The sequence below is a fragment of the Grus americana genome, chromosome 1 (genome assembly GCF_028858705.1).
Source record: "Grus americana isolate bGruAme1 chromosome 1, bGruAme1.mat, whole genome shotgun sequence".
Classification (NCBI taxonomy): domain Eukaryota; kingdom Metazoa; phylum Chordata; class Aves; order Gruiformes; family Gruidae; genus Grus; species Grus americana.
Genome location: NC_072852.1, coordinates 62,283,250 through 62,571,607, shown reverse-complemented (window position 1 = coordinate 62,571,607; position 288,358 = coordinate 62,283,250). Strand labels below are relative to the sequence as shown.

General features: G+C 41.7%; 8 protein-coding genes and 2 long non-coding RNA genes across 25 annotated transcripts in view; 4 read left to right on the top strand and 6 right to left on the bottom strand.

Annotated features, from left to right (window-relative positions):
- The first annotated feature begins 58,095 nt into the window (after positions 1-58,095).
- STAB2 (stabilin 2) lies at positions 58,096-146,897 on the top strand. Of its 5 annotated transcripts, XM_054828391.1 has the most exons (69): positions 58,102-58,473; positions 62,897-63,030; positions 63,754-63,869; positions 67,899-67,984; positions 68,920-68,989; positions 71,396-71,491; positions 71,797-71,922; positions 73,956-74,152; positions 75,216-75,349; positions 80,250-80,383; positions 82,205-82,287; positions 82,956-83,099; positions 84,361-84,504; positions 85,287-85,349; positions 85,442-85,561; positions 86,088-86,141; positions 87,296-87,376; positions 88,327-88,479; positions 91,290-91,352; positions 92,159-92,242; positions 93,434-93,520; positions 94,025-94,136; positions 95,387-95,567; positions 96,592-96,685; positions 96,899-97,057; positions 97,454-97,549; positions 98,335-98,430; positions 99,431-99,478; positions 102,368-102,504; positions 102,854-102,968; positions 103,927-104,004; positions 104,171-104,263; positions 104,377-104,484; positions 107,757-107,888; positions 108,969-109,094; positions 110,478-110,534; positions 111,736-111,828; positions 112,313-112,508; positions 113,038-113,133; positions 114,133-114,178; positions 115,695-115,771; positions 117,315-117,440; positions 117,962-118,035; positions 119,991-120,062; positions 122,794-122,913; positions 123,371-123,418; positions 124,710-124,793; positions 124,895-125,041; positions 125,431-125,556; positions 125,884-125,943; positions 126,454-126,630; positions 126,713-126,802; positions 127,562-127,708; positions 128,682-128,738; positions 129,179-129,302; positions 130,364-130,513; positions 132,356-132,460; positions 132,853-132,960; positions 133,640-133,833; positions 134,865-135,006; positions 135,357-135,490; positions 136,611-136,776; positions 137,014-137,120; positions 137,788-137,907; positions 138,691-138,849; positions 141,027-141,134; positions 143,397-143,525; positions 144,626-144,745; positions 145,398-146,897. In XM_054828391.1, exons 1-69 carry the CDS (start codon positions 58,402-58,404, stop codon positions 145,446-145,448), a joined length of 7,626 nt encoding a protein of 2,541 aa, XP_054684366.1. In that variant the 5' UTR covers positions 58,102-58,401; the 3' UTR covers positions 145,449-146,897. The 5 variants fall into 5 exon arrangements, 4 of the variants coding, with proteins under 4 accessions (XP_054684366.1, XP_054684384.1, XP_054684375.1 ...); XM_054828409.1 differs by lacking the exon at positions 62,897-63,030; XM_054828400.1 differs by lacking the exon at positions 125,431-125,556.
- Positions 146,884-170,243, bottom strand: NT5DC3 (5'-nucleotidase domain containing 3). The gene is made up of 14 exons (XM_054828432.1): positions 170,021-170,243; positions 166,470-166,654; positions 162,840-162,914; positions 162,269-162,324; positions 158,590-158,680; positions 156,823-156,960; positions 155,266-155,326; positions 154,927-155,029; positions 154,699-154,800; positions 153,628-153,709; positions 153,196-153,282; positions 151,513-151,653; positions 151,106-151,170; positions 146,884-149,996 (listed from the first exon to the last, which is right to left on the bottom strand). The coding sequence occupies exons 1-14, from the start codon at positions 170,211-170,213 to the stop codon at positions 149,735-149,737; spliced, it is 1,641 nt and encodes a 546-aa protein (XP_054684407.1). The 5' UTR covers positions 170,214-170,243; the 3' UTR covers positions 146,884-149,734.
- A 574-nt stretch (positions 170,244-170,817) lies between these two features.
- Positions 170,818-194,468, bottom strand: LOC129212085 (uncharacterized). The gene is made up of 3 exons (XR_008579065.1): positions 194,450-194,468; positions 175,426-175,542; positions 170,818-171,018 (listed from the first exon to the last, which is right to left on the bottom strand). It is a non-coding gene; the product is annotated as an uncharacterized LOC129212085 (long non-coding RNA).
- HSP90B1 (heat shock protein 90 beta family member 1) lies at positions 193,986-204,833 on the top strand. The gene is made up of 18 exons (XM_054840068.1): positions 193,986-194,203; positions 194,749-194,848; positions 195,505-195,646; positions 195,726-195,842; positions 196,218-196,549; positions 197,386-197,497; positions 198,140-198,256; positions 199,351-199,467; positions 200,193-200,330; positions 200,422-200,499; positions 200,591-200,656; positions 200,920-201,189; positions 201,422-201,667; positions 201,944-202,080; positions 202,460-202,538; positions 202,628-202,783; positions 203,344-203,442; positions 204,573-204,833. Exons 1-18 carry the CDS (start codon positions 194,155-194,157, stop codon positions 204,600-204,602), a joined length of 2,385 nt encoding a protein of 794 aa, XP_054696043.1. The 5' UTR covers positions 193,986-194,154; the 3' UTR covers positions 204,603-204,833.
- Positions 201,668-204,606, bottom strand: LOC129212082 (uncharacterized). The gene is made up of 3 exons (XR_008579064.1): positions 204,475-204,606; positions 203,873-203,993; positions 201,668-201,770 (listed from the first exon to the last, which is right to left on the bottom strand). It is a non-coding gene; the product is annotated as an uncharacterized LOC129212082 (long non-coding RNA).
- A 3,080-nt stretch (positions 204,834-207,913) lies between the features above and the next one.
- LOC129212079 (ubiquinol-cytochrome-c reductase complex assembly factor 6) lies at positions 207,914-210,272 on the bottom strand. The gene is made up of 2 exons (XM_054840165.1): positions 210,014-210,272; positions 207,914-208,767 (listed from the first exon to the last, which is right to left on the bottom strand). The coding sequence occupies exons 1-2, from the start codon at positions 210,119-210,121 to the stop codon at positions 208,672-208,674; spliced, it is 204 nt and encodes a 67-aa protein (XP_054696140.1). The 5' UTR covers positions 210,122-210,272; the 3' UTR covers positions 207,914-208,671.
- A 31-nt stretch (positions 210,273-210,303) lies between these two features.
- TDG (thymine DNA glycosylase) lies at positions 210,304-223,412 on the top strand. 6 transcript variants are annotated; one of them, XM_054840119.1, is made up of 10 exons: positions 210,304-210,664; positions 213,180-213,328; positions 215,354-215,583; positions 216,081-216,150; positions 217,517-217,652; positions 217,732-217,814; positions 217,909-218,003; positions 219,562-219,733; positions 220,028-220,156; positions 221,195-223,412. In XM_054840119.1, exons 2-10 carry the CDS (start codon positions 213,235-213,237, stop codon positions 221,329-221,331), a joined length of 1,146 nt encoding a protein of 381 aa, XP_054696094.1. In that variant the 5' UTR covers positions 210,304-210,664; positions 213,180-213,234; the 3' UTR covers positions 221,332-223,412. The 6 variants fall into 6 exon arrangements, with proteins under 6 accessions (XP_054696094.1, XP_054696067.1, XP_054696076.1 ...); XM_054840092.1 differs by having other exon boundaries at positions 210,308-210,664; positions 221,192-223,412; XM_054840101.1 differs by having other exon boundaries at positions 210,625-210,664; positions 213,235-213,328; positions 221,192-223,412.
- A 127-nt stretch (positions 223,413-223,539) lies between these two features.
- GLT8D2 (glycosyltransferase 8 domain containing 2) lies at positions 223,540-240,679 on the bottom strand. Of its 3 annotated transcripts, XM_054840131.1 has the most exons (10): positions 238,929-240,679; positions 237,800-237,844; positions 236,265-236,360; positions 234,907-235,075; positions 233,164-233,281; positions 231,052-231,136; positions 227,573-227,685; positions 226,710-226,876; positions 224,973-225,085; positions 223,540-224,140 (listed from the first exon to the last, which is right to left on the bottom strand). In XM_054840131.1, the coding sequence occupies exons 2-10, from the start codon at positions 237,816-237,818 to the stop codon at positions 223,968-223,970; spliced, it is 1,053 nt and encodes a 350-aa protein (XP_054696106.1). In that variant the 5' UTR covers positions 237,819-237,844; positions 238,929-240,679; the 3' UTR covers positions 223,540-223,967. The 3 variants fall into 3 exon arrangements, with proteins under 3 accessions (XP_054696106.1, XP_054696116.1, XP_054696126.1); XM_054840141.1 differs by lacking the exon at positions 237,800-237,844; XM_054840151.1 differs by lacking the exons at positions 237,800-237,844; positions 238,929-240,679 and adding an exon at positions 237,406-237,483.
- A 366-nt stretch (positions 240,680-241,045) lies between these two features.
- Positions 241,046-259,308, top strand: HCFC2 (host cell factor C2). Of its 2 annotated transcripts, XM_054840052.1 has the most exons (16): positions 241,046-241,351; positions 243,565-243,713; positions 244,114-244,274; positions 245,319-245,527; positions 246,041-246,125; positions 247,203-247,306; positions 247,893-248,081; positions 249,324-249,509; positions 249,923-250,026; positions 250,956-251,118; positions 252,732-252,932; positions 254,154-254,224; positions 255,472-255,609; positions 256,942-257,127; positions 257,610-257,895; positions 258,985-259,308. In XM_054840052.1, the coding sequence occupies exons 1-16, from the start codon at positions 241,186-241,188 to the stop codon at positions 259,008-259,010; spliced, it is 2,424 nt and encodes an 807-aa protein (XP_054696027.1). In that variant the 5' UTR covers positions 241,046-241,185; the 3' UTR covers positions 259,011-259,308. The 2 variants fall into 2 exon arrangements, with proteins under 2 accessions (XP_054696027.1, XP_054696019.1); XM_054840044.1 differs by lacking the exon at positions 258,985-259,308 and having other exon boundaries at positions 257,610-258,975.
- Positions 259,309-269,908: 10,600 nt separating this feature from the next.
- The window catches only part of NFYB (nuclear transcription factor Y subunit beta), an 18,931-nt gene continuing 481 nt past the window's right edge, over positions 269,909-288,358 (bottom strand). For 3 of the 4 annotated variants that reach the window (XM_054801315.1, XM_054801320.1, XM_054801331.1), the window contains exons 2-7: positions 279,745-279,838; positions 279,105-279,235; positions 277,058-277,255; positions 274,955-275,036; positions 271,790-271,869; positions 269,909-271,576 (exon numbers count right to left, since the gene is read on the bottom strand). In XM_054801315.1, coding sequence (XP_054657290.1) covers positions 271,544-271,576; positions 271,790-271,869; positions 274,955-275,036; positions 277,058-277,255; positions 279,105-279,235; positions 279,745-279,838 — 618 coding nt within the window. In that variant the 3' untranslated portion in view covers positions 269,909-271,543. Of the gene's footprint in view, positions 271,577-271,789; positions 271,870-274,954; positions 275,037-277,057; positions 277,256-279,104; positions 279,236-279,744; positions 279,839-287,316; positions 288,338-288,358 lie in introns of those variants that run through there. The other variant, XM_054801324.1, reaches the window with a different exon arrangement.

The following is a 288,358-nucleotide window of genomic DNA, read 5'->3' as shown; positions in this document are numbered from 1 at the left end:
AGTTTTACCTGTGATTCAACGAAGGTCTTTCCCAAAGAACATTTTCTGAAGGTCTCAGGTCCTATCCAACATTCAGTCCAGAACTGTATGTCCATGCCCAAAACTACCCTAAAGCAGATCACTTCCTAGAAAACCTCCACACAGCATCAGTTATCGGAGCAGTGGTTTTTGCCATACAAATGTATTCTTCTGAAGCTGCTTTAGAAGTCCACAGGGGCGGATCATCCTCATGCGGTGAAACGATATACAGCAGCTGGGGATCTGTGGTCTAGATTACGCACGACCTGCTCATTCCCATCAATCTGTAACAGCACATGGATATACAGAAGCTTGTGAAATAGTACTATCTTCTCAAAGTTTAGTTAGTATAAAAATTATCACTGCTTTCAATTTGAGTGCTCACCTATCTTGAACCTTAGTGGCTTGCAAAACTAAGTGGAAAGCATTAGTTTGCACCACACACTCCCACAATGAAAAATGTGCTCTTCATTAGAATTACTATATGTCTCAGTATGTGCCAGCTACAGATATTAATCCTGCATAATGAAATCTCTTATGATTGTAGAATGGTATCTAGGAATGATCTTTGTCCTCTTGACTAGCATAAAATGGTTTTAAGAACATGAGTTGTCCCCCTAAGTAGATGAATCACAAACTGAGGATAAACCAGCAGTTTCAGGTTGTCTTTGTCAAACATCTTTAGCATTCCACCTAAAGAGAAAGCACCTGCAATATGGGAATGGTTGTGGGCTTTTGCAAAGGTTTGACCTCATCATGTTTCAGTTGGCCTTACACACAGGTATGATTTCTTTGTAGATTAGAGAAGTATTGTAATCTACAAGGGAAAAAAAACATACTTGAAAGTAACAAGTAGCTCAGATATTCATTACTAGCCATTAACCTGATTTTCTAATGAATACGACATTAGGCATTCATTAACAATCATTTGTGTTTATGTGGAACAGTGGCTGTATAATGAAGGTTGATAAATGAATAGAAATGAAACGAGGGAATTTTGGACACTTGTAAAGCAATTAACTTGTTTGGCATTAATTACATATTGAAAAGCTAAATCAAGTACATTTGGAAAGCCACTAGGACAGAGACACAGACCAAGGGTAGATATAAAGACTAGATATAAAAGAAAGGCTTTATTTCTTTTAAATAAAGAAATACAGCCAGAAGTATGGTATTAATGACAAACAAAGTCCATTTCTAGCAAAAAGAAATTGGATTGCAGCCTGCATGTTAATAAAGAAAAAAGTTAATGAAAAGTGAAACAATGAAGCCAATAAAATAACCCCTCGCAGTTGACAATGAAGTGCAAACAGGTGGTGTACTAGAGGGTTAATGTTTTTGTTTCTTAAAGAAAGAGCCATACAAGTGCCCCCACACTTGAATGTATGCTAATAAACGAAACCACCTAGCAAATTAGATGCTAGAAATGAGGGAATATGGAAGCTCATTTTACAGTTACCAGGATGCATTCCCTCTAATGAGTTGGTAACCTGATCTTTCCAGGCAGTTTTTACTGCATCATTTCTGCTTGGTGTGGCCCCAGCCCTGAAAACAGATGCTTTCCGTACCCTTTGCCTGCACAGAGATGCATTAACTCCGAGGAAGGTGACACAGCCTCAGCAAGCATCATCCTCACGTCTCTTTTGCAAGATTAAGACATACAGTATCAAAGATTGGGAGCAAAAGGAGGAAAGAGAAGACTGAATAGAATAAGGGGAAAAATTTTTCTTAGCTGGGATTTGCTAAGGCGGGTCTGTCTTAACAAAAGAGGAGCCTCTCGTGGTACATTTTAAGCCTTTTCCCAGTGTCTTCCTGCAACCCATCCCATCGCTCTTGATGAAGCAGTGCCGCTTCACCTCCCACGGCAACACCCAGGACAACCCACAAGTGCAGGGGCTGCTTCTCTGCTCCTGTCTGCCCCGAGAGCTCCCAGGGAGCCCCTGTCCCCCTGAGAAAGGACCTCCAGCTGAGCAGGACCACCGTGCCACTGAGAGAAGGAAAGGGCTTCCCTCTGCCTGCTGCTAGTGCAGTAAATTTTAATTTTGTCTCCAACAAAGACTCATACAGATGCCCACACATCCTCAATTATACCGAGACCTGTCAGTAATGCTTCCTGTTTCAAAGAAATTCAGCAAACATCGAGTACAGAACCCAGCTCCATTTCCAAGAGTCATTAACAGCCTTTCTCTCTAGTCACATGTTCTGACACTGATTCCACATACAAAATGCCAATGTGATCAAACCAAAAAAAGCATACAGAAGATGACTTACATCCAGATATTTCTGCAATTAAAAGAGCTTTACTCACGACAGCACACACTTCACCTGGCAGGTGCTGTCTAAATTCAGTGTTCTGGATTTATATCCTATACCATAAAAACTGCTTATTCTCTCCTGCATTGCAAGCACATTTCCACAACAGAAGAACTAAATAAATCTCATCTTGCTGCAATTAATCTTATTGGGACTCACAGCCAAGCTTTGGTGGACACATGTTCCATGCTGCATGGTTCATATCAAAGACACGGACTACCATAGATACATCACCAACTCTACAGGGAGAATATAATTTTATTTACGATGGACCAAACTACACATAGCCCTCAATACGTTGGAATAGCCTCATTTAAAATGTGTTTTAAACTTGTTTGGTGTGCTTTTCCTCCACTGCTGTGGTGCTCCAGTGCCAGCTGAGAAGCCCCAGTGAATCTTCAGAAAGACCCAGCACCACTATAGGAAACCACAAATCCTTAACTAACATATGCTAACTTTTCTCCTCGGAACAAAAGCAGCATCTCTGTTGTCCCCTCAGCAGAAAACACCAATCAAAGACGACTCTTTTCAGGAACAAATGTTAGCTGGGAATTTCAGTTGTATTTAATTAAGTTCTTCCGAAAGAAACTGCATGCTGTGGCACAGAAAAGGTTATCAGAGGTCAGCTGCCTGCCATGACTTTGTGACCCCAAAAAGGCAAAATAAAAGATAGTGGTATCCCTGCTGGTAAGATTGGCTTCCGCATTTGTTTCCTTCCCTTTCTGCTTTAATTTAATAGCAATCAGCACAATATGGCTGCTTTTCTTCGAACAATAGGATGGGCAGAAGTTAGATTTACAGCACCGCAAGGGGGAAAGCAGGAGAGAGGGGAAGCACACTACAGCTCTTGATCTACAATAGGAACATCACTTTGATACCCATAAATAACTTGCAAACCTACTTAAGATTCATCGCTGTCAAGAGCTGACAGATGTGCGCTTTTTTTAAAATTTAGTATTACCTTATGGAGCCTCTCAAACACACCACTGTTAAGTCAAACAACTGCCTTTAAAAACAGAAGATAATTCAGGCTACAGATCCATGTTGAATATATAATGTATTCTCAATATTTCTCTGAACCGTTATAGAAGAGCTATCATCACAGATGCACAAATCCACATTTAAACCACCAACACAGCAAGCAAAACTACTGAGGAGGATGAGACAACACTGTCAGGATCCTCCTTCGGGTTACTTTGGTCACAGCAAATGTGTGCTACAGTCACTGTGATTATCAAAGTGCACAGAATAGACAGGATTTGACCTGAAGCATCCAAAGGAGAAGTCTGTGTAATTCCAAAGATTTCAGAACATCTACTATTACACCGCCACCCTATGTTTAAAGTACTCCCATCACTATTAATGAGATTGCCTCCCAAATTTAGTTATCCTTTTAGTGACGATAAGGTAAAATGGAGTTGTTCAACCTTCACATTTGGTTTAATCATTTTACAGTGCAAGAACTTTAGACATTAGGAGCCAATGTTTCTGTTATTGTCTGAGAAGATGCAAGGTGAGTGATGGGCTGGTGTTTTTTTAAAACTATTTCCAACCTCTTCAGCTGGTGACCCTCATGACTTTGAGTATTTCTCTGTCCCATTCCTGCCCAGCAAACTGCCTTCTGTTGAATCATAGGAAACTTGTCAGCAGCTTCCTTCAGATCCAGCATGGGATGGCATCCATGGCTTTGCTGATAGATCCCCCGATTACACAAAATCCTGACCCTATCTGAGTCCATGGCAAAACTCTCATTGACTTCAGTGGAGTCAGGACTGCTCCCAGCTCTTTGCTCAAAATCAAGCTCGTTGTCTCTCCTTCTCCAATCCCACCAGTCTGCTTTCTAAAGTGTGAAAGACTCAACTCTGCTCTCAAAGCCAGGGTAGAGGTGGAGAGGCTTGGAGCAGGGGCAGTCTCAGCCCAGAGAAGGAGCCTGAGACCACAGTCATCACAAACACCATCCCAGCCGCTAAACCCTCTTTGTTCTTAGCGGTTGAGCCATTCACCAAAATGAAGAGAGATGGTTCTACCCCCTTTAGGTCACATTCATTTTGGTTTGAGGAGAGGTCAGGTGATGGAAGGATAATTTGCTGTGATACTGCAAAATCTCCCACTGAAATCAGTACAATACATTAGAAATACAATGTATTCATCCTGTGAATATTACCTTCATTTCTAACCTCATTAAATACAGAAAATACCTTTTATATTTTCTCAATGTCTATAGTATTGAATCTCAGGTCATTATCATGCTAAACAGCACAGAGCAGAAAGTTAGATATGTTATGGCAGGGCCTTTTTTTTTCTTCTCAGTAATCCCTTTAGTGGCAAAGTATCGGTGCTTTTGTTTGCAACATGAATTACTCTCTAGAAAATGCAGTTGGTCGTCTAAGAAGGCATATCTCTGTACTACACTGACGTGCAAAATTATTATCAATAACTGTATCAATTCCAGCAGCAAGCCGAGCTTTTGCAGTTCAGAAGCACACATTTTAAAGTGAATCACAATTAGAAAACCTGTTCCAAGATTAAAGTTATCAGAGATAAAAAGACACACTCTACTGTTAGTTTTCTGTAGCAGCAATCAATCCTCCTGTACCCTGTGCTTGAATTTTCTCCTCTGTTGAAACACTGTAGTCATGAGGCTTTAATCAATACGCTGAGCAATTACTTTCTAAAGTAAAACAATCTTAGGTCAACTAAAGATAATGTAAATCATACAGGCAGTTATTCATGTCTAAATGCCAAGCTTCTGGTTTCACTTCCAGACAAATCCAAATGACAAGGAGTACAATATTTGTTTTCCCTAGTAACGCCCTGGGATATCACAGCATATACTTTAACTGAGTACAGTCTCCCGTGTTTGTCCTCAGCTCGTTCCACATAATTCAGTAAAATACACAGACGAGTGCCACATCTGGATTTGTTACCTAGGCAGCAAATAAACTTCATCTGAAACCTCATAGCAAAACGTGCTGTTTGAAATGTGAACTGGTATGGTGAGTCCCTCATTTATCAAACCCACAAGGAGAAAAACAAAATACAAGTGATCAACAGCATCTCAGTTAAAATGAAGTTGCATTGGGGATTTTCAACTTTAATTATTTTAATTTTCTAGCTCTTACTTTCATAAAACAATTGAATATTGAATGGAGCAGTGGCATCTATAACACACTAACGTGACAACAGACTCCTGGCCCTATTCAGAGAACAAGCTAAAACCATCCTCACAAGAGCAATTGTATTACATTGACAGCACAAAATGCAAATGGGAGTACTTGTGGTTCTACCTACTCTATCAGATGTTTTTAATAAAAAATACATTTTGGAAAAAAACAAGGGAACAAGCACAGCTCATCTAAGTCAGAAAAAAATACTTAAGAGAAAGACTGATCAGTCCTCCACAACTCTGTACAGTTCAGTGCAGAGGTAAGGAAAACACTTTTCATGTTTTCATGACACTGGATTTCAGGCTATTTTAAAGAGGTTTACAAAGATCCTTCAGGAGACTTTGAGCCAGTAAGTGAGCAAGATCTTCAAGCTCAGACTCACCTTGTTTAAAGTAGAGTTCTTTAATATAAATTACTTCAAAATATTTTTCTGAAACGAGTCACCAAGCTGCCATACGAGCCACTGGTCAGTTTAAAATTTTTTTGTCTATCTGAAAATAAAACTTCTTTCATCTTCCCTGTAATAGGAAGTAATTTATAGCTTGCATAGCAGATTAGTTGATCTGATTTCTTTGAGAAAGCAAAACAGGTGTCTTTGCTGGCACTTCAAAGGATTCCATAAGTGTATCTTAACCTTCTGTGCCATGGCTCCAGACACAATATTCAAAATCTTCAGGGAGAGGCATGGTACAGTGGGAAAAATAAATAAATGCTTACCTGACTATTATCCACACAGTGCCAATGGCAGTCAAGTGGTTTTTCTCAGGTATTTTCAGCAAGGGTATGAGCTCATCTTGTAAATGATAAACTAAAGGAGGAATGCACACTCTTGAGGCATGATAAAAGCCAATAAATGTGATTACAGGCATAAAGGCTGGTTGTTTAAAGGATAAATAACAATAAGAAGAAATTAACATTTTGTAGAACATAAATTGTCCAGTATATCAAAGTTCAAGATACCATTACTGTTTGTGGTTAATAAAGAGGAACATTTGGAAAACAGACTGTCTACTGGCATTAGTCAGAGGTGCCGGCAGCAAATCATAATTTCTTACCACTCTCAGGCCTTTCCACTATCTTTCCAAGAAGAGTAAAGCACCCAGATCTCATTGCTGAGATTATCTGGGATGAACTTAGTCATCCCTGAAGCAGAATTCTAGAGGGCAAGGGGGAAAGGGGAGGGTTATGTCTTATTAATAAGCAGCTTACATCACCTCAGGTCGTTTTGCCAAGTGGCAAATTCAACTGTATAAGGAAGAGATGCAATTACAGACCCATCAGCTTTGGTTTTGAACCTGCAAAGGATATCTGGTATCTGTACCAAGAGTGGTTCTACTGTTCAACCAACTAAATCCAGGTTAAGCCCATGCCTAAAACCTGGGTATATGTGGGACCCCTGACCATTGCAGCCAGGTTTACTGCGGAAAAGAATACTGATGAGGGCACCGGCTGTATTGATATATTGGTATATCCTCAGAGACCAGGAGGAGACACAGCAGGAGGAGTCTTCCTTCCTTTCACACTTCAGCCACACCTTCCTTTTCCTGTTTTTACCCCAAATTCTTCCCTGAAGACTCAAAGGCAAATCCAGAGCCCTCTGTAAGGGCATGGGTGAGACAGACCAGTACCACAGAGGTCCCCAAATGCCAGTTCCCAATGTGGAAGGAGGAGGCAGAGGAACCGGTGTCTCCCTTTGAAGGTCTGGCAGGTTTGTGATGCTGCCCTCTGCCAGGTAAACGGAGTGTGAGGTACAGGCCAGCATCTCAAACATCCAAATTCCTTGACTCCATTAATCACCAAAACTATGCAAGTCCATAAGCAATGTCACATCTAGCAGCTGCAGTGCAAATATGCAACTTTTTGAATATGAAACCTTGGAACATATATTTTGAAGTCCTGGGATGCAGAAGAAGAAACAATAATGACTGATTTAAATCAGCACACCCTATCGATCTCAGCAGGGCCATGCTTCTTGAGAATCTGGTAGAAAACTTTGGTTCGAATATTACCACAAGTGAATCTTGGGCAGAGAGCAACCCCTGGGCTGTTTCAACAATGCAGTACAATTTGCTAGCTGTGGTCTATACTGTGGGCTTCAAATCCCTCCTCTGTCAAAGAGGGGTTCGAACTGCACTGCCTCAGTTCCCTGCTTGAGAGAGAAAGAGTCTCTTCTCCCTGAGGGAAGAAAAGTGAATTTTGAACACTTTTTACTTACTGTATTCAAGATGTAATCATGTTTAATAATGATACTAAATAATGTGAAGTTAAAGTATTTTCTAGTAAAACAAATCTTATAAATAGCATACACCTACCTTCTTTTCCAGCATGTTCATATTAAAACTAGAGGTTTCTTTTGTCGTATTTGTCAATGCTTTTTAATCAGAAATAACTAAAATTATGGAAGTGCTATTCTTATGATAAATAAAAATTCACAAAGTTTGTTTAGGATGATTTATGCAGAACAAAACAAAATACGAACACCAACTGAGCAAGACGGCATGGAAACTACAAATGCATACTTACAATGACTTGTCTACACTTGCAATGTTAATCACAGGCCATTGCAGGTGGGGCTTTCCGAAATGCTCTGCGTTGGCCCTGTTCCCAGTAGGCCAGCACAAGGTACTCTCTAAGACACAATCAGAGGTTATTAAAGATTACGGAAAGCATTGCCATCACTGGATGATCCTTTCTCCTGACTGTAAGAGAAGCAAGAATTGAACGGATGAGTGCAGTGAGATCAAGCCACATACCTTCGACTTCACTGATGAGTTCCTAATATAAATCCCTGTCTTTCTATGTGGAAGTAAAACAGTTGTTTCCTATGAAAATTGTAAATTGTAGCTGGAAAGACTGGTTGAGATCAGTCCAATCCTTCCCATGGGTTGTTAATGAGAAGAAAGATACTTCTCATTCCTTCTACCACCCCCTCCATCCCTTTTACCATGATGGTTTGGGATCTGTTTAACACAAGTTTTGCTATTGAGGATTCTGGTCTTCTCACCCTAGCCATAAACAACAGCAAAAATCTTGAATTTTCTTTTACTGAAATATTTTTATCTGTTTTTCTCTTTATTGTTGATCAGTCTTTTGAACCACCAGGTCCTCCCTGACAACCTGTAGCCACCTTTCTTGGCTTTCCTCAGAGTTACTGCTGGGGTGGGACACCAGGAGCATGACAAGAAGACTCTATCCCAAAAAAGATAGGCAGGAACTGCACACCCATGTAGAGACTCTGAAACAATGGTTGTGCCTTGCTCTCCCAGGTAGGACTGCAATCTGTCCATGAGAACAAGAAGCCTCACCACAGAAACACGTGTTTCACTGTCCTAGGCTTAGCAAGTCCCAGGTGAAATCTGTGCTAAAAAAAAAGAGAGCCTAAAGCTAAACCAGATTTTAAGCCTAAAGCTAAAATATACCTCATGGTGAGAGCAATAGTCAAGTATAAATCACATGCAGATTCTATCTCTGAAGACAACTGAGCAGGATCCAAACTTGTATTACACAGATTACAACATGGCTATCCTAATTAGTGGCACCCACTCTTCCGGGGTTGTTCTCATCTATTGTTTTTTTTAGGAACTTCTGAATTTCATCCTGATAAGTGATAAAAAAATGACATTTTTTATAACATCACGTTCATTCCCCCTTTTTGTTTTTCATTTCCAAATAGTTTTATATAGCAGCCATTCCTGGGCAGTATTTGTGCAGCTTTTATTCACTGTCTGAAAGTGGAGAGGATGCTTTGGGCTTCTGGTTTTGCTCACAATTTCACATTGGCAAAGTTTGTTCAAATCCCTTTAAAACCTCTAAACCTATCTGCAAGCCAAAAAGGTACAGCTTCAGAAGGCAAAAGAAATAAATCTCTTTGAAATGCTAATGGAGTGGAACATTTTCTGCTATTTCAAGAAATAATCTAGCCTTTTGGAAAATTTGTAAAGGGTTTGCTCTAATGAAGATATTTTAATTTATGACATGTAATTATAGTTCAGTGAAAACAATATTGCGCTGCCACAGCCTTGTTCCTTGTGCTGTGAAAATAGAAACGCCATTATGAGAGAGAAACTGCTGCTTTTAGGAACACACAATGTTTCACCAGCTTTGTCAAAGATGAACAAAGCACTGGGCTCTGTGTAGATATCTGAAAGGTACAGTTTTCTTTTTACAGTGACACTTCAGTTACTTTCCTTTAAGCGTTTTTAAAGGGGAAAAAAGTGTCTAGCATGAATCTGTCAGGAGCTGTGAGGAACTGGAATAAAAATACGTATAGACAGTACAACACTTGGTATTGTACAAGCCGCCACGCGCATGATTGAAAACCTACCTAGGGCACCGGGATAGGTCCGGTAACAGAGAAAAGATGTTATGCCCAAATATTGCTCGTGGAACTAAGTTATGGATCTGGGAACATGAAAACAGGAGGGAAAAAAAAAGGCTTCAAAAGGAAAATAAAACAATGCTGCTAAAATAGGCCTGATTATGTGGGTCACTAAGTACTGTGTATTTCCCCTGTAGCATTTCATAGTCGTTACTGTTGCCAGGGGAAGCTTGATCCTCTCATTATGTATGTTTGTCTTTCACATCAGAGCTCCTCTCTTTCTTTCCATGCCCTGGCACTGTAACAGAAATAAAAATAAGGAATGAACCCCCATTATTACCCAAATACCTACAAAGCAGAGGGAGTGACCCCGGCGGGTCGGCGGGTCAGCCCCCTCATCATTGATGCACTTGCTCCAGCGGACCCCTGCCTTTTGTTGTGGGGTCAAAGCCAAGACCTCTGCTGAGTGTCCTCAGTGAAGAATTAACAAGTGTGACAATTTGCGGTCCCTCCCCCCCCGGCCCCCGGTCCTGCCTGTGTGAATGCTGTAAATAGAGACATCTGGATGGAAGCCTTTCACTGCAGTAATTGAAAATGAACATGGATCAAGTTCTGGCCTGTTGTATTCATAAATCTTCAGGCTTAATTACATTAAAGGGAAATCTAGGGCCCGGCTCTATGGAAACGGCAGATCCTATCGGGCTCTCAGATCGTGAATCTTTAAGATAAGTGTTTTTCCTCTCTTCAGGACAGTCGGATGAGAAATTTTGATTGGGTCTTTCCAGCGTCAGAAATCCAGCAAAGACCTATAATTGTCCTTTGTGTTTTCCTTTTCCTTCATACGTGATGCATTTCTACCAGTGGGGAGCTGGAGGAGTTGGACATGTGAGGCATCAGGCTGCCGTCGTACCGAGCGTTTAGGCAATTGATCTCAGAGGGCCACGCACACCCTTCGCGTGGAAATTTAGGAGAGGGGAAGCTAGCTCAGTGTCATGGTTTTCGCACGAACAGAGTCCTTGGTCCTGCTTCCCAGAGAGAGCTGGGGCATGATAAGCAAATGGGGTCTGCCGTTCTGCTTGCTCATTTCAAAAAGAAAATGGATTTTGAGTTCAGTGGATAGTCTTTTCACGTCTGTCTTTTAAAATCTTAGCTTTTCTTGAAGGAACAAACTGATATTCTGAAAAATCAATAAACAAACAAACCAGTGGCAGAAGGGCAAAAATTTTGGATTTTGAATGAAACAGACTAGTTGTTAAGAGCTGGTTGTTTTGCAAAAGCATCAACACTTTCGGCAGCATTTTCTTTCACTGTAACAAGCTCTCATCACAGTTAGGAACTCCACAGCGAACTTGTACATGACACAGGTTTTCAATGCAGCAGAAGCTTTGATAAAAAGAACACCTCAGATGGAATAAAGATACATGAGAGCCAAGGTATTTTTATGTGAGGGAAGGGTTTTCCTAAACCCTACCCAGAAAAAGTGCTGGTGTAGACAGACCCCTTTAATTAAATTCTGCAGGAACTAATTTGATAGCATGTAAGTTGACTACTGTCTCCACAGCCACCAGACAATGCCAGTGAGCCACAATATGGCAAGTAAAACTGAACCCTCCTGTTCATTGCAAGACCATTGGAAGAATATGGTACAACAAATAAGGAAATCTTGTATCTTGGCCTTTATATGCATTCTGAATGGTGCTGTGTGGTAGCTTTTTATAATTTTATTTGCAAGCATTTTAAAGTTAAAGAAAACCCACCAAAAAAAATATAATACTTTAACCAGCTCAAAAACAGCGTGAAAGGCTCAAGACTTTTTGTAAAAAAAAAAAAAAAACACCCACAAAACCAAATGACTTCCCAATTGCAACTTTGCTTCCATGAAATTTCAGCCTGAATGAACTTCAATACAGTGACTGCAAATTTTCAATTAATAATAGCACCGTGAGTTGCACACAGAAACCAAAATTCAGTCTTCAGGCTCCATGCCTACAGTTTTCTCCTAACCACAGAGGTTTCTCCACCCCACTTCTTGCAGATGAGGGAAGCTCTGCAGCAATAAGTGGCAGCAGCTAGCGAGAAGGACCTCCAAAACAATGGCCTGTCCTACCTCTCAGCTTAGGGGCATATTGCAAGAAATAAAAGCTCCTAAAAAATATGTCCTGAACTGGAAACGAGAGTAACCCACCCTCTTTAACAAGTCTTGATTTTGTTCCAGGACTTTGTACAAACTGCTGTGGCAGAAAACTATCAATAATGTTTGCTCTGTAGGAGAAGATTGGGGTTACTTCAAAGAACCAGTGCTCCAGTAACAAGTGGGTTTGCTGTCAGCGTTTACCATTTTGACAGAAAGGGCTGGGTAACAACTTGAGGATTATTTATATGAAACCCAGAGCTAGTGGCACTGTAAGTTATGGAAAGAGGACAAGCTCACAAAGCAGCGGCCGTGTGTCCGAATGAGAAGAGACACGCTTTCTGTCAGCGGGGCTCCAGGGCTGCGATGGAGATCCAGAACTACAGGCTTGCTCCTGAGGCCGTACACACATTTCCCAACAAGACTGAAGGGTGACAACACTGCCAAATAATTCATGTTGCAGTGAGTTCAGTCCTCCTCTCTGCAAGGCTTTCTTATCTGACAGGTTTACTCACGTACCTTTTGTTATTCTCCAGGCATTCTGCTCCAGGATTCTAAATTTCATCTTTATCTTAATTAAAGGTTTAAACGTTGAACCATTTAGTTGCAGTCCATTTTATAGAGGTCTTTCTGTCATACATTTGAAGGGAACTCCATATCCTCAGCCACATTTCTGCTGCTTTTATCACCATGGAAGATGGACTAATCTGGCAGTAGAATTAGGAAAGGCAACAGAACCCAGTCCTGGGGGGTTTAACCACCCGCATTGTTAATAACATTTGGGAGATGCCAAAGTTGTTTTCAAAAGTGATACATCTTTCCCAATTCTGAAACTTTCAAACCATGCTGGCAATCAGAGCCAATTCCTACTACACAGGCTTATTCCTATTCCCATTCCCCTCCTTCCTCTCTCTCACCAGTACCCAGGCTCGTACCCCTTCCTGTACCCCCTTTCTCACTGAGAGGGTCAGAATCCAGCCCCTGCGCTGCACAACGACTCCTCTGATACGGGCTCAGGCAAGCCTGGACAGTGGTACCGAAATATACTGTGGGATGCCCTGCTCCTGCAAAGGCTTTGAAAGGAAAGTAAACCAGTAATTTTCAATTCCTCTTCTTCCTAGAAAGGAGTATGCAAAAATAGCAAATTAGTGAAAATAAATGAATTAATTAGACTAACATTATGGATTTAGTCCTGCTCATAACTAATCAGTGTCTGTCTGGAGTCTTCCGGAGCTAGTCGGCCTCTATCAGGGTATGTTATCAGCCTTAAATTATTAAACACACAATAGAAAGCAGCCGTTGTGCGTGTGTACTGCAGCATGTTGTACTCTTCCTTGCTGCCTGCATTGATGCTGGCTGTGAGTTCATTAAAGAAGGTAAATTGATGTCTGTTTTGTTTGGGGTTTTTTTATTGCACTATGTACGATATGTATTGTACTATGTACAATATGTTGGGGGTTTTTTGTACTATGTACTTTTTTTTAATTGTACTATATATACTTATACGAACCAGGAGACATCCTTTCTGCACAATTTTATTTAAATTCTGTGGGGACTGGGTGCCTAAATCCCTGTGATATTTTTGACAGTACCAGTTTGTGTGATCTGTTTCTGCAAACACAAAAACAATGCCTCAAAAATGTAAAACAGGGTGCATTCTCCAGAAATAATCAATGGTAATACTTTATAAAGTCCACTAAAAACAATTAACTTTACAACAGGCAGCCTGTAAAGAAAATCCAATTCTAACAGTAAAATCTGATACACCTTTTGTTTACTTCCATTCTTTACCAATCCTACATGTACAGCTGTTGATGAATCCCACCATGTATAATTCAGGTGAAGATCCATCATGAATATGATGGGTACTAATGAAAAGCATCTGTTCAACCATGTTGTACAGATCCAGCCAGCCAAAAGTCGCCCCGGGAAGTGAAGATATGATCTGTCTAAGGAGCAAAATTTCCCTACACTCTCAGACCTCTTGTATATTTGCTCACATCCCAGTTGCCACATAGGTCTCACTTCTCCTTCTACACACATAGGCAACTACTGTGAAAGAGGCAATTATTAGGGCTCTAAGGTCACAGCAGTAACTCTTTTGCTCAAGCTTAAGCCAATGCTTTGCCCAGAGCAGTTTCTGCACAGCTTTTTCATGCGGGAACTGTATCATTTGAGACGCTAAAATATTTGGGATGAAAATGCCACCCTTTGTGCGGCAGGCCAGCACCAGACCCTACTAGCAGAAGTCTTCATAGGGAACATGAAAATATACCCTAATTTCATGGGGAGCCTCTGTAAAGACCTCTGTAAATACTGATGCATAAAGCCATATGGCATACCGGGGCATTTTCCTTTCCCAAGGCAAGATGTCTACCTGAGCTAGTTACTCCAGCAATACCTGAAGGCCAGGAGTCGCTGCCATTCCTGGGATGCCCAAGCCTGCCCCATGGGAAGGAGACATCGGGAAGAAAGTATTGCAAAAGCTGCTGAGAGACAGGCAGAGGGGTTCTCCATTTTGTACAAAGGAAAACAAAAAAGCCTCTGAACACCATAAAACTTAAACGGTTTCCAGTATTTTGCCAGCTGTATGAGTTAGGAAGTGACTACTTGCATCTTCATATTTGACACTTTTTTATTTATGTTTCTTCTCCTTTTGGCTCTACAGACTTCACAGTCTGGCATGCCAGGCGTAAAAGTAAAGATTCTTTATGATGCATTTGTGTTGTGCCTTTACCATCAAACAAGTTGAATATATCTGTTGCAACCCCAGAAACCTTGGAAGACAAAGTTTAGGGCAGTAACATGTTTAATTTCTTCATGACTGCACTGCCTGAATTTTTATATAAATGTAAATTACTTTTTTTATAGACATATATATATAGTCCAAGTGCATTTGAAGTTTCAATAAAACTTACTATGGCCAAAAAACAGAGCCCTCTTCCATCGCATGGAGGCCTCGCAGTGTCTCTGCATATGCTGAAAAGATCCAGTGACAGCTGGCGAGGTCATTGTAAATGAGGGAAAAAGAGAGTCTTGTCTCCATTACCAAACAGCAGTAACTAATCACTGTCACATCATGATGTGGTTCTGGACTGTCCACAGGTTTATTGTGGCCATTAACCTATTCAAATATTCTACTTGAGGAGAAAAAAAAAAGTCTGGGGCCCAGTCTGGATCCTAAGGTCTTCTGTAGTCATTTTAACCGCTACAAAGTTACTGTAAAACATCACCAAATCAGATCACATCTATATAAAACAAATACAGTGAGGCAAATTAGAGCTCGAATATATAGCATATTACTGTCTACAGCCCTCACGCACGATCTTTTACCCTGCAAGCCATGCAAAGTAGCTTTTGGAGCTTGCACTGAAAGTCGAGCCCTCTGGTATTTAGTGCACAGTCAGGGGAACTCACCAGGGAGTGACTGAGGCTTTGCAAGCTCACACACCACTTCACCCCACAGCAACCTGTTCGTGCCACCCCGCTTTCAGGATGACGGTACTTTATGGCCACCTTATCCGCTACAGTGCAAATAACTACACTGGAGCAGAAAAGGGGTAAAACAGAGGGCAGGAAGGAGAGACAGGAATTGCCTTTTTCCTCCCATTTTGGAGTTAATGTTCTTTGTCCTGTATTTACATTATCTTAACAATAGGGGGTTGATTCCCACACTGATTTTCTTATGGGCTGTCAACATTGTTGAGAATTATACATAAGCGATGGATAGTTTCTCTAGCCACCAGAGATTATTTTAAGTGAGTCTCATGAATTCAAAAACGTGTCAACTTAGAGTCATCCGTTCTTTTGGTTGGGTTTGGGGGTTTTTGCCTCAAGGAAATGAACCGCGCGAATGTGAGACAAAACAATATTATATTGGGCATATGCTTACACTGCATGAGGCTGATGCTCTTCACACACTGCATGCAGCCACTACCGTACACAGAATAAAATCATATCTAGTAACCAAATAGACAGCAGGACATTCCATGAGCAAACATTACAGAAACCTTTATACACAGAAAAGTTCCTAACAGTGTGTAATCAACACTCTGTGGTGGTCAGACACAGTGGGAAGTCTGTGCATCTTTGCAGTTCATGGCAAAACTCAGTTTTATCCTCAAGGATAAGGGAGGGAGGTTAAGACACAAGACTGAGTTTCAGAAACTGTGGTTTAAAATTGCCGTGGGCAGGCCACTCTGTGTGACCTTTGGAGATGACATCAGCTTTGCCTGATAACACAGCTGCAGTCTGTGTGGATGGACCCCCAAGCTAGTGCCAACCTTGGAGCTCAGGTACTCCAAGGGGGGCAGGAGGGGAAGACTGGAAATCAACACATGGCAACCTCCTAAGCTGTTTTTTTCAACCTCCCCAGCACTCTGTACTGCCACACCACCACCACTAGCAGTACCTAAACTACCTAATGTACATCCAGGCGATATATGTTCACATGACCTTTACAAGGTCTTTCATCTCTTGGAGAGGCACTGAGACCATCTACCCAGGGAACCTAACGTGGGTGCCTCAGTTTGCCCTCTCAGCATCTCCACAGCTGATGAAGCCGTGCTCCCAGCTCTAGACCTCAGAGCTGTATTATCTGACCTGTCTAAAACTGGCTTTGTGACGCATCTCCCACCGGAAACTAGGGGACAAAAAATACTTCTTTAGGTGCCTGTCTAGTTTATAACCACTTTAGAAGCTCAGTGTCACTGTGTGGTTTTATGGTGTCTAATTCTGTAAAGGTGTGGCCTCAGATGAGCTACCTAGGTGATGCTCTAGCAATTGTTAAAATAATGATCTTTTGTAATAACCAAAGTAGGTATCTCATGAACAAATGCAGTCCCTTGTGCTCTTCTTAAATTGATGTCATGGAACAGTATTCAGCATAGAAGAAATTGTGAGGAAAATATCAATGAAAATCTGAGCAATACCCTTTTTCTTCTAAACTGACCAAGTCAAAGAAATAGATGAAAATAATTTATCAGTGTATGAACCCAAACTCTCAGGCATGATATGCGATGTATTGCGGACACTTAATGCATCTGCCACTCTATAGCTGCATTTTATTTAGCGCTCTGGAAGTACAAATGCTTCCCCACTAGTGGAACCACATAGTTTCCAAAAGCTGTCTTCCATTGAGAGGACAATTGTTTTCTATAGAGATGAGAAACAAATACCCATGACCCACGTCACCTTGCCCCAGCAGGCTTTTGCTGCGGCTTCCTCTGTGCAAATACAACAAAGTCTGGCAGCAGTCAATCCTGCCGGCCCACACTGAGCCACCACAGAGTGCGTAGCTATTTACCCTTCCTATTAATCTGTCAGTGTTCTAGTCAAACACGTAAAACAATATGGTGTGTGCATATCTTGACTGGTCATTGCTAAGTTACTGAGGAGCAACATGAATGAGTGGAAAACCATCCAACAAACTATAACACTAGATTTTTAAGGTATGGAATATTGGAGTTTTCAATTGTCAGCGCGAAGGAAGCAGCCATGGTGTTTGCACCATGGTGACAATAATGCGAAAGTCAGAAACTATAGCCAGTCTGCCTCTTTCAGCGTACAATAAATGGGTCCTGTTTGTTTTGCTCAGATGCAGATTTAATCCCAACTCTTGTATAGGCTCGCTGCTCTGTGCAGTCAGGAAACAATCAGGAAACTTGGGATCCTGTCCCTCAGTTTGCTTCATACAACCAGACTGCTGCCACAGTGCAGAAACCAATGACTGCAGCAGTTACCAGGGATGTGGCAGGGCTATATTTTGAAGCATTTGGAAGTTGAAGTACTGTTTACTTACAAAACCTGTGAGAGAAACCTGGTTGAATCCAAAAGCCGTGTAGTGGATAACCCCGTAGCGCCCACTCCAGCACTCCTTACTCAGATAAATTCAGCTCAGGGGTAGCAATTCTTGCCCAGGAGAGCACCTTTAAGAACAAGTCAGTACATGCCGTCAGGCCGCTGAGCCAAGCACACTGCTTGCCCTTCTCAAAGTAATAATCTTATTTGATGATGCTTCAAGGCTCTGTCAGAGCTGAAAATTCACACTTCCTGCTATCTCTTTAATCCGTTTCCTTGCCATGAACAAAAGGAATAGTGTGCATATGAGAAAGCAGAAATAGAGGCTATAGGTCAAAGGGTATATTCTGAGTGTCAGGAGGACTTACCTCAAACAGAATAGTCTTTCCACAGTCAGCAAACTCCCCAGAGCCAATGAGAACTGCAAAAAAGCATGAATATAGACATTCCAAAACTAAATGACAAAGCACAAATAATAGTATTTAGCCATTTTCAAAAACCTTGACTTGTTCTTTGCTTTATGGTCAAGAAAGTTCTAGTTTGGCACTGCTGGAAGAGAAGACAAATTTTGCTTATGTGCATAAGCATGTATATAAATCTACATGTCTGAAGGTATTTGTGTATATACACCAAATTATGCCAAGCAATTCATAATGAACAAAGGCAAATTAGGGATTCACTGTTGCAACTACTTACATGCATAGCTTTATACTTTTAACTAGTCCCATCAACTTCAGTAATACTATTTATATATGAAAGTATACAGATGGATAATCCTGAAAGGTTCTGGTCTCATGATCTCACACTTGATTGGTATTAACAGAACTACACAACACTGTAAAGAATTCCTGGATCAGGCTGCAAACTAGTGATTTACAAAGTGATAAATTGCAATAATTAATTATGTTGTAATTGTCCTGGCCAATACCCATTTGAATATGAGGTTCATTGTCTGATCAAGTTGACCAAAATAGGCCATAGTATATGTCTCTCCGGACTTCTGAAAGATGAATGGTCCAGGGATGTCCAAAAAAGTGTCTGGAACAGATCCAAAGGCAAAGAAAATATCTTAATCTCAGTCTATGCTCAAGCCACAACTAGCGAAGCATACAGAAAGCAGATCTACCCCACACAATCAAGCTATCAGTCTCAAATACTTACAGGCAAAATATCACCTTTCTAGTAAATCACTACTAGTCATGCTGAAATTATTTAACCTCATTATAACAAAGGACAGGTAAGCACATCAGCATTTCAAGAGGAATCGGAGAACCACAGTTTCACTGGTAACATAATTAAGGTGCTAAAATCCCTGACTGCACGTGGCACTACAATTGCTTTAAACTTGCAAGGAAATGCCATTTATTCACCACTCTGTTCTGGTAAAGCCCACACACGCTGGGAACAGCAACAGCTCCCCTGCCCCATCTGATGCTGCGTGCTAAGGTCTAGGAGTGATGGTATTATCACCAATGCACCCAGTCAAAATCAAGTTTTCACAAAATATCCTAAAGCTTGTCCCAGACAAAAAATTTTGGTTATGTTTTAGCCAAAGACAACAGGTTGCTGTTTAATTCAGGGTAATTAATGCAGTTGTCAATTCTAAGTTAAGCGTATCTAACTCATAACGGGAGAGAAACACATGCATGTACATTTGATTTGAAACTTTTAGATGTCATACATGTACTGTGGTGATTAGACTTGCTGAAAGGGGTAAAAACTCACAGAATGAAAGTAGTTTGTCCCTGTGCAGCAATTTCACAGAAGTTGTAAGTGAGATAAAGTCCACCGAGGTCAACAGAAAGATTCATTGTACTTTGTTTCAAACTCTATAGTTAAGGTCTAAGTAGTAAAAAAACATTTATTCCAGTCATCTTAATACAAGAGATAACTACTAGAAAAGCAAGAATTTTGCACTAGGAACCAATGTTTTGAACTACAGTACTTTGAACCGTAGGTTTAATAGAACAAGCCAGACCCCTACAAGGTTAAATTACAGCAGTAGAGTTTTCATGCTAAATTCTTCTTGTGCAAGTATCTTCAGAGTGCTTAGATAAAACTGAAAAGCTTCAACTCATCTTAAAAAGAAAAAAAGAGTTTCTTTTTTAATAAAACATATTGCAATTGTTTGGGGAACAGAGAAGATGATTTCATTTATTAAGAGCAAAGTAGATCATATTCTTCAATTCCTCCTTTATCATAGTGGCTCCCACCTCATTCCAATTTGCAGGAAAATTGTACAGAGGAGCTGCAGATCTCAGGCTAGCCATCTTAAACTACCAAGCATTAGTTTTCTTTTCTGGATCCCTCAGAAATGCAAGTCTCTTTCAAGTGATCCGAAAGCCTGCTTGCTTTATTTATTTGTGTACCAGCTAAAAAAGTCATGCTTGAGTCCAGGGACTCCCAAACGACTCAAGACATGATAGTTCCATGTACTGAGGAGTGTCATACAAGAGATGGGTGACCGTGCTCTGATTTGGTTAATGCCCTAGCCACAGTATCAGATTATTTGCAAAGTGAAACATGCAGCAGTCTTCTCTGGTTCAAATATACCATATTTCAATGAATCAACAAAGTTGCATGCATAATTATATTGATAATTGCAAAGAGGTAGGAAGAAGTTTGGGGGCAATTGAGGAGTCTTTTTCTTTTTTTTTTTAAAACAAAGCTCTTAGCAACAGAACTACTCAAGACAAGGAAGGGTGGTTTTTTTATAATTTACCAAAGTAAACCAGGTTTTGGTAAATTTAAGACTGCAGAGTAAAAAAAAATAATTAAAAAAAAAAAAACATACAGAGAGAAATGTGAAGTCCTAAAGGAATTGCATCCAAAAGGAAAAGCTGGGAACAGAAAAGAGGAACGGCCCAAGGATCTAGAGAATCATAAGTTATATTAATTTTTTTTCAAATGGCAAGAAAGTCTGCTTCATACAAGATTTTAATTTTATGAAATAATGAACAACTTTGGCTGTTCTGGGGGGGGAGAAGAGGTTTCTCCCTGGGCAGACCTCTCCTGGATGCTAATGAGCACCTTTGTTACAGGTTCTGAAAGAAAACAACTGCCTGTTCTAAAATGAATGGGGGTGTTTACCCCAAGAAGTTTTTGAGACCTGACTCACAATACACTTACTGGAATGAGAAATCCTGGGGTGCAGAGACACCTTGGTGAAGCCGAGGAGCATTTTTACACGTTCTCTTAATCATATTTTGTTACTCTATTCCAACATTAAAGAGGAAGAGAAATGGGTTTTTTACAGTCTTATCAAATTTAACTAGTTTTTAGTACCTAGTCAAGAAAGTCTAGACTGTGATGCTGGGCCCCCTTGGGCTGGGTGCTATGTGTAAGGATGTTCCTTGGACTTCAGCGCAGGCCCTTGCTTCACAGAGTGTGGGGATTTGGTGGCCGTTTCAGAGACACGCTTCAGAAGGAATAATAGAGTCTTAGCTCCTGCCACATCATCGCAGAGCAGTACTAATACCCTGCCGGGTTACTGGGCCGATCTTTCCATTTCTCTTTTCATCTCATTTCTCTGTCTCCCAAGCTCAGTATCCTCTAAATGCTGGTGTTTGTATTCAGTAGTATTTCTGGGGCTTTTCTAAACTCCATAGTCTCAGATGAGTTAAAAAACCCGCAGTGTAACTTGAAAACAATGTCTCGCCCCTCTATTTTTTTATATATATATTTTGTGCGTGTCCTTTACAGCTCCCTCTTTGCAAACCACAGGTGTTTGCGGGCATAATGCTCCTGATGCTGTAGAAAGGAGTTTATTGTGAGGAGCCTTTTCTTTGCCACTTGTCCTAAACCTGTTCGCAAAGTGCTACATGCGTTCTACCGATCACCATAAAAATCAAGGAACAAGAAGTCCTCTGTAAGCCTGCCCAGCAGCGCCACTATGACATTGGTTGCGACAGCTTTGTGACCCTGCATTGTTTTCCATTCATTCACAAGCCTTTTTCTTTGCTTTTCTTTTTTTTTTCCCCGCTTCTCTACTCCCTCAGAAAAAAAAAGGGAGGAGTGAAGCCTTTATAGGCATTTTTGTCTACTGTAAAAAAAAACAAACCCAAACCTCTGTGTGTGCTGGGGTAATAGATCTAAAAAAAAAAAAAACAACCCACAATGTGACAGCTACTTTAGAGAACACTGTGTGGAGTTACAGTAGTCACAGTTTCAAAAACCACCTGCAAACAAATGCAGATACCATAGCAAACTGTCCTTAGGATTTCTTTTTTCTTTTTCCTTACATGCTCCTTTTCTTTTTTTTTTTTTTTGAAGTCCCTCTTGCCATTCTAAGCCTGAAGTTGGTAATGAATTTATGTGACAGCTATGAAGCTAGTATTAAAATTGTGAATAGTGGCTAACAGTGCTCATGCCCTCGGTGTTAGCACCTTCACACAGCAGTGAATACAGGGCTGAGGCTGGTGAGTGGGATGGGAGCAAGGGGGGCAGGCAGGCTGATGCCCGGTTTTCTCTCTTATTTATCTGTACACCAGCGTCTGAGGGGGGCCGGGGAGGGGGGGCACATGATGGAAACAGCAAAACGCAAACACCAGGGCTCCTTCTTGTGCTTCTGCCAGTGCACGCTTAGGGAGAAGGGGCGAGAAACGAGCACAAGGAGTGTTTGGCTGCTCCTCTGTTAGAGAAGGGAGTGCTGTCAGGAGGGGACGTAACAGGGACAGGGAGTGAAACGCATCAGCTTTTGCTTTCACTTAAATCTGCCTGAGCAGACTGAAGGAGCTGTGGCCACAGACAGGTATAGGAGAGGACAGACAGGACAGCAAACGGAGAGGAGGTCCCTGAAGCTCTCCCCCCCAGGACAGGTGGGAGCAAATTTGTCATCCCCTCAGTCTGTTTTCTACAGGCCTGCACGCAAACAGGGTTAAGGGGGCAGGACGACGAGGAAGGGAGGGGTGCACAATGAGGCGGCCAAGGGTGCCGTGCCTCCCTGGGTCGGGCTGGGGGCAGAAGGGGCCTCTCGGTCTCCTCACCCCCATGCTGAATGGGAAAGAGGGCAGGAGGGAGAGGGGTGCGGGGGGAGCAGGGTTAAAGGGCCTTGGAGGTAGAGGGAGGCTGCTGCAGCTGAAGACGGGAAATCTTGGGCACCCTTTGATTTCCCCTGCTTGCAGAGGGCTTTTCAGCAGAGGAGGAAATAGAGCTGGAGCTGGGTGGGCCGGGCGAGCGCTCAGACTCCTCTCTCCTGAGCTGGGATGGGGGCGGGGGAGGGACGCGGGGGGAGAGATGTTATTAGCGGCGAAACCTCAAGACCGAAGTTGAAGCTGAAGAAGAGAAAAGGAGCAATATGATCAATATGGTTTCATTGTTGAGCCCCGCTTACCTCGGCGGGAGACCATCTGCTCCCTGTCAATGCATCACCTGCTTGTCTGGCCTGTTGGCTGGGCAACGCGCGGGCGGGGGGATTAAGGGGGCCGGGGGGCCCGGCCGGGGGCTGTGTGTGTCCCCCCGCCACCACCAGGACAGGGGGAGGCTTGCCCGGGCTAGGTGGGAAGCCAGGCGGGCTCCTTGGGGCTCAGCTATTTCCAGAGGAGGGCATAAAACAAATGCGGTGTTTGTGGCCAGCGGGGCGGTTTCAGGAAGGCCCTTGCTGCCCCTGGAAGTCAGCGTTTTGCTGCACGCGCTGAATTTAGGGATGCATGAATGAGCCTGCCACAATGGACACCCGGGGAAGAAAGGGCAGCAGAGGGGTCCCCGCATAGCCAGGCGTATCGCCGCCGGAGTCACCAAAGGAAAACAAGGCACGGTGCTCTCGCATACGCCCAGAAAGAAAATTCGGTGTGGAAGAAGACATTGAAATAGTGCTAATATTGCTAAGTCATTTAAATGCCACCACAAAATCAGTGCATTTGCATAGGCTGAATGCAAGGGAGAAAAAAAGCAGAAACCCTCAGATGTTGTATAGCAATGAATGCAAATAAGGTGCTGAGTCTGTGCATGTGATCCAAAATTATTTGATTTTTTGATAATTTTGAATACATTGGATATTAAATACCATCCACTTAGTAAGCAGATAAATTACAGCTCCCTGGATCCCAGATTGGGCAGTACCAAAGCGCTTAACCAATCCTTCAGAAACTGCCAGAGGAGACAAAATGTTGCCGATGTGGAGTGCCCTTGGTTTTGGCACGTGCACAAGGACAGGGATACTGCCTGCTCCTCCCTGCAGCCAGGTGCACCCCTGCACCAACTGCATGAGCACACCGTTCTGTGTAATACACAGTTTCACTGATTTGGAAGGGGAGGTTATATATCCATACATAGAAGTTTATGTACATATATATGTGCATGTTTGCACATACACACTCCAACACACATCATCCTCTCAAGAAACCTTGCGTCTGTCTTATCCCACACCACCGTTACTGAAGCAGGGCCTCCTGTTGTTCTCTGTGTGTAACAGCTGTAGTACAGCCAACCCAAATGCTCACAGCAATCGTGTTTGGGCATTTGGTTACAAACATCACCTGTGAAGCAGATTCTTCCAAAAGCAGGCTGAGGTTCTTCACCCTTTGGAGTCAATGAGGGTCCATATGGAGTTACACTTCTAAGTCAACACCACCAGGATCTTGGGACAACATCACACTCTCCTGCCTAATAATCAAGTGAACAAAACCCCTTGGCAAATCTTGCTGGTCTGCCGAGTTTCTCATTAGCAAATTTTCTGCAAATAGAAGTTCCAGGCAAGTACAAGGGGTGTATAAACAGGAGTGCACAAGAAGCCAAGCTAAACTTTCACCCTCGCAGAGTTTTCCTCTTTCCACATCACTCATCAGGGAGCAGATTCCTCAGATGAAAAGCTATCAGCAACGTTCATTACAAACAACTGTATTTGGATATTGTTATGCATTGCAAAGCTACAACTGAGCAGAGACAAGCAACTATTTCCAGTTCTAAAAATACCTCCTGTTACATGGAGTCCAGTGGCACAAGCACAGAGAGGCTGAGTTCACAGACGGCATGACCTTCAGCAAATCTCATGTTACCACTGTTCCAGTATCACCGTAAGTCAAACAGGGTAGCACTCAGCTGATCCTTCTAAGGTGAAATAAGGGCTAGTAACCTAATGTTTTTAAAGCTCTAAAGCTATGAGATGTTTTCATTAAATAATCTGTGTGAAAATGGCAACTTACTGTACCTGCAAATGGAGCTTCTGAAAGAGCCACAGAAATTTGTTCCAAGCAGTTAAATCAAAATATCCAGCGCATACAACCCATCAAGATGAAGAAAGGTGCTTTCTTATTAGTTTGTAATCACTGTTGAAGGACTTTTTCACATGATGCCACACTCGCATCTCAGAAATGTTAATGGAGTTTTCTGTTGACATTCTGAACACAAGTAGTACATGCTTTTAGGTGTCACAGGTAACAGACCTCACTACTTGCATGAATCAATACGAAGAAACCAGACAAAGATTGGTGTTTTGTTGCTCAGAATATTATTATTCTTTTACCTACCATATAGGTCAGAGCAATCCACACAGAAGGAATATGGAATATTTGAATTCTGGATTTAACTTGCATTTTAAAGAGTGTATTTCTAAGCCAACAAAAGGTTACTGCATCAATTATAAAGTAAATGTGGAAGAAATAGCAAGAATCACTTCTAGGAAAACTAAAATCAATAGGTGGATAACTAATACTGAGAAACAAAGGTAAAGCACACATCTCATGACAATGTGTAAAGTACAACTTCTGCAATCTCGTTTACCAACTTGTTGAGGAAGTGGTTTGTATCTCCAGTGCTAGCTTGTTTTTCTGTTTTTTCCAGAAAAAATATTTCAATGCATTCGTTGCTTACAATTCAACATGCAAAGCATCAGGACAAGAAAGCTAAAGGAACATCCTGGTTTATACAAAGGGCTTCTCTTATTTCTTTGCTGCCTTATGCACAGATTCACGAAGGCATTTAGAAGACTCCATCCACTAGGACATGATATCCTGAATGCCTTTTCCAGTCTGAGCCTTGGAAGCCTAAACATCAAGACCTACCCTGCACCAGGGGAGCAAAGTGAACATTTCTGTGCACTTGAGAAAATAAGCCATTCGGGTCGATGAATGTCACTACAGGATACGTTGTTAGCTTGAGTTCCTCACACTTTTCTTTTCACACAGGCTGTCTTGATAGAGTGCATTTGAATTTATACAAGGCATCTAACTTAGCAAACCATAGCACCTTGAGGAAAACCAGCATTGTATGGAATAAACATGACATGCATTAGATAACATAAACACTGATTCATGGGCTCATTTCTCAAATCAGAGTTGTTAGTGATGAGGTGCTTTGTCAAAGCAATGAAAGAGAGACTTCCCGAGGGAACTGTGCAATTTGGAAATGTTTGGACCAATCATGAAAGGATTGTGTGCAGGAGACAGGGTTGGGAATTTTCTTACACCAACCTTCCACTCAGAGGCTGCATACAAGTGCTGAGCTTTCTTGCATGGATAAAACCTGAACAATGTATTTTGACAAACACGAGCACTCTATCCATTTGAGAATTTCCATATGATCCTGCTTTTCTTTACGCATTCAGCCACCTCTTGTCCGGGCTGTTATTTCCATTTGGAAACAAAGGGGAACACTACCAGCATCTAGGCAGCTCACCCTTCCAAGTCCCTTAGAAATCTACTAGCAAAATTGTGTTATTATTCCTCTTTAATTAAGCCCATCTAAGGAAAATAACATTAGCCTGACTGACCATGTTTCAATATTTATGTGAATTAACTATGAAGTGGAAAACTACAGAAAAACTAACAGAGCCGGGGGAATGAATATAGAAGAATGTTCTTAGAAATCATGTTCGAGGCTGGGGAATGTGGAGGACTGCAGAATGGCTCTGCAGACTCCAGTCTCCTGCGTGCAGCATGGAGAGACTGAACCTCAAAAGGGCAGGTAGGAGAGAGCACCTAAATCAAGCTCTGCTAGAGGGTCATACAGAATAAGAGCATTTCTTTCCACATTACCTACAGCAGCAACCTAAGGACACTTATCTCCAGTACTAAAAGTCAGAATTTAAGTATACCCAAAATATTTTAAAAAGTCCATGACAATATTGTTCAACAGACATTATGGCTCCCAGGCAGCTGTATACAGCAGAAAATACATTGAGTAAGACCTATAACTGATGCTGGCAAGTGACTGGTGTTGAAAAAAAAAACTTTTAATGCATTAGGATTAATGCATTAGTCAAGGAACTCTGATACTAAGTTCAAATATATTTGATACAATATACCATGATCTTTAAGCCTACCTGCTTAGTGTGTATTATCTTGTACTCAGAAGTGGTCTTTTCCTCTCAGCCAGTACTAACCATGTTTCTGGCAGTAACAGTAACTTCTAGGCTCTCTGGGCCAAACTGGAAATACAGGCAGTTTTCTGCAAGTCATGCAAGGCTCTCACCGTGTCAAAACACATCTGAAATACTGGTACCACTTTTACCCTACAAATGACCCATGCAAATGTAATTGAAGTTTTGTCTGCATTTTGAAGCAAGAATTAGACTTGCCCCATGATGTAGCAGCTAGAAAATAACAACAGTGATATTTAAAATAAAAGTCTAGCAACACAGTGAGATGTCAAAAGGGCATTCAGACTTGTGGTTTCAAAACAGCAAACCTGCTTCCTTGTGCAGCTGAGATGTTAATGACAACCAGCAGGTATTGCAATAATGGGAACACAGAGACTTGCGTTTAGCCAAGAGGTTAATTCTGGAGAAGAGGAAAAATCAGGGGTTTTTTGAATGCAAAGCTACAGCTCTTTCCCTTATAAAGCACGCTATTTCTCCTAAGCTTTGAACACAACAGTAAGTCTGGATCCAGCCGGAGTGTCCAGGCATGCCCCAGGAACCCCCAGCATCCTGCCTGATAAGGGATGGGTGCTCCCAAAGAGCCAAGGCTGTATGTGCAGGCTGAAATGGTACCTCCTTTATGGCACTGCACCCAGAGTCTGCGGAGTGCTACTTTCCTTAAAAATACTTAAAATTTAGCATGGATGTTAGCTCCAAAATCCAGAGATTGTTTTGATTAAACAATTCAAAGTGAAAGAATCCCTTTAAATTTTCTTGTTGCAACACTGAACAATTTTAATAAATGCAAAATTTTTGCACAGGACAACTTTGATTTTGTAGAACCTGACCATTTGCTTGGGAAACCATCTTGACAGAAAGTTTCCCATTGGTCTCGTAATCGATTTGCTAATTCACTGCTTCAACCATAAGTCATCACAGAATTCCCAAATCAAAGCTGGAAGGGACCTTTTGAGATCACCTGGTCCAAACTCCTGCTTGAGTAGGGTCCACGGAAGCAGGTTGCCCAGGATTGTGTCCAGATAGGTTTTGGGTATTTCCACAGACAGAGACTCCATAGCCTTTCTGGGCAGCCTCCACAACAACAACAAGTGTTTTCTTGTGTTCAGACAGATTTTCATGTGTTTCAGTTTGTACCTCTTGTCACCAGGATCAGCAGGACATCCTGCTGATGGCACCAGCTATCAAGCGGGAATTATCCTATATTTCCTTCTGGAAATGTACAGACTTGCTCACATTTATCAGGAGTTTTACTGTTTATACTAAATTAGTACTCAGGTCTCAATTTAACACCAAGTATCCTTGGGTACTATTATCAGGCAGTCTCTGAAAAGGAGGACAATTTCTGGTCCAAACAAGTTTGTATTACCTAAGCCAGTATGTCTTAAAAAAAGAACAAATTCTGAAAGGATAAACAGAAACAGATGCAGGTAACATCAGCAAGATTTCTTAGTTGCAAAGGCCAGCTGTATGCAGGCTGTCATGCGTATGAATTATTTTAATGATCATTTGCTCTCAACTACATTTCAACAAAGAAAAAGTGTGGGGCAGACCTGGAAAAAGAAGCAGCAGAAGTGTAGCTGGGGACAGACAGACCATTTGTCACAACCAGCATCACTGAATAAAATGAAGGGGACATAAGGTATTTTTTAAAAGGAGCCTACATAAAACAAATAGGGATGCTGCAGAGAACAAAGTGAAGATAAGAAGCAAAATCAGTATCTTGAAATATGAGGGAAGTTGCAGAAATGACTCCAAGATGATGGTGATACTCTCCATGTGATGCAAAAGAGAGACCTAGGTGGGTACACTGGATGGGGCATGCACCTGGGAATCTACAGAAGTTAAATTAATCTGCAGGTGAGGGCCTGGGTGAAAGTTTCCACAGCGTGGACTGGAAAGAGCAGCCTACCTTCATGAGGCATAACAGAGCAGCACCAGATGAATTTAGATATAGCACCAAGGTGAAGGATGAATGAAAGACAAGTTAAAGCCTGAAGAAAGGCTCCAGTCATGGTAAGAATCTTCCTCATAAGAAGGCATGCTTAGCTCTGCGTCTCGGCAGAAGCAATCTGGCTGTGATAAAGCCATGTGTAGGGTAGAAAGTTTCCCTTGAATTTTGGTTTCCTTTTCACTAGAGGAAAAGAAAACCTCTCTTATTTTGGTCATAGCAGTTACATGGGTTTGCAGGAAGCTCTTCCAGTTCAGATTCACCGACCTACAAATATCACTGGTTTTTATACTATCTTCCTTTTTTTCTGACCCACATCATCCAAAAGCCATATTCTGTGCATGCAATGCAAGGTGGCAAGTTTTACTGAGGTCTCTAGAGATAATCAGGGAGTAACACTACATCCTTCATACCTCTATTAATTGGAGCCTGGATGAGCAGAGACTTAAAAAAATCCATTTTAAAATACATTTGAATAAAAAAAACCCCTTCTTTATACTATGCTGTGATGACTTGTCTCCAGACAGGAGAAACTTTCTCCTATCCATCCTCAATGCTTTCCAATCTTCTGCTACCCAAAACGTTATTTAGAGTTCCCAAGAAAAAACACCGAACAACGCTTTTCAGGGATGTATTTGGCAGGTTTATATTTTCACTTCTTTTCCAACTGATATCCATGATGTTTAGGTTACACCCTTGTTTGTTCTACTGGTGAATTGACCCAGCACTGTTCACTGTGTTCACATGTAGGTGAAAATCGAGCCATATTCTAAAGCCAAAATATGCCAGTACTGTACTGTCAGCAGTTCTGAAACTACAGGTCACAATAACAAATTAGATATTTTCTTTAATCCCAGGGATCACAGGTATAGTCCTGTGAAACTCATGCTGTACGGAATAGGTTATCCTTATGCTCAAAACTGTTTCTATCCCCTCCACTATTATTTCTTGGAAGTTTATTGTTCGTAAGTTCTGTACAAATATCTATAAAATCAGTAGTAAATCCATGAAACACAACAGAATTTCATTTTACCCAAGAACCACAACACACAAACATTGTGTTACATCCTCGTTCGCACTCAGAGGATCCATCTGTAAGTAATAAAGTACATAATACCAAAGGCCTTCTTTTACAGTTTAATTTCTAATAAATTAAGCACTGGAAAGATAACAGCCTGTACATTTAGAAGTCCATTTAGAAGCTAAGCTACGTTCCCTGCGATAGATCTGTGCTGTCACCCTCGTACTGACTCTACTCTGTAGCCCAGGATTCACTCTAATTAATTTTAGGGAAAACCAAAAATTATTAATTTTATGTATGCAGTGGTTCAAATTGTACTAGGATATGGAGAGGGGAGCCCAGAATTTACTCTCCTTTTTGCAAAATTACCTACAGCTAGCAAGCAGAAAGCAGAGCTCCCTGACGTCCCCAAATAACACAGATCAAATACCTCGGGTGCAGCCTCTGCTCAGACTGGAGCCACAAGCGTGCAAAGATGGAATGACATGAAACTCTTTCAAATATGAAAATCTGTCAGCACAGGTAAATAAAAATATTTGGACCAAGTTTAGTGATGAGGAAAAATGACTTTGAAAGACATTGAGCCGGATAATGAGGTGGTAATGAATGCAGAGCTGTACTTGGTATTCCACTCCAGCACACTGGGGGCGAGTGCGGGCGGGATGCGGAGCTGGGTCTCCGCTGTTTCTGCCATGCATCACTGAGGCCATACGCAGTGTGGCCTCAAGTTGATTATCGCTGCTTTCCAAGAGGTTGTCAAAACATGTAAACTGCCAGCAGGAGACACACTTTTAATAAAACTGCCTAGTCTCCAGTGATACTTCTCAGTTATGAAAACAGCATCCTTTCATATAACATGTGCATGTGAGCAAGAGAGCATGTAAAACGCTGCAGCAGCGTTCCCAGAGAACAGCATTTTCATTACAAGTAGGCAAATTGGATGTTTATGTAGACTAATGTTCTCCATGCTGTCTGTTACATGACAATGAGATGATTTATTATGGACTGACAAATACACTGTATTTGCAATGTGAATAACCTGAAGTTTCATACTGTCAGTCCTTCAATTTTTTCAAATCATGTGTCTTAACTCATCATTTTGGGGTGAGAACAGACAAGCCCGATTCAGTCTTGCTTATTTGTGTGCGTGTGTGCACGCACGTGTGTGTGAGAATGGATGAGGAGTGCAACAGTAAAGTTTTAGATGCATCAAAACACCCTTAGCACTCAGCATGTCCCAGATTCTGTGGATTCATCGAGAGTGTCTCCTGTCTTTCTCTAAGAGAAGAGAGGTGGAGATGGAGCCCAGCTGGTCCACAATGCCTGCAAAAGTAATCTGTGGAGATGTGGGGGTAGAGTTGATACAAGCGTGTCTTGTATGTCCTATGTCCCATTTCAAAACCAACCAAGCATTTAACAAATGCAAATTTCAGTAATTTCTCTGAGATTTAGGACTCTACATTTCTAAGCTGCTTTAAAAATCTTACTCACTGGGGGGCAGGGGGGGTAGAGGGGAACAAGAACTAAAGAGAAGCTATGGATGCAATGGACATGAGAAGAGGATGAGGGCTGCTTGCTTCTAAGCAAACATCAAGTACCACCTGCCCTCCATTTGCAGAGAAGGAAAATAAATGCAGGTGAGCACGTAGGTGAAATCACATTTAGAGGTCTACATTTTGACACAAGTTCTGAAGGGCTGGATGGGCATGGATGTGGAAGAAGCCAGGAGCTCTTTTCTGAAGCCCCTTGAATCACAGCGCTTCAGTTCAAGAGCTCGGCAGGGGGAGGGAGGGTTGTAGTAACGTAGTGCATTACGCTCGTTTCATCATGGTAGACAAGCAAAACCAGGATAGTAAGCACAGACTGATCTTTACCAACGAACAGGTTTTTTTCCCTTTATGATACATTTTGTTAAAAGTGTCTTCTAGACAGCTTACATAGGTGTTATCTTGTTACTGCAGTCTATTAGCATGGCTTTTTTTAATGTTCTCCTGCCTCCCACAGTCAGAGACTCAATAACAGCACCAATGCTTCATTAACTAACCTTCATTTTTTGTTAATTCTCTAATAAATGTTCTTATTTGAAAACAGGCTTTCCATTGCATTGATCAATGCTAGTGGGAACAAATAACAGTAGCCTTTTCAAGAAGGACAAAGTAAAATGGAAAACATGACTCCACACAGCACATCTTTCACAAATACACGTCAATTAATATATTTGCATTTGCAGGATTTGTCTTTTGGCCCAGTTTATCTAGGGTTTAATCTCAGACAGAGTCTTTGCCTCTTCCATTAAGTGTTTTTTCCTACCACTTTACTCTTCTTTTATATATCATTATTCTTTGAAGTTCCTTCTACCTATCCTTTGTCTGCTCATGGTATGGGGTTTTTTTCTTCTCTGCATTGTTACAAATGCCATAGAACTAGCAAAAGCCCATTTAATTTTTCTTTGTTATAGGAGAGATTTAAAATCATGTAGAAAAATAATCTGACAGCCAGAGAACCCTTTATTTAAAGGGGAAAGCTTCCTCTAAAGTAGCACTACCAAAAAAGAAGACAAAAAAAAAAAAAGGAATGGTCATAATTTTACAAATCTCCTCTTTTGTTCTTGGTACCAGAAGTAACTTTCTCAATTTCTGTTACTAAAGAGGACAAAGACTACCTTCTCTTTGCATCTCAGAATCAAAGATCAAAACAAAGTTGGCAATAGATACACCTACGCTAGTATTTGTCTCATAAACAGTTGCTTTGTATTTAAATTCATCATTTTCTAAGCATTGTAGGCTTCTTTTGCTTTTTTTTCTGCCCACAACAATGCCTTGAGCAACTTTCTGTCAGGGTACCCCATGATTTATAACCTGTCACGAACAGACTGAGGTAAGTACTGTGCTTGATTCCTCTGCTGATTGAAATGTTTGTAAACATGGCAGAGAAAAAAAAAATCACATTATGTTGTTAGGAGTAGTGAGAGAGCAGGAAAGTTGAACGCAGAAACACGCAGGAGCCAGGCAAGCACCCATAGCAATGGTTTCCTCTCTTTGCTCAGCCAGTTGACAGCAGGAAAAAAAAGACTCAAGTTATTTTTCAGTGCTTTCCTTCATGGAGAAATATGAATGTTAATCAGGAGGCTGATAGACAAATCAACAGACAATGTCTATCAGAGCCCTAATTAGCATACATAACCCAGTAATTCTCTCTTCATAAGAGACGCTGCTTACCACATTGTTGTGGGAATCATGCAGCAAGGGGACTCGATAGGTATTTTCAATCTTCTTTCCATCAGAAGGAGCTCTGATTTAACCTCTTCCTTTTCTAATGGCTTTAGTTTTATTAGCCAGAGTCCTGCCTCTGGCGACACGCTAGTTTTGCATCAAGTTCCTCCCGCTCAGCAGTGAGCAGTGTGGCACCCGCTGGCACGTTATCCACGGGAGTGGTGGCAGTGGGCATCTGCACTGCCCTCACCTCCCCTGGCTGCAGGGTTCTGCTTCTCACAGGCTGACCACATCTGCCCCAAGTTTTGTACCTTTCCACTCATGTTGGACCTTGTCCTGCTTTTCACTTCCTTTGACAACTGTGCAGGTTTTATCCTCTTTGGGCTCTGACGTCAACATCTCTTTTTCTGTCTCAGCCTTTCTTTTTTTCTTGATGTCCTGACTGCAAGTCCAACACAACCGTGTTTCAGGGAAGTGCTGCCCCTTTAACATAGACTTCATTCTGGAAAGGATAATTTCTGTGGGTTGGCAAAGTTTAGCTGTGCTGTTTGGGATTATTTGTGAACTGCTCAATGATGTGGGGCATTCAACTCCAGGCTGCAGTCAGGACGTGACCCTCAGAAAATCAGTTGCCTCCCATGAAGATGAGAGATTTAACCTCAGCTCACTGAAAAATGCTTCATCTTTCATTTTGGTTTCTGTTACAGATTTAGTGCGACACCCCTCAGCGCAGTGTCACAGCTAGTCCCCTCTGCCAGATTGAACTGAAACTACTAAAACACACCAGAATACGGAGCTAACTTCTGCCTACAGAAATAAGGAGACCTCTGCAGTCCTCATTTACAGGCACACACTGCTTGCAAGCACAAAATGGTGCACCGTTTAAGGTTTCCCATATTTATGGAGAATTTCACCACTGACAGAGCATTTAATTTCTATTTTCTTAATCATCTTTATTCTTGGCACACTGTGGTGGTTGGGGCAGTCACTGTGCCTGCAGGAGCTCTGTTTTAGTCATTCTGCCTTCTAACATTCAGGCACACAATCTTTGTAACACCTACTTTTCTTTCCAAGAAATTGCATTCTCAAAGGACTCCGAAATACCGGAACATCCGTACGTTGTCCTCTCTTACCATAGCAGGCACTCTGAGCTAGAGCCCATACTTTCCTACATAGAAGTTTTAACCAGAGAGGGGATCATCTCTTGGAAACTTCATTATCAACATCAAATTCAAGCTCAGTGACTGACAGTGAGGTTATCTCAACCCTGCAGACAATGGTTGCAGGTCACCACAGAGTTTGCTTCTAACTTGCTGCTTCGGGCACTAAAACCACCTGGGCTTCAGCAGCACGAAACACAATGTAAGCTCTGAAGTTCACACAGAAGCTGGATAAATTATCATTTCTTCTGTCACACTGAGACTACACTGCTACAGCTAGGTGCTTGCTGTAGCTACATGGCAGTAGTAACTGCTGCGGTTAGCTGAGAGGTAGCTCAGCTGTGCGTCCGGAGGAGCATTCATATCATTTCATCACATTAAACACATACATCCACACTAAACATCACATAAGCAAGTCTCCTAGTCCACCTATTTCTTAAATGTCTACTTCTAGTCCTTTAGGGGGAAACAAACAAAAAAAAAATCTTAAAAGGGCTTTTAAAAAGCTTTTTTAAATGCCCTGTTCACTTTTCAGTAGCACTCTCTTGCAAACCAGAATCATTCTTCAACTAAAAGATATATGATAACATATATACTGCAGGAGATTGCTGAAGGTGATTCAGTTTCAGTGTTCCTTGACTCTTACACATCTTTTTCACAATGTTAACGTTCTCAGCATAATTTGATGTGGCATTTTGAAACAGCTTAGACAAAATTAGGAACAGAAGTATAAATCCCAGAGGCAGAGGCGCAATTATCTGAGGAGCCATATCTTTGAGACAGTATCATGTACAATTTCTCTAATAAAACTTTATGGGAAAAATGCTGAATGTGAGATAGCACAAAGCAGAAAACTTCCTTTCATCACTGTCTCACATCAGTCTGAGAGCAGGGCTTCTCAGAGCTTTGCAACATCACGAGTTGGAGGTCACAAAGTCTCACCTCAAGCCAACATATAGAATCATAGAATCATTTAGGTTGGAAAAGACCTTTGATAGCATAGTGTCCAGCCACAAACCTAACACTGCCAAGTCCACCACTAAACCATGTCCCTAAGTGCCACATCTATACATCTCTTAAGTACCTCCAGAGGTGGTGACTCAACCACTTCCCTGGGCAGCCTGTTCCAAAGAGATAAGCCTCTCAGTGAAGAAATCTTTCCTAATAACCAATCTAAACCTTCCCTTGCACAACTTGAGGCCATTTCCTTTTGTCCTATCACTCTTACTTGGGAAAGTTCCTCTTCCCCATTTCCCTCCCTTGCTCTCTCCAGTCTTTCCACCTTCCTCAGCTGGTCTCCTGTCCTGTCTCTTCTCACCTCTCTGTGTCCCTAGGGCTGAGGACAGGATTCAGACTGGCCTGATCCTGCATAACAGCACCTTTCAAAGAGACCTAGCAGAAATGCCACCCAGCAGGAGATGGGGAGGCAGCAAGAACGTGAAGGAGGCAACTTCTGGTCTAGAAGCTCTCAGCCCCATTTTGCTCCCACTAAAGTTAGTCAGAGTTAAACCAGATGACATCAGTGGCCACCACATCAGGCTTCACCATGTTCAATTAGCAGAAATAACTCCCTAATATGGAAAGATATTTATCTACCCCCATTTGGCTTTTAAATAGGACTCTTCTCTGTCAACTTCATGCCTGTCTTCATGTTCCAACACATTATTGACATGCTACCAGGCTACCTTGGGCTCTTCATGTTAGCCAGTGCCACATACACCTACGTGTTCTCAGTTCCCTGTTGCTGGTACACCTAGTTTCATCAGCTCAGGTTATGAATACAAATGTGATGCATATTGTTCATATTGCTTTCTAATTTTAAGCCATATCAGACTTTACATTAAGGGCCATATTCTGCACTCAGCAGATTCTACCCAATCCTGGTGTCCATGGGTGGTACACAAGTGAGGACAGAAGTGAGGACACAACTTTTCCCTAACTATATTAAAACTCAAAAAAATCAGCCAAGCTAAGACAGCCTCATTTCACATTCAGCTTGCAAGCAATAAATAATTCTCTTTTCAAAAAGTTGCTCTTCAGAAGAATAAGCACAGTCAGGTGGGCTTTAGTAGCAGCACAATGTTCTGGTAAGTTAGATACACATGAAAAGGCATATAGCACTTTTTAAATCATTTTTCAGTTAATTGGGTCCAACTTATCAAAAGTATAATCACAGCGTTTGCAGCCAATAAGATTTGTAGTTCACTTATAGAATTCATCTTTTCATGTATGTTAATTACTGAAATACTGAGACTAGAAATATGTCTAAAAATGCTTTGCTAATGATCTAGAACTATGTTATTTTTTCTTTAATGGTTCAATCTCTGATTCTAAATTCTGCATTAAATGGGCATGCAGATGGTTCTATACATCTTTTTTTTAAAAAAAAAAAAAAACAAACCTGAAGATATTTGAAATAACTTAGTTCTAGTCAACTTCTCTGCATAAGAGTATGGAAAACTAACATGTTTCTTCTAAACAATGGACTACCACACTTATATCTAATCCCGCTCTTGTCTGCACTAACATAAATCAGGACAATAACTAAAGCCAATAGGATGACATGGGGTCAAACCAGTTTGAAATCTGAATGAAGACCACACACTTTTTGTCCTTTAGAAACACTCATACCATTTTGCTGTTGCTTCTCCTAACTAGGCTTCACTTTCTGGTTTTCACAACCGAACATTAGACTTTTAAAAGCTTTCTGATGCCATTTCCTTTAATGATATACAGGATTATTAAAATAGTAGTTTTCAAATTGAAAATTGCCATTATAAAAATTCCTGATATGGTTCATTTTTCACTGCATGGTGAGCCTAGAGAGCTTTCTTAGGTTGACCAAGGCATCAGGGGAACAGTTCCTTCAGTCTCTGACAGCAAAAACAAGATCGTCATTGACTCAACAGAAGGGACACCATCCAAAAGCTCACAGAATTCAGTACACCAATGGTGATTTGGACCTGGAGTGGGTGAAAAAGGAAAAGAGTGATTCCAGCAATAGTGCATCATCCAGAAAGGCAACAGACTCACAAGGCAGGGAAAGCAGCTCTCCATTCTGCACTCACCGATGTCTAAGAATCACTGGATAATACTGTATTTTGAGGTCACAAGGCAACGCATTAAGTACTACATAATTAAATGTATTTCCTGTGTTTTAACATATGTTTTGCTGCAGTGGTATTTTCTTCCTCTTTTTTTTTTTTTTCCTGTTTTCTTTTCCCTTTGATGTTTAAATTCAGGTGGAAAACGTGAATGGGAAGCATTCAGTCATTGTGCAATGTGTTTCCCCAGTTCATTTGAACTGCCATGGAGAAATTCATTTAGATTTTTTTCCTTGTTATATTTTCTGAGTTTTTTTCTAATTATCTTTATGCTTTGTTTCAAATTTTCTTCCCTTTTGTTTTAAACATTGGAGCTCATATCTTACTCTGTTTGTGGCACACCGATTCCTTCTGCAGCCTTGGATGGGAGTTTATCATGCCATTCAACTGCTCATAGTTCATTTTAAACAGTAGCTTTGTCCTCTTCAGTTTGAGATAAAAATCCTTAAAATCAAAGGCTACTAGTTAGAAGAGCCTACATTTGAAGTGCCTTGAAGTCTTTGGTTTTCCTTTCATTTCTGCGGGCCTCGGATCAGCTTGTACAGTCCTCTTTGTTCATTTATAACCACAAAGAGGAGATTCTCTTTCATTTATCAGAACTATAGCCACTCCGATAAAAAAGAAAATTTTTTTATAAGCGATGTTATGGAGTTACAGTTATTTAATGATCTCATAAGCTAAAGGCTCATTACGTGTCTCTCTTAGCCCCCTGCTAACGATCTGAGCAGGACTAGCCTACACACAGCCTAGACGGGGCTGGTCTAACTAAGCTGAACCCGTGCCTGTGGAAGACCCAGCATGAAAACGCTCTCGTTGGAGCGTGTCGTCAGAGTGAAGCCAAGCACGAGCCCGAGGTGGCTTGCCAAAGCTGGTGGGGTAAATCGGGAGCCGGGCTTGGCCCCACGCGCCTGTGCTGGAATCTGAGCTGTCACTGCCACATGGAGCCAGGATTGACTTATTGGGAGTTTGACGAGAGGCACTTGGTATTCTGCGAGGAAGGCGGCCTTTGCGTGTGCGTTGGGAATGAAGGAGTTATGGCGTTTCTATGGGTCCTGCGAGCCTTTTATTTCATTCAGCTATCCGCTGCTGCACAGCGTGAACTGACTGAGCCCCAGAAGAGGTTAACGAGCACAACAGCCATCATTTGTGAGGAGTGGGAAAGAGCCATGTGCTGCACCAGCTTCTTTTCAAGGCTCCTGATTTTTTTTTGTCTTCACACTGGCACAAGGGCAAGCACCCAGCATAGCTTGTCTTGAGGAGCTTGGCAGCACTCTCCTCTCCTGGCAAACCTGACGAAGCCAAATAAAGTAATCTGTGCATTGTCTTTTCCTTCGCATGGGTGACTTTAAGTTGGGAAAAAAAAGGACTGGGGGGGATATAAGACTTTTGGATTTGGGGCCCTGTTACCATTCATACCATAAGCATCTTGTTTTGGACAAACTAACCAAAATTGTCTATTGAAATCCCATCTATTAAGTAGAAATTATTTTTTGAGACAGCTCCCTCTCCCCCCACCATCCTCCCCCCTTTTCTGAAGCCATCATTGCATAGATTTATTCTATTCAGCCCTCACATTAGCAGATGTGAATGAGGGAATCTGACTGAGCCTGTCATGGCAAAGAAAGCCGTGAAAGAAGAGAGAGAAGAAACATTGCACAACTATGATGGCAGCCACAATGGAAATATGCTGGCGTGAAAACAATTAATGCAATCGGTGCTCTAAGTTCACGGCTTACTCTGAAACCAAGCAGCCCCTGGAAGCACGAAGCTCGTCGCAACATAGGGACAAACCCCGCGCCACCGAGGAAAGCGCAAGTAAAAAGGCTTTGCTGTGCATACAAAGCTGCTCCGGGAAGGGGCTTTAGCAGCTGACTTCTTTGCTGCCACATGCCAGAGCCCCGCTCGGGGACCAGAAGGCGGCCGGGGTAACGTACCACAAGGCTTCGCCTCGCTGATGTGCATGAACCCCTGCAATGGCACCACTGGGTGTGAGAGCTGGTCTCAGCAGCCTTCCTCTCCTCTGCCCGTCCAAGGATCCAAAATCTTTCCCTTCCCAATGGAACAAGAAGCCAAAATCCTGAAAAGGTTTGCACATCAACAGCCATAGGGAGAGAAGGAAGGGGAAGGTCAGCTGAAATGTTATCTTTTGATAATCTCAAGTGCCCCAGACCAGAAAAATAAAAATTTTCGTCTAGCAAATGTTGAAATATGCAGTTTCAAGAATTTGTCCTTTCCTGAAAACAGGCTTTGTTGTGACGAAATACCATCTCAAAGAAAAGAAGAAAGAACATTTTCTGGAGGCATCTAACTACCTCCATTCCCAATACAGCCATCTACAACTGACTTTAGATGTCCCTCATAGCGCTTACGAGTCACACAGGACTAGCAGTACAGTACAACATTTGCACAACAGGAGTGCCGGTTTCCCGCAGCTCACGCCAGTAAGGACCCATGGTAGCAGAAGCAATAATTGGACCAAAAAAGTGAAGCATTACAGAGCATACAACTCCTTACTAGCCTACATGGCAGCAGGTCTAAAACAGGATTAAAATTCATAAGCTAATTTGGATAATTTTGCCTTCCAGGATTAATATAAACAAGACAAAGGAAGACGAGAGAAGTGGAAGTTTTCCCCTCTGAGGTGTTACAATGTAGGAAGAGATACGGAGAGGCCTTCTGCTGATGTCAGTGATCAGACGCGTGACCATCTAAATCACTCACCATCTCCTGGGCCGGGAGGGCAGAGATCAGGCATGCTGGGGAAGGAGTTGCTAAGGCTCCCTCGGAGCACTACCAAAGATTTCGGCCCACCCATCTCCTCCATTTCCAGGAGCACCCTGAGAGGGCAATGAATTTTACCCTTTGAGGCAACCTGATTTAGTGTCTTCTCCACAGCCCCAAATTTAGGGGCCTTCTTCGACCTGCTGCACAGTTACGGCAGCACTTTGACACAATTGTCACTAGATCTCCCATCTGGTATGGACACATGTATAATTGCTCAAGAGGGCATCCAACCAACGTAGCTAGTCCCTGTTCCCTTTGCTCATGTCAGGATTTACTTTTAAAAGAATTCAGCAATCTGAATTACAGGCTGAATAGATTAAAAATATTTTTTCTAAAAATTTTCTTTCTTTGTTATTTACACAGGAACTCTTTTTCTTTTCTAAAATCATATTTGCATATATTATGCGACAGGTTTCTAGCTGTCTCCTCGCATTGTACCATCTCATTTGCATCTTGTTTCCTTTTAATGCAGCAATAAAAGAATGGTATACATATTGTGGTTCTATTTATAACTTATCTCCTTGTATAAATAGAAAATGATCCCTCAAAATGTAAAGGAGATTCATCGGGGTCTTTTTCCTTTCTTTCTTTTTAAAATCACCTCTTTCCTTTGTAGTTATAAATAAGGCTTCTTTTCTTCCCTTTTGTGAAGTCTAGGGTAGCTATCAGTCACTGCTGTAGGTCACAAACTTGTTACACACTACGGTGATAAATCACTGTCAGGAGGCAGCTACTGTATAGTTAAACAGGGCTCTGTCCCACATTAATGCAGCAATGCATACGAGTGAACCTGCAGTATCCCGCTTCACCTGAAAATCCTCAAACGCACAGTTATTTTCCAGAAGAGTCCCCGGCAAGTCTTTTCTCCCTTCCATTTGCTGGGGGAGATGCTCGTTTCCACTGAGCTCGGCCGGAGCCCGGGTGCTCCAAGGGCAGCCGCGGTCAGAGCACTGAGTTAGGAGATCTTGGGGGGCTTTGCTGCTTTGCCATTCCAGGTCTGGCCCATGAAACAATCGATGAACCAGAGGGAAAGGGAGGGAGGAAGCGAGAGATGGTAGGTGACAGAAAATCTGGCGCTAAAGAAAAAGGGCTGAACAATAGTTTTACTGTTACAGAAAATAAATGAGCTTAGAGTCAGTGCAAACATACAGCACTATCAACAAGCTCAGCTTGTATGGAGAAGGCTTGCTGAATGCTAAAAATAAACCAGGTATCAAATGTCATATATCGACTTTCAAATTAAAGTCTGAGCCTCGGACTTGGTACAGTATGGAATTAGTTCACATCTCAAATTTTAATTTCAAAATGACAAAACTGTATATACATCACCCAGTTACCTTATGGCTCCGTTTCATATGCAATCCCTTAGGCAGTACTTAAGCTATCCAAAGGAGCATATTTTCTCTGCTCCTTTTTGTTCAAAATAGAGTAGACAACATAAACAAGATGTTATAAGCCCACTATGCTAATTAGATTATTATTAGAATGCGTAACTTCTAACTATTTGACAAAAAAAAAAAAAAGCAGAGAAAATGAGGAGAGCGGCAGCAAGCGGCAGTGTTTGCCAGCTCCCTATTATGACAGGGTGTAAATAGAGGTTAGGCTCATGCCTCCGTCTGCGAGGGGGTCACATCAAACCGCTTTCACCCCACAGGCAAGGTGAAAACAAGACCACACAGACAAAGAGGAATTGAGCTTCAGCTGGCATGACTGGAACCAATGCCAGTCAAAGAGTTCATTGAACAGTTCAATCATTTATCTTGACAGGATATGATTCTTTTCAGGCTCCTTCTAGCACTCAGGCACAGCCAGCTCCTTAAATAGTGACACAGTATTTAATAGCTCTAATGATCCAAATGAATATTTAGTCTAGAAAATTAACTTTTGATAACAGTGGCTGATATACCCTCTTATGGCATACTGTGTTTATCAAATGTTACGGTAATTTATCGCTGGGAAAAACAGAATGATAGCTTTTATGGACAGACTCCAGTACTTCTTTTTAAATGAAAGTTTAGAGAGGGATTTACAGTGGTTCGTACCACACAGGTTGCCAGAGTACGAATCTGACGTCCTTAATGCCAAAACACATACCTCTGTCACTCGAGAGGAAGCAGTAGTGCTGCTGGACCTCCCATTCAGCAGGGTGTAAATCGTGTTTTATGTGTCCATCCTGCTTAGGCTGACTTCCAAACCTATAACGATCAGAGAATTTTCACGTTCTCATGAATTACATTATTGATGTTTTATAATATCTCCACACAGGAAAAACAGGATTTTAATAAAGATTTAGCCAAGGCTGAAATTAGGTAGTAGCAGGTCCCAGTATTCTTGTAGCTTTGGTCCGGCTGAGGAACTTCTAGGTTTCAAAAGAGTCTTGCTGCAAGAGGGGTCATATAAGGATAAAAGCATGTAAATATGCAATAGGATTTCTTCCCAGATCCATCCTGTGCTGCATCACAGCACTGTGCAGCTTTCTGTACTTTACCATTGATTTTAAGGGGAATGGATCCAACACTAATTATTTTTGTGGTCCCACCTAAGACATCTCTAGGCCAACTGGACACAAAGCCAACAGCCTATTCTCCCTTTTTAACCAACTTTGGATAAATCTCTCCTTTTCTTACAACTAACTGGCTCTTTTTCTAGCTGCTCTTAAATGGAAATACCTCCTTAAGTCACAAATCACAGGGTTTTTTCCCTTGTTCTGAAAACATTTCAATTACATTCAGGGGTGATTTTGCTACTCTCTGCTGCTACGAAACCACCTTTTGGGCTGCAACAAATACAGTATTCAACCTACCTGATAAATTCAGCTTCAGCACCATTAACATCTCTCTGATAACAACCCATAATCGGATTATTTCAGTGAAACGTGCCATCGTATCCAGTCATAATTCAAACACGCACCTAAGCCCAGATCTGCGAAAGGGCTAAAGTGTCAAAGCGCAACCCGGACAGAAGTTAAGGACCAGTCCTCACAACATACCCTAAACCCTCCAGCACAGCGCTAAGTCCCACTCATAACTACTAGTACAACTACAGCACCTGCTTTTAAAAGGTACCTAAAATCTTCATTCAGTGCTTGGAGAATCCAGCTTACCCCGACAGGTTGTTATCTGGACTAATTGCTCTAACTGTAAACAATCTGCATTATTTTTCTCTTCTGAAATTGTCTAGCTATGCTTTCCTCCTACATTACTGCCTTTATGATAGAGGTACTAGCTAGCATTTTTGCCATTAGTTACTTCTTGGTTTTGTGTAATTAAACAGACTTAGCCTCATTAATCTCTTACAGAAAACCAGATTTTCCAAGAGCTTCATTTTAATACTAACACATTGACATTAGTCCATTGCGGCAATTAATTTATAACATCAATAAGAGTTAAACTATGTTGTTGTCTATGTGTTCATGTCAGAATTCATAATGATCAATGTTGATAATACAAACAGGCAAAATATTTAAACTAGTACTTTTGGACCAATGGCATCAATATGAAAGTGTTCATGAAAAATCTTAATCATGCTTCATATTCCTAAAAGAAAAAAATATTTCATTAAAAATGTTCTGTTTCCCATAAATGTTACTTGGGGTTTAGAGAAAGAAGTGCATTCCACCAAACAATTACAGAGGTACCCTTCTAGGAACACACTTTTTCAGCATGGCAGCATGTCCTGTCCCTGGGCTGGTGACACATTTTGCAGCAAAGAGACAATGGAAAAACAGCCCAAGATATCAATTCCCCCATTTCCTAAATGACTGCGCTAACAACTGGGCTGTTCAAGAGAAGACAAGAGTCAAGTGGTACCAGCAACGCCCCTGGCACATGCAAATGTAAATATATATGGCATCCGTGAACCACGTACATCCTGAATTTGGCGCAGACCACACTGCCCACACTACTTTGCACTACAGGTGGGGAAGAGCTGTTGTACTCTTTGGTGGCAGGCACGGACTACGATATCATTACCACCACAAGTTATTAACACAACACGTAGACTAATACAGGCCTGGCAAGCATTTACGAAGGACAGAGAGAGATCCATTCACCTCTCCACCAGGTTACTCAAGCCAGTTAACTGCAACAGGCTTATAAAACGATGCTTCACCCCTTTTCAGGCTTTGCTCCGCTCCTGCCAGGCTGGCAGTGGTTCTGGACACCCGCAGACCGAGAGAGCGAGGGGCTCCCCAGGCTTTGGGACAAAAAGTGGGTGCACACGGGAACGGAGGTGCCCAGGAGCGCGTGGTGCTTCTGGGCCTCTCACCATTTTCTACCGCACAGAGAGAGTGGGGGGAAGAGGCACCCAAGTGGTTTGTGATCCCAGGCATCCATGTCTTCTTCAGCGGCACTCAGTTGAGTTTTTAACTGATATGGTCATACATCTAAACACTTCCTAAGCATTAACTCAGTAAAGAGAACAAAACCTGAACCCATTCTGAAGTCAGCAATAACCAGAATGAGAGACATTTCTGAGCACTTCTGTAAAGGACTCCGTATGACCAAGAGTCTAAGAGATAAAAGATCTCGGCGCATCTATCGCATGGAAGGCAATTACAGAAAAGCAATCTGTAGCACTTGCTGACAAATAATAATTTAGGAAATAGAGAATAAAATACACCCTTCCTGGTATCATAAACTATAGTTTCACCAAGGGATTTTCATGGTGTTATTAAGTTTGAGAGACAAGCTCAAGTGGTTTAAATAATAGAAAGAAGAAAATACAACTTCCACAATGTTATGTCTCAAAGCACACTTCCTTGTATGTAATATATAGGGCAGCTTCACTCCAAATACATTTGAGATTTTCTATTTCTTTTTCTGCAGATGATGTTTGTAGCTCTGTGCAGGCATCTAATTTCCAAGCAATCTAAGACATTACACTGGGGACAGCATGAAGTTATAGCAACAAGCCAGTCAAAAAACCAAATTATTCGAAGACTGCTCAAAATAATACTGTAATTCTATCTATTGTGCAACCTTGTTTTCAAAGAATAGACCGATATGCCGCTCACTGGACAGAGTTTTCATAAAAACCAACATAATATAGTTTAGATATTCTTACCTAACTTTAAGCAAAAATAATAAATATCTCACTTTACAATACTGCTACTGTATTATTTTTAGGTCTGCGTGAGTCCCAAATGACCAAACACTTCTAATTTTTCTGCCTCAGAGGGTAAAAATAAGTGGGACTATAAGTCTGGACCAACACCTTGCTTTTGGATAAAGAAATGATAGGTGAAATATGAAGCTTTTATGGCGAGATGATGACACATCTAAGCACCTTGGCCAAGAAACTGAGATAACAGATTTTCTTATGTAGCATTTGCAAGAATAGGAATAGATGATTAAAGATTTGTGAATTCTTTCAGACAGACAGTCTGCTCTTCCAAGGAGTGTAGATCCCCAACTCCCATTTATATGACCCAGTCATTTAGGCTCCAGAGTGTAATAATCCTTTACAAAAGCCTCTGAAAGAAACCACGTGGTCACGAAATAATAAAGTTTCTCCAGTGGATTATTGACTGACACATAGAAAATAAAGGAAAGGAATAGGTTCTCAATTTTTCACATTAGAGAGAAAATATTGGCAAGGAAGTGAGATGCATGCCTATGCTGAAAGCACAGGTGAAAATGGAGTCAATAATGAGGCAACAAAGCATATTATGTTACAAAACTATTTGGGGAGGTCAATTGTAAGGCCAGTTGAGTGAAGAGCTGCAACAGGATTTCACAGCAAGTCAGAGGGAACAAACAGCAAATGAAATGCTGTGTTAATCCACACAACATGGGAAAAATAACCATGACCCAGGGATGGTCTTTAAATCAGTATTTGCACTCTGTAAAAGATCTGGGAGCCTTGTGGGTCCCTCTCTGAAACATCAGCTCAATGTTCAAGAACAGGCAGAAAAGCATATACAATGCTAAGGGTTTTAAGGATAATTGAGACCAAAACAGAAAAAATACTCTTATATAGCCATATAAATCCATGAATTCTGTAGGCAGCTTGGCTCATCCCATTTCCAAAGCAACGAAGGTAAACTAGAAAAGGTTTTAGTTCAGAGAAGGGCAAAAACTCAGGTCAGAGGTCCAGAAAGACTCTCACAGGAGGCGAAACTGGATCAACTATACTCCTCGTACACGGAAAAGAAATAATGGGGGGCAGAGAGTGGAGGGATACAGTTCCACAAAGTCACAAAGAGATTATCAGCTATTTCTCACACCCCAGCAAGTAGGGACATGCAACCACAGTATCTGACGAGGTCTGGAATAACAGAGACTTTTTTTTTCCACACAGTGTGCAACTACATTGCGGAAGTCACTGCTACAAGATGCTATAGAGGAAAATGTAAGAATATAAAACACCTAAACATAGCTGGTTATAGGCGGGATCCTGAAGAAGAACTTTTAAAACATTATTCTACATTTGGCCTGTTTCTTATACTCTTTTGCTAGACATCCGGTACTGGGCACTGTCGGGAAGAGGACACCAGACTGAATGGGGCCTTTGATTTTACATGGTGTCATTGCTATGCTCTTGCATTTTCATATATATTAAGGGTTAAATTCAGAATAATGCCTTCACTCAGGAGTTTTGCCAAGAACACAAATTTGGGCATTTTGCCTCTTAAGCACTGTGACAGGAATTAGTTAAATCCAACTTCGTAACAGAGACCGTGCTTAAAACCTTCCCTGCTGTCCTCAGTGCTGCTGGCCTTGGGCGCAAGCCTGTCATCAGCACAGGCTCTTTTCCCCTTAGTCTTTGGTCTTGAGGTGTAACACTAGCTGAAGAAGTCACCCTCGCTCTTCTACCATTTCTCCTCCTGTTACTTATCAGCAAATCCGGAAACTTTGCTCAATAATAGCATTTAAGTTTTAACATGATAGATCCTTCAAAGGAAAAAGGCCGCATTGCATTGATCCTAAATTAACAACAGTAAAGTGCAACCTCTAGCTGCTCTACTATTCTATTTTTTGCAGAAATTGTATTTAAAACAGCTCAAATGCTGAGACCATATAAAGGCAAATCACATACAGGGAACATGAAAATTTAAGGTTGATAATATACATCACTTTGTGGTAAGAATTTCCAGAAAGAGTCAGCTTTTACAACCAGACTCAGATGCTATTTACTCACCTAAATAATTATTAGGAGGTTTTCAAAGGAGCTCAGCACTCAGTGTGCTGAAATCTTTTGAAAACCTGGTCATAATAGTCACAATGGGAACTGAGCTCTTTTGAAAAACTAGTCACAGCTGAGAGTGCCAAGCCAGCGAGAGCTGGATCTCACACAGAAAACTTGCATCGTAACATCTCTTGAAATACTCAGCGGTGGTTGATGGGAACAGATGAGTATCTACTCTACCCTCTGATTGCAGCCTGCATCAGATGAACAACCGGTTGTGATTTTTCCATTACATTGATTTCTCAACAGGAAACCTGGGTTCCAAAAAACCTTTTCTGAGAGAAGATATTGATTTTGAGGCATTGGTGTGATTTTCCCTCAGAACATCACTTCCTTGGTCTGCAGGTCCCAGGACCTCAAGGCAGCCTGTGCTTCCCAACTTGTGGATTCACAGAAGCCAAACTAGTGAGCAAGAATGAAATCTATGTCTTTAAAATCATAATTCTGTAGAATTTTGCCCAATGGGAACTTGGAAGAGAGACATCTGTCATCATCTTAAGCCCAGCCCTCAGCAGTCCCATAAACTCTGTAGCTCTTCATGCTTTCAGGTTTCTAGTTCCTTGGAGTCCTTGTGCCCACGTGGTGTGTTTTAGTTGCCTTGGACTGTTTCAGATGCCTTATGGTATCCTACATGGCTGCCAGGTACTGCTCCAGAAAGGCACAGCACTCACTAGTCCTGAACATCCAAAGGCATCTAAAGAGGTGCTAGATGCCTGTGTTTAGGCACCTGAATTGCTCCAAGCCCTTCTGCTCCTTGGCAGAGTTCGAGAAAAGCTACTGCATCTCTGAGGAGTCCAGTGTGCCAAGCAGAAGCTTTACCAAGCAGGCAAGGTAGATAAAGGTGAATATTTTCATTTTTTTCTGCAGTAAAATTTCTTCAACTCGACCTGTGGATACTTACATTCTGACTTGGAACAAAGCAAAGTTATTAAAAATATTTTCTGCAGGAAAGCAAAATTTGCTTCTTAGAGATTCTAGCTAAATGCTGCATAGGAAGTCTGCGAAACAGAGTTTTCTGCCAGGTTCCTCTCAACCACAAACTTCTAAGAGATATGAAGACTTACCTACCTACAATTAGACCATTATAAAATAAGAAGTTTAGCAGAAATAGCAGAAAGGACTAAAAGTTTTTTAACCTCCAATTTACAAAGAAATTACTTGCTTTTGTCTTTTTAAAGGTAATTCCTTCAAACATTCTCTTATTGTAGAATTACAATAAAATCTAAGAATTTCCCATTTACCTTGTCTACACACTTCATAATACCTCTATTCATTTTACCTCTTTTTAGTCTTCTGTCTGCTCCACAGGGGCATTTGTCACTTCTGTGTTTTTAATCATTGCCATTTTCATTCTCCAGATCCTTCCGAATCCTTCTGTATCCTTCATGGGATGGGATGATCAGAACTGGACACCACAGCCAGAAGGCAGCTGAAGAGAATTTCTGTAATTAAAATATTCAGGCCATATCTTTAATTATCTATTTGGTCTTCTCCTAGGAAGCAGAGGTCTTTCCCCCCAGGAGGTCAAACCAGAAGCTAATGTTTAGTGCACCTTAACATATTAATGCTTTTGAACAAAGTGAGGTTCATGAGGTTATTTCTCCAACTGATATCTGAAGTTTCTATGTAATTTCACATCTGCAGGTCAAAATTTAAATATAAACATAAAAGCTGAAGTTCGGATTGCATTGTCCTACAGTGCTATTCCTTATCCCTAAATAACTGTTCACAGCCAGTCAGCATTTGTCATGTATGTACACTCACGTGGTACAAGTCATTGGGGCTGCAGGGACTTTCGGATTCTGACCAGTCTAACATCATTGATGATGCACAAGAAGAGGATGCTAAAGAGGATATGAATGTGGAAGAGTCTGTCTTTACACTGCTAGAATGTTGCTGATGCTAAATGATATTAAAATACATTCTGCAACCACAGAGACAGATATATAGTGCTGGAATTAAAAAATGGCTGTAAACTAAAGGAGGGTAGATTTAGGTGAGATATTAGGAAGAAAGTGTTCACTATGAGGGCGGTGAGGCACTGGAACAGGTTGCCCAGAGAAGCTGTGGATGCCCCCTCCCTGGAAGTGTTCAAGGCCAGGTTGGATGGGGCTTTGGGCAACCTGGTCTAGTGGAGGGTGTCCCTGCCCATGGCAGGGGGGTTGGAACTAGATGATCTTTAAGGTCCCTTCCAACCCAAACCATTCTATGATTCTATGCAGTCTTGGAAGACTATCTGGCAGGGCCATGAAAAGATACATCTGCAAAGACAAGTGATGTTACTGGGGCCAAAGAGTTAACATCATTCCTGCTTAGAGTTTCACACCATCAGATCTTGTTTCTATTGCTTATAACCTTGGTAGATTTGAAATTACTACATTAAAGCTCTATTTACAGGTGGGTTTGGTCTTTTTTTTTTAGTGTAAGTTAGCTGACTCCAAAACTTAAAAAAAAAAAAAAATCATTGTTTAAAATTTGAAAACAAGTCGAGCACTCAAAAACTAATTTATCATTTCTAATTTATGACCCCTATATAACCTAGTTTTTCCTCTCTTCAGGTGAATACTTCATGTTACTGCCTCTCACTGCTCAATTGAATAATCCTCTTGAGGAGGGCATTTAATTCTGGACTCTTCATACTTCTAAATACTTGACTTCACCATCAAAACTTTCAAAACTGTAGGGTTTGGTGTTTTTTTTCATATTGGACAAATCCAGAACTTATCTACATTTGTAGATGAGGACTTTGCACAGTTCTTCACAAATGCCTTCTGTACAAAGCTTTGCTACACATATGTGAGTCCTTGAAGAGGTTTTTCTGCATATGCATGCTCAGCTTAATCTCATTGCTAGTTACACTGACTTTACATTTTTATGCTTATTTAGATTTTCCAGTGTGTTTAACACAAAGTATAGTCTTTTTACCATACCTTTTGTATAATTGGAAAGAGTCCTTGTATGTTTATTTCATCACAGTAAGAAAACAGTAAACTTTCTAACCAAGTTCAGTTGTCAACGTGCGAGGTACAAAGGAGATACTTTTAGATGGAACTTTAGTAGATGCTCCTGTGTGTTTTAAATCACTCAAATTTTTTTATTCATAGTGTATAGACAAGTCAGTGAGAGTCAGGGGAAAGGGCATAGTTCCCTGGGTGATCAGTTTTTGTGATGCAGTGTAAGTTTGTGCAGGTATCTGCATGTATCCTCTCCCCTCTAACTCATGTCCTATGTACTCTCTGCAACTAGATGAATACTTCCAAACTTCTCCGTCATATAAAAAACATTTTAATATCGCCATAATTGCATTTTTATATATTTATTTTGTATATTTTAATTAGATTTCATTTTTTCTATTTTATATATATATTTAATTTTATATATTTATTTATATCCACATGCTCTCAGACTATTTTTTAGGAAATCAGTACACCTCATTCGTATAAACGTGTTCACATTTTCACACCCCGGCGCCTCGCCTCTGGGTTGCAGTGGGGTTACCCACGCAGGGAGCTGCCTCCCGGCACGGCTCTCGCAGAGGGTCGTGGGGACCGAGGAGCCCCTTCCATCTGCTGTTGCCTGTGGGGTTGGGGGGGGGGGGGGTGTTGAAGCCGTGGCTTGGGTTCTGCTGCCCTCCGGCGGTCCCGCTGGGGAGGGTCCGGGGCTCGGAGGCGGAGGGGGGAGCGGGGGGGGGGGCGTCCCGGGAGGGAGCGTACGCTCCCTCCCGGGACGCCCCCCCCTCCGCTCCCCCCCCCCCCCGCAAAACCACCCCAGGATAAACTGGACCACGGAGATGCCAGGTAGAAAGCCCACCCTTGTCTCTTCCCTCCCCAGCAGGTTGCAGCAGGAAAGATTTAAAAAAAAAAAAAAAAAAAAAAAAGCATGCACTGAACTGGGGGAGGGAGGGAGGGAGGATGCAGGTGGCGAAATCGCATTTTATTCTTGTACTGGGGCCATCCTAGCCTGGGGTGCCACTTTTGGAGGCGCTGACACACACCCATGGTGGAAGGCAGACAAACTATAGAAAGGCAGAGAGGAAAGAAGATGTAGCTACGGCAGAGGGGAGAGCGGCTTGTCCGCATCTTTAAGCTATATAGCCAAAAAAAGCAGCCTGAAGCTTCCTTATCCCGAGTCCAACTCTATTTCTTAGGGCAGCGGTTTGCAACCTTTGCTGGTCTACAGCCAGCTAACACACGCCGGGCAGCACCACGCTTGGCTCTTCCCAGCAATATCAGATGTCCCCGCAGGCAACTTGTTGCCCTTGGGTCGTGGCTTAGGGATTGCCGTGTTGCATTCCCACAGTTACCCATCTAGCACAGCACATAACAGATCCCGGCAGCCTGATGTAAACCACAGCAAGTTCGTGTATCATAAGGAGGAAGACATTGGAAGATAACATTGTGTTATTCCATTTGTGGAAATTACACCAGCTTGTCTTCTGTATGATTTTCTTTCTCAAACAAATTTTGAGGTGGCTTTTCCTAGACAAGAAAATTGGCTGAAATCAATTCACTATAGCCGTAAACGCACACATTTGGATAATGTTATAAAGGCTGCATTTAAAAGGAAGGGGGAAAAAAAAAAACAAGTGAGCAAAGGTTGATTGCTCCACATCATTATCTGCAATTCAATTTTATTACTAGTAAATTGTTAACTATATTAAGCTAACTTTGTTTAAGTCTGACTAGTCAAAACAAAAGCATTACTACGAAAGCAGACAAGCTCTACACAGGCCAAAATTACAGTGAACTCTCTGCATTGTCTAGAGCAAGGAAGGAAGTCAGCAGGTAATAACGCCTCAGCAATAACGCAGCCTCTGCTGCTTCCCCCGACTCCACAAGCTCCCTCACCTTACAGTGCCTGGGGTTTCCAAACATCCCCAGTCCTACCATGGCCAACCGCTAAGATCTGAAATGTGCGTGCCGCTCTCTGTCCTGTTCTCTACCACGGGGATGGAGACTAACGTACATTCAAAGCAGCAGCAAACCATGCTCCACACCCCTCTGTCCGTGCCAAATCCCAGAATCTCAGGGTTTTCCTGGTATTTCAGCCTTACACACTGCAACCTTAGCAGAACTGCAGGAGTACAAGACACACATACAAAAAACCCCAGCCTCCTTCCTGCCTAGATGTTTATAAACTGCAAAATACATTTGCTTAAGAATTGCCATCAAGATCCATTTCAGCCACCTTCTCATCTTGTGTAAGCCCATTATTGGTTCCTCGTTTCCACTATCCTTTGATCACATCTTAAAGCTGAAGCTTCTTACATGCTGACATTACACAAACAGCCAGATGTTAATTCAAACTACAAGGTTTTTCTGGTGTACTTATCCAGCAGCTGATAACTGTGATTCATTTTATTCCAAATCTATGCAAGGAATATGTGTTATATTTATACTCCATTAAATATGAGATTTAATGATTCTGAAGACTGCTATATCACCAGGAAGATCCACAGTGCTCAAAAAAGTCAAGATTTTGTACCAGGACCGTACCTTCTGAGTTTATCATGCCATTAGCTGGCAGCAACGTGGGACCAGAGTCAATGCATGGTCTATCAAGAACTACAATGCAGGAGATTCAGAGCAGAGACAGGGACACAAAAATGACTTTAATATTCTTCTGCATCACCCACACTTCCAGATCCGGGTTACTAAGTCCTTCCCTTCACCCCCACGGCATTGCCACCCAGGAGCTCTGTAGCTTCATCCCCCTGTACATCTTGGTCTAAATGTTTCACAGTGGAACGTGGGGAATACTTCCCACAAATTGGGGATTTATTTATAATAAGTCCTATATCCTGCTGGACCTAGAGGGCATGGGGCCTTACCTACGGCTTGAGCATGACACTCATTTTTTTACGCAACGTGCTTTTACAGCATGAGAGGGTAGCAGAGGTACCTGTGAGCAGTCCCTGATTTTGTGGTCATTCCCCTTAAAGCATGGTGCTGATTATAAGCTCAGCCTTACAGCTCCTCCACCTAACACCCCTTTAAAATTTGTAGTAAATAACATTGTCCAAGTTAGCACCGCGTACACTACTCTCCTCATGTCTTCCTAGAAAAGCCCTCTCCGCCACGGCCTCAGCTAGAATGCCTTTTGTTTACAATTTCACCAGCTGAAAGACTCTTTTGAGAACAAAAAAAAAAAAAAAAAAAAAAGAAGAGGGGAAAGAAAGAAAGCTGAAGAGGCCACTATGAGGATCTAATCTATGGCTAAGACCACCCCTTGACTGGCAGTCTGCATTGCCATCAGCTGTATGCATCATGAACGCATTCGGGTTTAGATCAGCTGTCTGTGCCTTCTCCCTCATTAACATTGATAAAAGCGATGGCCTCTGCCGGGCGCACGGCATTCCTCAGCATACCAGCTGCAGCTCTATCTTAATGCATCCTATGGGCTTGGAGAATTAATTAGTTCTGATAGTCACCATGTTTCAAAATGATGGCTGTCATAACCCCGCAGATAAAATTACACACCCCTAGAATTTTCCACATTGCCCATTCAGACTCTCCATAGGCCACCGTTGGCTTCCTCAGATGTATGGCACTGGAAAGATTTAACTTGCCAAACCTTTTTTTTTAATCTCTTTGTTACATTCCAATTAAGTCTGTGTTAATCAAAGGCAGTATTTCCCAAATATTCCCCCCCTCCCTTTCACCGAGCCTCCTCCTAGGCAACTTGATGGTTTGTGCCCCCCTTCCTCCCACCTACAATTAGCATTCAGACGTTTCTCTTGGCAGAGCCAAAGCCTCCCTCCCCCTAGGAAGCTTTCTTCTTCTGAGCACATTTTATCTTTTCCTACCCCTCTGCAAGGTGCTTTAGCCAGTTTCCAAACAAAGAGCAAAGTGACTTTCCTCAGACATGTGGAGCCTCAAACCGTATTCAAACACCCCTGGGACAGTTTTCCTGCTGTGACCGGCTCTAAAAGAGAAGCCACATACAGTAAAAAAACAGTAATTCATTTATTTTCTGCTGCTTACTTTCAAATTACTAAGGAAGAATATTAAATTTAACCCTAGACTACCCTCACCCTTGGTACTCTCTAAGACCTCACTAACAAGGCTGCTCCCTTGGGAGAGGAGCTGAGCTGCAAGTAGGGTGGTACGTACCAGAAAAGCAGTACCAGCTTTTATTATGCAGAGCTCATGAGTATTCAGGCTGCAACGAGTGCTCTGCTTCCAAATGCTCATATTTCTGTTTTATTTCTTCCTCTAAAATGGTATCTTTGTCATATGATTGCTTGTGAAATGGCTGAGCTTTGTATGAGTCTTTGAGAGCTCATCTCTGAGAGCGCTTCATGTTTGGAAGGTTTGGGGAAATGATATACAATGCAAGTCATATAGTCAATAATCGATTAAAAATTTTTAAAAATGCAAGAAATTATGTTGTTACCAACACCATGTAGAGGGCAGCGAGTGCTGCAACTATCATGTCTATATCTCCACTGGTTTTTACTCACTTTTAAACTGACATCATGTGCCAGATGCCTTGCTTTGAGAAAGAACAACTAGGTTATTGTTACACTGAAATAAATTGCAGCACAAAACAGTGTTTTCAAAAACACCTACATAAATGAACCATTGCATTTTCTCTGGTTGGTTGACATTTTCAGCACGGAAATAGAAGGAGCAACTTGGAAAGAGGCAGTAGGTGGATGAAGAAAGTAAAAAGGCAACCAGCTCACATCTGCTTAAAGTAGGAGCACCCAGTCCAGCAGTGCCATAGCAGAGCAGAGGAAGGCTGTGACAGTCTGTGACACGCATGAGTCTATGCCGCAGCACATGGTATTTGCAGTATTATAGCACACACAACGATGCTTACTAATCTTTTTCACTGGGCTGCTTGCAACCTGAAAGTTTTCAGAGGTACAAGGGTGACTAGCAGCTGCGACACGGAGCATCCGAGTGGCTGGGATATCCCCAGGAAGGCTTGGCTGGGGTCTTCCGTGTCAAATTGATCCCAGCTTTCAGGTGCATCTGTGCCCACAGTCACTGTCACTCCCACATTCCTTGCTCTCACTTCCCTCACCTGTATCCACATTATTTTAAAAAAAATCCAAGGGGATGAACTCCACAAACACATTTGTATTTTGATATTTGTCATCTAAGGCTTCCAAAATTTTCACCTTCTTCAAGGAACCAAAGAGATCCAAGATCTCTCCACCACTCCAGCTGGACACAGAAAGAGGTGCAGCACAAAGCTAAAATAAAATATCTTGTTAAATCCAGGAAAAAGTAAGAGTAGGAAATGCAAGAAAATGAAGGCCTGAGCTGTAAGAGCAGCAAGATAACAAGAACGTGATACCTTGCCACCACGACCCCGGAGGAGGACAGCCCCTGAAATACACGGGCTGGATGTCAAGGGCAGGAGATGGAGGAGGGCCAAGACAAAAGTCGGCACCGACACGGCGACACGCAGGGTAACGGGCTGACGGGTGAAATCCCCGCTGGGGATCCCCGAGACACGCGGACCCCTCAGCACTCTGTGGCCCGGGCACCAGCAGGAGAAGAGGAGGAAAGACACAGGTCCCAACCTGCAGAGACCACCAGCGACATGTTTCTCAAAGCAAAGGGTGACACGCAGCAGACAGGGCTTCCTGCCCACGCTGACAGCATGCCAGCACGGACAGCAGCGCTGGAACCGGCTGCTGCCCGGTACCTCGGGCACTGGCCAGGGCCCCAGGGCAGCCATCGGCAGCAGTGCCACTCTGCACAGGCTGGTTTGAGCATCAGGTGCCACCTCCCCACCTCCCGAGTCCCCGGGGAGCCCGTCCCGAGTGCCAGGTGATATATTAGCCTGTGTTTCTGCCCAGAGCAGGGCAGGAGCTGGCCAGGCAGAGCTATAGTTAGAGTCTGGCACGGTCTGTATTTAACCCCCGTGAACGAGGAAAGTCCCTGTCACCAACACGACGAAAGGGTGGCTGGTCCCTCCAGAGCAGGGAAAGCGGTCATCATGGGGGTTAGCAGGGAGAGCGCGCTCCGACACGAAGAAAGAGGAAGGAAAGAGAAAAAGGGTTTACTTCACACAAATGCCTATACGGGAGGTAGGAGCAGATAACAAGAGAGCTGATGTGTGTTGCTTTTTATCTCGATCTACAGGACAGGAAAGGGATGTGCTTGATTTACAGCTCCTTTCATCGCTGTGCTGTCTGAAGTGGCAACAGGGAAGAAACCCAGCTGACCTCAAGCTGCTTGCAGAAGCTGTCAGCTCCTGCCATCACACACGCAGGGACCAGGAAAATGTGTTTTGCCCAGGTAGTGCAGACCCTGTCCAGAGAGCCACCCTGCCCATGCTCCAACAAGGTACGGCTGCAGAAGATGGAGGATAAGTTTTACTCCCAAACACACCACGCAGGATGGGACGCAGCCATGGGCTATCTTCACATGGGGGAGAAGATCCTCCAGGATTCCACTCTTTTGGAGAAAAACCTGACTATTCCTTCCACCAGGCCAGATTGTACCTTGTATGCAAAACCAAAGTAACATGAGAGGCCTTGACCTCAGAAAACAGAAAGAGCACTTCTCAGGGCCATACGTACCGTCAGCACATACATCACAACCCCTGGCTGCTATCTTGTTTGTATAAACAAGAAATTAGTTTCTTTCCTCATCGCACAGCAGAAAGGAACAGGATCTGATGGACGCACAGGAAACATCTTGCCCTGCCACCTCCTACCAGCAATTTTGCAGTATTCAGAGCATATAACAACAGTAGATTAATTTATGCATTATATGTGTACCACTAGTGAGTTCTTTAGGAAAAAAATACAGAGTTCAAGATAATAGGTTACAACTGCATGAAACGTTACTTTTGTGGTCTAAAGGTGAATGCAGCATCTATCCATGACTACAAACTGGACTTTGGGAGAAAGCACTACCTTTACAGCCACTGCAGACTCTTCTAAAACTTAACCTAGCTTCAAAGCACAACTTTGTATTAAGGCACCCTTATGGAGTGCCTTCAAATGACTGAAAAATGATAATGTCAGTGGCACAATGCAAAGGTAACAAACTAGAGGCAGCCAAATTATTACACATTTAAGACATGAGAGAGGCTGCCCTCACAAGACTGACCAGAGCAGCAGCAAAGAGCCACACTAGAAAAGAGCTGAAGACTGACCAGAGCAGCAGCAAAGAGCCACACTAGAAAAGAGCTGAACAACTCTGAGAAGAAAGAGAAATGTTAGTCTTGCTTTTGGCAAATCAAAATGTCTGTCTACTCATCCCTCATAATCATATGCAAGTAACACAGCTGAGTTAACTTTCCTCTGCTTAGCTCCAGGAAATCAGTCAAAATGATTTAAGAAAAATAGCAAAAAAAAAAAAAATCCCCTTTTTTATCCGCCTAACCAAAGCTGGAAGATGTTCTTTTGGCCTCCTGAGATAAAGTCAGTAGCCTTTCTCCCAGAACCACATTCAAGGGAACCACCCTTACGTTGTTAGGGCTGATAATCCAACTTCCAGAGATGCTTTGCTCTGCCTTAGAGCAGTTGAACAAATGTACCGATAACAAGCGCAGCCATTGCTCCCATCCCCTGTCCGTGCCCACCTAAAAGAAGGAAACATCTTCTGTCCTAACAGTTCAGTGTCCTTGGTTTTGTACTGTCAACAGCTTCAGAGAGAGGGATAAATGGACAGAGCCCCAACAGGATATCCTGTCATTCAGTTAGGAAGGGTTTATTCAGCTTTGCAGTGAAAACTTTCGGCAAATACCCTGCGTTTTGGAATTTTTCCTGCCTGCAGGCAAGCGTCGCATGCCATATCCTTCACTCATTTTCCTTCAGGAAGACAAGAGTCCTGTTCAACTATTTGCCTAAGAATGCAGAAGAAACAGCACCTCTAACAAACGATCACTTTACGTCAGAATTTTAGTTCTCCTGTCTGGAGGGCTCTGAAGCAAAAAAGATAAAATTCTTCACAATGGAAGTTCTATTCTTTTTGGCTTTTTTGGCTGCAGTGAAACTGTGTTTGACATCACAAGTCCCAGATGAGGTAAGAAGCAGCTTTTTATTTAAGTAATGAATTATTATATGTCTGTATTACACTATAGAGGTAGGGATTATTTCACTGTTATAGAGAGAATAGTCACCAGATACTGTATCTTATAGAAGAAAAGCCCACTTTAACAGTCACTGATGCATATGACACCGAATTATAAAATAAGAGCTTTGTAATTCAGTCCTCTGAAATAACAGAATTGCATCTGTTTACTACGCATGAGAATTTGGCTCAAAGGAGTACACCAAAAAAAGTCTCTAAAAAATGGCAAAAGGCCGTAGCTGACACATTCATCAAAAGCAACAAAACTGCTAGAATTTCTGATAAGTCAGAAGATGACAGCAGAAATTTTTCCACAGTGAAAATTATCCACTCTGCTAACCACAAGGAGGAAAAGCTGTTTCAGATAGGTGGAGGAAAAGTTCTAAGGAATTGAGCTATCGGAAGTAATTGTATGAAGTTATAAATGTAAGTAAAAGATTTGTAGACTTTTGGGGAAGTGGTGCATTTGTCACATACAAATCCTATGGATCTGTGGAATTTCAGAAAATCTGCTTTAACCACCCTTGTAGAGAGGCAGAAAGCGTTGGGTTACTAATCTGAACCAGGAGCTCAACAGCAAGACATTTGCTCATCTCAACTGTCTCACAACATAAGGCTATAAATTACTGCATTCTGGAGGAAAAAAAAAACCCCACTTGTAGAACAGAAAACAAAAGATCAGGGAGAAATTGTGGGGAGGGAAAGGGGAAGCCACTCAGGTTATTTTTTTGTTGTTTGTTTGTTTGTGTTTTCTAAATGGAAAAATACTTTGAAAAGTACAAACAAGTACTGGGAAATGTGTTAAACTTATTCTGTCTCTAAAAAAAAGAGCGACAAGCAAATCACCTTTCTTCCATTTTCCCTAATAACAAAAAGGGAAAATGAGGAAATGGGAGAAAGTGGAAATAACTCCACCATTCCAAAATAAATAATGTTTAATAGCTGGCGGTAGGGAAAGGGTATAACTTATTTTTATCTAGATTTTACCTTTTCAAAATCTCTTTGAATTTTCTTGTTCCAAAGATGAAATTTTGTGGGGTGCCTTTCTGATGACAATTTCTGCAATGGGATAATTTCAGTCACTCCTCTCAACAGCTTTTTCACTTCTGAACCTGAATATCCTACCAGCCCAGCAGTTTACCCAGCCTCGGACCCTTAATGGCTTACTCCGAGCACCGGCAAGGAGCAGGGCTTCAGTAGCATACATGCTTAAAGACTCAGAAAAATCAGCCAGCGCTCTGAGTTTATGATTCTTCAACATTAACAGTACTGATTTGACTCAGTGGAAATGCTCAGGGGAGTTAAGATGCCCAGACTGTGCATTTCTGCTTTGTTGGTTCTTGCTCTGGTGCGCGAGTCATTTCTCATTAAGAATGGGCCATTAAGGTGGCTGCACTGGTGCTGAGCACCAGGGTTTTGAAAGGCTTTGAAGCATTCAAAATCCCCTTATGTTGGTGCCTCGTGAGGTGGTTCTGGACGGGAAGCAAGGTGCAGAGATCCTTTGGTTTGAGTTTGTGGGAGCCACCTTAGACCCGAAGCCTGAAGAGCCGGGTCAGCCCAGGTGCCCCAGGAACGCCGGGCTCTGCCGAGAGGGCAGGGACGCTGCTTGGTCCTCCCAGCACAGCATTGCTTGCTGCTGCTTTGCCAAGTGTCTGATCAAGCTGTATCCACATTATACCCACATCCGGAAAAAGGTCTCATTTTTATTTCAAAGATGCCTGAAATGCATCAATGCAACAGTAAGAGGTTTCACTAACCAAATACTTGAATGTTACTCAAATCAGATTTCAACAGTACATTTATAAAGACTAAAATTTGGCAACTAAATAGATGTTGAAATGCACTTATGCCTGGCTGATGACTATCAGTTCCCTCAGAACTCATACAACTTAATCTCCTTATCAGTGTCTGTGATAGATCCTGACAATCTTCACTACTGAAATGTTCTGCTATCACAAACAGTGAAGGAAGAATAACCAACAAGGGGAGAAACCTCTGGAGTGAGGGCTTCATCCAGGACTACCACGGTGTGGCACATGTAGAAATCCTGCCCAAGGTGCCAGTGTACCCACCCAGGCCAACTGTGAGCTGCTGCAACAAGGCTGCAGCATCCCACACGTGCCCAGAAGGTCCAGTAGTACCTGGACAGCACAGGGTTGCACATGCACAGATGTTGTTTAGGAATCCCTGGACAGAAATACTGGAGGATGTCTATCAAGCAAGACATGAGAGCACTGCAATGGGCTCCATCCTTGGAAGTGGTGGCTTGGATTAGACCCTGGATAGCAAATAACCTGAAGCTCCCTGCTGTGACGTTGCTGCACAGAGGGTTAATGGTCAATTTGCTGAGGTGGGGGACAAGGAAGACCTTGTGGGGGGGTGCACAAGTCCCATTCATGTGCACAGGAACTGCCCAGACAGGCCTGCTCTGACGCTCCCCATCCAGGAGGGCTATTGCCAAACTGGGCAGGCTCCAGGGAAGAGCTGGGAAATGACTCAGGAACGGGGAAACCAGAGTCATGGCAGGGAATTCAAGAAATGCTACTTATTTAGGTGCACAAAGAAAGTTTACTTTGATCTCAGACTGTAAGTATTCATAGGAAGGGAGTAGTAAGCTTGGTAGCAGAACAGCTTCCTACCTGTCATGCAAACTACAGAAAAGCAATGGCTGGAGACTGAGGCAAAGCCATCGCAGACAAATTATGACAGAAGCAACATACCAGAGCTTGGTTTTCCACAACTGATCATTTCCAAATCAAATTAATGCTTTCTAAAAGATCTTCTTGTTCAAACTAAATTTCATGCAAGAACCTCCATTATCCTGTATTATGCTCCTCTGGTATAATTGTCCTTCTGGCTTTATAATCTGGAAACTACTTAACAGATCCACAGAAAACTACTAACAGATTTAAATATTTTCAAATGGATGATGCTGCTAGAACCGACGCCTACATACACACAGACGTGAATGCACACACATGCAGTGGGCAGGTACAGTTTTTCAAGATAAACATTAAGCACTTCCTCACGTTGGGCTGGCAATGATTCAGACATTGCCTTAATTGACTACTCGGCTGCTTAATTGAAATCCCATTCAGAGAGTTCACTTCAATTCTACTGTGTCAGACAGGAAAGCTGTCATGGTCAATATTGCTTAAGTGAGTTAAGACCACTTAAATGGGTCCATACTTAGAGCACAGTGGATAAATGGTTATCTCGGAATAGAAAATGGAGCACTTTGCAGTACATCCTTTCCAAGAATGGTGATTTCATTTATTACTTTTTGTTTGTTTTAAAGATCGTATTTTGCATTATATCATTTCTCACCATTTTTGAACTATAAACTTACTTCTACAAATACTTACCAGGAAGAAGGAAGATAAAGCCAACATTAGATGGAGTTCAGCAAAGACTTTTTGCTTTAAAATAGGTCAACTGTTTTAGTAGTAGGAAACAGACACTATTTTTGGTATATAGACATTTTCAAATCTACAGTTCTACAATCACAAAATAAAATGCAAGCACTGCGACAACACCCTAAGCCTTTTGTCCCTTTTGCCATCTTCTCAAGTAATTTGTCAGATTTGCATTCTTGAAACTGGGACCTCCCACAGCAAGGGGCGCAAGCCCTTGGCACTCGAGCTGGAGGACTATGGCCAGGTTTCCCAAGCTGGGCTGGTTCATTCTGTGGCTTTCTGTAGGTAAAAAAAGAGGAGACTGCACTTCTCAATGTGCTCTGGTGGGCTCAGGCCATTAATTTCTACCAGATTTCGTTGCAAAGCTAGGCATCATTCTTTTACACCAATCTGAAAATACCAGCCATAGTCCTTTAGTTCAGTACAGTGGTGCTGATAATATGAAACCCAGCCTTTTGATATGAGCAAAGGCTTGTGCTGTGCTCTGTATGCACAGAGCCACGAGCAACTTCTTCCACACCTTATGTTTCGTTTTGCGTTGAATGGAGAAGGCACTTGCCGGCACTTATCTTTCTCCATCCTGCTTTGGGTTTGCAAGGCAACTTCAGAACTAATGCTCCGTAGGCCGATGCTGCGTCGGTAACCTGGCTTTCAAGTCTGCTGAACTTAGTGTTTGTTGATAAAGCATTCCTTAGGAGAAACATGACACTTACAAGTGTTCATCCTGCAGTGGTTGGACCTATCTTGTGCGGACAAGATTACTGCAAAGCCCTAATATGTGGTCTATTATCTAGTTTATCTCCAGAGCAGGGAGCTCCTGCTGAACAGGATAGAGCTTGTTGTGGCTGAGAGTGAGAACAGAGTTAAATTCGCCGTTTTTCAGCAATGCCACTGGGGGCAGCGTTAAACCAACTCAAAGAACTTTCTCCTTCTGTTTAATTAATCTTCTCCTGTTACAGATGAAGAAGCACTGTCAACAAAAGCTGCTCATTCAAATGAAAACTGAATGCGTACCTTGCTCTTTAAACCTCGAAACCCAGTGCCCTGCTGGTTACACCAAAATTACCAATGGGACTGGGATACCAAACTGCAGGTATCTCTTCTGTCAGAGCTTTTCTCATAATTATAATATTATTTATAATTATATTAATATTAAATATATTATTATAATAGTAATTCATATGACAAATTATATTGGCTTCACTAAGTCCTGAACTCAAGCTTCACTCAGAGTACTTCAAGCCTAAAGTTAATCAGCAAATGGTATAAGAGGAAAATAAACATTGCTATCAATGGCCTATCAGATTTTCTTTTGAGTGATATCATAAAATCGCTTCCTTGTTTATTCTGCATACTTGATATGAATTATATATAAATATCATATCATAATTATATATTACCATATAAATGATATTTATATATCATTCATATATATTATCATATAAGTAACAGATTTTTCAAACTGCAGATTGGGGAGGGGTGGGGGGTGAAGGGCAGGAAGAAATATCTCAAAACAAATTTGAAATCTTGCCTTTCATATTAAAAAAAACTATTTCAAATCAAAACTTAGACAAAACTACTGTGTTTAGGTTGCAGAAATGAAAAAAAAAAATTACTATGCAAAAGAAACAGCTTCAAGGATCTTTTTAGATCTCGATGTGCAATGTATGTTTTAATTAAAAAAATAAGCAGATCAATACAACTAAGCTTAAAGTGCTCTTCTGACACTGAAAGGAGAAGAGGAGGTTAAGAATTTCATTTTTCCCCACAGGAGGCTTTTAAGTACTTTAAAGCAGCTCCAACTTCTTTTCCTCAGGTATTATCTAGAAGTTAAAACACACACACTTTCTTTCCTGGGATGTCGGCATCATTGTATGAAGGAATTTGAACAACCTGAGTGCTGCCAGGGACACTGGGGCCCAGACTGCATGGGTAAGCTCTTTTTCTTGGGTTTGGGGGGGTGGGGGGGTGTGTGTGTGTGATAGAATTTGAGTAGAAGTAAAGCAGTGATTTTTCTTCTTTTCAGAAATTATTGCCATGAGAAGATTGCTCCTCAGAACTTATTATAGGAATAGAAATAAACAGCAGTTTTCAGCCAAACCTTAGAGGATTTGGAGAAAAACCCATATTCAAAGCTTCATTTAAAAAGAAAAATTCATAGGGAAAAAAAAAAAACCAAAAAACAAAAACAAAACAAAAAACCAAAAACTCAGGGAACCCCCTTGCTTTTGAGATTTTCAAAACAAATCATTTCAGTCAATGCCTGTAAAATGACTTTTCATTTGGGAGGATCCCCACAACAGATTTTAAAAATTAGAGTTTTCAAACCACAAGTTTAAATGTTTCATTTTAGGTCAAAAATACCCTCATCTGAGTCTGAATTATTTCCAAATCTCTTTAATTCTTTACTTTTTGATGCAAGGAGTGTCTTTTCTTTCAGCTCGAATAGAAACAGCTTTTCCCTCCAAGTTTTTTTGAACCTCCAGTGAATGCTAAAGGCCATTCCTGAAGCAGGGGTAATCAGGACCGCCTCTCCTCCCACTGCCCCTTCCCCAGGAAAAGCCTTTCAGCATCTCCACAAGCACATCAAACCCCACTGAGGTGGGTATCAAGACCCGCAGAGGAAGTTTCCCTGCCCAGACAAAGCATTTCCTCCTTCAGTTAACAGTTTAGATAATGGGGTAAAGGTCTCGTTCAACATACATGAAATCCTTTTGTCCACAAAATAGATAAAAAATTTATTTTAAGCATGGCCCAAGCTATGATTTAAATACCAGTCATTTGTCTACTAAAGTAAAATAGCCTAACCCCAACTTACGGCTACTTCTATAGAAACGATAGGCGGATAGCTGAGTACATAGCGTGTAGTCCTGTCTTCTTCTGAAGACAACCACTTGTGTGGTGATTCACCATTTTTCCACCAAATGCAGCCAAAGTGCCCGGTAGGAGGAAGGCAACGCTACGTGTGATTGTCACCCCATAGTTCAGGGTGCTCTGGGAGGCCCCGTGAGGGACGTGGGTCTTTCTAGAGAGGGGCAGAGCTCGCTGCCCCTGAGCCGCAGCCCTGCCTGCACCATCGCGGGCAGGAGGCCGCAGAGGCGAGGAAGCCCTCTCTTCCTTCGGACAAACTTCCTGGCCCCAAAAAGCAAAGAATCAAGGTCTCAGCATTGTTTCAGCTGTCATTTGGAGGAAGAAAATAGCTCTTTGCATTATCGCAATCTCTCTAAGAGCATAAGGCACGCCTTGAAATGTTTGGAGGAAAGCTGGTCCTTCCTGAGGCCAGAGAAAAATCCCTGACAAGGGGTTTACTTCACATTTAGCACCTGATGGCAATGACAAAATTAGGTCTTAAGTAGCACTCTGACTTCCTTAAACGATAGCACACGCTGAAACACACAGTGTGAATGAAAGATGTTTTGTCCCCTTCCCTCCCTGCAAAGCACTCCGAGCCAACAAGCCGCACGCCCATCCCTCTGTAAAAAGATGTCAAGGAAAAAGGGGGCAGAAAAAGGTCCAGGGGAAAAGAGCACAGCCTTTTAACACTGCCAGTATCATCCGACCACAGATGCCAAAGCTGGTGGAGCTCAGATGCCCCACACGTGTAACTGACGGGCTTCAGTGGGAGGCTCCTCCCTACCCCAGCTCTGGCCAAATATTTGCACGGCTCCAAAGAAAAGCCTGGGAGCAAACTGAAAGGTGCGCGGTATGGGCAACTGAGTAGAAAGAACTGTAAGAATAAAGAAAAAAAAAATCCAAGATGATAGATAATAAACCTAATTCTATCAAATTCCACATCCAAAATACATCTTTACAAGTTCTACCAACTGCTTCAGCCTGCAGGGAGCCAGGTGAAGTAATCCAAGAGGCTGCATTTGAGAACACTTAGGAAGTGCTGAATGAAACTCTAAGAGACAAAAAAGCTGATAGATTTAAGCTCTTTTAGTCTAGGTATAACGATTTGGCCTCTGGTCTCTGACAGCTGTAGGAGATAAGCAGAAACATCTCTTTCTCATTGCTTTTCAAAAAACATCCTCAACAAAAGCAAAGGTCCGGCTTCTCCCCAGCACCGGGGTGGGTGGTGGCAGGTGACGGTGCCAGCACCGCTCCAGCGTCCCAGCGCTGCCTCCTGCGGCCCCGCTGGCCGGGGGGAAGCCCTTTACCTGCCTGACCAAACTCGTACAACAACATGGTAATTTGCTAAACTTCTGATAAAGCTGTCCCTTGGTGGTGGTATCAAAACAAGAGACAAGTGGTAGTGAAGACAAGAGGAAGTGTAATGAGTATTAACTGCAAAAAAACCTGTTATGTCAGCAATTTTGAAGTATCCTTTCCTAGTATTTATATCATAAAATGAGTTTTCTCATGATTTCTCTATATTCAATAAAAGCATCAGTGCAGGTAAAACCATTTCCATTCTGAGCAAATATTAAACAGTTGGCATCTATGTCAGATAAGATTTAGCTATCACATGGTAGCCAGAAAACAAGATTCACTAAAAGCCACTTTAAAGATTAAAGTATATGTATTTATTACTTTACCTCATTTCTGGTTGTTTCATCTCATTTCTTAATAAATGCACGTATGAGATAAACTGCACTAAAGTCTTATCTTTATGTTTACTGTTCTTTCATGAGAAGCTTACTCAGATCCAACAGCCCTCACACAGTCATTATTAAGGAATAAATTAGGAAATATTAACAGATTGGTATAAAGCCAAAGCCTTCACTAAAATTAGTTGTATACATATACACATCCACTTATTTGCTCATCACTCTGTCCAAATCAAATTAATTTTCATGAAAACTTCCACATCACTTAAACACTCTAAATCAGGATTAAGTTACTCAGTGGGAGCATAAATCCAGTGCTGCCCATCCCCACCCACACAGAACAGACTGAGACTCTTTGTAAGCAATAAATCTACCAGTAAGGTACAGCAGAGAACCTGTGAGGGCAGTGGGAGTTTGATACATTTAGATACCACCTGCATCAGGATTATGGTACCTAATGGGAAGCCCAGTTACAGGAAAGAAGGGCTTATGGAAGTGAGTTAATAAATCATTTCCACAGAGAGGCTGCACGACTATAAAAAATAAGGATATCCCTACAGGGGGAAAAACCTGACCAAACAATGTGACTAAAAATTACTGTAATGTGCATTTCTTATAGGCAACCTTTCCGTAAAAATTTGAATACTGAAAAAATTCAGCCAAAAATTAGACTATTTTGATTTGGGAAGGCAGCCATTGTTTCTTATCCTCTCCTGCTGGCTGGGCTTTTGGTCAGTGTACCACTGCCTGTAATCGCAGCTCTAGCGCCAGAGGATCTGAAGAGCACAGCACATCTTTGGCACACAAGTTTTTCTAGTGACCGCAGCACATTGGACAGAAGTAGGTTATGAGATACCCAAATTTCAATTTCCAAGATGATTTGAATTAAATATCACAGTCTTATGGGAGGTAGCAGGGAAAAGGAAAAAAATTCCACGTAAAGCAAATGCAATTTGTGGGGAAAAGAAAAAGGCTTATGCATCTCTGACTTAGCATCAAGTATAATACTGACAGCAAATTTTCAATCAATCAGAATTGAATTAACATACAGAAGAAGTGGTCAGGCAAACTCCACTTTTATCAAAAGAGCTAACAGTTTCGAGTGTCTGCAGATAGAGGTGGATCAGCAGGAACAAAATCAATATGGTACTTCAGAATAAGAAAACTATTTTTTGTGCAATCCTCTGACTATGGTCACCAGCTTATATTCCCAGGCTAGAGAGGTCGATGTTCTCTGCTGAAGCTGAGATTCTAGTGAAGACATTCGGACAGCTGCAAAATAGCAGCAGTCACTGGAGGTCCCTGTCTGGCCCAAAAACCCTGCAGCCTCCAAGGTTGTCACCCCTAATGTGCAAGGGGAGCATAAGGGTCAGAGCGAGCTGACTGATGGCTTAAACGTTGTCATTTCTAGCCTGTCCGGGAGGAGCTGCATCACCATGCAACAGGAGAGGACGCTGCTCCCAGGGTATAAATGGGGACGGAACGTGCACTTGTCAGGTACATCCTTTCATTTAAATGAAAAAAATATAAAAATAGCATGTAAGCTCTGCTAAGAAATAATGCATATTGCATTCTATACATACGTTAAAGGAAAGTATTTCAGAAACTGTAGAGATGATCTCCCTGGAGTTCATTTTTTGCATGGTTTGCGCTAATCTTCACAGTATTATTTCTGCTTCGGGACTTGAGCGGGACATGGTTTAGTGGTGGACTTGGCAGTGTTAGATTTACGGTTGGGCTTGATGATCTTAAGGGCCTTTTCCAACCTAAATGATTCTATGTTCAGATGAAATTATTAAAGAGCTCTTCCATCTTGCTTGCCTGAAAGAGGTGGCTTGAGTTCCTCTGGTTTTTGAAGCTTGCTATTACTTACAACTTTTTTCCCTAATTAGAAAGGACTTATACTTGGGATTATACTCTCAGTACAATGTTCCTTTACTGAGAGTGCAATGTGCAGTGCTTTATAAGTTCAGCCAAAAAGATTTATTTAAAAAACAACTCAAATGAATCTTTTCTATCTCCCCCTCTACTGGTTAATCTTTCCATTACATCAAAAGCACATCTTCTGGGGACATGCAAAAAAAGAGACAAAGTGAGAAATAGTCAGAAAATACAACATAATAATTGTAAAAATTATTTGGACTTTAGGCTTGATTACTGTTCTTTATTGTTAACTTGATATTCAGAACATCTGGTTTGATTTGAAGTGTAAGAGCTAAAAATTTAAAATAAAGAAAAGGCAAAGAGAAAAAAATCATTCAAAAGACAATGTTTTCTAGATTGCAGTAGTCATCTCTGATTTGCTGATTGAACATTTCATGTTATTTTCTTTTGGCAGCTAAGGATGCTATTTTCAGGCTGCTAAGCATATATCTACCTATATAGAGAGTGATGAGAGATTTAAGTTTTGATTTCCATTCTGTAATTCACAGAAAGGATTTGCTGGGACAGCCTGTGAAAAATGTGCTGAAGATAATTTATTTGGTCCTCGCTGCACATCAGGTAAGTTTGGCTTTTCTTTATTGAAGCAGGGAAAACGAGGTGATTGAAAACTGCATTCAGACACTAAGAAATCACAGTGAAATGGGTAGGAGGTCTAAGGGTTTCCCATCAAGAGAAGCTGCCTGCTTCAAGGGAACACAACAGGCAAGGAAAAAAGGCAGCTACTCAATTCCTCATTCACAGTGGGGCTGGACCGAACTCAGGACCATACAGACAACACTTAGTGTAGCGCTACAAAAATATCTTAATCTTATCTTTAATATCTTTGTTATAGCCAACAGTCAAATTATGGATTAGAATAATCTGTGTGTTCCTGCAGGTATGCCTCCCTGTTAACTAGTTATGTTATCCACTTTTCACCCTAAATTAAGGATTTGCATTTATTTGATCTAAATACAGGAGGTTGTTATGGTACTTAAAATATCAAATGCATAATTTATAGTGGGTTACAGTATTTTGAAATTTTTTTTTAATACATCTACAAACCGATGCCTCTGTCCTAAGGCATGAAATACTCATGTGGTATTGAAATCAGTTTATCTGACTCAAAAAAAGGCCATTATGAATCAGGCCAAAAGTCCTTCTAGGCTAGTACCCCATATTGGAGGCCAATAGTTGATATCTAGGGAAAGAGTACAAGCAGCCAGAGATTGCAATGGAATTGTAGTGTTCAAAGGCTCCTGCTGGATCCATCCTCCATAAGTTATCTACCTTGCCTCAGAGTCCAATTCTGCTTTTGCTCTCCACAATATTGTGTGCCAAGGAGCTCCATAATTTAGTTAAAAGCGTGAAAAAGGATTAATTTGGTTTAGTTTTTTGGCTGGTAGATGGTTCCATTGGTTGACCACACTTCTATTAGGAGAAGCGCAATACTGAGGGAGGGATCAGAGCTATGTGCACTATTTAAAATGTATATGTATCACAAGTGTATATATTTGTATAATTTTCCAGTTTTGTCTGTTTCTTAATGATTTCTAGTATTTTATTTTCCTTCCTGACCCCTGCTGAGCATTAAACAGACACATCAGAAAACTGCCTGAAAAAAAAAAATGAAAAGAATTAAGAAACTTATCTTTCTTAAGTGGTAATAGTTGTTTATCTCTAAGTAAAACTCTTTTTGTTCCCTCAAGACCTACATCAAGTTACTTCTAAAGAGAGTCACGAATGGCCTCACTTTAAACGATCTGTGTTGGGCTTTCTACTCTACTCGTACACCACTGCTGACTCAAAGGCCCTTTTTCCACCAGCTGTCCACTGGATGCCAGTGTTGATACACAGAAATGTAACTGAGCCAACATTGTCATGAAAATAGGTTACCTGAATGAATTCAATATCATAAATGTAATTATTTTCCAAGAAGCTACTGGAGGATTCAGCTGCATATTAATTTAAGCAATATTTTACACTTTGGCTTTCACATATTTGAGCTCCTCTAAGCTTTCTAAGCACCTATAAATACCGTGCATTTGTGACTAACTGCTTTTCAGGAACATCTTAGACATTCCTGGTTTTTATATTAGGACTGCTAACATAGGTAGAATATTACTAATTAATTAGCGTAGGTGATTTGCATGAACACAGGATATGTTTGTAAAGGAAAGAGGACACACTACACTGCAGCTTAAAAATGAAGTAACCAATACAACTCTGTACATCTTAGAGGCTTTTCCAAGTGTAACTGTACAGGGCCTTTTTAAAAAGCATCACTACCATAATTGAAACCGTTATAACTATAAACCTTTTTAAGTATACATAAGGCTTCAAAAACCATTTATAAAGGTGTCTCATTTTTGCCTGGACTCCGAATACGGAGTCTTGTGCGCATAGTCTCACAATGTTCATAACCAGAAATGACAGAATATAGGAGCAGGACCAGCAAAAAGCCTGAGACCTACACAGTGATTAATTATCCTCTTAATTAAATAAATTCTATTTAGAGGTGGGGAAAAGTCACAAAACATCTCTTCTGGAGGTGTTTGAGAGGTAAATAGAATTGAAGCAAAAATGAGCAATTTTTTTAACAGTTATAAAAATGGCCTATGTTACATGTTGCATTCAATTTTGGCTCAAGACTGTATGTCAATTTTTACAAGTTTTATGGTATTAGCAACTGGTCATTTTGGTGTTTATAGCATGTGTCGTGAAGACTTTCAGGCCCTCAGGCTAGTATCAGCCTGCAAAAATCAATATGTTATTTACTGATGCATGCAACCTTGAGTATTGATTTTCTCATTAATGGAAGCCTATAAATTTGGGAAGTCAGGTCAATGCTTGGTTTTGGAAAAAATCACACTTTGTAATATTTAACAGTTGTTGGCCAGGACACTATTTGCTACTGGTAACCACTAATGATGTCTTTCCAAATATCACTATTATTCAGTAACACCAATCCATGTCTCCTTATAGTTTGCGACTGCATGCACGGAGTATGCAACAGTGGAATTACAGGGGATGGAAGATGCACTTGCTTGTCTGGATATAAGGGGCTCAGATGTGATCAGCGTAAGTAGATTGCTTTCTATATAAGATATATTCAACAGCTCTGATACAGTTAGAATTGGCAAAGATGAACATAAAATTAGTCTCAGGTTAGTTTCTCTAGAGCAACCAAACATACACCGAACCTCAAACCCTGTGTGTGAGCTCCCATAACCATCATCAGCACTTCAATCACCAGAATAACGACAACAGAAATGGGATCGATGCTCCCTCAATCAGACGTACTTTGAGCTGGTATCCTGCAGGACGCAAGATCTCCTGGCACAGTGTACAGACACAGCTTAACCCTGTCACCCTCTGTCCATCAGCAATAGCTGAATGCGAGGCCTTGCGGTGCCCAACAAACTCCAGATGCACTGCCTCGGGTGACGATGGAAGACAACTGCAATGCACGTGTCTGCCCAACTACCACGGGGATGGTACACGATGTGAACGTGAGTAATTTTCATACCTACAAACATGAGTAATTGTCATGTCCACTGAGTTCTTTGGATAAAACTTTATTAGTATTATAGTTCAGATATTGAGTGCACTTTTGAAGAAAATCTCACCGTTGTCCTGACTTAATTGTTCTTGGGTTCATGCCCCAAAGCACTCTCAGGTGCACAAACTAGATTCCTTCTGGATGAAACTAAACCCTAAAATGTGCTCCGGAAGCACATCAGTCCAACTGTTAGCAAGCTTCAGTCCATGCAGCCAGACTAAAGTTAGTAAATCCACTTGAAATGTGTAGTGTGGAAACTGGGTCATCAGTGCTTACAAATCCACTCCTATCACATCACTGTATGTGCTGAAGTTCAGCCTCATAGTTTGCTTCCATAATAATCGGTAACAGCAACTAAGGGCTTACATTTATTGAACAGCCATCGTGTGGTGGCTCAGCTTCATCACTAAGCATAAACTCTACAGACAAGCTCATTTTAGCTTTCCTATGTTTTTTTATGAAACAAAGCCGATAGCATCTCAGCTAGACGTAAAAGTCTACCTTAAAGTTGTCTTTATAGACTCCTCAACTTGCCATTGAACGCTCAAATTAACTGTATTACAAGAGTCTCTACTTAAATTATATCTTACAGCACCAGTTCTTCCTTCTAGACCAATTGCAATGAAGAAAATGGTTGTATCTGATGCTGAAGCAATATTTAGTAAATGCTGACTTGGATCAGGCCAGAAATACAACACTTCTTATCCTCTGCAGGAATACCTACATTATATAAATTCAACCCTCTTGGTCCTAACGATGGTGTAGTCCTCTCTAAGTAGACTTGAACAGCATCCAAGAGCAAGACATCAGAAAGTCACTCCTCAGGGAAAGTGAGGTTCTTCTAGTAGGCAACATAGACAAGCGAGAGACAAAGAAATTGCAGAAACAAGAAGAGAAGGAAGATGCTAGAATCCCTACCTCTCTTGGGTTTTGCATTGATGCAGCCTGCATGGATGTTGCTCCTCTGTCCCAGTGCCTTTAGATACTGGGGTCACCAGTGGCTTAAGCCAGTGTCTTTTACATTTGACTGGCTGGGAAACAGAGAATGAGCAGCTCCAGTGCAGCTAAGCACATAAGTGAGGATAACAGTGGCTGCCCCAGACTCAGCTTGGAGGTGGCATTGCTTATGGTCAATTTGAGCATGTGAATGTGTGTATGCGTGTGATTTCACACGGGAACAGAAGAGAAGGCTTGAAAGAGTGGAGCTGAGCATTTCCAACTCTCTCAGTCCCTGCCGATGGGGAAGAAAGGGGGGAGGAGAGGGGAAGACATCAAGCAGCACCACCTTTTAGGTGAGTCCAGGGGCTGCCACCTTCTAGCTACAATGTGTGCTTGACCATATCCTAAACTGGACACAAAGGTGTGAGAAGATGCTCTCCAAGAACTGCTGGGACCATGAGCAAGGACAAACAATGCCATTGCCTTGAAAAAAAGGGCTCATAGAAATAACTAGTGAGCTTCCAGTCCAGTCCTGAAACTACAGCAGTGTGGAAGACATGACTAAAATACTTGCTGGCCAGTTTTCCATATAGCTGAACAGGTGACATTATGTTGTTTAATTACCGGAAAGAAAACAGTGAAGCCCTATTGTATTGAGAAATATTTTCCAACTGATCTAACACGTGCTTAAAGCTTGTATGGACCTCATATCACCTACTTGACCTTCTCTGGTTAAAGTCCACCAGAGAACAGGAAAATAGTTGTGATATTTTAATGAGCACATTACATGTTTTAATCTGTTTATAACTCAATTTGCCAAGTTAAGAGATCATTTCTGCTCAAAAGCAAACAGTTGGTTGCTACGTTAGTATAAACACATTCCTCTCTTCTGTCTTCATGCCACCACAATACTTTGGACTTGGCTGTTATGAGAAGTTTAGTCTACTCGGGCTTTGTTTGGCATGGAGATGCTCTGGCAAATCTTTGTCTTCAATTTGAGAACTGCAGGCAATAATTCATTTACTTCACTTCTTTTTTCACAAGCTATCAACCCATGCTCCAAAAAGGTCTGCGATCCTAATGCCGACTGCATTTACCTCGGACCAAATCAGCACAAATGTACCTGTCGAGAAGGTTACAGAGGGGACGGTCAGGTTTGCTTACCCGTAGACCCTTGCCAAGCAACATATGGGAATTGCCCTGCACAGTCCACCATTTGCATATACGACGGTCCAGGAAAGGTTAGAGTTGAATGGGTGCCTCAGACGTTTCCTATGGCAACTGCCTAAGAAGAAATAATGCTTTCTCTCCAAAAAGAAGTCATGGGGGTACGGGAGCAGGCCTCAGGGAGACCAAGCTCTATTCCTAGCTTTGGTATAAGCCCTGCTGTTGACCAGGAGTGAGTCCCTTTACCACCTTCACAATGTATGTATATCATGTTTCCCCCTCTGAAAATGGGAATGGCAATAGTGTTCTTTCTTCTAGGATATTTTGGCTCAGATTTGCCTCCCCAAAACGTAGGCACTGAAATGAAGCTTCTCCCAGTTCAATTTTGTCTCTCTAACCACAGGGGGCTTGTAGGACCAGTAGGCTTCTTACACAAGTACCACAGATACATGCCTAAAGTTAGTGCATTTAGGAAAGAAGTAACCTGGGTCTTTGAGGACAACTGATGAAAGGCAGCGTATAACGGCTGCATATTACTCATGCTGTTAGGAACTGACTGAGATTTCCGTGTGTAAAACTCCCACCACCAAGAAAGTGTGACTTCAGAAAACCATGCCTGTTTTGCCTGGACACCCTGACGAGCCAAAAAGGGATTCAGTCACCCAGGGTTGTCCTGCAGTTCATGGTCATACAAGTCGGTCTTCTCAGGGGTGTCTCAGTGAGCTGCAGGAGGCTGGCACACACAGGCTGGTGCGTACAACGGCAGTGCTGATGCACCTCACTTGTTAATAGCATGCTTTGGCATTCATTTTGGGAGGCAGAGGGCTGTGGGAATGGAGGTAAAAAATTTAATCTACCCATGCTGATATTAAATGTTCTCTGGTCACATAAGTGAATCTAAAGGGCTTTATCTGAAGGAAATTTGTCTGAGAGTCAGTAGTTTTCTGGAGCGGATAAAAACTAGAAGGGAGTTGTATAAATATGGATAAGCTTTATACTTGCATCTGAACTCAGCAGGTGATTAACTAAGGCTCTGGAAGCTCACTGTCTTTAAACCCTAGTTCCAGAAAGTATGCTGAAATCCACAATTTGTGCATGTCTAATTTTTCTCTTCTCTCTCGCATCCTTCTGATTTAGTCCCACTGTGAATGCAAGGAGCATTATACAAACTTTGTACCTGGGAAAGGATGCAGCATGACGGACATCTGTGAAACAAACAACACCTGCCATAAAAAAGCTAAATGCTCAATGGCTGCGCCAGGACAGATTACGTGAGTATTTTTGCTCATTAAAGCTTTCACCCAGTTTCTCCCTCCTCCCCCTAGTAAACAGGCTGCTAAAACAGATGTAGTGGATGAACACCTCCTGAAGTTATCATTAACGGTTTCTTTACCAAAGACAAATTACAAGATTTAATGGGGTTAGGGTCAACCAATTAGCATTGTGTTTGATTTCATCAGTCCAATTGCTAATACCTATTAAGTTTTATTTTTATAGCACTCAGAAGTCATTTCTACACTAGTAAATGAAGAGGACCGAGACCTCTTTTCTGTTCCTCAGGGCAAGCAGCATGGTCTGGCTCACAGCTAAAGTCTCTTCTTCTTCTTCTTCTTCCAAAACAGAGTAACTGTCTCTTGGCAGCGGTCCCTGGCACACACTCTCCCTTCAACTGTGCCTGGGCACTGCCTGGGAAAATCCTACTTGGTGCAGGCCAGAAACATGCCAGGCAGCATACTAAAAATTAATCAGCATTAATTATCATGGGACAGCGCTGGAGCCCTGGCTCTTTTTAGTATACTGATACAGATACAACTAGGGAATCTGACCCCCATGCTGTGAAAGCAACGCCAACCTCGACAGATTCCTCAAAGCCTTGAGTCAAGCACGTGGGAAACTGCAAAACCTGTGGCAGAGTTTGTATTCCTGTACAGAAATTTGCTACACAGATGTCAGGAGGAAAGTCAGTTTTAACACTAAACAAAACTATCTTAAACCAAAGAATTTGGATTAGATGTTTCTACAGCCCAGTGATGGCTAGTACTGGGTTTAAAGAGGTGTCCCTGAAATGTTAGTTTTCAGGAGGTGAGTGAATGTGAAATACAAGACAGGCCATTAGTGGTAAATTGGGACAAATTATTTATCATATAGATCTATAGGTAGAAAGCGTTCACTCTGGAGAATATTCTTATTGCCAGTTCTTGCTTTATCTTGCAGCTTTCTCTTATAGTGTAATATCAACATCACTTTTGTGTAAGCTATTGTGCATTTCAAACAAGTTTATCTAGAATATCCTCTAGTTCATTTCTAGAGCTTACTATACTACTCAAACTGCACCTAATATATACTTACACTACACTTAGTTTACTATGCTACTATACTGCACAACATGAGTTGAAAATTTAAATTAAAATTCCACATCACCTAAATCAGGACTTTTCTTTCCTAATTTGTTGCTGTTTCACTGTTGCAACCCAATTTTCAACAGTTGAGGAAGTTTTGAGAATTTTAGAATGGGAAAATTAAAAATTTATGGCTGGGGGGGAGGGGAAAAAAGCAACCCAAATGCTTTGCACATCATTCATTCGATGACCTTTAATGGCAAAAACAAATACAGGAGAAAGTAGTGGGACTCAAATCAAACTAAATCTATCTATCTGGCAAAAAAAATGAAACTATACTGAACAGTTTCCAACTAAGGAAAGTCCATTTATGAAAGAGGAACTTTGCAAAGAAAAACATGGATTGTTGATGTGAGCACAGTAAATTGTTTCTGATAAGTGACAGACACTTACTGTATTTTGGCTGCATCCCAGATTTTAAATGTATTTGGGAGGGCTTGTTTTGGTGGATTTTTTCTTCTAAAACACAAAGCTCTAACAGAGGCCACAAACCTGTGTTACTTCCCTTCTTTTGTTTTTGGTTTTGTTTTTATTAAAGATGCAGTTGTGCTGTTAGCTTCCTCCGTATAGAGTCGCTTCTTTCTCCATAAACAAATGATTTGTACAAGAATAAATCTCTTATACAGACAAAGATGTAGAAAAGACAAACATTTAGCTTGTGACCATAACGCAGCAACCTCCTGAAAAATCAAGATTGTCTCTGCTCTATGTTTCCATATAGATCTTTCCTGAATGATTGCTAACACTTTCTGTGGCATTGCTTCAGCACAGTAATTATGTTCAGCACCGCCCAGAAGCTACGAAGCTTCCACTGGTGCAGAATTACACTGCTTATTAAACCATGACCCCTCTGGTTTCCAAGAAGAGCTGGTTTTCCCTCAACTAAATTATTTTCTTTTTTAATTTCTTATTTTTACTCTGTCTTCAATGTTAGAAATCAGTAGCTTCATAAACCAAAACTCTATTATATGAGTTTCAGGTAAAACGGAGACAGAAAGCCAAGCTTCCCACTTCCAGAGAGATACAATTCTCTTCCCCCCTCCTGAGTATGCCGAAGGAGTGACAGTTGCTGTCTTTTTCAGTCCTGCCTCTACTTTCCCTGCAGCACATCATGAAAACATCAAACAACTAAGTTTAAATAGTCCAGCAGGGTTTGTGGTAAAGCTGTTCCTCTTTAGGAGCACCCAGCCCTTGCAGTACGCAGTGCATTCAAAGCCAAACCAATACAGCCATATGCAGCGTGACTTGCAAACCGGAGCCTCCAGACAAAGCTAAGACAAAACTGATCCAGTCAGTCACCCAGTTGGTCCTTCCCAATCCCAGCCACACAGAGTAAATTACTCCATCGGAAAGGGCGAGGGAACAGACACGTTGAAGGGTTCAATCCCATGCAAGAGGTGCTAACCTGTAATTGCTGCGTGCCTTCCTTTAGCAGCCAAATCCAAACTGTGTTACTGGACGCCCACTCAGTTATGAGCAATATTGTCCTCAGAAAAGAAATGTCAAACTACATAGGTATTTCTGCAGTTCACTGTGCCCCTGGAAATGGTAGTCAAAAAAATCACTATGTTTAACCACCTGCTTCTTTATAACCATTTACTGAAAAAAAGAGAGGTTTATTTTGAAACCTTGATCTGATCTGTGCAATATTTCAAGGGTAGTTTCTTTTTTCTACTAAACTATTCCTCAGCTCCTTTGCAGCCTGTTGTTCTCTGCTCAGAAGTGAAGGGGACTATGTACATCAACACAGCAATATCTACCCCATCTGAACAAAGGGGTCAGCCCCCGAGAAGGAGCTGCTCCTCTCTCCCAGCCCTAAACATCCAGGCTCCACAGTCATACCCTCTACCCAAGAGATCCTCTTAAAAACAAGAGGGCTCACCATCAGAGTTGCATCCAAAAAATTTAACATTCTTTTAGACATCTATTTTTACCAAGGACAAGGAGGAGTCAAAGCTTGAGCCTCTTGGCCAAAATTCCAGCACCCTTTTGAGTCTATATGCAGCCCCCCAGACTACAGGGACTTTCAAATAAGATTTCTGTCATCAGGGAAACAGCTATGGTAGAGACCCTATGTGGGAAGCAGGAGATGATTTGGCATCAGGTTGATAGTACTCGTGGGGTGTGAATGATAGATGTGTGTTTGTAACAACCAGCACATGCAAATGATTAGGTCATTAGTTATATAAAGAACATCTTTTGCTTGCATGCAGTAATGTTCCTTCTCTAATGATGCCTTTGGAAAAAATATCCAGAGAGATGATTCACTATGGATAGGGCTTATACAGAGACTTAAATAGGAAAGGCACTACTAAAGCCAATGTTTGGTAACGCATACCATATAGTTGTTTAGCCTCCTAAATATAGTTAGGGTTTCTTTCTGTACATGCTACATGTTGACAAGCGCCTGCTTTAATTTTAGCACTGAAGATGAGTAAATGACTGAGCTGACACCACAAGCCAGTCTCCCAGGAGCAGCCAAGCAGGGGCTGATTTTCTAAAGAGTGCAACAGAAACAGCTGAGATTAGCAAAACCGGCAGGCATGGATGGCCCCTCACATTGAGGCAGGCTTAGAGAGTCCAGATTTTTTAGGAAGTATTAACCACCTCTCCGGGTGAACAGTAAGGGTGACACAAGATCAAGGCACATGCAAATCCTAGTTGCTCTTCGAAACTCACAACCATTTGTACCTGTCAGTGCCTAATAGCAAGCACCCGTCAATCATGTTGACAACCAACAATTTCTTCTGCACCTCTCTTGCAACACTGAGGTCTTTCACCGCCATAAAATTCAGTTTTCATGAGGCATGTTCCCTCCCTTATAGGACAGAAAATGTCAGACTGACACTTGGGGTTGTTCTTCCATAAATTTCCTTTAGATTTCGCATTGGCTGCAACACACTACTTCATATGCAGCCCGTCCCAAGGCATTGCCTGTCACCACGACCTGAGCTTGCTTTGGACATATGTAGGACAACTGTACATCACTGACACCTCTCATAGGCTGGAGTCCCTGGGGGACAGTCAGTATTACAATTGAGATGCTATTTCCAGTGCAGAGAGAGCAGAAACATAAAGTATACATTTGAAAAAGCATGAGATTTTGTGCTTCAGCAGCTTCAGAAAAAAAGGTAATGTTAAAATGTCAGTATCATTGCCCAAAATGGTTGTGTTACTTAAAGGGCAGAGGAACAAACAACCGCTTTGCTTTGTTGAAAGGACTGACACCCGTCTGCCTTTTTCGACCAGTCCCATGCAGCTATCACAAGGACTGATGAGCTGCCAAAACCCTCTTCATACACAACTACCATTCATCCTGCCGAGTCCCATGTAGTCAGTGGAGGCTTCACACAACCACCTCCCCGCCATGAGGGTGGCACCCCACGCTTTTATGCCGTAGCCTCTCCTTGCCCACAGGCAGGCAGGCTCAGTGGCTTTCTGGGCTCCAGCAACCGCAACATTTGGGGACCAGCGGCTGCACCACAGCTAGGGGCATCACGTAGCCGCTATTCAAAGAGGTCCCACAAGACAGACACCGCTGCCCCTGGCCCGGCTGACAGAAGAACATCACGTCAGGCAAGCAGCCACCAGGCTGCCCTACACACTGACATACTTCACAGCATATAGAAGCTGTAGATTAAACTAAGATGCATTGGTGCTTCCTGAAAATGTATTCAGAGATGCAATAGGTAACACCTAGCGCAGGTTTAGCTAGAGCCTCGCTGACACCACAGGGCATCAGCGCACAACTAAAATGACAATCCCTTCACAGGTGTACATGCCAGGGGGGCTCCGTGGGGAACGGGTTTGTGTGCTACGGAAACATCATGGACCGCCTCCGAGACCTGAATGCTGAAGTGGGAGGACAGTGGCAAGGCAAGCTGACATCTGCCTTATCACTCATGGGTAAGTGACCACACGCAAGCAGGGTCAGCTCCTGCTGGGTGGGTTGATCTTGTCCTGCCTTCCCCCAACACCCGCAGCTGCAGGAAGGTGCCATTAACGGTACGACACAGAGTGCACACTACTCACCACAGACTCCCCCTGACCACCTAAAGCTGCCTTTGCTCAGCATGCCGTGCAATCTGCAAGAATTTCCAAGCAGAGGTGCTAAACACATTACCACAACCCCTCACCTATCAGCTAGTATCACCAATGGGTTTTATCCCATAGTGGGATAAGTGGGATCATCCCCCCTCCTCTCCCTCCCTGCCCTCATTGATTTAGATAATTGAGATTTGATCTAGAAAGACACACAGAAGTCCATCAAAACCACCAGGATTCCCAGCTGGGCCCCTCTTCCCCAGTCCCCAGCCACCAGCGGTGGCATTGCTTTCACCAGGAAAGAGGAGACAGGCAAGGGGAAGAGACTGATCCCATCCATGGTCTCCATCATCCTCAGGACCCCCCACCACAGCACCTCGGCCACAGCTGGGGGATCTCCAGGTTTCCAAATTGACTGCAGAGGTGAGGTGGAAGCCTTGTCAGGGCTCACAGCTTCCACAGTTATTGCAACCACCTCATGAAGAGAACAGTATAACTGTCTTCATCATCTTCTGTTGCAATGCCACAAATGCAAGCTATGAACAAACACTGCTAGAATCAAGCTGGATCTTCAAGTTAAATTTGTAAACATGAAAAATTTCCTCCTATGTAATACGATTTGCTCAGTCCTTTTCACTGAGCCCAGCAATGAAAATAAAGATCCTGAATTCCTGACTAGAACAGAGTAAGAATCCCCCGTAACTGGCCAAGGACAAAGCCTGGCAGTGACCTTCACGTTCAGCACTGAAGACTGAAATCCACTGCCTCAGCGCTGAGAGCTCAGTTGCAGTTTCTCTGTGCGTTTCTCTTTATGTGTCTGAAAAGTGCCCAACATGCTAGGCACCACCATTTGCTACCAACAATCCAGATTTTATGTTCTTAGGTTAAGTTTTGAACATAAATGTGCCTTTTGATTTACTATCCAGAAGCTACAAGGACACATTAACAGCACAAGTTATCTTACAATATATTCACTCCATATTAATGTCTTTCTAAAGCTAAGAATATACATCAGAATAGTTCACATTGTTTTGTAAGACAGCATATTAATTTTGAGATATAGGTATGTTGTACCAGAAAATACAACTGTAAAGATGGGGGGGGGGTTAGGTCTGATTTTAACCCTCTGGAAAAAGAACTGAATATTAGGAATATTTAATGCTTTCAGCTGCAGGAACAGTGGTCTCATACTGCTATCTTGGGGACAGAAATACCATCTGGGTAGCAAATGAACTTTAATTAACTTTCAGTGCATCAGCTTTTATTACCAGTTATGTGTTTGCTGATACTTGCACTACCAGCAGGTTATCAGCAGCATATCACTCACTCCACGAAGATCTAAAGCAGGAGGCCATCTTCCTGTAAAGACACAACTCCAAAGAAACGTTGTCTTCATGTCCATCACCCTGGTCTGCATGCCACAAAATCTGGGCTGCCAGAAGCGTTCTGAATGTTGTGCCTCATCCTGTGTCAGATATGCAGCAACACCCGGATTTTGCATCCTATCTGCCTCTCATCTTTCAATGACTTGGATTTTGGAATCTTAAATTAATATTTCATAATCACAGATAATATTCTTTCTTATTCGGCCCTTGCATACCTGGCACAGATTACAAAGTCCCTTCCTCCAATGAGCTTTTCAATACACATATAAACATTTTTTTCCCTCTCTCTCCTTATCAGAAAATGCCTATGAATGGCCGCTGAGTACTCTGGGACCATTTACGGTGCTTGTACCGACAAACAAGGGGCTCAAAGGTACAAAAGTAAGTAAACAGCAGAGATATTTTTAAATTGTGTGTGTGTATGTTAGCTCCTTCAGAAATCTCATCTGTGTTAAGAGTGCTCTGATGCAACAGATTCAGAAGAGCTTTTTGCTCCAGTACACTTCCGAATACATTTAAGTTTAGGGGCCAGAGATTGTCTTTTCCCTACTTGAAAGAAAAACAAAACAATTTGGCGGGTGAGGGTAGAATGCAGTCATGCTTCAAGTAAGTTTTTGACTGCCTTACATGGCTATGCTCAAGGTTTCTTCACTTGGTTGACACTGGGTCTGAATTAAGATCTGAATTTTCAGCAGGGAGGCCTACAGGTCACCTTTTATGTATGGATGATAAAAAAAAGTATTTTTAGTTTAAAACAAACAAAACAAAACAAGTGACCTGATATGCAAGTGGTCAGCATCCAGTACCTTCCCCCGAAGTCAGAAGAACTCTGGAAGCACTTACTGCACATGCAGGGACATAAGGGTATAATCCGACCTGAACTGAAACCAAGAGAGGTTTCCACTTGGTTCAGACCCTATTCACCTCACTTCAGAAGAAAATGTATCATTTCAGGATGTAACAGCTGGAGGTGAAAAAACATTCACCATGAGATTATGTTTAGATGAAGCCTGTATTGTAATAAGTCTCTGTTTTCTCTTCTTCTAAAGGATCTTCTGAATAATAAGCTGAAAGCACAGTATTTTGTGAAACTCCACGTAATTGCCGGTCAACTGAATACCAGTACCTTGAATAATACTAACATAATCTATACTTTGACTGGCAAGTCAGGAGAGGTATCAAAGGGAGAAAAGGTAAGCCCACCTCAGTAAGAATACTACTCTCTGTTCACTTAACAAGGACTATGAAAGGTTTTTCCACAGCAAGAAATCAGGTTGCAGATAGCTGCTGGATTATGAAATACCACAGCTGTAGCCATGCATTACAAGGAGTTCAAGTGAAACTTGAAACCTCACTGGCATTAAAGTTCCAACTAAAATCAGTGAAAACAAAAATTACCTTCAGGGACGCATCACCACTGAGTGATGTAGCGATCTAACACAGACCGCTCTAAATACGTCTGCTAAAATTAAAGTAATCTTAAATCGGCAGGCACGACAACAGAGCTGCGGCGGGGGGCATTAAGAAAGCCTGAGTGAAGTAAGAGGGGGCGTGGGGATGGAAAAGCCCAGAGCTTACGCTGGAAACCCGTGTGTGCTGCTCACACAGAGCGAGCACCACCTGCACTGCAGACCCCACTTCCCAGTAAGCATCAGCATCCTTTGAATGACACAGCAAATAGAAGACTTCGGCCTAAATAAAAGGCACATGGCAACTCATCATGAAAAACATGGAGTACAGTTCATCACTATCCCAGTTTATTTGATGTCAGAAAGCATCAGGGCAGTCTGATGCCACAGTTTAAGAAAATTTGTTCTCTACAGCTGATATACTAGATTTTATAATCTAGAATTATTGCTCTTGGTCCATTAAATGTTTGTTAGTGACTTGAGCCTATGTGAAGGCTGAAATTAAATACTTCTTGTGTTTTTTAGTAGGTCAGTGGCATCTGAGACCTATTTTATTTCTTTAATAAGTATGCACTCCATTTATTAACAGGAAAATATCATTGCTGTCTGAGGCCTGTTAGTTTCCTGCAGGCTTCAGTACACTGCAGAATCAGCAACATTTTGTTGTTTTAAATATACATATAATATAAGGAAATGGGTTGTAGTCCCGTAAGATTACAGGAGTTGACCCTTTCAGTACAATCACATTTTAAATCATTTCCTGGCAGACTTCTATTACTAGCAGTCACAGAGCCCTTTTAGGGACACTGCCCACAGGGTCTGTCCCCGCTTCTCTTCTGAACAAAATAACATGGTCCTGATCCAAAGTCAAAGGAATTTTTTCCATTTCCTTGATAAGCATTGGAAGCGACCTCCTGCCTCCCCAGATTTAAACAGCCCAGGTGCTGGCAATGGAAGGGGGTGTCAGACTTTATTCAACACTCATACTCTCTTTGTTGTCATTCCGTGATAAATTGCTCACTATCCATTGCCTGGCTTCTTTCAGGATAATCAATTGAGAATTAGAATCCAAGGAGGAAGGAGGAAAGGAAAACTTTTGCAGGGAAATATTATTGCTTCCAATGGGATTTTGCACATTATTGACAAAGCCATGGACAACGTGGAGCCAACATTTGAAAGCAGCAAAGAGGTGAGCTGTAAGCTACATACATGCAATGTCAGACTTTGTTTTAAAATAGTTTCACATTAATTGAATGCAAAGGAGGATGACTGACAGCAGCTAGACAAACTCTACTGAGCCATTGTGCATCAACTCAGAGAAGCCACGTTCAAAGCGAAAGGTAATAACGCAGTTTCCACAGCAAACAGATATTTACTCTTCTGCCAAGCTGGTCGATGGAGGATTTGGTTGTACTCACTGCGTTTGAGTGGTTCCTTGGGAAACTGGCAGTCACCATCAGTGCATCTCACCGAATTCCAGAACAACACAGTACAAAAGGAGGGACATCTAGACAGATAGCAGGCAAAACTTGTATTCAAAGCAGTAATCCCTCCCTCCAAACAGCTAATATTATAAAAACTGCTAATTTTGGATGCTTTGGGTTTTTTGGTGCCCTGCTTAGCATACTTCTTATATGGTGTTTTTGCAAATATTTTATTTCTCTACCCTTTCTCATTGGGAATGAAAAGATAACAATGCCTTCCCCATACACACACTGTTTTTATGTTCTATGACTACACCATATTTCAGGACAATGATAAACTCTAACTATAAGCCAGTATAGCACCAGGACAAGAGTGCTACCATCTCAACCATTTCCAGACACCACCAGCCACCAAACAATAAGGAAACCCAAGTGTATTCAGCTCTAATAGCTGAGACTCATACAGTAATTCAAAAAGTGTCTTATAAGAATTGGTATTTATTACATGTTCCCAACTAAAAGAAATCTGACTTTCATCTTATTTCAGGAAACCATAATGTCAGTACTTCAAGATAATGGAAGATACAGTCAATTTACATCTTTGATAGAGGTAAGGATCCAGAAAAACAATTCCATAAAGCTATTTTCAGATGTTCTTCAATATTTGTATGTAATTTCACTTGTATTTTTAAACCAAAACAGAAAACTGGCCTGGGATTGGATTTACAGCAGGACAACAGACCTTATACCATATTTGTTCCAAGTAATGAGGCTCTGAGTAATATGAAAGCTGAGGCTCTGGATTACCTACTTTCTGCAGAGGTATAGTCTTTCTATAATGCAAATCTTTCTTAGAAAGTAGATATATATGTAGGTGTATAGTAGATGCATACATACATCATTTTCCTGCATTCATCTAAACTAAGCTCCTGCGATCGCATTCATCTAAACTAAGCTCCTGCGATCGAGGCTTAAGCCTTCTCTAACAATTAAAGATCAAGGTAACACCTAGAGAGGAATGGGATTTGGGATCTCTCATCCTATGAAGCGACACCAATCCCCCACACCAGGTCCTCGCTCCTCTGCTGTCGCCCTGCCAGCACAGCCCAGACAGCCACATGGCAAAGCCCCAAACCCTCTCCTGGGAGGTCTCACCCTTGGCAGGGACAGATGGGGGAGCAGACGCCACAGGGCAGGTTGCGTGCCACGAGCTGAGCACCATCACTGACCTAGAGGTTTCTGGTGCACCAGCCGGTGACGCCATTTTCATCCCTATGTCCTCTCACAGGCCAGGTTGGGTTTGTGTGACACATTTTGGGCTAAAACAGCCTCTTTTGTGCTTTGGCAGGGTTCATGGAAGCTGCTGGAGCTGGTCCGATACCACATTGTCTCCAACGCTGAGGTGAGCATGGCTGCTTTATAACTTGGGGGTGAAAGAGTGTTTTCAAGCCCTTCGCCACTCTGAAGGCAGAGGTTTTCCAAGAACAACCTCCACTCATTGCTGCCTTTACTAAGGGTAATCACATAAAGGTCACTAACAGAGAACACAAACCTTTCACCTCAGTCTCACTAGTCAAAGTAAAACCCTGGTAGGAAGCACGGGGCAGTCCTTGAACTATGGTAAATTAAAACTCTGTTGTGTCACACTAATGTGTTACATGCAAGTAACTATTTCCACTTCAAAATATAGCTTTTGGTGATGGGGACTTAGTCCAAGTGGGGAAAAAAAAATTTTAAAAAATAAAACATATATATATACATATATAGACATCCTGAACCTGAGACCCACTACCTTAGCCTGCTGTGGAGCAAGAACCGCTGTCAGAGGGTACTGTCAGCTTGGCAGGGCTGCAGGAAGGACTAGCAGGAAAAGTACCTGTTGCTATCGAATTCAAGCGCTCTCTGAGCCACTTCTGCTAAGATTAGTCTTCTGTTTATCAGAGAGGTAGTTTTGTCATCCTCTCAGTAAGGGCCCTGTTTTTCCCTCATTTTTCTACTGGAAACAAAGAGCAGAACCCAGCAACGACACCAGCAACTAAGGCTAGAGGAGACAAGTTCATCCCCGCCCCAGCCCCTGCTGCAGGGAAGGAAAGAAGGATGTGCCCATATCCTTAGCGAAAGGCCCCGCTCGCAGCATCCAAGGTGGAGGTCACTCCCGGCACAGAACGGGATCGCAGAGAGCAAAGGCATGAGATCCACGTGTCCCTTCACGGGATATCAGCACTGCCGCTTCCACAGTGGTCTAAGGATGCAAATAGGGCTATTTTTAGGGAGAGGTGATAACTTTACTTAGACTGATTGCTATAATTAGGAGAAAAATTAATATCCTTTTGAGCAACAAGCTCTTCAGACACAGCAACCAGCAAGCTCAATCCACATTTAATCACTCTAACTTCGCTACACATGCAGGTCAGTCACATACAAGGCTGCCCACGCAGCTAGAAAAAGGCTGATAGGCTCATTCGCTCACCCTAAAGAGAAAGGTGGTCTTTCTTGTGAAATTTGAGAAGAGTATATGATATTACAATTCTTTTAATCAATTTATATTCATTTCAGCTAGAGGTTGCCAGCCTCGTCTCAATAGAGCACATCAGAAGCATGGCGAAGCAGTTCATTTACTTTAACAGGACCCGCACTGTAAGTCAAAGGCAGCTTTCACCTGCAAACAGCTCGTTCTGAGCTCGGGAACTGTTTGCATGCAGGGGGAAATAAAAAAAAAAGGAGAGGGGAGATTAGCAGAGGAATTTCTTGCTCTAATGAGGCAGAAATTTTCAACTTGCCATTCCCACCTGCTGTTAGAAATTATTATTATAAAGGATGCAGAGCAAATGACTGGTATATAAGGACAGCCTGCAGTTTCTTTTTTCTTATGATTAGCCCCAGTCCAGGAATGATCCTCATTTATGTTCTGCCTAGTTTTAAAAAAATCAAATCTACTTAAAAATATTTTAAATCATTCTGTTACATATTTTGGTTATTTTAAACATTTCTCAATGCACACATAGATTTTTTTTTATTCTCGTTAATATTATAGTCTCTAATCCTGATGAACCTAGTGAACACATTATTAAAGATGCTAATTTGTCAGTACTTTTGCAAAACCAAACTTATCTGCTAACTCCCTTCTGTTCTTTGCATAATTTAGCCAAATATGAACATTCTGGAGAAGAGATGCAGCTATGAAAATTCTTGTAAAGGCAGAGCAGTTGCTTTTCTCCTGTGAATTTGGACAGATCCCAGATCCTCTCTCACTTTTTCCTCCACTTTGTCAGAGAGAGGACCAAAGCATGCTTATGTCCACTGAAATCAGTGCCTGACGTCACCAGTAGTCTTCTCATTTTGGCCAGTCTTTTAGTCACCAGTTCCACAGGCTAACAGTGCAGATTAAGAGGAAAAGTTTAGATGCTGCTGTTGTAGACCAATATTCAAGAAAATGCGCAACATATGCATGCTTCTTGCATAAAACAAGCATAATAAAAATAGACAGCCAATTAAAAAAAAAGTATGACTAGAAATCTTGAAATAAAATTATCAGAAATTGAGAAGCTATGAAAAATTATCATTAATAATAATTTATTGTTTCATAGGGACAAGTCTTGGTGAGTGGAGAAGAAATAGAAGAAACAGATATTGTTGCAAAAAATGGTCGCATTTATACTCTTGCAGGAGTCCTTATCCCACCCACAATTGTTCCAATTCTACCACATCGGTGTGATGAGACAAGAAGTCAAGTTGCAATGGTAAGAGAATCATGACAAATCAAATCACTGCTCCATATAATGCACTCCAGCTTCCTCTTTACTGCCTTCTCTGATATGGTAGATAAAAAGAGGGGTATTTTTGGATATTAATATATCAATGACATACAGCCACCTGGCTAGCAGTACTGCACAAATACAAATAACCTGTCAATAGAGAATTCATATGAGCACATCCTATATCACTTTAATTCATCTAGTTCTTGCAGTAGCCCTTTTAAATATGTTGGTCAAACTTTTTCCTCCAGTTCCTGATTCCCACTTGAGCATACGAGTACATGATAAGTAGTGTCAAGTTCCCAGGGAAACTGTTTTGGATCAGTATTTTCATTTCTACTAAATACGCAGCGAAAGGAGCCAGCAAGTTAAAATATTAATGTAATAATTCATTTTATACTAATATATTAGAAATATGTTCTTTTCAGAAGCCACAATTTCCGTTAGTCCCACTTTCTTCCAGTTTTATTCAAATAAGGAATTACAAAACTGTTTCATATTTCAAAGGGTGGATTTCAGCATACCTTGTTCAGTTTGGTAACACAGTACAGGCCTTTACACTTGGTAACATTCAGATGCTATTTCTGGTAAGAACGAGTATCTGACTGAGCTTTCAGTTTGCAGTAAGCATGGCTCCAATGAGCTGTTACTGGACCGTGTTCAAGCACGTATCTGGGCCAGTAACAGTTCCAGTACAGTAATGCAAAACATTTACTATCTTAACTTACAACAGTCCAGAACCACAGCCTTGAAAGAGGTTCCCAGCAGAGCTGGGCAGCATCAAAATTTAATGAAGAAAACACAAGAGCTGGCACTAAAGAACTATTACCTCTGGCAGTAACTACAAAGTGCCGTATGTGCAATATAATCATAAACCAGGCAGAGCACTGAGCCACAAACTCAATACGAAAAGCAATCAACACCTTAGAAATTCAAATTACACTCCAATTCCTTACCAGGAACCTACCTACAAACTATGTCTGACATCTATCAATCCTAAAGCAACACTATGAAAAATTATTTCAAGACAAAACAAATGGCATCTGTCACAAAAATTATTCCCCAAACTGAAGTCAGGAACTTTTGTCAGCTTTGAAAGCTTCATGCATAATTTGAAATATAGTTTAATATCCAAGGCCTTAAGCAGAGCACTGATACCAAGGAGAATATCAGAGGGAGCAGTGGCTTTGCTGCTCTTACCTGCCATTGTGCATCTTGATCACTCTAAGAAAACAAGAGCAATGCCACCTTGTAAATATTACTTGTGATACCAGTGAAAAGTGATAAACCTTGTAGGAACTGCGAGTTGTACACACCTACAAGAACTGTACATCCCTAAAGATGAAACTGTACCTGAATGCTGGTAGTAACCACAGGACTCAACGTCTTGCTCCACCTCCTCCCAGAGGCCATCACTCCCACAGCAGAATCGGTGGAAAGGAACATACATCTACACTTTGGTGCAAAACCAGTATCTTTATCTACTGCTGAAAACGGGCTGATTGGACCTCGCATGGCAGTGCTGACACGTTTCCCTGTCCCCTCTCTGCGGCATGGCAGAGGGGAGAGACAGGACTCTCATCCTCAGGAAAAGGAGGGAGCAGGTACCTGTCAATGGCTGACACCATCCCAGGTGGAGAAAGGGAGCAAAGAGGTGACACTGAGTGCACTGAGCAGCAGGGAGAGCAGCACCAACAGTGGGAAACACTTTCCACAGCAATCAGCCACATTTTTAAGTTCTAAAGGAGCAAAGAGATACTTGCAGGGACTTCCAGAAACACAAAGAAAGCTAAGAGCCTAAGTCAACTTCAGCCATGACTACACAGCTTTTCAAAGAGCTTTTATAACACCCAAATGTATTTTACAAAATACGTCTGACCCACCCAGGCCTTTAAAACATAGTGGCATTGGTACCAGCACTATTTGATGCCCAAATGCTTTTGTAAGTCTGGTCCTTTATTCTTTTAAGTGCTGTACAACACGAGGGACTACTAAACCATTCTTTCCCAGCAGCTCCAGTGATAAATCTGTGGGGAAAAAATGCCATAACTCAGGTTCATGGTCATTTGTCCAATGACTATGAAACACAGTGAAGTAACACATTGGATGCCAGCTCTAGGATTTATTCTAACTTGGTTGAAACACAAGACATCAGCAGTCATGAGCAACACGGCTTTGACAAACTCCATATCCACGCACTGAAAGGCTCAACCTCTCTGAAGTTATTGCATGTTGAACTTGTCAGAGGACTCACCTTTAAAACTGCCGCTGGAGTTTGTAACTCCTCGGTGTTGTAATTGCCAGTCTCTGTCTGGCATGGTGATAAATTAGCTAGTGGGGAAAGGCAACCAAAAAGTGAAGAAATAAAAATAGCTATATATCACTGGATAATAGTGGAGTTCAGGATGTACAACATGGAAGCAAAGAATATTTTTACCTTCACTGCCTATACACAAAACAAACGTCTATTCACACGGTCTATACTCAAGACACAACTAATTTGTGGTCTTCCTTGGAAGAAATAAAGAATTCTTACAGAAGCGTGCAGACTGGACTAGACCCTCAGACAATGTTAGTTAATAGATTATACTGAGTTGAGCAAAGGATGCCGGTACATTTGTGCCCATGTTTATCTTCTGTTTAGGAAGCTTACAGTTCTTAAAAAGAAGGGAGTGTAACAGTTAAGTCATAGAACAGACGTACTTAAAATTTACAAGGTATATCATCCATAAGTATGTATCTCAGTAGTTGATATAATGCCTTTTCACATTACTATCCTTATTGTTTCCATATAGGGTGTCTGTACAAGTTGTTTATCGCATGCATTGGCTTCCTGTCCACAGGATTCAAAGCCCATCGTAAGTGACATTTCCTGACAGATTCCCCAGTTGTACAAAATGCATAGAGGGTCCCTGTACGTTCATTACTGCTCTCCCAATATAGTCATCAAAAGAACCAGATATGAATACAGGAGACTGCATAAAAATACTAATATAGATGGTAGTTTAGTCCCTTTTTTGGCAACAATTGAAGCGTCAGGTCATTTTGGCTTTTTTTTTTTTTTTTTTGCTGCTGCAAGATCCCTCGTAGACTTTATAGAAGCTCTCTTTTCTCAGGTAAAGTAAGATCTATTTCCGACAGGCTTTGGCAGAAGAGAGAGATGAGGAATGAGAATTGCTACGATTATGCTTTGAGAGTTAGTAACCGAAAAATAGAGGATGGACAAATTTAAAATAGACCTCACATCTGTTAAAAATTTCATTTTCATTAAGCATCCTCCCAGAAGCAACTGTCTGCAGAAGCAGCTTCAGAAAGGATTGAAAAATCTTCCATCTGCTTTGCTTCTAAGAGATGCAAATCTGGTTGCGTGTTTCTCCACATACAAAACTCAAGTCTAGCTACCACAGGAATTTTATTCCCCATGTTATAAAAATTCACTGGTAGTTGGTCCTATACACCATACTCGGTAATAACCTATATGCCATTATTCCATAATAATGAAAAGATCATATTATTAAAAAAAAATGTAATAAATTTTTAAAATGCAACACTATAGCAAGGTGCTTCCTGTTCTCCAGTTACATTATGTTGCAATATTAAGACTGTATCACAGAACACTATGCTGCTTAGAAATACTAATGCTTCCATTTTGTGCATGTTCCAGCCTTTCTCAAAACGGAGATGCATTATTGAAGGCCCAAGCTTTCAACAAACCGGCTGTGCTAGAGCCTGCAATATAACAATAAAGGTATAGAGTTACAGTTTCTTAAAGTGAAACGTATATAAAAGTTTTCCAAAATATTGTCTTCTGCATTGTGAACTTTCCTTTCGGAGTGGAGAGACGTTTGGAGATGTCCATGTAGTTTCTGTACCCTTCTACAGGGGGAGCTACTGTAAATCTTAGAGCAAAATACAAGGCAAATTCCAGTGAGTTTTTTTAGCTGCCATACGTTATTGACAACAGCTCTCATACTCTGTAACGCAGGAGTTCTCACATAGGGCTCCAAGCACGAATGTTGTCGTTGACCCATACAGCTTCACCCATGAAGAGGACAGCTTGGTCCCCCCTGGTCCCAGCCCCTCCTGTCCCAGGACTTCACACAATATTGGGTAACAACAAACGGGAAACACTCCCGAGAAACACACTCCACCTGCTCTACTTGACAAGCCTAGTCCTCACAGAAGTCATTACCCCCTGAGAAGTACTTAGACCTTTCTGGCTCCTGGGTCTCCAAATAGGCTTCTGCACTTCATGACCACCATCAAGTAACAAGCAGAAAAGTCTACAAATCCATAAGCTTTGAAAGCCTTTTGCTAATTCCTGTTTTGCTTGACTCACGCATGTAAATGAGGTTTTTTTCTAATACGCTTTCTGTGCTCTTGGTAAATAAATGGATCAAGCAGCCAATTCATGATTAAAACAAAAGACACAGCCGAGAAAAACATTTAGGGCTGTGTAGTGGCTAAATCCCATAGTGGTGCAGAGGGGAAGGAGGAAGATCAAAGCAGCATGTCTAGCTTCCACAACGTCTCCCTGGCGTAAAACATATCTTCCAGTTCCCGATCTCAGATGCAAAGGAGACTGCCTGCCTCTGAATTGCACTGCACTCCCACAGCCAAGCGCGAGAGCGCACACAGCACGAGCAGACACACACACACAGGCACGTTCGTCACTGGTGACAGGACAGGGATTTCTGATGCTGATGAGTCTGGTAAGAACAAGGGAAGGATGTGGTGGTCTGCGCACCCCCTCCTTGGGCTGCCAACACCCCTCCTGGTTTGCAAGGCTATTGCAGAGGTGATTCTGGTCCAACAGTTTTAAGAGCCAGCTACCCCTACGGGCCTTTTCCAGAGGGCCAAAACACGGTGGAGAGTTGTCTTTTGTGTACTGCCTCTGCACTAAGGCACAGGAAAAGAGGATATTTGCTTTATTTCACAGGAACCAAAGTGTTGCAAAGGCTTCTTTGGCCCTGACTGCAGTCCATGTCCAGGAGGTTTCTCCAAACCCTGCTCAGGAAACGGGCAGGTAAGCAGAGCACCCGGCACTCACATGGGGGGAAGGACAGGCTGTGTCCCAAAAGTCCCTGACGCACTTCTGCACAACAGGAATGTCAGGCAAGAGCTGCACACTCCATTTATGTCCAGTGATGGCTGTGAATTTCAGGTTCAGTTACATGGAGGAGGGAAAATCAATCAGTCTCCTTTCAGATGTCCAAATCGCAGGTTTCTGTGGTTCCAACACATGGCGCACAGGCAAGGCTGGGTGACCCTCTCTGATGCTTTTACTTTGCACAGGACAGGGTAATGACTCTGGTAATTTTAAAATTGCAAAAGAAGGTAGAATTCACAGCAGTGAAGTACAAGCGCAAGGAAAGCTTTTGCTCTGAAACAGCTTCTTCATCAAAGCTGAGCTTCTTCCTGGCAGTCTATCACAGTCATAATATGGACAGGCATATGGCCTCTTCTCTGGAGGAAGAATAAAGATTTATTTCAATTTATACAAAGAAATCACCTCTCTTCCATATCCCAGTGCATGGATGGCCTGGATGGAAATGGGACCTGCATTTGTGCCAAGGCATTTCAAGGCTCACGCTGTCAGTTCTGCTCGGACCCTGGCAAATACGGACCTGAGTGTGACAAAGGTAAGTGCAGCCGTACTTCATCAGCCCAAGAGCAGGGTCTATTTGTTTTGAGCCCTGGTAACATTAAGGTAGGAGTTAACTGCTCACTAAACTGTCTCTACAGAGGATGGGCAAGATCTCTCTGGGGTATTTTCATTTCATCCTTCAAAGGGGACACATCATAAGCCCAGAGTCAGTGAAAATCTTCTCACTGATTTCATTGGGCTTTCTGCAGGGGCCGTAGCTTGCTTTAATTTATTGGTCTTTTCATTTCTGTCTCCCTCACATAAGTAATTGAAAATCTTTGCTATTCCATTCCCATCTGGTATTGCCTACAACAGAACAGATTCTGCCTGTAATGACAAACATAAGTAATACAAGAACAACTAGATCTATAAACAGATTGTGTCTAGGGCCACTTCATAACCATCTTTACTGAATAATTTCTGATCTATTGAATAGCTTGTAGTTCTAGCAGTCATCTTCTAGATACTGACAGATTTAATCCTGCTTTGTCAAACCATACTACGTTTGAGACCCTACGGAATATACAACATCAAATACAGATACATTCCCCATCTACAAAATAATTTTTAGCCTTTTTTGCTATGAAACAGCCTGTCATTCACAAAGCACAGCTCACTCGAAGGTTCAGAGGTACACAGACAAAAACCAAAAGACGAATTCCATAAGAAAGGCTGGGATTGCCTAAGCTCCAATCCTGCCAAAGCAGCATGTACTGGCTTAACTAGTCACCACTGGCACTTCTTGGAGTTGCAGAAGGCTTACCTACTATGTTCTTTGGGCACACTGCTGTGCCTCCCAGCAGCACTAACCAGCCCAGCCCCAGCAAAGCGCCGGTAGGTCTGTGCTGCTGTTCTGTGTACTAGCCCAGCACTGTGCAAATTGTAGGACTGTGGACTCGGTATTAAAAGGCTTCCCCTATCACTGAAAGTACGCCAGAAGTTGTGCAATGAAGTAACTTTAGCCGTAATAGCCTGGGACATAGTATTTTGTTCCTACTTCTGTTAAGTACTTTGACTTTCATTGATAGATAAGTGCACTGTAAAGACAAAATAGATTTTAAATAGTTTCCCATAAAACACATGGATATGATAAATAAGGAATAAGTTCACCAACAAAGTGAGACTTTAAAAATACAAAAGTTTAGATTCTAGAGAAAAAGGATGACCTGATTCATAAGAAATGCTATGTAAGGATAGATGCTTTTTACCACTACAGAATTGTACATTGTAATTTATCTCTGGTAGAGTGCCTCTGCATTTATGGGAAGTGTGATAACCAAATAGACAGCGATGGGATCTGTCTTCCCGGATCATGCAGAAGTGGATACACGGGGAAACTCTGTGATAAGCAGATTGTTCTTTGCGAGCCCTCCCTACGGCTCTGCCATGCACATGCAGACTGTCAGCTTAGTGATGGTGCAGTGAGGTAAGTCAGTAATTTGCATCTAATTAATATTAACTATGATGCAGCTCTTTCCTATTTGCTTGATCAAAACAGCACCTTGTAGCAGTACACGAACATCAGCCACTGAAATCCTGCTCTGCAGCAAATAAGCATAAACAAGCACCGCATCGACCTTGAGTTGCAAGATAGTAATTAAGAGTTCTTAATGTCCTATCCTGTACCTTATATTTAACACTGATAAGATAGATGTTAGATGCATGCCGATCTGACCCTTGGTCAGAAGGCTGCCTTCCTACCAACATCTACAAAGACTCTCAGGAACCTATTATTTCTAACCATCCCTTACTGAATTAGGAATTTGAGCCTTGTTGAAAAACAGTGAAACTCTCAAGCAGTCTGGGGATAGATAGCTCACTCTGGTCAGCTCAGGTAGGATTTGCATGCCACAACACCACAGACTTCAGCACAGACTCTCCAGTCCTGGTCACAAAACTCTGTTACTGCTACAGCTGCCTTGCACTTGCCTCACGCTCACTTTCGCACACAGCAAGTTTGCCTCTTGCTGCAGTGTATTCATTATGAGTCACCACAGAAAGCAGAATGTGGGATGCTGTGTAACTTAAGTGCTTAAGAAATTCCTTCCAATGTAGGTTAATCTTGGGGGGACTCAGGGAAATAGGGGGGCTTGTTGTCTTGCATGCATTTCAGGGAGAGATCTATCTTTTGTGTCCCTGAAAGAGCAACCCCAGCTGATAACTAATTTAGAGCTATTAGCTCACCTTTGCAATGATCACATCACTGCAGAATTAATTTTACTCCCCATCTCATACACAGAGAACGGATCCCTGATTGAACTTAATCAACCCAGTGAATATTTTTGGGGAAAAAAAAATAATAATATAAGCACGTAAGCTATTTGCATCATGAATCCAAGGTTACCAATTTTAAGCTGCCTATAAATAGCGCGTTACAGTGGAAAACAATCACTTCACTTTGCAGCTGTCCTATCATATTTAATGCCTGCCTCCTCCTCTTGTCTCTATAGCTGTGTTTGCAAACCCGGCTACGAGGGAGATGGCATGAGCTGCAGCAAAGTTGATCCTTGTGCTGCTTTAAACCCGGGTGGCTGCAGTAGCAATGTAAGTATGTGCTTTTCCCACAGAGCCTGACACCACAGAAAAGTAGGCAGTAAGAAGGGCTTGGCCAGAGACTTTTGCAGAAGAAAGAGCCACAATTTTCACTGCAGTTTCAAGCTCTTTCCCTCAATAGCGGCATCGCTGTTGCTTAGATGAGCCTTACACCTAAAGCCAAATGCTAACTGTCCTGAACGGATGCCTCTGCATCCCTCCCAGGCCGAGTGCATTCAGACGGGCCCAGGAGAGCACACGTGCGTTTGCCAGGCAGGATGGACAGGCGATGGAAGGGACTGCTCAGCCATCAACAACTGCCTGCTGCCCGCCGTGGCCGGGTGCCATGAAAATGCCACCTGCATATATGTTGGGCCGGGTCAGGTACGTCCTCTCATTTTCATTGCCACCTTCAGCGCTAGTCCTTACAATTCTGTTCTGCTGGTGCTTCCTACTCTGTTTTCGTCCCCAAATTCTCCTCTTCCTCCCAGCCACATGGCTATTTCCACACGGCGCTCTCTACCCCAAGCAGTCTCCTTCAGTTCCTATCCCAGTGCTCCCTCCCTCCCTCCTACGTGGTGGTGTTCTGGTAGCAAATAGTTTTTAGTAAGTATGGTAGTAGATGTCAGGTATAAAGGTCTTCTGGAGATATTAATCAGCGTTACTCCACTGAAGTCAATGGAGCTACACAGAAACACAGAGAAACTAATTCACCACATCTAGAATATGCACACTATTTTAATCATTTTAAAGAATTGCTGTGTTTTATTGAAACAACAGAATGACTGCAACTGTAAGGATGGATTTCGGGGGAATGGAATTGAATGCACACCCATAAACTCATGCCTGGAACAAAATGGAAAATGCCATCATCTGGTGAGTAATTAATCATTCCCTGAACAAAGCGTTCAGATACATATCAGAACTCGCCTCCTGCACACACCATAGAGTTTCCTTGCCATTTCAAGCCTGCAATTTCTATTTGAGTTGGAAGAAAACTTTCCAAGCAGTGCTACAAGCACCAAAAATACTGTGTGAACCACGTCAGCATGGTACGTGCGCTGAGGCCAGACAGGAAGGGCTGCTGCCAATACTACCTGTACAGAAGGACTATCTCAAGCCTAGAGTAGATAAATGCTGTTTCTCTACCAGCAATTACAATTTGAATGCAATAGTCTGTTGAGATGTTTACTCACATCACACATCTCTACACTGGCACCTATCACCTTTATCAGTAGCTGCACATGTTGAGCAGACATGCAGGCTCTGCTGTGCTCTGGAGCGCCTGCAAGAGCCACATCAGCCTCAGGCAGGACACAGGGACAGAGCTAAAGCAAAGAGCATTGGGGAGCAGAGGACGGGTCTGCTAAAGTCAGGTGAAGGAACAGGGCCCAGTTTATGTAGGGAGGAAGTAAGAAAGGGTGGAGCAAAGGTTTAGATTCCTACACATAGTGCATGGTGGGCAGGTGAGGGAGCTAGTGCCCTCAGCTGGTGGAGTTTGTCCTACAGGAGGGTGAGAACATCCATGGAAGAGGGTATGAAGATCCTTTGTTCAGGTTATGTCTGTATATGAATATGTATCAGGAAGACGTTTTACAGGCCATCCTTGCTCTTCAGTGGTCTCCTGAGTATTTGACAAGTTTTCTCTTTCTGGTTCAAAGGCAACTTGTCAGTTTGAATCTTCACATGGCTGGGAGTGCGTGTGCCCAAAGGGCTACGAAGGAGACGGGAGAATATGCTATGGAAATGCTGCAGATGTAAGTAAGATGGTCATCTTCTCGGAGCACGGGACCTACCGCACAGTTCTCACACTGGATCTTAATCAGAGAGACAGCAAAGCCATTATAAACAGAAACATATGATGCCCGCCACTGCTATCTGCAGACAGCGTTCCTGCTGGAACTGTTCCTCTTGCCTGATATGAAAATGATTTGTTGTGTTTAAAAACATAGCTTGGAAAGGGGCCTAAGGGATCTGAGTATATTTCTTTAAGATAAATTGAAAAATGCCATCCCCAGAGGCCTAACATGCAGAAGTGCTAAGCACTCACCTCTCAGCTGGGAGTGGCAAGCACCCAGCTCTTCTGAAGCTCTGCCTTGAAGTGTCTCTCAGTGGAAATGGTCAATTTATCATGTTAAAACAAACCATGCTGACTGGCAGGCAAATAAAACCAAAACAAGTAAATTGGTGAAATAAATACACATTTAACAGCATAGGAAAAATGAAAGTGTCAGCTGTCGCAGCCACTGGCAATAATCTCACATGGCTTTTAGCACTATCTGCCATCCCTGCTCATACCATCATCTATCTTTGTTTGAAGTACTGTGGCAGAATAAACATTCTCCACTTGCAGGATGATATGTAAGATGCTGTACAAATACCAAGCAAAACAACATACCTTTTTTCAATTAATTTTGCATTGAAGAAAAGATGTAGGTTTACATTCCCAGAAAGTTAACACTTAGCCTGAGGTCAGTACACATTACTTACCAAGGTCAGGTACACCTAATATACCTAAGCAATAGATGGCCTGATTTTCAAAAGAGTTGGTAACTCATCATTCCCATTACCAAAAAGCATCACTATTAGAAAAACACAAACATCCGCCCTTTTCACACACACTGAAAATCTCCTCCTCCTCCACGTCACATCAGCCAGGCCAGACGCAGCAGGTTACACCACAGGCTATAGCAAAAGTACTTTAGTACAGCTAATTATAGCTTACATACTCATTGCTCTCTTTCTGTTTCTAATCAGGAGTTATCTACTCTATCAGAAGCAGCTGCATTTAACCAATGGGTTAATGTAAGTACACTTCATGGCTGATTTTTTTTTTTTTTAGTATGTTCAAGTTTGCAGAAAAACATGAGCATTTTAGCTTTTAGAAATGGGAACCTCACAGCAATATTCCCATCACAGTAGGGGCCCAAACTCTGGAGAGGCATTGGGGTGCCTCTCCCACCAGTCATGGCAGAGCTGATCATCTGGTTCCCTATTTCTGCCTGAAAACCAATTTCTGATCCCAAATTCAGGTAGGTAAGGAAGCTCCACAAGCAGAAGAGCAAGTTACAAGCCTGCTCTCTGAGTCAGGGGGCTACGTAAGACATGACTCACTCTGTACATAAATACACTGTAGTCCAGATGACCAGCAGCAGGGTACAAGCAGAGCCCGACTATGCCCCCAGTGGCTCCTTCCGGCTTCCCTCATGCAACAAAACTACAAGTGGAGAGGGAAGGCAATCCCAGAATGGCAGGGGTTAGAAGAGACCTCTGGAGATCATCTAGTCCAACCCCCCTGCTAAGGCAGGATCACCCAGAGCAGGTTGCACAGGATCGCGTCCAGGCGGGTTTTGAATATCTCCAGAGAAGGAGACTCCACAACCTCTCTGGGCAGCCTCTTCCAGTGCTCGGTCACCTTCACAGTGACGAAGTTTTTCCTCATGTTCAGATGGAATTTCCTGTGTTCCAGCTTGTGCCCATTGCCCCTTGTCCTGTCACTGGGCACCACTGAAAAGAGTCTGGCCCCATCCTCTTGACATTTGCCCTTTAGATATTTATAAGCATTGGTGAGACCCCCCTCTCTGCCTTCTCTTCTCCAGGCTAAACAGACCCAGCTCTCTCAGCCTTTCCTCATACGAGAGATGCTCCAGTCCCCTAATCCTCCTCGTAGCCCTCCGCTGGACTCTCTCCAGTAGTTCCCAAAATGCCTTACCCTCCCCATTTTCACTGAGCCCTGTGCCAGGAAAATGCAGCCGTATGGCTGGTCAGTGTGCTGCTGCCACAGCAGGCAAGGAGGGAATAACTCAGTCTGTGCGGGCTTGACTGAGGTGCAGGAAATGAAGGAACAGATCTGCTTGTTGGCTGCAGTTTAGGGAAGAAACACCAATTTAGATGTAAAAAAAAAAAAAAAAAAAAAAAAAAAAGTTCTAGATTGATTGATTGTCACTGTCTACTTTTTATTTTCATGCGCTATCATCTATTACTAGGGCAGCAGTAACATTAGAGGTCCTACCCAACTGTGGTTGGCACTGTACGAGTAAAGATCAAAACCAGCTTCTCCCACAGAGAGCTTAAAACCTAAATATAAGTGTATCGCAAATACATGAAAAACAGAAGGGAACAGGGATATGTTAATGAATAGCATCAGAAGCAGAAGTCACAGCATATTACCTGCTTTCATGCTTTTCAAAGTTAGATGACTCCAAGATCATTAGAGCTCGCAATTGCAACAGGGACCTCAGGGAGCTGCTTAAGAGAGGTGCCAGCGTGGCTAATTTAAATCAGTGTTCTGCCTGGCCCTGGGCTCAGGCTGCAGCACTGGACACTGTAAAGAGAAGCTAATGAAGTGAAAGAAATGAGCAGAATAGGAGAGGCTGTGCACCTGGTAATGTGCTCTTCAGGTAATGAAGCAGGGGGGAAAATTCAGGGAGCAGATTATGTATAATCTATTGAAACAGGGCTGTGGAAATTTCTGCTACACTTCAGAGAAATGGTATCCCTTAAATAATGGTAGCAACAAATATGAGCAAAACAGGGAGGTATATCCATCTGTGGGGTTTTTAACTTCATACTTCAGCAGGAATGTGATGTTTACCAATTTTTATAACCAAATATTATTCTTGCTGGCCAAGAAGGATAAGAAAGGGAAGTCTGTTGCTATTTCTATATTTAAATATTTGGAAGGTGACAGTGATGATGGCTAGAAAGAAAGATGATCTTAACAGAGACAGAATTCCCAGCTATTTAAGGGAGTCGATTCTCTTCTTGACTTAAAACCCAGTATGGGTATCGAAGGACTATCCAAAACAAGCCAGCTTCCAGGCAGCATACCAGCTGCAAAAAGGTAGAACCCAAGCTCATATTGCTTCCTCAAGTTCTGCAGTATCAAAAAATGACAAGTTATAGAGCCTGTGAAAAGCTTGAAGAACCCACTTTCAGCAAGACCACATTCAAGCCTTGAGTTGTCCTTTTCTACCCCACAAAAAAAAATCCACATAACTAGAAAAATCCTCTCCAGTGGAGGCTCTCTCCATCCTTAAGGCAGATACAAATATATGGAAGATTAATCAGTCCATGCATACTACAGAGCCCACATCTCCCATCTAAAATTAGAGCTGTCAGCAACAAGCCCCACCGCAGTGCTAGTGGGCACAGATATCCCTTGGACATCTTAAAAAATCCCAGCCATGTTAAATAATCTTATTCCAAATAGGAACATTGTGTCATGTGGGTTTCTTATTTCATGGTTCACAACCCTTCTATCTATTAAATAGCATGGAGTGTTCTGCTCTGTAAGAGCAGGTTACTTGAAGTTATCAGTAACTAGTAGTATTTATCACCATGATTTATTTATTTAACAATTCAAGTGCATAAAATAGAATCCATGAGACAGACTAATTGTTGTGGGAAGCAAATTCTGTGTTTCATAATAACAAACAATTCTGACCTAAACATTGCTTCTGCCCTTTAAATGCTGGCAATCTATTCTGTAAAAGAAAAAAAAAATAGACACTAATTTACCATTTTTGTACAGCTCTAAGTGCTTTTGTTCAAGTCGTTGCTCAGTGTAATAGTTTTTCCTCTCCAAGCCAGTCACAAAGCACGTCACATACTGCACCTTGCTAAAAAGTCACCGGCTGCTATTTATAGATCATCCTCAGGATGAATTATTTTACACTCTTTACTTTCATGCAGGAGGCTGAGATAAACTCAGTGTTGTCCACCACCTCAAACCTAACTGTCCTCGTGCCTTCTCTTCAAGCAATTGAAAACATGAATGAAGATGAGAAAGCCTTTTGGATGTCAAAAAGTAACATCCCAACCCTACTGAAGTAGGTTAATGGTTTGGGGTTTTGGGTTTTTTTTTTTTACTGAATTGCTTTCCATTCCAAACAAGACTTTGGTTTGAAGCCTCTAAAGCAAGATAACTCTTACATTTTTAGGGGAGGGACATAGAATTTTCTTTCTAGTTACAATGGTATAAATCTCCGTAGCAACTCCACTGAAAATAAAGCCGTTATTTGTATTATGTCAGAAATGTTTAAAGGCCAAGCTAAGATCAGAACCTAGCTGTACTAGGTATTGTATAAACAATTCCTGCTTTAAAAAAAAACAGTTTTAGACATATTCATCTAAAAAAAAAAATATGCAAAACCATCAAATCCTGTTAAATTTCTTTAGGTATCATATATTGACAGGAACTTACAGCTTCGCTGATTTCCAGAATTTCTCGTCCTCTGACATGCTGCCAACATCTCTACAGAGCAACTTCCTACACCTGTCTAAAGAAAATGGGGTGAGATGACCTGCAAACCACTGTGGTATCATACACCAAACCCTGACCGTCACTGCCACCAACTTTCTTGTATTACAAAACCACACAGGCATTATGTACCTGTATGTTAAAAAAGACCACGCCATAAAATTAAAGGAATAGAGCAATTATATTGGCCTCTCTAGGAGAAACAATAACTTGATTTTCTCCACCACTTTACCCAGCTGAAATTTGTCCACAATATTATTTATTCCTAATGTCCCAGTAGCTGCTGCAAATGCTGGACAGCCTCAGAGCCAAGCGGAAGCATAGTCCCTGCCTGGAGCAGCCTGTGTGAACTAATTTAAGACAAAGATCATCAAGGAAACCAGATAACTTACTTTAGGGAACTGGGAAGGTAGGAGGAAGCAGTGATACTGTGCACATGTCTGCATGTGCAACTTGATAGTCCCAAACCACCCAAAGGTATTTTTAATGGTAAATAACTACAACTGACAGACCTTCCCCCTCAGCCTTTTTATTTAGTACTTTGTGTTCTGAGGAGGATTTTCTGGGAATTCCTATGGCACATTTAAGCGCTTCATCCCCATTAAGGGAGGAAGAAGTTCCCTTTGCCTCTCTCGCCTGAGGGAAAATCATGAATAGGGTCCTTCAAAGCTGCACAGATACGGGAGGGCATGAATTGGCACAGGACCTCATCCTGCCGTGGGATGAGGGTGAGTGCACCTACCCCAGGGAACCACCCCAGTGCAAACGACCCCATGGCTTTGCCGGTCTGTGCATGGTGAGCAGCACTGAGTCCCAAAGTCACCTTTCCTGTGCACAGTTCCCTGGGGGCAGGTACACACTGGCGTGAGCGGAGCCGTGGTGGAGGCCCAGGCAAGTGTTTGGGAAGGTGTGGAAATCCACAGCATGAACCGCCAGGAAAACACTGCCACCGCGATGCAAAAGCAAACCATTTCTCCTTTCCCTCTTTCAGAACCTCACCCTCGAGGGAGCTCACATCGTGGCTGGCGACATCACATCCACAAACGGGATCATACATGTTATTGATAAGGTATATGGCCACATAGGGAGGATTTGTTCCTCTGCACCACGAGCAGCGGAAAATAATTAACAACTCTTGGGGAAAAAAGTATTTGCGCAGAACAGCATTTTCTCCTTGCAGCTGCTACCACAGCATGTGCACGTGCACTGACATGGGATATCTGCTCCCTTTTCAGGTTCTGACACCCCTCCGCAGCACCATCATGCCGAGGCTGCTGGTCCGTCTAGAGCAAATGCCTGATTACTCCATTTTCAGGGGCTACATTATTGTAAGCTTTCACATCCTTTTAAGAATAGAAGCAATTCTCTGCTTCGTTTGCATTTGGACTGGTATCGGACTATCAGTGGTCATTCTGATTTGTTTTTATGTGTTTCACAACAGCAATACAGCCTGGCAAAAGAAATAGAAGCTGCAAACACATACACAATCTTTGCCCCAAGCAACGACGCCATAGAAAATTACCTAAGGGATAAAAAGTCAGCTACTCTGGTATGTATTACTCACAAGACTTGTCTTAACAGCTCAGTATCTCACCTCGGTTTCAAGTGGATAGATTGAGGGGACACAGAAATAGGAAGAGGGATTTGTCTTCCAAAAATCCAGTAAGTTTGGTTTTGTTTTTAACACCAGAAGGGGTGAGGAGGGATGGATTCACCCATACTTTCCTGCCTTGCTAGAAGAGCCTAGCTATTTGTTCTGGGTTTTGTCCTTCTCTAGAGTAAAACTATGCTGATAATATCCAAGACATTTCATCAGTAGACTTTCCCCCCCCCCAAAGATGATCAGTACAGAAATGACCAGGAATAACACTGAAGTGAGTTTCCTAGATGAACATGTCCAGTCCCCGTGATCACTGGCAACCCCATCATTAATAATGACACAAAATAGTCTGACTCTTCCTTAAAACTATCCAGATGCTTGCTGTGTCACTCCTGCAGGAACGCTATTGCCCAACCACTTTCTACAGACCGTTTCTAATCCCAGTTTACAAGCACCGTTGGCCAGTCCCAGGGCTCAGAATAATTTCTGAAGTTTTCCTGGCTAGAAAAATTTCCCCAGGCAAATCCCGTTGCTGCTGCCCACTCCCAGGAGCCGCACACCAGGATCATGCCTGACCTGGCCACCAGCTCCTCCCACCAGCACGGACGTGTCCATCCCGCCTCCTCTGCCAACCTCAGCCCTCATGCCCAGAGCTAGTTTAAATTATTTTGACAGCACACCTTTGGCCAGTTTATATCCCTTTAATCTTATGCCAGGAAAACGCAGGCAACTCAGGAGGACTACAAGGATGTCATGAGGTTACGCAGGGAGAAAATCAGAAGGGCCAAAGCCCAACTAGAACTTAATCTGGCTACAGCAGTTAAAGGCAATAAAAAACGTTTCTATAAATCCATTAACAACAAAAGGAGGGCTAAGGAGAATCTCCATCCTTTATTGGATGCAGGGGGAAACACAGTGACAAAGGATGAGGAAGAGGCTGAGGTACTTAATGACTTCTTTGCCTCAGACTTTAGCAGTAAGACCAGTTGTTCTCTGGGTACCCAGCCTCCTGAGCTGGAAGACAGGGATGGGGAGCAGGATGAAACCCCCATAAACCAAGGTTAGCGATCTGCTACACCACTTAGACACACACAAGTCTATGGGGCCAGATGAGATCCACCCAAGGGTACTGAGGGAGCTGGCAGAAGGGTTCACCCAGCCACTTTCCATCATTTATCAGCAATCCTGGATAACCAGGGAGGTCCCAGCGGACTGGAGGTTAGCCAACGTGACACCTACCTATGAGAAGGGCCAGAAAGAGGATCTGGGGAACCCCAGGCCTGTCAGTCTGACCTTGGTGACAGGGAAGGTTATGGAGCAGATCATCTTTAGTGCCATCAGATATTCACAAGGCCAAACAGCTTTCTCAATCCTGTCAGTCTACTCCCAAGATAAGCTATCTGTTTCCTGTGTCATCCCAGCACCTTCCTTTCAATTTGCTCCAGTTTGAAACATCTTTATTGAACATGCATATCAAGAGCCACACTTTGCAAAGGAAGCTTCACCCATGACTTGCTCAATGACATTAATACTTCCCTGCCTCTTCCATAAATATTTACCCTGCCACACTCTGTCCCTACTTTCATGGTCTCCATTTGCAGCCAGGAAGCTGAGGAGCACAGGGTTCAAATGACTTGTCGCAAAACATTTACCACTAACTGGCAGACTCACAGCAAGAGTCCCACTTGCTGCCTCACCAGAAGAATTCACACATGATCAAGCTACATATGCTCAAATGACTTTTGAACACTATTTTAGTTAGTTTCATGACACGACAACATCATTTCCGCATGACTGTAAGAAGCATTTATAACAAACTTTGAGACACACACAGGTAGCTTTACGACATCAATCCCGTTGGATTTGGGTTACACACACACACAGAAATCCTTTTCATTTCCACTACTTACCAATATGTTTCCTCTGTCTTTCTTCCGTCCTCCCAACCTTGCCTGGTGTGGCAATCTACCAAAGAAAATCAGAAAACAACAACAAGGTTAAGCCTGCCTAAGCCTTATCCTCTTCAAAACACCTTGGGAGAGCTCTGCTGCAGAGGGAAGAGACCCCATTTCTTGGCCTCACTGGAAGCAAGGTTTTGTTCTCACTCTACTGGTGATTAAAGACAGAAATGGAGATGCGTGAGAGTTAATTTTCCCTCCAAAGCATCCAAGTCAGGAGGATTAAATAGGGTTGGACATTGATGGAGGCCTATGCCTTAACAGATTAGCTCTATCTTAATTTCCAATTTCTTGCCTGCAAATATTTCTTTGTTAAATCTGTGGAAAATAAAACAGAATGAGGCTCAGCCTTTGACCACTACTTCACCCTGTGGACAAAGCCAGGCAACATCACAGATCTTGCAGCCTGGGGTTGTTTCTTGCTTTCAAACACTTTTGAAGGAGCTGAAGAGCGAGGAGCAGTATGAATGTTCAGAACAGGAGGCCAGCTGGCAATGGGATTTCCCACAAACACCCTTTATTGCAAAGACATACAGCTGCAGCAGCACTGTATCTGTTGGCTAGGCAGCTCCTAAACCCTCCAAATGCCCCAGCTTCTCTCACATCTGCTTCCTCCTCCAAGTCAAGGAGAGCTCTGGGAGCCCCCTGCTTCGGAACAAGCTGCAAAAACCTTGGGAAGCCCTCACAAAATTTTGATGTACAGAGAATAATTTCACAACATCAATGAAAAATTAATACTCTAGCAATAACATATAGAAAACTTTACAATTAACAGGTGTGGTTCTATCACTTTATTAACTGAAGATAAAAAAACCCACCAACCTATAAATTGCTGTAAATGTTCATCTCCAGGTTATTCAGGGATTCCCAAAGGAAGAAGGAATAGGCATGGGGAAGATTATAAAAGCATTCATGAATACACAACTTTTTATGTCAAATGAACTCATGAAGTTCAGAGTCCTAAAAATAACTTTTCCCTGAGTCTGTCAGCCAGCCCTATACACAGAAAGAGACACTATCAGGCACAAGCAAACCTTGGTCCGACCAGTTCAATAGCCTTCTGTCCCCCATGATGAATAAAAGTTTCATTATGACAGGAATGTAGACTTTCCACAATAAGAAATATGAAATAACCTGACAGCTGGAGAAGCTTCTCCTTAAATTCAGGCAATCTATGTTTGGCTTATACCCTGTGGGAAAAGTTATCCCAAAGAACTTTCCATGCTTTGTTATGTAACTCTGAATTTAATCGTGTATTTGCAGGATGAAGGCCAAATCCGTTATCACGTTGTGCTGGATGAGAAGCTACTGAAGAACAACCTGCACAACGGCATGCACAGGGAGACCATGCTGGGGTTCTCCTACCAGGTTGGGTTCTTCCTCCACAACGGCCAGGTACTGCTGTCCGCACTTGCTCAGAGAAACAGGTTTCATGGTTTTTATGTATCCAGCTTCAACTTTAAACTAACATGCAGTCAAAAGGAGCTGTGCACCCACCATTAGCTTCTGGGACTTAATAGCACAAAAGATGTCACTCAAATGCAATGTCTCTCTCAGACCTGCTTAATTCAAAGTCACCCTTGAAGGGATCTTTGATTGAATTTGATTTCAGTTATACTGTTCCCATTTAGCATTGCATTTTAGAAGCTACTGTGGTGGACGTGCATCTCTAGCAGCTACAAGCCTGCATCACAAAAGTCATTACTCTGACTTCCAAGAGCTATTAGAGACCTGCCTTCAATTATAAAACATTAATTCTATTTTCTGTGGATTTACTCCACTTTCAGTCCTAAGAGCTCAAAGCACTTGGCAACAAATATGAATTGCCTTTCAACACCACTCATGGGAAAATCAGGCAGATCAAGATTAAGTGACACACCCAACTCTGTGGCACAGCTGGGAAGGGAACTTGGTTCCCCTTCTCTGCCCCAGAGCTCCCTCTGGGCATGGGCAAAGGGGGACAGAAAGCTTCTCACCAAAACAGTTTCAGTCCTGCTGTTTGCTCTGCCCACAGCAGAGCCTTGGAAGAAACATCTGCTTGTGGGGCTCTTGCTGGGGAGGGCACAATGGGAACGTAGGGTAGCTGTGAGATGATGAAAGTCCTTCCTGAAGGAGCAGTTTCTAGGAGGTCTTCCCTGAAGCCCATCAACCCCATAGACAGCAAACCCAGTTCTTGACTTGCTTTAGGCTCCTTCTTCAAAACCTTTGCATCCCACAGTGAAACAAGCTGCTCTGCCAAATCCTATTGCTAAGAAACTTCAACAGGCTGCATGCCATCTAATGACCTCCAGTCCAGTGAAGCTCTTAAACACAGCAAAACTGGGATGTCAACAAGTGCTTGAAGTTAATGACATTCTTTGGTTCTCCTGAAGTGAGGCTTGTACATTGCTCCTTCTTTCACCCACTACTGCTGCAGTTACCATAAAGGTCCTAAACAGCTCTGCTGCTTTCTAACTGATTGCATTTCTTTTGCAGCTATTCATAAATGATGCACCTATAAGCTATACAAATGTTGCAACAGACAAAGGAATTATTCATGGTTTGGGAAAAGTCCTGGAAATCCAGAAGAATAGATGTGATATCAATGATACCGTGATCACCGTAAGTGGTTCTGTTCATATAGATGTTTAAAAGGCCCATCAGAGAGATGTATAGCCAAACACGGCTAAAATGTTCAGGATACGTGACACTGTATTTCCCAGTAAGGAATGCAAGCATTTTCCACAAAGGATATTCCTACCAGAGTTTTAGCTTAAGACTGCTTTGATCCTGCAGCGTACTGACAGCCTAGATAAAATATAATTAGAGTAGCACAAGAATAAGCAATTCCTGAGCTTTAATTTTCAGAAAATAATAGCATTGCACTACTCTAATACATCTTCTCAGCCAGGCCACTTGTTTACAAAGTAAACAAGTGGGGGGGGGAAAACACCATGGAAAATAAAAATATTTTTTAATAAGAAGTAATTTTTCATTCCAGGTGTAGATTACCGCTGTACATACACATGAATTCCTCCAGCCCTCTGAGTAAAGCATTCTCCCTCTTTTGTTCCTTTTACATATGAACTACAAATGGGTTTACATTCCTTTAAAGGATAGGATGTGGTTTTCTCAAAGTGACAGAGAAAGGTTCCCTTTGTCTTTTCTCCTGACTGAGTCAAATAGGACAGCAAACCAGCAGGTACCTCCCTTTTTTATGGGGCATGACACAAACTAGCCAAGGGAGACAAAGCGAGACTTGTGCAAATTTAACAGGCATGAACTTTTGAAGCTTAATTCTTTTCCTTGGGATACGGTCCCCTATCTGAGTGTATTTCACTCAAGGCTTTCCCCCCGCTTTGCTCTATCGGATACTGACCAGGCTTCGCACGTAGTCCTCTGTTTTCCCATGGAAAACTCTTTTCCCTGCTATGTTCAAATGCAGCAACATACTTGAACATTAATTTAAGCCTTACCAAAACTAAGCACATATTTAGCTAAGCAGGAATAATATTAAGCATTGTATATTAGGTACAACATGTACCTAAGCATTTTGCAGAAACTGTCCTTAGATGTGCAAATGAGTCACACACATGTATATAGCATAGGACACATATGCTGTATGAGTTTTCCCATTTCTAAGCTGCCATTGCCCTTGTGCCACAGGCAAACTACATCCAAGCTCAGCATTTGCCTCTTCCTGTGCTTTCAGCGGGGAGGTCTTTGGGAGGCATTGCTTTAGAAGAGCAAAGCGAAATATCCACGAGAGCTTGCTTTCTCCTTCCCCTTGGGAGAAGGGTTCCCATGGGGTGTCCCTACGGACCCCCTGGGAGGGACATTCTTCCTTGCTGAGCAGTCCAGCTACCTTCACCAAAGGGATTATCCTGACTACACACCCTGCAGGCTAGGTTTAGAAATATAGCTGGAAACAATGCATTTTCTGTTAAACAACCTGTCTGCAGCTCTATACAGTCTGTTAACTACCTCCCATTTGTGTTGCTTAAGGAAAAGTGCAGAATTTGTTCACAGCCATCAAGTTGTCCCCCAGGAACAATAGAAATAGTAAGTATTTTATCATTAATGCTAATTATTTTTTAATCAAAACTGAGCATAAATGCATTCAATCCTGTTTTTAATTTTTGTTGAAACTGAGGCAATTATATTATCGTAGTTACTTCAGCCTGCTACATACATTGCTAACAGTCAATAAACTCAATCCACCCTGAGAGCAAGGTAGCAAATTCAAGGGCAGCTTAGACAGTTTTATCTTGAAAGCCCAGTTTCTAGTATGCATTGGGACAACTGAAGACTCCTCAAACTGCAAAGGTTACTTCTACCATGCAAAACTGAGGGAGTTGAACATGGTCTGGAGTATGCTTGCTACAGGAGGAATTACAGAAGCAGCTTTTAGCCCTTCAAATCAGAGATCTACAGAAGGACAAACTCAACCTGTCCCCAGCAACATGCTGTGAGTTATTGTCACAAGGAAACTATAGAGACTTTGGGTGCCCACATCCAATGCACGAGAACTGCAGATATTTAGCAGGTCCCTGTCAACCACGATAAGACTTAGAGTTTCTTGGCATCTAAATTTCCCTGGGAAAGCCCTTCTGTTAGGATTATATAAGCATATTTTCCTTTACTACTTTTTAATTAATTATGCCAGTAATAGGATTCCAAAGCAGATCAGGTCCCATCCATCCCACTAAAGTAATTGGCTGGCAAAGTCAAACTGAACTGCTCATGGGCAAAACTCAAAAACATTACCATTTCCTTTACAATGAACAGCTAGATGGATGCTTATCTCAATCTCCTAAGTGTACAAGACCTGCAAGTCATCTTCAGCAAGCAATCTTTCCCAGCTGTGTCCAGACCTGGAAGATAATGTTTCAACAGCTGTTTTCACAGAACTTTGGCACTCTCTTTTCCAAGAAGAATTAGGAAGAACAGGAAATGTGTCAGAAAAAAAAAAAGAAATGTTTGACAAACTTAAAAAAAAAAACCTGTTTGATTCTGAGCAAAGGTAGTATTAGACACATCTTTAAAATGCTACAGGGCACAGAGTTAAATCGATCATATGTTCACTAGGAAAAAAAATCATTTAGCTAATGCATTTTTATTTCTAAATTTCCTTCATTTTCATTGTGCACATGTCAGTCAATGCACAGCATGTGTAAAGTTAATGTCCCATTTTTTAAAAACATTTGAAAGCAGCTGATCAATATTACTCAGAAGTGCAGCTGTTTCTTCAATTCTTGTTCAGGCAGGAGATAAATACTGCGTCCTCTCAGAAAACAACATGACAACGTACACCATCCAGATCGGGTGCCAGCCAAAGTGCGCCAAAACTGTCATCGTGAGTAAAAGCCAGGAACCTTCATCCCTGAACTTCACCCTCCTTGTAATCCATGCTAAACACAGTGTGTCAAGGCGGTCCCTGACAAAATATTTACTGGCCTTTATTCTGGATGCAGCAGAGACTGGAAAGTTAAAGGCTGCTGATAGCTGCAGCATAGGAAGGGCTGGGAGCCGATGTGGCACAGAGGGAGCACAGGTTTGGAAGGGTAACCCCATGCTTGTCCCTAGCAATCCCATCCACCTTTCCCTGGGGTGGTGGAGGGCACCTGGGTCCCACCAAGGACTTGGGGTGGCAGCCTGAGCCCCGACACAGTAAGGAGCATGGCCAGAGACCAGCAGAGCTGAAGCACTGCTAAAAATCCAGATCTCTAGTTCACCTCCACCCAGCAGCAGTCCCAAGAGACAATACCCAGCAGCCACGTGCTTGCTGCCATGCTTGCTACCCTGATCCCGACCCTCAGCACGGCATTTCTTGGTTCCAGACCAGGGAGTGCTGCGCAGGTTTCTTCGGGCAGCAGTGCCAGCCCTGCCCAGGGAAAGCAGGGAACGCCTGCTTCGGAAACGGCATCTGCCTAGATGGCATCAACGGCACAGGCACCTGCGAGTGCGGAGAGGGGTTTGTCGGTACAGCCTGCGAAAGCTGCATCGAAGGCAAATACGGCCACAACTGCGATCAAGGTACTGAGCATCCCTGAACCACACAGGCACCTTCGCTAGTCTCGTCAGATGTCAAAACATTCCCCTTAGATATTCTAACCATGTCCGTTCTAGATCCTGGAAAGATACATCGCTTCCAGGGTAACAGGCCAGCCTTAAAAACATCATTAACCCCTTTTCTTTCCCCATTATGGTATTTTCTCTACGCCCTTGTTTGGAGACAGTGCCTCCTACTCTGACACACTACAGGCTTAGAACAGCACCCGGTGAAAATAATCCTCTTCAGCACTGCTTTTTCACCAATGCTTTCCCATTAAAATACCATTTCAGTCCCTTTATTTGGGAACAGAGGAAAGATAAGCATATGTTGAATTTAGATTTATCTGTAGGGAGAAGCCAATAAGCACAAGCCAAAGCATTTCTCAAAATAGCCTAGAGAAGGTGCTGTCAGCAGAAGACATTTGGGGCATCTTCCTGCCCTTCCTTCCCCTCACTGCACACACTGCTACCCTGCCCAGGGACAGTGGTTTTCTCCCATCTCTCCCCACAGCGTGCGCTTGTGTCCACGGGAAATGCAGCAGCGGGATCGACGGGGACGGCTCCTGTGAATGTGACGTCGGCTGGAGAGGAGTGACGTGTGAGACCGGTGAGTGCCCCCTCCTTTTTCTTCTGGGGAGAGAAGTGAGCATTTCAGGAAATGCCAGAAATAGAGCCGTGATCAGATCCCAGCACAGAAGGTCCAAGTGCACTACCAGATACCCAGCAGCTTCCCACATGCAGTGAAATACAGGTGACACTCACGTGCTATGGCAATTAATTACCATATTAAAAGAGCCAGCTGAGATACTGCTCATGAGACACAAATGCCTTAACTAATTCTCTAACTGTATCACCCTGTATCCGTCCCAAAATAATATCCCATTTGTTAAGGCTACATATTTTGCAGAGTTACATACTACATTTTGATCCTCTGATCAAAAGCCTCTCCAGTGTTCCATAAGTTGATTTACCTATACAACACTGGATATTAAATTATCTTCTTGCTAATACAATAAAAATTAATTAGCAAATAAATAATTTTGTGTTGGTTTAATACAGCCCCTATATCAAATAAAATTAAATTTTATTTAGACATAATTAAAATGTATTAAATAACTATTTAGAACTCCATGTACAATAGTATAAAATAAAAAATGTATAAGCACATTAATAATAACATTCAAGATCTGTTTCAAATTTGTTTCGGGAAAAAATAGTAATGAAATTAACTTTATAGTTAAAAAGTTGCTACAGTTGCTTTATCCGAGCAAATTTAGGTTCCTTTGGAAAACCTACGCTTATATAATTAAACTAATAATGTGCAAAACTCACCAGAGTAAATACAGATAAATGACAAGATGACAACAGGTGGAATGTTTTCCTGGCAATATGTTGACATGCCCCTTCCCCACAACTGAATTTAAGTGTTACCCACTGATCTATGCAGATGGAGTCTCTATACAGACTGAGAGCGCAGTTGTCTAGCCCAGAACTTGTAACAGACACCAGCTCTGCATGGTGGGAGCAAAAGACTGGGAAACTAGAAGGATGTTGACCCAAAAGGTTCTGATCCCTGTTTCTTTTTTTTTTTTTTTAATTCTTGCAGAAATCAAGGATGATGCATGTAATGCCTCATGCCATACCAGTGCTAAGTATGTATGAAATCCACTTCTTTTTCTTCCTCCAGTGAAAGGGGGGCAAGCGGAACAGGAGATCTTTTGCAAGCAGAAAGCATAGCCCATCTTGCTCTTTACAAAAACTTCCCAGAAGCATAGATAACCCTCATGTTTTCTGCCACAGAGATAAGAGATTATGTTAATGTAACATATTCAGTTATTAGGCCAAAAAGTTCAAAATGTGCATGTTAAAAGGGGAAACAAATGAGATTTTGTGGGGAGGAGGAAAAAAAAAAACCAACACCCATGAGACATCCTACCATGCAACACACAAAGAAATGGAGCCTGCAGCACTAAAGGAGGGCAGGGCAAGGTTGATGACAAAGGTGGGTTTCTCAGGTGGGTTCTATCTGTCCCTCCTATTTGCCCCGTCCGCCACCACACGTATAACTGAGAAATGCCATCAGCACTAAGGACTTCACCAAAGAGCTGCATTTGACAAGAAACAGCTCTGTCCTTCACATCAAAACATAAAAACCCCACTCCTGGTGGTCCAGCACCAGTGTTGGGACACTAACTAGTTTTCAAAGGAGCAAGTCACTCGCATTGAGCCATTTACTGAAGTGCACCCACCCCCCATCGTTGACCAGACAGCGAGATTTACATTACCCAAGACATGTAGAAAACAAGGAAAGGTGGCTGGAAAGACTCCTCATTTTCAGCCACAGCTGAAATTCTCAGCTTTCAGGAGCAGAGAAACCAGAGGGGCAAGCCCCCTCTTTCCCAGATGTAGATCATTCTCTCCCCCTTGTGTTTGTGAACTGCAGTTCACAGCAGTGACATCTCACTAGGCTTTTTTGTCAAAACTCCACTCTTAGATTTGCTCAGGGGATCCCACGTGCACTGACACCAAGACTGTGTTTCTGACAGGAGAAGCAGGCTGTTCTTCTCCTGAGCCTTATCCACCCACTGTACCTGTACCTACCACCCATAGGTATGAGGACAGGTGCCAGCATGGCAGGAGTGGGGGGGAAGGACAAGATTGTGCTGGCTGTGTTGTGATGTTGTCCCTGGGTGACACCAGGGAGCAATCCCTATATTATACAGAGCTCGTGGGGCAGTAAACCCACGCTTGCATACAGAAGGACAAACTGTCCCAAAAAAACAGGCTTGAACCCAGGGGACTCAGACTCTTGGCTCTCATCCCGGCAGATCAATTCTGCTGCATCCCTCAATAAATTGTGGGCACACAAACAAGAATTTATGCACAGTTTTTGGGTGAGTAGACATGCAACTTCTGGAGTTCTGCATGAGAAAATAGGACGCTCGATGACCAAAGCATGCATTTTTAATACTTAAAATAATACATCCAGAATGCATTTGGAAAGCTTGGTCCAGCTAGGTTCATTTTTATGGTTGCAACTACATCGTACAGTATGGTTAAATGCTTTGTTATTTCTACACGACATTGCCTTCAGAACAATGCACAAAACCAAGGGCTCCTGACTACTTTTTTTTCCTAAATGTCACCTCCCTTCTTTTACTTCTTTAGCTGCCTTCTCCTATCAAATGGCACTGCCTATTGCAAGTGTGCAGCTGGGTTCGAGGGGAATGGGACGTTCTGCACAGGCAAGTGGACTTTGTTTCTTCTCTTTTGGGAAAAAAAAAAAAAACAAACGCTTGAAATACTTTGTGGTCACAGTGGAGCTGGCGAGAGATGAGTACTTCCCTATGCACCACTTAAAAAAAACCACAACCAAAAACAAAAACACAGGAATTGCTGCCAGTTTGCTCAAAATGAGTAAGAGCTCAACAGGTGCAGATTCAGAGCAAACAAAGGGCTCAAAATGTCCAAGTCACAAGGCACTGTGCTAAGGGAGACCAGAAAAAAGGGAACATGCCGTGCACAACCCAGACCCCATTGTTTGCAAAGTAATGAAACCTGGATTATGACTTTTACTCCTTTTCCCAACAAAGCCCAGCGAAGAGAGGCCAATTCAGGGTACAATAGCACTTCCAGCTATTGGAAGCTGTACAGCCCTACCATTTTCTCAGCTGTCTGAACTCGCACCAATTTCTGGGGTGGTAAAATCAACTTCTTTAGAACAGAGATATCTGAGAGACCCTCAGAAAGGGGTAATAGCACCTTATCCTAGGTGTCCCTCCCAGCATCTGGGATATCCAAACTTACAAAATGGACTGCTTCCGGCTACAGTGATTGTAATTAATTTTACAGTTGTTTTACTTAATTTTTAACTGATTAAAATGCTAATTCTCTTGGGAACAGAAGTATATTTGTCTACTTACAATGGCTGGCAGGGTCCTAATCCAAGATTTTAGCACTCATACTCTGACTATAATTTACTCTTCTGGCACAAATCAACCAAATCCATTTTAATCTGCTGGTAGGAAATTCCCCATGTGCAGGAAGAGCTGGATGACAGGTCACCCATAGCAGTTCTGCACTACCCCTTATTTCTCCTATACCAGATTCCCAGGCAAAACCAGTTAAAGGACAAGTCATCTCCCCAGTCTGGCTGTTAGAGCTGCTGAAACAGCAATATGGGCTCATTTGAGGCAAAAACAAAGCAACATTTGGGCTGATTTTATTCATGCTGAAGATCAGAAAAGGCTCCCTCCCTCCCTGCTCTCGGGGTAACCCAAGCAAACCCTTTGCCAGCCTCTGCCCATCCAGGGTTGGAGAAACAGCAGGAATATCCATCCGAATAACAACCAGGACTTTTTGTCACAGGAGGGCTGGATAGTATCAGAGTCCAGACCTCACACAAGAGAAGGCCATTTGATCTGTGTGCAGAAAAAGGCAAGCTAAGGGAAAGCTTCAAATGGCTATTTAATCTAGAGAAGAACGTGAGGGTCCCTTTTTTGGTGCTTGGCTGGAATGGGCAGAATCAGAAGATGGGAAGTTACTGAAAGTCAGTCCAGGATGAATTATTATCTTCCAGACTAGAACCATCTTCTCAGCTTTCCCTCATGTAATCAATAAGATATATTCAATACCTGGCACTAATGAAGTCTACAGCCTCTTAAATCAGAAAGGTTCTGTGTTCAGAAAATGTTAGCAAATCGCTTTAAAAGATAGAGACAGCTTAACCTGAAAAGCAAAAAGCCATTTAAGCACATTGTTTTAATCTGGGTTGTTGTCACTGTTCAGCTATTGATGCTTGCAAGACCAGCAACGGTGGCTGTTCTGCCAAGGCAGAGTGCAGAAGAACAACGCCTGGCAATAGAGCATGCGTCTGCAACGCTGGGTACACTGGAGATGGAATAGTCTGCATCGGTAAGCGTTCACAATGTCTCAAGGAGGAAAATTATAGGAGGGAGTTTTCCTGTAGATGGAAGATCCTTCTTCCAGTATGACCCAGAAGTGCAGTTTCCTGATACCACAGACCCTGATGCCAAAGGCATCTCTGGGTGCCACATGGTTGATACTACTTGGCAGACCAGGCAACTACAGTAGCGTGGTGTGACACCAAAGCTTATTTAAAGAGATCTCAACAAGTAAAACCCCATCTTCAGCAGCTTGATACACTCACACGCCTCTGACCATTGCAAACTAAGACTTTTAGACATTGTTGTACCATACCTCCCCAGGAATGGTTTTAGAAATGCTGACGGCAGGGTTTTAGCCTTCACCAAGACAACTGCAAGACCTAGACTGAGGTATTAAGTAGCTAAGGGAATGAGTTTCATTGAGTCACAGTTGTTAGAAATCTGCATTCCTAGTATGCTTTACTTGGAATTCTCCCTTCTTGGGTTTTCAGAAGTCACTCTTTATTATACTGTTTCTGTTTTATAAAGAAATCAACCCTTGTCTGGAGAACAATGGTGGGTGCGATAGAAATGCAGAATGCACGCAGACTGGACCCAATCAAGTGAGTACTTTGTCTATGCAGAAAAGTAAGACTGGGCATTGTGTTTTTACAAATGGGTAAAGAAAGATTTCCCCATCTCAACTTTGTTATGAAATCCACCTTTCCATTTAGAAACAAAAATTCTGAAAAGCATATGCTTCCCTCAAAAAAGTATTTGAGGGGGAGTGTGGACAAACATGAAAAAATTAATTTCAGTAAAAGAAATTCAAAGCTGCAGAGGAAAGCAGTGTTTTGCTGTTTCAAGTGGTTGTTTTTCTCCTTTGGGAGGTTTTGATGTGAAAACCTGTCAGTTTAAAAGTATTGCCAGATAATGTTACTTTTATTGTTATGGAAAAAAAACTGTTTCAGACTAGCCCTTTTCCCAGCCTAGCTCAAACATATTCACAAGGAAATAAAACAGCCTGAATCATAGTTCTCGTATAGGGGTAACAGCATACCAGCATCCGCTCACCCCTCTGCTGTTCTGCGTCTCCCATGCAGAAGTACCACATACTGTCCCAAAAGAAAGAGGTATAAAAGGACTGGTGGGAGGAAATAAGCAGCAAATTGACCCAAGCAATTAAGTGACACAGATTAGCATTTTTATTTTTCTAACAGTTTCAGAATAAGCTGAACTCCCTGTTTTCAGCAGTTATCATCCCCCCTTATAGTTTCATATTGGCAGGACTGTAATCCTCCTGCAAACACTGCACAACAGCATTTCTTCAGGAAACAGTGACCAGTAGTCAGAGGCCACCTCCTGCCTTCCAGCCGTCCAGGGACAGGAGGGGCAATAACCCCATCAGCACTTTTTGCCAGTACTGATCAATTAACTCTTTGCCTTGACTCTCATTTGCAAGTCATAGAATCATAGAAAGGTTTGGGTTGGAAGGGACCTTAAAGATCGTCTAGCTCCAACTCCCCTGTTGTGGGCAGGGACACCCTCCACTAGACCAGGTTGCCCAAAGCCTCATCGAACCTGGCCTTAAACACTTCCAAGTCAGTACGTTTCTGGTGGGAGCACAGACCCACTTAACTCCTTCCCCATCCCTCTAGACAAGACAGGTAATGGCTATTTTCTTCCATACACCCACACTGGGGATAGAAGTAGTAGCTACAACATGATTATTTATGCTTCCTTACCCATGCGAATATAGTAACATCAGAGCAGTAATAACCTCCACTACAAAATCCCATTGCAGCAGAGGCAGACTTAAAGGACAGAAATGAGTCTGCTTTCTGTAGGGCTTTCAGTCGTACAGATACATAAACCACTGCTATTACACTGCCTACCAGTTTTATTTCTGAAAATTCAAGGAGATTTCTGCAGCAATCTCCTACATATTAAATGTGAATTCTAAATTGAGAGCCATTAAGCAGTGAATTGGAGAGGAAGATAACTCATTTGTTTGCATCCATGTTAATTTTTCATCTTTGTGATAACTGCAAGCGCAAAACACAGTAACCGTGACGTGTCAAATGCACAATCGCTGCGTGGGAAGCTGTCAGTAACATCAGGACACAATTCCAAGTGTGTTTTGAAGATATGTTTCATCGCTTAAAAAAAAAAAAAAAACAAACCACAAAAAACAACCACCCACCAAAAAACAGGAAGGGAAGAGAGAAGAGTGCCAACCTATGCAAATAAAACAAGGGAAACAAATTAGGGGTTTAGCCTGTTTTGCCAGCAAGATGACTGTGTGCAGGTGTCAGAGGAATCATTTCAAATGACCAGGACAGCAGAGGAGAGACAAGAGATGGATAGGCAGAAAAAGGGCAGATAGAGCCTCTTGGAAATTGTTATTCCCCAATCTTAGCCTATGGTAAGACTCACACTGGCTAGAAACTGCTGTGGGAGAGATGATGTACACCATATCACCATGAAATAATCTGGAAAAAAGTAAATTAAATATAAGTGTGCTGAAAAGAGTCAAACATCTTTCCATGTATGCATGTTTTCTGTTTTTGCTTTGTAGGCAGTATGTAATTGCTTGAAGGGATACTCTGGAGACGGTAAAAGATGCGCATATATCAGTCTGTGTTCACAAGTAAGTATCCATTTAAGGAGAGTATTACGGTCTTGTTATAATCATTAAATTTTGGGGGTTGTATGCATTCAAAACTAAGTCAGATGGGTAGATCTGGGACCTCATATGCCCAGAATCCACTTGCATTAGCTTAGCTAATTTTTAGGTGTGCTTCATCCAGTACACACTTTAGTGCCACCACTGTTTTAGAAACTACACATGCAGTAAGGGCTTTGCCTGCACCACAGCCTGGACATAATACAAGTGAGGACCCAGTCTTAAAAAAAAAAAAAAAAAAAAAAAAAAACCAAAAAACCACCACCACCACTTCAGATCTAAAAAACACAGAGCCTAATCTGTAGTAGTAAAACGCAAGTCATGTCTTCTCAGCAGATTTTTTTTGTCATTGCTAGAATTTATATAGAAATCCACCATATAAATTTGTGTTTGGGACCCTGAGGGCTTGCCAACGTTTCAGTTACTATGGGAGGAAAAAAAAAAAAAAAATGCAGCTTCTAGACAAGACGATTAAAGAGCTTGGTTGAAATTATAAAAGAAGTGCAATCTATTGCATATTACCTGTAATGTAACTAAATAAATAAATAGAAATTAAAGTTTAGGTTGTTGACGCTCAGGGACCAGTTCTAGCAGCCAAGTGATTGGGAACCAAAGAGAATAGCCCACAGTACATCAAAACCCCTATTTATTTTTAATATTCTCCTCTCATTAAGTCCTATGGTGTGATTTGGGACCACATCTGTGCACTCTGAACACGAGACACAATCAAGTGTCAAAATACAAATCCCCTTCTCAGTCTAAAATTTTTGCAGCCAAATCAGAGTATCAAGGCCTCACATTGCTGGGTCATTACCAGCGAAATCCATGTTGGGGCAATCCAGGTGCAGGGTCCTGGGCACGGCTGGGCTCCCTGGAGCAGATGTTTCCAGCAGAGGTCCCAGCCTGCAGGCTCACCTAGGGCAGAGCTCCCATGGAGCAGTCAAAGCACAGAGCCCCTCATCTCCTGTGGCCACGCATAGGCTGCATCCCAAATGCATCCCTGTGGATGCATCATACGGGATAGCAACGCTGCAAGCTGTAGCAAAGGCGGATTACTGAATACAGAAACAGCAGACAGGGTGGGAGGATGGAAACCTCTCTTGATGGGGAGGTTAAGAGAAATGAAAAGGAAAAAATAAAAAAAAGCAGTCTCCACAGAAACCGTTTCCTTCCCACAACACGCAGCACAGGGCTTCCCATGGCATTCCTCATTCTGTCCCTCGCTTATCACCGCAGGCTGAGAATTAGCCACATTCGTTTCGCACGAGCTAGCTCACACGCTGCAAGCCATGCATTTGCGAGCAACGTGATGCCCTGCACCAGCCACGTTGCTCTGCTTCTTGGCAAGCTGCAGCACGGACATATCCACTCTCCTGTGCACGTTAATCCTTTGTGCTCTGAGCACAGTGACAATAATTCTCACCCCCTCAGCTTGGCCTGTCAGCAGATTTTCTCTAACCTTGGAACGCTGCAGAGATGAAAGAGCAAGGGCAAAACCAGAAGCTGGAGGAAGGGGAACTCAAAGTTACTATCTACTGTTTCCTATGATTTTGTACGCTTTTGCTTTTTCCTATGCCCTGTTCCAGCAACTTTGCTTCCAATCAGCCAATTATTCCAGGCTAATTTTATATATCTATATATACACACACATATATACATATGTAATGAGGTGTCACTGTCAGACCAGAGGCTAATCTGGCTTCACTATGGCTAAACCTCTGTGCAGCAAAGCTTCAAGAAAAGCTATGACAAACTCAAGATTGCCAACAGTCCATGTAAAGGTAGCCAAATAAATAGCAAGTGCATCCAAACCCACTACTTATAGCCAGGACTCACTATGGCCTGTCAGGTCAGGCCCCACTGGTAGCTCCCAAAGGAGCTTCTGCTCCCACTTGTGGCCCATGGGAAAGGATCCCTGAGATGACCAGCAACAGAAAGGACACCATGAAATGAGCGCAAGGAAAGAAAACAAGATGGCCTCTCAGTTTTTCCTGATTTGCTCTTGTCCAGGATAGAAACTTATTTGCAAACTAAGGTGCTAACTGGGGAGCACCTACTTGTGACTGAGCAGAGCTCTGAACCCTAAAACACTGTTTCTGGATGAGGAACATCTCCCCTTAGCACAGAGGCCTTCCTGCTGCTCCACGCCTAAGGTTGCGCTGCTGGTGGACCCAGGGGCAGACAGGAGATGCTTTAGAGGAGAGCACATGTGGCAGGTCCCCGTTCCAGCTGGCCCAGGCCATCAGATAGAGAACAACAGACAGTCCTGTGCTAATGTTCTTCCAGAAATCCAGGCTCCTGGCACCACGAAAGTGATTTACAGCTGTAATTAGTTCCCTTCAGTGTAAGTCAATGCTGCTTTGGCAGAACAGCTAAGACTCATCCCTAAAGGTCCAGAGCAAAACTTGCATGGAAATCTTTTGGATCCTTATAGCACCATGAAATGTACATAAGGAGGGAATCAGAGCTACATCCTCTGCATAGAGAGTTATTTCTTATGAACCTTAAATGCTCTTTATTGTTTGCAAGACGGTATATACCATCATAAGTTCCAGTAAGATCAGGTTTCAAAAAGCTGTTGGGATTAAGTCTTTCTAAGCCATATACGTGGAAAAAAAAAAAAAGCGGTGAACTAGAATTCTTTTGTACACCTGGCAATGAAGGAATTAAATATTTTAAAATTTGATCTTACAAGAATAACGGTGGCTGCAGTGAATTTGCCATCTGTAATGACACCGAACTGACAGAAAGGACCTGCACCTGCAAACCTAACTACATTGGGGATGGATTTAAGTGTCGAGGCAATATCTTCCAGGTAAAGCACTGCACGTGTTTGCTGTCCCTTATTTTTCTTCAGATAGTTATTTACTACAATGGTTGTCTCTTGAAACATTCCTTTTTTTTTCTTGGACAAATTGTTAAATCTACCTGACAAATTGAAATAATCCAAATCCAAGAAACCAGGAATAGGAACAGGATGCTGCAAGATAACCTTACCTGCCAAAAAACAAAACAACACCCCCCCCTCCCCCCCCCCAAAACAACCAACCAACCAACCTGATGGACAATCATTATGACTGCAGTACTAGCGAGTTAATACTGGTAATTTTAGGTTTCAAAGAAGCCTATTCTTTGACAGAGCAAGGTAAGATGGGCAGCTTTTATTCCAAACCAGAAGTTCCCTTTCTTGTCCGAGTGCTGCATTTGTTTGCACTCCATGGATGTTGCCTCACATTTGCAGCACTGTTACAAAGTCTTGTTCTTGATTGCAGGAACTTCTCAGGGACTCCAACACATCTAGGTTTTATTTCCACTTAGAGGTAAGAAAATGTTGAACGGGGTTTTTTTTGGGGGGGTACAGGTAGTAATTCTCTGTTTACCCTGAGCCTCAGGGCAGCACAAATCCGTATGCTGGCCTGCTAGTTCAAAGACTCATATTCTAGCTTTGATTCTGCTACCATGATAGACAGATGGCTTTCTCTCACTTCAGCAGAGCTCTTTTCTTATTTTAGTTTGTCAGTGGTCATTGCAAAGTGCCTGCAATACCACAGGTCCATTTGTACCTCTAACGGTATGTATTGGGTCTGGCTGAGATGGAGTTCCTTTTGCTCACAGCAGCCCTCATAGCGCTGTGCTTTGCATTGGTAGCTAGCAAGGTGTCGATAACACACCAGCATTTTGGCTACTGCAGAGCAGTGCTGTCATACATCAACGCTGTCTCGCCAACATTTCCCCTCCCTCACCAATAGGCTGGGGGTGGGCAAGACCTTGGGAGGGGACATAGTCAGGAGAGCTGACCTAAACTGACCAAAGGGATATTCCATACCACATGATGTCTGCTCAGCAATAAAAGCTAAGGGAAAGGAGGAGGAGGAAGGGGGGCATTCATTATTTATGGCACATGTCTTCTGGAGCAACCACTACACATACTGAAGTCCTGCTTCCCAGGAAGTGGCAGGACATCGCCTGCTGATGGGAAGTAGAGAATAAGTCTTTTGTTTTTCCGTTGCTTCCACATGTGGCCTTTTGCTTTAATAAACTGCCTTTATCTCGACCCAGAAGGGTTTTCTTCCATCTTATTTTTCTCCCTTCCCTGTCCTCCTGAGGAGGGGAGCGACAGAGTGGCTTGGTAGGCACCTGGCATCCAGATGAGGTCAACCCAACACACAGTAATTAATCTAATCCTAGGTGCAAGCACCCATGTATCAGCTAAATGCATGTACAAACATATGCATATATCCACACTTGACTATCTCAAGATGAAAACATTTATTCACCTTCCCTTGTCCAAGAGGGAATAGCCCTCTCCACACTCCCTACATTTCATGTTGGTTGAGAGCTTTCCCTCTTGTTGTCATGGCCATTATTGCAGAAGAAAGAGAGACTTGGCTATAAGCCACAAGAGCAGAGAGAAAAAAATCTTCCATTTGACACCCATGGGCAGAGGTGACAGACAGGGCTGTGAAGGAAAGGCCACACTGTACAAGAGTTTCATCCCTGCATTGCAGAGAAGGGAACCCAACGTGCAGCAGCAGCAGGGCTGTCCCCATCACTGTGTGACATTACGTGCATTAAGGACTCATTACTGCTTTGTCCTCTTAAATCTGGCAGGCCTTGTCTATCAGAGATGTTGCAGGCCCCGGCCCTTTCACTCTGTTTGTACCTCGCACAGACGTACTGAACAGCGACCCACGAGTAAGTAAGAAGGCCAGACACTTTCAATGACCTGGCCGTGAGTTTTCAGATTCGGATGCCTCGCTCAACTGCTTCTCAACTCCCTCCACTTTCTGCTGCAGGTCAAGTACTGGATTGCCAAAGGAGTGATGCCTCAGGTCCTCCGGTACCATATGGTGGGCTGTGCCAGTCTGTTGTACAACGACCTGACAGCAATCACCAACGTCACCTCTCTCCAGGGGGACCCGATACACATCGGCTACTCTCAGGTAACACAGCATGAAGAGGCAGGGGACAGAGTAACAAAACAGTCTGCTTTCATTCAGCTTTCTTTAAAAAACCTGAAGGGTTCCTTTTCCTTCTCTGAGGCACAAAAATAAATAAACAGCATTAAAAGAAGACTGCCCATTCAGCACTTAGCTGCTATGCGAAGGGTGGTGTTGTACAGCCCTTGCTTTGACACAAGTTATTTTATCCTCAGACTCTGGCTTTATGAGCACAACAAGAGTTTCAAAAAGCAAAGGGCAATTTATTAAAAGTGAAGCTACTGTTTGCTGCAGATAAAGGATGGTCTGGGCTTACCGATTCAAAGAATTTTGTCACTGGCCTCACCCTCTCACAAGCTTCCACAGAAAAAGTGTTTTTGTTGCCTTTCCAGAACTCACTGGTTTTGAACAATCAAGCTGAAATTATACTCAGTGATGCTGTTGGCAGAAATGGCGTGATCCATGTCATAAACCAAATTCTGGTCCCATCACATATGCAGGATATCCCCCTTAAGAAGGTATTTGCATCTCATTGTCATTCTCAGTCCAGGGGCTTTTCCACAGTTACTGTTAGATATATAAATAATCCAAGTCACAAAAAACCCAGCAATACTCTACAAACATAGTTTGACCCTGCTGAATAAGTTAACTGTAATTCCTGAATTATTTTAAAATATAACATTTATACTAAGAACAGTATAAGAGGACTTCTGCACAGGGCTTTTACGTGCCCTTGATTTCATAACAAAGGGTGACTTACAGGGTAAAGCAAGATACTATATGCTTTTTAAATAGCCATATAGTTTATTTATTAGATAAGTTATTGAATATGCCTTTCTTCGTAGGAAAGCCTTAAAATGGTTGCAGCCAAACACGGATACATCCTGTTCAGCAGTTTACTAGAGGTAAGGACACAGAGACAGCAGCCATAGGGCAATGATTTTAAACACTTTTTAAAGAAAAGAGCACAGACATGGCACATGGCATCACTGGCAGGGTGGTATTCAGTGTAGCCAAAGGGCTCACAACACAACCCTGGTGACCTCCACAGAGGTGGAGGGATGTTGAAAAGACCCACAACCAGATTTCCACCCCACACACTCAGCTCTGTCCTACCATATGTCAAATCACACAGCCAAGGTTTGACACAAGTATGACTTTTTGAGCCCAAAGTTGGGCTGTCAGCTCTGGTTTTCAGTGGGCAGCCCTGGGTGATGAAGCACTTCTGAGAATTTGGGCACGTAACTCAACTTGGGCAGCTCAGCTCAGGTATCTGTTTTTTAAAGTCATGGTGTTTGCAGGCTGGTGACCAGGGAGCCCACTGCATCCCAGTTACACCAGACATTCACCCCATAGGGTCAGTGTCATTTTAGATGGAGCATTAATCCTCTGCCCCAATTTTTGGTATGTTGCAGAAAAACAACCTGCTTGGGCTGATCAACGATCCTATTCACAAACCCGTCACGCTCTTCTGGCCCACAGACACTGCTATCCGTGGGCTGCCACAGGAGCAGCGGGACTTCCTCTTCAAGAAGTCCAACACAGACAAATTGGTGCAGTACCTCAAATTCCACATCGTCCGTGATGCTGCGGTAAGCCCTTGCCTTTTAGGAGCATTGCCAAGGCCAAGATGCGCAAGCCCATACATGTGCATCTCCCCTCTTTCCTTCCCAGGTGTTGGCCTACCAGCTACCCCACTCCACCTCACTGAAGACCCTGCAGGGCTCCAACCTCAGCGTTAGCTGTGGGGATAACGGGAAGATTGTAAGTGTTCACCCTGCCGGCACATTTACCCCTTGCCCCGCTGCAGGATCCGCTCACGCGAATCTCGTTATACCTGTGCACAGCCCCCAGAAAGGGTCAATGGCACCAAAAGTCAATTGATCTTTGCCAGCCCAACAGCCACAAAACCAGGGCAGCCACTCCAACAGATTCAGCAGACTAGATGGTTTGTCAGACTCCTTAGAGCTCTCATTTTCTGTGTTGTAAAATACTACTTGTTCAAAACAGCTCTCAGTTACCTCAAAACTGAAATACCAGCACATTTTAACTTCTCCTACAATGAAATACACAATGGAAAACTATCAAGATGAACCTGGCTTTGGGAGAAACCCTATGAATGCAGCATGTGTATGCAAACTCTGGTTTGTAAGCACTTACAAGCTAAGATTGCAGGCACGCACGCACCTGTTAAGCTACGACGTTTTTCTTTGCAAATGTACCAGATCATACCCACATAATACCCTGGCAAGCATCTGCCTCTGAAAATGTGACTAAGCCTAAACATGCATAAGGTAAACCTGTGGACATCGAGCTGGCATACTCCCTCCCCTTCAGAAAAGGAAAAAGTCTTCCCCATCTGTGATGTTGTAGCATTCAGCTATAGGAACACAGGTCCCCAGATTGGTTTAGAGCAGAGGGAGGGTTATCCCCACCTCCAGTTGAGGCCCTGGATTCAGCCTGGGCCCAAGGAAGACTGGCTCATGACTCGTCACACCCCTCTCTCCCCATCCCATCTCTCAGGGCGCGCTTTTCCTGAACGACAGACAGTGCAAGATAGTGCAGCGGCAGCTGGAGTTCGACGGGGGCATCGCCTATGGTATCGACTGCCTGCTGACAGACCCCAGCCTGGGGGGACGCTGCGACAGCTTCTTCACCATGGATTTCATGGTCAGTCCCCTTTTTTTGGCCCCTACCCTGGCAAAGACACAGCCCAAGGGCCAAACCCTGTCCTCAGAGGGACCAGGGCAACACTCGCAGCAGGTTTAGTACTACTGAGAGTACGTCCCACTGCTTCAGGGCGACTTCATGTGCCACGCTGGTTAGAGCTAAGGTTGAGAAGCACAACTGTTGCTGTCCCAACTGCACAGGGTATTAAGGACACCAGACAGAGAACCGCCCAGTCTGTTGGCCAAGCTCTCAGTCTCACATTCCTTGCTTTCACAGAAATAGCCTTTAGCTCGCCTGAACAGGGACTGTTAGCGTGGAGGAAATTTCCGCTGAACTTTGATGTGTCCCACAAACAGGAAGTTTCGAAACCCATTTTGAAATGGTTTCAAGACCAAATTTACTTCAGTTTAATTAAAATGTATGAAAAATACCTAGAAGCAAAAAAAAAAATTCATGTAGTCAGTCTTAACCTCTTGAAATTTATATTTCAGTTATAAAACCAACACTTTTCTTTATCTCATCTGCCCAAATTACCTTTTGTTTCATTATTTTGTTAAATGAAATGGATATTATTTGCTCAGATCTGGTCAGTGCTTCCTGAAAAGTAACTATTTACCTCTATTCCAAATTAGACATCCAGATCTGATGCAGCCCATGTCAATATCTGTTCGAAGAATATCCACCATCTCCTCCCTGCTTGTTTAAATCCAGGGCAAAGTTTCTTCTTCCAAAGCTTACATTCTGGCATCTAAATTAATTTATTGCATTTCATGGCACTAAATCAATGCAACTATTTTGTTGTTATTCTCCTCTTCTTTTTCCAGAGTTCTTATGTTTGAAATGGATTATAATAAGCCTACGCTCTGCTCATATTTGCTGCTCTCATAAAACAGACTTTTTGTCCATGTCAAATAACCTTTTGTTGCCATTATTTTAATATACCTTTTTTTTTTCCCCCTCTTTTGCACAACAGGGGCATTGTGTTAGCTGTTTCAGTATTTCTAAATGCCCTCCAGGAACAAAACCAAAGGTAAGACGCTAAAATCTTGCCTTTAAGCAGTCTAAACTGCTCTTCTCTGTACTTCACACAAGCGAACTAGAATAAGTTGCTTTGGAAAAAAAAAATAAAAAGAGAACCCTCAACAGTGAGACTGGACTGTTAAGCAATGCCATGAAGCCTCTGGGACAGAGCTGTCCCTGGGCAAACACCCAGACACTGGTGGTGAGGGGGCTTGTCGGTCTCGCACAGCATCCACTGTAGCCAGTGCTTCAGGTGACTTCAGAGCAGGTCCTCCATCCTCATTAATGGTGCTTAGCAAGTCGGGAATCAAATAGAAGGTGGGGGCCTCACACATCACATTTTGATTCAACGTACATCAGAAACTGTGCTTTAAAGAGGAAAAAGCCTCCACATAGCACTCATCTTCCTGTGTTTTTCCCCTCCTCTACGCCGGCACATGCAACACCCAGGAAGGGATCCACTGGTGCACGTACAGGTCCTATGGGCTGTGGAGGGATGGCTGCCGTAGGAACTGCTCCATGGTCATCCACACAGCCAAGTGCTGCAAGGGCTACTTTGGGCCAGACTGCCAAGGTAGGACCCCCCTCCCCACGGCCGATCCGTGGCCTCCCCGAGCATGGCTGTGTAGCACCCAGCAGGCTGAACTGCGGGAGCTGGCATAGGGGCATGAGGGGACACAAGCCACAAGATGGAGGAATTCTGTTGCAAGAGCTGACGTACACAGAAAGTATTAGTGCTTTTCCACTCCAGATAATCTCTTTTTTCACATTTACAGCAAGTTTTAAACTCCATGCTAGTAGCAAGCTAAGGGAATGCTATAGAGAGTGAAGACTGCCCTGCTATAACCAAGCCTGGCAACTCAGTCACCAGCTGAAAGGGCTTGTAACGCAAAACCAGACATCAGGTTCATGGCAGTGATACCAGGACACACCAGAGACACAGCGTATGATTCCTCAGCCACATGCAAGTGCACACACTAGCGTGTAAGCTCAGAAACTGTAGCTTTAACTAGATGCAAGACAGTTTGGGAGGCCTTATCTCCAGCTGTTTGTTAGCAGACACTAACCGTGTGCTTCTTCACCTGCCAGCCCCGCAGGGGAACAGTATGAGGCTTCATGAGGGCACACAGGGTCAGGATCCAGGTTAGGATCTCTGCTGACAGACAGATCCAGGCACACATAGCCCTGCCAGCTCACTCTGTCCAAATTTTGGATTCACACATGAGGCTCTCAAACAATTTTGGCCATCCCAGCTCAAGCTGCCCTTTGGGCTCACCCCAGCAGCACGCAGAGGTACACAGGCAAGGCTGGATTTGGGCAGGGGGTGGGCAGCGCCCTTCGCTGATGAGTCTGAATGAGCAAGTAGCCAGGTTAACAGCACCCAGACCCAAGGCTGAAAGGGTCCACAACACCTTTCTGATCTGACAGCATTTGTAAAAGTCTATCAAGGAATTCTGAGCAGGAGGCTTGCAGTCCCAAGTGTCACAGCTGCTTTTACACACCCTAACAGAGATGCATTTACAGGCATTTCCCTGTTCAAGGATTTTTACAAACAATAAATAAAGAACAGTGACGATGAATAAACATGTACTTGAGCTAAACATCCACTTTTTTTTTTTTTTCCAAACTTTCCAGCTTGCCCAGGGGGCTCAGAGACCCCATGCAATAACCACGGCTCCTGCGATGATGGGTACACTGGGACGGGAGAGTGTCGCTGTGACAGCGGCTTCAACGGGACTTCATGTGAGCTGTGCTTGCCAGGGAGATACGGCTCCAGCTGCAGGCGTACGTTTAAGTTCCCTTTCCATACTGTTGCCCATGTCACACCTAAACTGTTTGGTCCGCGATGGGTTAAGTAAACAAACAAAAAAAATGCTTCCTCCTTTCAACACCAACATTTTTGCCAAGTGCCTTCTCACATGGAGGGATGGCACAAGGTCTCAGAAGAGAGGAGAAGGCAGGGGGCCAGAGGCTTACTTAGCTTTCTCTGCAAGGCCCCTCCTATTCTTATATGGTACATAAGTAACAGGGAATGGAGACAGAACCTCCATCAACAAGTGTTTTCAAGTACAGCACAGCCTCCCCCATCCCCATAAAGGGCAAGACAATGTTTTAGCAATGTGGTTCCTCAAGGATTGCAGAACGCCAAGGTCACACACACTACTTTTGCAGAAGAGAAGAAAAAGGACACCAAAATGAAGGCAGTTTGTGAAGAGGGACAGCAGCCAAGAAACTGTTCACATAATCCATTTCGCTGTGGTTTTAAATGTAAACTAGGTGGAACTAGGATTGATATCACCCTTTAAACTTAAGTGTTTTCCCAACATAAAGCCTTCAGATGAGAAGCTACAACATTAACCCTTCCATCCTAACCATGTGCACCTGTAGTGCTCATGATGCACATATGGTGGGGTTTATGGGCTAGGTATTCTTGGGGTAGAGGCAAGGCACCAGGCTTGGATACCAATGCTCAAGAGTATGCTTACCTGCAATTTATCAATTCTATAGCACAACACAGCATAAACTGTGAGCTAGCAGTCTGACCCAGATTGTGGTCTAACAGAAAAAATGTTTTATAGCCCCTTCTCTTTAATGCATATTTACATCAGCCAAAAAATAAGATAACTAGAGGGTAAAACTCCTTTTCAGCAGGACCAGGTCTTCACAGAAACAGCTTCCCTAGTCCCACATCATTTTCCTCTTTGAGCAACAGTATGTCAGGAAGAGGGATAAGGCAAGAAAGAATGCTACTTCATCACATTATAAAACAGAAAACCACCAATAATTCCTTAAGAAGGATTCAGTATGTAAGTTATCATAGGGACTGATATCAAAGACTGGGAAAAGCATCACCTATAGATTAAATCAGTCCCTCATGCTTCAGTTTGCAGGGCACAAGGGGTAACACTCCATGTATAAAAGGAGCAAAAGGAATTCAGAAGCTTTTAGTCATAAAAATATCTAAAACCTAAATAAATAAGTTACAACTAATTTGCCCATGTCTTACAGCAAAGGTCACTAACCTCATACTTGGTTTCCTTAGTCAGTCAGACCTTCTCCCAAGCAGTAAACAAACAAACACTTTTTCTCCCTCTGCACACCTTCTCTCTGGCTAAAAGGCTTCCCCACAAGCAGCAGCTGCTGCACGTTAGGACAGGATCAGGCTGGATCTTCAGCTCAGCCATTAACTCCTTCCTGCCATAGCTCTTTGTGAAGTTTGCTACTCTACCACAATGCAGATCAATACTCATTTTAATTTCCAGAGGCACAGTGAGTGAATGTCAGTTATAAAATCATAGGATAATTCAGGTTGGAAGGCACCTCGGGAGGTCTCTAGTCCAACACCCTGCTCAACACAGGGTCAGCTCTGAGCTCAAACCAGGTTGTTCAGGATCTATCCTGTCAGGGCTTGCAAACCTCCAAGGATGGAAACTGCCCAACCACTTTGGACAGTGTGGCCCACTGCTTGACTGGCCTCATGGTGAAAAACCATGAGGTTAAATTTATTTAAGTAATTGATAAATATTTGTATATAAACTGACAGTCTAGGTGACGTTTCCCTAGGGAAAGATTTTCCCCTTTCCCAAAGGCAGCTCTGTATGTGATCCCTCTGCGTTTCTTTTGCAGCCTGCGAATGCAAGACCAACGGGCAGTGTGACGAAGGATATTCGGGAACAGGACGGTGTTTCTGTGAAACAGGATGGACTGGCCGGCTGTGTGAAACCAAGCTAGGTCTCTGCCTCCTCTCACCAGGCTCTGTCGCGTGGAGCCACGGGTTGATAGCACTTGCAATTCAACAGAGGGTTTGTGTAGAGAAGAGAGAGGAAGGGTTAATAACATCAGAAGCCTTCACTGGAGGGGAAGGGACTCTGCTCTGGACTCTGAACACGTCCCTTCACCTCCCTGTCTCCTCCTTTGTGAAATGGGAATATAAGTGCTTACCTCCCTGTGGAGGGGCTTTGGGCTACATGAGGGAAGGTATTACCTGAGAGCTAAGCAGTCAAAAAAAATGTCTTACAGGTTTTTCCAAGCAAGACTGGTGTGAGGACTTTTCTTTCTGCATGAAACAAGGGCATTGCAATATAAATAGCATTTTCATCCCAGCTCTTCTGCCTTCCCCACAGCTCTGCAGCCAATGTGCTCCCCAAGCTGCTCCACCAACGCCGTCTGCATGGAGAACAACACGTGTCAGTGCAAGCCATTTTACAACGGGGATGGGCTCACATGCACAGGTGAGCTCCCTCTTGCACAGCCTGCTACGAGAAATCAGGTCGTCCCCTCTCACACATGCACTTGCATGCAGTAATCGCCCGGTATGAAATGTTGGCTATCAAACCTAACAACTTCCACAGTGCAGCGAGTGTAACAAATTTAGGATATATACAGATCAGGTTTTGCCTGAAGCAAGTGGCTGGCTTCACCAGGTTTTACCGAGGAGGAGTATGAGCAAGAAGTGTGCTTCCGTCAGGTTTTGGAGACAGCAGGGTTTTCAGCAGTGTTTCACTTACAGGATTTTCTTGGATGACGTTAGGCACTAAGGCAGTTCCCCAGTGACATCACTGCAGAAACAGTTGTTCTTTCTGAGCTAGGTGTCTCACATCCTCCAAAGTCACCCTGGCCAGAGCAGAGTCCCCAAAAGAGCAGCTCTCTTGGGCCACCAAAAGGCAAAGCAGAATCTCTGGGGGTGGTTCCATGTCTCTTAAATCCTGACAAGGGCTTCAGAGCCCAGAAGGACAGACAGCTTTTGCACAAGTTCAGGAATGCCTCAGGAAACTCAAACAGGTTTTTTTCCCCCAAACAAGTGTTCTAGTACTCTTAGTGTGTCTTAAAAATCTGGAAGTGGTTTGTCTTTGTGAAGATCATCCTCTAAAAGCAGACTTTACTCACCTGTTTTCTTTTTCCCCCGTGCAGCTGCAGACCTTTGCAAACAAAACAACGGCGGGTGCCACAAGGCAGCTGAATGCACACAGCTTGGGGTGAAGGTCTTCTGCAGCTGCCAGAAAGGGTACAAGGGAGATGGCTTTACATGCCTTCCAATAAATCCTTGTGCCGACGGATTCAACGGAGGCTGCCATGAGCATGCCATTTGCATTGTCATAGGACCTGTAAGTTGAATGATTTCAGTCACCAGCAGGGAAGCCTGAGGCATTTCTTCCTGGTGCCAGCAGAAGTCTTTTCTGTGGCTGGATCATACTCCATACCTTTCCAAGTCCCTGTTTTCCAAAACAACCTTTACGTAGCTCCAGCCAACTTTCCACATCAGTTCAGTATCCTTTCAGCTGAGGGGTGAGAAACAGTTTGGCATCTTTGCTCTAGGGAAAGGGGTACTACAGCAGATGGGATATTTTGCATGTGTAATTTTTCTGTCCCCTTCTTAGCTCTCCCTGACTGGATATCCCTATTTGCAGTAGGAGTTTGTTGGATTGAAACTGAATATATTTTGGTGGCTAGACCTGGGGACAGTTGGGAGAATAGCGTCACTTGTTGGTTGGCTGGACTCAGCTTAAAAAGCTCTGCAGCCACGTGATACAAATTCCTTGGCCCGCACGGTCAAAGTTGTTGAGGAAAACTTGTGCCGGTGACTGGATCCAGCATTTGTCCTGGTGCTTTTGGGATCATCTGTCCATTCCATTTTGGTGGCTTGCCTGATGTGTCTTCCAGGAGCTATCTAGAAAAGCCTTGTCGCTAATCGGTTCCAGCTGCCAACCATCACAATCCCTGGATGTCACCAACTCCTGCTTAGTTTATGTTCCTCGCTTTATTACTATCAGTGCAGAAAATTCCTTTCATGCTCCCATGCCCAGTCATTTAAATATCATTCTGATTGGTTTGCCATCTATTTTTGTTAATTATGTGTCATATAATTCTCCAATGCATGCTTCGTGGATGGAGTTATGCTTTGCTATTAATTCAGCAAAGCACTCAACCGCATGTGTAAATGTTTTGCTTAGAAGAATAAATGTCAGAATCAGAGTTTGTGCTCTGTTGAATCACAGTTGTTAGTAGCAACTTCCCTGTTTGTCCATTCCTGGCTATATCAAGTGAAATTTTTCCAACAGTTCAGAATGTTGCTTGAAATACCACTTTTATGTCAGTTAACTACTTGGCTCAGCCTTTTTTTTCTCTCTCTGACCAGGACAAACGCCAGTGCAAATGTAAAAATAACTATATTGGTGATGGGCTGAACTGCTCGGTGATGCAGCTCCCTCTCGACCGCTGCTTGCAAGACAACGGGCAGTGCCACCCCGACGCTGACTGTGCCGATCTCCACTTCCAAGGTGAGGATGACACACCGTGCACGCCACGGGACAGGGACATCCTCATCCCTGTGCCACTGCAGTGAAGCCAGTGGCCAGGTTCCTTGTGTTTATAAGTCCACCCAGTTCTCTACCTATATCCCCTTGAAACAATGAGATTTAAGCATGATTAGAACATGTGCTTAAATCCTCTGCAATACTGGATTTATGAAGCAACAAATGAGGGTATTCCAGGTAGGAATATTACCTGTAAGGGATCAATTTGTCTTCACTACAACTCACAAAATTCACAGGTATTTGTATGGCACAGTTGACTGCATCCAGACATGGAAACCCCCTCAGGAAGAGCTGGTTCTTCTCTCTCTTTGCAGATACCACGGTTGGGGTTTTCCATTTACGGTCCCCACAAGGGCAGTACAAAATGACTTACGAGAAGGCAAAGGAGGCCTGTGCCAATGAGTCAGCCACCATCGCTACGTATAACCAGCTGCTGTACGCACAGAAGGTGAGGTAGCCTCGCTGCGGGAGGAGATCCCCGGAGCAGACCTACCCACAGCGTAAATGGGGAGGGAAGAGCAAGGGGGCTGCTCTGTGCTAATAAGCTACATTGTCCCTCCTTTCCTTCCCCTGTGCCCCGGGGAGCAGTTTTCAGACTGTTTATTGGTTTCATGCTTGCTCATACAGCACTGAAAGCAGTTGCCAACTTCTCGTTTCCAGTGATCCTGGGGTGACATGGTAAAGTCACTTAGAGAGTATTTTCATGGGAGTTTTAAATATTAACACTTCTTAAAGAAATGCACACTTCAGAATTATGCTTAGATTATTTTTTTTAACGTAAGGTTCCAGGAATCTTTTTCCCAAAGGCTGTTAACTTCACAGAGCTATTTCCATATTCTTTTCCTTGACTGTGTTACAGACAAGGAATGGCTGACATCAGTGGGATAAGCATCACATCTTGGGTTTGTGAAACTTGTTTTAGAAGAGTGGGTCAGACTGAATGTGCCTTTCTGGCTCCTTCCCATCTGCGGAAGGAAGAAAGATGCTCACTGTTTAGAGACACCTTTAGCAAAATGCGAGGCTGGACCGTGGCCAGCATGTAAACCTCCTTCTGCTGCCCAAGGAGATGCAGATTGCAGCTGGAGCTGCGTGTCGTCTGAGCCCTGTAGTCTAAATATTTCCCTCAAAGCAGCAAAGTGGGCAACGGGGCTGGCTCCAGTGCTCCTGGGGTTTATTTTCTATGTTGAGCTGGTTTGTCAGCCCTTCTGATGCCGACAGAAGGTGGGCTGGCACACAGTGGGATCACGCATCCCCTTCGGCTTTCACACCCACCTCTGACCCTGCCTGGCTTTGGGCTTGGGGAAGGTTTTCCCAGGAAAGGCTCCTGCATGGGGAGCCACTGACTTTTGGGAGTGCCCCCTCTTTGCGTCCCCTTGGCCCAAAGCTCAGCACAGGGCAGGCTGCAGGACGGACAGACAGAGCCTGCTCAGACCCTCAGAAAGAGGGCTGGTGGGGTGGGTGCTGCCTGAGGGCCCCAGGGAGGATCGTCCATTCCCTCCACAGCACCCCAGCCCCACCACCCAGCTCTTCCCCCTGTGCTTTTTCCCTTATGGCTGTGCCGGCTGCAGGCGAGGTACCACCTGTGCGCTGCCGGCTGGCTAGATGGCGAAAGAGTGGGCTACCCCACTGCCTTCTCCTCCCCAAACTGCGGCTCCGGGTACGTCGGCATCGTGGACTATGGGAGAAGAGTCAACCTGAGTGAAACCTGGGACGTCTTCTGCTACAGGGAGAAAGGTAAGAGGGTCCTTTGCTGCATCCCTTTGCGCAAAGCAGAGCAGCAGCCTGGATTTAGGTTCCCTTGCTCAGTCACAGACTGCTAAATAACACTGCAAGAGACTCCGCCTCTTTTTAATTAAAAAAAAAAAAAACCCAATCTGTTGCCTCCAAGTTGTTTTTTCAGGCACAGGACAGCCTAAAGCCTTCTAGCAAAGGGCGTCTGCCCACGCGGCTGTCTGCATTTGTACCTTACAGAGGTGAACTGCACCTGCAAGCCAGGCTACGTGGGGGACGGCTTCTCCTGCAGCGGGAACTTGCTGCAAGTGCTGATGTCCTTCCCAACGCTGACCAACTTCTTGTCGGTACGGCCCACAGCTGGCGCGCTGCTCGGTCGGGCGAGCGGAGCGAAGCAGGCTCTGCCACCGGGTTGTATCTCAGTGTTTGCTTTACTAGCACGGCAAATACAGGTAACAACAACGCACCAGCAAAGGAAATCTAAAGTCTAAATCTAAATTGACGTCTGAATCTGCACCGTCAAAATCAGAACTTTTTTCTACTGTTTTTTTAATTACTTGCTCCAAAGAGGTTTCAGGTTTCTGAAACTGTTTTTGAAATAAAATGCTGCTGCAGCTTTAGCTTAAAGAAGATTCTGTGCACAACTGCTCCTGGCTTTTTAAGCGTCAAAAGGAGCACAGTGCTGTGTAACTTTATTGAATTGCTGCTGAGGAGAGGCAAAACATTAAAAGGCTCCCTTTCTTGCCACCACTCGGAAAGGCATTCTATGTGTAAGTAGCCTCACAGACAACAAGGGCCCAACTCCTGCAAGTCAGTGTAAGATGTGCTCATCACATCAGCAGCTAAAACTGGGGTTTGAATACAAACGTTCTTTTGTAACGTCACTCCAGAGCTGCTTCATGGCTAATAAAAGAAAGCTTCTTTGTCGTTATTTATCCGGTCTCATCTTTTCAGCTCCCAACACAGGAGCGCACAATTGCTCTTTAGTAAAGCTGGATTTTGTTTTCTGCCTAGGACATCATGGCTTACTCCAACAGCTCCAGGAAGGGGAGAGAGTTCCTGCGGTACCTCACGGACCTGTCAGTGCACGCCACTCTCTTTGCTCCAAACGATAGCGGGTTAAGGGAAAATGAGGTCAGGGTGGTTTTCTTTTATTCCTTCCTCATTTTAATAACACTTTTTAAACAGCCATTATGGGTTTCTGTATCCCGGTGAAATTTAAGTTTAAAAAAAAAATCATAGTACAACATGACTTCCGTGTAACCCCACGTAGTTTAAACTGTGCTTCTGAAAGAGGCGAGTTCATCGTTTCCATTGCTTTTCCATAGTTACGAGTGTAAGGTTATCAAGTGCTCAAGTCGCTACAGAGACTTTTCCGTCAGGGATTTTAGTTACCCAGTTATAAAGGAGTCTGCCTGAGATGAAGCCTTCTCTGGCTTATTAACATCGAGCACAGTTATTTGAAGAAAGCAGTGCACAGCTTTGGTATTTCCCACAAATACATTAAAGGCATCTAGGTAAGCTGTTTCTAGCTTCATTTCTGTGCTTATCCCTTTTTTCCTTCTTTCAATCAAACATTGTCTCAAACAATTCACATGGGTTTACACCCTGGCTTACATCTTCAAGCTGTTTGGAATCTCTCTAAAGCTCATCACTTCAGGTCATCATACGAAAGAGTAAAAGCCTTTGTCCCACCAGAATCAAGGTGGTGCCTGCTGCAGGCAGCTATCAGAGGCCAGCGGGGACAGAAGATCCCACTGTTCGCATCCAGATTTCCCAATAGCCTTTATCCCATATTGCACTTGCTACAGCATTAATAGCAAAGAGGGAAAAAGGTCACGGGCACTTAGCCTCCTGCTAAATCCAGATGATTAATGAGATCATTTAATGGTCCTTGTATTTTGCTCTCATTTGCAGACACTTTCCGGGCGAGACATTGAGTATCATTTATCTAACGCCAGCATAATGTTTTATGAGGACTTGACCAACGGAACCACTCTTCTAACTCGTCTAGGGGAAAAACTACTTGTTACAAACACCAGGGGCCAGGAACATCAAGCCTCCCCCACCGAACAGGTACCTTTTTAATAGATCTCCCATCTTCGTGCTTTTCCCCCCTTAGGCTATACCCCGTAACTGGGTGACACACCGATTAGGAGAGCAATTGGGTAAGGTTGTGGGGGACAGCAATGAGAGGCTGACTTCAGAAGGCTCTTTCCTGCCCAGAGACTGCAGGATGGGAGCTGGCAAACTGCAAGTTTATAAGTTTGCAAATGCCCAAGCTCTGACCCGCAGAACTCAAAGGAAGCTGTTCAGGTGGCCTGCAGGAATGGCAGGATGGGGATACAGACTTGATTCAACTCCTCTCAGCCTGCAGGACTGTGGGAGATGGATAGGCAGGAGAGATGAGAGATAAGAAACGTGTTGGCATTTGTAAAGTTCCTTGGTAACCTTCTGGGAGAGGCCAGCACAGCCTTGCTCAGAGCTAAAGCAGACAAAGCAGTAGTTTGCATTTTTTTATTACTATTTCAGTGGGTTTTAAATGCAAAAATTGCTATCCTTTTTGCAAATGGAAAGTATCCTTTGACATTTTAGGGGAACACATCCTTTGAAAGCATACCCAACTTCTGATTTTTTATTAAGAAAATACTCACTGCCTAAGCATTTCAAATGACATCTGTGACAGCAACCCCTTGAGACCGAGGCTGGGACTCTGCTGTGAGTGATGCAGTGTAGCTGAATAGGAAAATAAGCAACTCTACGTCTGTGGGCTTGCTGTTCAAATGTGCTCTAGAGAATGGTGCTGGATCCAGGGAAAGTTGAGCGTCCAACATGCCAAGCACAGGGGGAGATTTTCACAGACACCAATAAGAAGGAAATAGGTGCTGCAGGAAAAGGTGCACAAATGACTCATCTGTTGCCTTTGCTCCCTTTCTTCTTCCCCTTCCAGGAGAAATTCTTTTGGCATGAGAATTACGATGTATATTTTTAAAATCACCCTATACTGTGAATCCAGTAATCACATTAATAAAGTATACCCTCATGAGAGATCAGGTACACCAGCACAAGGCTTACCTGTATCACTCATTAGCATGCCAGAAGCTCTTTTGGATCACTTTGATCTGATATTTGAGTTAGAAGAGATTTTCCTTAAAAAAATCCTCCTTTCTTCAAAAGCTGCCAAGGGGAGATTCTGAGCTCATTAACACAAATCTCTCTCCTGCCCTTCAAAGCTGGTTGGAAATGTGTAGTTCCTCTTCCTCCCTGGAGGACCTGAGGAAGCCCCTGGTTCCCCCAGCTGCAGTAATGCTTGGCGGGGGGGGGGCAGGGTGGGAAGGAGAGGTGGCAGCCACTTTCCACCCATGGTCCAAGCACCCACCTGTCCCCACACACGAGGTTGGAGCCCACCAGCTTTCCCCAGGACCTTGCCAGGGCAGCACAGGGGTGAGGGAGAGGGAGGAGGACATGGTGTGACTCCCACTCCGCTCTGCGGTGCCACCATGGCAGAGCCCCTTCCTCCCTGGGCACAGAAAGTTGCCCTGTGCTCCAGCATCAGCGTACCACCTCCTGCCAGGGGCAAGAGCAGGCAGCAGCTCCCAGTTCTGCTCACCGAGGAGAAACCATTTTGCTACGATGCAATTTAAAGCAGAGTTTGCAATAGCACAGACACCCATGAACCCATCCTTCCAAAATGCTGGAGAGACTCAGGATCGGCTCGAAGCAGTCAAGGACTGGGGAAGTGTTGGGGTAGCAATGGCTGATCCCATCCCTCTCCCTTATCACATCCCGATAAGCTGACAAATGGGACCACCTTCCAGCTCGCCAACGCTAGGCCACCAAATAATCTGTGGGCAGCAGCTCCCGGCCAGTGCTGACCCAGCTCTTTGGAGCCAGCAAACTCAGTGCAAGTGTCATCCTCAGCACAGAAAGCAGCTGTAACAGAGGCAGGCTGCAGCTGTAACAGCGCTCCTAAGCACAGCGTGGCAATTGCACAAACATCACAAAACCCTTGATTTTAAAAAAAAAAAAAATATTACAAAGAAATGCCTGAAGACAATATGCAGGTAATGATGATGGCTACTTCATGCACAGGAGAGTCACGACCAACCTGGGACCACCCCAGGCTGATGTCCAGTGCAAGCCCCCAACTTGATTTTTCTTGTAAGTGAGGTAGGGAAATAGGCTCAAGGTTTATTTCAGTCCTAAATGGAGGAGGGTCAAAGCTCGGCTCTCATTGCTCTTTTTCCTGACAGAGCGAGATCAGATATGTGGACCAAAGTGCTATTGTTGAGTGGGATATAATCGCTTCCAATGGGATAATCCACGTCATTTCAGAGCCTTTAAAGGCTCCACCAACACCTGTAAGTACATAGTAATTTTATTTTATTTTTTGAGTGGTGGGAAGTTGCTGTGGTTTATATCATCCCAAAGTCATTGCTGACATTCATACATTCCCAGTTTCCCTCCCATATACATGCAGTTTCAGTTTAAAAGGTTACTTTGAAAGAAAATTAGAGGTTGAGAACAAGGTGCCAGTGCAGCTTGTTCAAAATGTTTCTGCCTGAACTAGTTCTTCCCGTGTTTATTGTAATGGAGGTTTTATAAAGATCCATTTCAGTTCTTCCAAAAAGATCTTTCAAGCTTCTAAGGAAAACCTTTTGCTCTTGGCTTTGAGTTCATTCCTATCCGAAACAACAAGGTGTTTTGAAAATAGGTATGTTTTTTGCCTGCATGAATTCCTGGAGCCATCCCAGTTATCCAATTATCTCTCCCATTAGAAAGACCAAAGCAAATTGGGCATGGCAGAACAGCACAGTTTAGGGGTGCCGTCCTTTCCGTGGAGGCAAGTCAAATTAGCAGCTGCACTGCTTCGAGCTGGAACGAAAATTCCAGCTGCTGGTCCCAGCAGCAGGAAGGCAGGAGCATTGTTCTCTTCATTCCTCACCAGCAAAGTTCACTGCTGTGTATAAAAGGGAGGAAAAGCATTTTGTCCACCTGCAGCACAACTGGGACGTGTCACAGAAGCGATCCCTGCTGCCCCTGGGAAAGGCGCACAGCGAGCACCTTTTGCCAGTACAAAATGTTTTCCTTAACGAAGTGTTCAGATGTGCAGTGTTAGCATTCCCCAGGTCTGTTCTGGGTACTCTGTGACAGCCCAACACAGGCTCAAGCTGATCTTGCAAGAAGACTCACCACTTCTTTAATCTGAAGAACTTCCCTCCTGTTGGGGTAACTCTTTCTGATCCTTCTCTCTGTGCGCTGGAGGAGCCTCACTTACCTTCACAGCCAACCCATCCCAGCTCTGATTTCAGAAGCGGCTAACCAGCTGCTTCCTTGGTCCACAAGGTTAATCCTATCAATATGCTATTTCTCACCTTCATTTTGTTCTGAGCAACCCTTTCTCCTTTACAAACCAGCCTTCTTGTTCCTAGAAGCTCAGTAATATGCCTGCACAATCTCGGTTCACAAAAATCCCTTGCAGCCTACAATCCTCAGAAGTAGGAAATGACACACTTGGGTAAAAGCATAAATTACTGCCTGAAAATGATTCAAAATAATAGGCAATTTCTGTCAGTCTACAGCAGCATGATATTACAGTCTTTATAATACCTTTCACATGCTAGAGGGCAACTCAATGTTTTCTAATATTTAGCTGTCCAGCTGCACCATGTAAATTACTTCATTTTCTAAAAAATACATGAACAGAGCATATCTATTAAGACAACAATGTGATTATTTTTGCCAGGGTAAGTTTAATAATTAGTTGTCTAGGCAGGAGACCACGGAGCTAGGGCGTCACATAGGAAAGCAAGAATAAGAGCATATGAATCTCCTACCCATTTCCAGACCCCTCCTCACCTCCTGGACTGCCAGCAAAGAGCACAGTGCTTTGGGGAGATTGCAGCCTGAGTGGCTGCATGCCCTGGGATCCCTCAAATTTATCATCACCCCAAAACTGCCACTCACCTCCATGATACCAGTCTATCAGGCCACAGAGCTGCAGAAGGCAAACCAAAGTCAGAGTCTGGAGGCATTTCTCCCCTTTAGATTAAATCTAGATCATATGTGAATTCCTGTCAGTCCTTCACCCTCTGCAGAAGCTGGCAGTCCCTCCAACCAGCGAGAGGATGGATGGGCCTGGTTTCGGATGCAGTTTGGTTTGAGCCCGGGTCAGCAGGGCTCAGAGGCTGGTATGGCTGCCAGTAGCTGGCAATAACCAACGCCTCCCCAGCGCACAGAGCCCTCCGGGGTTAATAGCACACGTTTCTAAGCCTGCTTAAGGGAATTTGGTATCCACTTCTCCTCAGGCCAGTGAGGTTTCAGCCTCATCGTAGCCTCTGTCGCTGCTTTGAAAAACCGGACCAGAAAAGCTCACTTAGGCATGCTCTGTAACTTCAAAAACATAAACAAGATGAAGCTGTACTACAGCCAGTGTACAGTACCCTGAAAAAAAATTAATTTGTAATTACTATTAAAAGGCTATACTAAATTGTCTCTAGGTATCATGTACCTGGAAACTGGAGCACAAAAGCACTTCAGGACTAGGACACTGCACGCGCGCGGGTGCTGGAAGGGGACCAATGCCCACCCTGTAGCTCGCTCACCCTCTCTCTTGCTTCCAGGCTCCTCTCCATGCCAGTACTGGAACAGGAATATTCTTTGGCATCTGCTTGGTTACTGGAATTGTGGCTTTTATCGGATATTCTTACCTCAGGTTCAGAAAGAGAAACACAGGCTTCCAGCACTTCAAGGTAGGTGGCAGATGGGAACACAAAGCAGGGGGGCAACACTTCCCCAAACCCACCGCACCTCCCAAACTCACAGCATCCAGTTTCTCCTTGCATTTTATTAAGCTAGAAACATTCCCAATCACTTCCCACTTGAACCATTCAGAGTAAGGCACAGAGAAAGCAGGGAAGACTCACGCTTGTCTTGGGCACGAGCTGACATTTACCTACTGCTCCCCCAGACCTCTCCCTCCACGGTGCCCGGTGGTCTCCTGCTCTCACAGACGCTTCCAACACCAAGGACTGGCCAAAAGCTAATTTAGGTACACAGCACCAGTGCACAAGCCTTTGCCTCACCAGAAAGCTCACCCTTAGGGAAGCAGGTGATGACAGCCATTGAAAGGGCACCTGTTCTCTTCCCCCTCCTCCATGGCACTGCTAATGATTTTGCTGCTCTGGAGGTTGAAACATTTGATAGGAAAAAGGCCAGATTAAAAAGGGAAGCAAATTGAAACAATTGTCAGGATTGAAAAGTGCGAATTTTTATACTGACATACTCTCATGCTTGCTTTCTCTTAAGTAACTTTGCTAGCCTTGCATAGTATCACGACAATGCGAAACCAGCCAGCAACAGCCAAGCTACTCAGAGAGGAGGGATGGCAAAAAAAAAAGTTACAAAAGATACAAGAATCAATCCAAAAGAAAGTCTACCTGGCAGTAACCAGAAATCTCTTCCTATTCTAGCACCTGCATGTAATGTGATGTGAATCGCCTTCTAGAAACAAAAAACAGGTCCCATGAGTCAGGGGGAACACTTGTATTTTCATATAGTTGCAATGAGAACACTCAGGACCAACCGGGTACCTTTTATCCCAGGCACAGTGTCAGGGCAACACTTTGCTGAGGCTTAAAAATAACAAGGGAGAGATAAAAAAGAGATACCAGTGTTAAATGACTTGAGATTATACAACAACCCAGAACACAGTTCATGCCTGGATACACTGATTTAGATAATAAAGCCAGTTCAGTCACAACACTGCAGTTGGTGGGGAAGCTGAAGTGCCCCACTTAATGCACTGCAGGAGGAGGATGGATTTTAAACAGCTTTGGGTGATTTTGTGTAGTCAAAAGATGACACTGATGTAACATCACTGGACAAGCCACAGCCTTCAAGTATCACCAACCCCTCATACGAAAGTTCTTCTGCACTGACTCCCCCAGAACCTACATACGATCTTTTCTCAGTAAGTGTTCATTTTTTTTATTTTGATTTGAGATTGACACACAACTAAAACCATGGTTCCTTTATGAAAGGGAAGTGTCTAGTTAGGAAAAAAAAAAAAGCAAAATTAATTTGGGAAAACACCATTCAAGTTCCCAGCTTTCCTGTCTCACCGCTGCTAGAAACTGCGTGGCCTCACAAGGCTGTGGTCTACAGCTGTATCTCAAGTAAGGACTAGTGAGGCTGCAGCCTACCTTCAAAGAGAGATTAATTAAATTGGACTTCAAATGCTGCTGGATGCCAGTGACGTGTCTATACAAACATAAAAAGCCTTGCAATTTTGTCTTCGCTTCTCTTTGCTGGAAACTCAGCTGAATGCCATGCCAGCACCCTGCAAAGAAATGCAACGGGAAGGGGACTGGGAAACACGGGAAGGACAGATTGACTAAAGCCAGAATATCTGAATAGCCTCAATGGTCCAATTTAGTAAGACCTTCATGTACCTGCAGAGTCTGAAATCAAAATAAACCTTTTTGTATCCAGTAAAAAGACTTGTTTGGTGCAAAAATGTCAAGTGCAAACTCTGCCATCTGTATGGACAAATTTGCCAAAAGGTGAATTTCCTTTCTTAATGCAATGTTCAAGTCTGATTTTCTTTTTCTTCTATTTTCTAGGATTCGGATGACCAGCAGCTTATGATGAGTGGTCCTCATGATCAGAATTAAAGACTGAATTTGGCATTAGTCAATTCTAAAACACATTTCTATTTACACTTACTGTGAAAAACAGCACCTACACATTTCAGGGAATAAAATCTCGTTACAAATTAAAACCCAGAAGAGTACAGCTTTGTTTAAGATGCAGTCTGTAGAGCTGACAGTTTCCAACCTCAGAAGCGGTGGCTGTATCTGAGCAATATCAACTAAGAGTGCCAAAGACAAACCTGAGTCTCAGCTAACCTACCCCAAAGCAAACAGGAATCTCAGTGAAAAGTATAAGACTTCCACTAGCCTGCTATTTAACCACTTTCATTTTTCTTCACCGACTTTAAAATGGCCTCAAACACACTGCTAGCTTGGCTAATATCCTAAATCCGCTAGTACTCCAGCTCTCTGCTTTCATTCTGGCTCAGTTACAACTACAACTTGCAAGTATGAAACAGAACACGGGTTAAATTTGTATTTTTAACCTCAAAGGATTTTTTGCTAATATGCTTTCTTCTGAGAATTTCAGCAGCAGGAAACGCAAACGTCCTGTCTACCCTGCTTGCCCACCCTAGCTGTTCTGTCTTTCCTTCAACTTGACCACGTTTTGTTTACATCTCGCCTCACTGTACAAAGGGAAATAGTAATTGTAGCACCTTTAGCAAGAAGTATAGATTATATGAGGATATTAAGATAGTAATCAATTTTTACTTGAGCAATTTTTGTGAAAAGTGGACAATGAAGATTATGTACTTGCAGCTCATGTCCACATTCAGATTTTTGGGTCTGTGAGGAACAGAAGCTACCTGCTTGTTCACATGCTATTTTTACCAAGCACGTTAACACTGCCTTTCAACCAATGCACAGCAATAACAGCTCTGATTTTCACCATACTATTAGTACAGTAAAGTTTGATTCGCTTTCATTTCTTTCCCTCAAAACCTCAATAGCATAGCAAATTGTGAGAACATTACAGAAACCACAAAACAGCCAGAAAAGGAAGATTTTCTTGCTGGCAGCAGTAATGTTTCCCTGTGATATGCTTCCAGGTGTCTACCACGTGTGGGGCGCAGGAGGGAAGGGGTCCCTGCAGAAAAGCATTAGTGACCTCCGAGAGCAACCCTAGGATGCCTCCTATCAAAACAAGATACACAGGCAAACCCAGGGTTGTAGGGTTGTTGACACAACCGTCAAGCACAACCAAGGGAATCTAATGTGTAAATGTGCCTGGGTGAATGAGAGACTGAAATAACTTCCCTAACTCCTCTTATCCTCCCCCCGCCTCCATGCCTGCCTCTTTTTACCTATAAGGTATTACAAAATTTAGAACGCACACACACAACCACACACACATATTTAGGGGACTTTTCACGACGGAGTTTTGCAATTAATACAACTCATGTTCTTTCCTTCTCCCCAGTCACTCAAAGTATTAAGGCTCATAGGGACCAGAAGATAAAGTCCAAGCATTTATTTTTGTAATAATCATTAAATATTTTTACCACAAAAAAAGTTCCACAGTTCATTAAACTCTTCTTTTACTGGCAGACTATTCTCTTCCATGTTTTTGATAGAATAGAATGAAAATTTCTTCTTGCTTTGGTGTTCAAATGAACTATATTCCCAAAATGAAATAAAGAGACACTGCCCTTTAAACATGCTCAAAAATCTCTTTGAAGTCAGTAACATAACAAGGTTAAAATAAGTAATGCAGACAGCGCCAAGGTGAAATCATTACAAAAATGCAAGACATTTTTAAAAGTTAAAGAGCATTCTAGAATTGAAAAATAAATAATACATTTTAAAATTCTCATTTAAATTCATATTATATATAGTTGGGTTGTTTTAAAGGAACATAACCCTCCCATAATTATTTTATTTTCATGCAGTGTTGTTTATTTCAAGAAGTCATGCAATATAAACAAGATTTTACTTCAGCTGGCTGTTGTAACATAGCTTTGTACAGAAGTTTGATTTATAAGGTAAGAGAAAGGAAGGGGGAGAGGAGAAAAATAATCTTGAAACAAAAGTATGTATTATGTGGATAATGTCATCCAACCCAGTCAAACTGTTCCTGCTTAACACAGGAAAATTAGGCAAACTGACCCGTAGCCAGCTTTAAAAGAATAAACATCACAGAACTCTAACCAGCAAAACAGTATCAAATTCAATAACACAGAACTGAATAACACAATATTATTATTTGCTGGTAGTAAAATGGAGAACGTACAGTGGTTTGGGGTTTGTTTTGTTTTTTTTAAACAGTGCATTGAAATCTCTGGAGCATGAGAGGTGCTACGCACATGTAACACCAAGTTCGGCTCTAGCTGAGCATTAGGGTGAAGAACTGAAGGCAAATTGGGGATATTTCCATCCCCATATTTCATTATCAAGTTACACTAAATATTTCTCCCACCAAGTCTCCTGATAAAGCCAAACTAACTTCCTGCAAAACTTTATCTTTTTCTTCCAGCAAAACAGTCAGATGAACTTACTCATTTCAAGTATATTCATCTGTTTAAATACACACACACACTTCGTGTTGCACATCAAGCTTGAAACAGGAGCACAAGAAAACCATGAACATGAAATCTATAACCACCTCTGAGAACTTCAGACTGATTTCAAGCATACAGGAAAACTGCTTATGAAATTCTGCAGGCTAGATTAGAATACATTCCTTAGTTTGCAAACATGCTTTTAAAAAGACGAAAGATACTGCATATGAAATTCAATACAGGGACTTGCACATAATACAGACAGGTTAAAAAAAAAAAAGAAAACTTTTGGTCACCAAAAGTTTACCCGACAATCATGGTAGGAAGCAAGTGATATCCCAAAATGAAATTAAGAATATCAAATACTATGTATTTTGTCAATTATATGTTTTTAAAAATAGAGCCTTTAATAACTAAAATTTGAAAAACATTAATCATATTATGCCTTCTAAAATGGCTGGGGTGGGAAGCACCAGTTAAAAAAAAAATGTTTCCTTTGGATGCAGAGAAAAGAAAGCATCCTTATTTAAAAACAACTATATAGCAGTTCTATAAAGTGCCTGTTTGAGGAAACACATCAACAGATGTTTTCCTTGTGCAAAATAGACATTTTTCAGCTCAAATCTTTGGAACATATGCACTACCCAGAGTTTGTGTTCATGCATTACCTGCAATTTCAGTAACTGAATAAAAATTCATGTTTGCACCAGCAAAATTATTTTGCTTGATGCAAACTGTCCACCACCCCCCAATTCAGCTTTGAGGGCTTGAGCAAAAAAAAAAAAAAAAAAAGAGTCATCAGAAAACTCTGGGGTTTGTTTTCTCATTTCTTAATTTTTCTTTCAACTCATTTGCCCATTGTGCGTGTTTACTTTTGACTGTAAGAGTCCATTACTGAAGGCGATATGAAATACATTCTCCTCCATGGAACAGCAAAACCACATTGCATACCACTGTAAGACACTTAAAATTTTAAAAAGCAGCATTTAGGATCGATCCAAAGCCTGACAGAGATCTATCTCCACTTTGAAATGCAAAATGCAAGATCTCTTGAAATGGCTTTATTATCAGAGAGCGGATACTTAAAGTGTTTTGAAACTTAAGAAGAAAGGTGCCTAAAAGTTAATGAAAGGAGGCTGAAGCAGCGCAAGTTACAGCCACGTTCAGTTTTCGGCTCAGGTCCACCTACAGCCAAGCTCAGACATTATAGGAACAGAAACTGCACAGAGAGGGGGAAAAGCCCATCAGCCTGAGCCCGCCGGTACCGTCATCCCTGCAGCGCAGCAGAGCCACAACAACACTACAGCAGGTAAGGCTCTAGCTATGGCAGCCGGGAAAGTTAAAACGCGTACACTGTCCCTCTCAGTCTCACGGTAAACTGGCTACCGCGTATTGCTGAATTACTAATACTGGATTTAAGCTTTTCGGTGCTAAGATCCGTTACAGGGTCCAGCTGGAGTTCTGATCAGGGCCAGAACAGAGAGTATAGGTATTTCTTTGTAAACTGCAAGGCTGCAGATTGAAATTTCCAATGAACAAACAAAAACAACCACCCCAGAACGCCACCAGTCCTTCCCCTCAAATTTGTCCTCCCTCCCAGCCCACTACTGTTTTGGCAGTCCATCATCTCTTCCATGTGTAAGAGGAATTTTCACATCTCTGAGCAGGAGAGGAGAAAATAGGTACAATGCTTATGAGAACAAGTATGAATTACATCTAAATCAAGATAACAGATTTAAGTGACTTAAATACATGTACATTCAAAAAAATATATATATTTTCCCATTTTAGCGAGAAGCCACCAAGACTTTATTTGATTTGAACTGTCTCTTGTAGGAAAGGTATTCTGAATGTACCAGTGCACAGCTGGTCTGACCAGCCAGGAAGTTCATGCTGCAAAGGAGTCCTTCTTGGATAAAATGTGTAGTCAGGCTCATAGTTCAAGAGACAACTCAATGATGCCATGTAGATATCCGCAAATCTAGAGAGACGTCTTAGGAAATAAGTTGGATTCTCATCAGTTCTGAATAAGCTTCCAAACTGTGCATTGAAAAAATTCCTGTTCATCTCCCTGTCCCCCAAAAAAAGAAAACAAAGAGAATGAAGTGAACATACCTGCACACATCTCTCTACCAGCTAGCATCCAGAACCTGAAGCAAGCAGTTCCTATAATCTGTTCTATGCATTATTCTCTTGCCATTGCACTCCAAACCACTTAAATGCACCACGTAAATTTTTGCACCTCTTGCACATATGTAGCCCAGACCTAGCAATTACAGAAGAGCTTCACACTTCTCCCACTAAAACCAGTGATAAGTTGCTTCTGACTTCAGAAACATGACATCTCAAGCTTTCCTTTCTAGAGACTGTGAAAGAAGACTTTTGCCTTCAACTAAATCCTAATGACACCCACTTGTCCCAAAGATAAAAGACTTTTTACCACAAAGATCTGGCTCAATGTACACAAAAAAACTTAAAAACATCTTGGAATTAACTTCCGTTATTAGTCACTGCCAAGTACCATTCCCATTTCATTTACTTCCACATTTCTGGGGAAGGCTGCTGGTGGCACAGCTGCTGGCCTTGCCGACTGTGCACTTCACACCCCCTGCATTTAGGGATTGCTCCTTCACGATAGTAGACTTTTAGGATTTTTAGCGCTATTACCTATCTTTGTGATGAGTCCACTGCTAAATCCAGTGTAGCGCAGAGCCCAGTTTCTGCATATTCTAAAATATATTGTATGTAATCTGAAGAAATCATCTAAAAAACCTGAAGTGACCAAACTCTTGATACAGAAACACATTTTTAAATCATACAGAAGTAAGTCTGTGTAATGAATAGCTACGGTGACAGCTGAACGTAAAGTGACAGGAGAACTGAGATGAGAAGGAGAAGTATTTGATCTGGTGTTACTCTTTCATGCAGAAAGTCAACATCTGTTCCAAAGAAGGGGAACAGGGGAACCCCCAAAGTAGGGGTTCATATGCACAAAGGGTCAGAGGGGAGAAGACCTGCGCAAGAGACAGGTAGAACATTGCTTTACACAAATAATTTCAGGAGGTCTGTAACTACTGAAGAATATAAATCAAGGATGGAGACATATTCTGAAGAAACCTGTGGACAGGACACCTGGCTACCATGAAGCATATTGCAAATTCTTCATCTCCCATGTCTTACCTCATTTCCTTTCTTTCCTTCTTCCACTCCTCTAAAATCATTTGTGAATCAGGATCACGGTGAACCTGGAATGTAAAGAACGGATGACAGGTAACTAAGGGTGCCCTCATAAACGAGCCTTTCCATTCATAAACCCTTATCAGCTAACAGGACAAAAGCACGCTTCAGAAATCAGCATGCAGAAGTTATCCACATGCATTTTAAACAAGCAAAAGCAGAAATCAATCCAGGCTGACCAGTGGAGGAAGGGGACAGAATTTTGAGAAAAGTCTTATTAACTAGCCACATATATAAAACTGCATTTATTTATCTACAGTCAAACTGGTGAACTTTACTCATGTCCAGCATTTAGAAACTTGGCTGAATCCCTTCTGCTATATAGAGCCTGTTACACGCACAGAACAAACCTGCATGTGTTCCAGTAATCCTGTCAAGGTTTGCAGCCAGGTCATGGTTTGAATGTACTTCTCTGTGTTCATGATTTTAATCTCTGATCGTAACTCTGGAATAATTGCACCAGTGCGCCAGCCATGCTTCAGGGTCAAATCCTATTTACCAAGAAGAATTACAAAATAAAATGTATTAGTCTTAAAAAGAGCTGCTTAAGAGAACTGAAGAATTTGACCATTGTTTATCCCAAAGGGGCATTAATTTAATTGCTTCCTGTGTATAAGCAGAAATATTAAACAGTGGGACCTAACTGTGCCAATAGGCAATAGTTTAGTTTCCAAGTAAGCTCCAAATCCCAGTTTTAAAGAGAGAGACAGACATAAAGAACACACAAGCACTAATTCATTATGTTTAAAACAAACAGTAGGAAATTCCTCTTGTAGATGAGACCTCTGCTGCTGTCAGAAGTATCTGGAAGAAACAGTGTATTGGGTTTGCGGTATTTACCCACACACTCAGCTGACAGAAGGGTCCTATGCAGTCCCCAGCTATTCAAGCTCCTCCTGACAACTACAAGATGAGGCGGCTGCCACCTGTGCCCTCTCCTCCATTGTGCCAGAGAAGAACAGAGCTGCCGCCTCCTTCCTTTGGCCCTCAGCCTTCTGAAGCATCCATGCTTACCTCTCTTTTTAAAAGCAGACTGGGGCAAAAATGTTAACATCTGCTGCTGCTGAAACATGTTACCGCAGCTTGGTTGTGGAAAGTCATATCCAGGCATTCATTTGCAATCAATTACAAAAGAGTTAGGCAGTGGTCATTTAGTCTGAAGTAACAGTTTACATTCGTTTGTAAAGTAGTAAGAAAATGCCTGGAGAGTGGGGCTACAAACCATAGCAAGATCTCAAGAAGAAAGTAAGTTTACCATTAGTGACAGAAAGATTGCCTCCTGCCATTCAAAACAGAAGTTCATTCAGCTCTTATCACACTTGGTAGTGTCATCCGAATCAGTCACAATCCTGTGCATTTGGATATCTCTGCTTACTCAAGGCTCCGGGGAGACCTTCCAGCAGCCTTCCAGTACCTAAAGGGGCCTACAGGAAAGCTGGAGAGGGACTGTCTACAAGGGCATGGAGTGATAGGACAAGGGGTAATGGCCTTAAACTGAGGGAGGGTGGATTTCAATTAGATATTAGAAGAAATTCTTCACTATGAGGTAGTGAGACACTGGAACAGGTTGCCCAGAGTAGTAGTGGATGCCCCATCGCTGGAAGTGTTCAAGGCCAGGTTGGATGGGGCTTTGGGCAACGTGGTCTAGTGGAGGGTGTCCCTGCCCACGGCAGGGGGGTTGGAACTAGATGATCTTTAAGGTCCCTTCCAACCCAAACCATTCTATGATTTTATGTTACCTCTGACACAATCAGTACCTGGATCAGGAATACAACACGCTCATTCCTAAGCACTGCTTGTAAACAAGTTAAATTCTACCAGTCAGGTGGAAAACATGGTCTGCCTTTTATGGCACCAATTTTCATCACTTTTTCTTTTTGCAAGAAAAGCAGTGTGGCTTAACTACCAACTCAAGTTTTCTTGTATTTAGAAATCTTAAATGAAAGTGTTATATTGAATAACTGGGGACAAAGAGAGGAAAACTAGCAAAAAGCCTCATCTTTTATCCTATTTTGTGAAAGTAAACTACTTACTGCCAAGTCACTGTAAATGTGATCACCAAAGTAGAGAACCTTAGAGCCCCTCCAGCCAGTAAGCTTCAGAAATTCGTACAAGTTACCCTGCAGAAACAATGACACATACATTGTAGTGGAACGCAACTTGCACCTTCACAGGCATGAAAAAGCAATTTAGTACACCCCTGAAAATATTTTCTTATTAAGAATCTTGTCCTCAGTTTATATATTACAAAACCCAGATTTTACAGGCGGTTTCAATACTATCACTTCAAGAGACAAGTAAACTGCAGACATAGAGTACCAACAATGAATTTGTACCACTTCAGTCATTAAAATAATTCTTTTAAACATATCTACTTTTTAGAAGCCTTTATGATATCTAACAAAGTTTGGGATTCTAGGAAATAGGTATTAAATTTGAACTGAAAGAGTTTATCGAAAGCATACCTGTTTGTAAATCTGACCTTTCTGCAGCTTGTGAATTTTGTCCCAAAGCAACACTCCCCTTTCATTCACTTTCCGAAACGGTCTAGAATAGAATTATATACAATTGTTACATTACTGTAGAAATTCTGTCACTTTTTAGGAGGAGAATAGCATTTTACTATTAAAAATATTCATTTTTCAAAAAGGAAAACATGCTCTCTAGCATCTGAACTTTTTGTAATAGACAGAAAAAGCAAGGCTCCAAAACTTCACTTTACCCAGTGAAATGCCATGTATCTCTCCAGTATACCTATGATATTTATAATGGAGTTTGAGAACAACTGTTGAGAACTAAGACAGGGATCCCAGACGGAGGGGAAGAAACTGAATTGTCTGCCATTAAGGAGAGAAATACAAAAGAAGTGACGATGTGTAAAAATCCTGCCCAATACCTCATTTTGTACAACTGAACAAGAAGGGGGCAAAGGTCTGGGGGCAAGATGTAAGGAAAAGTTCTTTTTAAAATTAAATGAAAAAAAAGTAAAGGGAAAAAATCCCACCTCCCTCTATCACACTTTCAAATCCTAAGTACACATAAAGGAATAGGTCTTTTTCAAGTGTAAGAGTAGTGCATACGCATTACAAATATGTTTACTTAATTGAACAACTAGTCCAAATACTCCAGCCTGTCAGCCAGTCTGCCCTTTAAGTATCACGCATGACTAAAAAAAACCAGACACAATGAAAGACATTTCCAGATAAGGAGCCGATTCTGAAAGGCACCAAAATTTCTCAAGTTTATTAGGAAAGGAACGCACTTCAACTTACAAGCTACGATGTTAAAAACAGCTTCTGTGATCCTAACTCAGTCCAGTAGACCTGTAATAGCTACTGGAACTTTCTCAGGCAAGAAATGGTGAACATTTGGACTTCAGAATTGAGTGTCAATGCATTATGTAATGACCTTAAACAGGATCTCACCAAATATAATTTTATTTTACATTGCATCCAAATTAAAACATTTCAAAACATGCTCTATAGCCTAATATGGAATAAGCTCCTTGAATCGTTCTTTACTGACTGGATACTCACCTTCGCTTATCATTGAAAAAGTTTGGCTTATCGGCCTGTACAATGACCACATCAAAGAGATCCCTCCAGTCCTTGCCAACTATGAACTTCATGCCTTTGTCCCTAAAAAGGACAGAGGGATGTTAACAGTAGTGGTTATCTGTGCAATATAATGAATTATATTCGAGAACCTCATCCTCCCCATCCTTTAAAAATGTGTAGTTGAACAGGAAACAACTGTTCACTTACACGAAGCTGCTGGGACTGTTTGTGATGAGAAACATCTTCTTGCCATGATCAGCCAGCTTTGCTAACACCGCACGAGTTTGTTCGGCATAGCAGATGTATTTCTCTGTGAGGATTGAGGAAAACATAGTATTAATTGAAAATGTTTTTCACAAGAATTTTCTCTGCATTCAACCAAGGGTTCAGAACATGAAGGTATATTCAGCAAAAGCACCTTAGACAAGTGGAAGTAACTCTTTCAAGCTTTAAAATTTAGAATTTGTAATCTTAAATAAGGAAGCCAGAAAGATCACTACACTATCAGTGAAAAAAGCTCTGACAGATGATCTCATTAGTACTTACCAATATCTGCTTCAATTGCTCTGTACATTATTCCTTTGATGTGGACATCCCTGATTGAATCCTGTCAGGAAAGCAACAGAGCACTAAAGAACTGAAAAATCTTTTCAACTATAAAACCCATGCTCACTGCACAGCAGTAGTAATCTGTTTTTAAAACAATTCCTTTCTCTGAATTACACTTTCAACTTTACAGAAATGCCTTGTCATGTGCATTATGTATATGTCACCACTAGACAAAGAGTAAGCCTGTCCTCTAAGAAACTAACTTCATACTTTTGGGAAGTACACAACTGTATAGCAAAGGGGCTTTCTCATGTAACGACTGTGAAAAGAGTGAAGTGGGGTGAAAGCCCTCTGCAGAAGCAGAGTCATCACAGATTTCTAATGAACTTTGCAGCAGAACACATTCCTTTCCTCTTGCAAAAACAAAATCCAAAATCTTTAAGTCGGTTACATTTTAGATTATGATCACTCCTAAATGCCCTTGTTATTTAAAAAAGAAATTTATAAATAAATGAAAGAAGCTAAATGCTTAAGCAAAGTACCCATAAGGAGCTCTGAAGGCATTTGGCAGCTCTCCTGAGCCAGCTCTGCACCAGACCGCTTTGTTTAGGACAGTGGTACTGCCATTTTGGTACTTACACGGGGTATGTCCTGAAAATCCTCCAAAAACGCCACTACAGGGCTTCCAAAACGTTGGTAATGCTGACCAGTACAGAAGTTTCTACAAACATTTCAGCAAAACCCACAAGAACTAGCCTTCTGACTCTATGCAACCATAGGCAGAAGGGAAAAATTAGTCTGGAGGTCAAATGTTTCTTAAAAATCTATCTGTTCTACTTGGGAAAGTGACAGATTCAACATTCAGGTGCATCACATATGCTGAACAACTACACGAGTTTAATACATGTCAACAAGGGGCCAGGAAAAGGTTTTGGATTTAAAACTTGTGCAGACAAAATACCATCAACTTGGACATGACCTCTTCTGTTCTTAAATAACCATGACATAATTTCATCTCCTCTGCAGGATACATCCTGAGGAATCAGGAGGGTCAAATTAATCATTATTACTAGATTTTTCTGGAGGAGGAAGAGAGGAAAACAGGTGAAATAGATATGCCAAAAGTAAGAGGCAGCAAATGATCTATAGTAGCAAAGATACAGAGAGAGTACAATGGAAAGCTCCAAACTGGAGTTCCCTATAGGCTCTTAGGATTCCTGCTAGTGAGAAAAGTATACCTTTAATAACAATCAAAAGAAGCTTTATCAACGTACAAGAGCTCCTTCACTTTCCCCATTCACACCTCAAACCTACAGAAAGAGAAACAGCCCTAGAACATTAGATTTAAAACAAATTTTCAAATTATTCTGTTTCTTTTCCAAGGTCTACCTTCATTTTACTTATGTTTTTATGGTTGTATAGCAATAATTGCTCTATACAAAACCTAAAGTTGAGGTATTTCACTGGAGTTGAGACAACAGATTGAAGCTTCCTGAAGCACTCGCAGGGAAGACACAGAAACGTAAAGGTTTACCTAATCTTCAAAGCTAGTACCTTGACATCTTTGTACAGATGAACAGGCTCATAGTCTATGTTGTTTTTCAGAAAATACTCATTCACACAAGAAAGGAGTGTCATTTCTGGCAAGGAAAATATATCCATGAATTGCTTCATTGTATTTCCTTGTGAGCTCTGCGGGGGTGGGGAAAAAAAGAATTAAAAAAACAAGTCAGGCATTTCTCAGACTAGAAGACTTTCACTCATTCAGTATAAACATGTCAGCTTAGTTGCAGATACTCAGCTTTTGCCGTCACTGTTCACATTGCTTTAGATTCTTTTTGAACTAACAGACTTCCAATAAAGTAACTCCAACGGAAAGGTTGGCTTTATTTTAAGAATTTATCATGACTCATTACTCTTAGCAGTATTTTAATTCATAAACACATAAAAGACAGAGATCAGCTAAAAGTCAAGAGAAGACCTTAGAGGCCTTCACTGGAAGCCTGCACTTCTGTAAATAAGAGTGATGTGGGGATGAAGGTTTTATTACTTTTTTGCAATAGGTGGAATACTGATTAGGACTGCAAAACAATTTACCTCCTTGAAAAGGGAGAATAGAAAGTTGTACAAATCTACAATAACTAATGCAGGAACAGAAGAAAATATTTCTAGTCTGCAAAAGCCGTAACTATAGTTAAGTTTCACAGAAGAAGAGAATCTCATTATACAAGAGCATATACTTCTCAAGAAGAAAAGAGGTAAAGCAAGCAGCACACTGTTCAAGATCACAGAAACACAGAATGGTTGAGGTTGCAAGGGACCTCTGGACGTCATCTCATCCAACTCTCCTGCTCAAGCAGGGCCACCTAGAGCCGGTTGCCCAGAACCTTGTCCGGATGGCTTCTCAATATTTCCAAAGATGGAGACTCCACAACTTCACTGGGCAACCAACCCATGCCAGTGTTCGGTCAGCCTCACAGTAAAGGAAGCGTTTCCTGATATTCCTGTGTTTCTGTTTGTGCCCATGGCCTCTTGTCCTGTCACCATCCTTTCCAAGATCAAAGAAAGCACCGATGTGCAGATACCGAGGGATCCCACAGGGAATGCCAGGGCAATATTCAGAACTGCTGCAGAGACTAGATTTGGGAAGTCTAAGTTCAGCTCCTTAAAATAAGAACGAGTGTGAAAACAACAAAATGCACCACAGCACAAAGAAGGGCCTTTCACATCAACATGGAATTAACATCCATAAGTAAAAGGGGTAAAATAAACTTGTTTTTTACTAAAAAGACAGCACCACTTTTCATTTGGGAAAGAGGAAGGAACCTACCAGCAAGATCAAGCTTCCCCACAAAGTCAAATCCTAAACTTAAAAGCTTTATCTTTTATCATTCATCTTTTGTCAAATCCTCTTACTGTCACTATGTCAGCTTGTACGCAAGAGATGCCTCCATACATTTACTTGCTGCTACATCAGCTAAGCCATTAGACCACCAGGAAGAAGTATATAACTGGGGTAAGGCATCAGATATGCTTCACTTCCCATCCTTTATCTGATTTGCTGTGCAACACTGAGCAAGTCACTTGATTTTGCTGTGTTCTCTGTGTGTATGACTGGGCAAGGGAACAGCGAAAGAAGAAACTAAAGCAAGTGGCAGAAAGAAAAGGTGTTTGTCACTTTAGAGGGCAAACTTCACATCTAGCACTATAGGTCAATCATGCATTGAGAAAATATAATTGCTAGTAAGAACAAAATACTAACACCATTACCCCCACCAAAAAAAAAATAAAATCACTTTAAAGAGCAGTTTGTGGGTTTACCTTTCCATAAAAGTCACTCATTTGTTCTAAAGGGACATGGGAACCATCATACATTGCAATGACTTCTTCATCTGGGACAACACTGAGGCCTCTGGAAAACAACATTAGCTTTAGTTCAAAAGTCAGACTAAAATTTTCAAGTAATTACCAAATGAAAGTCTGACAGATTAACGCTTGGATCTGGAGCTTATTAAAATACTAATAATGTCATAGGAACACTTGAGTCTGTAAGTTAAAACAGCATCTTTCTTTACAGAACAAGTAACATTTTAACAGGCTGACGCACACAGAACACATTCCAATTTTAAGTCCTTTTTACTTTCTTACGGGAAAAAAGCTAATTAGTCTCCACTGAAGCTATGCCTCAAGGGTTTGTAAGTAGTTAGAGCTTCCAGTTTCTTAACACAAAGTAATTCCTCGCTCTGCCTTTGTTTCATACAGCACTGATGATGCGATAGTGTTTAAACCAAATTATTCTGTACTATGACCTTGAAGATTCAAGGGAAAGAAAAACATACACAAACAACCTTTAACTAAATAAGAATTTCTTTTAAACTGTATCAACAGTTCAGTTTCCTAACATTTAAGATTACTTGAAGGATTTTTGACAAGCAATTAAAATATAAAAGTATAACAACAAACGGGGAAGAAGGATACATTATCTCTCCCCAGAGTTTCTTTATCAACTATTAAGAGATTAAAGGCTTTGTTTTGAATGTATCAAGCATCTTGCACTAAAGCATCTGCAACACTACAGGCAGGTAAACATACTCACCAGAGGACACAGAAGTGTTGAGGTTTTGCTCCAGATTAAAGAGCACAAATGAAAACCAGATCATCTGGTCCCTTTTTTCCAAGCCTACTTATGGTTTTTTGCAACCTTGTAAGAAAAACAGTTATTTCATGCCTCCCTTTCTTGGTCTTACCCAGAAGTCTTGTGAGGCATTAAAAAATAAATTAAATTAGTAAGCCTACTACTTTCAGTGTTCAGCATCCACACCAGCTTTGCAGTGGAAGGGCACGATACGTGAACTTCGTCAGGGCTGCGATGGTAGCAGAGTCCCACGTTACCTAGCTCCTTTACTGCACTTCTCAATGATACATCGACTTGTACGCAGCTCTGTGCTACTGCAGGTAGGACTCCAGCATTCGAGTTAGCGTTGCGCACAAACAGGGCAGATAATACTTTAGTTTTTTAACATACAGAGTTCAGCGTCACCCATCCACAGCAGTAAATACAAAGAAATGCAACCAAAATGTTAAACACATACTAATACGATCAGAATTGAGAAGGACTGACTCATCTTCTAGTCTGCATTTGAATACTGCTAAAGAAAACGTGCGTGGATCAGGAGCTACTTAAGCGCAAATCAAGAACGGACAATAGACATACGTGAAATCCACAGAGGAGCGATGACTGTGTTGGCAAAGCTGTAGATTAGTTTTACCAGAATACTCATAGTCTTGACAGTTCACAATGCAGCTGTATAACTACAAAGTATATTTTACTCCACTGACAGCATGGACAGACTGCACTAAAAACACCACAGTTCACCCACAGCAGTGCTCCCACTGCCGCTCTTGGAGACGTGCATTGTTAGAGGGATACCAGAATTGCTTACACCTCTCAGTGCAAATGAGGTTGTACGCTTGGGCAAGTCCTGCTACTTTCAGTGGTATGATTGACCTACACACATACAGAACACGTGAAAGGTTAAAACTAAGAACTAGAGATATGCAGCAACTGACAGCAAAGCTCAGTGTTAGTACAGAAGAGAAAGGAAATCTTATTTTAAACCAAATTAAGAGAAAGTATTGAGTGAAATGGTAGCTTTCACTCTCTCCCTCACACCCACGAGTACCAAGATGCGTGGCCTAGCTGTCTGTCCAGAATTACTTTGGGTGACATGCAGAACAAGGGACGCCAGCTCTTCAACAAATCTCAACACCTCTCTAGAGTTTTCTTGACCAGTCATGATGTGCTAGCTTTGGATGTGCCTTTTGTACTAGGAGTTGACAGCAACTGTGATCTTCTGCCTCTTCATTTTGTCACAGTCTTGAGTCATAAGGTAACATCGCTGATGGACTCACCATCCATATGTCTTCTCATCTAGGTGACTATATGGTTCTAGTCATACCATTGTTCTTCCTGACATCATCTCTCAAAGCCTTCAACCTCTTTTTTGCCCCTCCCACCCATATGGGTGGCTGGAGAAACAGCATGCAGATGTGCTGATTTCTTGATGACCAACTGATCCAGGTACCACCAACACACGCCATCCTTTTGTCCCTTCTATCGACATCTCTTCTGGTGCTCTCACACATACATGTTTCCATTCATACCAATCTTAGTATTTCTACTAAATAACTACAGATAAATGTATTTTTTTTATCACTTCACCTAGTCTTTAATCTAGCAAACTAGCATTTTTCACAGTGAAAAATGTGGAAGTGTGACAGCCTTTTTAAATGAACCTTACAATCAGCAACCTTCATATCAAGTTCTCTGGTTCCCTCCTAGCCCTGCATAAAAAATTCCTTCAAAAACCACAGGAACAGGTTTTGTCAGTTGAAATACACAATAATAAGTCTACATCAGCGGGTATGAAACACGCAAATAAAATCATATAAAGTTTCACTCAGACTCCGATGATACATACAGAACACATTGTTTTCGCAGCTTTAGATCGCTACTATGTTGACAGTATGAGGCTAATGCTGGACCATGTCATCTTGTTTCCTCTTTCACTTTCCTTCCCTTCTTCTCCCAAAGGGTATCTCAGACCAACTCATAGAAGAACAGATCCATGACTACAGCTGACTACTACCTATCTGCCCAACTGGCAAACAAGAAGTAATGAGCACATTATCATCATTTCATACTACCATATACAGTCCCCCATAGCAAATCATCTCAAGGTTGTATTATCTTTTGGCCCCAAAAGAAAACTGTTTGTCCAATGACATTAAGAAAGGTGCTCAGGCCTTGTTTAATTGAAAATCTGGTACCAAGTGTGGTGTTCATGTCAGCTTCATGACAGCAAACTGAGCCGTAGTAAAAACCCTCCTGTCAAAGATCACATACAGTATGTCTATATCATGTAACGAAGAACAGCACAGAGATTGCCAATTTTACATAGATTCAGTAAGCTCAGGAAACGTCAGGCTGTGGGGACACAAAGCAATTGTGCTTCATTCTGCAAATATGTTGTTGATGTGTCCAAACTTAAAAGCTCTGTGCAAACACAGCAAGACCTCTCAAGTATCCCTACAACCACACCAAAAATCATGCTAACAGGCACTCTGCGATAATTATTTACATAGAAAGCAACAGCGGAGAAGTCATCGGCGTATTTTTAGATGTCTTTCAGCACAATGTAACAGCCGGAAACAAAGTGAGTCAGCACTATGTGACCAACCAGCTTGCCAACTTCCCCGGCTCCGAACTGGGGAATCAGCTGTACTGTATCAGTCAGTAAACGTGTGCACGTCTGTGTGTACACACAGAGGTGCAAAGAAACCCCCTTCCAGAAAGCCTGCAATGTTCATTCACGTGTCTGCTTTTCAGGGCTCTGTTCCTGATACAAACATGAGAGATACACTAATAAATGCAACTAAAAGATTAAAAAAACCCCAAGAGTAGACATTTTTATTATAGATAGAAAATAATTTTACCCACCTGTAAACTGTTCCCAGCTGAATATAATGAAAAGCATCGATCTTCATTAATAATGCCTTGCAAGGGGAAAAAAGAAAAATCAGTTTTTATCACATCAACTATTTGTCATGAAATTATAAAAATCAAAACAATTTGGTCTATGTCCCTTCTGTCTCAAGAACACTTTAGCACCTTCACCTCCCTTCATAGCTTCCAAAATACTTTTATCAATGGCTTTTACCTAGGCCTTGCCAAATCACAAAGAAAAACATTGTCCAGTGACCTGAGCTAAGCCATGAAGAAATAACTTTTCTTACTAGCAGATGCCTGCTTACATTTATTCTGTTGTACTCTGTAAGCTGTCTTTCCCACCTCCACCAACCATGACAGCAGAATACCCAAAACATTTCATACTTAAGAGCTATTAAAAAAAAAAATCAAAAAAATCAAGCTTGCTATGAAAGAGAAAAGTATGAAACAACATCCTTACACATCGACAGAGTGAAAAGCTGGAAGACTTAAAAGTCCTGTTTATTTTCTTTGGCTAAGTTCTCAGCACAATACAACTCATCACAAAGTTATTTATACATACCCGGTGCACATCATAATGAAGTCCTCGGATTGCAAAATTGGGATCATAATCATATTTTCTTATTTCTGCAGGATACTAAGAAAAGAGAGCAATGATTTGATTTTACCTCCATAACAAAAACAAATTAAAAAGTTGTTTCTGCAGAATTTTAAAAGCCTAAGTTTTCTATGCTTCTCATTTTCACTAGTCGTTAAGAGGCTTTTTGATAGGTTGGTGAGATTTGCGGGACCATATGTACAGTGTAAGACAAGTCAAACATTTTTCCCAAGGTCAATGTTTTAAATGTAAATCAAGCACAGTACCTAAAGTTGGACATCCAGGTGCTCTGAGGTCATCACCTTTGAACATTAGCCTGTTGTTAAAAAAGTTAATATATGCACCTTTGAAAACAAACTAAATTTTATTAACTTCCTAAAATTTAATAGCTGAGTTGCCTTGCACTGTGAAGTCTCCCCATGAAACAAACTACACAAACACAGTTTTCAACTCAACCTTCTAGCTAGAAACCCAAGAACATGGCCTCATTTAGAGATACCCAAACTTTACTGCTCATTTCTAGTGAAAGAAAAAGCAATACATCATCATCAATATTAACAGGAGCATAAACTAGCATTTTCAAGAAATAAAAGAAGCACAACTATCTGTTTTGACTCCCTCAGTGCAGATCGTACTCCTGATCTTAGATTGTCACATTTGAAATGTAGACCCCAGCGGTGTTTAAAGATACAGTGCACTTCAAATAAACATAGATGGGGAGGAAGGAAGAAGAGAATTCACAATGGCTAATGTTACCTGGAGAAGCCAGGCTCCCCTAACAGGGACCTTCCTCAAGATACCGTGTGTCACAAAGATCATATCCTGAAAGCAAGTTGGGCATTAAAGGGTGAGTCAGGAAAACACCACAGTGACCCAACTACATTTACCCTGGACAGCATTTGGAACACCTCATTGTCTAGAGATGCACATGAATTGAACGTCTGTGCCATGTACTCTTTCCTCAGGTTCTTTACAGATAGCACAGGTAGCTCGCACTACCTGTTAGAGAGTTTTCTAAACATTTTTCAGTCAATTGTAATTTTGTTCTGCATCAAGCATAGGCTAGCCATGAAAAGAAATATACATTAGATGCATGCCTTGGGCTAAGGAGTTTGTTCCTGTGTTCTTAATAGGTAAAATTCTTCAGTCATTTCTGACAAGGCTTGAGAAAACTATCATTTCTTTGACTAACCAACTGAAAGATGATCCTTCATTTCCCTCCCACAGGCTACAGCAGTCTTAGAACTTGAAAAATGCATCTCAGGCACAGTCTCCACCTCTCTACAACAGTCTCCTTACATATATGGCTCATTTACAAGCTTTCAGGGAAAAAGGGAGATTATAGCACTTCAACAGAGGCTCTAGCTACTTTTACAAAAAAATAAATAAATCACAATTTCTCCACAAAGTCTTTATCTATGCTGAAGAGGATTTGCTCTGCAACTGCTGTAGACTGTGCTTACACTGAGCACAGGCATCTACAGTTAAAGAAAATAGTCCCTTCTCCCAACTGAATTATCATCCCTACTACCGCTTCCAGAAAACGTGGGGGAGGCTACTGATCCGAATGAAGAACAGCATCAGAAGCCTGCAGACAGGTTGGGAAGATGTGTAGATTTGGCCAAGGAACATGAAGCAGAAAAGGAAAAAAGGGAAAACAGAGGAGGATATAGAATGTGATCAATTAAAAACTAAGATGTACTGCACATGCCCCAAAGCAGCCACATCAAGCATGAACCAGGAAACTTTTTTTTTTTTTTCAAATTTCTGCTTACTTGAGTCTCCTACTTTAATTTATTCTACTAGAATGCTGTCTTTTTGCATGCATGCTGGTATGTATGAGAAAAAGATTGAGCCTACCTTGGCACACAAATCAAAGCTTCCTTACAAGCCAAATAAAAAAAAAAACCATATATAAAAATTGCACTGTTTGCTTACCCCACTCTTGGTGGGGATACATATATCTGAACTGAAACAGCTGTCCAGATCAGGTGGCACAAGGCCCATATGTTAGGAAAGAAATAAACCCAAGACCAAGAGTTTGCATTCAACACCTGCTGCCACCTTTGAGATTAGCATTAAATTGATGTTTATTCTCTTGGACACACTTCAAAATTCCTTGCTTCCTACACAGCATTTTGCAATTTCTGATGAATTACCTTACACTGCCATGACCAAAATTGGCCATCTTTTAGGTTGACTGTGACAGTCATAATAGGCAATACTATCTAGAAGTTTTTTCTAACGTTAAAGACAAGAAAAACATTAATAGAATAAGCAGCTACAGAGGTAGCATTAATAAAAATTGTTGTCCCTCAATAAATTCCAACAGGACATAACATATTTCAATAAGTTGTCTCAAAAAGTAATTACAGGTTCATTTACTAGAACTCAAGAGATTTTACTCGGGGCAAACCAGAAAGTTTACTACCTGAATTCATTCAAAGAGTAAAGACAGAGCACCATTTGAATTTTTGTCTACAAGAATTAATCATCTTGACTCCTACAGTGCATTGGTTTTTGCAAGAATCACATAGCTTTAAAAAAGTGTATTTACACATGCTACAGTAACATTGCTACCAAGACATGTCAAAATCTTAGGGGGATCAAGTTGTGTATGCTTGTAGCACCCATGAAGTTTCGTTCCTTCTTCCAGGGATATTTATAGATGTTTATATATAGCTCCTAACCTTTAGATTCAAATACAAAAGTAGAATAACACCACTCATTCAGATTTAGGTTGTATAAAATACACAAGCAGTTTTATTAATTAAGCTACCCACTGGAATTTTTTGTGGTGTTTTTTGGTTTTTCTCCTGTAAGTCCTACAGTTCTATAAACTTTCTCTCTTTCAGTCTGTGTTTTCTTCAATCTTTTTCCCTTCAATACCTTCAGTTTACCAAGTCACCCATCTCCCCCCCTGCTTCCTGACACACAGCACCTTCTCCCATCCCCAAACTACACAGCAACCAGCTCCAAGCTGCTTAGATGTCCGCTGGTCACCGTTGCAAACACGCTGCTTGGCGGGGCAACAGGACAGCGCTCCCTCTGAAGGGACCGCTGAGCTGAACACTTACTTGGGGCTTGCTCTCCTGATTACAGCGTCACTGCACAGGCTGCCCCTCCAGCTAACTCAGCTGAAACGCCGGGTGCATACAGAGCACCTCGCAAGCACACAGTGCAGTCAAAGACCTCATAAGAAGTCAGGCTAAAAATATTCCATATGGAAATTAATCACTGCGCTCACAGCAATGCATGCAGCAGAGTAACGGTAACTTTTAAGCTTCTTATCTGTTAGGGTCACTCCAATAATTGACAATCAGAAAAAAACCTCCCCAAAACTACCTCACCACCACCAAAAATAAAAAAATAAACCAAATAAAACTCTATTCCTTAACAGCTGACAGACTGAGCTCTGCTCAAAATTGCAGCTGAGAATAAACCAGGACTTCTGTGCTTCATATGTAGCTGTTGTACAAAATGTGTTATAAAGGGAGCCAATCTAGGATCGAGGCATGAAAAGATGAGTTACGCCCTTCTCAGTTAGAAATTATTTATTCATAAGTTTATTGTTATTGCATTAATTTTACTTACCCGATGCTCATTAATAAGAAGATCTCGAGCTGCATTGAAGATCAGCGTGTGCAAATGTTTAGAATAAAAGACCAACGTGTAGTCGTAATCAAAACCATAAATCTCAATGTCTGACAGGCTCATTTCATTGTTTGAAAAAATAGCATCCGGATTCAGCATGTTACTCATAATTGAGGGAACCAATTCTGGGAACAGGGGAGAGGGGAAGAAAAACAAAACAAAACAAAGAGTTATACCAGCCTTGTAGTTTTATTTAAATGAATACATAGAAATCCATTAGCTATTTCTAAATATAGATAAACAACGACAGAAATAATCAAACTAATTCTCACTAACCAGCTAATTCTTAACAATATGATGCTATTGAAAATGCTGTCTCTAACTTGTCCTGGTGACCCACAGTTTTTATTTGAAGCACACTTTGCATTTCAGCATCTTGCTTATCAGAGAATCCCAGACTCAATATATATAATTTTTTGCTAACTCCATTAACACACTTATTACTGCTTTTGAAAATGAACTTTGGAGTTGGAGGAGGATATTATTATTATTCTAGGAGTCTTGTCTTCTCCCATTATTTGGTCCAGCTTCTGCCCTAGAAACAGAAATGACATTGTTCTAATTTGACATTGCTTTAATTTCTTTTGTTTCACCGCTTCAAGGTTACCACATTACTCAATTTCAACTCAAATAAGTAAACTTTAAGTGATTGCCATACTTTCCAAACAACAGTTACATACACATTGCTACACTCATTAACCTTCTAGCAAATCAGGAAATCAAAAATATTCTACTTATTCTCTACACACATGTACCTAGTGTGTGTAATTCACTTCCATTTTTAAGGGTATACTTCTCTTGATATTTGTTTGAAAAGTGTACTGAGAAGGTAAGGCCACTTACATAGAGCCGTAACATATTAAGTAACTTTAGGACCAACACCAACATCAGTATTAAGCATGCTTGTATTTCTTGTTTAAAAAACTTGGGAAAGCAACATTAGGAGGCTAAATGCTATCCTCCTGGAAGCATAAAACATGAGCATGTTTTCCTTCCTTTCCTTCCCATATACTCTCTTTATAATCCAGCCTTCCCTACTAGTTGAAAAAAGGGGAGCTTTCATCTTAAACCCATGCTCGGAAGGGTGAGTTTAAAGGGAATATGCTTTGTTTGGTTACTTTCTACATATAAGCCTAGAAGGAATTGGTCAAGCTTATCTCAACCCCTTCAGCTCTGAGGGCAGATAACACTACGTACTCCACCACAGGAGAAAACCATCTCAACAAGGCAGATAGGTGTGGGGACTCCAGATCTGCTAGAAAGATAGTGCTGTGTTTTGAAAACTCCAGTCAACTCATAGAAAGGGAAATAACATTTCTTTTGTAAAAGCAATGCCTTAGACTGCTGCACAATAGAAAGTTAAACAGATGCCCGACAACAGACTGTAACCTAAAACCATTCAGCTTTATCAGACACAGATACTCAAGTCTTTTAATTTTAGAGAGAGAAAGAACAGCAATTTCACTGAGTTTAATGCCAAGTTTCAAATAAAGTCCAGCATGTCTTTCACCACAAAAGATCCCAGGAATTCCCCATGCTTAAGCTGACATGACAAACTATATGTTTCGTTTCAGGGGATTTAACAAAGTAAGCCTCAACTGAAACATTAGCTCCTACTATCTCCAGTCACTGTTTATAGGGATACACAAGATAAATGTTATGCTCAGTTGAGGTAAAAAAATAATGAAATGCAATTTGACACACTGCTATTGAGGCAAGTACTCTTATTCTGTAAAAAGAGCCATGAATCATTTAATTAACTTGAAGTCATAACCATAGTTGTGAGTGAACTTCCAAAATCACATTACAACGTTCATTTCTGTATCATAAAGTATTTTTTCAGATGTCAATTGTGCACCCTGGTGAGTCAACATTTGTTTTAAAAATAAAGATATTTATATACCTATATATAGATATAAAGATATTTCAGATTAAAAAAAGCTTGACTAGCATCTGCTTGAAAGCAGGCAATAGAAACACTTTGTTGCTATTAGACATTCTGGCTGGCAGACAGCATCCCAAGTGCTATAAACCTTGGGTCAAAAATCAGGACAGCTTTGTCATCTTAATGCTGTAACTAAGCAAAACGTCACATACTTGAAGCCCTTGGGTGACTTAGGCTGTAATAAAATATTCTGAATTATTCTAGAAGCACTTGCCTCGTCTTTCGCGAACCCACACCCACTGACTGACTGATTTTTCTCTCAACATTACCCTACTCTCTAACCACAGCTCTTAAGTATTATTTGGGTGTGGTTTAGAATGAGAAAACACTGATTCCAAAAACAGGAAAAGAAAAAAAGATTAAAACTAAAAGGCACTTACTCTCTTCTTCCTATCCCTTATCCCACCCTCCAAAGTCCATAGCGTTCTTCTGACATCTCTAACACGGCTTCTTATTTCACTTGTGAAATGCTGCCACTATTTTATGTTTGCAAATGCTATGTTTACACCCAGCACAGCGTAAGCTCCAGTTCACACTCAAGATTCTTAAGTGTAGGATAAGACTATATTCACTTTTTTTTTTTTCTTTAAAAGGGCAAAACATGCAAGACTAAAGCACTACCAATTGCCACTATGCGACAAGTTTTCCCACCTGATGTTGTGGAACTCACACTGTTTCTTCTTTATCAGCTCTCTAAAAGATCACATATTCAAGCACCTTGGTAATATTCTTCCCATCAGAGAAGCAAGCAAGCTTCAAGCAAGTATTTGGCCCTTAACATTTTGCCTAGCTGGGCTGAAGAACAGGGCTTCCCAGTGCCATGCACGTATCGTTAGCATTTCACCCTGGCTTCAACGCTTCTCAGTATTTTTATGGAACCATAGGCAAAACAAACAAGTCATCTAAAACTTCACAGCATTTTAACTTTTTGGAAGAGCAGCCTATTGCAGAAAGCTCCTCAAACAGCCGACCAACGCCAGCCACTTTGCCCAGCCCGAGCTACGCCGTAGAAAAGGCTTCTTGCCCAAGGCACTTCCAACAGCTACAGCCCCGGTGGGTCAGACGGGCGGAGGTCTGAAGGGATCACCCCTCTTCAGAGCAGGGGAAGGAGAAGGGGCAGCCGCCCCCACCAGTGCCTATCCACTGGGCGTCCGGCCCTCGGGACCCACCGAGGTGATGGTCTTACCCGCGCTCCCAGCTTGACCCTGGGAGAGCGCTGGAGACCACCAGAAAGGAGGGCACTCGGACACCAGAGCCGCGATGACTCCGGGAGCGGACGGCGGCTTGGCCGGGCGCTGCGGGACGGACCCACGAGGAGAAACTTGCTCATGTGCCCCCTCACACCCACGGGCGCCTCGGCCCCTGAACCCTTCACGCCATCGGAACGGCTCCCGCGGGGTTCGCCGTTCCTCCTCTCCCAGCCGCCAACACGTCTTTACTTGCTTTCAGACCGGCGGCACTCCGACCTGCAACAGGAGGAGGACCGGCACGGCGGGGGAGCCGTGCTACTGCCGCCCGCGGGCCCCGCGCCCCGGCCGCCGCTCACCCTTGGTGACTCTCTTGGCCTCCTTGTAGCGCGACCACAGGTAGCTCTTCATGTCGGGCGGCGGCTGCCGCCGCTGCTGCTGCGGGGCCACGGTGCAGTAGGGAGCGGCCCCCGCGGCGGGCAGGGCCCGGCACCGCCGCCCGCCCGCCCGCACCCGCCCCGCCGCCAGCAGGGACCGCGCCGCCGCTGCCATCCTCCGCGCCGCCGCTCAGCCCGGCCGTACCGCTCCGCCGCCGGCTGAAGTCACTTCCTCGGGCCCCGCCCCGGGGCAGCGCCGAGGCGGGAGGCGGGGCCCGGCCCGGCGGCGGCAGGTATCGCTGTCCCGCCGCCCGCCTGCGGGCTGAGCGCCGGGACCGCCCCGCCACGGCCGGTGCCGGCCGCCCGTACGCCCCGCCGGTCTCGCCTCGCCCCCAGCGCGCTGGGTTTTGGGGGGCACAGGAGGTGCTGGTTGTTTTGCTTCACCGGGAAGCGGTTTTCTAAAGAGCCGAGCCCAGCTGGCATCCCCCGAGGGGAGCTAACCCAGGTGCGGTTGGGCCCTGGCCCTCCGGTCTGCCATCCCTAGGAGGGAGAGCAACTTCCCACCCGTCTGGAACCCCCAGCAGAGCAGCATTTCATCAGGAACTGCTGAAGGTTTATCCTTGGGTTCAAGGTCAAGTGGAGCTGCATGGGAACATACCCCCACTTCACACTTCCACTGCTCCTGGGGTCTCCAGCTCTGTTAGGAGCTGCCTGGGATTCTATCACAACAAACACATCAACAGCAAATATTTATTTTTCCAGCTAGTGTGCAGTTGAGAAGTGCTATATACACCTGCTTACATCAGTGAACAAAATAAGCTCAAAACATAAGCTGGATATAAAATGCATAATACAAACAATACCATGAAATCCACAGAAGTCCCAATGCTGTTTTGAGGCCCCCAGCTCCTCAGGAAACACTTGCCACTGATAAACGTAGACCCTGGCAGTCTGAGAACTTGAACCATATCTATTAATACCTGTAAAAAAAGAAAAATAATTAGATGATGCCTGGATGAATAAGAACAAAGACTAGACTAATTCCACAGCAGAAAGGTTACAGCTCCACGTGCAGAACTCCCGATATGCTCAGAAACTTTCTTTACAACAAAAGGAACATATTCCTTTTCCAATACAGTAAATATCAATCATGACTTGTTCTGATACCAAGGAGATCCATATAACCTACTGACATGTCCAGAAGTACTCAGCCATTCCTCCCCATACATCTCTAAAGAAATCCTATACAAATCTGAAGGATTTCAGACTGAACATCACTCTGAGCATTCTCTTTTTTTACAGAGTGCTGCTCACCTTATTTTTACAGGCAAACCCACAACAAACTGAAAGAAAAACAATCAACCTTGGATTTCAAAGTGTCCTTCAGTGGGTAGCTGACTGCTCTATCCTTCCAACTGAGGCTGAATTCTTGACTGACATTACAATTGTGATTGTAATCACCAAAGTCGGATACACTATGGACTTCCAGACTTGGTTACTTGTGGAGACCAGATACAATTTTCATCAAAGTTCCTACGTTATCATTTACATTATATTGTCATTTTGTTATTGCAGTATGTGATTCTGGTATACATTACTATGAATCTGTCATGATAAATTCTGGCAACAAGGGGAGAACAAGATGGTCAATGTTTAGAAAATAGATGAGGTGAGAGGAAAGACAACTTCATAGAGAATTTCTAATCTGGTACCTGCTTTCTCTGATCTTTCTAGTCAGAGACAATTTACATAGAACTCTCTTGCTGCAACACCCTGAGGCAGAGAAAATGAAGACTCCCATTTACCTTTCAGCATCAGACTTCCCATGTACAACTAGAAAAAAAAAATTAAGTCATCTATGAAATTAGGAGACTGAAAGTCATTCTGAATTCATGGTATAGTTCTAGGGTATTGTAGGTTTTCTTGTCACCCCAACACCTAATTAATCAATCAATCACTTTCAACAAAGCAAAAATGCATTAGAACGGGACAGCTTTTTCACTCTGGACTATGAGCTAATTAATCCCACATGCATTTCAATTGAAATTAATAGTAAAAGGTACATTGTTGTTCTCCTGAACACAGCCTAGACGGGTCTCCAAGTCCCAAGAGTGTAAATATTGTAAACAATAACCACATTGGTAGGTGAGGCATTCTTGAGGAAGAGTTACAAGAACTGCTCTGAATCGTACAAAAAGGAGTGGTAATGAGAAGCCATTTCCAGCAGTCAGCGGAGGCGCTGCTGTTCTGGCATAAGCAGTAAGAGAATACTGCAGAGCCAGGGATTTATGTTCCCTTCCCGTGACACCAGCATTAACATTAGAAAACATCTCTAATAGAAGTCTGGAAAAAGACAATACAGTGCTCTATAGCACTGTCACTCACCCCTTGAAACCTGAAGGCTGTGAACATTCACATTCATTTATTTTTTATACTATCAAACTAGAATATTACTTCTTTTTTTTCTGCAAGTATGTGCAAGACAGGGCCATTCATATGAAAGCCATTATTGTGGGTAGAAATCCCCATTTTTGCTGCAGACAGCCAGTGGTTAGCTGCTCAGATACACTAACCTATAGAGAGAGATGTGTGCTTGAGTGTCTAGTCCCAATCCTGCCAAAGATCATTCTCCCCACATTTCAGACAACGTGCTTTGGTAATGCTAGCACATGCTTGACATATGCAATACAAATAAAAAGAGAAGTTGTTTCCTTCATGTAATTCTCTTACCTAGAGCAACTTCTGTATGAAGACCTGTGTGAATAACCCACTGGCCTAACAATCAAAGTAATCCCTGAGTGTTAGCAGCGAGACTAAAGACAGAACTAAAACATGAGGTAGTAGTGTTTAAAAATAAGTTGTTAAACAACTCAACTTCAGACAACTCTGTCCTTTCCCTTGCCTGCTGGTCTCTGAGTAATGACTCAAATACTGGAAAATATGTGGTAATGTAAACTGGCATGAAGGAGCATGCATGGAAATTAATTTTTCTTTATCTGGGACCCACAGAAGATAGATGAAGATACGTTCCTTCTTCCAAAAGTTATGTCAGTTTTTATTTAAACAAAATGGGATATGTAGAAGTAGAGGAAGTCAAACAACATTATTTTTCTAAAATTGCACACAATATGAAATATAATCCTACAGGCTAATGTAACTTTAATTGTCCCTTCTTAATCAGATCAGTCTAAATGATCCTAGCTGCAGGATGACAGAAAAAGATGTACCCAATCCTTTACACAACGCACAAAAGAACCCAGACTTTCCCTCTTGTTACTGTCAGAACTGATCACACCTATGACGCTTACTTGGTACAAGTTAAAACTGAAAGGTGTTTAGGTATGGCTGGCAATTTAAAAAAAAGAAAGAAAGCTCACACCCAACATAAAGAGCTTCACAAAAGAATTATCCTTCAAGGAAGAATCTCAGAGGGCTGTCTTACTGCATGGATAGAGCAAGAGATAGCATGGACCTAAACCCCAAAAGGCATGCGGTTGTGTTAAGTACTTACCACATACCCCATTTATATCTGCCATCCTACTACTATTCAGGGCCTGTGGAATTAACTAGGGTCTGAGTGTGGATAATATACACCATTTCTTTCAAGATAAACAGAATGCTTATGAACCAAGTGTTTTACTTTTGGCTGAATTTTGTGACCAGGAATAATTGAGGCAGAGGCTACGTACTATCCTCAGTTCACAAACACCAGCCCTACTAATACTGGTGAAGGTTCAGGACACAGATGCCATGTGATCTCCATATGTGCATACATAAAACACCTTTGAGAACCTGTTAAGTGTTTCACATATACTATGTATGACAAATTAGATCTATAATTACACCACTATCTAATTTCTTTGCTTTTCATAGTTTTGTTCACACAGGGAAAACATGCCAATCTCCCTGCATCCTGCTCAGCCCCGTCAGCTCCTCCTCATGTCGGTGACTGCTGAGAGCACTCAACACCTCAGAAACCACTTAACTAATAAAGACAATCCTGTACTTAAGTGACTGTGGGATGGATTTCTCATCAGCTAGTACAGCCTTCAATTAAAGCCTAAGACTGGGCTAACAGATACTACAATTCACTAAAGTCCCACCGAATGAAATTAAAACGCAACGCAAGGCAAGCCGGCAATGTCTTACTGCAGCTTCTGCGGTACAGTGTTCCAAACGGAACAGCCTGGTAAGCAATAAAACCATCTGACAGATTGTATCAGACAGTTGTTCATTAGAGGTGAATGACCTTGGACTGACAGAGAATGGGCAAAACCAACACAGGAACAGTCTCTTGTGAAATAATCAGAAGTCTTTCTTACTGCCTTAAAAGATTCTGAGGAATGTTATTTTTTTCATCTGTAATATATTGCCTAATTACATAAATATTCCTAAATGCGTTCATAAAAATTATTTTGCTTTAAAGACCACAGAACCATCAGATGCTGGTAACAGTTTTCAATCATTATTGACCTGAGTCCTCTTTGAAACTGTACCCTGTTATGGTCCCTTTAGCCACCCACCAACAAATGTTTCCATATGGAAAATTCTTGCATACATTAAATTCTTAAGTGTTTTTCATTTTGGTATTTAACAATAAGCAGAACTATGTTTATGTGCGACTATTTGGGAAAAGCATCTTTAACTAGTTGGAGAAAAATCTTTTTTCCGAGCTACTTATTTGCTTCCTTCACTTCTGGTCCAGTAATACTAACACCATTTGAAATGAATTTGCCACATCCAATGTGGAAAAGCAAGAATATAAGCTCACACTACCCATGTATCTTATGTAGTTAAAACAAGAGTGGAAGAAGAGAGCACTTGAAATCAGAAACATTAGTCTCTGTACTGTTCCTCACAAACTCCAATATAAACCAGAGCTGAATACTTTAAATGTTACATTGCCATAGCAGAGCTGGGTAGAGAAGATTCTGGCTATTTAGTTCTGCCAGGTGAGCATTTGTCAGCCTTCCCTGCTCCCAAAAGAAGATGTTTAACCCAAAAAAGTTATGAGATTTCCTGGTAACCTAAGTGGCACAATTTTACCATACAAGCACCTTGCCACGTGAATTCTGGTATATTATTCTAGCCATTACATCAGACATCCTAAGAACTTGCCAAAACTCTGAACATATTTTAACAGAATTTGAAATGGCACAGGAAATTTTTGCTTATGGCACAGCCTTAAAAAAAAAAAGAAGACAGATCTAGTAACATCAAGAAAACCTAAATAGGTTTTGTGACTGCTTTTGCCTGACTTCCTAGCTTTGTAGCCTAATCTTGTATTGAGAAGAAGATTAAATGGCAATTAAAAAAATGAAACTTTTTTGGTTTTTTTTTTCATAAAATACATTTTGAACTATATATCCATTCAGGGGCAAACTTACCAGAGGTGTCAGAAGGCCATCATTCTTCTCTGCTAATGCTATCCGGTGTAGTACATGCTACCTGTTATGTGACAGGTGAGCACTTATCCAGCATCTGGTCCAAAGGAAAGTCTGATTCTGCAAGGTAAAAAATAAGCAATCTTGAATTATTTTATACCCGATCTCAAAACAATGATGCTGGCAAAGCAGACACAGCCAAGTGTGTCTCCACCTAAATTCACAGTGGACAGGAAATGCAAAGAAAGACCGTACAGAGGCAGCCACACTGTCTGGAGGGAAGATGGGTCACATCCTAGATGTCTCTGCCTGGCACTGTGCTCAACCACTCCCACTAGTTCTTGCACAAGTGAGTTTAACTCTCATTAAAAAATATCCAGAACTAAGACAAGTCTACTGGGCTCTGTTCTATCTCATGAAACAACATCTAATTCAATTTTGCATTGTAAACATGTCATAATGTTCAGACGTGTAGATAGACCCTTAATTTGGCCAGGGCCATCCCAAAATGCAGGTATCACTCCTCAGAGTCAGGACATGATTTCATCGTGCCTTATACTAGGACAGAGGATTTTCCATCCCCACATTCAGTATGTGTCTGACAATTCATTCTCAACATGGCAGAAGGGAAAAAAAAACCTATCAAATTCAGCACTTGCACCAGGTCATAACTTAATGCGGGCATGTTTCCCCCTACACGTTTCCAGCAGGAGCTGCTGGAGGGACATCTTTCCAGCTCTGTCACATAATAACCCCAGGGAGCAAGCTCTGGTCAAATGACATTCCACAAGAAGGGCCCACCTGTATCTAGCAAAAAAAAAAAAAAATTAGTTACCCTGGTCCCTAGTGAGAACTAGCTGAAAACTAATCCAGCTGCAGCAGCCCAGAGTTCCCGTGGGCTAATTTATTGTGCTCCTAGCTAATAATTCAAAATATCTGCCTCTGAGCAGAGCAAATTAGCCTATACAGAACCTGGTGCTGGCACACCAAACTGCTTCTGGTCCTGGAAAGGTAGCTCAGGTCTCTCTATATTATACCAATCTGAATTAGAATAGCTCAAAGAACAAAGAATATTTCCGGTCTGCAGAAACAAGCAGGCATGGGCCAGAGTGTCCTCCAAGTTACACCAGTTGACACTGCCTTTTCACTCTCAAAAAGTGACTGCCAAGGAGTTCCAAGCACAGGAGCTAGGAAATTCATTTCCCAAGGCATGCCTCACCTTAGGGCTGCAGAAAGAGATGTCATAGCGTTTGCTGTCTTGGCTCTTGTTGTGGTTTAACCCGTCAGGCAGCTAAAACAACCACACAGCCATGCACTCACTCCCCCCTCAGTCAAATGGGGGAGACAAGGCGGGGGGGGGGAGAAAAGAAAAAAAAAGGTAAAACTCATGGGTTGAGATAAAGACAGTTTAATAGGACAGAAGAGGAACAGAATAATAATGATGATAAAAGAATACACAAACAAGTGATGCACGGCACAATTGCTCACCACCTGCCAACCAACCGATGCCCAACTAGTTCCTGAGCCGCAGCCCAAACCCCCAGCCAGCCTCCCCCAAGTTATATACTGAGCATGACATCATATGGTATGGAATATCCCTTTGGCCAGTTTGGGTCAGCTGTCCTGGCTGTGTCCCCTCCCCACTTCTTGTGCACCCCTAGCCTCCTCGTTAGTACGAGAAGCTGAAAAGTCCTTGACTTGATGTAAACATTGCTTAGCAAGAACCAAAATACTAGTGTGTTATCAACCTTATTCTCATCCTAAATCCAAACCACAGCACTATACTCGCTACTAAGAAAATTAACTCTATTCCAGCCAAAACCAGGACAGCTCTCCATCACTAGAAACCCTCCCTGTACATGACTGACTCAATTACCAGCATAACATGTCACATCATGTCATGAGACTAAGCAGGACTGGGGTTTTTTTTCCCTCCACTATACCTGACCAGAGCTCAGTAAACACTCATCCTATGATCTAATTTTCAATGAGTTTATGAGCAGGCAAGAAACAAGATGCTGTAAGCTATGAGCTGGCAGGATTCCCCCTGTACCCGGAGAAAAGGGTTTTTTTCACTCACCCAGCTACACAGAGAGAACACTGACAATAAATTTAAAGAACTTGGGTAAAATGGTGAACTGCTGTTAATTTTTAGAGCAACTAATGAAACTTGAATAAGGTTTCAAATTCTTCATGTATCATAAAACATTATTTCCTTTATAGACAAATTTAGGTGAGGTGATGATTTAATTATATGTCACTTATTGCTCAGCACTTTATATATAGCCCTGACTTTTTACTATTCTTGAGATGACTTGAAAACTCTGCCAGCTGTCCTTGACCTCCAACTAAAAGATTAATCTTGCCACGCAAAGTGTAACTTGCATAGAAGCGAAAGAAGAAATATCCTACACACTCCCTCCCCACCCAAAAAAATCTCAAGCCAAAAACCCTAGTAATAAAAAACCAAAACCCCATACCACAAGAACTGAATTACTAAAACCATTTTTCTTCCTGAACGCAAGCAAGCAAAATGAAATTTTGGCTCTAAAAATAAGGATTATTTTTGATGGACAGTTTGTTTGCCTGAATACACTTAACTGATCAAAGAAAGTTACATTGAAATATGACACAAATACAAGCTTTGTACCAATGTCAGCCCATAACCCACTGGGCTGGCTGTGCCTTCGCCCTGTGACACCCTCAGGGGGGTTTAGCTAAGTCCCTGTTGAGCACGTGCAAACTGCAGTTGTGCAGAGACTTGCAACTTAGCTGTAAACTCATTTTCAGAGCACATAGGACACAACCTCCCATTTCCAGTCCCCGTTCTAAACCAGAATAGTTTAATAATTTCTATTTTTTCCTACACAATCTCTACTTGAAATTACAAAATAAAGACTAAAAGCCTGCTGTAACCACCTTCAAGTCCACATGCTGAAACTTTGCCAAAATCAAAACCAATTGAAAACAGTCTTATTATGATTGCGTGACATTTCCTGTTACTAGAAGCAGGGCCTATAACTCAAAAAAGCCTTTAAAAAGAGGTGGGTTCAGATTCTTTTAAACATCATCAACATCTCAAAGCCAAGAGGCAACATAAGGGTGTACAGTATTGCTTCAAACTGAATATATCATGCACATGCTGTAAAAATGCAACTTCTCTTCATAGACTTTTCCTTGAAAACAGATACTTTATTCAGAGAAAATAAATAGTAAAGTTTACTCTCTAATGGCAGATCTATCGGATTTGTGTCCAACCATGCAGTCCTATTACTTTGTCTGGTCTTGTGCATTTCCAAATTTTTGATTCATTTCAGAAAAGACTGCTCGTGTTTCTATATAATAATAAATACTCCTGATCTGTATCCATCTCTGGGTTAATGCAGACTCCTCCGCAGTAAAAGTAATGAGTTCAGCAATAGCACGCTCCTAGGTGTATGACTGTTTTGAAGATATACGTACTAGGAGAGAAATAGATATGGTATGTACATATATCAAACATATAGAAATATTTTCTTCTTGCTTCTGGAGGCTTTGGAAAACTATGATATAGATCAATAACTTTTTTTTTTCCCCTCCAGTTTCTAGCAGCCTCCTCCAGCATCCATTGCTCTTGCTTTGGAAAATCCCTAAGTTATCATCCAGTTACACAACCGTTTGCCTGAGAAGCACGACTACTCTCTCACTGTAATGCTAACTAGTCAGGAAGGAAAGTATGTTTTAATGTTATCAGCATAAAAAAAGATGCAAAAAATAAAAAATAAAGAGGAAAATTTCTGCAAGGAAAACTAATGATGTCTTATTAGAATAAATGGGCTTTAAAGGAAGCATAAATTGTACTTTACACATTACAACTTACACTCTGTTAGAGAAATGTACAGGTGATCTCAGGCCTCATTTACTTGGAAAAATTGCACTGGTTTAACTTCATTCAGTTTTCAGATGCTGTAATTAAAGCTGTATAAAATTATTATGTTGGTTTCAGAATGTTTTATTGCAATTCACCCTATATCAAGGGGATACCTTTTCTAACCTAAAGCAAAACACAAACCTATATCAAATTAAGTGTCCACGCTCCTTAGTTACGCTTGCGCAACCTTTTCACAGCCTTAGAGCAAAAGCAAATGAGAATGCACTCATCATAGTGCTGACTCTTCTCTGATCCTTGTAACACACACCTCATTTAATTACAATAACTAGATTTTGTTCTATCCAAATCAAATTAACTGTTCGTAATATCTTCTGCACAGAAAAGTTTTGCCTTAACTTTATTCTAATTTGACTGTGTCTGAAACAAACAACCTTCCACACAGTTAGGAAAAAGAGGCATTTAAAAAACAACAACAACAAGCTCACTGCTTCATGCTTGATAGAGTGGGATGGTTGCATTGTTTTTACAGTTCCTTTAAGTTTGATCTAGTACCATGACAATAAGCTACTGGGGTTTTAAAACATGATTTTGGGGCAAAAGTACAAGACCAAGTCATTAACAAATAAAAACTGTGTCAACACGTATTACTTTAAAAATATGGCCTAAGATAGAACTCTCCATTTTAATTAAAGTCCTGTGCATTTTGGCACAAAATCTGGTGTTGTTACAAATGAAAGATATGCCTGTACCAATTTTAGGAAAAAACAAAAAAAAAAAAAGACAAGAAAAAAACACAAAACCAAAACTTCTTCCTCAATACTCAGAAGGTTTTATTACAATTATGACCCCACCATTAAAATATGCAAGTCTTGGGATACAACTAAAATAATATCTGCAGAGCTGCAAATGTAAGTATGATGCACGCTCACTGAAGACAAGAGAAGTCAAGAACAGCCATGTCTGTTCCCCATCCTGTGAAGATCTTCAAAGAATTGAATCAGAGAGATCTGATCCTCCATATCTTAGCTACACAAGACTAGCTCCTAAGAGGTAGCCGATCAATTAATCATATTTTTTCTGAAATGTAGCACATAAATCTTTCATTTAGCCTATATCTTCCAGAGAACAATCAGGTATATGTGAATATTTTAATTTCTCTTCCTCCTAAAAATCAGAATCACCTCCCTTCAGCACGCTACTTACTTTTCTTTCTGGAGATTACAGCTGTCTCCCGTAGTCTGTCAAGGATTCCCTCCTCACAACATTCTACAGCACTGAGACCTGGCAAAAACAGAATGCTAGTATTCACTGGTTGAAAGACCTTTTTTTTCCCCTCTTTTTGGCCTAGGTTTGAGAATATGTGCATAGAATTAAACTTTTTAGTTCATTTCTAGTATAATTTTCTGTTGATAAACAGATACTTTTGATAGTTACCGCCTATAAGCATATATGAGCACAACTATTAAGTGAAGTGAAGGTGAAGACAGATGCATCCTATTCCTAATGCTCCTTACATGTGATTATTATCTGTCACCCATCTCCCCCTGCACGGCTCTCCTTTTATGGGGCAAGCCTGTGCATCTTCTCCACAAAATCCATTATGTTACATTGCACAGCAATTATACTGCACTTGTAACTAACTTTAGCATAATTACACTGTGTCTGGAACCTGCGAAGATTTATGGATGCACTTGACTTGACAGTCTCCTTGAAGCTTTAACTACTCCTTGCGCAGAGTTACTCACTTCGGTAAGTTTTCACAGGCACAAGTTCAAGGAAAACTGGATGCAGGAATCTCTGTCATGCCAGGGAATAATGCCAAAATAGTGATATGCAAGTAGTGAATGACGTTCAAAGAAGTCAGTGCAAGTATGTATATGTTAAAAAGTATGACTCCTTCCTCATAACTTTGTCCATACTGTTACTAAGCAACAAGACTTTGCAGACACTTTATTGCTGCAATTACAATGATCTCAGATAAAACTGCTACAGCTTCAATCTGCAATCTAAGTAATTCCTGAACCCTATAATCAGTTTTATTGGAAGAAAGGCTTGGACTATTTCATTTCACAAAGAGTAAACAGACAGTTAATTTATGGTGTTTTTCATATTCTCTGCATTTTCTAAGACAAAATTAAATGTTTGCATTTGTCCTGTTTTCTGATATATTAAGCAGCAGATGCCCAGCCAAGAAATCTCAATATCCTAAAGAAGTGAACCATATTTCGTAGAACTTATTGCACAATTGCTGGGTTATTGACAACAGTCTCACAGAAGCACAGTAGAAATGCCATCAGTGATGACAATCACTGGCAGGTCATTCTGTAGTTAGGGAGGATGTGGACTTGGCAAACAGTGTGATGTCCAAAACATGGCAAAGTGAGTTGTATACTGTAATCAGCATAAAGCAAGAGCACCAGAAAGCTAATCAGTCTGTTTATTCTGGGAATGTCTTACTGATAAGGATTGTACACAGAAGAAACATGACATTACAACCATCCAGCGTGTCACCGTGCCATCTGGCAAGCTCATGGTGTATAACTTGCATGAACTGAAGACTACAAATATTTTTTGACAGGCCTGCCAGGAAACACTCTTTAAAATCAATGATAATTCGCCCTGCCTGAAAGACCTTACTTTCTAGTCTACCCTTAGTTTCTAGTGTGTATAATTCAAAAATTTCTCATGGAAAACCATTTTTGGCAAATAACTGAAAGTATCTTCAAGTCTCCTCTAGATTGACCTTACATAAATTAGAAGAAATATAAAACTTCTTCTGCATTTCAGAGTTCAGGAAAATTCAGTATCAACATAACACTTAGAGAATAGCACATTAAACTATGACAGATCTCTGTCATTGCAGTGTAACAAAATTATGAAATAAGACCTTAGAGGCTTGATCATGCACATCTGAAATCAACAGGAGTTTTGCCTCTATTTCAGTGGGAATGAGCCACATAACTACTACAGGCAATGTTTCCAGAACTGTTAAGTGCTTAGCAGCTCTCGCTTAATAACAACAATAATAAGGAATTGCTGGGTACAGACTGAATTTGAAGTCTGGCTTAAGATTTGCGTCTCATGTCCTATGGAGCACTGATATCTTTTGAAAATCTGGATGCCTATTGATAGATCTAAACGTAGATAAGGGGTCCCTTTGAAATTCTCCTCCAAGATGTACACTAAAATCTATTGCAGCCTGTTAACATATCATTCTTAAAACACAAGTTACTCAGAAAAATCTAAAGCCAGACAGACACATTCACTCTTAAAATTCCACTGCCAATCCTTTTAAAGAGTTAATTAGTTTCATAAGATTGATATTTTAAGCACATCATCCACTGCATTCTGGTGCTTCTTTAAAACAATGGTATATTTAGCGTTGCTATTAATAAAAACTCACAGCAAGAAGCATTCGCTACTTTAAAAGTATCTAGGTCTTGTAGCTGGAAAGCTTCTGAATCTGGTACAAAAGTACTACAATAGATTTCAGCACATGTCTCTTGACAGTTCCTGTCTTTTGGGAGAATGCAGAAGATTCACTCCCTCTCTCTTTCCCCTGTAGCTTTAATGAGCCTAACTCAGGCATGACAGTATTCTACCTTACACAGAAAAATAGACTTTGGATATGACAAGATGCTATCATAAATTTTATTACTGTCTGCTTTCATTACTTAATCATTCCTACAGGTGTTTTTACAACCTGTTATCTGTTGGATACGAGCAGAATGAATAGCGGAAAAAATCATTATATAAAATTCTCAAAACTACTTCTTTATATTCAACCCTCCAAATCTACATCATAGCTCTGGATAAATAACATAGAGGTATAATGGCTTTATTGTAGCATCCATCAGTATCAGATTGCTGACAATTACCTATGACTCAAAGAAGAACTGCAGTTTTTCCATCTATCACAGTAGTACTCGTACACTCTAAAAATCATTTTGCTTTCAGAAGTACTGAGAGTTACAACCGCATGTTGACTTGCTACCTTTCCGATAGAACTGAATAAAAGATAGCTTACAAAATCAACTCCCTCATAAACCTTTTTTACAACTTCTATTCAACACTGCTGCTCAGTCTGAGCAGCATTGTATCCTATAGCCAGGTTTGCACAACCAACTCATCTCCTAGCTAGGATACTCTCATCCTACCAACACCATTTATCTGAGGAGATGCACCCTTTCTTCTATTAAATATCCCATTCTACTTCACACAGAATATTTAAGAGAGAGAGAATCCTGAGAAGAACTCATATGCTGGCAAGGAAACAATTTTCAACAGCCTTGCCACCAAATGAAACCTATACTTTTCACAAAGGCTGAAAAAAGCTCCTAATATATAAGGATAGCGAGGCGGCCACCAGTGAAACACTCATACACCAAGAGATGGAACAGAGAGTCAAATTAGTACTTACAGTGACTGAGAAATGCCAGGCTAAAAGCAGATTAGAAATTTAGCTGGGCATGTAATCCTGAGCATTCAAACTATAGATATTCTCACTCACCCCTGCTAAAGCTGTTCCACTTTGCATGAAATAATTCAATCATTTGGCCCAGAAATAAAAAGGAGGGTCTAACATCATAAAAAGACCTGAAAAGGAGTTTTGTGACTAGTGTGCTCCAGAATCAAGAAACCAAGACCAGTGTAGAAGAGTAACACACCCTAGAGAAAAAGAGCTTTGTCTCGACCAATGATTCATTTCTTTTTCATTATATCATCCTGTAGTTCACTCACCAAGCTGCTTGTGTTATCTGGCAGTTTTACAGCGATGAAAGTACAAAGGGTCACTAGAGTTTCCTGAATTCACACCATAGTAGCAGCAAGAGAGAAATTTCAAACTTCTCTGCAATAGCTACAACATCTATAAGCCAAGGTGTCTCACTCCCCTGCAATTCAAAGCAGGAAATACCATTTCAGAGTCAAAACCCTAGGCACACAAAGAGGCTCTAACTACCTTAAGCAGGCTGTACCCTTTCTTCTCTACAAAAATCTTTGTTAGCGTCATCATCCATCTACCCCGCCCCCCCCAGCTGCCAGTGTTGAAGCTATGATACAGCACAGCTGTGTAACCTGGACCAGGGTCCTGTGAGAAGTCTCATCTGTGCCTTCACCCACACATCCCGCACCCTTTGGCTCCTGAGCTGCGTTTAAGCCCAGGCCTGTGCCTTGGTACACCTGGCTTGGCCAAGGTGACTTCCTGGCTAGACTCAGATCCACCTGGTCAATATGGACTATCATCATTCAAAGCCTAGTAAGGAAAAAATTGTGGTCTCATACTTAAAGTACATTTCACAGTCCCAATATAAGGATCTTCTTTTTTTAAAAATATATTTGGATGTCCAATCGGTACACAGGTTTTAGCTTGATATAAACCTGGATTTCACAAAATTAATTACAAAAGAAAATATTTTGCCTTACCCTGAGAAAGCTCAAAGTTTTTTTTTTCTGATTAATATTATCTTACTATCAATTTTCCAGGTACTTTAGGTTCAACCTAACACAAAAGTAACAAAAAACAGAGATAACAAATTATACTTCCAGCTATTCACTGAGATCCTGGCACTCATTTCTGTACAGTCAACAGGTCTAGAGTTCACAGGCTATTGCAGTTTACTTATGACGTCTCTGAATGGAGGAATAAGGACTGTTTCTCTTGACACAAATGTTGCTGAAAGGTTGTCTATTAACCTTCTCTGGCAGTACTGCAAAAAGCCTCCTCCTGGGACACGAGAAGGGACAAGTCATGACGCATTTGCAAGGGGGTGGCAATCTGTATAACCACAAAAGAAAATTTCCCTGTTAAAAAGTTAGAGAAATATTTTAAATACATGCATACACACATATGTACATGCAAAGAATAGCTGAAATATTTGAGAAATAGCTCTTTCCAATCTTAACGTCTCTTTATGGGGATGAACATACAAAGGCAATGAAAAAAAAAGAATTCGATGATAAAATATTTCTTAAAAGTAGCAGGAACAACAAACGTAACCCAGCCGTCTGCATGCCCGGAGCCGGCAGGGGATCTCTGGAAAGGCCCAGCTCCCGACACGCCGCCAGGGCGAGCTCTCGCCCAGCAAATCCAGCCCCAGCCCTGCAGCTCCGCCACTTCGGGTTCTTCCCTCCTCCGTGCTTTCAGGCAGGGGAGGGGAAAAAGCAAGCTTATTTAAAGCTTAATGCCTTCTCTTTGAAGCTTTTTGTATCTTCCTGCCTCGGTTCATGAGTGCCGGTGCGCAGAAATGGCGTTTCCCAAGGGTATGTTCAGATCCAGCCAGTGAACTCTGTGGACACAAGCTCTACTCCAAAAACTTTTAGCATCCACTTGAGCGGTAAGAAAGCTGGCTAAGCTTGCAGGAACAAGCTGGAAGCCATACTGACACATCTGGGTGACGCTATGCAAATACTCTACGCTGCTGCAGCTGCTCCGGAGTCCAGCTTAGCGCTGGTGACCTGCACCAGCTGAAGGTGTGACACCTCCTTATCAGCAGGGCTTCTGCTGCCAGGGGCCCCCAGTTGCCATCCTCGAGGGGGAAGCAGAAGTGATACTCTTTACACCATGGGTTTGCTAGGCCCATTTCACTGCAGGTGTCAACAAGCTCCTCTTCAGTTAAGAGAGACGTGCCCTCTTCCACAAATAGAGTATTTGACCATTTTAATTTTCACTCCTTCTCCATACTAACACTTCAGCCCAGCACAGCACAGGAGCATGTGCTTAACTTCAGAGGTGTGAATGGTTTCCTTGATTTTTAATTGAAACACGTACTTTGCCAGAGTTGGGCCCCTAAAACTAATCATGCACCACAAGGCAGAAGCTGCTGTGAAACCAAAGGGAGCTCATAGCAGATACCACCGCCTGTGCACTCGCTGTGACCAGCCATTTCAAGCTAAGACTTTCTTCAGCCATGGGGAATAGTAATTACAGATCAGAGAAAGGCTTAACTATTTTGAGTGATGCTCCCTGTGATATGTTTTTTATTCTTAGCCACAGAAATATGTTGCTGCAGGTGTAGATTTCAAGTGATACTGAAACTTACAGAGGTTTTAGTATTTGAAGAGTCAGGGAGGTTTTCATAATTATCAAAGCATTGTTATTTTATCTGTACAAAAGTTCCTCTAGTTACAAGTCTTCATCTTAACAGATTTTGCCCTTTATGCTAGGGTCCTTAAAACCATTCCCTTCTGTCAGTTCCTCTGTTATGACAATAAAGAGCATGAAACTCCAAGGGACGCCTTGCAGATTTCAAAAAATACTTGATGAGGGGAAACCCCACAGATTACTGACTTTTCACTAACAGTGCCAGCTGCAGTGCGATCATCAGTCTCGGGAAGAATGGGATAAAGCCAACTAAAGGCCAACTTATACCTGAAGAACAAACACTTTCTTCCAATCTTAGAGCAGAAATAAAAATTAAAAATACTGGAAATATGACACTGATGTTTAAGTCAGTATTTAACATTTTTAAAAAGGTTATTACAAATATGGCAAAAGATACAGATGAAGGAGGTTTCCTAATGGGATTTTGATGGTGTTCTGAACAACAGTCCCAATGTTGAAAGAAACATTTATACCAAAAGTGTTTGCTGAAGGAACAACTTAGACCCCAGTCCTTTATATGTTTAAACACCAGCTCTGACCATGTGCGTAGCATGCCTAACATCAGTGAACTTTTCATCAGACTCCTAGGACTTGCAAGTCTATGTTTCCTGCAAGTGTAGTGTCTGAAAAGTTAAGCATTTCAGACCGAATTCCTACAAGATGCTTTGGACCTCCTGGAAATTCCTGAACCTTACATTCACAGGAAATTGCAACTCACATCTAGTTCCCTCTTCAGACATATGGGTCCAAAATTGCTGTCTCCAAAATGCTTCTGCAGCAGTTACCTAGCCTTGAAACCACCTAAGGTCTGTCAGCACCTCAGTTTTCATTCTGAAGTTCCCCAAGCACTGCAAGTCTCTTTTTCTGGTACTGCCAAATGCTTATTGTGTCAAGTGACGATCTTAGCTCATTCCTGACCTTCACAGAACAAACTTGTCTCCATCTTTCATACCAGAGTGATTTTGGTCCAGAAAGGAAGCCCAGAGAATACTTGGTAGTTCAGGTTTCAAAAAAGGTGGAGACTGTTGCCTTCCTTCAAAAACCATCTGGTATTCATAGCATTTACCCTATTTCTATCCAGTGATTAAAGGATTAATCCAAGGTCAGAGAAACTTCCGTTCAATTCATTCTCTGCTTTAGGGTATTCACCTTCATATCTCTCACCACCCTGAACGGTGATATAAAAATCATGGGGACAAGAAAAGGTTGAAAACATACAGGTAACTTGCAACATGTTTCATTGCAGTTGTTCCACTTTTTGTGATGAATGATCGATTTGACTGAACCTCATGGTGCCCAAGGCTCCTTGTGGATCTGGTTCTGACTGTGTTCTACACTCACTATGTTCAGAACCCTAGGCATTCAAATTATTCAAGCTGATGAAGTTTATATAAAATATATGCAGTTACTAAGAATGGCCACCTCAGATCAGCCCAGTATCTTGTCTCTGAGGGTGGCCACCTGTGGATGCCCTGTCAAGAACAGAAGGACAAGAGGAGAACAAATCAATAAAAGCCCAGACCATATGTTTTGTTATTTTTTCTCCCTATTCTTTCTCAGGAAACTAGAAATAAAATAGGTAAAGTGACAGCACGGATATTACTGTAACAATTAAAAAACAACATTCTAATTTAGTGTCATGCTTAAGACTGATCTCTGCAAGATAAGCAAGTTTTGCAGGTTGCAGAATACTTTGTCATGCTCAGTGGTTACCAAAGTATGGTGTGTGTATATATATGATGTATATACAGTAAGATGTCACATTACAGACACTGTATCATAATTGTTAGCTGGTGAGCACAGGTGAAGTCCCACTACCATGATCTCCAGATAGTAACAGGATAAACTTGCCTGTTGCTCCAATCTTTAATCGAAAAATCAATACAATAAGGAATCCATCTCAGCAGGAAGCACCTGTTTCTGCACAAGTGGATACCTTCATAGTCCCTCTTATCTTGTAGTCAGTCCTGTTGTACCTCGTAAAATCTTTCCTTTTGCTCCACAACTGACTGTGCCATCTTCAAAGGTATCTGTCATATCTATTGCCTATTTTAGTTGAGATCAAAAGGTCCAGGAGTGATTTAGAGGAGGGTGAACTGGAAAGTAGGCTCATGCCTAACCGGATCCAGGACTCCTATGCCCTGCTGCAGCCCAGCAAGCAGCTCTTTAGACAGCAGCCCACCGTCATCGTTCGTTGCCAGAGTTCAAGGAAGATGTTGCTTCTCTCAAAACTGTCCCTGTTGCCTATGATGGGGTCACAGACACATACAGCAATAGCTTCACAGGGTAAGGAAGGTGCTCACTACAGCTCATGGTCTGTGGGCCCACAACCAGCTATGTTTCATACCACCCTCTGATGCATATTACTCTCTGGAAAAGAGGGGTTACACATTTGCTAACATCATCACATGAAAAAAAATGATACATCAGACCCTGGCCGTCTAGCATCACCCATACTACTGATACACTGTGGGAAGAGTCAGATTCACAGCCCCATAGTAAGATTAGTTCTATGGATCCTCAGCAACTTTCTGGTGAGATTCACTGATATTCAGCTGCACAAACTGGCAAATTTCAGAAACCCAGGAAAACAGATGCAAAAGCAGGAGGTGAAGCTACTGTTGCTAATAGAAATCTACTAAACAGCTGTTATCAGGGAAGCTGATGGGCCTACATTTATTGCAAAAAAAAGGTGAAGGAGTTGTCTTCTATCTGAACATCAGACACAAACACTCCAGGCTTCCTGTTTTCTTTCACACAGGTATAATTCAAAGTACCTCAAGTCTTAAATTCCACTTTGGCTACCTTTCTCATATAGCACTCTGCTGAGTCCTGGAAACACTGAATGTACCTCTACCTAGCAAGTTACATTAATTATAACCGGGGGGAAAAAGTCATTAAAAAATCCCATATCATAGTTTCTTTGCAAACAATAGAAGATTTGAAGAGGCAGGTCTAAAGATGTTTGTACATGAAGCTGTAAAATATTTGGCTGCATAGCCTTTCACAGTACAGGAATGAAAAGTTAACCTTTTTGTTAGGATTCTCAACTCTTAAAACTAGAGTACAGCTGGAATCCCTCTTTGGTGGAGATTAATAGTTCTGAGACTAAGTAGGTAGGTAGTGGATACAGGATGTATTTTTCCTAACCAGAAAAAGGTTGAAGTCAAAACATGGTATTTTGGTCAATAAAGTTGATAAAAAGAGAACAGGTAAGAATAATTCATAGCATGGGCATTTAGTAAAGCTGTGACTTCTTACAAACAATAGTATTTTAACCTTGCTCATATGTAGTTACTATTAAAGTTTTTAATATTTGGATAATCAGCTCAAAAAGCTAGCTAATAGCAGCATTTTTTCATTTCATATTCATACTCAGTCCCAAATATCATAGAGGGTCTTAAGTGGATATGTCTTCAGTTTGTACTGAAGGTACAATATTTAGTCCCTGAAGCAGACATTGCAGAGGAAGGGACTATTAACTCTCAATGTATTGTTTCATAAAGATTCAGATGAAGTTCAAATTACAGAGAAAGCAGATAAGTAGTTCTTCGTATTTCCAATGCATTACCATGTAAGAAAGACGGGATTCAATTTGGTAGGACAAACTTCAGACTGCATTAATTATTCTCAAATAAAATCACTTAGACATCTTTATCAAAACCAGCATGACAGTAAATTGCTAGCCAGCAATGACACAAATTACAGCATTTTTATTATCCATGAACAAAACTGGAACTTGCATTAGTTACAGATTTCAATTTAGCTGTGTATTAAAAGAGGCAATATTCTGACAATGCAAACTCATTGTTTAGTTTTATGGCTTCCATACATTTGCACCTATGTACAATGTCTTTCTCCTATGTAATATCTATCCCAGGCTCAGCCCACCACCATCAAAACCAGGATATAACCTTCTCCTAGCCATAAACTCCCACTCTTTACCATGCTCCAGTCTGGTGCATCCTGGACCTGATATAAGCTGATTTAACTGCAGAGTATTTTGCTGGGCTAGAGTTAAATCAGCTCAGGAAAGAGTCTGACATATGCCAAAGCTAGTGCAGTGAAAGAAGGACTGTCTCCCTATTACGGATGGAGCCCAGGCAGATTAGCTGGCTAATTTAGCTGGTTAAGTCAAATACCCACAGTTGGGTTGTATGAACTCCTCTCATTTTATCTCTACAGCTATTTCTGGCAAGGTAATACTTCTTGCTAGTTACAACTTACAGTTGGAATCATGTTGCACGCTTTTGTGAGCTGACTCCCCCACAGACACGTGGATGAGCTGATAAAAGTTGCATTCAAAGGACTGGAGAGGGGCTTGCTCTACCGTTTGCATGGAAGACGACACTACCTCTATTCTGTTTCTCTTATCAGCACATGCCCCTGAATTTTTGGTTAACAGAGCAAATACAGCACTTAAATACACTATTCCAATCATTATGCACACAATCATCAAAGTATATCTAATTACTTTACAGAACCCTTTAATGTAGCTAAATTGCTGAATAACTATTACCACTTAACGGTTACACCTTTCCTTTGGTATGAAATCCTGAAAGGTGCTACTCAGACTTCTTTTGAATGGCAGTAGTAGTCAGCGCTATTAGTGTCAGTGCAACTAAGATCTTAAAAACTCCCTGAGGTTTTTTTAAGCAGAAATTAAGCTGAAATTAATAAATTTTCAGCAGAAATTCTACTCAGATCTGCTTAAAACACTGACAGCAGTATTTAACAATATGTTCCTAGTTTTAAAATAGATAAAGTATTTTTAGAAGCTTAATATTCAAAGAAGGTATTTTCTTCAATTGGCAACCTCCCTGTAAAAAGACCAAACTTTCTTTGTGAGAGCACAAGTACTCAGCTGCCTCATTCTTGCCTATCAGTTTTGTCCTGGGTAATCCAATTGGGCTTTCATGAAAGCAAACAGTATAATCTACATAAAGCAAGCAATGCTGTTAACCACATTACACTTCTTACTAGTCTGACCTCTAAATTCAAAGCACAAAACACAGGTTTATCAGGTTTCATATCTCCCTCAAAAGCAACATTCTACTTTGTATAATCATAAGAGCAAAGTAACCAATAAAATTTGGATTCCACCAAACTTAATCTAAAATCTCTGTTGGTTTAACATAGTCAATAACAGTATTGGTTTGCATTCCTACTATTTCAGTTAGCAAAGTTCAAACAGATTGTCACAAAGCATTGCATTTTCCCACTGCCAGCAAAATGACTGCTAAATCAGAACTGCCATAAAAACCTGTAAATGCAAGAATTCTGCAAGACAGAGATAAATTTACTCTGTGAATCCCCATGTCCCTCAAATGCCTATTCACAGTCATAGAGCAACACTCTGGGAATCATACAGACATAATTAGGAAATCAAATCCAGAAACTGCTTGTAGGTGAGTTTTAGAAAAAGACAAACTTTCTCTGCTTAAACTCCTGAAAAACTAAATTGTATTTTCAATTAAGTAAGACTACTCTTTGGAAAATAATTCTCTGAGTTCACACAGGTCTCCACAAAAAAACTGACAGTTTTTTACTTACAACCCTGACACTGACCTCTCATACTTATTTTTCACAGTCATTCTCACATAGGTTTTGGGAGAGTATCTTTCCTTCTTATTTCTCTTAAAATTTGTGATCAGTGAACCAGCAACTTCTGAAGAACAGCTATTGAAACTGCAAATCATACAGAAAAGCTTTATGATTATTTTTAAATAGGTCACAATCACATCTTGGCTTTATTAAGAACCCAAAGATAACCATTATTTACTGTAATACAGAGGCTCCTTTCCAATTCTATAAACTTTCATTATCAGTAGGAGAAAAAGGTACAACACTGAGTTTTGAGGCCAAAAGAATTTATCTGGCCCACTGTATAACTAAATATGCTAAGCTTATTTTGGCAAGACTTTTAACTACTGATAGACTAACTTCAGTGTTTGTGAAGTCATAAAACAGTGAGGGTTTTTTAAATTTTTTGTATTGAACATCTCAGACCAATAGCTTTCAAACACATTCCTCTCCAAGTACAGAGTTCATTAAATCATTGCTTGATTGGTATCTTTTTTTTTAACCCCAATCTAATGTTGAACATGCATAAGACAAAACAGGTGACCAGCACATGAAAGGGCAGACTTCTTCAGGAAAGTGAGGAGGAGCCATAAGATAATTCAAGTAGTTTATTAACATAAAAAGTAAGCATGTTATATTTAAATCACCTGTCAGCTTTCATGACTTAAAAACCTGAAGTTGTTAACAGTGGCAGTGCACTGCAGAATTTGCACACAGCATGTTTCATTTTACAAACTGCAATCCCTGACAGGGACACTGCAAAAGGATGGGAACATCCCATCCCCTGAGCATCAGGCCTACCTTTTACTCTTCCAGAAATCCTAGTTCCTTTCCACTCTGACCTTCCCCAAGAGGGGCACCAGAGGAGCAGCTTGCACGCACACACCCCAAGTCCCCTCACACCAGCACACATGGAGGCAGCTGAGGCAACTGCTGGAGCCCCCACTCTGCAGCAGGGAGGAAGGACCAATAATGGATAAAAAACAGCCCCAAGGGTAGGCTAAGGAGCACTAACAAGCTCACTGGAGAACGTTCACCCTGATAAGCAGTAGAAGGCAGGAAAACATGGAGACCTGCTAAACACCCAGCTCGCTTTACCCTCCACCAACACAGTCCCCACAGGCGAGACCACAGGGCGGCTCTGCTGCAGCCAGACGGTCTCTCTCACAGCCATAAGAGGCACTAGACATGCTAAAGGTAAGCAGGAAGCCAAGGCCTGGGCAACAAGACCAACGGAGGGGCCAGCTCGGCCCCTAAATACCTGCCCGAGGGGGAAGCCCCTGCAGTGGCGCCCCCCCCTTCGCCCCGCGCAGCTCCCGCGCCGCACAGGCAGGGGGCGCCGTGCGTCCCGGGGTGCGGACTACAGCTCCCGGCATGCAACACGGCATCAAGGCGCATGCGCTCACCGCCGGCCTCGCACCCCTGCTTGCCATAGGGTGCTGGAGGCGGGGGGAGCCCCATCCGGCGAGACTGACAGGAGGGACCCGTCAGCGCCGCCCCTCCGCTGCTGGCGGCTGCGGCGGCCCAAGAGTGGCGCTGCTCCCGCCGCTCGGCCGCACTGTTTACGGTCGCTCTACCCGTAACTTTTCGCTTCTCTTTTGTACCCGGGGATGCGGCAGGCCGCCACCACCGGAAGCGCTCGTTGGCATAGCAACCGTCTCGCCAGTAAACATCCCGAATGCCCCCGGAAGCGATCGGAGCTTGCCTCCCATGTGGGGATTGTCCTTATCGGTCATGGACGCGGCCGCATCGGCTGCGGCCCACGTGGCCTCAGCGTTAAACGTTAATGGCTTATTCATTAAAAAAATAACGAGAGGCCATGCCCGTTAAACGCCTCCGCGGAAACGATTGGCCAAGCGTCCCTCCAGCCGGCCAATCGGCACCGGCCACGCTCCGTCCGCAGGAAACCGCACATGGAAAGCCACGATTGGCGGCGATAGCTGCAGGCCCCTCCCTTCCAGGCTTCCCATTGGCCTTATATTTGGCGTGGTACGCTCCAATTGGTCAGTCGCGGAGCGGCTCCCCCCACCCTCCAGCGCCCTGGGTTGATAAGGCGAAGGGGGAGGGCCGCGGCCGCTCCAGTGGGCTCAGCGGTGGGGGCTGCGGCCGGTGGCGGGGGGCTCGGGAGCGCGGGCGCCTAGGGCCGTTCTCTTTTGCAACCGCAGCCCACGTCGCCATGAAGTCGGTGTGGGCGCTCGCTTTGGCCTGCACGCTGCTCCTGGCCGGTGAGTGCCCGTGGGCTTCTAGAAGGTTCGGGGGGGGGGGCGTGGCGTGTTGTCGGTGTCTCGGCCGAAAGCTTCTCCTCTGTCCTTACCCCCCTTTTTGCTAGGGTAGGGGGGGCGGTGGCCGGAGAGAAACGAGGTGGGCTCTTTGGTGCCTGGGGGACGGGAGGTCCCCTCAGTCTCTCCTGTCCCTACTTTTCTCCATGCGGGCGGACCGAGGGGAGGGGGAAGCGGTGCCCGGCCTCCTACCTTGCTCCCCCTGGGCTGCTGCCGGCGCTGCCCTCTAGGGAGCGGGGTGGCGGGGGGAGGGGAACGGTATGTCTAGCGCAGCTCATGCGCCCGCACGAGCGGGGGCGGCGGGGGGGGGGTGTCCGTCCCCTTCCCCCTCCCCCATCTTTAGTGTCTCCGGTTGGGCTGAACTTTAGTCGGGGAGGGAGGGATGTGGAGGGACAGAACTGAGCCTAAAACCGTGCGGAAGGGTAAGCGGAGAAGTTCGGTAGTGTATAGTGGGGATCAAGCTCAGATCGTGGGGTTCCTTGTTTTCCCAGTATCGGTTAGAGCTGATGAGGTGGATGTGGATGGGACCGTGGAAGATGACTTGGGTAAAAGCAGAGAAGGGTCTCGAACAGATGATGAAGTTGTTCAGAGGTTAGTATCTGGGGTTCTGGGTAAGTTACTTCTGAAATGTTAAGGCTTTCTCTTTCTTTTGAATAGTCAGAGCATCAGTAATGGCTAAAGCCTCAGAAATGGGGGAGAGGGTGTGGAATGCTGTTCAAAAGAGATCTAGTTAGCTGGGAGAAATAAAATATTTCTGGAAAAGACTGTTTCCTTCTGAATAGAAGTGAGCCTGAGAACTTGGATTCAGAAGCATTCAATTTGGTTTTGTCTAATATTAATAGTTGTACAAAACCCAATAATTTAATAAGGGTTTATTCTTGCATGTGGTAAATGGTGTGAATTTATTGCTTACTATGCCTGTGAACTGCCTCACCTTCTGTGAGGTATACCATGTACTGAGGATTATAGTGGTTTTAACATACCTGTATTCTTTCATGAATTTCCTTTTAGGAAAAAAGTCTTACTTGCAAGCATGGATTTTTCACTCAAGTTTTAGGTTAAGGTTATGCAGTTGAGGATAACTACTCTTGCACATATTTCATTTGACCATCTAACTTTGGGGCTATGTCAGTGATGAACGATCTCACTGTTGTTCTAGCTAGACTAATATTGCTGTTGCTAGACAATAAAATTAGTGATACTGTATGTGGACAAGACTACTTGACAGATTTTTGTTATCCTAACAGAGAGGAAGAAGCTATCCAGCTAGATGGCCTAAATGCGTCCCAGATCAAAGAAATAAGAGAAAAATCTGAGAAGTTTGCCTTTCAAGCAGAAGTGAACAGAATGATGAAACTGATTATCAATTCTTTATATAAAAATAAAGAGGTTAGTGCCTTTATCAGTAGAACATGTTAGAACTGTTTGTGTGTGTCCTGGAATTCCTGACTACTTGTTTCTATTTCAGATTTTCCTGAGGGAACTTATTTCAAATGCTTCAGATGCTTTAGATAAGATACGGTTAATATCCTTAACTGATGAAAGTGCTCTTGCTGGTAATGAGGAACTCACGGTCAAAATCAAGGTAAGAAGCGTTAGGTATCATCATTTCTTACTGAGGAGTGCTGGGAGGAATGTAAAAAAAAGTGCATCATTAAATCTCAATTTTGGGCTTAACACTGATGCAGATACAAAACAAATCAGGACCCTTGCAATTGACTTTATCAAAGACTACTGTTCTTTTAATGATGAAAATAAATTTCTCATTCTATAAAGAGTAACTGAAGTATTGAAATACTTTGGAGGTAGGTTTTCCTCATTTCTGTAGTTATTGCAAATTAAACTTACTGTAGCCAGGCACGTTTGAATTGGAATAGCTGCTACTCTACTTGCCACTTTACTGTGGCAGTGTGTTACACATTAAGATTCAAAGGGCATATTTCTCTCTTCTTTTTTTCAGTGTGATAAAGAGAAGAACATGCTTCATGTTACAGATACGGGTATTGGCATGACAAAAGAGGAGTTAGTTAAAAACCTGGGTACCATTGCAAAGTCTGGTACAAGTGAATTCTTAAACAAGATGACTGAAATGCAGGATGATAGCCAGTCAACATCTGAGTTAATTGGCCAGTTTGGTGTTGGCTTTTATTCTGCTTTCTTGGTAGCAGACAGAGTTATTGTCACATCAAAACACAACAATGATACTCAACATATTTGGGAGTCAGATTCAAATGAGTTCTCTGTGATTGATGACCCAAGAGGAAACACTTTAGGACGTGGCACAACCATAACGTAAGTATTAAGTTTCTTTGGGTTCAAAAGAAAAAAGTCCTGTGGGTACACCTTGCTCATTGGAATATGTCGATGACCAGCATTGTGACTCCTACATTGTTTGATTCTTGTAATACAGCTTTTTTCAGTTCAGTACAAACAAGTGAACTATTAACTGCATCCAAAATGAGTGTGGAATGATAATGTAGGTTGCTTTATGTTCCAGTAGATAAACTAAGAAAACCATGAGCATCTTGACAACTTAACTGTTGGCAAGTAACTCCAGACAGTTGAACTGCCTGCACACTCATTCAGTTCCTCAACACAATTGTGGCCCATCAAAACCTATACAGGGGCTGTAGAGCTTCCTCTTGAAAACTGGCTGCTGTTTATATACCAGGGAGACTGTTTTGATGCAAATCTCAAACTGGAGGTAGTTTGAGAATTTTGTTGTCATTGTTTTCATGAGCAGATAAATTTATTTGATCTGAGTTTAGAGAACTTCTTCCTGAAGAAGGCACTTTATGAAAAAGTTCATCTCGGTGCTCTAGTTTTACATAAAGCGAGGGAGAGTGCATCAAGGTCTTCATAAGTACCACTATCATTAGAGGTTGTCATTTAGACTTCTGGATATTGTGTTCTGCCCCAATTGTTGAAAACAATTGCGTGTTTCTTATCGGAGTGGTTTAGTAGGGATTGTATTTTTTTTTTTCAGAGATACTTAGAGCTGAACTAGTAGAAGCTCACTTGTGTAAATTTGAATCACTATAGTTGAAACAGTAGGAAAATGCATCTCTTCTGTAAACATTTTAAAATACTTGTTGAGCACTTTGATTGAAGTTTTTTATTTTCTTTAGCCTTGTCCTGAAGGAGGAAGCTTCTGATTATCTTGAGCTGGATACTGTTAAGAATCTAGTAAAGAAATACTCACAGTTCATAAACTTCCCCATATATGTGTGGAGCAGCAAGGTAAGTATGTTTAACTGAGTATTCCACAGTATGAGCTATCTGGCCAGATCTTTCAGAAAGGATGAGGGCGTACTATAGAACTTCTACTTGTCTAATTTGTAAACTACTTCCATTCCTGATTCTTCTCACAAGAATTTTACTAGTTACTTGCTTTTCAAAAGTTAGTGTGTTGCTAAAATCACAGTCTTTCAAGGAACTTAGTTTTATTCTGATTCAACTTAACTGAAGGACCAAGATTGTTGTAATTACCGAGAACAATTTTTCTTCTGCAGTAAGCTGTCAAGCAGGGTCATGGTTAGGTGTCCTGAAAATAAAGCTGTGTCTTAACTTTTAGGCATATTCTTCTGGTGTTTTCTTGTTGTAGCCCTAACTTAAAATCACCCAAGTCTGATTAGCATTATGTGTATAGTTATGGAGAAACTTAAATTTGAGTACAGTGACCTCCCAGTGTATTGAGAGAAAGCATGTATTCATGAAAAATTCAACTAAAAAACCATAGCTGCCTATAGAGAAATGCTTGTGATAAGCAAATAACACAAGTTAAAATTGTGCTCTGAGAGATTAAGCTATTCGAGAAAATACTGGAAGATACCGGGTAGGAAGCAAAGTAGTCAAAGTCCCTACTTTCAATTGTCTCTTTAGACAGAGACCGTTGAAGAACCCATTGAAGAGGAGGAAGCAAAGGAAAAAGAAGAAACAGATGATGATGAAGCTGCAGTTGAAGAAGAGGAGGAAGAAAAGAAACCAAAAACTAAGAAGGTAAGCTTTGTCAGACTTGGGGTTTTGCAGCTGTTGTGGTTCAACCCCAGCCAGCAGCTAAGCACCATGCAGCTGCTTGCTCACTCCTCCCCCAGTGGGATGGTGGAGAGAAATCAGAAGGGTAAAAGTGAGAATGAAGACAGTTTAATAGAGAAAGCAAAAGCTTTGCATGTAAGCAAAGCAAACCAAGGAATTCATTCACCCCTTCCCATGGGCAGGCAGGTGTTCTGCCATCCCCAGGAAAGCAGGGCTCCATCATATGTAATGGTGACTTGGGAAGACAAATACCATCACTCTGAATGTCCTTCCCTTCCTTCTTCCCCCAGCTTTGTGCTGTGCATGATGTCATATGGTATGGAATATCCCTTTGGCTAGTTGAGGTCAGCTGTTCGGCTGTGTCCCCTCCCAACTCGTTGTGCACCCCCAGCAACTTACTGGTGGAGTGGTGTGAGGAGCAGAAAAGGCCTTGACTTTGTAAGCACTGCTCGGTAGTAACAAACACATCTCTGTCAACACTGTTCTCAGCACAAATCCAAACCAGCCCTGTACTAGCCACTATGAAGAAAATTAACTCTATCCCAACCAAAACCAGCACAGTAACTCAGATAGTTCAGCTGTTTTCCACAGGTACACTTCAGTTTGTGTGCTTTCAAACAACAGTCCTGTTATGTGCAGCTAGACATCTTGCCAGGAAAGCAGATTGTAAACAAAATGACTTGGTTGAAATCAGGCAGTGGTCCCAGAACTAATTATAAATGAGTGAACTGCTTGAAATGGTAGTGGGCTCAGTAATCTGACACGGAGTAGTTTAAATTGAGTATACACTGCTGGAAGGTGCTTTTCAGAATGGCAGGACAGAAATACTGATACTTGGTGAATGTGTTAATGTACATAGGACGCACCATAGCGTAGACTTAAGTTTAGTTCCCATGTGATACACTAATTTGTATACTTGAATGAGAATATCCAGGCTATTGCATAATTTTGTAAATTAGAGCATGTATTTTTAACATCGCTTCACTGGAGTGTCTTTAATTGACTTAACCTGAAGTAAAGAATGAGTCTGTATTATACCATGGCATTTACATACCTAGGTTGAAAAGACTGTCTGGGATTGGGAGCTCATGAATGACATAAAACCAATCTGGCAGAGACCATCTAAAGAAGTTGAAGAAGATGAATACAAGGCTTTTTACAAAACCTTTTCCAAGGTAAGCTCTGAATCTCTTGATTATTCCAAAGCAAGAGATTGGCTATAGTATCTCCTGCTATGTAAACAAAACTGAGTGCTTATAGGATGAGCTATTTGTGAAGAAATAACTGGAGTCAGTATATAGACTGAATTGCAGAGAGCCTAGGAGGTATAGCATCTCATTCAGGAGTTAATCTTTTTTCCAGAGAGAAGGTACTGCCACCAAGTGTTGAATGGCGTAAGTTTGAGAAATGATATATTTCAGCTCATATGGAGCTTACTGATGGGTTTAAATGTTGACAGGGAAATTTTAATTAGTCTGAAAGTGGTGGTGCCTGTGTGGTAAATGGTGGAAGAAAGAGGAAGATGGGTTTCTAGAAACAACATTGTCTTTATGTGTAAATACAGCGTGATCTGTTACTTGGGAGGTTCTTACTGTGCTGTCATGATACTGTGTTGGTTACTCTGCTTTTGGTAACTTTATGGTGGCTGGCTTGTAAAAACAGAAAAAATAAAAAAAACCAAACCCCACCAAAACAAACCGCTAGGTCTCAAGGAATGTTACTTCAGTGTGAGTAACTTGGCTGAATCTGGAACTTTTATCTCCATGATAGATTCTAACAAAGCATGGTTAGTTTGATTTTAAAATAGTTGCACTTACTTGGCAAACTCATGTTGTTACTGGAAATGTATTAAGTCACTGATATTTTTCCCCTGTCAATTAAAAGAATTCTCTCTTCACAGGAACACGATGATCCAATGGCTTACATCCACTTCACTGCTGAAGGGGAAGTAACTTTCAAATCTATCTTGTTTGTTCCTAATTCTGCTCCACGTGGCCTGTTTGATGAATATGGATCCAAAAAAAGTGATTTCATTAAGGTAGGACAAACAAGTGTGTGGTCATGGTTTCATGTCCAGAAAAAACACCCCCGCAAACATAACCTGGCTGCTGTTTTCTCTCTTAATTCAGCTGTATGTTCGAAGAGTGTTCATCACTGATGACTTCCATGACATGATGCCCAAATATCTTAACTTTGTTAAGGGTGTTGTAAGTATTATAAGTCTTGAATTAGATTTTTGGGGTTTTTTTGATCTTCAAATGCTGTTAACTATACTTACGAAGTTACTTCCTCAATTAGGTGGATTCTGATGATCTTCCTTTGAATGTATCTCGTGAAACACTTCAGCAACATAAATTGTTAAAGGTAAGCTAATTGATCTTAAATTCCTTCATTGTAAATACATAACAGTACCAAGATTTAGAAGAATAGTAGCTTGATTCATATTACTTTATATAAGGAGTACAAAATTAAAGTCCAGGAAACCCAAGCATTACTCTTTTCAGACTACCTCCGTTCCCTTTAAATCATGGACACTTAAGTGTCTTGAATCCATTCTTTGCAGTGAGGTTGAATTGAGGATTCTTCCAAGTGCTTATTGTTATAACTTGGTATTGCTGCTTTTTTAGGTGATCAGAAAGAAACTTGTTCGCAAAACTCTTGATATGATCAAGAAAATTGCAGAAGAAAAATACAACGACACATTCTGGAAAGAGTTTGGTACTAATGTAAAGCTTGGAGTTATTGAGGATCACTCCAATCGTACACGACTGGCTAAACTTCTTCGCTTCCAGTCTTCTCATCATGAAAGCAACCTCACAAGCCTTGACCAGTATGTGGAACGAATGAAAGAGAAGCAAGACAAAATTTATTTCATGGCAGGTTCCAGCAGAAAGGAGGTATGTGAGCATGGAAGAAAGAGGCAAGGGGGAAAAAATATTATGATTCCTAGTTAAAGCAATACCATAAACATTGTGAACTGTGTATTTGTTGTAAATGTGGAGACTGCATGCTTATGTTACCACTGCAGTTCAGTTTTCCTTGTACCATCACTTGTCAAACAGTTGTACAGGTTTCAGTAGCTGCTAGTACCAATCCAATTAAACTGGTATCTCATCTTTATCATCTTAGGCTGAGTCCTCACCATTTGTTGAACGTCTTCTGAAAAAGGGCTATGAAGTGATCTACCTGACTGAACCTGTAGATGAATACTGTATTCAGGCTTTGCCAGAGTTTGATGGGAAGAGGTTTCAGAATGTAGCAAAAGAAGGAGTTAAGTTTGAGGAAAGTGAAAAGTCTAAGGAGAGTCGGGAAGCCTTGGAAAAGGAATTTGAACCACTCTTAAACTGGATGAAAGACAAAGCTCTAAAAGACAAGGTAAAATGTTATGCTATATGTAATGCTTATGTGAAACACTGTTGTATTTAACACATCTTGCAGGTTATTCGAGTGTAGACTTGACAGTAGCTTCTCTGTCTCTCTATGGATAAATAAACATGTTGGTTAATACCTTCATTTCAGGAAGATAATGAGTTAGAATGTTATCTTTAGAGCCTTCAGAAAATACTGAAGTGACAGGAAATTTTCAGAGTTATTTATTCCTTGTATAAGCTATTAGCTCTGAACTAACATTTAGGCTTTTTTTTTTGACAGATTGAAAAAGCTGTGCTATCTCAACGTTTAACCCAGTCTCCATGTGCTCTTGTGGCTAGTCAGTATGGATGGTCTGGTAACATGGAAAGAATCATGAAGGCTCAAGCTTACCAAACTGGGAAGGATATATCTACAAAGTAAGCTTTCAATTATCTAGCAGAAGATGTGAAATGTAATTGATGGTCTCTCTTCCACCTGGTTCAGATGATCCTTCATATTTTTAGGTCACTTATAACCAAGTTGCAGTCTCCATTGTAGCATTACGTTTTATTTCAAAGCCTAGTACATAAAACTGCCTGGTCAGCAAGACTCACCAATGGCACTTGCTATCTGTCATTTGGTGACAAAAGATGATGAACTGTCCTAGTAACATGAATACTCCTTAGAGTTAAGCTAGTATTAAAGGGGGGGGGGGAGGAATACACTTGTTATGCTGGCTGTAATCAGTATTCATGGGTTTAAAGATGTAGCTGGGCCCTGTATTTCAAAGCTTAGTTATATAACTTCTCTTTTCAGTTACTATGCTAGCCAAAAGAAGACATTTGAAATTAACCCCAGGCATCCACTGATCAAGGACATGCTGAGGCGAGTCAAGGTAAACAAATAGCAGTAGTGAAATATTGACTGTTTGGTTGCATACAACCTAGTTAACAGTTCTGTTTCTTTAATGCTCTTCCACATTAGGAAAATGAAGATGACAAAACAGTTTCAGATCTTGCAGTGGTATTGTTTGAAACTGCAACTTTGAGATCAGGATATATGTTACCAGACACTAAGGAATATGGAGACAGAATTGAAAGGATGCTTCGTTTAAGTTTAAACATTGACCTGGATGCAAAGGTTAGTTTGCCTTCAGCTGGGGGCTGATAATTGACTTACTGCTGCTACATCTTGCAAAGCAGATACTTGATAGACTTACACTTCACTTTATGCATCCAGCTTCCTTACACCTAGGTGGGCCACCGGGAGCCCAGTTCAGGTAGCTGGATGGGAAACTGATGAGTCTGTACTTGATGCTCATGTCTTCCCTTCCGCTCCTCTTTCCAGTTCCTTGAGATTCTGCTCTTTCTTTGTGCTTCTCAGTATTGTCCTGTCCTTAACTAAGTGGTGGTTCTGTGGGAGTAAATTAGGGGCCAAGGCAAATGTGCCCAACTCATGAATGGAGAAATTCCTAAGTGGGTATAGGTAATATGGGTTCTCATAGTGCTGTGCAGGAACTTACGCTGGGTATCTTGCCAGAGGAGGCATGATAGTGTGTCAATGCTAAACAGAACTTGCTTTCTCCTTCAGGTAGTTTGGGGCAAATGTTAGGAACAGATAGTGAATACTTCTGTAGCCTCTATTTAGCTAGTCTACAACTACTAAACATCCTAAGCAAATTGATTGTGACCTTCCTGCAGGTGGAGGAGGAACCTGAAGAGCCTGAAGATGCAGCTGAGGAGGCAGAGCAAGATGAAGAGGAGGTGGATGCTGATGCTGAAGACAGTGAAACACAGAAGGTAAGGTCTCAAGTTTGACTCTTCTTACCAGTATTTATGTGCAGTTTTGTCTGTCATGCTTCTTGGCAACAAACTTACTCACTTTGCCTTTCTAACACTAGTTTTTAGTGTGAGGTTTTCCGAGCTTTTCTTGGAGGGGGAAAAACTGCAGCACAAATAATACTTCATTCCTTACCAAACCATATTATAAGAAGAAAACACTACATATGTTCAAGGCTGGAGCTAAATTAAGCTTAAGAGATTGTAACAGTGCCTTATGGCAAGAAAACAGCAGCAAATCCTTTACAGTGAACTTAATGTTATCTGTTGGATTTCCACAGCTTGTGGGCTTATAACATCAACAAATTGGCAAGAGTATAGTTTCAAATGCTTACAACAATACAGACTCGCAACAGCACTAGAGACAACAACACGACCTTTAAGCAGTTACCTGTTGTGTGAAGTCATGAATATGCTGAACATTCCAACACCACAGTTTCTTGATAACATTAGCTTTTGAAGTCATGAGGTCCCAACTGGACCGGCTTTCTTGGGTTGCTTTTGGAAGAATCCTGCAAGATGACATCTGACTAGCACAAATACAGAGATATACTTGTCTACTGTTTAAATGTCAGATTACTTAAGAACAATTTTGAGGAATAATGCTTATTGTACTATAGCTACTTAATTTTGATGCCATTACTATTGTGTTTACACAGCAGTATAATCTGCAATGACAGTAATATAAAGGACCAAAGTTATGTTGTATTTGTTGGATTAGCACACTTGCAGATTAAGGTTTCTGACTACTAAACTGGAAAGCAGATGTGCTTTGTAGCTCTGCAATCAAGTAGAATTGGGCTGCTAACAGCACTAATACTTTCTAAGCTATCTTTCAGCCACAGTACTAAAGATTACATGGTATACTAGATCTACTGCTAGCAGTTAAGCAGATGGAAAAAACACCTTTTTTTACTCTTATTAGCAAAGGCTTAACATGCCATCATTTGAACAGAAGTTTGACTTTACAACTTTTTAAGGAAGTATTATTACCTAATGCTTTGGAAAGCATCAGCAGTACTTGGGTTCAGTTCTTGCAGCCTTTTCCACTTTCAAGCAGCAACATTCTGATTCTCTCTTTGTCTCCACAGGAATCCACAGATGTGAAAGATGAACTGTAAGCTGCACTCAACTACTGTCCTGCATTGGGGGGTTAGGAGGGAATGTGAATTAGATTGTTTTGGTTTTTTCCACTGTAAAATGTTGAGGGATGGTATGGGGTTTAAGGGTAAAGGAGGATTTTTTTTAAGTTCACTTTTCTAAAAACATTCCTCATGAATGTAAATTTGTATTATTTAACTGACTTGGTGTAAAATCTTGTCATGTACAAAATAAAATGTTCCCAAACACCACTAACTCTAAATTTTACATAGTAAGCTCATCTTGCGGATTCACACAAAGAAACAAAGGGATCATCTCGAGTGTTCAGATCCTTTGTACAACAGGCACTTTGCAGCCCTTGTGCCTTTTCATACCAGTGTGGCCACACTTAACTGTGTAGCATATGTCTATGGTTGAGTTCTGTCTAAACAAACCTGCTCTGCTGTTTAGCCAAAATACACCTCATACTAGAGAGCTGCACTGAACTTGCTTGTTGACATAAGTATTCAAGAAGTTATGTATCTCCTGACATCTTAAGAAAGATGAGATAGGGCATTTAAAAAGAGCATTGGAACTGAAGTCCTGCCAGCTTGTGCTGGACTATGTGACTTGACTCCAGTGTCCAGAGTAGGCATTAAATGTGTGACCACCACCACCACCCAGATGTGGCTTGCTGCCTGTGAGCTTATCCTTGTCCTCCCTGGCATTTGGTAACCCTGCCTTTGACTTGTGTAGCTACAGCAGTCCTGCTTTATACAGGGTTTGTTTTTTTTAAAGGTGCAGTCTCTTGTCTCTTAGAGTTACTCCTTAATGTTGCTGTTAATAACTTTTTCATTCCTGTTCTATGTTTCTTTACCATAGTAAAGCACTGTAGAGACTTAATCTAATGAGCTAAATCTGCTGACAACAAATTATAATGTAGACAGGTTGAACTGGAGGCCCTGCTTTCTCTTCTGTTCATTTTATTAGCTTTGTGGTGTTTGGATGAAGCACTACACTTCCTTGCTAGTGCCTCTACTTTGAAACATCTCCTTGAGGTTGGTAGAGAGTGTTTACACTGAAGGGTTTTGGGGGTTTTTTGCCTTCCTCTATGGAAGAAGTACATAGGAGTAGTACTTATATACAGTGAATCTACTTAAGAACCACTCTTCTGTTAACAGAACTTTTTATGAGGTTTGAGGGTTTTGCAATTTTGCAAAATAAACTTCCTAATTAGATGAGGGCACTAAACACTGACATGAAGAACTTGCTTTCTGTTTACTTTTCTAGGCTTCTATATTGCCTGAATACTATTTCCATGCAATAAATCCAAGTGCCATGTACCAGTGTGGTTACTGAGTTAGGGTTTATACAGAGATGCTGGCTGTATTGTAGTAGGCTGTTTGGGGCTTGAAGAAATAGGACCTTTGGGGTTTTTGAGGGAGTTTGGGGTGGTGGTTTATGGTTTTTTCTCACTGTAGTATCAGATGCACTGTAAGAGCTTTTTGTTGTTATAACATGCTGAGTGGTCTAACCCTAGAGTGTAGTTCAGCAGCTAGCACTATCAGCTTTAAGAGCAGTCCTTTGTTAGTAAGTTATTGAATAGGGCAGGTGCACCATTTCTTCTCATGGCAGTGCAACTTTTGTATTCTGTAGCAATCAACTACTGCTGAGGTTTTAATACTTCCTAAATTACCACTTCCAGCAATACACTTCTGAGCATATTGTCAATACACACCCCATTCTATCTCTATTTGACCAGCCTGAGTAGCAAATGTGGCTCAACCATGCAGTAGCCTAAGAGAGCTTGTGTAGCTAACTAACCAAAGAGGAGTATTGGAAGCTTAGGGTTGCTTGCTACAGTATTCTCAATCTGTTAAGTTTACAAGTAATCAAGCCAACTTTTGCTCTATTGCACAGCTGAAGTGCTCAATGCCTTCATTGGTTTTAGGATGACATCTAGTTCAATTTCAAAAACAATAAAGAGCACACTTGAGAGTCATGCTTTGTGGTGCTTTATCTTCCTCAGCTGAGGATATCAAGTGCAATGTAGCTGTGGTCCACCTGCTTTCTCTACACTGGAGTGACAAGTGTTTGCTATTAACAAGCACAAAATGCAGGTGTAGGCTTTTTTTTTTTGTCAGCTCTGTGAAGTAAAATAGCATCAATGCTGGAAACAGTGTCTCCCAGTCATACTGAGGCTGTTTCTTTCAGTGTTGGAGTCCTGCTGATTCTGGGGGTATTACCTCTGCTTTTAAAACCCAGTGTATTGTCAGCTTTGCCATTCCTAAATGGTCACTAATGAGAACAGTTCCCTCAGTGGTAGAAAAGGCTGAGGTAAAACAGATGCTCCGTGTTGCTCAGTTTCCATCCTGCAGCAGGATATATTTAGAAATCAAAGCCAAATTAGTAGGAACTTCCCTCTGCAGCCTTTAGAAAATAGGGCAAAATGCATCCATCTGTTGTGTCAGAAGTCAACAACATAAGGACAGAGGTGATACTCTGACAAAGTGTGAGTAACAGGGAAGGATTGGCAGGTCCTGGCTCTTCAAAGGGATAACTATAAAACTACTGTTCCTGCTCTGGTTAGAGGAGGAACAAATACTGCTGAACTGCCCCATCTTGTCTCTTCAATAAACTTTGTCTTTTGCTGAGGTGGAAGGTTGTCCATCTCCACTTTCTTTAGGTACAGTGAAGGGAAAAGTAGTTTCACTGAACTGGACTTAAAATGTTTTCATCAATTGATTTCATTTGGGCTTAACATCTGAGATGTAGTTGAGGCCTTTTTATCAAAGACTGCTCTCATCGATAAACGTGTCTGAGATTCAGAGCACGTAAGTAATACTAAGTACAGGCTGCAGCCTCAACATCCACATGGGCACATAAGAGCAGGGGAGGATCTCAACTCACCTCAGCTGCTTTTCTAGAGCAGCCAGAAGTTGCAAAACTCTGCAAGAGCAGAGGCACATACACATGCAGAGGAACTATAAACTTCTCTTTCTAGGAAAACTAATTCCAACTTATGTAAACACATAAGTGGATCCCTCTGCTATTATAAGAGCTCCAAGTACTTTGCCAGTAGGAATTAGGAAGCTTTTTTGTTTCCTTAATGGGTAATCTGTCAGATTGTGGTTTTCTTTCCCACGTTAAACCTGAGTATGAAGCCTTTGCCTTGCCTGAGTATCTTACTCAAGGGAAAGCAATCCCCAACCTTCATAAGCTCTACTTCACACCATTCAAAGCCAGGTTGTTGTGCCATCTGTGCAGGATGTTGACTTTGTATATCTTCCCATGTTCCTGGTATGGGAGTTTTGTGGCAATCCTATCTCAGGACTGAAAGGTAAATCTGCACTTGTTATCTCAGAGTTTTGTATATTTACAGCTATCAAAGTCAGCCATAAACAGAAGATGTCTAAATGGAGTATAAACGTACATAATTTCAGTGTGATTGGTACATACTTGCCCCACTTTAACTAATACAACCAAGTTGTAAGATCCTCCCCAGCAGACCAAAGCAGATTTCCTGTCAGTAATAGACAGAAAGCCAATGTAACTGCTGGTACAGCAGTTAGCCAGCATTAGAAGTCATCCAGTGCAAGAAGTGCTGCAATAAGGAATCTTCCTTACTTGGACATGTCACTTACTGTACCAGGTTCTGGGTTACATTCAGTAATGCAAGTTAAAGTCTAAAAAGGGTAGAAATGCCAACAGGTAAGTGGGGTTCTACTATAGATGAACAAGTAAGCTTATTAAGGCTAAAGAGTGGCCAGAAAAGCTTGACTTTTCAATATGCTAAACTTCCTATACTTGTTAATCAGCCTGAAAGTTTCAAATTCCATCAGACTCACCAATGTGAGTTTACATCTTTCATCCTGAAGGATGCTTACACTGCAGTCAAGATGAGGAAATCATAAGCATTTTGGCACAGAACCAATTGGACTTTTAAGAACAGTATTCATCATACATTTATTTTAAATGCTGCCTATAACTCTGCTTAAAGGAAATTAAGGTATTAAGGGAGTACAGTTTTTCACGTGTGGATTTCTGCAGCTGAGACATTTGAACAAATATTTTATCAGTTCTAGCTTTCACAATGTAAGTAAATTCTGGTCACTGTTGTGAAGTCTGAACTTCGCTTGATCTTGCTTTTAGACCCAACAGTTCTGTTTTCAGTTCTCCAGGCTTAGGAGGTATTTCAGGTATACTCTGTTAAAAGCAGAGAAAGACGTCAGTGTTGTGGCACAAGCAAAACTCAACTCACAAAACAATAAATTTGCATACTCTGTAAGAGACAGCATTATAGCTACATTGAGATTCTACTGCCCTCTTTTTTGAGCAGAGAATAACTCTTACATGCAAAATATCTTAAAAAGTAACCTATTACCTTCTTATAATTTTACTTTTATTTCAAAGTAGCAAAATATGATTTGAAAAAAAAGAGGAAAAGGAAGAATGGGCAGTTTGTTTAAAGGAACAAAGCTGCTTTCTGCCATTTAAGAAAGTAAGTATGGTTGAGATGTCTAGTATTGCTTTAAAGTGCCAGTTGAAGTTTCCATGCATTCTTTCTCTTTGTGATAGAAGAAAAGGTTTCACTGCTTCTACCTTTCTGGTTTAGAAATTAACTGCTGAAACTGGAGATGAAATTTAAAAAAGGAAAAGATACCAGATAACATGGCATTTTAAAAACCATACCTCCTCATAAGTCATGGTGGTTTAAAGAAATGTAGATCATTAAATCATTCTGAATAAATATGCTTATTTGCCTGTAATGAAGGCTACAGTAGAGACTATGAAAATACATAAATTCTTATGCATCTAGCAATGATTTATGCCTCATTGCTTAAATGTTGACATGATAGCTCAAGCACGGTAATTTTTTTAACTTATTTCTGATTTGAATATAGCACCGTGTTTTTAAAAACCAGAAGTATACAAGAGCAGGAGGACGAGATAAGGCTTACAAGTCAGAAGGCCTCCAAGAGACCAAATCAACTATTAATATCCCTGGCAGATGGTCTCATTTGGAGCTCAGTTATCTGCAACTGTAATTTTGATAGTCTTGACGCTCAGTCTGCCATTGTTTCTAATATAAACTTCTGGTCATCTTCGTTTCCATTATTTGGGGGGGGGGGAGGGATAGTCTATTTAATATAGCGCCTTCTTGCCAGTTTTGCAAGCTCTTTTCAAAAATCAACTTCCCACAGTTGAAACCCCTTTTGAATTAGTTTGCACAGCGTTCTTATTGTCGGTGCCAGGTCACCAGTTTGAAGGCAGCGCCCAAGAGACGACCCGGCTACCCGGTCGCTGCTTCTGCACATGCTTCAGCGTCACTTTTTGCAGCCAGGCCAGCGGCCTTTCTCACAGAAAACCTCTACAGGAGGCCCTTCCATCCAGCGGACACGCTACCAGCCCCCGTAACGCAAGCATCGACCGGAACCCTCCGAGCACTTACAAGGTCAGGCCTGTAGTACCTGTGCACGACCTCGGCGCCGGCGAACATGGCCAGCATGCTGGCCGCCAGCGTCTTCAGGTAGGTGGGCCAAGGCACGCCGGCGGGCATGGCTGAGGGCAGGGCCTGCGAATGCGGCGCCTCCCCGCTGCCTCACGGAGGGGCTCGCTCAAGGAAGCCCGGAGGCGGCAGAACCGGGTACGGGCCGCGGGCCCACCTCCACCCGCCCCGTGGCGATGGTTGGACGCGCCCCCCCCCGCCCCCTCAGATATACGTCACGCACCGGAGGTACGTCATCCAGGGTGGCCGCAGCATGGCGGCAGGGTGCCGGGGGGGAGATCGAGGCCCGCCCCTCGCGGAGGCGTATCCTGCCGCGGATGACGCGGAATAAGTCGTGACGTAGGCACCGAAACCCTGAGACTGCGAGGGGGGGGGGGGCTAAGCGCGTGGCGGGACGCGGCCCTGCGACCCTCCGGGCGCAGCTGAGCCGCCCGCCTCCCCCCGGGCGGCTGCTGCCGGCACGGGGCCGCCTAGAGCCGCCTCCCCGCCGGCACCGGCACCGCCCCCTCCAGCCCCTCCCTCGCCGGGCCGGCCGGCCGGCTGCGCTCTCCCATTGGCCGTCGCTGCTCACGTGACCGCGCGGCTGCCCGGCAGGTCGGTTGGGGCGCTGAGGCGCGGGGGGGAGGGGGCGGCGGGGGGCGGCCGGCGCGGCGGTGACAATAGCCCCATCGGCGCCGGGAGCCTCCGCGCCCGGGCATGGAGGCCGAGGAGTTGGGCAGGTACCGGCAGGGGCCCGGAGCCCCGCTCAGGCCTCGTGTTGGGGATCGCCGTTGTCCTTTTCCTCCTTCCCCCGATGCTGGGACCGGGGGGAGCCGGGGCCGTGCTGTGGCGGCCCCCCCTTCCTCCCCTTCCCTGGGCCCGTCCTGGGCACACAAAGGGGCGGGGGGGAGGCGCTCCCGGGTGGGGTGTGGGAGGGGTCCGGCGAGATGGGCCCAGGGCCGTGGGGCGGCCCTGTGGGCCTGTGAGGCGCTGGGGGTGGGGAGCGTGGGGCGCGTTGCCGTGTTCGTGTATCCCGGGTGGGTGCCGGGAGAGGTGCCCGGAGCGGGAGCTCTGCGTGGGAGGGTGCGTGGGGTTAGTGGTCGTGTGACGAGGATCCACGGGTGCTGATGTGGGTAAAAGGAGATTGGCGTGCGGTGGGGACCTGTGGGAAGGAGATGCGTGTGTTTATCAGGGGTGGGAGAGGGGAGGAAAGTTGTTGCGTGCTGCTGACGGAGGGGAGCTCGGTCTGCGGGTGAGCTGGGGGCGGTGGGGTGCTGAGGCTGCGTAGGGCAGGTGAGGCAGCCCTCTGGAGCACTGGGGGGGTGGAGGGGGCGGGCAGCCCGGCTGAGAGGGGCGTCTGGGGTCGTGGGGGCGGCAGTGGGTGCGCATGCATACGGTGGGGAGCTGCGTGTGTAGGGATGGATTTGTAAATGATTTAATATTTGCTTTTGTACCAGTGAACATATCTTTTTCTCTTCTCTCTTCTTTAATTTTTAGCATGAACTGCAGGGGGGGATAAATCACTACCTTTTCCTCATGGAACTGAAAAGATTTATTTAAATGTTCCATAATACATCAATAACAAAATACTGTGTTTCTGAACCCATGCAAGATAAATGATCTAAAAAAAGGCATATGAGGGTTAGAAACAGGGGTAAAAGCTCTCTTTCATCTCATTATCATGTGATTAGTGGACTTTTCCATGATACGGTGCAAATGTTCCTCTGTTTAAAGGGAATTTTATTCCCTTTATAAGAAGGAGACTTTATATATGCATAATATAAGAAGACATGTATTACAAGAAGACTTCTTGGTTATAGACTGTTCTTGGGTTAGATGCTTTCACATCTTTCTTACTTAATCTGTTCTGCTCTGTATAATTAAGCATTTACTACATTATGAACTAGATTCTACATGTCCCTGATCCGAGGATCAGTTTTTGTTCTGTTCAGTAACTGCACAAGTATTTTATGTAAAATGGAACTCTTACAGCAGAGAGGGTTGAGGTATTTACTGTACTTTGAAAATCCTCCATGACTTTGTCAGGCAACTTCCCCAGGAATCTGACAGACCTGTGTTCAAATTTATTCTGCTTGATTCAGGGCAGGTAGTTGGTTCAAAGTCTAGTGGCCTGATCACAAGACTGTAGGCTATTCTTGCATAAATCTGATTTACAGTTGGGTTTTTAAATACTCATTGTGTAATAGAGAATGATTCCTTCTTTTGAGGTATTTCTATATATCTAAAAGTTATTTGGTGTTTTTATGAATAGCCCTGAGATTATTTACTGAAAATTTACTGTTCAGGAAATCCTTTCTATGTATTTGTATGGCAGTAGAATCTATGGATAAGAAGGTGACTGCGTAGGTAGAAGGGAATGATGGTATGAAGCAGAAGCTTGTGGTGGGGTGTGAGGACTGAATGCGACTAATAAATCTGTGGAGCAAAAAAGCTGTATATGGGAAAACGTCTTTGTGGATGGAAGGAGACTGAATCTCTGTGTTTGAGTGCTTCGTATAGAATAAGTGCAATATTTGTGTTAGGGTCTCATGAGGAATAATTGGACAAGATCTGGCACTTTTGTTAAAGCTGTTTAATAATCTGCATAGCAACTAATGCTATGTGTATTCGTTATGTTTTGTAATCCAGAATGATTCATCCATTCTGTATCATATCAGGCAAAGTAACTGATGTAATGTTAAGAAAATCTAGAAGTTGAGAAACTCAAAGTCCAAAGGGTTTTAACTCAGTCGTGTTGTAAATTGTTAGTACATTTGATAGACAGTTTGCCTTAGTAATATGTGCTACAGAGTTTTTTTTTCCAGAGAAACAAGGGAAAAGCTCTACGCTTTACTTGCAAATGTTGTGATTCTTAGTAGATTCTTAGATTATAGTAATCATAAGATAACTGTACTGTTAATGTTGGGTTTAACATCCCCTGATATGAGCTAAGCACTCGGACTGCTTAGTGGGTTTGGATAATTTACTGCCTTGTTAATAGAGTCGTTGGAGAATGTAAGTGCAGTACGTACCAGCCTTGATAAAGATTGATGTTTACAATCTTATTTGGTACATCACTAAATTTCTAAATTGTCGATGAATTATGTCTCTCTTTTTCCCCCTTTCTAAGATACTACGCGTATCTTCAGCAAGCTCAAGCTTTTTACACGTTTCCATTCCATCAGATGATGACTGCAGCGCCTAACATGGAAGTCATGAGTGAGCAGCCGACTCTAGAGGGCATTCCAGAGCCAAACATTGCTCAGGAGCCTCCAAAAGGTAGTTTGACCAGGCTGTGCTAAGTGAGCTAAAATGTTAGTAATGGATTGGGGGGGGGGAGAAATTACTGATCTCAAACTGCTTCTTCAGACCTATTGGATTTCTTGATGCTCTCTGAGGAACTATTGATTAATTGTATTCTTTAAGTAATGTTTGTTACCAGACAGTTAAAAAGATAAGAAGTAAACCCAGGTGATAGTATTCACATTGTTCAGTCTCACAACATTACCTTGTTCTAGGAAAAGCAGGGTTTTGTTTCAATAGATAAACATAAATTTTAGCTGATTTCATGGTTTTTAATATGTTGGAGAAGCTTTCTTTTTTCAGTCTGAGTTCAATTTTTTTTTTTTAATTTCTGCAAGAGAAATACAGTGTAATACTGTTTATTTGAAATATTTTTGTTTAAATGGTGTTTTAATGTGTTGCACTGTAAGCAAATAGTGAATTGCTTATATACACTAAGGTTTGTTTGGTTTTAGTGAGGCTTATTTAAACAAATACAAACAATGCTGTGTTGCATGTGTCTTGCATATGCCACAAGTTTCGCAGTTTATGCACTTGTACATTGCCTTTATTTTCCCCCACTAGTATTTTGTACACTTAGGTTTTATACTAACCATGCCAAGAAAAGATCTCTTGTTCTGTTACTCTTATGCTTGCTCTTTACTACATAAAAAGCAGTGATGTCTGCCATGCTTAAATTCTGATTCTATAGCAAATATTCACATACTGAGTTTTGTTTCGCTTTTCATATATAGATACAGGTCAGAGCTCTCTGTACCAAGGTAATCTATCAGCCAGTTCATGCAATCACATCCTTTTATAAGCTTCAGTTTTTCTTTTTTTAGCTGTAATGCTTGGCCAAATGAAATCATAGGAAGAAAACCTCAATTTTTAAAATTGTTGCAACTGCTTTATTCGTTCACAGTATTATTCACTACAGCTAGGAAGCATCTTAAGTGCTATATAGTTAGGCTTCTTTTGCAGCTTTATTATTGTGTAAGATGTCAACATGACCACACTGTTTGACTACACTTTCAAGTATTTTTAGACAATTGTAATCTTCTGTTATGAAGCTGTTCCCTAATGTTTTTGCAAGAATTGAAAGCTGAGTAAGGCCTTCAAAAGCAAGGCTTGAAGATTTACCAAATGTGTGTGAAATCTGCAGGAGCATTTATGAACTGCAAACATTTGGAGTCCAGCTACCTGCTGTGACAGAAAAAGTAAAATTTTCAGTATTACCCTCTGAAGGGCTGCCATGGCATGGTTCATCTTTCATGACAGTGTCTCATTGTTACGTACCTGATCAGCGTGAGAGTTAGGAGAACATTATCCTCCTTCATTTGAAACATCCAACTCAGAGCAGTCAGAGTATATCTGTGGCATTTTGCCGTCACATGAAAAACCTCCTAGTTCTTCAAGGAGTAGGAAAGAAAAGCTGCTAACGTGCCTCACCAAGTCTGCGCCCTTCTAGTCTCTCCTTCACTGTAAGCTTGAGTACTGCTACTTATATCTTTCCTAAGCAGTTGCTCCAGTGATGTGGTGGGAATTTCACATGACTTTTGTCCTTCTTCTAAGAAAGCTGAGTGCAAACAAAACCAGCCCAAACTTTCATATTTAGAAGCTGAAGTGTGGATAGTAGACTAGGACTTGCTGTCCCATTCCTGGGAACCTAAGCTTTGATGTTCTGGCATAACCTCCAAAAGAAATTAAACTGTTTCCGAGGGATTGTTACATACGGCAACTAAGCAACATAACCTAGTCATGAGGTTATTCTTGGTTGTATCCTGAGTCAGTGTAGTTGCCAGTGAGTAGCCTGTGTCGGTGGTATAGCAACACCCAAGCTAGCTCTATGTTGAGCCTGGAAAACCAAGATTCATCTGATAATTGTTTAAATTAATGAATTTTGAAGGTAAATTTATCTGTCTGATTTCTCTTTGTATCCATACATTTAGCTCAGTCTTTTTGAATGTCCACACTGCAACATTAGAAATGTACAAAAAGGATATTTGCTGTGTGTTTCAGAAGTTAAAAAAGGAGGAAGGAAAAGAAAAGCCAAAGCAACTGAGCCAAAGCAACCCAAAAAGCCTGCTGCTAAAAAAGAAAAATCAGCCAAGTCAAAAGGCAAACAAGAAAAGATCACAGATACTTTTAAAGTCAAAAGAAAAGTGGACCGTTTTAATGGTGTATCTGAAGCGGAACTTCTGACCAAGACTTTACCTGACATTTTAACATTTGATCTGGACATTGTAATAGTAAGTAACTCACAGTTACAAGATTGGGTAGAAAAGTGAAGTAGTCTGTACTTACTGGTTAAGATTTACATTCTTTCTGCTTACTTATCTGTATTGCTTATGTGGCAAGATCTTGCAAGATAAAGTATATAAACTGTTTCCTGTCTGTAGAGCTGCTTTGCATTTTCTGTTAAAAATCATAGTTCTAACTTCTGAGAAGTCTTAAGGCTTACATCTACTACATAGTCATGAGAGACCGTTACTTGACACTTTATTTACTGGAAGCACTACACCAGTGGCTGCAAAACACAGCTCCTCTTTTGACATTGCACATCTAAATGAGACACTGCTGTATCATTGTCAATTTTTTAAAATAATGATGGAAGTTACTATTAACACAGTTTTGTTTATTGACAGTTACTTAAAGAGAATTGACTAAGTGTCCCTACTGTAACTTGATTAAATTTCTGACTAGCAGGCCATGTTCTCATTGTTAAAACGGACTGGTGTCTTTGTAGATTGGCATAAACCCTGGCTTGATGGCAGCTTACAAAGGACATCATTACCCTGGACCTGGAAACCATTTTTGTACGTTTTTGTTTTCCTTTCTTCCTATACAATTTGCAGAACTTTGTTAGAACTTGTGGCATTTTAAACAAACTGGTTTGGTTTTTGCTTTTTGCTTTTTTTTTTTTTTGAATGCAGATAGGGATTTTGCTTTTAACCATCCCAGAGTGATTTAAATTCCCTAACTACTTCTGTCAAATACCAAACATAAAAAGGAATAAAAGAGGAATAATCAGTGACTTTCTGTGCAGGTTTAGAATTGACATGTAAACACAGTTTACCAGATTATATTACCAAATAACATCTTGGTGTGTTAGTGTTCAACATAAAGAATAAAAATTAAATCTCTAGTACTTGAGTTACCAAGGGTAAGTCAATACGTATAAAATAAAACTACAGAGTTTTTCCAAAAAATGCATTTCAGCAAGCCCTCTTCTGTTTGCATTTATTCATCTCTTCTAAACAAGCTTTCTAACTGATGAAAAAGCAAAAACCATTGCCATTTTCCAGCAGGCATATACATCCAGCATACCTGATTCTCTGGACAGGTATTTTTTCCCTAGGTATTTTTCCATTTTAAGTAACATTTCCTAAATGTTCCAGCACATTCTCCTAAAGAAAGATCGTATGTGACCTCTGTTGAAATGCTCTGTTTTGTGTACTGGGAGCCATTCCAGCTGTGGTAGTAGGGAGCTCCACATGGGCTCATTTGCAGCCCTGTGATACTCCTGCCAAAATGCTTCTGGTGTACAGCAGACTTGTAAGTCAGGCTTGGGTATTTCTCCAGTGCCTCCTTCATGGAGAAGCAGACCAGATACATGTGCTCTGGCAAATCCAGGTGTTTGTAAGCTTCCCAGATCATTAGGAGCTAGCTGTGGTTAATTTGTGTTTAAGAGATTGGCAGTGCACAGCACCCAAACTATACTTTAATACTCTAAATATGAATGTAAGATATCAATGGGTTCTGTCAGAGAGGCCCAGTGCAGAAGAAGCGATGACAGGGTTGTAAAAGAAAACTGACACTTGTTGCATTTGCTATCTTCTTTTCCACAAAAATCCATATTGATCACATTCACTCCCTGATGAAGTGAATCACAAAATCTAGAGCTGTTTCTGAACGTTTAGAATAAAAGTCTGGTTTCCATACACAGGATCCTGGTGAGGAATTCCTGTTGTTCACTAGGGATTTTCTATCCTTTTGCAGTAGATAAATTTTGGCTATTTTAAACTTTTCTAGATAGGGCAGTAGTCTTCTAAAAGTAGCTGATGCTCTGTTACCAAAACTTTTCCTTTAGCATTCCAGTACTCTGATAGTTGAAGGGGTTTTTTAGTTTTGTTTTCTTTTCTTAGAAAAAGGCAAATGCATATATATCTTCCTGTTTCACAGGGAAGTGTCTGTTCATGTCTGGTCTAAGTAATGAACAGCTGAACCATATGGATGACCACACCTTGCCACATAAATATGGGATTGGATTTACAAACATGGTTGAAAGGACAACACCTGGAAGCAAAGACCTTTCCAGGTAGGATAACAAGGGGAAATATCATGCTTGTTAATGAATTAATAGTTGTGATTATAATTTTGAGTACTTTCTCTCTTAGCAAAGAGTTTCGAGAAGGAGGACGAATTCTGATGCAGAAGTTACAAAAGTATAAACCTCGTATAGCAGCTTTCAATGGAAAATGTGAGAACTCTGATTTTTAAATGAATTTGTTGTGTCAGTAGCTTGCTTTTTTTTTTTTTTTTGGTCCCCTTATCCTATCGTCTTTTCATTTTAGGTATTTATGAAATTTTTAGTAAAGAAGTTTTTGGAATAAAAGTTAAGAACTTGGAATTTGGACTGCAGCCACACAAGGTGCCAGATACAGAAACGGTAAATATTGGTACTGAGAAACAAAACCAGGGTGCTCCATTTTGGTTATTTCAAAAGTAACAAAGTCTCAGGACTTGCACGCACTTACAGTAATGTTCAAGTTTGCCCAAAGTACAAGGGATGTGAAAGGCTTTTACTTAAATAAAGAAAAGGGGATAGTGCAATTTTCAGACATGTCTTTAATGCAGCTTCTTCAAACTTGCGGACTTTATTTGGGAAATGGTGTGTTATGGTTAGTACGTTAGTGCATTCTCTGAGGACTATCTAAAATACAAATAAAATATACATACTTCTTTGATAACCATCATCTACTTTCATCAGATTCTCTGTGTCCACTTCCCTGTATGCTTGTATTACTGAATTTTGATACCGAACATGACCGTGGTGCTAGTAGTGCCACAGTGGGGGAGAAAGAATAGTAAATCCATCATTGTGCTCTTCTGCACTACAGCTGCAGCATTGCTGGATCTGGGCATGCCCAAGCACTTCCATCAGACTCAGTCTTCTTAAGCTGATTTGCAGCTTGAAATTAAATTGGACACTTCAGATAAAACAAACAGTTTGAAGACTGCATTAGTCATAGACAACTAGTGCTGGAAGACACCTCAAGAGATGCCTGTGCATCATCACAAATAGGTTTGTTTAACCTGTTTTATAAACAAGTTAAGACAAAGGCAATTACAGTGCCTGCCAAGGTAGCTTATTCCAAAGCGTCATTACCTTGTCAGTTCAAAAGTTTGGATTGGTTTTATTTCTCTTCCAAATTACTAGTGCTGCAAGTTTAAGCTGTCCTTCTCAAAAGGTGAAGTGTTGCCATCAGAGCCTGAAGAACTGTTGGTGATAAAGTGCTTGCTTGCTTAAGCAGCTGTTAAACACTTCTGCAATAGATCTATTTGTAAGAAAGATAAATAATCCTATTTACAAGTACTTGGTCATAAATACTGCACAGTAATAAAAGTATTGGATACAGGTCCTTTTTTTTTTTTTTTTCTTCTGAACTAACTTTAGGTCTCTGGTTAGAGGTGTTGGCAGAGATATAAAGATGCTTAAGTTGGCTTCAGCCACAGTAACTCTGGAGCTTCAAACCCTGGGAAGCGTGATGCAGATGCACTTGGCCAGGAATCCAGGCTAATTAACCTGTGATGCCTCCCTCGCTGGTTTGCATGCTATCACGTACTCCTCTGGGGACTTTCTGGCTCACAGCTCCACTTGCTCAGGGAGCTCTGGAGTGTGCTCCACTCTCTGGCATGCACTTGTGAAGTGTACTTCTGGTAACGCATGCTGGTACTGCTTCTCATGCAGCACATGAACAGCTGGTGGAAATTGTTCTTGCTTCAGCAGCTGATAATCGGCCCCTCTCTTTAGGACAAGACATCTAGCTGGCCAAGAAAAAGGAAAGACTCCTTTTATCCTCTCCCACAACCACCTGTGGCATTAGTTGAAGTTTGTACAAAGGGTTAAAAGAGTGAGCTTAACTGTTAAGTTATTCTTGATGCACTGAATGTTAACTCATGGTGCAGGGACCAGTAATGCTCTTTTTCTTGCTCTCTGTCTCAAGCTCTGCTATGTTATGCCATCATCCAGTGCAAGATGTGCTCAGTTTCCTCGTGCGCAAGATAAAGTTCATTATTACATAAAGCTGAAAGACTTAAGGGATCAACTGAAAGGCATTGCACCAAACACAGAGGTGCAGGAGGTGCAGTACACATTTGACTTGCAACTTGCACAAGGTATAGTAGTTATTTTGTTAGTCCTTCATTAAAATGTAAAGTACAACACAACTAGCAGTTTCCCAGGCAAGAAGAAATAAAGAATTTAAGGGGAGGGAAGAGATGTGCCATCTTCTCTAAATCATGTGGCATAGAATTACACATTCCGCTCTCTTAGTACAGCTTTATTTACCTAAGGGGAGCAGGCATTATCTTGTAAAATGCGTGGCTGTTTTTTGAAGTGTTCTCTGATAAAAATGCTCTTTGATCGGTTTTGTTCTGAATATTAATACTTGAAGTCTTCTCTTTCGGCAGAGGATGCTAAAAAGATGGCTGTCAAAGAGGAAAAATATGATCCAGGTTATGAAGCAGCATATGGAGGAGTTTACTGTGATCGTGGACCATATGAAAGTGACCAGTGCAATTTCTCTTCAAATGGAACTGGTAAAGTGCAGTGCTTGGGGTATTCGATCTGTAAACCAGTACTTATGAACAAATACTTAATTTTCTACCCTTTCAGTGACTTCCACAATTCATACAATTTTTTTGAAGTATAACAGCAGTTAGACTCTTACATAATTGAGGGCCTGTATAGTTTCTGTGAGAGGGAAACAAGTCCTTTATTTAAAATAAACTGTCTGCAACTTCCGACTGTTTTCCCAAACTGACTGACTCCCAAGATCTGACAAACAGACGCAACTAGTGACTTCCACAGTAAACCTCTTGAGCTGCGATGACTTGTCTAACTACATCGTGCTTTTCAGAGCAAAAGAGGGGACTGCTACTTCTTTGTTTTCACTCCAAAGGAAAGCAGAGCCAGAGAATGGCGGGACAGATAAAATGACAGCGCAGTGGAGGTTGTTCCGTTGCTGGTGGGTCAGATGAGGGAGCAGTGCTGAAAGGATGAGTCTAGTAATCTAGCTGTAATTAAGAAGCTGGGCATTTTACTTTCCAAAATACCACCAACTAATTAAAAAAATTACGAAAAACAAAGGCAGAAGTGGTAACTTTGGAGTAACCATCTTCCTCTGAAGTCTTCAATTTTCAGTCCTAATCTCACGTTGTCAATCGAAATTTGCATTCTATCTACCCTACTTTTGAAAAAATTTGTTCATAGGAAACACCATGAAGTGAGGTGTTATTTTAAACATTTAGACTCTTTATATATACACAATCACCCTTCAAAGAAGATTTGAAGAAATTCTAATTTGAGGAAATTATCTGGAGCTACAAAAGTAGATGCTCAAAAGAAATAAGTTTGAACTGCAGCCTCAGAAGGTGGTTGAAAAAAAGGCAAGATGGAAACTGCAAATATCTTTATGGTTTTTTTAAGGGTTGCTTTGGGAGCTTGGGGTTGTTTTGTGATTTTAGGGGGGGTTTTTTTGCTAGTAGCATCATCTGTATTTTAATGGTTTAGTTTTAGTGAGTGGTATCAACTACATTTTAAAAACTGTATTTTATTATTTTTGTTTGTTTTAGCAGCGAGCAATCCGCAGTACGGCGAGGGGCCGTCCTTCGGTGAAGTTCCTAATGGACAATGGATGACGCAGTCCTTTGCAGACCAGATCCCAGAGTTCAGTGCTGGTGTGACACGGGAAGAAGAGGGAAGCAGTGCGTGAGAGCTGTTTCTTCTCAGCTATGCATACATGCTGCAGTTTTAATGCAGTGATCAAGATTGGTACCTCGGTTCTCCAACTGAAGCGTTTTAATAGTATTTTATCTCCCCTAGTTATTTTATTTTAGTCTAAAGTAAGTGTGTGGTAGGCTCAAATCAATGAACTAGGTAATTTTAAGGAACTGTCCAAACTTTTTTAAAAAAAGTTAGCCCTTTTTTGTATATGGGTTTTATATTTAATGTATACCATTTCTTGCAGTTTTTGACAAATTTCTTTCTCATTTGTGAAGATTTCTTTGGGGCGTTAATTTTGTTGCATAAATGGTCATGTAGTAGTAACAGCAGCAGGATACTTTTTCTGATGCTTCAGTATTTGGCTATCTCATGATCCTTTTATATCCAGAGGGGAAAATGGGAAGTGTACCCTTATCTTACGCAAAGTGGTGTTTTTAATCATGCACAATTAAGCAAATTGTGCTTTTTAAGCCTGCCTTTTACCTTCTTAAGAAGTGCAGAAAGTTGTGTTCTGCAGCTGTGAGTACTGAGAATTTTCTGGGGGGGAAGAGAGGGCTCTGTCTGGTTAGTGATTGGACCATAGTCCAAATTACGGGAGTGGAGACATCATCTCAAGTCACAACTCTGGGGAGCAAAATTTGTGTCACACAGGACAGGGCCTAAATACACTACCTGAGCTGTCGTAGGGTAAGGTGTCCCTACCGCTCCATCTCTTTCCTCTTTAAATTCCAATGTAAGGAACTGGAATTCCTTAAAAAAACAAACAAAACCAACACACCCAAAACAAAAAACCCAACGGTGGTTGTTGAATTCTGTGGCATTTAAACTCTCAGTCATTTCTATGCGAATAGTCTCTCCACCTAACCTTTAGCAGGAGACAGTCCCTTTGAACAGTTTGCATCACAGGGAATTGAAAGACCACATTCCCTGTAAAAATCACATCCAGCTATGTTGTCACGTCAGGTACAATTAGCACAGGGTGAAAGAGGGTTGTGATTTAGCAGTTTGTAACATTCAGTTCTCTTCAATCTTTTAAGACCTTAGAGGGTGTTCTCCTCCTTATTCCTCTTGAAGTAAGAAATACTAAGTTAAGGGCAGCTGTTTCACGCATAAGAAGTCAGCTGTAGAAACTACAGCTCTCTTCTGAGGAACTTGCTTAAATGATACATGTTTTTGGCCAATATTAATGACTGAGAAAGAAGTGAGAGTCCATGCTTGTGCCTAACCATCATCATCTTTCCCTCTTCATGTGAGGAAGAGATGAAGTAAAAGCAATAAGCTGATCAAAACATTAAAGTTTTGATGATCTTATGACAGTAGGTGCTTCACATACTTGAAAAATAAGATACAAACGGTATCTCCACCGTCCACGCTGGTCAGATTCCTGTACCAGTGTGTTTTATCCTTTCCTCACAGCCAGTGACAGTTGTCATGCCTTGAGTGTAACTAGTTGGTGTAGATTCTAATCCTGCTGTAACAGCTCTCACTGAGATCACACACTGTCAACCTGTTGTGAGGTAGACATGATGTTTACAGTTTTCTTCCCAAATTACGTGGCTTAATTCTGAGCGTCTTAAATCAAGAAAGTGTGCATTATGATTCTGACTGTGTTTATTAGCTTCAGCATAAAGCTGTTCAGTATGTTGTCAAAAGGGTATAGGATTCGTCTTGTCTGTTATTTAAAGTGTACTGTATCATGTATTGCTGTTTACACAGACGTTTTCCTGCAGGTGCTCAAAGCATCTTGCATCAGGGATTTGTTACAATTCAATTTTATTTTTCAACAGAATTAGAAGCATGTAGTTAGCACGGCTGAGTATGTAGCACAGTAGGATATAACTACTGGAAGGCTATCCTGTTTAATTGGAAGGGAAAGGTCTCCTCTTTAACGGAGTCACCTACTAGGTTACCTAGGTATAAAATACAGTGAAGTGTACAATGACTGTTTCACTAAATATTGCAATTCTGTGTGTACTTCCTCAGAACTGGTGCTCTTTTCATTACAGTAATGCAGAAGCTCTTAATCTGTCTTAAATCTATCAATGTTTCACAATAAAATCAGGAATTGTATTGCAGTGTCTGCGAATGTACTTTTGCAGCTTGCTCACAGGGGCCTAAATCCACTACAGGACATGTACTGCACAGAAACACCACAGAACAGTCACCGTGCAACAGCACTCAACTCATGAAAATGCTACATAAGTTTTCATTTCAGGCTGTTCACTGTGGGCTAGACAACTAGAGACACCTTGTATGTAATACTGCAAGTATTTCCTGTGTGGATTTTTCTACCAGCAGGCATTGGAGTCTTATTTATAAAGACTTTCCATTAAACCACACTGTCTGGTGCTGAATTTCACTTCTACAAATGTTTAATGAAAATAATACTTCATTGTCAAGCAAACCTGTTTCCTCACCTCACGTGTAAGTTGAGATAACCTGAACTGTGTCACGGTCACTCCAGCCTCCCTCTCCAGCTATAAGCACACAAAACTGATTGTCATTTATTCATATATTTAACAAAGACTTCATTTTCTAAAATCTGTTAATTGTACAACATGTTGCATCTCAAACTAATACATACTGCAAAACATAGTGTATCGATGCATTTAAGTGTTTTCAGTATCAGCTATCGGGACGAGTTAATTTGAACTTCCCTGAAGGGTCAGGAATAAACCAGTTTTCCCAGAGATCAGTGTGAACGCTGGGATAGTCCCAAGGTTTATATCTCCCATTCCAATGAAGTAATTTAGCTTCTTGAAGAAAATGCTCTGAGTAACGGGTATCGGGACTCCAACCTGTATGGGAAGATGTTAAAAAAATAAATAAATAATGGAAGACACTATAGAGTGAGGTAAATGCAGTTGGTTTTTTTTTAAGAAGTCCAATTAGTATGGCTTCACCTGTTAATAGGCAACTAGTTAGAGTAGCTTTTTTCAGCTTCATGCCTCTAATTCTAATCAGCAAAAAATCTCAGCTAGTTTCCCCTCTCTTAACACTTTTAACATTTTGGCACAGCTGGGGTTTAAAAAAAAAATCCTTCTACTAGTCATTTTACTATACCAGGTCAACCATTATCTTTTTCCCTGGATGATTCACCATTCCCAGATGAAAGGTAACTACATCCTCCAGACTGCCAACTACACAAACATGGCCAGGCATCCCGTCTTCTTCCACTGTGCCTACCGAAAGTATGTCTGATTTTTTTTTTTTTCAGTCTCACTATATTCAGATCTTTCATACGTTCTTTCCATAGTTTATGACAGTACAGGTTAGCTGGTCTTCAAACATGTAACTTTGTCCTTGGTAGTTGGGGGTTTTTTCCCTCTTTTTTTTTTTTTTCCAATTCAACGACTATTAGGGTTTTGGGTTTTTGCAGTGGTGCAACTATTTTGTTTGCTTGAGCTGTTCAGATATTTGCGTAATGACAGCCCTGAGGAACCCCCCCACTCTGCCCTACCCCGCAGAAAGTGGGATTAATGAGCACTGGGGGAAGCAGGGATTACATGCTCTGGATCAGAGGTATTAGGTAATGCATTGAGGTAAAGTAACGAAAGGTACTATGTTAGAATCTTACAAACCGCTCGCTTGATTTAGTTCCAACTGCAAACGGTGGGAAGTTAAACTTACCAAGATGCCTTATGTGCCACATCGGATTAATAGCGGAATACTTTCCGTGAAATACAATCAGCATTGGAGAGGTTGCCACGCCTCCCCCAAGGGTGCTGCTGTAGAGGTTTTCCCTGCAAAAGGGAAAAACCCCAAAAGGTTCAAAACCTCAATCAAAGAATCTTTAGTACAAAAGGCAGAAAATTAAAAACAAGTATTCTGGCAAAATTAAAAATAATTTTGAACAGACTAATTTTCAGCATACTCTTTCCTAATGCTGTTAATTACTTGTATTTGCAACTCCAATTCCTGTAGAGTAAGTTGTTGCTACCAAGGAAAATGGGAGTCAGACCCAACATGATGCCAATTACTTCTACACACCACCTATAGTCTACCAGGCTGACAAAGCTTACAGTAGGAAAAAAGCTGTTTACGTAAAGGAATCAAACATTTTAGCCTGGTTTCTTAAGAAAATGTACATGTTTTCATGTGTTTCATTCCCTCTCTCTTCCCTTTTCCCTCATCCCCCAGCTTTTAGACCCATGAATTAACTTCAAATCAGATTTTGCCAAAGTCCAGTCAGTATAAACTAACATCTAAAGGATTTCCTAAAAATTCCGTGATGAATCCAGGGCCAGGTAAAGTCAAGTCACTGTAAGGAGAGCCATTAGGAGGTAATGGCCAGATCTCTGGCTGCAGTGCGCTTGAGGCCTGGCCGGCCAGTCAGCACCCCTGGGACACTGTGCCACCCGCCTAGCCCAACAGGGAGGAGACCCGGGAAGTACCGAGGGTTGCTTGGAGGCTACGGAACAACAAAAAATTATAACCTCCCCTCAAAACTGGGTTTCAACTGCTAAGCAATTTATTTCACTGTCATTTCAAAAATCCAGCTAAAAGGAACACAAATGCGTTACTAAGGTATAAAATCAACTTTATGGATAAAATTTGCAGTAATATTCACGGAGTTTTTTCAAACGCTTAAAAAGCACAGCAACAGCTTGTCAGGATACGTTACATAAGCGGAGTAAGAAAAAGCGCCATTTGGCTTTTCATTTGTTCACATGCTTGGCATTTGTGTCCCTCCTCCTTGGTCCGTTTCTGAAACTAACAAGTAATGGACATAGTCCAATAGCACAAGCTGTTCAGTTTCAGTTCAGCCTTACTAAATTTAAATTTAACCCTTTGCAGAGACAGAAAATAATTGTCAAGTTTGCAAATACAGGTTAACAGTGAACCAACATAAAGAAATGAACAGTGATTGTTTCACTGTGTCATGACCTATTCATGGTCAATGCCAAAAAGATATCTTTCATGTCAAATTTCTTTCATCTATAGAAAAATAAGTGTTTTCTATTGGTATTTAAGAAATATTGTGTCCAGTTACAGTTTGGCTGACATTGCGTTAGCAGAGACCCCACACACACAAGGGAAGATTCCTCCTTGAAGCCAGCCTCAGGCAAGGAAGAACCTAAGTGGCTTGATCCCAAGTGAGTTTGGTCACCCAAAACACCCAGCGTTCCTCAAGGTTAAGCATGGTTTGTGATTAAACACAAGGCTAAAATTCCAGGTGGCCATTTCCTGGTACACAATTGGTCAGATTTAAGCAGATGGAAATTCTGGACCACGAGTTACTTTGCTTGATGAGATCTCAAAGAAAGACTGCTTGGAGTTAAAAAACTTTTAGGAGCTCTTAAACGGAAAATAAAACTGTAAACTGAGTATTAAAAGTAAAGGGCAAAGCTAGATTTCTACACATACTCTACATTTCTTTGCATCCACTTTTCCAACTGCTTTGTAATCCGTTGATGTTTCCATTCAGTCATGTTAGCCACAATTACTCCAGGATTAAAGGAACAGGTGCTGGGGCTGATGCCAAGATCTCTAATTGCTTGCTTTCTGTAGTCCAGGAATCCCATGTACGTGTTCTAAGAAATAAAAAGCATGTTTATCTCCTGTGAATCTCTATAAAGATAAGTGTAAACGCATCTCTCTACCGCTCACACGGAGACCAGATACGCGCTCCCAAAGCCGAGTTTGTAGATGATGGCTACCTGTCTTGACTTCCATATGACACAAGGCTGAAAAGCAGGATACTTCCAGCTACTAAATTACCTTTTCCACAGTACCATTCCATGGGAGTTGTTTGATAAGGCTCTTCCCTCACCACGTGTTTGTTTTTCTGTAGCTTACTCTCGATGATGTAGCATCCTGCTTGTACTGCTCTGATGCTAGAGGGATTCACTGACAAATCTGGGGAACTCAGCTTAGGAATTAGCCTTTAAACTTGTTTTCCTAAGTTTCATTCCCAATTTGACTAATACAAATATCATATATTCTATCTTCATTAGATGTTCCACAACTGCTCATGATCTACTAATGGCAAAATGCCAAACATAATTTAGTAGAATACAAAGAACAAATGAAATTTAAATTATTACAGGAGACAACTCTGCATAGCGTTACAGAGTTACTACAAAAAGTAGTTCTTGATTATCTGTAAAACTATCACAAAACTATCAAAAAAATAAAAATATAACTTTCACTTTGGGGAAAATGTATAAAATCGTCTTACATTTGTAGGTAAATAAGTTCATTATTAGAATTCCAAAATGGCATCTTACCTGCATCCCTACACTTCTAACCATTTCATGTGTAGAAGGCAGGTCACAATCATCTGAAAAAGCTGCAGCATGTCCAGGTGCTAACTTAGTATCATAGAGTTCCTGGATGTCACCTGATTACAGAAAGGTCAAAAGCATAAGAAGAAACCTACTTGACAGCTACAGAGTTCATAGGATAAGTAACATATATGAGAACAGAAGTTAAGAACATACAAATTTTAGGGGCTAGCTCAGATATTAATGAAAGCTGAATTTTGTAACATGGGCAATTTTCAAATTTGAGTCCTGTACCTGGATGCCTAAGGTCTATATTTAGTTGTTATCATCAGTATGCAATACATCCACATTCTGGTCTGAATGTCCAAAATCAGCTACAACAGAGGCCAATTACACTATTAAGAAGCCTGGTTACAAAGTTCTGCATTCACAGAGCTTGCCTTGGGAGAGGGACCGCACAGGCAGTTTTTCTGAGCCTCTTCAAGTCCCGCAAAAGCGCCACTTCAATCTCTTGCACAGATCAAGTTTTTCCTGGTGTTACTGTGTTTATACCTCCTAGTAAGATACCTGGATTGCCAGCACTGGCCAGTTGAAACGTGCCTGTCACACTTGACCATCCCTGGACCACCCCTGGCTTCACAGACCACCCAACTGCTTCCTGGTGGAGGGAAATAAGATAACGCAAGGCATCTCGCTCATCAGCTGACTAGCAGGTACCCATGATGTGCCAGAAGAGTTTCAGGGCAGGGGGAAGCACAGCGCTGCCACAGCAATTAAGGGAGTCTGCATCCAACCCCCTGCAGCTACCAGCTTTGCTGCTTGGCATGGGTCAGTCACAGGGAAAATGAATTATCTTGGAAGGCCGCACATGGCCCAGTAGCCCGAGGTGAGCCCATTAAAAGCCTGGTAACCGAAAACATTCCCCATACCGCAAACAGCGGAACTACTAGTTCTGAAATAAGTAGAGATTATTTATTTTTCTGAACTCATCAGCTGATTGGAAAACTTGGTTTAGGACTCATGTCCCACCAAGAAACAGAATTTGAATTGATGGGATGCTTGATTGTTTGAGATCAGCATGTCTTACTAAGTATTTTCTCCTGATTCTAAATAGCTTAAAGAGAAAAGCAGAAAAAGGAAAAAAAAATCAAACCAGACAATTCTGGGCTGACAGCCAAAGTTCAGTATGTTTCATTCTTACTGTTTTGCAAAAAGTAATAAATGATCCCAAAGTTAAACCCTGAAAACCCCATTCACTCCTTATCCTGTCAGAAGTCTCAATCACTCCCGCTCGAGACATCTGACAGAGAGCACACTCTCGCATTACAGCTAAGACACAGGGAGCGGCTGCCAGAACACGCTCCTGCCCTCCATTCGCCTCACTCCCACGTGTCCATCTTTATTCCCCTCTTCTGGGCCCTATGATTGCATGGCCCAAGGGTTTGCAAGTTAGGCTGGCTGAAGCAAAGAAAAAAAAATGAAGAAAAAAAAAGTTTGGATTTTTTTTGTACTGCTAGTTTTCTGCCAGGTCAACCAGCTGAACTGGCTCACTCCGCAGCTGCACAACTGTAGATGTGACACAAGTAACATGAGCTGCCTGGGGACAGGAGAGGCCACTTCCCTCAGCAGCAGCCTGCCATAAGCCATCACGTGACACTGCACCTTCATCCCGTAGCTCCAGAAACATCATCAGCTGACATAAGCTGACACCCCTAATGAGAGAGCGAGGCCTACCTCCTCTCTTCTAGCCACACCACCTTGACTCCTACCAGGGAACTAATTCAGGCTGAAAGCAATCACCTTTCTGATGAATGCCTGCGCAGGTGCAAGGAGGGATGCAGGGGAAGCAGTGGGCTCCACTTCAAGTGCTCATGAAACTGGAGTGTAAATGAAGACTTTAAGAACCTTTCAAAGAGTTAAATATTGCTGTTGCCCAGTGATGACAGAATAAAACCAAAAAGCTGAGATAACCACTGGAAACGCGTGTTGAAGAGACTGTGATATGAAGTCTATTGCAAATTAAAATGAGACAGACAGAGCAGATTAATCATATTTTATACAGCAAATAGCGGCCCCTTTAAGTGCAGATGTTCTGAAATCTGCTACTAAAGACAAAACCACAGAAAGGTGCAGAGCAGCAGTGGAGAATAAAATTATACTTTAATCATGTGTAAATTCACTGATTTTAACGTTATTATAGCAAATGTTAATTTAGGCCAAAAAGTTTATTATAGTCATACTCAGTCTTTTCCAAAGGAAATTTTAATCGGAACATCCCTTTAGTATTTAACAAGGATAGGTAAAACGGTTTTGTTGTTCCTGTGTACTGGGCCTGGCTAGGATAGAGTTAATTTTCTTCATAGCAGCTCATATGGTGCTATGGTTTAGATTTGTGACCAAAACGGTACTGATAGTAAGGTTCTAGCTTTTGCTGAACAGTGTTTGCACAGCATCAAGGCCACCCCTGTTTCTCACTCTGCCCCCCCGCAGTGAATAGATCAGGGGGTGCACAATAGACTGGGAAGGGACGCAACCAGGCAGGTGACCTGAACTGACCAAAGAGATATTCCTTTACATCACTTGTTTTCCTCTCTCTTCTTCCACTTATCCTTCACAATTGTTTGTCTGTTTTATTTTGATCCTCAAGTTTTCTTGCTTTTATTATTCCTTTCCTCTTCCCCCATCCCACTGGGGGTGGGGATGTGGGGAAGTGAGTGGCTGGCTGTGTGGTGCTTAGCTGCCCACCAACCACAACTCTCTGAATAAAAAATATTATAAAATAACAATATAACAATATGATAAATCAAGGGAGGACAACTACTCTACAGAGAAAAGAAAAATATACTGGGAAACAGAAGAGAAAAAACCATAAATTCATCTTTATAAAATAATTGTTCCTCTACTTAGATTTCTTTGTATGGGGGAAAAAAAAAGATTTTTCAGGATTTGAATGTCTTCTAACTGCTTTCATTTGTCTAAGAACTCTGAAATCTTTGATTCTGAAAATTGCTATGGATTCTGAGCTGAAGATGCTTAAAATCATGTTTTGAGTGTTTGGAATTTTAACCCTTTTATTTGAGTAAATTCCTCTTGCTCTCAAGAACAGCAGTTCTAGATAAGGAACTGGTAACATTTGTGGGAATTCAAATGCTATAAAGAAATGCATGTCACATACTTAACAGTAAATATTGCAGCACCTAAATGAAATCCATATCTTTCAGCAATTGACCAGATTCAATTAAAATGAAACCCATACATACAATTTTGATCAAAATCAACTATTCAAAAGATATGCGGAGAAAAGTTCTTCTTCAGACTTTTCTTTAAATAAACAAACAAATTTGTAGTTTCCTGGAGTGCAACACTCCTAGTAGCTGCCTCAGTTTCCATTATATCTCCAAACATATTTCCAAACCACTGTAAAAGCTACAATAACTTTGATTTTAATTCTGCTAGGAACTGCTTTTTAAATCACAGCTTACCTTGAACAATGATATCATCGTCCAAATATATTACTTTCTCATGTTTCTGGATAAGCAAAGGAAGATAAAATCGAACGAAGTTCAGCTATTAAACAGAAAAAAGGTAAAGACTAAATGGTAAAGCTGCTTAATGTAGTAGTATCATGCTTCTGTCACTATTAACAACCAGTTTTAACTTCTCTCTTCACCAAGCACTAGCCAGCGATCATTTGCTTCCTCCACCCCAGCTTTACTAGTATCTTGAATCCATTATTATTAGTAGTAGTAATCCCTATTTTATTTACTATGGCCCTAACCAAGCAAAACAGTTGCTTCTTCACAGAATCATTTAGATAGGAAGGGACCTTTCGAGATCATCTTGTCCAACCCCTCTTCTCAAGCAGGGTCCACCCAAACAGGCTACTGAGGACCATGCTGAGCTGGGTTTTGAATATCTCCACAGATGGAGGCTCAACAGCCTCTCTGGGCAACTGCTCCAGTGTTTGACCGCCCTCCCCATTAAAAAAAAAAAAAAAAAAAAAGGTTTTTTCTTGTGCCAAGAGGAAATTTCATGTATTTTAATTTGTGCCCCTTGCCTCTTGTTCCTCCCCTCAGGTATTTATACACATTGGTAAGATCCTCCTGAGCCTTCTCTTCTCCAAGCTGAACAGCCTCAGCTCTCTTAGCCTCTCCTCATATAAAAGATGCTCCAGTCCCTTAATCATCTTTGCAGCCCTATGTAGGATTCGCCCCAGTAAGTCCATGTCTGTCTTGTACTGGGGAGCTCAGAAGTGGACACAATACTCCACATGCAGCCTCACCAGTGCTGAGTAAAGAGGAAGGATCAGCTTCCTGGACCAGCTGGCAACGTTCTTCCTAATGCATTTTTACAGCATGTATCATACAAAACACTTCAAATTTAATAATGTCATCATTCCACTCTAATGGAATGATTTGACTAGTGGCACAGACACAGGATAACAACTTCTACAACAGCAACAAAGAACACAGCAGAGGGAAAGACAACTGAGAATATAAGAACCACAATACTGATTCAGACCATTTTACCCAGCACCTGCCTTCAGAGTGGTCCTAAGCAGATGCTTGGTGAAAAGTAAGAAGTACAAATACACAGAAAAGTTGCTCCAAGTATTCTCCTAACTTTCAGCTATTTTCAGCTCAAGGGATTTCCTGAACCAGATGTGGTCTGTCTAAATATAAACTTCAGTCCTCACTGAATCCCTGTAAATTTTTACATTCATAAGACCTTTCAGCAAGGAATTCTGGAGGTTTAGTACTAATTGCATGAAAAACATGCAACATTTTTTGTTTGTTCTGACTGTGACTCCTACTAATTTAATCTAATGGCTATCAGTTCTTGCATTGGAAGAGACAGTGAGCAACCATCCCCCATCCAGTCCTCCATGCCCCTCAGTTCTGTAGACCTCTACTATTTTCACGCTACAAGTCATATTTCTAGGCTGAACAGTTTTAACCCACTGATTCCTTGCATGAAATCTTTTCCATACATTAGAAATGTCAAAGGCTCAGAGAAGGGCAGCAAGAATAAACATTCTGAACAGACCTGAACATTTTCCGGTGGTGCTACATCTTTTTCAGATAAGGGGACAAAGATTGCAAATACTATGTAGCATGAGGGAAAACCATGGATTTCTATTGTAGCATAACAATGTTCTCTATTTTGATCCTTATTCCTTTCCTAATAATTTCTAACATCTCATTTGCCTTTTCTGACAGCCAATAATATTTAGATTAGTTGTTAGCCTCTGAATTAACCCTGGACGTGAGCAGAACGCAGACAACTCAGCATCATGGAGGCACAAAGATCTATTAGATCTTCCTTCTAAATAAACTGGGAATATATTCTTAAAGATACGAAACAAAGTACCAAGTTTATGCCACCAAATGAGGTCCCAGCAAGACAGACAAATTGCAAGGAGCTTGTTATAGTGCACTTTTACTTCTTGAGTGAGTGCATGGTGTTTGGACCTGATGTGGCTTCTCTGGCTTATATCCACCCTGTGCAATGGAACAGAGATTTAGGACATTTTAAAGCCCATAATAAGCATTAAAAAATGCTGAAAATTTGTTGTGCGATGTTCATTTACTCACAGGCTGCAGTAGCTCAGGACGCGACGCATCTTGTCTGATTTTTCCTTTTAATACCATAGGGTTGAATTCCACAACCTTAAATTTTATTTCTTTGAGTTTAGAATTTTCAATCCATTTTCTGTGATAAAAAAAAGTGATAAAAGAAATACTGAGTGTGTGGCAAGTACTTCCAGTATTAAATCCACAGACTTATAGGAGAATAAGAGACCTGGAAAGCTCACTCCATCTATTCTATCCCAAGACAGAATCACTTATGTATACAGCTATTGCACATGGACATTTGTTTAACCTGTTCTTAAAAAAAATCCCAACAAACAAAACAAACAAAAAACAACAACAACAACAACAACAACAAAAACAAAAAAGCAAACGCCACACACCACCTCCAAAAACAGAGACTCCACATGTTGCCCAAATGACCCATCTTTCACCATCGCTAGCATTAAATGCTATTTTTCTAGGCTTTCTTGCTATAGTTTAAGACCATTTTTTCTTATCCTATCTACTGTGCTTTTAAAGTAGAAGTTAGTTTTCTCCCTTTTACAGTTTTACGTCCTTCAAGATGACTGCCACATCATCTCCTAATTATATTTTCTTTAGAATAAACAAATTCTTTTCATTACTTTGTCAGATTTCTTGGCACTATTGCTTATTTTCTCCTCTGACCTCTCTTCTAAATTCTTGCTGAAGGTACCTAAAACTAAACACCACGCTTTTTCTAATGCTTTAATAATGTCTGCAAGAACAGAAAAAGTTTCCTCACATCTCCTGTGGTCATATATGTCAACATGTATACCCACTATGATGCATGTCTTTTTTTCCTTTTTTTTTCCCCCCAGTTAGTGTGGTCAGTTATGTCATAATTCTTTAGTTTCCAAAATGAGTGCTACCAAACTCCTGCTTCACCCTAAGCCCATACAATCAGCTATTCCCACCTGTATCATCTTGTCATTACCTCTACTGAATGTCATCCCATTTTACAGTTCATTTTTCCAATTCATCCGGATTACTTTGTTTTCAGCTCTTGTCCTCAATGTATCTGCTGTCTCTTTTCCAGCTTCATGCCAACTGCAGATTCATAAGGACCATTATCCACTCTATTACCTAGGTTACTGATTAACTGGGTGTGAAAAACTCACTGTGGAACCCCACTCATTACATCTTTTCACTTTGACACAAATTGTGGGTACCCAGGCTACAGAAATGCAGCAGCCAAAGGTGAGAAGTGCTAAGAAATCTGCTTTAATTTTGATTCATACCTTCCTCCTCTTTTAGACAATGTTTGCAAATGTTAACCACCAAACATGTTTTCATTACAAGCTTCTTTGGGCCTCTATTTATAACCTTTCATACACCTTCTTAGCTGAAGTTAGCTTTAAACAGCAAGTTTTTCTACTCTGAAGTTTAAGACACAGCACCAGACAAGAGGTAAGTGTAGTGCCACGAAGTGGGATTGTGACAAGTAAGCATGTATACACTTACCTTACTGCAGACTCTTCTGCAGCCCATCTACAAAAGGCAGAAGGCACAGGTATGGGCATGGTCTGGCTACTGCACACCCCTTTACACCAGTCAGTGCCTTGCACAGGGCAAAACCGTCCTTTTTGCTACACCTAGAGAATCCTAGGGATTGCTACCAATAGCACTACTTAAATAAAAGTCCTCTAAAGTCTATGCCCACGCTAAGGAGAACCACAACACGGGCCTAACTACAGCATGAAACAAAATAAGGCTGGTATATACCGAATATGCGGGATGGTAGTCTTCAGCCCAACTATGTAGAACAAAACATTAGCCTCTGTGTTGCTGTAGATGCTACTGATTGCTGCTATAGCTGCACCCATTCTGCCCGCAGCAGCACAGATTACGACTGGAATTTCTTCTTCCATTTCCTCAGGACTCTCCAAATCAACTATGAGAAACAAAACTACGTATTATAATAGAAAATTAAGAATCTTTTTATATCAGATCTGGGTCGTAGGAATGAGTATGTAGTTCCATAATCAGTGAAATCATATCACAATCACCCCATTTCCTTACCACATCCTATACACATCCGCATCTGGCAAGGCACACAGCATGAGCTGTCGCTAATCCAGAACTACATGCAGGTTGACTGGACTGCTGGATGCCTCCAAACAGAATATACAACACAGTTCTTGGCATCTTTTACTCAGCAGGGGCACAGTTCAGCCTGTCCTCCATGTAGCTGCTTATTCACATGAAACCTGAAGAAGTTTGAATACCTTTGAGACTTCTACTTCTCAGTTATATTTAGTGCAAATTGAACAACAGGTTCCAAAATTATCAAAGGAAAGAGCTAAGTCAAAGAGATGGTGCAATTGCATGAGCTTCACTTCTTTGGCAAGCAGGCTAGAAAAGAACAGTGCAAAATTTTGTACCAGCAGGAAGTTGCTAATGATAAAAGGAAAAAAATCTAAACAATACTGAATCAATTCACATTACTGCTAAGGAAGATTTTTATCCCTAGCACTGATTAACTTACAGAACTTATAATATAACCATTAAACTCATAACAGCCCCAACAAAAATAGACTGAAAAAAAAAGGTTTATACCAAGACAGAGTTTGTTTATCTTGGGAACAGTGAATAAGCTATTAGTATAAACATTTAATACCAGTCCAATCATATCAACCCTAGCGGGTTTCTGTCACTATATAAATTCCAGTAAAGACTTCTGTTGTAAACTATGTCAAGATTTGATGATCTATCTGAAATGAATAAGTAGGCCAAGAACATTCCCAAAGGGGTAAGCTCTGATCAAAGTTTATTATCACTTGACAACTCCAATACAGTTCAGCACAAATAAGGATACACTCCAGCTTCCATCTACATCAGTGATATCTGGATAAAAATTGGAATCAGAATGACAATTCTTAGTCATTACTATTGATCTCCTACTATTTTATTCAAGTAATTCAGAAGTAAAAAAATTCCGCATCCCAGACCACATCCAACAGCGTGAGTAGCTCATCTACTGCAGGTCAAACAAGATTCAGCAAGACAAAAAGCACTGTTCAAATGAAGAGATAAGGAACATAAACCAAAACATAAATGAAACAGAAGTACAAGTTATTTACCTGTTTCGTTCTTTAATGCGGATGGCACTTGGTGAACTTTGTTATACAGAATGGCACACACAGTTAAGACAAGAAGTAACAGTAAGATCTGGTTAACTGAAACAAAAGGGAGAATTTGGCAACAATCAGTATAATAGCTAATTCCCAAGTACCTTTTTTTAAAAAAATCCAGTTTGCTACCAGTACACATCATAACCTGGATTTGCTGTGTTTACGAAATTCTCCTTTCTCTTATTACTTGATCAAGCAAAGATTTTATGTTAAAAACATAACAGTATCTCTCCCTCATTACAAAAATTTCCAGCTATTTGACTTTCATGGATAATTTGCTCACTAAATCATTAAGCTCCCAATACACATGGGTTATCCATATTTGGAAATTCACATTTCTGACTTTTACCAGGAGTCTGGAACTTTCTTTTCTTGGCTAGTTTGTTGTCTGTTTATCATCACAGGACTTCATAAGTTAATTATTTTTACCTAGCCCTTTCCTTCTCTCATACTTCCCTGATAAAACTTCAAACACAGCAGAAATTTTTTTTCTATTTCAATGTTCAGATCTTCAAGATGCATTTAGGCAAAACTAAAAATACTAGAAAAACAAACCCAGCATGCTACTGAAAGCAGAAATGTTCCAAAATATTTGAAAATACATAAACGTTTTGTCAGGGTTACTTTCATTAGTAAAATAAAAACAAAGCATGCAACAGCAAAGACCTTACTATATATTCTGATTTGCAGTTCCTACCAGACTCTCTTGTACAAGTTTAAGTCATTCAACATACACCAGACATGAGCAGGTACCAGGACAGCTCACTGAGTTCAACAGAGAAGGAATACACCGCTGTCATCAGCAGTGACTTTGATGATGGGAGTTCTTTGTATGGGACTACTTTGTTACTTTTGCATCACCATAAAAAGTATTTAAGCAGTACAAAAGAGCAAAGGAAACAAAGTTTTGAGCTATTTTAATCAAAAGGGCCAACTGACCCGAACTGGGCATGCGAATGAATTGAAATGGGTAAATGTACATCACTGAACTTGCACTAATTTAAACCAGCTAAGGAAACAGCCCATTGACTTCAGGGAAATTTTGGGTACATAACTGAAGGCACACACTGGTCCATTTTCAGTCACTGACCCTGACAGCTGATGAGAATCCCAAATGTCTTGGGGCCACACCTCAATTCCACGTATGAACAGGATTACATGCAGAGATCTGTAAAAAAGCCAAGATCAGTGCTCGAGGCACAACCCACATGAAACCAGCAGCTACCTGCACTCTTAGTGGGAAATTCCAGACCCCAGAGTCTCACGTACTAAAGCAGTGAGTAATTTTAAATTAATGGGATTTATGGTTGTACTTATCTGACTTAGTTACCAGGAAAAGGCTTATCTGTATACTTAAAAGTTAAGCATAAATTAGCAAAATTAGGACTATAAATTTGCATGCAACTGTGACAACAGTTCAATTCATTTGACATTTTTGTTCTCTTTTAAAAATATACATTTCAAATGTTTTTAATCTCTCTTACTTTTCTTTAAAAGAGCCATGTGTCCTGTTGGACGAGAATTGTGATCTGTGGTAGAATAAAAATTAAAAAATAATGAAAAAGAGAGAAAAACAACAACAAAAAAACCCAATAGTAAAAAACAGCACCAGGAGTTGGGGCAGGGGGAGGGGAAAATACAACTATGTGATCTAACCTTTATGCTATGGTAGCTGTATATAGGACAAAAGCCAATTTTTCCTGTTTCCATCTGACTGCCTCTCATTGGTTAATACTCAAGTTCAGGCAGCATCCTAAATTAGTCTCTACTTTGACTAACAAGTTAAATGACAAAAACATTTTTTAAAAAGCTAAGATATGGCTTTGTTTACAAACCACTTATATTCACATCTATTTAGGTCCCAACAAATGACTAAATTGTAGTGAGAGAGGAGTATCTCTGAAAGTCCTTTCACATCCGCAGTACTTATCTACATTCCAGCAGCCCACTCTCTTCATGTGGCATTAATTTACACAGAGAGGAAATCAAGCTTATCGGTCAAAAAAACCACACAGCTGAGAAAGCCCTTCTCTCACGCATTACACACAAGTATTGTTTTCTTATCTATTTTAAAAGTTTACTCATTTAGGTAAGCAGAGAGGCAACAGAACCCCCTACACTCTTGGAGTAACTTTCTAACCCCACTTTAGCTAATCACAATCTTCCACTGATTTCCATAGAGCTGACTACTATCTTTCAATTAACATTTGTAATGATAGTCACAAACAATACCGATGATCACTGCAAGATGAAAGTTGGATAGCCACAGCTTCATGGTATCTTCAGAAATTATTAAATCAACATAAATTGAACCACATTTTAAAATCCAAACTCAGACACCCTCTCACACAAGTTTGAGTTCTAGAACTACAGCATTCCTAAGCCTCAGAAACTCAGATTGATTACCCACTGATTTTTAAGGAAAGAGAGGAATATTTGTTCCCTCAAAATATTTATTCAAATTTTTTCTGACTGTAGACATTAGTTCCTGGAACCTGGCAGTCCCTAACTCAGTTGCCAAATCCTGTAACAAAACGAGGGGCTGCAGAAGGGAAAGCTCAGAAACAGTGACATTACTGCTCAGATATTTCCTGCTTTAATTAGTCTTTTTACCTCTTCAAAGCAGCACAGTATTCGGGACTCCTCTCTCCTGAAGAGCTGTAGAGCTATTTACTTGGATCCTAGATAACCCACAGCTGTAAGCACTCTTGCCAAAGCTTCCTTGACCATCATCCTCCTTTGAAGTCCCCCACGCAAGGGCCTTACAGGGCACAGTAACAGTTTTAAGATTCAATTCCTTTTTCAAACTCTTCAAAGTTTACTTTGGAGTTGTGCTGGTTTTCTTTTCTTCCTCTGCTGCTGAGGAATAGCACAGAGTCCAGACGCCGCACTGGAGGAATGAGAGCCCATAAACCACTTCCAGATGTGCAGAATGATGATGCAGCCCCAGATCTGGCAAACTTGCCTCAGAGCTTCAGCTAGCAGATTGCAAACAAATCCCAAAAGACAAAAAAATCTTAAGGGGGTGGGGGAAAGAGAAGGAAATAAACCCTTCCAGAAGTTACTTCAACAGTCTAGTTGCAGGTTAGGTTTCTAGTCATTATTTACGGTAAATTTGAACACATAACTAATGTGCAAGAGCCAAACAACAATATGCCAAAGTCAAACTGAAAGCCAGTTTTCCCAGTGCCTGTTTGCAGAGTTCTTGCCAGTCGAAAGCTAAGGGAAGCTTGCAGAATTCCACTCTGAACATGTGTTTTGACTTCAATCACCTCATTTCTGAATCTTTGAGCAGGTAAGCGGATCTGAATCCACAGGTTTGGATTCAAAGGGACCTTAGGTGAAGGTAACCAGCCCATGTTGATACTCTGCCTCCTAAGCATTCCTGAAAGCTTTTGCAGTTTTATGTCCACATCGCTTCTTTTATTCAAATACTCAATCCCTTCTAGAAGCCTGTTTTGTCACAAGACTTTCATGAGTACTGAAAGGAATAATAATATTTAATTCCAAACTATTCTTCATATTTTTAGCATGAGGCAGTACAAAACTTATGAGGAATATTCAGTTAAGGTTTTAATAATCGTGTTTTAAATGAAAATGGCTGTTCCATTTGCAGGAACTGAAAATGTAGGTCTAAGTTGAATAAACACGTGAGGCTGAGAGAAATAAAAGATGCTGCTGGGTTGCCAGTAATCTCTAACATGCCAAAACTGTGTTTTCTGTGTCTGATTTTGTACAGAAATCCATCTTTTGCAGAGCTGCTTGAAGGAAAAATAAATGAAGAGTTATACATAGTTATCTGCTTTATGTAGATGGCCACAACTATTACTACTTTTTCTGTACAACTATCTTTTTTTAAGCTGTATTAAGCTCACGTTGATCAAAATCCACCCATGTTTTGTTCATCTGCCTTCCATTTCTATGCACATCCTGAACAGATCTAAGATGCACACAGCTGTACAAGCTTGCAGCATTGGGACCATCTGCTTCACCTAGCAGGCAACCCAGCAGCACCTTCTCTGGATTTCCCTCAGCCTCACGTGTTTATATTCTCACTTAACACCCCCCTCACACAGGAAAGAGAGCAGCTTCTGTCCTGCAGAATGAGATCTTCAGGTTTACTCAGATCATCTGCAGTTAACTGTAGAACTGAAACCCTAGTTTCTCATCTCAACCAGTTGCTCTGTTTAAACCAGCAACTCATTCTCTCAGATATATCAGGCAGCATACCTCGCCTCGCCTACAACTAGCGAGTTAAGAAAAACCAACACGACAAAACCTGTCACAGATTTTTGAGGGTTTGAACGCAAAGCTGGGTGCCCTAAGTTAACTTGCACACACCACATCCGTGGTGACCCGAGCACCTCGGCAGCCCAGAGCGGCGGGCTGCAGCTCCCCACAGGCGGGGCGGGAAGGCTTGTCTCCGCCCGGCGCCCCGGGCAGGACTCCTGCCGAAGCAGGGCCGAGATCGGGGGCTCCTGAGGGGCGGAGGGAGCCGTGCTGAGGCCTGCGCCAGAGCAGGCTGTGGCACAGCCCAGGGGGTGCGCCTGGGGACGCCGAAAAGGCGGCCTCCAAGTCCCCGCCCTGGACGAGGACAAGACGCGGCTCCCTCGCTGCGCCTCTCAGCCGGCCCCCTTCGCCGAGGAGGAGCAGGCCAACACCCAGCAGGCGATCGCCGCCTCCCCCAGCCACCGCCGTGGAAGAGACCGGGAGTCAAGCTCCCCCTCAAGAGAAGGGTAACCGACGCCGGCGGGCACCCGCCCCACCGCCATCACGTGACCGGCGGCAGCGCCCGCCGCCACCTGCCGCTCCCCCTTCCCCCCCCCCGACCTGCCCCGGCCGCGCGGTGCATTGTGGGAGTGTCGGTAAGATGGCGGCGGCCGCCGCTGGATTGAGCTGGAGGCGGGTGTCTTCCTTCACGGGGCCGGTGCCGCGCTCCCGCCACGGGCACCGCGCGGTCGCCATCCGCGAGCTGGTCATTATCTTCGGGGGCGGCAACGAGGGCATCGCTGATGAGCTGCACGTCTACAACACGGGTGCGCGGGGCGGGGCGGCGGGCGCGCCCCGCCGCGGGCGGGGGACAAGGAGCGCGCGGGGCGGGGCCGGGCCGGGCCGGGGTGGGGGCGCGGGCGCCCGGGGCTGTGAGGTGGGGGGGGGGGCGGCGGGAAGGAGGAGCAGCGGTGGGGCTGTCACGTTTCTAGCCGCCGGTGGCGCCGGTCAGCCGCCGCTGGGCACCGGCCTCCTCACAGCGGGGAGCATCGCCCCCCCCCCCGAGCCTCCTGTCCTCCTTCGGGATTGCCTGCGGGGGGCTCGGGCGAGCCGCTGGCGCTGGGTGGGCGGCGGGCGGGCTGGCTGTCCCCGGGCTGAAAAGCTGCCTGGAGCCAAAATGCGGAGGGGGGGAGGCGGGAAATGCCCCTGGGCGAGGGGCTCTCCCGGGGTTGGGCTGTGCCCGGGCTGATGTAGTAGGGTTAACGCTCCTGTGTGGGGGGAAAAAAGGAACTTGTAAAAATCTCTTTTTGCGCCTCGCATCAGTTCTGCTTTCCCAGCCCCTCGCCGTGGCGTGCAGGGTCTCCCCTGGCAGCTCTGGGCTGAACGAGTGCAGACAGGATTAGCCCCCTCGGGTGTCCGGGTCCCCCTTCTTCCCTCTGGTGGCAGCTCGCGAGAGCTGAGCACGCTGAAATAGAAATCTTAGTTAGCAAAGTGAACATGTTGGCACTGGGAGCCTTTCCAAACAGGAAGCTGCCCAAGACCGATTTTATTCGTGAGATATTAGATGCCTAAATAGTTACTGTACAGGATGCTGTATGAAGCTGGAAAACTTCTGTGTAATTTCAGAGCTTGGACAGAGATGGGAGAGTTAGGTGACTGATCTGTGCTGCTTAGTCAGCCAGTGTTGGCTGCTTGAGCAACATAGCAAAAGCATGAAAGTGAGAGCATGTTAACTAGCCTTTTAACTTGCCAACTTTTAAGAATCATTAAAAAATTATTCTTATCATGCCCCAGTCCCCTTCTTCCCCTTCCCCTCCCCCCACCCAAAAAAAAAAGGTGATGGTATTTTTACTGAGTGTTTTTGAGATAAAATCTGGATGCACAAACATGTTTTGGAGGTAGTTTGTTAAGAGGAAAATGCTTACTGTTGGAGTTCTTCCAAGCAGATTTTTCCATCGTAGCTTAAAGATCTGCTGTACACAATCACATTTTTGGGGGGAGAAAAAACAAATTTCTTGACCTTTCTGTTTTGAAGAGTAATGTAAAGAAAGCTTTCAGATGGTTGTTGTATCTCACAGAATGGAGGTTCTGATGGGTGCCTTTCGAGTGAGTCTTAACATCACTTTTATTTTTCTGCCCAGAGTTTTTGCTAAAGGTGTTTCCCCTTTGTGGCAGTGACAAAAAGGATCATGACTCAGTTATTCCAATTCCCAGATGAGTGTTTGGCCCCAACTGACCTTTTTTTCTCTGGGAGCTAAGATGCAGGGTTGTGACCTGGTCTGCGAGTTTGGGATGTCATCCATTGCTCTTGCTACGAGTGTGATGACTTCCAAGGAGCTGGGATGCAGCGAGGGCATCTTTATCCCCTGCAGCAACATTGACTGGAAGCTTCTAATTTTGCAGTTTTCCTCTTTGTGCTCATGCAAAAAGCTTAGGAAAAAGGAGACAATATCTCCTGTAATTTTTTCATTCCAGAACAGTTTAAACACCAGTACGCTGCTGCTGGATCAGGCAGTCTCAGTTGCTCTCTGTTGTCTCTGTGCCTCTTCTCTCCCATGTATCATTGCAGTGCTCTGTAGATATCAACATTGGTCCCTGAACAGTGTAATTAGTTTTTCAATAGGGCTATTAAGTCCAGGCACACTGCCATGCTGCTGTAGCTCTAATAATTCTGTTTCTAGAGCTAGCTCCCTCTGAGTTAGCATAGCTACCTCTTTTGTGTGGATCTGCACTTATGTTCCTCATTAGCCTCTTTTTTGGCAAGTCTATTAAATTTCTGGGTGACCCTTGGTAACTGACTTAGTTACAGTGACCTCGTGTGCTCATTCATATATTGAGTAGCATTGGTTTGATAGAGGTGTTTTTCCTTTTATTTAAAAAAAAAAAGTTTTAATTCAATTGAAACTTGGTGTTAAACAAACAGCCCACTCACGGTTATCTACAGGTATAAGGTAATTCTTTAGAAAGCAGAGGTGTTTAAAAATACACTTTCCTTCTCAGTGTTTACTTTTTTTTTCTTTTTTCCTTTTCTCTGCTATAGTTACAAATCAGTGGTTCCTTCCTGCTGTAAGGGGAGATATTCCTCCAGGCTGTGCAGCACATGGATTTGTTTGTGATGGTACCAGAATACTAGTTTTTGGAGGAATGGTTGAATATGGAAGATACAGTAATGATTTATATGAATTGCAGGTAGGAAATGTATGAAGATGTTTCAGTTTTGAGGACTACTTTATTTATCTATTTATGAACAAACACATTTTATATTACCAACTGCAGAGGAAAGTTAGATGAGCTTTGCTTTGCTCCAGGAAGAATACATTCTTTAAATAGATTCTGAAGATGGGGGAAAAAATCTAAATAACTTTGAAAAAGAGACTTTCATCTAATCTATATAAAGTCTATATAAAGTATAAAATATTTAATGTTTTATGAAGGTTAGCTCTGACATGCCCTTTTAATATCCTAAGAAAAGCCCAGCATTCCCTTAAAAATAATTCAGAAAATGTGAGTGTTAATATTATCTGAATTCTATTGACTATGAATGACTATAAATGAAGATATTTCTGAATATATTTTTCTTGTCTTTAAGGCAAGTCGATGGCTCTGGAAAAAAGTAAAACCTCAAGCTCCTTCCACTGGATCACCACCTTGTCCTCGACTTGGCCACAGCTTTTCTTTATATGGTAACAAGTGCTATTTATTTGGTGGCCTGGCAAATGAAAGTGAGGATTCAAATAATAATGTTCCCAGGTATGCTGATTTGGTTTGAATTCAGTGTCTTTAAAAATAAATTACTAGTTATGGCAGCGTTGAAGAGGAGCATTCTAGGGAGGCTGTCCTGCGTACCAAGTACTCACATTTGGATTATTTGTGTGGTGGAGGGGTTACGTGCTAAGAAGCTTAAATATTTCTTCTGCTAATCCCACAATATTCTCAACTGACTGGCAGCTCTGGCATTTTTGGAGGGAAACCTGAGTAGACTTTGGTATTTTTCATAATATTTTGGGTGATATTTTTAAGAATGGCTTATTTGTTAGACTTACTTAAATGAGCAAAGTCTTATGAGTCATCAGGGAATTCACAATGAAAGTTTTCTCTATAATGCTGTGGAAAACAGTTATGAATTCACCTGGAAATTTTTTAAAGTAACAGCTCAAGTTGCCTTTATTATTGGCAAACAGTGCTATAATGCTGAAGTTTTATATCCACATTCACCTGCAGTTCAGCATGCTTATATCCTCTGAACTATAAACCTGCAATTTTAAGCTCAGTAAACGAGGTATCTGGTGTGAATGCCAAGATTGAAAGACCATTATCTAAAAATAGCTTGCTGATAGATTCAGCAACAAATGGCTAATTGTTGGCCAGCCTGAAGACATCAGAAAAGAAACAGCTTCTTTTCACCTTTCTTGCCTTAGAGTTGCAGAAATCTCTAACATCCCATGTCATCGTGTATTTCTCACAACTTTGCAGTTTATTCCAAGTATGTCCATATGTAGTGGTTTCTGCTAAGAATGTTTACCAATGTTGACTGTTTCTTTACTGTAATACAGTGTATCAAGTAGGATATGAAAGCATGTTTCCTTAGAGGCAACAAGTTATAATAGTTCATTTTTTGTTTTAAATCCATTTAGTTTCAGCACTCTCCAGAATGTTATGAAATGTTTTGAGATTTTAAAATTCTACACTCTCCCAAGACAGAAATCTGTAACACTTGGAAGGGGTCAGGGTTAAAAGCTGACTTGTAATCTTGCTTATAAGTGAATTTTTCATATTTCGACAATAATACCCTAGATATTTAAATGATTTCTATGAACTGGAGCTGCAACACGGTTCTGGCGTTGTTGGCTGGAGTATTCCTGTGACCAAAGGGATCTTGCCATCTCCCCGAGAATCTCACACAGCCATCATATACTGCAGAAAAGATTTGGGAAGTCCAAAGATGTATATTTTTGGAGGGATGTGTGGCTGTCGGCTTAATGATCTCTGGGAACTTGACATAGGTGAGTTGATTTGCCAGTAGAAGTCAGTGCAGGGGCCTTACTAGCTAAGAGGAAGAAACACAGAATATAATGATTAATGGCACGATGTGGTGCAGATATTATTGGGATTTACACCATAGTGTTAACCTTGTGTAGTTTTTGGAATTAAATAGATACAGCATTGTTTGCATATATTATCCTCAGTGATTCTGGTTACAGTGTGAGATTGTTTCCTTAGAGTGCTTTAAAGACTGTCACTATGATAGCCAAGTTGAATAACTATAGTGAAACTACAACGTATCTTTTTGATAAACTGATAAACAATTATTTTGTATTTCCTGTGAATTTTAAAAGAAGCTTTAAGTGCTTGCTATTGCGCCTTCTTTCTTAAAGTGGCCATCTTAAAAAGGTGAAATTTTGTTTTGTTGAATGTTAGAGGTATGATCCCTCCTAAAATCCAGGTAGTGAAATATACAATAACAAGTAAATATACAGTAACGAGTTTTTTGATGGTTTTTATTCTTTTTCTTTTAGAAACCATGACTTGGTCAAGACCAGAAACAAAGGGAACAGTACCACTTCCTCGCAGTCTCCATACAGCCAATGTAATAGGAAACAAGTATGTCTGTTGTTAAAAGCTCAACTCTAGAAAGGTACACCTAGTAGGAAAATGATGATGCTTATCCACTACTGCTCAGTATAAACCATCAGCCCTGTAGAGTACTTTTCTGCTTCTATTATCCTACCTCAGTGGAAATGAAAAAGTACCGTTGTTAATTTAAGGGCATCAAACTGTCGGTGTTTCCATCCAGCAGGACAATCTGCCCAACCCACGAGCAGCTTTCCAGGCTTCTTAAGGCACCTTTGTGCATTCCGGGGCGGTCTCCACTGGACCAGAGCTGGCTCTGTCAGGAGCCAACTTGAGTCCCTCTCTGTTTGTGACACAATGAACTAGCTACGCAAAGAAACTGCCCAAAGAGTAGAACTAGTTCTAGGCAAAACCATTCCACATTTTTGTGGGCCATTTTTTCTGTAGTCTGCTCCTCATTACTTTGCTTCTTGCCAGTATGGTTTGTTTTGGCAGATAGCATTGATAAAATGGACTTTTAAACATGGGTTTCAGCCCATTTTATATCAGTTTACAAGCTGGCATGAGGAGAAAGAAGCAAGGGGGGAAGGAAGTGTGAAAGCTTTGTATCTTGTGATCCAACAGCTTAGCTTTTTAGTATTTACTTAAAATGTTAATAGTTTATAGCCTGCATTACGTTTTTAAATTTTGATATCTGACTTAGATACCGGCCTTCTAATTTTAGAATGGTTTATTGAGAGGTCTGCAGTAAAGGGTTGTAGAAATTCTGTGTAAATGTGTGATTTTTTGGGGGGAGTATTAGCAGTTTGGTGGTTTGTAAAAAGGTACAGTATTAACTTCTGTTTCTGGGAAGTTGGTTGAGTTTGGAGAGATGTTGTTTGGTTGGGTTTTTTAATCAGTTAACTTACTCAGAATTTTCAGAAGGTAGATGTCTGCGACAGTAGTTTCTAAAGAGAGTAGACACAAATAAAATCTGCTGTAAACCAGAACTGTAAAGCACTGGAAATTTTCTGTTTTGTCCTAGTTTGAGAGAGCACATGCAGCAGATCTGAATGTTAATTGGCTTTTCTTTTCTTTTTCCCTCTTCCCTCTTCTCCTATATTTCAGAATGTATGTTTTTGGTGGATGGGTTCCACAGTCAGCAGGAGGTGAAATTTCTGCTCATGATGGTGAATGGAAATGTACCGGTTCATTTTCTTATCTTAATTTGGGTTAGTGTTTCTATCTTTTTGGGAGTGGGCATTTTGAATTAATACTTTCTTAACAGAGTAGAATAAATATTTTAAAGACCCTGAGAAAAGTTTGAGGATACAGTTCTAATCCTAGCTGACTAAAGAAGATGCCACTTTTTTACATCTTTCTTAAGAAGTGATTTTTGTAATTATTTTTCTTTGAACATTCAGCAGGTTTGCTGATGCAAATCTTTGTTAATACAACTTTAATACTAAGTAATATAAATACTTTTACTTAATTTATAGAACACCACAAGAGACAGATCCTGAAATGAGTTTTTTTCTAAATGTGATAGTACTATCCCTGAATGCTCAGCTTCGATCTTGTATTTGCCCGAGAGAGACAACCAGAGGTCAGAAAATTCATCCTGTATTAATTGATCGTGTCTTGCAAACTAATTGGAAAGCGACCTTCTCTTTGTAATACTGCAAATTTAAGTGCAATTGTCTTTAAAAACAGAGGTGATTTATTTTTATTTTCTCTGATCAGTTAAGTGTATTAACATCTGTTTTGTTTGTTTTGGAAAACATCTAGAAACTAAATGTTTTGAGTTTCATTTACTAGATACCACAGAATGGATAGGTCTGATCTCAGATTGCCAGGAGGACAAAAGTAACTTGTTACCAGGGCCAAGAGCAGGACACTGTGCTGTAGCAGTTGGCACTCGTCTGTATATCTGGAGTGGTAGAGATGGTTACAGAAAAGCTTGGAACAATCAAGTTTGCTGCAAAGATCTTTGGTACCTTGATACTGGTGAGTCAGAAATAAATAAGAGACTTGTACTATGTTCCATATTTTATTAACATATGGGGAGCTGGCATCGTTGATGATCAGAACATCTAAAGCTGTAGCAAACTCAAAGATTACGTAAATTTTAAAGGTTATTTAAATAAACCATGCTTCACTGTTGATTGTTTGAAGGCTACAGCTATAACTTAAACTGAAAAAAATAAGAAGGCTTGTTTAAAGCCCCTGAAATAACTTTGTGTCTAGATTCTGCATTGCATGCCATAGTCAGTAGATACAAGGTGCTAAAGGGTGTTTTACCTAAACTCGAGGTTCCTGGCCTCTCTTCTTAGTGATCTTTGCTGCTGCTACTTACTCTTTTTTACCAAACCTCTCCTTCTCTTGGGATCATTGCTGCTGCTGCTTCCTCATCTCTTGGACTGCAAAAAGATACTGTCAAATCTGAGAAAGGACCAAATTGTTCCGAGGGCTAAAGGGAATTCTGGAGCCCTAATCACTCATTAGTAGCTGGCTTGATGGCAGGACACTGAGATGGTATCAGGAGAGAGGGAACTAGAATAGTACTTTTGGGAGAGGGTTGTTGCCTACTCAAGTGGAAGCGTGAGAATGGTTACTGGAGATTTGTGAAACATTTAGGAGATCATGTTTTCTTTTGTTTTTCCTTTTTTATTTTTATTTTCCTCAGGAAGGTGAGAAGATGAAAAAGAGTAGCAGGGGAGGGATGTGCTTCAGAGTGGAGCCTGGTCAGGCATCAACGCAAGTGAGAGAAGCAGGTTGTTGGCATTGAATTGTGCCTAGGCTTCAGCCCCTGCAGAAGTTTGAGGGAAAGCTCACTTTAGCTACAGAGAGCAACCAAAAGGAAGCACAATCTTCTGTGAATCCTTTCCAGGAATATGTAAAGCTTTAGGAGCCAGAGAGCTGTGTGCAGCCTTTTAGGAAAGGACAAGGATCTCTTATCTCTGTAATACCTATAATGAAGTATATACAACCCAAAGATTTACTGGCAGCAGCAGAGCCATTAAAAAAACAAAACAACAAAACTTCAGCATTTTTGAACACTCTAGAATCGCACTTTATAAATCTCTGACTTGATTTGCAACCTTTGACACCTGTTTCTTGTTGAGTCTGGTGTATATAGTACATCAGTGAAAAAGGAGCTATTGATTTTGCTTGCATATAGATATTGCTTAAACTGATAAAGGAGGGCAATTTCAAACATGCCATCTGTGTTTTATTGGTTTCTTGTAGAGAAACCTCCAGCACCATCACAGGTACAGCTGATTAGAGCTACAACCAACTCTTTTCAAGTGAAATGGGATGAAGTACCTACAGTTGAAGGATATCTTCTTCAATTACATGCTGACTCACCAGTGCCATCAGCAGTTGGAATACCTGGTACTGGGGTTCCTGAGACATCAGTGCTGAGTTCACAAGGTAGTAGTCAGATCACATTACACTAATGTTTGTGCAAAGAGAGAGTAGAGGATTGCACAAATAGTATGAGTTTGTTTTTTAAAAAATCATTTTGAGAGACCCTATTTCTTTGGTTGTTTACAAAACGCATGCATTATAACTATGGAAAACTCAGCTTTAACTTGTCACTGTGAGTTTTGGCCAGCTATCTGAATATGAAGATATTTGTACAGTGCTGGGCCCAATTTGAGAAAGGAAACAGTGAGGCAGGGATTTTACCTGACTGTTTCTCCATGCAGTTTCATTTTAGTCTTACAACCAAGTCTTCTTTCAGGCGACTTCGGGTCTCCCTCTTGCTTACTGGAATAGATTCCAACCAACGTAATATTAAGTTTTATGTAACTGATTGGAATTTGCTTTTGTTTACCTGAAAGGTGGCTCTTCTCTACATCAAAGTCCACAATCATTGCCTAGTGTCCCTTATCCAGAAATGAAGGTGGATCATCCCAGCCAAACAAATAATGTCATTCCTAATAACGTAAGTGTAAACTGAAAAATGCCTAAGTGACAAAGCAGTGTGGGAAGCAACAGAACTGCCAGAACACTTTCTCAGTTTTAAAGTCCCTGCACACTTTTTAGGCCTTAGAAAAAACCCCAAAATCAAACAAAAAAAAAGGACACCTGCTGAAGTAATTGCATCGGTTTTCTTACATCCTTTTTACTTTTATGATTGACAGATGATCTTTAAAGTCCTCTTCCGGGTAATGCAGAAAGGAAACTGCAATTGTGTTGACTTCCAGAGTGCTAACTGGGAGCCTGATACCAGTAGAAATACTGTTCATCCTCAAAATGTTGCTGCAATTACTGTGGGAGGCAACAAGGATAAGGCATTCTCCTTCTTTGTTAGTGTTTGTATGCTAGTCTGCTTAGTTGTAGGTTCCTACTACAGTATAAACCCAATTATTATCTATTCTGGTTGTGCAGTTATACATGTTCTACTGTTTTGCGAATTTAAAAGGAAGAGGGAAGACTAACTCTGGCTAAAGGATGAAATTTTTAGAAGTTTAGACCTTTTCTTAATTGTGTAAGGCCTCAGATCTGTATGGGATCCATAACGTATTCTTGTAGAAAACACACGTTAGAAGTTCTATACATTTTACGAACAGTAGAAGTATCTTAGGTATGTGCCAGGAAAGCAAAGATTGAAAGCCTCTGTAAGTTCCCCAGTAGTCTAAATGTATGCATCAATGAACTTCCATTAATAACACAAGAGTTTGAGTCTTCGCTTTATCATGGCTAAGATAAGGTGGATTGTGAGGTTGGTTTCTTGTTTTAATTTAAAGTGCTAGGGGGATTTGTTGGAGGATTTTTGTTTGTTGTTTTCGAGCAAGGATTTTCATGCCATGTTTGCAACTGAAATTTCTGAACTTTGCAGTTAAACATTAACAAATGTGTTGTTTTGGTTAGGTCCAAGTTTCCCTTTCATCCAACTCATTACTAAAAGTAGAAGGAAAAGAAAAGGTTGCAGCACCTGAAAACAAGATTACACAGGAGACTATGAGAAACCATGCAGATGCTACAGGATTCAAAGAATCAAATGCCCCTTCTCTTTTGCCTGTTTGTACATCAAGTAAGATGACTATAGAATAAAAATTAATGAAAAAGTGAGAGTTAAAATTCATCTCATAAACATAAAATAAGATTATTTCTGTCTTGCAATTTAAAATTATTTTAGAGGCCTTTGTAGTTTAAAAAACCCAACTTGTACTAGTTATTACTGTACATATTTTTAGAAGATATGAGGAAAAATGACATCTTAAGTTGTTTGAAGTGTTGCAAGGGATATGAAATTCTCAAGATATTCATTATTATGGTGGCAAATGTGTCTCTAAACATAAATAGCCATTTTTAACATCAAAGAATTGACTGACATGGCTAGATTCATTTTACAACATTAAGGTGATAGTAACCCCAGGGACTCTTTGATATTCCTTCTGTCTGTTAATAGTCAAAAGCTATTAGCCAGTGTAAAATTTTAGGCAGTATAGAGACGAGCATGTTTTTCTCTGACTGTAGAGGAAACAGAAGATGACCAGGCACTGATTTAGGCATTTCACTGAAGTGCTTTAAGTTCTGTGTGGTGAATCCAGGCTCAATCACCTGATCTGTTTATGTTTGACTTCCATGTAATTTACAGGTTGTTGGATTTTAATTTTCTTTACCACATAATTTAAATATTGTGTGGGAATTTTGGATCTTAGTGCTAAGTGAGAAACAGGCTTCCACAGGTTAATCTTCAGTTGATTGTTATAAATCTATGATACTGATTTGTGTGGATACTTTATATTAGGATTTTTTCCCAAATTAATCCTTTTGTAACCAAATAGATATAGAATAGCAAGCTTAAAACAAATTAAATTGCTGTTTTAATGTAACTCTTTACATATTTCTGTTTATGACCATGCAGACAAACTCTTGTTAAGTTATTGCCATGGTTTAACCCGGCAGGCAGCTAAAACAACCACACAGCCATTCGCTCACTGCTCCCCCTGCATCAGTGGGATGGGGGAGAGAATTGGAGGAAAAAAAGTAAAACTCATGAGTTGAGATAAAGACAGTTTAATAGAACAGAAGAGGAAGACAATGATAATAACAACAATAATAATGATAAAAGAATATACAAAACAAGTGATGCACAGCACAGTTGCTCACCACCTGCAGACCACCGATGTCCAGCTAGTTCCCAAGCTGTGGTCCAAATCCCTGGCCAGCTTCCCCCAAGTTATATGCTGAGCATGAAGTCATATGGTATGGAATACCCCTTTGGCCAGTTTGGGTCAGCTGTCCTGGCTGTGTCCCCTCCAGCTTCTCGTGCACCCTCAGCCCTCGTTGGCAGAGCAGTCTGAGAAGTTGAAAAGTTTACCCCTTGTTTACCCCTTGACTTGGGGTAAACATTGCTTAGCAACAACCAAAACATCAGTGTGTTATCAACATCATTCTCATCTGAAATCCAAAACACAGCACTGTACCTGCTAGTAAGAAGAAAATGAACTCTATCCCAGCCAAAACCAGGACAGTTACATACCTAAAGAAAGCATTAGCAATTAATCTGATCAGATTCATGCTAACCTAAATCTGAGCTAAACTCTGGGTTTATATGAAACTACAGCCATTAGATCAAGTTGAGATTTTTTAGGTGCTATCAATATTGAATTCTGGTTAATATTTTCTTTTCTTCTTAAGGTCCTCAGACTTCAGCAAATGTAGGTGAATTACATGACTCGGACAAACGAACTGTAAATCCTGATGCTTCTGTATCCAGTACTGTCTCCAGCACACAAACTATGGTAACCCAGCAGGCTGTTAAAACTGAATCATCAAGTACAAATGGGGCAGTTGTTAAAGATGAAACTTCACTAACAACATTCAATTCAAAATCTGAAGGTTTGAAATGTGTTTCACATACTGTATTTTGAGCCATATATATCTAAGGCCATCAGAGTTCCTCTAGTGTGGTGGGATTCCCATCTTGACTAGTACCTGGGATTGAGATAGGGCTTTGGGCACTGAGGACCTTAGGCAGCCTGGATGATCTCTGCTATGATTTAAACATCTCTTAAAACCAGGATGTTCCTTTTATACATTTGTAAACCACTTTGTTTCCTCTAAATGAAAAGTCCTTTAAATCTTCATTTATGCAGAAGCCCATTTTCTAAATAGCAGTGGCAGCCAGTTTTGGTGCCCATAGCACGTTTGCTTTCATTCAGTGATTGTCTGTTTATTTAGTCAGCAAAAGACTACAAATAGTAACCTTAGATAGTTTTGATTTTAAGCAATTGACCTTCGTAACAAGTACGGCTGGTTCATGTGGCCAGCTTACCACTAGTCAAATTTGGTGACCTCTTCACAGTCTGCTTGAAATATCCAAAATAAGCAGCAACACAGAAACTAACATAGTGGTAGTTTTTCAAGTTTTGTTTTTAGTGATTATCAACAGTCTGTGCTTGCTGTTGTTTTGAGTGTTAACTAAAGAACTGTATTCTATTATTGACGCTACGTGAGCAGTGTCATTTTTACCCCAGTATTGTATTTTAAAAGCAAAAACCAGAAACACAAGTATAGAATACTAATATCCCCTTGAGTTGCTTATGTGCTTTGATTTAATCTTTTTTTAAGATTCAATTTTAAAATTAATAAATGTTTTTTCCCATTTGTTAGGATTGTTTAAAGATTAACTGCTCGTGTTCAGAATTCAGACTGTATTGATGTCAGAAACAATGTATTCAAATTAAGATTTCATGCTTAGACTATTCATACAATATCATCAGTATGTGCCTCAATCTGGTATTTAGATTATTTGTTCACAAATATTTCATATCGATTTCATAATTCTGTCACTTTTTAGGATTTTCTGAGTCCTGCCTTCTGTTTGTAATATCTGTAGCAGCCTGCAATGCCAGGCTCTTACAATTGTTCTGTGAATGTGACGCAAGCCAAAATTAGTTGTTCATGTTATAAATAGAACCGCATGCAAAAGAAGTCTGAGACAGAGTTTTGCAACAAATACTTGTAAATGGCTATTGAGGTCAACTTTCATACTCTGTGGACTTTGTGTTAAAAAGCTTAAGTGATATGAAAAATTTAAATCTAACTTTTTGTTTCTAGCTGCTGAAACTGCTTATATCATGCCTTCGACAAAGGTCAATATTGGACAGACAAATGATTCACACTCCTCTGTAAGTCTGAAAAAGTATAATCAAATTGCTGCATTTATTGTTCTGTTGATTAGTTGTAAGGGCTCTTCGGTTTTCCTTTAATAATATCTGAATGAAAAGCAATGTATATTTAGGGCTTGAAATGAATAATACGGGGTAAACATTTCTGTTGTAAAACTAATTGCGTTGTGTGGGTGTGATTTGAGTCTAAGTAGCAGTTGTGTAGTTGGGAGGAGATCCAAGTATGTGTTTCAGCTGTTGAGTCATTTTTATCGACTGGCACAGTGGAATGGTCTCTCTGCTGCATGATGTGCAAATGTAAAATGTTTTTCTGTATGCACAACTGAATTTAAAATGAAGTATGTATTGCATCAGACTAGTGTTAGCTGCTGATCTATAGGTTTGAAACATAACTAAACTGACATCTTGATGTTTTTCCCTAGAGGAGATGGGGACTGGCTATGCAAGCTGTAAATACTGCCTGAAAAAGTAAATGCTTCCTATTTCACCTGCTTACAACTTAATGCACAAAACCAAGGTGCCACTGTTGCCACCAAAAGAGAGGAGCTAAGGATGGGAAGAAGCAGCTGCTACTAAAGGGTTGCGGTGCTTTTGCCAAGAGCAGCTGCCACTGCTGCCCCTTTTCCATGCTAGCAGGATCATGGCCTGTCGGTGCTGGGCACACTGACAGTGCAAGCACCCTCCCCGGTGCCTGGAGACAAGCAAGAAAGATGGTTTGTCTTTCTGGGTCAGTCAGGAACAGTTCCCATGCCCTCCACCACCATCACCCCATGCCACAGCAGAGGCCCTCCTCTCAGCTGCAAGCGAGTTCAGCAGCGGCTTGAAAGAGAGAGAGTATGTTTGGGGCTGAGGTATAGCTCAGTCCCAGGTAGAGCTACTGATGTTCGATCACGTTGTGGAACTTCTTGACCTCTGAGTGAAATTAACTCACAACTACATGCTGCTACAGACACCTAGTTCTACAGCTTTTAAACTTCTTCCCCTCCTCCCTGTTTAAACCAGAATGTCAGAGGTGACATCCCAACTGTTTAGTTTTTTTTTTTTTAAATGATGGACTGTGTCTAAGTCAATGTGTAAGAACCAGTTGGTTTTGAAGAGTATTTTAATAATATATGCTATTCATTTGAAGTATAAGAAAGCAACACTGGTATAAAAGGGGGTTGTCTCTTACATATACTAGTCTTAACGTTTTTTTTACCTTACGTTGAAGTACGGGTAGTCTGCATAACGTGTTCTTCAAATACTAGAAAACTCCACAAAGGCAGATGGCACCGGTGAAAACAAAAGACCGGCAGTGGTATGATGTTGGAATTTTTAAGAACAGCAGCGCTGTGGTGAGCCAGTTCTACTTGCTGCCAGAAGAAACACTGAGCATCTCTAACAAGGTAGCTGCTAATTCTTCTCTGACATAACTTGCACATACGTATCTTGGAATCTGTTGCTTACGTGGTGGACAACAAAATGCGGGATTTTCTGATACTGGAGCAGGATCTGATGCTTACAGGAGTTTTGTATTTTGTGACCAGTAGTTCCTCATGTATTTTGCTCGCCTTTTTTTACTATTTCCTAAACCAGATGAGTTTTCTTCTGTTGTTTTTGTATGATAATATGGAACATCTTATTTTGCTATTGCTAATTATTTCTGTATTTCTATTTTTAGCCTTAGGGAAAAAAATTAGAGAACTCTCAAACCAGTAAAAATTCTTAAAAACTAAAAAACACCACAGTGTTTTAATATGTTATTTCAGTACAGCATTGAAATGTTTCAATCAAAGTTTCTTCTCTGTTTCCACAATCTTTGCTTACAAATTAAAGATACTAACAAGACATAGGCTAGGCTGTTCAAAAGGACTAGATATGGAACTGTAGTGGGTTTTGCATTAGATTTCTCTAAGTTAATGTTGTTGCACATCTAGTTTATATAAGAAAAAGCTATACCTGTGAAACTTGCAAAAATGTTGTAGTTTTGATGGTGAAGTGTAAATCAATGATGTCCTAGTGAACCAGAAACAAAAACAATGGGTGTACGTTTCCTTGAGACAGAAACAAAAGAACAGAACACTTTCTTTGAATGCACTTCATTATAAATATTACACAAAGAGTGTAGTACTTTTTACAGTGTTTACGTTGATTGTGATTTCTCATATGTTATTCAGAAGGAAAATAGTTCCACTGGAAGTTTCAAGGATGCATCAATGCATATTTTAAACATGGAAGTACAGTAGCACATAATGTTTCAGAAACCTATTTGTTACTTACAGTGTTTTTCTTTAAAAGCATTTTGATTACCTACACATCAAATTGCAACTCATAGCTATAGGAATAACTGGTTTTGAAAGAAATTTTTTTTTTTTAGGACAGAAGAGTGTGCTAATTAAATCATAAGCTATACAGTTGGAAATACTACTTTGCTCTTACTTTCCCAAGTAAAAATAACCAAGAGGTGCAGTTCAATTTAAATGACTGAAAAATAGGGGATTTTTTTTTTTTTGTTAGAAATGTATTCTCATATTGCATCTTAGATCAGCTGTTTTGAGGTGAGCTAGTGCCAGTCAGAACGTTTTCGTAAATTCTGATTTAAGTACAAAAGTATTAGATAGATTTTCAGTTTCAATTAAACTTAGAAATCTCAGTTTATCACTACCTACTTTATATTTTTTAGGCTGATTGTGTTTAGAATATTTTAAAAATTAATACAAATGTTGTTTTATTTTCAGATGGAAAGTGCAGATGTACCAGACTACAGGTTACTTAAGAAACAGGATCTTTTTCCAGGCACAGTGTACAGGTTCAGAGTTGCTGCAATTAATGGCTGTGGTGTTGGGCCTTTCAGTAAAATCAGTGAATTCAAGACTTGTATTCCAGGTTTTCCAGGAGCTCCTTCAACAGTCAAAATCACCAAGGTGAGAAATATAGGTAATTCTAGTTCTGATGTATAAAATTCTGGTCACAAGCTTAATCTCAGCTTGGGTTTAGTTGGTTTGTTGTTGGGGTTTTTTTCAAGTTAAAATTGTCATATAAAATAGTGTCAAATGGTTACTTGGTTAATTCTGCTCAATGTAATTTTCTTTAACGAATTGGCTATAAAGAATTATTTGAAGACCCTAACAATCATGTTACCAGATACACATCTTAATCATCTGATAGTTTCCCCATGATTTTCTCTTTCTGCATCCTTAAACCTATAGAGGTTTATCATGCTTTTTTTTAAAAAGTCAAAAGACACATCCTTACCTCCAAAGAGTGATGATGTTAGGTTAGAATTTTCAGATGATGTTTAGAGGTTTTTTGTATTTTTATGGGGTTTTTTATATATATATAATTTTTACATATATATATTTGAGTATTTACCGGTTACCTACCGTTTTCTCCCGTTTTTCTTCAGAGTGTAGACTGTATTCATCTTTCTTGGGAGCCTCCTGCTTCACCTTCTGGAAATATTTTAGAATATTCTGCCTACTTAGCAATCCGTTCCACACAATTACAAGAAAATCCAAGTCAGCTTGTATTTATGAGAATATACTGTGGTCTTAAAACATCATGTATAGTGACTGCTGCCCAGCTTTCAAATGCTCATGTTGATTACACTTCCCGTCCTGCGATAGTGTTCAGAATTTCTGCAAAGAATGAGAGAGGATACGGCCCAGCCACACAAGTTCGATGGCTTCAAGGTAAAGTCAACGCCAGATGCAGCATTTAAATGGGCTGTAGATGTGGCGGAGAAAATGGCGTAACCAATGCTTTTCTCAGCAGTGCATGTGAAGTTCTTGAAATATTTTGTTCCTTACAGAAGTTTTAAGAAAATTTAATTGTTGAATTTGGCATAATGTTTTAAAAAAAAATTTTATATTTCTCAAGCAAAGACAAGTAAGTACCGAAATGTGGGTTATTGAGTCTTACCCAGTCCCTCAAATAATAAAAGCCTAGTGAGCTTCTGATTTCCCCAGGCTTCACTTCGGCTCAAAACTTTTTCATTCTAACAAGAAGTAATCCAGTTACATGCATGAGTTTAATCAGTTGTTTTGGTTTCTTTTCCAATCTTTTCCAATCTTTCCCCCCTCCTTATTAGAAACGTTTTTTGTAAGGTGCATTTTTGTGACACATATACACTTTAAAGTCTGTATTGCAGCCAGAAGAGGTTTTGTGATCTTGTCCCTGCACTTGAATTTGTGCAGGTTTGTGATGAGTTGGGGATGGGAGTGGATCCACTGAAAATAAAGATTAGTTTTTAGCCTGATGAGTTCTGGCTCACCTTTCAAGCGAGCCAATCCAGGGGCTCAAAACAAGAAGCTTTGCTGGTGTCTCTTTGTCATCCCACTCCTTCTCCTTTGTGGCTTAGCTTTCCGCTAGTTGGGAGCTGCTTTTGCTCAGCAAGGGGCCCTGTGAGCATGGAGGAAAGTTAGGAATGGCAGAGTGGGGGGAGTGTGCCCACACCCCCTCGGGGAGCAGTGAACTGTTGTATGGGTTTAGCCGACCTCTCAGTTTGAGGGCTGTGATCCACGGCGTGTGGTTGAAAGCGAACTGTTGAATACACCGCTGCTTTTTTTTTAACATGTGTTGTCCTAAGGTGGAGAGCAATAATGAAGAAGTTGTCTTTCATAATGTGTCATCTTCCGATGCTGTTTTAATCCCTTAATTGGCAAGGGGTTTGACCATGATGTGTATCCCAGAACTCTGAAAGAGTTGTTGTTTGAAAGTGTTTGATGACGTACGCGATGTGAAATTATGAAATGTTTAACAATGTCTCCTTCTTTTTGCAGATATGAAAACGTCAAGCTCAAAGTAGAAACAACATAATAAATGTCAAATTTTGAATGTAGTGTTTAATGTAACTCTTGTACTATTTGTAAATGCTACAAATATTTTATTTTTGCATTGTTTTTATCTTAAAAATATATAACCTTTTTTACGTTTGAAACATGAGCGTTATACAGCCTTGCTCAGGTATGAGTACCATATAGAAACTATATTGAAGGTGGTGGGGTGGAGGACCACACTCTATCCAGTAGCTCTTTTTGGTAGTGATAGTTAAAATGTAAAAAACCACACTGTTTCAAATTAAACATTAATAAAGAAAGAAAAAATTGGCCCATGCAGTAGTATTTGAGGTGGAGTCCCCATGATTGCTACAGATCTTGCCTAGATAATTCATAAGATTTGGTATATGAGCAAATTCTGTTTGGTTTCAGTTCCTTATACCACATTCTTCATTGTGGTGCCTGAGTACAAGGCAAAAATTTCCAGTTATTATATAGTAACTTAAAATGTATAAATATTTTAATATATACTTTTTTTGTAAAGAAATGATTTTTCTACTATTTGTAACAAATATCTTAATCTTGAAAGATATCCCCTGAAGATTTAAAAGGAAAAAGATAAACTTAGTCATTTCTCTTATTACAAAAAACATAAATTCATTGTAAATGCACTACTAATATTTAGAATTATCCTTTTGTAGTTGTATAAATCTTAAACTTGTAAATACCAATGTTTACAAGAGACCTTTCTGGTCTTGTATTAAAACTTCCATAAAATTCATTCTCTTTATTTTAAATCCATATGCTTTGCTTTTAGCATATGCTTGCTTTTTGCACTAATAATAACTTACCTCATTCCTGTGTTTGTAATCACTTGTGTTGCTTCCATAATGTTTCTGTAAAAATTCAATCTGAAAATTTCAACCAAAGTTTAGAATACATGGTAAGCAATTTTGCACATATTATATGGCAACTTTCAACATATTTATTCCAGTTAATCTTCTTAAGTGCTTGTTTGCTTTACCAGTATATTCTACCAATCGAGTTCAGTATCTCCCTTTTACTATGCATCATTTTACATTAACTTGCTAGCTGATAAATTCAACAAGCATTACTTCTAGGAATAGGTTGATCCATTCCTGTGCTAAAAGAAAAAAAATTGTTCACAGTAGTGAAATAAAGGTAAACGTTTTAAATGCTATTTATGTCTCTATATATAAACCTTGTTTACCAAAGTGTAGAGGAAGATGGCTGAGTCAGACAAGGTCACTAGGTGAGTAGATTGAGGCACCTAAATAAGATATATTTTAAAATAAAATCTAAATTATTTACTGTGCAATGAAGTTTATACTTTGCACTTTAATTTTGCCCCAAATGCCAAAAGACTGTACATCAAAGTAGAATTTCTTGCCTCTGCCAGTTAAATTTGTCTTAAGAGCGTTTGTAAATATATAAACTAAAATAAATGACGTGCCTGGTTTGGTGGGAGAAGTATCACTAAAATGTTAGAGACTTAACAGCCCGAGTATCCCAGAGCAGATTTAATAGCCAAGTTTTAGCTACCCTGAAAGCAGGGTTGTAATGGAAGTGCTGATACAGCCTTAATTATTGCAACGCATCACGTGCTATAATAGCATATAAAAAGTGCTGGGGACCATAAATCGCTGTAATAGTGTTAATTGTGGCACAGGAGTAATACAGGTGGTTTTACTCCAGAGAAAAATCTTGTGTTTATGACAATGACAGATATCCCAGATTCACTTTAAACAGTGTTTATAGTATGAATGTATAGGACTTTTCCTGAAGTTAACTGGCTTTAAAATATTTGTGGTTTAATGGTCCATTTCATCAGGTATGATCTCACTACCAATACTGTCTGATAACTAAAATACCATACACATGAACTGTTAACTAGAAGAATAGAAGTTGGTTTTTCTTATTAGTACTGTGAAAGAAGCCTTTAGAGAAAACACTTGTGGCTTTGATTGTGTTGGTTGATAGCTGTGATTGTAGAGTTGTTATTTAAGAATAAAATCTGTTGGGTATGTCTGGGTGGAGTTTTTTTGCACTTGGTTTCACATGCTTTGCACAATTTCTTTTTCAGTGGGTATGTCACAACTACCAAAGGGTAAAACTGTGGCGTTTTCAATGAAAGTATAATTTCCTTGTAAGTGTGCTTTCTTCAGCTGACTTGAGATGTCACTTTCTCTTCTTTGTCCAAGTTGGGTGACGTTGAATAGTGATCATACGCAAATCTTCAGTTCCTCATGGTTTTACTTTAAAAATGAAATTGTGGTACACGCTGTAAAATACACTTTGTGGTCTGTTTTTAGAACTGTATTTATAACGTCTAAATCCCACCTGTTTGCCTATCGACTAGATATCAGACAAATATTGACTGTTTGATTTTTAAATTTGTTTGGAAGACTGTTGGCATCGGCTCTTTGAGAATCTGTGTTTTCCATTTATTTTATATATGGCTAAAGGACATGTAACAGAAGCTGAACTCTATCAGATGCCAGTATCCGCATTGTGGAAATATCTAGGTTTACTCCACTCCTTAGGCAAGTTGTGACTGTGTAAGCGTAGGACAGTCATGCCAGCTATGGCAGACGCTGCTACAGCTTCACCTTCAGAATGTTCTTGTGAAAGTGGAAATGAACAATAACCTACACTTTGTGTTTTCAAAGTAATTATAGCAATATCTTTTTGAATGTAGTTTGGAGTAGAGCACATGATCATGCCATAAACTCTGAAGATCTAATAAGTATTACTGTAGTTATCTGACATTTCAGGATAGCGAATTTGATGTGAACTTCGTCTTACAGCCTGTTACTTAATGACCTCTACAAGGAAACTGACATTTTGTACAATTCAAGTTGATCAGTCTTATTTCGAAGCATTGTTTGTTCTTTGTAATAAAGTGGTTGTCCTATCAGACGCATTGTAAGCACTGAAGTCTATGTCTGCTTTTTCAAAGGTGTACATGTACAAACTTCAATTTTCTGCCCTTCTTTAGAAAAGGGGATGATACAGAGAAGAGAGTGAGTATATTTGTCGGGGGGGGGGCAATGATAAGCATTGTAATACTGAGTATTACTTGTTCATAAAAATAATTTCTCAAGCTACTTCTTGGTTACCCCATGGGGTTTTTTTTCTTTGTTGAAGTTCCCTGGTTTCCCTACTCAGCCTTCTGCAGCTGCTGTGCTCTCACCACTGCTCTGTCCCCTTCCATGCCTTTGTGCCGCGCAGCTCACTGGCTGCGGCCTCTGAAATGAAATTTTGAAATGACTTCCCCTGCCTATATGGCTGTTACCTTGCTGCTGTTCAAAATGAGCGACAGTTTGGTATATTGCTTTGTTACTGTTTGTTAAAAGGACAGGCTGTGAGTGAGCACTTCGTGTGCTCAGAAGGCTTCTGGCGAGGATGGGAAGCGTGCACGTGTCCAACTCTGCTCAAAATGTCTGTCTTGGGGCAAGTTGCTAAACTTCTATGGCAGTTGGCTATAGGGACGTTATATAAGTAAGACGCTTCTAGAAGCATGGGAGCAGAGAGGAGCGAGTGAACTAAAAGGTCTACAGAACTGTTTCTACACCTCTTTAAGAGACTTCACATTAGAGCAAAAAGCTGCTCCAAATTGATTCCTTGTGTTCCCAACTATTTTAACACAGTAACTCTTCTTATTTTCAATTATTTGTGATCCTTACATTAGTGGAAAACAAATGGGAAAACTTAATCACTGAAGAATTCCCTCATTGTGCCTTTTTCTTTCTGTTAATAAGATTCTCAGAGTAGGAGTTTTTCTCCCTTTAAGGCGGACTTGAATTTGCTGTATGAATTTATCTTTAAAACAACTAATATTTTTTTTCCCCTGATGTATTTTTCTAACATTTTCTAGCAAGCTAAAGGCCAGAGCTTTTCTTCTGTGGCTTCCAGTTCTGACACTGAAGCATTTCCAGATTCCCAAGGCAGGGTGGAGCACAAACTGCTGCCATTGCGTTAGCAGTTAATGTGTTGTTCCTCCTCTTAGTGGTTATGAAAAACTTCATTTTGGTGCGTTTTCCATTGATGTGAAGCTAAGTGGAAGATCCCTTTTATTAGAATTTCCAGAAGTTAGTTGAAAGTAGCAGGAAAATGAGCTTAAACTGGATCTTCTTGCTCGCTGGATGAGTCTTGAGGATACTGCACCTCCAGTGCTTACTCCAGAGAGAGGAAATCCCTTGGCGTGTGGTGGGGGCAGGCTGGGCACACAGCTAGATCCCAGCGTGAGGGAATGGTGTCTGGTCTCAGCTAGAGAATTTCTCTCCTGCACCTGCAGACCTCTGCTGGGGCCTTGTGGCAGGCCTGGTTTGGGAAACACGCTGTGTGGCTGGAGGCCAGGTGCCCACCACAGCCGCTCTCTCACTCCCCTCATTCACTAGACAGGGGAGAAAAGGCATAACGAAACGCTTGTGGGTTGAGATAAGGGCAGGGAGAGATCACTCACTAACTGTTGTCATGAGCAAAACAGACTGAACTTAGAGAGGGAATTCATCTAATTTATTACTAGGCAAAACAGAGCAGAGGAATGAGAAATAAAATCAACTCTTAAAACACCTCCCCCCACCCCTCCCATCTTCCCGGGCTCAACTTCACTCCCGGCTTCAACCTTCCCCCCCTCAGCGGCACAGGGGGATGGGGAATGGGGGTTACGGTCAGTTCAGCACACATTGTCTCTGCCGCTTCTTCATTCTCAGGGGGAGGACTCCTCTCATCGTTCCCCTGCTCCAGCATGGAGTCCCTCTCATGGGGTGCAGACCTTCAGGAGGAAACTGCTCCAGCGTGGGGTCCCCCACGGGGTCACAAGTCCTGCCAGCAAACCTGCCCTGGCGTGGGCTCCCCTCTTCACGGGTCCACCGGTCCGGCCTGGAACTTGCTCCAGCGTGGGCTTCCCATGGGCCACAGCCTCCTTCAGGTGCCTCCACCTGCTCCAGTGTGGGGTCCTCCACGGGCTGCAGGTGGAATCTCTACACCCCCTCATCCTTCCTCCATGGGCTGCAGGAGGACAGCCTGCTTCACCATGGCCTTCACCACGGGCTGCAGGGGGATCTCCGCTCCGGCGCCTGGAGCTCCTCCTCCCCCTCCATCTGCACTGACCTTGGTGCCTGCAGAGTTTCTTACATCTCACTCCTCTCTCTGGCTGCAAAAGCTCCCTCTCTAACTGTTTTTCTTCTTAAATATGTTATCACAGAGGCGCTGATTGTCTTGGCCTTGGCCAGCGGCGGGCCCGTCTTAGAGCCGGCTGGCATTGGCTCTGTCAGACACAGGGGGAGCTTCTAGCAGCTTCTCACAGAAGCCACCCCTGTAGCCCCCCCGCTACCAAAACCTTGCCACGCAAACCCAACACACATGCCACAATAAAACATCACAGCCCGGGCCCAGGGGTGTCGCCTGGCCCAAGGACGAGGGATAGGGCAGGCTATGTGAGGCTGAACCCTCCCGGCTTCCCCAAACTAAGGGGCATTGCTTGAATCCACTTAGAAACAGTCTCTGGCAAATGCTGCCCCTGGTCTGGGTCTGGGGGGGAGCCCCAGCTGCGAACAGCGTGGGTGCCTAGGGCTGCAGGGCTCCGTGCTGGAGACACGGCCCCTGCGCCCCCTTCTCCCTCCCTTCCCTTGCCCGCACACCCCCCAGTCAAGCGCAAAAGCCATCGTTTGGCCGTGCTGCTATTGACGGTAGTGGGAATTGCCGCACGGAGAAAAAGAATGGATAAGGGGAGACTCATGCCTGGAAGGCTGAGGCAGAGGGCTGCCGATGTGGTTTAGGCACTCGGTTTGAACTGTGTGACTTTGCTCTGCTGCACTCATCAGCTCAGCAAAGAGGCAGAAGCAGCAGAGCACAAGAAAGGGAGGGGCTGAGCTGCATGGGTGGGAGAGGGGGAAGGAAGAGGAGGGCTGGGATGGGAGGAAGACCCCAGAGATCTCTCTGAGCTAGTGGGCCTGTTTGTCTAACCCCATCCATATGTGCCTAGCGTTAGGTCCTGAAAATCTGGCAGCTAAAAAGGTGGGAAGTGGCTCCTTGGTCCGTTCCCAAAATCCTTCAAAAGCCTGAAGTACTACTTGTTGAACTTAGAGGCCTGCCAATAAAACAAAAAAAAAAATCATCTACCAAATTGGGGCTGGGCTTAGTTTGCTGTCATTGTTTTATTGAGGGGTTCTTGCCTCTCGCAAGCATCTGCTTTTAATATATGACATAATTGCTAAGTTGGTACAGCAGCTCCTTAAAATGAAAATTAAGGCTCAGATATGGTATCTTCAAAGAGAAAGAGACAAAGCATTTCATTGTGTCCCAAGTGGTAAGTAGTGTTCAGAGAGCTATTTCTGTATCTGATGAAATTATAAAATACTGCCATCCACACATGGAAGTTATCAATATACAATTATTTCCAAGTGCCTCTTAAAAGAGGCACGCTGGGTACATGCTGTCTGAGGAGGTTCAAAGTCACCAGTTCCTTGTTTTTTTCTTTGCATCCTCTTTTTTGTTTGTGTTCTCTCATTTAAATGTTTTTTTTTGCCAGGGACTCCTAACTGCCTTTTAGGATACCCACCTGTCTCTCATATGCAGTGCTGATGATTCTCCTTGAGCAGGAAGTTTTTTGGTACAAGTAGTAGCTTGCAACTTTGAGCAGCATTAAGAAGTACCCCAAATTTTTCTTTTTAGTAGCAGCTTTGTAATTATTTCTTCATTGCACTTTGCCCGAGTAGGGAGGAGACTTTTCTATGTTGACTTTATATGCTGTCCACTCTGAAAGGAAAATGTTCGGAGCCTGGGAGCAGCTCTCTAAAATGACCGTCTTGAAAAAAAAGACTTGAAACTTCAATCTAACAGTTTGAGGTTTCACCTACTTACATTACAGCACAAATGTTTTAGTATAAATGCAGACTACTTATGTAATTATTATTCAAAGATTAGTTACTGAGATCCGTTTCTCGTATTTGTGCTGCTGTTCAAAGGTTAGGAAGATGAAGCTGCTGTAGAAAGCTGCTGCTGAGCCATCTGAAGCAACGTGGGTGCTGTCAAGCCAGACAAGACAACATTGCCAGTTATTGTCAATATTTCTTTTTCTGGCGAGTACAGAACTTGATCCCACTGCATCCACTTGAGACGTTTTGGACAAGTTTCAGCTGCCTGGCTTGTAAAACGTGGCTGTTGCTGCTGGTTTTGAATAGAGTAAGAGCAGACTCGTCCTCTGACGCAGCACTCCCCAGGCCCTGCAGTCTCCACATTCCCGTCCCAAAGTGACAGAGCCCGCTTCCCCATAGCAGAAATGCTTTCCAACAGCTAAAGGTGAGATTTTGGATTCTTTTCCTTCTCCCCCAGTGCTTAGCTTTTCCTACCAGCTGGCTCCTGTTCACCAGGCTGCTTTTCCTGGTGTGTTACATTACACAGGGAGCTCGGGCATCTGGGTGGGTTTGGATTTCATGGCCGGGGCCAGGGAGTCGGACACTGCAGAAACAAACCTGTTGCATCCCCAAGTCCTTTAAATCTGCTCTATGCTCTTCTTGCCAGAGAAGGGAGTAAAGCTCTGATGGGGCTGATTATCTGTCTTTGCACAGGGCGCAGACAGGAGTAAAACTAGTATGTATTCCTCCTAACTTGCTGTTGCATAAAGCAGTGACCATGTTTTAGCTGCAGTTGTATTTTAAGTGACACAGCACTTATATCTGGACTGCAAGTCTCAGGTGTGCTGTTGGAAGTTGCTTTTATTTGCTGTTTCTGTGTCCTTTTGGGTTGGAGATGCTCTCCTCATCCCAGTCGTGTCATTTCAGACAGATTCCCTGGCCTTATTTACCCAATTATTTTGTTGATTTTAAAAAAGGGTCTTCTGTAGTTTTGCCTCTCGTTTCTGCCACACTAAAGACACACCTAAAGCAAATAATACATCTAAGAAAGTGGGTTTCTGCTGTAGTTGTCACTGCGCAAGCTGCAGCCAGTGGCTATGCCCGCACCCTGCTCTCAAGTTCGGGGAGAGCTGGGTTCCAAGGCAGGGCAGGGAACTGCTTTAAGTTGTAAACATACCCTTTTTTGTCCTTTTATTGTGTGCACTGAAGATGCACAGTGACAACAGCTTAGGAGCAGTAGGAAAACGCTTTAGTCACTGTTACCCCAAGAGCAGGGGAGGACTCATGCTGTGCCCACGGATTTCTGAACAAAAGTAGTCTGACCAGGAGCAGGACCAAAAACCTGGGCTGATTCTAACCAGCAGTAAATTGCTGATAAAACTTTGCTTGCAATGCGCTGTCATTTGTTAGCCAGAAACTGCAGTTTGTAAGCCAGAAACCAAACCCTTTCAGGCAGCTCTGGCCTAAAAGTCAACTGCCATCTCTGACGCTGTACAGGCTGGACCAGATTAAGGCGCACACAGATCAGATCATCAGCCTGGAGGATGTTCCTCTGCCCAGCAGATTTAAACCCTCAACAGTTTTCTTTCATACAAGAGCAAATCAGGTGCCATTGCTCCTGATAGATGGATCCTCTGGCCCAGTGTGCTGCAATAAGATATTCCAGGAAACGACCCTGGCACTTTGCCTGGAAAATTTCCTAAACCAGCATAGCCAACTCCCTGCAAGCTGCTGTGCAGCACTGCCTGGCCTCTCCCCCTGCCTCCCCAGCCGTACTTGGAGACAGCAATTTCATAAAGGCAGTGGTGCAGCTGGCACCAATTTGGAAACTATTGTGCATAGGAGCAAACTGCCCTGGCTCCCAAGAGCATTTGGCCTTAGATGTCAACGCAAGCTGAACTGGCACTGAGCTTCTAGAGAGCTTTCCCTTAAATTTTTACATACTGAGGGTCAGACATGACGTTGCAGTCCATTATCATGCCAATTTCACAAATCAATAGGTAAACAGATGAATATTCGGTTGCTTTAGTAGAATTTTTTCAGCCTTTTGAAAGGTGGAAGTGTGAATGATTATGCCAACAGCATCTCTTACTGTCAAAGAGGAGAAATTGGTCCGTGTTTTCAACGAGGTACAAGTCCTAAACTGTACCACAGCCAAAAGGCATCCTTCCACCACTCTTTTCACCAAGCCAATTTGAAAGAAGAATGTAAGAGTAACCATTATCCACATTATCAATATTTAACTTCTTCCTATAGGACTGCTCGGGCCCTACATAAAATATAGTTTCCCCACAGCATTATTCATCTTAGAATCCACATACAGCAGGGTGTTTTTTCATCTATAAACATAGGAAAATTCACTTCAAATTTAAGTGAAAAACTTCCTTTCTTCTAACTTTACTCAGTACAAATCAAAACAAGCGTAGCCTGCACCATTGGGGAATGTAGTGACTTAAAAGCAAGTTGTCTTATTGCTATAACTGCAACAGCAAGTCTACGTGACTTAACTAGAACATTAATCACATTCAAAGCTCTGCAAAATGAATAATTTTATAGCTATAAGCAAGGCTGCTGCCAGCTCTTATCATGACAGCAAGGTGTTGGGGAAAATACTAGTCCTTGGCTCTCCCCTTTGCTCTCCGTGTTGCTTTGCACTGAAGAATCTCCTGTGCACGTGCAGTTGCCCATATGCTTCCTCTCCTGCCAAAGGCAATAGAAATCACCTATATATGCTTACAACATGTTAATGAGCATCATCTTGCAGCTTTGCAATAGGGACCATCTACTAATCTGACATATTCACAGTGTATCCAGGGTGCAGTTCAAAGAAGATGGCTATCTAAAGTATAGCCCACATAATTCAGACTGATTTTTAGCTACAGGCAGATAAGCATGGGTCAGGAGATATTTAGGATGTACAGCCTCATGCTAAGACTCCCTCTGTGTTCCAGCTACACCATCCAGCCACAGATTTTAGTGTTCAGTAGAGATCAGAACAGAGGAATAAATAAAACAGTAAAGATGCATACATGCACCAGCAAGACGGGTAGAGGCAGAGCCTCAGTGCCATTAAGCCTGTAGTGAAAATGGGATGTGGAAGAAGGCCATCTAAATTAGCTTCTCTCATAACTGCAGAGAGATAACAGTGTTTCTGTGCTTTTAAAGACACCACAAGCACTCTATAAAGAAAGATTAGAAGGACCAAGTCACACAAATTCATTAAAAAGATTAAGGTAGTAAAATTTGCTTGTGTCATGGAAAGACACCTAAAAAAAAAAAAGTCATTGTGCTTGGGAAAAGATCTTTGAACATCACTGTTATTTCAAGCAGCCTTTCTGCAAGTTTTAGCATAGGCTGCCATAGCTGTCTCAAGCTCAATTTGGGGTTATGTCAGTCTAACAAAACATTCAGAGAACTAAAGACAGCAGTTTTGTAGAAGCAGATGGGACACAGCAGGAAGGGTAGCTCTTGGTTTGGGTCTAAGTGACTTACAAGCAGAAAGGTGAGAACACGTATCAGTTGTTAAAAATAAAGATTCAACAGTGGTTGTGCTACTATTAATATAAATTAGGCAAGTATTTCCTCAGACCATATTTGTTTTACCAGCACTACAGTACTCTGCAAACTTTATTAGGTGAATGATTTCAGCGAGAGATCAAACAAAGTGTGGTACAATTACTTCTGCATGTGTATTTTCAGGAAGTGAATGAGCAAGCTGGTTGCAGTTTTGTCCCTGGATCTCAGGGAAGAAAGAAAAAGAAAAGAGAAAAACAAAGCAGTATCAGCTCCTTTGCTCATATGATGGTATGTAAACCACAAACTCAAAATGCTTTAACCTAAACTCACAGGGGAGACAGCAGATTGAAAAACATAGCTGTTATCAAGCGAGACACAACAACCTCAGCCTCCTTTCTGCACGTCCAACTGCCAAACCTCTCCTAGCTTCTCCTTAGCTGTGATCACAGCTTTTTCCATTGCAAATTTGGGAACATCAAGAACAGGGTATGACGGCCTGAAATAAATGGAATACAAACAGAAGGGGCTCGTGTAGTGATTGTGTTATTCATTTGTACATTTAATGAAAAACTCCATTTGTTCAGTCATGGCTGCTGAAGATTGACAGACTGCCACAAACCCCAGAACATCTGCCCAGATCACCACAAAATACACTGGGTCCCCTCCAGAGGCTCTGCCAGCATGGTGCTGATTTGTGACAAACACTGTTCAAATCTGCACATACATAAAATTTTTTTTAGCAAAGAACTGGCTATTTCAGGCTTCCGGGATGTCTTAAACTATTTTCCCAATATTAAACTGTAACTTTAAAAAAAAAAAAAGAACAAAACTAGCAAGAAATTATATGGCAACAGATTCAAGGTGTAGTTTGCTTAAATTAATGACAGTATGTGAAAAGATTATTATATTACATTTCAGTCCACTGCAAACAGTAAAAATATCAAAGGTCCCAAAATTCAGTCAGAAGAAGATATATTACTAAACCCACCACCCCTATCCTAACAGGCTAAGACATTGCATCTAACAAAATTACCCACCCGACTTAATGAACCAGCAATGTTACTAAGAACAGCTCACTAAATATACATAACTACATTATCTAGGTAGAGTTTATTGCAAAACCAGGAAAGAGACAGCAAACTGTAAGTCTGTCTCCCATTTCATATTTGTATCACTTGAGTTTCAGTCACTCGCACACACACGCACGCACGCAGCCTGTACACAGAAAGTTGCTAACACAGTTGAGTTCCCACAGTCTCACAAGAAACCTTAAAACATTTCAGTAAAAAGTTAAAATGAGATCTTTTACCACAAGGACTATAAAATCCCCCTCCCCCTCAAATGGCTAAGTTTTGGATTCTAAAAACCGTACACAAAAAAAGAGTTATTTCAGTAGCACAAAGACTACCTCAAATATATCAAAGTAACTCTAAGGAGAGGTAACCTAACTGAAAAAAAAGTGAAATGAAGACCTGCATCACACACAGTGTTTTCATCAACACTGTTGATAAGCTCTAAGTCTCTGAATGTAGTAGAGCCTTGGTCGGTTTTGATTAACTTTTAATTCTCAAGTTACATTAAAAAAAAACCCCACAGTTGTAGTAATTCTTTTGAGCTGCTTGTTTCATGAGGAAAAAGTCCCTTTCAAAATTTCAATAAATATGCTGACATGTAAAGTTAGTTGAGGTTGTCATGCAAGACAAGTTACATAACCAAGACCAACTCAATCTTTATAATAAAGGCAACTTGCATTCAAAAATGAACTTTACCCTTACAATTTTATTCAAAGGGTAAACATGAAATAACCCAGCTGTTTACCTGAATTACAAAAGTAACATGATTTAATATGAAAATAAGAAACTGTCTACAAATCTCTGACAGTAATAAATTGCAATATACAATGCATACAGGAGTTATACAGAGCAACAAACTCTTGTACAAAACAAAAATACTTTAATACCTTTAAAATCCAATTTTTTTTAAAATCATCATGAAAAAGATTTGAGTCAGAATTCACACCTCAATTAGTCAAGCTTCTGGTAGCTACATTACAGCTATTTAATATACAAAGAGATAAATCTCTTCACCAGTCATTAAAACTGCCTCTTTGTTAGAGTTGCACAGCTTTTCCGTCTCGTGTTCCCAGATCCAAAGTTTTCTTCAAATCATGAGAACTGAATTTGCTGAACACCAGAGATCTAGAGAAAGAAAATGCAAGCGCTCACATTCAAATGCACCTTTTCTGAAACTGCATGGCAGCTAACAGCCTTGAATTGTCACAGCGTTGGAACGTCATGACAGCCACCACCAAAGGACTAAATACAATTCATTCTCATCTTTCAGAACAGGGCAGCGGAATTAGCATTTGAATTTTAGCAGCAGAAGGGAGAGTAGGGGATGGGATACAGTACCTGTTGGTACGATGTTGTGTAGACCATAACATTCTGCTGTTGGCCGTCTGTAGTTATTAAGCCTGCTGGCAACTGGTTAGCTGAAAGAAAGCATTTTACGAAAGTTAGATAGGAACTGCAGGATACATGCAGCCTTGTTTGAGGTGTCTGTCACAAATAACATTTAGTTGTGGTTCACTCAGGGACTATGGAGCAGTTCCTCTCCTCACAGCTACCATCCCACAGTGCCTACAGTCACGCTTGTTACTGAGTGTTACAAGTAAACAAGTTTATTCCCATTAGCACTTAGGAACAAAATTCAGGTTAATTTTGCATCAGATAATCTAAAAGTAAAACTGCACCTTGTTCTTCTCCCGTACGTATCTGAAGCAGAACATACACAGCTGTACACTGGTGAATGGAGTGGAGTTTGCCATCCTAACCACTGAAAAAAAGCAATCTCCAGCATTCAATATCCCAAGAAACCTGGAGAATTCTGAGTTTGTTTTGTTTATACATAAGGTTAGCGCTTGAGCATACACGTGCATGAGGAAGCCAAAGAAAACATTGCGCTGCTTTATAAAACAGGATCCATCAGGGACTCTGTAATGCAGAAGCCCCATGGAAAGCAGCAGGGATAAACAGAGCCAGACAATGACAAAAAAAACCCCCAGGCACTGCCAGAGGCAATAGTATTGATAGGAAGCCAACGATTTGACATTACACTGGATGACTTCAGCATGCCCTTCAGGGTATGCACAAGAGCTCTGAATTTCATAGGGGAGGGAGGAGGCCAAGGAATGGAGTAAAAAAGTACATCTGAGATTTAAAGCATCGCTCCTCGTGTTTTCTCTCTAAGATAAACCTTTACAGTAGCATGTACTTTGAGCTCTGCAACATTCAGAGTAGATGTGTTACAACTGCTACTTGGAAGCAAAGCAGCAAAACTCTTAAGTTGTAAGTTAAGTCACTGTAGCATAACATTCTCTGCTAGGAGACAAACAATGGGGCTTTTTTCTTTCGGAAGTATGGCTGTTATGTATAAATAAGGTGTCTAACCCATAAAAACCTTCTGAAAACAGTATAATCCTAACAGCTTTCATCTGAAAGCTGATGCTAGGGGTTTTTTTAAATTGTTATTTTTCCTCTCTTTTTTTTTTTCTTTTCCTACCTTCATTGTAATAATTTTCAAATACTTAAGCTGCAAGTTAAGAGATGCGTTAAGATCATAGTGAGAAGTGGCTCCGGCAGGTCCAAAGCTTTACCACCCTTCAACGCACATGTTCCACATCCGACACAGTTTAATGCCAAGCCTCCATCCCAGCCCTGGCATTAGGCTAAGACACTGAGCTTAAGGGTTATGCCACTGCAGCACAGCTATTACTGCTACTGCTGCAGCGAGACCATCATTCTGAATAGATCTATAACTGCCCCAACAGAGAGAAATACCAGCAGCACCTGACACGATCAATTATTTTACAGAATTTTTTTTCCTCCTTCTACTGCAGCAACATCTCCCTTGCATCCTGCCAAGACTTAATATTCACTCCTTCAAACCAGAGCAACTTTAAGCTTATTTCATGGAGGACGCTGAGGCTCCCAGGCCTGAGATATGTGAACAAGTGACTAGGAGCAGAGCTTCAGCCTTCTGCCATTTAACAGGGACTATAGGAAATTTGGGAAGGGGATAGAGGATCCACGGATATAAGGGGATTCCTTTTTTTTCTGGTGGGCATTGTACTCAGGCTAAGCAGAGCATGAGCATCCAGAGGAGAAACTTTTTGTGAGTTTGGCTCTTTGCCCACAGAAAACAAGATACAGGATGCAATCACAGTCAGAAGTTTCCAGCTATATATTCTCCTTCAACTCTTGAGCCGCAGATTAAATACTTGAAGTGCAAATCAGAATATATACAAAATAAAGCTTTTAGAACAATTTCTATATATTGATTTGACAAGCTTCCAGCTGGACAGACTCCCAACTGCTGCAATCCAGAAACCATTAGCAACATACCCAAGGTAAGTAAGTTGGACCAATAGCTGTGCTAGTGTCTTACTACTTCTGAACCAGAGTTATTACGTATGAGTACAGATAAGAGTTTACTATTTGCATTGCCTAATCTTTAATTATGAAATTAAAATAGTCATATTTAAAAAGAAACAAAAAACTTTCTGTAAGTCCCCTGCAATAGTTAAGTTTAGATTCTTAATTTCCAGCCAGTTTTATGAGCTTATCTTCCTGGCTAGGAGAGACCCAAAGAGTCTGTACTGTTCTGATAGCCAAAGTCATCATATTGGGAGCAAAGTGTGTTTCAGACTCTGAATAGGTCGTTTCAGTCCTCGGGCTTTGAATTTCTGCTAGTTCAGTAGTTTACTAGTGATTTTAAACTGAAGATTTATCAGATACTTGAAAAAACTAAATCTCGTCAGTAGATATGACTAGAGCTGCACCTCCTAGTTCTTGTATCAGCTTCAAGATTACCACCCCACAACATTTAAAAGCCAAGGTGAAGACTACATGCAAGAATCCAGCATCAACAAAACCAACACAAAGCCCAAACAACTGTTGGGCTTTAATTCACAGTATAAGGAAGAAAAACTACAATGAATGCATATGATACTCCTTGCCCTACACCTTTCAGTTGCCAATCTGTGAATTCTTTTGAATACAAGAAATACTAAGTGGTTTAGAACTATACAAAGATGATGATGTTCTCTGGCTCATTTCTCAAAGACGAGCTCCTCAAGTACTCAAGTGGAGTTTATTTTACTTTTTCCCCCAACAGTCTTGCAAGTTGAAAAAATGTGGCCTAAATATGTAGCTACTGGTGGTGGTGGTGGGGGGAGTTTGCACCCTTCCTTACAATCTGTGTCTAAGTATAGACAAAAATACTGGCACTAACATATGCATTTAAAAATCTTCCACAGTTGACATTAGCTATTACTAGAGCGTCATCTTTTATCACTATATTACTTCATTCTGACCATAGATTCTACTGATGGGGAGGAAGTTATTGGAGCATGGGTTATCCTCCAGATATCTCCAATGAAAATGTCAATGGATCACAGGTGTAACATGTGACCAGTCCAGGATGTATTCCTCAAGTAAGAATTCTGATGTCTAAAGGAACTGCTGTTTTTAGAAAAGCCATAGTAATAATATCATAAATTAAAAAGTATTACTTACTAAATGCTTCCTCTGTGAGCTCCTCACTTAGACCGTCTCCAGTTGTAACTGTTCCTCCAATTCCCTTTTCTCCTTTCATTGCCTGGAGAGGGGATGAGGGGAAGAAGAAAGAAATATGTTAGAGTACAGTTGGCTTGAGATTGTTTCAAGACCCCAGGAGCTCTAGTCAAGGTTTGGAACTTGCACAAGAGTCACTGTGTAGCAGCTGGAGTTTGAAATCCAAGACCTGTAAAACTCTATTGGATTTAAGAACACACATAGTACAAAAATATATGGTGGTTTTCATCTTAGCCATACTCCTCAAACAAAAAAGCCGCAAACTAGGATTGTGTAGTTTTAAGAAAGGCTTCCACCTTCTGCAGAAAGTCGAAGATCTGCAGTAATCCAGAAGAAGCAGTTAAGAGCATTTACAAGAAATCACAGACTCTCAGAACTACTGAGAATGTGCAACATTTGCTTACCAACCACACACAAGTGCCATCATCATACAACTAAGAGTTGACATTTAAAACCAAGATACTTGACTTCTTTTCCCACATCAAGGACTACAGCCAGAAAGGATATCAGCACAGAAAGCCAAGGCTTCCAGTCATGTGCGTGCAGTTTTACAAGTATGAAGTTTGATGCTCTATGCTATTATATAAAAACATCTAAGAAAATAATATAGGCATAGAAAGTATTCTCTGCAACTGTTTGAGGTAGACTAAATACTAAGCTACAAAACAGAAATAGTTCACTACATATGGTACCCTGAAGACAGTACTAGCTGGAATGGAGGTTTATAACTGATGAGCAAAATCATTGAATTAACACCCAATCCTGCTACTCTGCTATCACAGCGTATATATGGCCACTTAGAATAAAAGCATAGACCCACTTCAGACTTGCTAGAAGTACTGAAATTAGGTAGGCACTACTTGCATTTTAAATTAAAGCACATACAGCACTTTGACGGCACGTGCAACTGCTACACAGAACTGGAAAAAGATAACACACAGTAGTACTTCAACTTTTAGATTACACCTCCTGTTCCTCAGTTATCACAGCAAATGACCTTCTAGGAAGGGGAAGCTTCAAGTGCTATCAGCAGATTAAATACCACTAGTGAGTCAGACCTCATTAATTAAAAAAAAACTTAGGTTTACAGAACAAAAAGTCTGAAGAGCATCTCTATCTACAGCACTGTCAATTTAGACAGCCTCCCTCACTCATGCCAGTAAAATCAAGCAGCCATACCAACAGAGCGATCCACATTTAAAATAAAAAATTAAGATGCTTTCAGGTTTTCTTCCCAGGATTATTTTAACCCTGAACAACTTCTTCACTCAGGACTATAAGGAAGAGAAGTCAGTGGATAAAAATACCTTTGATTTGTTTGGTTAAATCTGGTATTCTGAGGTAAAAGAACACCAAAGTAATGAAGCAAGCAAGCATAATTCTCTTCTGTCTCCAGACAGGAGGTGGGGGGAACGGGGGTACCAGGACAAGAAACCCAAGCAGAAGCAACTTCTTTTTCAAAAAGTTTCAATTGCTGAAAGGAAAGAGAGTCACTTTCTGCTAAAGAAGGCATAAATTAAAACTGCTTGGATCACATACCTAGCATGTACTATCTATCACAAACAAGCTGAGGGACAGGCTGAAAACAGATTAAAAAACCCACAGCATTGAAGCAGATAGCCTTCCATGTGAATCATTATTCCGGCATGAGAAAAACAACTTTTTCTTTTGCAGATCTGAAGCCCAGACAAACAACAGGCATTAGGCTAGTTCCTCAGAGGATGCAGTCTAGTACAGTTTTATTGATTGAACCCAAAGATCAAATTAAGTATTCTTAATAGGCACCTTTAAAGAACAGAGTTATTTACTACCAGCAATATATTAGAGAATTTATTCAATTGAAAGCTCTAACTACTTTGAATCAGCAAGTCTAATCAAAATACTTACTCCTTTTTCTCTCTGGAATGCTTTTAAACATTACATTAGTCCCTGACAGTAGCTGTGAGATACTGTGCAAGTTACCCCTAATATAATTACAACGACAGGGAGCTAAGGATAAACACAACCAGGCTAAATAAATGAGGAAATACTGAAGTATATACCAACCTCTCTGAATTTCTGGAGGTATAACTTCAAAGGTTCAACATAGCTATCAAACCCCAAGGTAGACATGGCAAAGAGAATATCCTCTCCATTGATGGTCTTTCTTTTCTCTTGATGACACCTCTCACTTGCTTCCGACGTTATAAAGCTGATGAATTCACTTACACACTCTTGCACGCATTCCTTTGCATCCTTAGCAATCTAGGAAGGAAAAAGTATCATAAAATGTTTAATCAAGATGCAAGATTATTAAAAAAAAGAAAAAAGAAAGAATACACTAGATAAAGGAAACACCTCAAAATCTGATGATAATACTCATTTAGGCAACACCTGTATGTGAAGGAACCACTGGATGTCATCACTGCTCTATGTAAGCACAGCTGCAACAGGATTTTAACCTAAGTTTTACTATTTCTAGCAGCACAGCCAACTGCCAGGATCTCCTGAAGTCATAAGTATGTTCTGCACAAGCTTTTACATATAGATGCATCTCAGTATTGCTTACTTTGCTTTCCTACACCTTCTCTTTAAACCTGTTCGTTACAATGTCATAGTCCACTTCCATCTTCCTTTTAATAGGCCCAGCAGTTCCAACTCTGCTGCAGTACATTCCCCCAAATTCCACAATGACAAGTATTTTTATCCTGACCAGATTCAGGGACTAGAGTATATGCCTAGCAGCAAGGCTCTCTAATGCTTTAATATTCTGGTATAAATTTTCCAAATGAGAATTCAAATGGAGAACTATATGCCCCTGGCAAGAATGAAATACGTAAATTTGATTACGGTTTTCAGCTGGACAAAAGTAATTTACCTGACTTAAAATAACAGCAAGCATTACTCATGATTATTTGGGAAGCTGTCAGGAGCCAACTGAAAGATTATCATAATTAAGATTCTTGTTCTTCACATTAGAAGAACCTGTTTGTATTTAAAAAATAACGAAGCTGTAACTGTATGTAGAATCTTCACTAGTTCCTTTGGTATTTTCAGACACACAGGGCGAGATTTTCAGAAGTACTCATCAGCCAGCAGCTTTCCTTGCAGTTTTTCCACAAAAACCTCCCAGATTTTTCAAGATAGCTCGACATCCCATATGCTAAATTCTTAAAAAAAAAATCTCATCTTGATCACTAAAAATTTATGCCAATATGGACTAGTGAAGAGATTTTCACAGCAAAGATATAAATGTAACACCCAGATCTCCAGGAAGCCCTGAACACTATGAAAGTACAAGCAGATGCAAGTAAATTATGTGTTGCTTCTATTTAGAGTGATCTTAAAAAAAGAAAAAAAAAAAAAAAGAGAAATCAGCTTTAGCTAGAGGAAATGTTAACTGGGGCAGGAATTGTATTGGAATACAATAGAGAAACAGCAAGTAATAGGAGCCCTGCAAAGGTTTAAGATAAACAGGTGGAACTGTGAAACGCTTATATAATCACCAGCTCAGCAAAATGGATTAAAAAGTCTATTCTTAGAAGTAAGAAATAAAATAAGTCTTTCAATATCTGGCCTTATCTGCTACATGATATAAGGCAGACTTCTTATGTCATTTTGGCATTTCAATATGTAAAGATTCGGGTGATGGAAGACTAACCATTCCCTTTCCTTCAGGATGAGGACTGGATTTTTATTTCATCCAAAATGATTCACTTATTCCAAATTTTATGCACCTCAAAAGCAGATTAAATTTTGTAAGAGAATTGCATAGAAAACATTCTTACTGCTATTGGATCGTCACCAAGTCTGACCCGGTATGACAATTTCAGAGAACACATCTTAGAAAAAGAAAACTCTTGAAAGCCCTAGGAAGAGCAGTGTTCTGGACACTGTAATTACTGCAGTTATTAAAAGCTTTCAGAAACCTAAGAAAAATGGATTTGGTCTCAATCTCCTTCTGCTCAGATTTTTGGGGGCGGGGGGGGGAGTAAGGCTTTTCTCCAATAAATCAGGATCATTTGGAAAAATATAGTGTTCTACCAGCTCAAGTTCATTCAGAGGAAAGAATAAAACTCATTAACACACTTTCTTTACCAGACAAGGGTATTACCTTTCCTGTTTGGGGTATGGCATTTTTCATTATCCTTGCCACATTTGCAATTGGAAGATATATATCTTGTTCTCTAAAACTCTCTTTTGAGCCATTTGTATCTTCATGATCGTTCATGCTGTCCTCTGTGTCTAATGAAATAAAGAAAAGTTAACAGAAATTGTATTTGGTAGACAGCAGGCAATAATTAAGTCAGTTTAAAATCTTACACTGAAGGATGAAGACCTTTGAAAGCAGAGTGTATTAACCTCATCGAAAGAATTTTAAAGACAAATGTGACACCATTTATGGGTGTTCGATATCATCTTTATCATACTATGCACAGAAATGTATATGGCGGCTGAACACCAAGCATTCTTAATATCATGTCAAAATAAAAACTGTCTCCTAGAACATAAATTTTTTTGTCATCACCCTGAAGGACTCAAGTATCAACACTGAAAAATCCAACCTCCACCTTCAGCCTGCAGAAAAAATGCTTTATACAGTGAGGCATTATGAATACAAACTATTGCAAATTCTTAGCTTGACAGAAGATAGCAGAGAACTATACAAGAACTAGAAGGAAATATATGTATGTATACACGCACACATATATACACACAAGAGAAACAGTAGTATTTACTGTTACATTTCTTACCATCGTGAGGCTGTATCACATAGTGACTGCCACCAATGTAATCTCCAGCAATTCCTAACTGAGAAGCATCCGTTGTGGAGCTATCACCATCCATCTACAACCAGAAGAATGAAACCTTTCAGGTATGTTTGTTATACTCTAAGTGCAGCTATTGCTGAAAAACAGCACTTTAATCAACTTAGAGCTATGAGACCAATTTATACAAAGTATAAATGTTTTGCCATTTGAGAACAGTATACACTCTCTCATTAATGAGCTTTACTGACAGTGAAAACAGTGAAACTCTTTTGTGAAGCTTCCCCAAAAATTCAACCAGAGGCACAGAAGCATTTGGTTCATGCAGCACATATATAACAACCTTGTGTCACTCCCATGAGTGTGACCAGAACTGGTCAAGGCATCTGTTTCTCTTGAACAACCTTCAAAACCTAACGCCAGCCCACTGCTCACTGAACACTTCACCTACAATTATTACACAGAGTGCATCCTTCACTCACTATTACACTCCACCCAAACAGCTTCTGTCAAGCCCACTGACAAACTTTTCCTAGCCAGACCTCAGGACCAGCTCCGCATCCTCATCCTCCTTGAGGCATCAGTCACTACTAGATGTCTTCTAAGTCATGTTTTCCTTTGCTTTCCCTGCTTCTGTCCCACATCACTTCTCTTGGCATCCTTCAGTGCTCCTCTCAGAACATTCTTACATAGTGACCAACAAGAAGTCTTCTCCTCAAGGCTTTAGAGACTTGGTCACAGTTTAACAGGTAATTTGACTGCCAGGAGGAAGAAAGAAGCCACAAGAGCCAGCACTTCCCTCCTTGGCTAGGGATCTTTGCCCTAGGAGGCACTGACCACGTTTCAGCTGGAGGAGTCTGAGTGAAGCCTGCCGTTCCTGCCTTCTCCCTTCCAACAGGGACAAAACGGCTGAGAGCATCAGCAGCCATTTGCTGGCAAGTCTCAACATTTGCCAGAAAAAAATCTACTTTGTGAACAAGTAAAGAGGTCTTGCAACGCTGCTCTGAACCAAGGCTGCTGCCCAGAGGCTCCTCGGCAGCCTGCTGCCTCGCCACTCAGGGACGTCCGATATTGTGCTTCCTGGTCCTGCGGAGGAGGCAAAAGAGGTGAAGATGCCTCCTACCTCCCTTGGAGGTTTGCACCTCTTCAGTGGGCGCTTGCCACTGGTAAACGGCAACCCAACACATCACTGCCTTCTGCATCCATGTTTTGCCACAGTACACAACTCAGATTCATGTGCATTCCTGCAACAGCAAATGCTCCAGGCCATGTAACCTGTTACTGTATTACATTTTACCTTGTTACAGGAATAACGACCTTCCTTAAACATGACCATCAGGTGCTCAGTAGAAAGCTCAGACTTATACAGAAACAGAGCAGACAACAGTTCTACTTTCAAAGGGGCTATTTTAGCAGTGCCAAATGTAAGTTGGAATTCAAGTCTCACAGTCGTGGACAATCTTGACTTTTTTCCAGTTGCAAGTGTCTTGACAATTAGCATATTAAAAATAACTTTTGCCGAACATTTAGCTCCCATGCTTCCAAAATGTCTTCCCCCCTCCCAAGAAAAGTTGTATTTTTGCAGTCATGTGCTTTAATAATGCTTCTTTCAGTGAGAGGAAATAATGCAAAAATCAGGGAGGGAGAAGGGCTTCCCAGATGCAAACTCTTTCAACACTGGAGCACAAATCCAAAGATATTTTTTAACACATTTAGATGCACAGCACCAGATTCACCTTCGCCCTACATTTTCTTGGCTATGTTTAACATCAAACAGCTGTTAGCATTTGCTTATTTACCTGTTTGCTAGAAAATTAGCTCTTCCATTCCCATTCTACACTTCATGCAGTTCCTTCTCTGGACCAGCACTTCCCATCCTTCCCCCTTCCCACCCCAGCTGTTTCCAACCTGAGCAGCCAGCCTTACTGACAAGACAGACACACAGCCCTGGGAGGAACAATCCGGCTCAATTCACTCACTGATCTACACCAGCTGCACAGGTAGCCAAGTGCCTTTGGAAAACAACCTCTGCCCCCAAGGGTCGCGTGGTCTTTGCTGGTGAGACCACGCAGCTCCCTTCACTCCAGAACCACAAGCATGAAGAGGGAGGGAGAAGCAATCATGTGCTATTTTTATACCTTCCCAGAACTATGAGCAATTTAACCTCTCTCTAATCTGCACTTTGCCTGTGACCACAGGGCTGGCTTTTTGCTTTCAAACTTCTAGGCAACATCCGGTGCTACGCTGGGCCACAGATGCACGCGTAACCCGAGCACTGCTCGCATTCAAGGCGATACTGCAACAGCTGGATGTAGCCTTACAAGCTGTTCAAGAAAAAAAACCTCTTCTACCTCTTCTTCACTGGACAGAATATTACACACATGCACACACTGCTTCTTTTAAAGCACTTCTGGTCCCTTTTGATGGGCTTTTGTAAAACAGTTTCAATTCTCACACAGCAGCTCTGCCCAAAGGAAGAGTAGCATTTTAAGCATTAGCTTTTCATGTGCCAACTTTCCTATAAATTCGCTTTGTCTGCATTTTGCAGACTCTTTGTTGGGAGATTTAACTTTGCTTTTCAATTTTCCAAAGGGTCTGCAGTTTGCTTACTCAGCTCGCTGTAATGACAATGCAAGGATATCATAATCCTGCACGTCAAGATCACCAAAGTTGACATCGTCCATCATTAAGAGAGTTGTGTCTCTCTTCATTCTGCAATTTGAAGCAATTAACGTTCTGCAGGCTAGCCTATCTGAGTCTTTATTGCCAAGACCCACTAGCAATATTATTTAAGAAACCATCTTGCTTTCATTAGCCTAGCTCACCTTCAAAAGACAATTCCTGCTTGAATCTCTTTTAAATCTCTGCTGCATCTGCAGACAGTTTTGGCCATATTAGACTAATGCATCCTCAAGGCACTACCTTTGCTTTTATTCTTTTCCGTGTGCACATCTCCATATCTACTTACAGTATGTATTATTTCACAATTAGTGAAAATTTGAGTGGAAGCTTATCAACATTATGAATCTAAAATAGCAATTAGCAAAATTGACAGGAAAGGGCTTGCAAAAGAAAAAAGCAGATCTGTCTCAGATAAAGAAAACAGGCACTGACAGCTTAACATCAACTGAAATTACTTCTGAGGGTATTACTTTAAGAAAGATTTTTAGCTGCCAGGACAACCTTGGGACAGGGGATTACAGACAGCGTAACACCCTTTTGCATAATGCTTAGCATAACCAGGTCCTAATCCAGGATCACAGGATAATTCAGGCTGGAAGGGACCTCAGGAGGTCTCTAGCCTAGCCCCTGCTCAAAGCAGGGTCAGCTCCGAGCTCAGCGCAGGTCACTCGGGGCTTTATACAGCCACATGTTGAAGAACTCCACAGACGGAGCCTGCCTAGTTGCCCTGGCTGGCCTCGTGGTGAAAAAAGGAGCGGCATCTCTACACACTATTTCAAGCCAAGTAAGTTTGACAGAAGAATTTCAGTCAGATTTAATTTTGTCATTTAATTCAAATCTATATCTAGGCATCTGACTATAGCAACTGTAATTAATATACCATCTAGTCACTCTACCAGTATTTCTTTGAGCCCGATGGATCACACAAATGTGACCCTGCTGAAAAATGTGGCCACTGCCATCCTAGTCATCTCATAATGAACAGTTACACATTCAAGTATTACAGTTTTAGTTTCAGATATTCAAAACTCAAGTCAATCACCACATATCTGATTGTCAGCTCAGCACAAGGTCTGTAATACGCACAATACAATGCTCCAAAAATGAGAAAACACTGCTCTCAATATACTGTTGCTAATTAATCCTCCTTTAAACAAAAAAACCCAACCAAAAACATGAAACAAACTAAACTCTCAGGGTCCCTGAAGTTACTCTAAAAAGGCAGCAGTCCAATGTAAAACAGAACACATCTACAAGAAGCACTTAGCTGCATGTTGTACATTACCCTTAGCCTTTTGTACCAAGAAAACACTAAAGCTCCTCCATGCATACACGTTATCAACTGAACCAAGACTAAGAGCTAAGCATATCAGAAGTGACATGTCAGTCTCCAAAGTGACCATGCCATCATCTGATTTTTATCAGCAAGGGAGAGAAACCAAGTAAATACCAAACATTCAACCCAAATACTCAGTGATACACTGCAAAAAGCATCTGAATACAGAGCAGCAGCACAAAGTTTTCTGGTGGTGGTTCCCTGTTTGTTGGGGTTTTTTTTAATCTCTAATGAAAGAGACTATTACAAGGACTATACAAATGAATGGATACAGGGAAATTAACCTAAGATATATGTTAAAAGAGAAACATTTCAGACCAAGGGTATCAAAGAAAACTCAGTGATAAGATGCAAGTGAATGAACATACAGGTTTACACTGACAACTGGTAGAAAATTTTCTGGAGGATGCTTAAAAAAAATATTATTCTGTCAGCTGCCCAAAACTCAGGCTATACCTAGAATACATCTATACTGAACTAATAAAACCTCAGTATCTCAAATCTTGCATCTTGTTTAATCTTAAGAGAACAGTATCAGTGGCTCAGCTAAATGACAGCTAAAGAAGAATGCAAGCCCAGACCTGTTAGCACTGAGGGGAAGAAGGGTCTAAAACTAACATCAGTATAAAAAGACAAAAATAGAATCAAAGAAAACAAGATTTTGTTTTTAGAATGGGGAAGTTATCTGGCAATGATTTGCAAAACTGGTCTCTTGAGGTAAACCAAAGGCTGCTTATGATTTAAGCACTTCACATGGTATTTATCCACCCTGTCTCTCTCCCAAAACTGCTACCCCTACAAGGGGGAGAACAGAAAATTATATGCAATAAACTGAAGCATTTGGCACACTTTCCACACAGTTGTCCCTGCCACAGAAGCAGTACACAAATGGTAACTAAAGCTGTAGGTAGCAGTCATTTCAGCCACTGTAGATTAATTTTGTACCACACCTTATTACAAGACATGTAAAACTGTAGAGCAGTACCTAACAGCAGAAACAACAAAGTTCTATTTGAGCTTTCTGCACCCTCACTTGCTGCTCCTACACAGATATATATATATATATATTTATTTTAATTGAGAATACAATTTCCTTTTATTTTTCAATGACTTCTGGACAACCTAATTTCCCACTGAATTCTCAGTTGGCAGCAAAGCAGCATCTCCTGCAGCAAGAAACACAGAATGGTAAACACATTCATGGGACATTGTTCCAGCAGATCCACAAAAACGTAAAGCTAAAACCCCTTAGCATGTGCCCAGAACACAAACAGATGCTGCACTGTCTCTCTCCATCTCGGGCTCCTCTGATCTCTCACATTCAGTGTTCTCCCCCACAGCAGAATAACATTAGGAGAAGCAGACTGATGCTGAGAAGACCTGACAGCATCGCTAAGGCTCGTTAGCATCTAGGCTGTACCAGGCTCCTTCCCCTGGACCATGGGGAAGAAACCTTTCCCATATGAAATCCAAACAGGGCCTGTTCACCTTTCCACCTTCCCCCTCCATGTACCAGTATTATCAACTTTATGGCTCATCTTACGAGCCCTGATGTCACCAGCCACAAGTCCCCTCTGCATGGATCCAGCTGTGATGGAGTATATGGTAGCTCCCTACTAGGCTGGATAACCATTCACAAGCATGGTTAGCTGCTATATATATATATGGGCGGACTATCAATGCATGTTTTTACACCAAGTAGGAGTGGATCAGTGACACTGAGCAAGCAGGAGAAACAGTTTCCATGCCTTCTCTTTTTTGGCAGTAGAAGAGAAAAGCTGAAGGGAAAAAAAAAAACCCAAGAGATGAACGGAGGCAGTTTTGTTGCTTTGCAGAAGCTGGAAGAGGGCAGCAGTGCTGAACAGGCTGCACCAGCACCTCCTTCTTCCTGCAGCACTGACTGAAAGCCTCATATTACCTTTCCATATTAAGTTTTTGATGCTTTTCTAGCATTTTTCATAAAAACCTAAGCTTATCTGTTTATTAAATCCTGCCTTTTTCTAAGTTTGATAACATTTGTAAGTTGATTATGTTTTTCCTTCATTGAGGTAGTACATCAAGTGTGCCAAGTAGCTTACTCCTCTCAAGAAACAGGGTAAGAGATTTACAAAACTAGTTCAGAACAGGCCAGTATCTTCAGTCAAAATTACAAATTTTGCTGACACTTCCTTTTATTCTAGCAATGTTATTTACACATGTTGTTTAGTATGTGTATATATAGTTGTTTTGCGCTTTAAGCATCCTGCCACTAAAATATCTATTTCCAAATGCTGTGTTTCTCTGAAGTACTATGACAAGTCAGTATTGAAAAGACAAGTTTCTTTCTATGCAAAATTTTAAAGGTGAAGAGACATTACAGATTTGCATTTGAAAGCACTAACGAGCCTTGCAAGCCTTTTTTAAATCATGACAAAACGAGATATCTGACTTTAAGTTTCATAGTATTTCATGTTTCGTATCTTCACAGCATCTTGAACAATCTTTTTCTCTCAGTTCCTGTACACTGCCTCCCTTCATGTAATTATTACCCCAAATAAGAGGTTATTTATTAAACTAAGAACTGCTGTAATTGTAAAATATTAAAGTCTAAAGACTAACATCCAGTATTCTTGACTTCTTTCAAATATAATTTCATAGCTGCAAATGCTAGCAGCCGAGACCATATATAATCACCCGCTCAATGCAGAGCACAAGCAACTCACGCAGACCCCATAAATAATGATTCAGATTAAACCATCTCGGATCTCCCAAAGAATTACAGATGGATCCTCCCTTAACGTTATAACTGTCATGCCATAGGCCACACAAGCAAAGAAAGAAAGGAAAAAAAGAAATCACTAAGCTTATTGTTTAGGAACACTATGATAATGATTATGCATAAACACCATTTCTCCATTCCTGCAAGCCAATTAAAGCCAGACTGTGAATAACACCCAAAGAAGCTCCTTCCATTTTGCTTTTTGCTACTATTTAGCCTGAGCTTCTTTTGAGAAAGCTCAGGCAGAGTTGTTTTTTCTTAATTGGTAGTAACTTCCATCTATCAACAAGATAGGCAAAGGTTACATATAAGGGAGTCCATTCAAGGCCTGAAATCTAGATTTCTGTGTCTCTCACTGCCTAAAAAAGTTCAGGTCATTGTTATCAATTATTTTGTCCTCCCAAAAGCAATCCAAGCACACTGGGCAGCTTTTACAAGACAGTTCTTTGCAGAACAAAATCTTTTTGGTTAAGCCTCAAAGAAATTGGTAAAGCTAGAAGCTGACTCACTTTTTATTGCTGCAGCATTACAAGAGGACCTAGGAAGGTTTCTTTAAACAGTGTATCTTAATAGCCGCAAAAACGTTACTAGAGCACGATTTATTTTTGTTTTCCCAACACAACTGGCTGTGAATAACCTACACAATACTCTTCAGGATCACCAACTATGTAATTTCTGGATGAAGCAGTAGCTGGCAGGCACAGGTATGCCCAAGAACAGTTGCTGAACATATAAGAGTTGTGTGGACACGGACAATGGCAGAGTCCCATCTCTCTCCTACCTGCCATGTGTGTTACGGGATAAGCCGTCGATGCTGCTCGGCTGTGCCAGCCGATCGATCTCACTTCCTGATTTCATGTCCTTCAATGATGCAACAGCAGCCAGTGCAGGGCATGAGGGGGAAACCTTCCTATTTACACAAATAGCCTCAAAGTCTTCCTTGAACCTAGCTTGCATCCCCTCGACAGATACCTCATCTACCGTGATCCCTTGTTTTCAAATCGAGCAAGATAACCCCCAGTTATTTAGCAACTTTATTGTTAATCATCTTGGCTGGGATTTCCGTGGCAGGCTCCCGTGCCCATGGGGAGGGGAGGCCGCACACCTGGACCTGCCCGCTGGCTGGCAGCTTTTAGCCAGCGCCCTCCCGCAGACCACTGCCTTATTCCCTCCCCGAAGCGCCGTGCCCGGATCGGGCTGCCCGCACGGTCACCCGGGTGCTCTCACCACATCCCGGGGCCTCGCCCCTACACTCCTTATCCATGAAAAACACCGCCAGACCTTTAAGGAAATTTCGGTTTCAACAACAACGGCGGCGGCCGGGCCGCTCTCGCCCCGCTGCCCGGCTCCCGGCCCAGCTAGGGGCCGTGGGCGTGGTGGGGGCCCGCCAGATGCGCGGCGGGGCCTCGGCCCCTCGCTCCCGCGGCGAGGGGAGGGGGGCTCAGTGGGCAGCGGCGCTGGCCGGGCAAAAACAAAAGGTAGCGGAGTCCCCTCCGCCGGCGCACGGCGAGGCGCGGCCGCCACAAAGCCGCCCCTCCCGCCTCCCCCGCACGCCATGCCGCCGCCGGGAAGGGGGCCTGAGGCAGCCCGAGCGCGACCGGCGGGCCGGGAGGGAAATCGCCGCCGAGGGATCGCGGCGGCCGGCAGACCGGTCCGGCGGGAAGCCGTGTGCCCAGCCGCGAGCTCAGCGGGCGGTGGGGGTTACCGGGCGCCCCGACCGCTCGCGCACCGGCAGCCGCGGCCCGGCCCGCAGCGGACACGGCCGCGGGGCAACCGCGCTCCCGTCTCCGCCTCCTACCTCCCCCCCGCCCGTCTAGGCCACA

What these genes read in the sequence shown, in the direction of transcription:
- STAB2 (XM_054828391.1), top strand. Translation starts at nt 58,402, where the DNA reads ATGGAAGTTCTATTCTTTTTGGCTTTTTTGGCTGCAGTGAAACTGTGT. An exon ending in GCTGCGCCAGGACAGATTAC is followed by an intron (nt 75,350 to 80,249) that starts GTGAGTATTTTT and finishes ATCCCTTCACAG; the next exon opens with GTGTACATGCCAGGGGGGCT. An exon ending in TTTTCAGGGGCTACATTATT is followed by an intron (nt 104,264 to 104,376) that starts GTAAGCTTTCAC and finishes GTTTCACAACAG; the next exon opens with CAATACAGCCTGGCAAAAGA.
- NT5DC3 (XM_054828432.1), bottom strand. Translation starts at nt 170,213, where the DNA reads ATGGCAGCGGCGGCGCGGTCCCTGCTGGCGGCGGGGCGGGTGCGGGCG. An exon ending in TTCTTATTAATGAGCATCGG is followed by an intron (nt 162,915 to 166,469) that starts GTAAGTAAAATT and finishes CTCTTTTCTTAG; the next exon opens with TATCCTGCAGAAATAAGAAA. An exon ending in AACAGTCCCAGCAGCTTCGT is followed by an intron (nt 154,801 to 154,926) that starts GTAAGTGAACAG and finishes TGTCCTTTTTAG; the next exon opens with GGACAAAGGCATGAAGTTCA.
- HSP90B1 (XM_054840068.1), top strand. Translation starts at nt 194,155, where the DNA reads ATGAAGTCGGTGTGGGCGCTCGCTTTGGCCTGCACGCTGCTCCTGGCC. An exon ending in CTTTATATAAAAATAAAGAG is followed by an intron (nt 195,647 to 195,725) that starts GTTAGTGCCTTT and finishes TTTCTATTTCAG; the next exon opens with ATTTTCCTGAGGGAACTTAT. An exon ending in AGCAACATAAATTGTTAAAG is followed by an intron (nt 200,657 to 200,919) that starts GTAAGCTAATTG and finishes CTGCTTTTTTAG; the next exon opens with GTGATCAGAAAGAAACTTGT.
- LOC129212079 (XM_054840165.1), bottom strand. Translation starts at nt 210,121, where the DNA reads ATGCCCGCCGGCGTGCCTTGGCCCACCTACCTGAAGACGCTGGCGGCC. An exon ending in GGTACTACAGGCCTGACCTT is followed by an intron (nt 208,768 to 210,013) that starts GTAAGTGCTCGG and finishes TGCTTTTAACAG; the next exon opens with AGTATACCTGAAATACCTCC.
- TDG (XM_054840082.1), top strand. Translation starts at nt 210,767, where the DNA reads ATGGAGGCCGAGGAGTTGGGCAG. An exon ending in GGAAGCAAAGACCTTTCCAG is followed by an intron (nt 217,653 to 217,731) that starts GTAGGATAACAA and finishes TTTCTCTCTTAG; the next exon opens with CAAAGAGTTTCGAGAAGGAG. An exon ending in AGGTGCCAGATACAGAAACG is followed by an intron (nt 218,004 to 219,561) that starts GTAAATATTGGT and finishes CTCTGTCTCAAG; the next exon opens with CTCTGCTATGTTATGCCATC.
- GLT8D2 (XM_054840131.1), bottom strand. An exon ending in ACTACCATCCCGCATATTCG is followed by an intron (nt 233,282 to 234,906) that starts GTATATACCAGC and finishes TTTTTATCACAG; the next exon opens with AAAATGGATTGAAAATTCTA. An exon ending in CGATGATATCATTGTTCAAG is followed by an intron (nt 227,686 to 231,051) that starts GTAAGCTGTGAT and finishes TTCTGTAATCAG; the next exon opens with GTGACATCCAGGAACTCTAT.
- HCFC2 (XM_054840044.1), top strand. Translation starts at nt 241,186, where the DNA reads ATGGCGGCGGCCGCCGCTGGATTGAGCTGGAGGCGGGTGTCTTCCTTC. An exon ending in TCTCTGGGAACTTGACATAG is followed by an intron (nt 245,528 to 246,040) that starts GTGAGTTGATTT and finishes TTTTTCTTTTAG; the next exon opens with AAACCATGACTTGGTCAAGA. An exon ending in ATCAGTGCTGAGTTCACAAG is followed by an intron (nt 249,510 to 249,922) that starts GTAGTAGTCAGA and finishes TTTACCTGAAAG; the next exon opens with GTGGCTCTTCTCTACATCAA.